This window comes from Mobula birostris, chromosome 31 (genome assembly GCF_030028105.1).
Source record: "Mobula birostris isolate sMobBir1 chromosome 31, sMobBir1.hap1, whole genome shotgun sequence".
Lineage (NCBI taxonomy): Eukaryota > Metazoa > Chordata > Chondrichthyes > Myliobatiformes > Myliobatidae > Mobula > Mobula birostris.
Window position 1 is genome coordinate 34,157,749 of NC_092400.1, and position 288,358 is coordinate 34,446,106.

The 288,358-nt window shown below is 41.7% G+C and overlaps 4 protein-coding genes across 16 annotated transcripts in view; 2 read left to right on the forward strand and 2 right to left on the reverse strand.

Annotated features, from left to right (window-relative positions):
• Nucleotides 1-27,307: 27,307 nt before the first annotated feature.
• Nucleotides 27,308-68,253, reverse strand: ankrd13a (ankyrin repeat domain 13A). The gene is made up of 15 exons (XM_072247460.1): nt 67,209-68,253; nt 61,441-61,576; nt 56,936-57,060; nt 51,656-51,701; nt 49,505-49,648; nt 46,880-47,069; nt 43,630-43,696; nt 42,044-42,125; nt 39,662-39,726; nt 38,543-38,673; nt 35,532-35,689; nt 32,647-32,781; nt 29,830-29,996; nt 29,295-29,362; nt 27,308-28,609 (listed from the first exon to the last, which is right to left on the reverse strand). Exons 1-15 carry the CDS (start codon nt 67,299-67,301, stop codon nt 28,432-28,434), a joined length of 1,785 nt encoding a protein of 594 aa, XP_072103561.1. The 5' UTR covers nt 67,302-68,253; the 3' UTR covers nt 27,308-28,431.
• git2a (G protein-coupled receptor kinase interacting ArfGAP 2a) lies at nt 67,927-182,158 on the forward strand. 11 transcript variants are annotated; one of them, XM_072247459.1, is made up of 21 exons: nt 67,927-68,250; nt 104,215-104,348; nt 105,837-105,949; nt 106,945-107,050; nt 110,720-110,806; nt 112,909-113,039; nt 114,157-114,251; nt 115,836-115,881; nt 122,536-122,587; nt 123,870-123,942; nt 125,376-125,473; nt 125,879-125,990; nt 130,156-130,292; nt 131,237-131,386; nt 143,283-143,531; nt 148,321-148,410; nt 151,120-151,202; nt 156,235-156,423; nt 162,513-162,644; nt 168,693-168,756; nt 178,532-182,158. In XM_072247459.1, the coding sequence occupies exons 1-21, from the start codon at nt 68,199-68,201 to the stop codon at nt 178,739-178,741; spliced, it is 2,403 nt and encodes an 800-aa protein (XP_072103560.1). In that variant the 5' UTR covers nt 67,927-68,198; the 3' UTR covers nt 178,742-182,158. The 11 variants fall into 11 exon arrangements, with proteins under 11 accessions (XP_072103560.1, XP_072103551.1, XP_072103549.1 ...); XM_072247450.1 differs by having other exon boundaries at nt 67,928-68,250; nt 162,513-162,673; nt 178,532-178,618; XM_072247448.1 differs by lacking the exon at nt 162,513-162,644 and having other exon boundaries at nt 67,928-68,250.
• A 25,171-nt stretch (nt 182,159-207,329) lies between these two features.
• Nucleotides 207,330-247,591, reverse strand: tchp (trichoplein, keratin filament binding). 3 transcript variants are annotated; one of them, XM_072247434.1, is made up of 13 exons: nt 247,439-247,591; nt 239,649-239,848; nt 236,511-236,721; nt 232,695-232,751; nt 231,149-231,217; nt 229,180-229,353; nt 222,368-222,480; nt 218,863-218,929; nt 216,622-216,794; nt 215,307-215,388; nt 213,665-213,850; nt 210,499-210,642; nt 207,330-210,117 (listed from the first exon to the last, which is right to left on the reverse strand). In XM_072247434.1, the coding sequence occupies exons 2-13, from the start codon at nt 239,837-239,839 to the stop codon at nt 210,085-210,087; spliced, it is 1,500 nt and encodes a 499-aa protein (XP_072103535.1). In that variant the 5' UTR covers nt 239,840-239,848; nt 247,439-247,591; the 3' UTR covers nt 207,330-210,084. The 3 variants fall into 3 exon arrangements, with proteins under 3 accessions (XP_072103535.1, XP_072103533.1, XP_072103534.1); XM_072247432.1 differs by lacking the exon at nt 247,439-247,591 and adding an exon at nt 241,225-241,301; XM_072247433.1 differs by lacking the exon at nt 247,439-247,591 and adding an exon at nt 241,162-241,279.
• gltpa (glycolipid transfer protein a) overlaps nt 246,850-288,358 on the forward strand; it is a 59,628-nt gene continuing 18,119 nt past the window's right edge. The window contains exons 1-3 of the mRNA XM_072247435.1: nt 246,850-247,065; nt 279,353-279,411; nt 286,719-286,852. Of these exons, the coding sequence (XP_072103536.1) occupies nt 246,963-247,065; nt 279,353-279,411; nt 286,719-286,852 (296 nt within the window). The 5' untranslated portion in view covers nt 246,850-246,962. The remainder of the gene's footprint in view (nt 247,066-279,352; nt 279,412-286,718; nt 286,853-288,358) is intronic.

Consider the following 288,358-nt stretch of genomic DNA (forward strand, 5'->3'; position numbering starts at 1 on the left):
GGAGCAAAATTTGGCTATTCAGTCCATCGAGTCTGCACCAGCATTATATCATGGCTAATTTATTTTCTCTCTCAACCCCATTCTCTTGCCTTCTTCCCTGATAAATCAAGAACCTATCAGTCCCCGCTTTAAATATAAATTCCTGTTTCACCATCCTGTACTATTCTATTTTCTATGTCCTCTGCCTAAAGACACTCCTCTGTTCTAAAGGGGGATTCTTCTATTTTGAGGCTGTGCCCTCTGGTCCTAGACCCTCCCACTGTTGGAAACATCCTTTCCACATCCTTTTGTCCTTTTATATTTTCCCTCTGCCTTTTTCACTCCTTCCTAATCCCAACAACACACACACACAGAACTTGAATGAGAAGTCTGAAATGCAAGTTGAAGTCAGACCCCAAAACCCGTCACCCCCTGAGGTTCAAACCCACAGCTGAGCCAAGTGCATTCAAAATGTGGGTTTAAAGTACAGTACTGTCACCTGGTGGTTGGACAGTGATATTACATCAGACAACCTCGGGATTTGTTTCCCACATTTTGCTCCCTAATAAATTAGTTATCAGATTGTTCCTGTCTTGATTCAGATGTGAAACACAGCTACTTGGGTAAGATACTGCATCAATGAGCCCAATAAAAGTTCTGAAAGAAGGAATAATAAAAGTTAAAACATTTAATTGACAAATGACCTATTAGGCTTTATTTACTGAGATACAGCGTGGTACAGACCTTTCTGACCCTTTGAACCATGCTGGCCAGCAACCTCGATTTAACCCTAAAGTAATCACGGGACAAGTTACAATGACCAATTAACCTATCAAATGGTAGGTCTTTGGACTGCGTGAGGAAACTGGAGCACCCGGAGGAAACCCACGTGGTCACAGGGAGAACATACAAGCTCCTTACAGACCACGGCTGGAATTAGACCCATGTCACTGGTACGGTAAAGTGTTGTGCTCACCTCTGCACGACCATGAAGTCCCATTTTAACAGCCGTTGCAAATACATCCAGATAATAAGGGGAATAAGGATATGCTGAATAGAGTTTGTTGACTTGAATCAGTTAAAAGTACCTTATTTAATGACTTTAAAGTCTCTAAACAGTTACAAAGTTCAAAACGTCGTATTTGTGCATGTTTGTATAGACTAACACAAGTAAAATGCTGTTTTTTTTTTGCAAATAAGTTCTTACAGAAACATTGAAGTTTATGATTATTTTTAACTACAATTTTGTAAGATAACAGATATAATGTTTGTAACTTTGAAGATTGCATCTGGCTAAATCTAATCATTCCCCTTGTTGTCAACATTCCGAAGTACTGAATAAAATGTAGTGACAATTGGTTATATCGCACTGTTGTAAGATAATAGGTGAATGTCCAACAGCCTTGTGTTTCATATGTAAAGTGTAATTTGAATACACCTGCCTTGAGTGTGGTTTTTGATAAGTATGTTTTAGAAAGGTCTCCAACAGACAACATTTGAAGTGGGGTCAGATTATTTTGTGACCAAGCTGTGAGCTTCTCAATAGGGTACATGGGATTTGGCCATTACTTGTTGCCATCACTAATATTCCCTGAGAAGGTGCTGTCAATCTGACTTTTAAATTCTGCAGACTTTCCTATTAAGGTACCTCTATATTTCTAAGTTGGAATTATACTTTATTTGAAAGGAATCCTGCTGCTGTTTCTGTTCCCCATTCCCGCTTCCTTGTCCCTCTCATTGGTACAGGTTGGGGGACTGTGACGTGCTATGGTAGTAACCGTGATGAATAATTGTGGTCTATTCTACAGCCAGGGTGTGGAAAGGAGGGTGGTTGATGGGGTATGGTAAACCAATCAAGCAAGTTGCTTTGTCTTGAATGGTGTTTAGATTCTTGGGTGTCATTGGATTTGAGTTCATCCAGATGAGTGGACAATATTTCACCACACCCTCAAACACATGGCCTGCCGTTGTAGACGTGGTGATGTTTCTGGTCACCAAAGACCTTCATGGTAGGGAACCCAGAGATGGTGTTGAAAATCAAGGGTGGGGTTGATTTTGGTGATGGTCATCGGCTGGTGAAATAGAAACATAGAAAACATACAGCACAATACAGACCCTTCAGCCCGCAAAGCTGTGCCGAACATGTCCACACCTTACAACTACCTAGGCTTTACCCATAGCCCTCACAACACGCTGGAGAAACTCAGCAGGTCAGGCAGCATCCGTGGAAATGATCAGTCGACATTTCAGGCCGGAGCCCTTCGTCAGGACTGTAGGGGGAAGGGGCAGAGGCCCTATAAAGAAGATGGGGGGAGGGTGGGAAGGAGAAGGCTGGTAGGTTCCAGGTGAAAAACCAGTAAGGGGAAAGATAAAGGGGTGGGGGAAGGGAGGCAGGGAGGTGACAGGCAGGAAAGGTGAAGAAGGAATAGGGGAAAACACAATGGGTAGTAGAAGGAGGCGGAACCAAGAGGGAGGTGGTAGGCAGCTGGGGGAGGGGGCAGAGTGACATAGGGATAGGGGAAGGAGGGGGAGGGAATTACCGGAAGTTGGAGAATTCCATAGCCCTCTATTTTTCTAAGCTCCATGTAGCTATCCGGGAGTCGCTTAAAAGACCCTATCGTTTCCACCTCCACCACCGTCGTTGGCAGCTCATTCCACGCACTCACCACTCTCTGCGTAAAAATCTTACCCCTGACATCTCTTCTGTATGTACTTTCAAGCACCTTAAAACTGTGCCCTCTCGTGAAAACCCTTGCAATGAATTACATTCAAGATTTACCCACTGTGGATTTAAAGATACATCCAAATCTTGTAACCAAAATTTTAAATATCGAATATTAATTGCCCAATAATAGAATCTAAAATTCAGGAGGGCGAGCCCCCCCCCTCCTTTTTAGATTTCTGTAAATACCTTTTACCTCACCTAGGATTTTTGTTCTGCCATATATATGAGGAAATTTTTGAGTCTACATTATCAAAAAAAGATTTTGGGATAAAAGTTGGAACTAATTGAAATACATATAGATATTTGGGCAAAATGATCATCTTAATAGCATTAATCCGACCAATCAAAGACAAAGAGATTGGTGACCATTTAGTAAACAAAAGTTTAATCTGATCAATTAAAGGTAAAAAATTAGCTTTAAATAAGTCTTTATACTTTTTCGTGATTGTTATCCCTAAATATATAAATGAATCAGTAACCAATTTAAATGGTAAACGTCCCTATGTCTGACATTGTAACACAAGGCAGAACAGACATCCGTGTCTGACACTGTGACACAGGGCATAGCAGACATCCTCATGTCTGACACTGTGACACAAGGCAGGGCAGACACAGACACCCCCATGCCTGACACTGTGACACAGAGCAGACACAGACACAGACACCCCCGTGTCTGAAACTGAGACACAGGGCAGAGGAGACGCAGACACCCCTGTGTCTGACACTGAGACACAGGGCAGAGCAGATGCAGACACCCCCGTGTCTGACACTGTGACACAGGGCAGAGGAGACGCAGTCACCCCTGTGTCTGACACTGAGACACAAGGCAGAGCAGATGCAGACATCCTCGTGTCTGACACTGTGACACAAGGCAGGGCAGACGCAGACACCTCCATGTCTGACACTGTGACACAGGGCACAACAAACACAGACACCCTCGTGTCTGACACTGTGACACAGAGCAGACACAGACACAGACACCCCCGTGTCTGACACTGAGACACAGGGCAAAGCAGATGCAGACACCCCCGTGTCTGACACTGTGACACAGGGCAGAGCAGATGCAGACACCCCCATGTCTGACACTGTGACACAGAGTAGAGCAGACGCAGACATCCCCGTGTCTGACACTGCGACACAGAGCAGACACAGACGTAGACACCCCCGTGTCTGACACTGTGACACAGAGCAGACGCAGACATAGACACCCCCACCCCATGTCTGACACTGTGACACAGGGCAGAGCAGACACAGACACCCCTGTGTCTGACACTGTGACACAGGACAGATCATTGAAAAGTCAGCTGAAAATGGTATTGGTCTTGGACAGCGGTCCCCAACCACCGGGCCACGGACCGGTACCGGGCTGCAAAGGATGTACCACTGGGCCGCGAGGAAACGATATGAGTCAGCTGCACCTTTCCTCATTCCCTGTCACGCACTGTTGAACTTGATCATAGGGTTGCCAACTGTCCCGTATTTGCCGGGACATCCCGTATATTGGGGTAAAATGATTTGTCCCATATTTCCCCTGCTAAGATAGAGCGTTCCTATGAAACCTTTCGTGCCAAAATGGTGTGAAGCAAAGAAGCAACTACATTAATTCATATGGGAAAAATTTTTGAGTGTTCCCAGACCCAAAAATAAATCTAACAAATCATACCAAATAACACATAAAACTGAAAATAAATAACACTAACATATAGTAAAAGCAGGAATGATATGATAAATACACAGCCTATATAAAGTAGAAATAATGTATGTACAGTGTAGTCAGGAAGATGAAGACAAAACGGATTTGTGGGGGAGAAAAATCGGCACATACGCGCATGTGCACGCAGGTGCCTGCGCAAGGCTTCATGGTTATGGTATTCTTTCCTTTATTTCAAAAGGCTGTAATGAATTATCAGAAATGTTCTGATACAGATTTTGAATCATTATAGAATATAGCTTCAGCTCAGGGGTTCCCAATCCTTCTTATGCCAAGGACCACTATCATTAATGGAGGGTCTGTAGATCCCACATTGGGAACCCCTGCTCCACCTTCATCTGTGAGTCCACGCAACCATTTCCAAGCAGAAATTATTGAACCATGATAAGTAATTTGAATACCAGCTGATTGTGGCTACAGAACTGAAGTTAGCAGTGTTGTAACAACACCACCCTGCTGTTTCATATTGAGAAGCTGAGAGCCTTCCAAATTTCATGGTTTAGTATTTCCCAGGAAGCCATTTGAAAAAAGCTTCTTGGGTTAACAAAAAGAAACACTGCAGCCAAATAATGAAATTTCTCTATTCCGAAAAAATGTACCTGCATTCCTGAATTGTTCCGCAAAAAAAGTCACAAAATCATAACCACAAGAGAATCTACAGGTGCTGAAAATCTTGAGCAACACACACACAAAATACTGGAGGAACTCAGCAAGTCAGCCGGCATCTATGGAGGAGAATAAACAGTTGAAATCTTTGGTTTGGAGACTCTTTATAAAGACTGGACTCTGACAAGACCAAGTCATAAAATTGTAAAGTTACAGTACTGTGCAAAACTCTGTGTGTGTGTATATATATACACATATAACTAGGGTGCCAAAGACTTTTGCACAGTAATGTATATGTCAACGTGGAGTGGAGAGCGAGATTGTAAATCTGGTGGGAGCAAACGAAGTTTGGAATGACAAGGGTGGAGTGCTGAGGGAGGAGTGTAGGACAGGTGGCAGAGAAAGAGTGGCAGGGACGGAGGGTGGCACGTGTGCAGGACACCCACCCTGAGACACCAGCCAAGGTTATTTGTCTCCAAACAATTGCTTTATTGATCATTACAGAATGTCTCTCTGGTTCTTCCTGCTCCCTCCCCTCACCCTTCCCCTTTCCCCACACTCAGTCCATGATAGAGACCCATATCAGGTTTATCATCACTCACATACGTCTCCAAACAGTCCCTCTAATGTTTTTTAAGACTGCGCAGACCAACCACTACTCTGAGCAGGAAATTTGGACATGGCCTGAAAAATGTGCAGCGCTTTAGATGTATTTTTTCATTATATGAATATTTAGAATGAAAATTGAAAAATCACACACTTAGACGGCTCCAGTGTTCGGCAGGCTGGTGGTTCATTAATAATGAGCTACTGACTTCCATTCTGTGTTTATTGTTTCAATTTTTAACAGTGTTGTAGCTTGAAACACTGACAATGTAAATACATTGAAGCTCTAAAATGTTTCAAAGTAAAGATTGTGATATGTTTATTATTTAGAAAATTTATGGATTATATTCATTAATACACAATTAATTACAAAGCATTTCACAATATTAAGTTAGATTTCAAAATTATATGAGCATAATTTAAAAGAAAATTCCAGTTGTGCGGCATGGGAGCATTTCAGTTACTGCACAGCTGTACATCCATGCAACTTAGAGGAAACAGTGGTTATTATTTATGATTTGTTTTGGGGTTATGAACAATGCATTTAATTAGAATATCTAATTGCTTTGAGAGGCTGCAATCTTCTCCTGATGGTGTTCTTGAGAAAGTGTTAACTGGGAATTGTAGAGTATTAGGAGATGTCTGGAGTTGTGAAAGAAAGCTGTATTGTGATCAAGGGTGAAGAGTGTGTGAAAATAAGGACATTTTCTGGGTAGACTGCAACTGAGGTGGTGAGAACAATTCTAGGCACCACTTCTTAGTATATATATTATAGGCATCTGTTAGTCTCATGAGACCATGGACTTGCACCTTGGAAGGTTTCCAGGGCGCAGGCCGGGCAAGGTTGTATGGAAGTCCAGCAGTTGCCCACGCTGCAAGTCTCCCCTCTCCGTGCCACTGATGTTGTCCAAGGGAAGGGCATTAGGACCCACACAGCTTGGCACCGGTGTCGTCGCAGAGCAATGTGTGATTAAGTGCCTTGCTCAAGGACACACACGCTGCCCCAGCCAAGGCTCAAACTAGCGACCTTCAAATCACTAGACGAACGCCTTAACCACTTGACCACGCGCCAGATATATATAAGCCCTAGAGAGAATACAGATTAGATTTACCAAGAGGATAATACTTACATATTTTTGTTAAGATACAGTGCAGAATAGGCCCTCTGGCTCTTCAAGTCAGCCAACAAGCAACCCCCGATTTAACCCTAATCAAAGGAAAATTTACAATAATCAATTAACCTACCAACCGATACGTCTTTGGAATGTGGGAGGAGACTGTAGCAACTGGAGAAAACCCACACATTCCAAGGGGAGGACGTACAGACTCTTTGCAGATGACGTCGGAATCGAATTCCGAACTCTGATGCCCGAAGCTGTAATAGAGCTGTACTACGCTACTGTGGCACCAAAGGAATTAAGGAAGACTCAGTTTTGTGGGTTTGGGGGTTCCTATTGAGTCCAATGCGGGAAATGCTCGCCCTTCCACAGATGGGGCAGGTGGTAATTCATGGGACGGGTCAGTGAATGAAGTGGAGTGCTCTTCCCTCTGCTCCGGGCCTTTATGTACTCCTGTTCTCTGGCCTCGAGGTTCCTGATACCTTCCTGAATCTCCCTTCTTAGCTCCAAAGAATAAATTAAAGAAGACTACATTCCTGTACCTTGATGCAAGGTCAGAATTTACTGTTCATTCCTTTAACTGTGTGAATTGCCAGGGAATTCCACAGTGAGTTAAAAGCTAACCACAGTGGTTGCAGAATTACACAGAGGCCTGACCAGGAACAGATGGAAAATTTGTTTTCCAAATATCCTGCTGTGAACCAGATGGGCTTTTATGAGAATCCTGCAGTCTTGCAGAGACAACTTTATTCCAGTTTATTTAATTAACTTAATTTACATCCCACGGATGTGGAAATGGGATTTAAACGTATGTCTCTAAATCACTAGCTCATTCCTTAAAATTATTAGTTTAGTAACTTGGCCAATCTGCTATTCTCATTCGTTCATTATGTACCGTGTTGTATGCCATAGGTGATCATAGTCTTTGCATGGCCACAGTTATTCTTGGCAAATGTTTCTACAGAAGTGGTTTGCCATTGCCTTCTCCTGGCAGTCACTTTACAAGACAGGTGACCCCAGCCATTATCAATACTCTTCAGAGGTTGTCTGCCTGGCGTCAATGGTCACATAACCAGGACTTGTGACATGAACCAGCTACTCAAACGACCATCCATCACCTGCTCCCATGGCTTCATGTGACCCTGATCAGGGGCTGAGCAGGTGCTATGCCTTGCATCTCTGTTCTAAATGGACCTGCGGGCTAGCAGAGGGAAGGAGCGCCTCACACCTCCTTTGGTAGGAACGTATCTCCACCCCGCCACTCAACTGCTTTTCTATATAACTAAATTTAGATTAAAATAAATTAGATTAGCAATTTCGATATTACAGGGTACTGACAGAGGAGATGTACACGATAAGTGCTGATTAAGGAATCTATAATAGTAGGAAAAGCCAAAAAATTAGAAGTAGTCTTTAATGAATCAAACTTAAAAACACAGGTTTGAGGAGAATAGGAAGTTTAGAATTCACTTCTCAATGGTGAAGGCATGTGGGTAAAAGAATTAGATACAGATCAGCTGTGACTGGCAGAATATGCTTGCAAAGCAAAATGACTTACTCCCACTCCCGTGTTCCAAAAGACAAAAGGAAAAAATAGTTATATCTTGAATATTAAACTCTACCAATTTGTGTAAATCAAGTGTTAAAGTGAACCTAGGTGATAAGGCTCAGGAAATGGTGACTACAACAAAGCTGGCAGTGGGTAAAAAGGCCAGCAGGGAGGCAATGCACAAGACCTGCAGGATCTGAGCCCAAACTGAGACCTGGATATCCACAGCAGGCCTTTAGGTATGAGAAAAGTAAGACCGTAAGATATAGGAGCAGAAGTAGGCCATTCAGCCCATCGAGTCTGCTCTGCCATTCAATCTTGGGCTGATCCAATTCTTCCAGTCCTCCCCACTCCCCTGCCTTCTCTCCATACCCTTTGATGCCCTGGCTAATCAAGAACCTATCTATCTCTGCCTTAAATACACCCAGTGACTTGGCCTCCACAGCTGCTCGTGGCAACAAATTCCACAGATTTACCATCCTCTGACTAAAGTAATTTCTCTGCATCTCTGTTCTAAATGGACTTCCTTCAATCCTGAATTCGTGCCCCCTTGTCCTAGACTCCCCTACCATGGGAAGTAACTTTGCCATATCTAATCTGTTCAGGCCTTTTAACATTCCGAATGTTTCTAGGAGATCCCCCCTCATTCTCCTGAACTCCAGGGAATACAGCCCAAGAGCTGCCAAACATTCCTCATACGGTAACCCTTTCATTCCTGGAATCATTCTCATGAATCTTTTCTGAACCCTCTCCAATGTCAATATATCCTTTCTAAAATAAGGAGCCCAAAACTGCACACAATACTCCAAGTGTGGTCTCATGAGTATCTTATAGAGCCTCAACATCGCATCCTTACTCTTATACTTTATACTCTAGAAATGAATGCCAACATTGCATTCACCGCCTTCACCACCGACTCAACCTGGAGGCTAATCTTTAGGGTATCTTGCACAAGGGCTCCCAAGTCCCTTTGCATCTCTTCATTTTGAATTCTTTCCCCCACCTAAATAATAGTCTGCCTGTTTATTTCTTCCAACAATGTGCATGACCATACACTTTCCAACGTTGTATTTCATTTGTCACTTCTTTGCCCATTCCCCTAAACCATCCAAGTCTCTCTGCAAGTTCTCTGTTTCCTCAACACTAGCTGCTCCTCCACTTATCTTTGTGGCGTAATCCCATTGTCCAAATCATTGACATACATCATAAAAAGCAGTGGTCCCAACATCGACCCCTGTGGAACTCCACTGGTAACCAGCAGCCAGCCAGAATAGGGTCCCTTTATTCCCACTCTGTTTTCTGCCGATCCACCCATGTTAGTAACTCCCCTGTAATTCCTGGGTTCTTATCTTGCTAAGCAGCCACACGAGCGGCACCTTGTCAAAGGCCTTCTGAAAATACAAGTACACCACATCTCCTGCATCTCCTTGGTCTACCCTGCTTGTAATTTCCTCAAAAAAAATTGCAGTAGGTTAGTCAGGTAGGATTTTCCTTTCAGGAAACCATGCTGGCTTTGGCCTATAATGTCATGTATCTCCAGGTATTCTGTAATCTCATCCCTAACAATTGATTCCAACAACCTCCCAACCACTGATGTCAGGCTAACAGGTCTATAGTTTCTTTTCTGCTGCCACCCACCCTTCTTAAATAGCAGGGTAACATTTGCAATTTTACAATCATCTGGTACAAAGCCAGAATCTATCAATTCTTGAAAGATCATTGTTAATGCCTCTGCAATCTCTCCAGCTATTTCCTTCAGAACCTATGGGTGCATTCCATCAGGTCCAGGAGATTTATCCACTCTCAGACCATTAAGCTTCCTGAGCACCTTCTCAGTCGTAATTTTCACTGCATATACTTCACTTCCCTGACATTCTTGAATGTTCGGTATGCTGCAGATGTCTTCCACTGTGAAGACTGATGCAAAATATGCTTTCAGTTCCTCTGCCATCTCTGCGTCTCTTATTACAATATCTCCAGTGTCATTCTCCAATAGTCCTATATCTATCCTCAACTCTCTTGTACCCTTTATCTATTTGAAAAAGCTTTTAGTATCTTCTTTGATATTAGTTGCCAGCTTCCTTTCATAATTCATCTTTTCCTTCCTAATGACCTTCTTAGTTTCCTTCTACAAGTTTTTAAAAGCTCCCCAATCCTCTATCTTCCCACTAGCTTTGGCTTCCTTGTATGCCCTCTCTTTTGCTTTTACTTTGGCTCTGACTTCACTTGTCAGCCATGGTAGTGTCCTTCCATTTGAAAATTTATTCTTATTGGGAACATACCTGTCTTACACTTCCCTCATTTTTCGCAGAAGCTCCAACCATTGCTGCTCTGCTGTCCTTCCTGCTCTTGTCCTTTTCCAGTCAACCTTGGCCTTTTCCCCTCTCATGCCATTGTAATTTCCTTTATTCCACTGAAATACCAACACATTGGAATTTAATTTCCCCTTCTCATATTTCAAAGTGAACTCATTTATATAGTGATCACTGTTTCCTAAGGGTACCTTAACCTTAAGCTCTCTTATCACCCCTTGATCATTGCACAACACCCAATCCGGCACAGCCGATCCCCTAGTGGGCTCAGCAACAAGCTATTCTAAAAAGACATCCCTTAGACATTCTACAAATTTTCTCTCTTGAGGTCCAGTACTGGCCTGGTTTTCCCAATTCACTTTCATGTTAAAATCCCCAACGATTATCATGACATTGTCCTTCTGACATGCCTTTTCTATCTCCTGCTGTAACTTGTAGTACACATCCCGGCTGCTGTTTGGAGGCCTGTATACAACTGCCATTAGGGTCCTTTTACTGTTGCCATTTCCTAACTCAACCCATAGAGACTCTACACCTTCCAATCCTATGTCATCCCTTTCTAATGATTTAATATTATTTCTTATACACAGGGCCACACCACCCCCTCTGCCTACTAACTTATCTTTCTGATACACCATATAGCCTTGTAAGTTCAGCTCCCAATGGCAGCCATCCTTTAGCCAGGTTTCAGAGATGGCCACAACGTCATACTTGCCAATCTGTAGCTGAATTTCAAGATACTCCAAATTCACTGGAAGAACTGGCAAATTAATCAGCCCCTTTCCTACACTAAATTTTTGGTATGAAGGTCTTAATTACAATCAGCTATGCAGGGTAGGACAGATAGCTTATACACCTCATACTAAAGACAAACAGATGAACAGAAGATTCAAGGGATGTGACTAAAGCCTCTGTATGAAAATGCAACATCCCCTCTAGGGAATCTCTGGCACATGACCACTTGTAGCAATAAGGGACATTAGGGAAGGTATGAAGAACCTCAAGGCTAGAGAAGTACACAAAGGCCCGGTCTGGGCAGAGGTAAGGGCTCTCCAACTCACTAACCCATCAGTCCCACAAATTACCACTTGCCCCATCTGTGGAAGGGTGACATTGGCATAATAGAAACCCCCAAACCCACAAAACTAAGGGCAAGTAAGTCTTCCTCAACTCAGAGGGACTACTCAGTAAGCCATTTCAATGTCATCATAAGCAACAAAATTATGGTGTTATTTATAACATAATTTCTCTCAGAAGGTATTATGAAAAGTTTCACTTTCCATCATGGACTTTAAAGATTAACGTTCTTGATGACTTTGATTAACCAGAATGATTCACCCAATGAAACTCAGCTTAAACCAGACCTCAAATCACACATCAAAGTTGCTGGTGAACGCAGCAGGCCAGGCAGCATTTCTAGGAAGAGGTACAGTTGACATTTCGGGCTGAGACCCTTCGTCAGAACTGAAGGAACAGCTAGTAAGAGATTTGAAAGTGGGAGGGGGAGGGGAGATCCAAAATGATGGGAGAAGACAGGAGGGGGAGGGATGGAGCCAAGAGCTAAACAGGTGATTGGCAAAAGGGATATGAGAGGTTCATGGGACAGGAGGCCCAAGGAGAAGGAAAAGGGGGAGGGGGGAAAATCCAGAGGATGGGCAAGGAGTATAGTCAGAGGGACAGAGGGAGAAAAAGGAGAGAGAGAGAAAGAATGTGTCTATATAAATAAATAAATAACGGATGGGGTACCAGGGGGAAGTGGGGCATTAGCAGAAGTTAGAGAAGTAAATGTTCATGCCATCAGGTTGGAGGCTACAGGTTGGACCCATTCTGATATGTCTATCCACGGCCTCCTCTACTGTAAAGATGAAGCCACACTCAGGTTGGAGGAACAACACCTTATATTCTGTCTGGGTAGCCTCCAACCTGATGGCATGAACATCGACTTCTCTAACTTCCGCTAATGCCCCACCTCCCCCTCGTACCCCATCCGTTATTTATTTATATAGACACATTCTTTCTTTCTCTCTCTCTCCTTTTTTTCCCTCTGTCTCTCTGACTATACCCCTCGCCCATCCTCTGGGTTCCCCCCACCCCACTGTCTTTCTCCCCGGACCTCTTGTTCCATGATCCTCTCTTATCCCTTTTGCCTATCACCTGTCCAGCTCTTGGCTCCATCCCTCCCCCTCCTGTCTTCTCCTATCATTTCGGATCTCCCTCTCCCCCTCCCACTTTCAAATCTCTTATTATCTCTTCCTTCAGTCAGTCCTGACGAAGGGTCTCGGCCTGAAACGTCGACTGCACCTCTTCCTACAGATGCTGCCTGGCCTGCTGCGTTCACCAGCAACTTTTATGTGTGTTGCTTGAATTTCCAGCATCTGCAGAATTCCTCGTGTCTAAGAAATCAGAGTGTGAATGACGTCATCGCTGTTTGTGTGGTGACGCAATTACGTAGGTTTTGCGTGCGCAATGACGGGCGCTACGAGCCGGCTAGGTGGTGCAATGCGCTCCCTGTCCCTCTGCCTTCTTGCTGGTTTACCCTCGCTCGTCCTGAGCCAGGACCGAGCTCCGGGTTCCCCAGAGCGGCCTTTCAGTGTGCTGAAGTACCAGAACGTCGGTAAGAACAATCCGGGTCCCGACTCGAGCCGGGCGGCCTGCGGGTTGCCCGACTGAGGGGAGCAGCGATCGGCCGTTGCTCCTGGTACGCAAAAAAGTCGGCGGGAACTTGACCTTTAAGAGAAGAATTACAGGGGAAGGAAAGCCTCCTTAGGCAGGTTCGGTAGGTGTTTGAATCTTGAACCAAGGGAGACTTTGGGTTTCAGGTCCTTGAGCCATCACATCTTTAGTAGACAATGAAGAAAGGCCTGAAACGATGTATACTTTATTCTAGTAAATATACTGTACACCCCATTACCGAACTACTGGGTTAAAACCACAGAAATCACACAGGATAACGTTATATACGCCATTCTAGTAAATATATACCCTATACAGAACTACTGGCTTGCAGCTACAGAAACTACATAGGGTAATGTTACGTACCATATTCTGCTAAAGACTAGAGACAAGAAATAGGATCATGATATATATCCCATTCTGGTAAATATATACAGAACTACAGCTCGAAGCTACATAGGATAACCTATATCTCATTTTTGCAAATATAGACTAAATTACTGATATATTTAATGTGTCCCTTTTGCTTTCTTACAGTTCTGACTGTCAGTATCCTGAGCATTCTGCTGCTTATCATGATTATAATGGTGATCTGCGTGTACAAACCCATCCGTCGGCGGTGAAAGACTTGGGATTTCTTTGTGGGATTTCAATCAAAAAAGGGATTTTTATTTTTCCATTAATTAGGTCCACTTTCCCTCTGGCAAACTAACTTGGTGTGAAGCCCATCACTTTAGCACATCTCTTCATTTTGACATCTTTGCCAAAGGATTGGAATACTTTTCATGAACTGATTGTGTGGAGTCAACACAAGAATTTGGTGGCATCTGAACATGGCTGCAGGCTGGGAGTCCTGTGCAATTAAAGTGACTAAGAACTACATTTGCAGTGTTGGGGAGAAGATATCTACTACCAGATTTTCATCTACAATCAGCAGAGTATTTATATACATTGGGAAGTGAGACATTGTACTGTGCCATAAGCTATCAGGTATCCTTTTGTGACAGACTGCCATAATCTTTTTCCTTCCCCTTGTTGACCATCTCTGCACGATGCAGGTTTTACCAGATAGACGCTAAGCAGTATGTTGCACTTGGACAGACATTGATCTTACTTACATGTGAGATGGAGTCATAGAGCACTATGGCATAGAAACAGGCACCTTGGTCCATCTAGTCTGTACTAACCTATTTTCCTCCTTAGTCCTGTCTACCCAGACCATAGCCCTCTATACCTCTCTCAACCATGTACCTATCCAAACCTTTCTTAAGTGTTGCAATTGAACCCCCTCCACCACTTCCACTGGCAGCTCATTCCACACTTGCACCGCGCTCTGAATGAGGAAGTTCCCCTTAAATATTTCACCTTTCACCCTAAGCCTATGACCTCCAGTTCTAGTCTCTCCTAACAGTGGGGTGATGGAGAAGTCTGCTTACCCTGTCTATATCCTTCATAATTTTATATACCACTATAATGAGTTCCCAACCCTTTTTATGCCATGGAGCCTTACCATTAACCAAGGGGTTTGGGAACCCCTGCTTTGTAAGCTCTCACCTCATTTTCTTACACTCCAGGGAATAAACTACCCTATTCGTCCTTTCCCTATAACACAAGTCCCAGCAACATATTTGTTGTGAAAATTGTAAATTTAAAGTATTACAACGTAATTGGTCTCTGCTATGCACCTTTGGTTAAATCTTAGCCGAAGTCCAAGAGTCATTTCATGATGTATTGAAAGTGAGAAGCCCAAAACCTGCCTGTAATTTAACTGACTAAATGTGCCACGTTTAAGTAGTTACACTCAGTGGCCACTCTGTTAGATACACTTGTACATTCACTCATTAATGCAAATATCTAATCAGCCAATTGTGTGGGAGCAACTCAATACATAAAAGCATGCAGATGTGGCCAAGAAGTTCAATTATTATTCAGACCAAACATCAGAATAGAGAAGAAATGTGATCTAAGTGACTTTATGGAATGATTGTTGATCCTAGGCACGGTGGTTTGAGTATCTCAGAAAATGCTGATCTCCAAGGATTTTCACTTACAACAGTCTCCAGAGCGGGGGTTCTTAACCTTTTTTGATGTCATAGACCCCAGGTTGGGAGCCCCTGCTCTAGAGTTTATAAAAATGGTGCAAAAAAAAAAAAAAAATCCAGTGAGTAGCAGTACTGTGGATGAAAAACGCCTTGTTAATGAGAGAGGTCAGTTGAAAATGGCCATGCTGTTTAATGCTGACAGGAAGGCAACAGTAACTCAAATAACCACTTGTTACAACAGTGGTGTGCAGAAGAGCATCTCTGAATGCACAACGTGTCAAACCTTAAAGTGGATGGGTGACAGCAGCAGAAGATCTCACTGGATTCCCCTTCTGTATCCAATAAAGTGGTCACTGAGTGTATTTTGGACTGTATATTAGAACAGGAAGCTTGAAAATCAAAATCAGTATTTTGCATTCTGGATGGATTAATGGAAACTGCAGGAAAATGGAAAATGTTGGAAATTATTCATAATTCAAGCAGCATTTGTGAAGTAAGAAGCAGAGTTAGTTTTAGACTGATGATTTTTTTTCCAGATGGCATTACTTCTGTAACATGAAGCTTTTATTCTTTCTGTCTCCACAGGTTCTTCCTCACCACTGGTGATTTATGGTTTTCACCAGTTTGGCTGATACATGAAGTTGACCTCGTGTATACTACTACACAGTAAAAGTTACAACTAACACTAATACTCCTTTAACTTCCAGTCTCCCAAAAAGACAACTGATGTTTTTGTTCCAATGAAAACACTATATTTTTCAAGGATTTTGCTGTAAAGTGGTGCCATGAATAATTATCCTATTTTTTATTTTGAATTTATTACTAGTAAATCAGGATAAACCAGGAATTTTAAATTTTAATTTCCTAAACAATGACAGATCTTGAAATTTCATTATAATTGACTTAAGTAAGTCTTTATCTAAAGAATTGGATAAAGTTTTCAAAAAAAAAAAGCTCAAAACTACAGAAGAGAACCAGCAGCAGGTGCTGTAATCTGCAGGTCAAGCAACATCTCTGAAGGCAAAGTAACGTTTGACATTTTGGGTCCAGACCCTGCATAAGGTTCTGATGCAGAACCTTGCTCTGAAACACCAATCAATGCAAAACTACATATTTCTGAATCTGTGAGACACATGAGGAAAAAGCTGGAGCTACCTAACCATTCAGCTATTTCCTTTAAGGAACAATATTTAGTCATTTATTGCTACAGGGCTGTAGACCAGTTCTACAGAATTATCTGTTGATTTGAGAAGCTGCTCTCTATGACCTGGATATTTAAAAAAAATTAAACCAGGTTAATCTTTTAATATGTTCAAGATAATAGGAGACAATTAAGTGAAGAAGCATCTATATAAATTTTTTATTAATTATTGATGCTGCTGACTTAATGCTATCCTTTCAGATAACGTTGGACAGCGCCCAGGCTACGCAGCAGTATGCACCTTGTTAAGCATACCCTGGACTCTTTCAACATCTTCTGGTTTATTGATACTTATGTCTAAAATCAATTCTAATTATAAGTAGATCATGCTTTAGCAACACCCATTACTAAAAGGTTACATTCCTTCTGGTTGATTATGGTAATACAAGGGTAAAGATGTCAGTTTGGTGAGGTAATAACTGGAATACTGTGTGTAGGTTGGTTTTCTATCTCCAAGGATTTACTTGCCATGGAGAATGAGCAGCCTAGATTGATTCCTGGGATGAAGAGTTTGAGGAGAAATTAAGTTTGCTCCCTGAACATTAGAAGAGTGAGAGGGATCTCTTTGAAACTTGAAATTCTTAATAATTTGACAATATAGAAGTAGGGATAATATCTCTCCTGATTGGAGTGTTGAGGATCAGAGATCACACTCTGATCTAACAAATTGAACATTCAGAATGCAGAGGAAGAGATGTTTTTTTAACTGATGGCGTGGTGAAATAAATATTTGGCATACGCTACATGAGGGCTGTGGGGACTTGGCTGCTGTGAATATTTGGGATGGGATTAGATATGAAAGGTTATGGGGTTAGTAAGTGGAAGTGGAGCTGAGGAGAACTTTTTGTGTAAGTAACAGGATATTTGTTCCTAAATACTGAAACACTAATCAGTTTTTAGTAATAGTATACACTTTAAAATATGGCTTCTGTGTTTAATTTGTACCTTTTAAAGAAACCAGCTAAAAATATTACAGACCGGGCACTCTTAAAGCTGTGTTACTAAACTTGAACCAGCTTTATCCCATCTGTTAAAGCTAATCTTTTGTCACACCTAGACTTAAACAAACCTACCATATTTGTGGTACTAACACTGAGCAGTTTTAATTTGCACTAATTATTAATGTTTTAAATATGAACTGGAATTTTTGTTTGAATGTTTTTGAACACTGGACAAAAGTTATTTATTTTAATAGTTTTTAAGTTTCTGTCAATGATGTAATTGCAATTAGCAGTGTATGGAATTTACATGTAAAATGCTGCTATTTGATGAGACCAGTTTTCCTCTTAGTATTAAAGAAAGTTTTTAGAATTCTTGTTCTCCAGTTTTAGCGGAAAGCTGTACCACTGTGCATTGTTGCACTTGGCTGTTTCATTTTTATTCCTATTCAGTCAAAGTTTACAAAATTCATAGCGATTAGAAGCATAAAGAACTGCCTTAACTTTAGTAAAAACATAAGTGTAAACTTTGTCAAGGCAGTAAGCTGCGTTCTAAGTTGGTAAAAATAACCATTTTATTCCTAACAAACTGACTTCATATAGTACCCTTTCGATAGGTAACCCTCTTATCTGGAAAGGATATCTCATTCAACCAGCCTTTGTGATGTAAGTTACTACAGGACACATTGGTTTAGTACAAGTGTAAGGGACTTAGACAGTTTGAGTTTTGAAGGCAAGATTTACTCTAACAAGAAAAATATTTAAATAGGGTCAAAGGTGGTATAGGTTTTGAGGACAAAAGAGAAAGAGGACTAGAGACTTTTAGATGTTGACAAGTAGAAAACAATTTAAAGAATGGTAAAGATTAAGTTAATTAAGAGACAGAAATTTTTTTTGTTTTGGACAATGGTAACTTGTAAAATAATGATGATAAATTGGCTCAGTATGTACTTATGCAGCCTATTACTTCCAAAATGTTCTGTCTGGTGACAGCATGATTAAACAGAACCTGTGTGTACATTCTTTGTAAAACCATCATTCCATTTCGAAGCTCACTTGACTTGTTAAGGAATGAAGTAAATCTGCATGTTCTTTACTGTTAGTGAAAGAACAAAGTACAGATACAGTGTCTTGTGTCTGGCATTTGTTGCTATTCTCATTGCGTTCAGAAAATTGTTAATATCTTTCTAATAAATGGTAGCAATCGTTTAAATATATCTTAATATTCATTTTGTCATAAGATTCAAATTTTGTTTCTTTTTGGAACTTTTTTTTGGGGGGGAAGGGAAATCAAAGTCATACCCATTGAAAAGAATCTTTGCTACTGTTTACACATTATTTTCTGGTGTTAATTGTCTTTTGAAAAAAGACAAACATCATTGCATTACTGAAATAGTTTGCTTGAATATTTTGCCCAACAAAAAATATTGTGGAACCTCCACTATATTTTAAATGGGGAGGAGACTGGGAATGAATTCCTTCCTTTACTTTTCCATGCATGACTTATTTTGGCATTGACTGCAGTTTAGACCATGAGATATAGGAGCAGAATTAGGCTGTTCAGTTCATCGAGCTGCCCTGCCATTCCATTATGTTTAATTTTCTATCCTTCTCAACCCTATGCTCCTGCCTTCGCCCTGAACCTATCAGCCTCCACCTTAAATATACCTGATAACTTGGCCTATGCGGCTGTCTGTGACACGAAATTCCAGATTCACTACTGCTCACAATATTCCAAGTGCAGTTTGACTAATACTTTATAAAGCCTCAGCATTACATCTTTGTTTTTGTATTCTAATCCTCTTGAAATTAAAGCATTTGTCTTCATTCAATTTGCAAATTAACCCTTAGGGCAGACGTTCCCAACCTGGAATCCACAGACCCATGCTTAATGGATTGGTCCATGGCACTAAAAAAGGTTGGGAACCTCTGCTTTAGGAATTCCTGCACAAGGACTCCCAAGTCCCTCTGCACCTCTGATCTTTGAATCTCCTCCCCATTTAGAAAATACTCCACATCTTCATTCCTTCTGCCAAAATGTTTGAACGTGCACATCACTGCAGTATATTCCATCTGCCACTTCTTTGTCCATTCCCCCAAGCTAAGTCCTTCTGCAAATACCCTGCTTCTTCAAAACTTCCTGCCCCTCCATCTATCTTTGTATCATCCATAAAATTGGCCACAAAGCCAACAATTCCTTCATCCAGATAATTGACATATAATGTGAAAAGAAGTGGTCCCATCACTGAACCATGTGGCACACCAGCATTTACTGGCAACCAACCAGAATAGGCCTTTATTCCCACTCTGCCTCCTGCCAATCAGCCAGTCTTCTATCTATGCTCGTACCTTCCCTGTAATACCATGGGCTCTTATCTTGTTAAGTAGCCTCATGTGCAGCACTTTGTCAAAGGCCGTCTGAAAATCTAAATAAACAACATCCACTGACTCTTTGTCTACTGAGCCTGGTTCTGTGGTGCAGAAGGGAGAGAAGAAGATGAGGAATGTGGTAGTCATAGGGGATTTCATAGTGAGAGGGATAGACAGGAGGTTCTGTCAGCCTGATAGAGATAACTGTGTGATGTGATGCCTCCCAGGTGCCAGGGTACAGGATGTCTTTGATTGGGTGCAGAGTATTCTGAAGGGAGAGGGTGAATAGCCAGAAGTCTTGGTACATGTAGGTAGAAAAAGGGAGGAGGTCCTGAAGAGAGAGTTCAGGGAGTTGGGAAGGAAGCTGAAAAGCAGGACATCCAGGTGAGTAATCGCAGGATTGCTGCCCGTGCTATGTGCAAGAATAGCAAGATCAGGCATATTAATGCATGGCTGAGAGACTGGTGTAGGGGTCAGGGCTTTTGGGTTCTTGGATCATTGGGGCATCTTCTGGAGAAGCTACAACCTGTACAAAAAGGATGGGTTACACCTGAACCCAAAGTGGTCCAATAAGCAGGTGGGTTTAATAGAGCTGTTAGGAAGAGTTTAAACTAATTTGGCAGGGGGATGGGATCTGGAGTGATAGTGAGGAAAGGGAAAACAGAAATAAATCAAAGCAGGCAACAGAGATGATAGAACGGGCAGGAGATGAGGCATATTCACTGCTAATGGGATGAGTTACATGACAATAGAGACATGGTGCAGTTAAAAAAAGAAAGCAACAAATACTGGACTGAAATAAAATGGACGATCTTGAAATTCAACTACAGATTGGCAAGTATGACGTTGTGGCCATCTCTGAAACTTGGCTAAAGGATGGCTGCCATTGGGAGTTGAATGTCCAAGGATATACAATGTATCAGAAAGATAGAAGGAAAAACTAAATTCCAGTGTGTCAGTATTTTAGTGGAATAAAGGAAATTACAATGGCATGAGAGGGGAACTGACCAAGATTGACTGGAAAGGGACACGAGCAGGAAGGACAGCAGAGCAGCAATGGCTGGAGTTTCTGCAAAAAATGAGGGAAATGAAGACAGGTATATTCCAAATAAGAAGAAATTTTCGAATAGAAGAAGGACACTACCATGGCTGACAAGTGAAGTCAGAGCCAAAGGTAAAAGCAAATGAGAAGGCATACAAAGAAGCCAAAGTTAGTGAGAAGATAGAGGATTGGGAAGCTTTTAAAAACTTGCAGAAGGAAACTAAGAAGGTCATTAGGAAGGAAAAGATGAATTATGAAAGGAAACTGGCGACTAATATCAAGGAAGATACTAAAAGCTTTTTCAAGTATATAAAGGGTAAAAGAGAGTTGAGGGTAGATATGGGACCAATAGAATATAAAGCTGGAGATATTGTAATGTGACACAGAGAAACTGAAAGCATATTTTGCATCGGTCTTCACAGAGGAAGACATCTGCAGCATACCGAACATTCAAGAATACCAAAGAAGTCAAGTATGTGCAGTGAAAATTACGACTGAGAAGGTGCTCAGGAAGCTTAATGGTCTAAGGGTGGATAAATCTTCTGGACCTGGTGGAATGCACCCTCGGGTTCTGAAGGAAGTAACTGGAGAGATTGTGGATGCATTAACAATGACCTTTCAAGAATCAATAGATTCTGGCATTGTACCGGATGACTGTAAAATTGTAAATGTTACTCCACTATTTAAGAAGGGTGGGAGGCAGCAGAAAGGAAACTATAGACCTGTTAGCCTGACATTAGTGGTTAGGAAATTGTTGGAATCGATTGTTAGGGATGAGATTACAGAATACCTGGATGTGCATGACAAGATAGGCCAAAGTCAGCATCGTTTTCTGAAAGGAAATTCCTGCCTGACAAACCTATTGCAATTTTTTGTGGAAGTTACAAGCAGGGTAGACTAAGAAGATGCAGTATATGTGGTGTACTTGTATTTTCAGAAGGCCTTTGACAAGGTGCCACACATGAGGCTGCTTAGCAAGATAACAGCCCGTGGAATTACAGGGGAGTTACTAGCATGGGTGGAGCATTGGCTGATCAGCAGAAGACAGAGTGGGAATAAAGGGATCCTATTCTGGCTGGCTGCCGGTTACCAGTGGAGTTCCACAGGGGTTGGTATTGGGACCGCTGCTTTTTATGATGTATGTCAATGATTTGGACTATGGGATTAATGGATTTGTAGCTAAATTTGCCAATGATACAAAGATAGGCAGAGGAGCGGATAGTATTGATGAAACAGAGAGCCTGGAGGGAGACTTGGATAGTTTAGGGGAATGGGCAAAGAAGTGGCAAATGAAATACAACGTTGGAAAGTGTATGGTCATGCACTTTGTTGGAAGAAATAAACGGGCAGACTATTATTTAGATGGGGAGAGAATTTAAAATGCAGAGATGCAAAGGGTCTTGGGAATTCTCGTGAAAAATACCCTAAAGGTTAACCTCCAGGTTGAGTCGGTGATGAAGGCGGTGAATGCAATGTTGGCATTCATTTCTAGAGTACAGAATATAAGAGCAGGGATGTGATGTTGAGGTTCTATAAGGCACTCATGAGGCCACACTTGGAATATTGTGTGCATTTTTGGACTCCTTATTTTAGAAAGGATATGCGGACACTGGAGAAGGTTCCGAGAAGATTCACGAGAATGATTCCAGGAATGAAAGAGTTACCTTATGAGGAACATCTGGCAGCTCTTGGGCTGTATTCCCTGGAGTTCAGGAGAATGAGGGGGGATCTCATAGAAAGATTCCAAATGTTAAAAGGCCTGAACAGATTAGATATGGCAAAGTTATTTCCCATGGTAGGGGAGTCTAGGACAAGAGGGCACAACTTCAGGATTGAAGGATGTCCATTTAGAACAGAGGTGCGGAGAAATTACTTTAGTCAGAGGGTGGTAAATCTGTTGAATTTGTTGCCATGAGCTGTGGAGGCCAAGTCATTGGGTGCATTTAAGGCAGAGATAGATAGTTTCTTGATTAGCCAGGGCATCAAAGGGTATGGGGTGAAAGCAGGGGAGTGGGGATGACTGGAAGAATTGGAACAGCCCATGATTGAATGGCAGAGCAAACTTGATGGGCCGAATGGCCTGCTTCTGCTCCTATATCTTATTGTCTTATGGACTATTCTGCCTGTTATCTCATCAAAGAATTCCAACAGATTTGTCAGCCAAGATTTCCGCTTTAGAAATAGTCTTTGGTCTATTTTATCCTGTGCCTCCAAGTATCCTGGAACCTCATCCTCAATAATAGACTCCAACATCTTTCCAACCACTGAAGTCAGGCTAACTGGCCGATAATTTCTTTGCTTCTGTTTCCCTCCTTTCTTAAAGAGTGGAGTGAAATTTACAATTTTTCAGTCCTCTGAAACCATTCCAGAATCTGGTGAATCTTGAAAGATAATTACTAATTTTTCCACAATCTCTTCAGCTACTTCCTTCAGAACTCTGAGGTGTAGTCCACCTTGTCCAGTTGACTTATCTACCTTCAGAATTTTCTATGTTCCCAAGCATCTTCTGAGTAATAACTTTGACACCCACTTCTGCCCCCGGGAGTCTCATTTCTGGCATTCTACTAGCGTCTTCCACATCGAAGACTTATACAAGATACTTTTTAAGTTTGTCTGCCATTTCTTTGTCCCCCATTACTACCTCTCCAGTGTTGTTCTCCTGCTGTTCGATATCCATTCTTCTCTCTCTTTATATATTTGAAAAAACCTTTTGTATTATCTTTCATATTATTGGCTAGATTACCTTCATATTTCATCCTTTATTGCTTTATAGTTGCTTTCTGTTGGTTTATAAAAGCTTCCCAATCTACCTTCTCACTAATTTTTGCAATATTATATGCCCTCTCTTTTGCTTTTATGCTGTCTTTGAACTCTTTTGTCAGCCACTGTTGCCTCACTGCCCCTTTAGAATATTACTTCATCTTTGTATCTTTCCTGCGCCTTCCTAATTTCCCCCCGAAACACCAGCCATTGCAATATTGCCATCATCCCTGCTAGTGTCCCCTTCCAATCAGCTTTGGCCATCTCCTCCCTCATGCCTTGGTAATTTCCTTTATTGTAGTACTGATACCCAAGTTGGTGAGGGCTTTCATTGATTCTATTATGGTTATTATAATATTATGAATTTATTGAGTACGACCACAAGAATCTCAGGGTTGTATATGATGACAAATGTTTACTTTGAACTTTAAACTGATATAACTGATTTTAGCTTCTCAAATTGCAAGGTGAATTCTACCATATTATGATCACTGCCTCCTAACAGTTCCCTTACCTTATGCTCCTTAATCAAATCTGGGCCATCACGTAACACCCAGTCCAGAATTGCCGTTTCCCTAGCCTAGTAGACTCAACTACAAGCTGCTCTAAAAAGCTATCTCATAGGCATTGTACAAATTACCTCTCTTGGGATCCAGTACCAACTTGATTTTTCAAGATAAACTGTGTATTAAAATCCTCTATCATTATCATAGTGTTTCCATTTTTACATGCTTTTTCTATCTCCCATTGTAATTTGTAGGCTACATCCTACCATTCCAAGGCCTGTATATAACTTATCAAGGTCTTTTTACCCTTGCAGTTTCTTACCTCTATCCACAAGGATTCTACATCTTCTGATCCTATGTCACCTTTTTCTAAGGGTTTGATTTAATTTTTTATCAACAGAGCCACCCCACACCCTCTGCCTACCTACCTGTCCTTTCGGTACAAGATGTATCCATAGATGTTAAGCTCCCTTTCAGCCATGACTCAAAGATGCCCATAACACCATACCTGCCAATCTCTAAAGCACAGCAAGATCATTTACCTTATTCCATATACTTAACGGCATTCTATAACAATTTCAGCCCTGTATTCATCACCTTTTTATACTTTAGCTCCCTGTTACACTTTAAGTCATCCCACTGACTGCAATTTTGCCTTTTCATCTGCCTGTCCTTCCTCATAGTCTCACTACACACTGTATCTAGTTCTATATCAACTGCCCATCCTTAGCCCCATCACTCTGGCTCCCATCTCCCTACCACTTTAGTTTAAGCTCTCCCCCACAGCCCTAGCAAACTTGCCCACAATGATATTGGTCCCCCTTGGGTTCAGGTATAACCCGTAACTTTTTGTATAGGTCATACCATCCCCAGAAGAGATCCTAATGATCCAAAATCTCTTACCCTCACTGGCATGTGGCATTCAAAGATTACTACCCTGGAGGTCCTGCTTTATAGCTTTTTGCCTATATTCTCTCTTCAGGACCTCCTCCCTTTTCCTATGTGATTGGTAGCAATATATACAAGTTCCGGCTGTTCGCCCTCTCTCTTAAGAATGCTGCGGACCTAATCTAAGACATCTTTGATCTTGACAACTGGGAGGCAACAGATTATCTGGATGTCTCTTTCATGTCTACAGAATCTGCTTTCTGCTCTAATTATGGAAATCACCCCCCCCCACCTCACCGAGCCACAGATCCAAACTCAGTGCCAGAAACCTAGTCACTGTGGCTTTCCTTTGGAAGGTCATGAACCACCCCCAAACAATATCCAAAGCGGTATACTTATTATTAAGGGGACTGGCCACGGGTGTACTCTGCACTGGCTGCCTATTCCCTTTCACTCTCCTGGCAGTCTCCCAGGTACATGCCTCCTGCAATTTATGGGTGACTACCTCCCTGTAGCTCCTGTCTATCACCTCCTCATTCTCCCGTATGAGTCAAAGGTCATCCAGCTGCAGCTCCAGTTCCTTCATGAGCTGCAACTTGGTGCATTTCATGCAGATGTAGTTATCAGGGACTCTTGAGATCTCCTGGAGTTCCCACATCTTGCAAAAACAATGTAACATTACCTCCGAACCCATTCTCAGCGCACTAACTGTGTGCCAACAGAGAAAAAGAAATTCACTAACTTGGAACCTCTGCCTGTGCTTGCCCAAGCCCGCTGAGCGAAAGCCGGACCACCCTAACACCGCCACTCCAACAATGTCCGCTCCGGTTACACCTTTGTGATTGGCCCGCCGCTGATTTCAGCCCACCGAAGAGTAAATGCACCAGAGCCCATCTTAAACCTTGCACTGCATCACCAACAAGCAACCTCTCGTGCCGATCGCAGACTGCCGATTTAATCCAGGAGTGTTCAATAACACAGCTGGCTGTCACACCGTCATCTTGTCAGCATATTATTTACACTGACTAAACACTTCTGATACCAATGATCCCTTTTCATAATTCAACGTAGGATTTTATTTTGGAAATAAGGCAACGTATCCCTGGGGTGTATTTATAAAGCACTTGCAAGAATATTAACACTAATGAAAGGTTCCCAGGCTAGCCACTGATAGAATGTTGTTTCGTCAGGTTTTAGGTGAGACAATTGAACGTGTTTATTCAAATAGAGATTTCATAATATCAGACAGAGTTAATAGTCTGGTCAATATTTATGCTTAATAAACAGTTCAATTGTGCAGATTGGTTGCTTTGGTTACCTACAAGTCATCAGGCTTAAAAAGCAGTTCCTTGGTCAGTAATTAATTTGAAAGGTCTTGAATCACTGAAGGTACTGTATAAACCTTTAACTACATCCTTTCTTTGAACACCTTTTCTATGTATGATTTCCTATCCTTGTTTATATTACAGGCACACAGGAATGCAGAACTTTTAAACAAATTTGTATTCATAGCCAGTTCCCAAATCCCCTGTTTCAGATTTGTAATTTCCTTAAATAATATTCCAGAAATTAATTATATAAATTACATCCAATATGGCACTTCAATAAACAGAAGTTGTTTGCCCAAGTGAGTGTAGAAAAATTCCTTGTAGTTGCACCTAAAAACTTACAAAATCAACTTTCCTTGTCTTCTAGCACTGTGCGCACATGTTCCTACATAAAACTTCTGCAAGAAAGCATAGTTGCAGGATGCTTTCTGGGTGAAGAACTTCAACTAAATCGTTATTACTGATTAAGCTACCATGCTGGGTTTCAAATGGCGAGCTGACCAACGTAACAACTTTATGGTGCTGACAAAGAAAGTCACATTTCTGCTGTGACAGCTTCCTTTGTGTTGCAAGGTAGCATGATGACTATGATAAATAGGACATACCTAACACCATAAAAGCTATACTTGGAAACCCCTCCAACTGTTAACTTGGTCATCAGCAGAAGCCAAAATCACCTGCATGATTATTATCTCCTCAATGTGACTGAACAGGAAAAGCTCACGTCAACTACAGGTGAACAAATGCTATCGTACATACTCTTTTTGATTGCCTTGAGAATCAGTGATAATTTATGCAGAATTTTCTCCTCAGGAGGTTAAAATTATATCAGAGCTGATCATAATGAGACAGTCCATGGGAAGACTATCTTGCTTCACATAGCAACCAAATGAAAGGCATTTTCTTGTTTTCAACAATCATTAAAATAAACTCACAAATAAACTAGATTTAATTTTTTTTACTTACATAATTCAGAGAAAAGAGTAAAAGCACACTTCTGCAAAACTACAGTGTACAGTTTCATTTCAAAGTATAAGTTAAACTTTTTTTTTACAAAGATTAAGATATTTGAAATGATTAGCATAGCTCTTATATATTTCCCTCCTTTTATAAATAGGGAAAAAATGTATAGTTTCACATTTCACCAGAATCAGTAGGAGTGTGGGGCATTCACTTCTGCAGAGCAAGTTTAAATGCTCAAAGAGCGAATAAGAATCTTGTTTCCATTTTAGATTAAACAACATATTCATTGCTAGGGTCTGCAAACGGTGTCCTTGGAACAACCCTCTGGAGATTCAGCCTCTTGCTCGGACATGAAAAGTTCGTAATGACGACCTTCAGTAGGTGGCGTTATTAGCTAACTTGGCTGCAGCTTGGAGTGGTGATGTGGGGGGAAATTAGGAATCAGATAGTATCTACTGGTCACTATCCAGCAAACCCTGTAGGAAAATGCCCAGCTATACAGATTAAGTGAGCAATCCCCATGAAATAATTTAGCAATTCACACCTCCCCGCCAATAACAGCATTCCAATTTAACCCAGACAGGCAACAATTCTGGTGCAAAATTCAAATGTGGTCTTTAAAAAACTTAGTATGGCTATAAGTGCAACTTCTGTGAATGTATGACCGTGGAAATGGCAACACATTTCTGTATCTTATAAAAGCTGTATGTGATCTGCCTGTTGTTTAAGTCTGTTTCAATGCAAAGGCAATTTGGTTCTTTCTATCAGAAAAACAATGCAATAAAAATAAGCTCAGGAAATGATAATTGCATCAGAAGGTTGACTACATTCCTGATCCTGATCCGTAAACTAGGCATTGGATGATATTGTGGTTTCCAAGACTAATCAGGACTGTGCAAGGAAGGCTAATAGCCAATGCTGGTGAATGCTACATATCACTGCATCAAGGTAAGAAAGAAACATTAACACCATCTGCTCGCCATGCAGATTTTCCACTGAAATGTCAAAAATATGGAGAAAAATATACTTTCTTTAAAAACAGTCTGAATAATTTCACTGTCTAGCAGGTTAATAAAGTGCTGTGCACCCGTTTCAACTGGCCCACAAGGAGCCTTCATTGCTCCTGAAGAGAGAGCTCCAATATACGGTTCAGCATTGCTTCTTCTTCTCGCTGTCTTTTCTCTTGCTCCTCGAGCTCTTTGGCAGAAATCTCCATGGCATATTGCAACTGAGTGTTGTAGTTGGCAAACTGGTTTATGGATTGAGAGCCTGGAAAGCTCTCGCTGATGGCCCTAAAAGCATTGGATTAACAGAACAGCAATGGTAACATTGAAGAGGCACTCATTGTTCAATCTAAAGCTATTCCCCCTGAACCTTGTAGTAAAAACAGGAAAACCCCAAATGTTTGTCAGATTAGTTAAGACCAACATAGTAGTGTTACCAAAGCTTTGTAGAGTTGTAACAAGTATTTATTTTTCTTGCACTTCCTTCTAACAAGTATACCATTTGTCTTCCAAACTGCTTGCCACACCCACCCAAAAAATGTTTATAACCTCACAACATTTCTAAGCTCGTGGAAAATCTCTGAAGGTTATTTATCCAGTGCTAACAACTAACGGACGTCTTCAAGCTGCTAGTGAAGATATTCTTCACAAGACTCAAGCACTACGAAACCCTGTTAACTAGATTTACAGGATTGAGAGGGGAAAGCTAGATGACCCAATGAATATTAAGATAGATGGTTTAATTTCACAGTGGGTTTATACAACTTTTTTTTCCCCCAACGCAAGTATTTTGTTCCCAGATCTGAAGGCAATGTTCTCCCATTAACCGCAAGAATTCTTGACTTTACCACAGTTAGTACTTCATTGGAGAAAAAAAAAGAGCCCAGCTTAATTCCAGCTCTTTGCTTACTTCAGTACAAAACATGAAGGTAGAAGAAATGAAACATTTTTTTGTGGAATAATAATCCTTTACCTCTCACTATCTTGGTTCAAGCTCTGTTCTGACAGCAAAGTCCTACTCGGTATCTCTTCCCACACACCCTAAAATTTAAAAAAAAACAGAAGCATCACATTTAATTTTTATCTTGCAACATTTATCTTGCAAATTGTGGTAGGATATCAAAGCTTCAGAATGGAAGAGTTTACTGTATCTAAAAGAACTATTATATTGCTGGTTTTGCATTAAGACATATGTATGCTTCAGCAGATAGCAAGTTCTAGATATAAAATTGCAAATTAATGCCAAACCGTCCACATTTATTACAACTTAGATATTTTGGTTCATTTTCTTAGATTGCGAGACCATACAGCTGGTTAAACTGATGCAAGATACCTCTTGGCAGCCTGAGTAATGTTGTTTCGCTCACGATCACAGTCACTCATGTTCATACTTACTATTCACAAAGGAACCACATGCCATAACAGTCACCTTAAATAGTGTGCAAAAGCAAGTACCTCATTAAATATCAAGTCATAATTTTAAATTTAAGCCCTAATGTTAAACTCACGCCACTGCCATCAGGTTGGGAATCCAACAGACTCTGCTGGATTGCAAGTTGGATCAGCTGGTCATTCTCGTCCTCGTCAATTCCAGGCACCACATTCCGCCTGCCGCCACGGACGTGATAATCTTCTGGAACGGCGAAAACCGATGGGTCCACTTCAAAGCCAGATTCTAAAAACAGTGGAAAATACGACAGATTAACTCCCAAATACAAACATTTGGTACAATTGTAAGGATTGCATAGATAGCATAGCTAGGCATGTTAGTAGTTACATGAGTAATTGCAAATTTTCTTTTATACAATTTGTGATACGTGAGCATCACTGGGACAGATATCATTAGTCACCCATTTCTAACTAGCCCGATTGGAGATGATGGTGGATTGCTGCCACCTTTTCCTAACACACATTTGGAGATGATCATTTTCCCATGTATCTGCTGCCCTTCTTGGTGCTGGACAGTACAAGTGTAGGACATTCAACTACTATGGAGGCATGGACTCTGCATATTGTTCAGGACTACTGAAGTTGCTTTTCCAAACATGTAGATGTTGTTTGTCTACATTGCTGGAATCTGAAACTTTGAGACAGAATATGCCTTATTGAATGCCAGTTCTGATAAAAGGATCCTGGACCTGCACTGTCTCTACCTGACTTGCTGTGTGTTTCCAGCATTTTTTGCTGTTGTTGCAGAGTGCTTTATTTTTGCAGAGCACAATGCCTAAATTGATTGCGCTGGCATGAAACTACTTTCCTCCTGACCTCAGTTTACACCCCGTCACCACTTTATTGGGTACAGGAGTGAAAACCGGTGTGGTCTTCTGCTGCTGTAGCCCATCCACTTCAAGGTTCGATGTGTTGTGCATTCAGAGATGCTCTTCTGCACACCACTGTTGTAACACGTGGTTATTGGAGTTACCATCAGCTTCCTATCAGCTTGAACCAGTCTGGCCATTCTCCTCTGACCTCCCTCACTAACAAGGTGCTTTCGCCCACAGAACTGCCGCTCACTGGATGTTTCTTGTTTCTCGCACCATTCTCGTAAACTCCAGAGACCATTGTGTGTGTGAAAATCCCAATGGATCAGCAGTTCCTGAGATACAGAAACCAACTCGTCTGGCACCAACAATCATTCCACAGTCAAAGTCACTTAGATCGCATTTCTTCCCGCGTCTGAGATTTGGGCTGAACAATTTGACAGTGTCTGCATGCCTTTACGTACTGAATTGCTGCCAGATGATTACCTGATTAGATATTTGTTTCATTGAACAGGTGTACCTAATAAAATGTCCACTGCGTGTACTTCTAGAAGGATACAGCACAAAAGCTTTTTTTTGTACCTAGTGTTAGACTACCGGGCAGTTTCAAATGGACAGATAATCACAATGAATATCATACTGGTGTGATACCTCACTATTCCTGATCTCAAATTTCAAGGCAAACAGTGTCCAAAATGGAACATGTTCCATTCTCCAGAACGAACATCCCTCGGATTCAGCACAAGAATCACCAAAATGCCAAATCGGCAGACGTACATAGAGCCCAAGAAACAGTAAAATAGTGGAGAAAAGAGGAAAGGGAAAGAGAGGGAACAGTAAAGTGGCTAAAAGGAGTGGGAAGAGATTGAAAAGCATGAAAAAAAAGGAATATATAGATCTTATATCTATATACAAGTCTGCAGATGCTGGAAATCCAGAGCAACACACACGCACACACAAAATGCTGGAGGAACTCTATGGAAATGAATAAGTTTCAGCCAGAGACCCTTCTTCAGGGCTGAGAAGGAAGGGGGAAGACGCCAGAATAAAAAGGTGGAAGGAGGCTAGCTGTAAGGTGATAGGTGAAGCCAGGTGGGTGGGAAAGGTAAAGGGCTGGAGGGGAAGGAATCTGATGGGACAGAAGAATGGGCCGCAGGAGAAAGGGAAGGAGGGTTACCGGGGGTAATAGGCAGCTGAGAAAAGGTAAGAGGCCAGAGTGGGGAACAGAAGAGAGGAGGGGAAGGAATTCTTTTCTAAAACCAGAAGGAGAAATCAATATTCACGCCATCAGGTTGGAGGCTACCCAGGCATAACACAAGGTGTTGCTCCTCCAACCCTGAGAGTGGCCTCATCACGGCACAAGAGGCAGCCACGGACCGACGTGTCAGGACGGGAATGTGAATGGGAATTAAAATGCTTGGCCACCAAGAAGTTCTGCTTTTGGTGAATGGAGCAGAAATGCTTTATATCTTATGAGCAAAGTAAAAGGAAGCTTGAGTGTAAAAGAGAACAATTGAGAAAATGAGTGATTGGGTAAAAAAAAATCTAACGTGTAGAGGAGAGTAAAAAGAAGAGGTAATTACATGTTCAGCAGGGACAAGAATGCAGGGGGTAAAAGAAACAAACAAAGAACTGGACAATGATTAAACTAACAGGAAACAAGGTAGCAGCTCTCATGCTGGTTGGCATATTTCATTGTGTGAAATCTCAACGTGATGTGCCTTTCTCATGCTACAATTTGTAACTGCAGTTACATGTTAGGAATCTTAGAGAGTTTCATGTTCAGAACTTGGTAGTGCTACCACCTAGAGTGAAGTGCTACACTCTCCACTTAACCATTCCGGTAAACAAACGGCTTCTAACCACTTTTTCCCCCTCATACAAAGGGAAAGATGGAACTCCACACAGATTCAAAGGTGTCAGTGAAAAGTTATTTCGGTTAAGTCTACAATCACTACAGAAAACGAGCAAATTTTAGCCAACCCCACACAAATCGCTGAAACACGTTAACCCAAAGTCAGATTGGGATCTTTCAACAAAGTTGCCAAGCAGCGGGGTACGAACCTCTGATAAACACTGGTGCCGTTAGGTTGCTCTGTGACCCCTGGTGTGACTGAGATGCTGCTGCCTTGAGGGTGCTGCATGCATTGACGTTTCCAAACGTAATTCGTGCATTCAGTACGTAGAAGAGAGGAATTTCTGGGATAAATAAAACAGGAGGATTTTGAATAAACAATTTAAATGAACTGAAACATTATCTTTCTGACTAGCTGGGACTTAAACCAAGATGCTTATTGCTCAGAGGTGTACACAAGCAAAATTAACTCACACAGAAAAAAAACAAACTTACATTTATATTTTATAACCATAGGGCATCACAAAGTGTCTACAATTAGCTGCAAAGGATTTGTTAAAAATATTGTTTTTATTTAAAGATACATCATGGTAACAGGCCCATCCAACCCAGTGAACCCACGCTGCCCAATCTTACCCATCTGACTAAATAACACACTAACCCGTATGTCTGTGGATTGTGGAACCAAACCAAACCCTCACAGTCACAGGGAAAGCGTACAAATTCTTTACGGATAGTGGTAGGAATTAACTCAGGTTGTTGGCGCCATGATAGCGTTATGCTAACTGCTACGCTGCCCTGCTGTCTACCAGGTTTACTAAAGATAATGATACCGCTGGTCTCTTAAGGTTGTTATAGCCGGGGGGGGGGGGGGGGTTGACAATGGGGATAAGCTCCCCCTACCTATTAAATGCTCTCAAGGACCTGCATCTCAAATAGCCTCTGACAACCAAGTCCAGCTTCTGGCCTTCACATGGGGCTTAGGCTACTAACTGTTTCCACTGACAGAAGGAGGGGCAAAGGTGGGTTACTGGCATCTTAAAACCAGCCGCTGTTGGCAGATGGGTCTCATTAGCTGTAGTTGGCAGCTCATCTAGGAGAAAGAAAACTCTGATCTCAAACCTCTGCTGCCTTGCAGCTATATCCCCTCATGGGGAAGGCTGCAGGAGTAAACCCCGAGGAAAAAATCCAGAGCTGGGAGTTCCTAAGACAGTCCTACTTCGAGTTCAATGCTGGCAACTCCTGCAATGCCGCTGGTGCCAAACTATATAGTTCCTTTGGGTTCATCAGATGCATGGAAAGGGGGAGCCTGTTACACAGGCAACAGCTTCCCCTCCACATTGTTCTGCCCAGGCGCGCGTATTTAGACAAGTAGGATGCAACACTCATGGTCGACTCAGACCGACAGAGGTCTCACTCGTGATACAGATGGTCCTCCAAAGACATCAGTACAGTTTTCCATCTGTACTGCACTATTAGCGAGGGTCATCAACTCCAGCTTCTGGAGTCAGAGGTTAATTGTACGGCTTTATATGGAAAGACTTCCCCCCCCACCAATCTTCTCTTCCACTGCTTCCAAACCCCACTTCCGATATTTTCTCCTACTTCCTTGACAGTGCTCAAACTTAGTAAGATATCACTTCGCAGTTGTCAATGTTCTACACTTCGAGCAGATGAGAACCGGTTTATTGCTGAGCTGAAACAGAGTGAGCTAGAAGCATTGGAGGGCAAATCTGCTTCTATCCTCACCGTACGTCAGGCTACTGATTATCAATTACAGCCTGGTGCTTAACATCATTATCCCAACAGTACTAGTTAACAAGCTCCCGTACCTCCCCCTGCAATTGGATTCTTACCTTTGTCACTGGGGGACTACAGTCAGTACAGATTGGTAATAGCACCTTCTCCTTACTAACAGTCAACACAGGCTCATGCTTAGCCCACTGCCCTATTCTCCCTACACTCATTACACTCTCTACGCTGGCTAGGCACAGTTTAAAGGCCATCTGTAGATTTACTAATGACACAACTGTTGGCAGAAGCTAAGGCGGTGATGAAGAGGCTGACAGGAGTGAGATAGACGAGCAGGCTGAGTGGTGTCACAACCATCTCACACTCAATGTCACCAATATCAAGGAACTGGTTGTGGACTTCAGGAAGCTGGGGGGAAAAACACACACCAGTCCTCATCGAGCGATCAGCAGTGGAAAGGGTGAGCAGCTTCGAGTTCCTGGTTGTCAGCATCTCTGAGGATCTATCCTGAGCCCAACATACTGACGCAATGACAAAGAATGCATACCGGCTGCTATACTTCATGAGGAGTTCGAAGAGATTTTATATGTCAACAAAGACTCGAGCAAATTTCTACAAATGTACCATAGAGAGCATTCTAACTGGTTGCAGCACAGACTGGTAAGGAGGTTCAAATGCACAGCATCAAAAGAGGCTGCAGAAGGTTGTGTACTCAGCTATACCCGGCCATTAGGGGAACAACCCTGGCAGCATCTATGGAAATGAATAAACAGTCAACGTCTCAGGCTGAGTCCCTTCATTAAGACTGCAGTCCTGGTGAAGGATCTCGGCCTGAAACATCAGCTGTTTATTCATTTCCATAAATGTTGCTTGACCAGTTCGGATCCAGCAGCATTTTGTATGTGTTGCTTTGGATTTCCAAAATGTCTTGTGTTCATAGGCACACGCCTCCTGACCACTGAGGACATCTTCACGAAGGTGGCATCCATCAATAAGGAGCCTCACCACCTGGAGCATGCCCTCTTCTCATGACTACCATCAGGGAGGTTCAGGAGCCTGAAGACCCACCCATGTTCAATGTTTTAGGAGCAACTCATCAGATTTCTGAATGGTTCATGAACATGACCCTGCTATTTCTCTATCACAATATTTATTTATTGTAATCTATAGAGATTGTTGGTGACATGTACTCCATTTCTACCAAAAAATAACAAATTTCAAGATGTACGTCAGCGATAATAAACCTGATTCTGACGAGATGTTGGCAGATCAGAGCTTTCTGAGCAGTGAAAACAACAACAGCAACAAAAATCAGGTAATTAGAATGTAGTGGAACTTTTACCTATTTTGACAGGAAATCCTGGTGGCAGTTGCAAAGTGATAAAGTCCCTGAGTTTTGCAAAGTGCGTGTTGCTCCTTGCCATAAGGTCGATGATTGGAATCACCTGCTCCACAAAGGACAGTGGGTATTCCTCACACAGCCACAGCGTTGCTTTAAATCTGGTTAGACCAGAGAGAAATAAAGTAAACTGAAGAGTTTGAAAAGTCCTAGATTTTGCACAAACAAATAACTGAAATTGTACATTAATGTAAAAAAAATTGTGTGTGCTTTATAGAACTCAGAGCCGAAAAGAAACACAACATGTCAGGAAGGATCTATGGAGGGAAATGAACATTTGGCTTTTCTAGTTGAGTCTCTTCATCTCCCACATCTAGAAGAAGAATGTCACCTAATACATTGTCCATTTCTTTCCACAGATGATGCCTGACCAGCTCAGTTCCTCCAGCATCGCTTGTTGCTCCAGACTCCAGCGCCTGCTGTTTCCTGTCTCCAACTTATCTGATGAGTTAGATAAAATTCCTGATCAGAGATATGTTGTCATAAGGAAGTTATTCAAAAAGGAGAGTGTTGAAAGTCAGGGATGTAGGGAATTCCTGAGCTCAGAAGGAAACACGATCTCCAGAGAAGGAAAAAGCAGATGAGATGAGATTTGGAGGAATACTCAACCTGTGGAGCTGCAGAGAGAATCAAGGTCAGGACATAAATTAATATATTTTATTTAGAGATACAGAATGGCAACAGGCCCTTCTAGTCCAATGAGTTGTGCCGTCCAATTACACCCATGTGGCTAACTAACCTACTTGCCCATACGTAGGGTGGTGGGGTGAAGGTAAGTCTCTAACAAAGGAGGTGTAAGGGGCTCCTTCCCTCTGCTGACCTGCAGGTCACCCTTAGGCAAGGTGTAGCACCTGCTCAGCCCCCAATCAGGGTCACATGAAGCCATGGGAGCAGGTGGTGGATGGTCGTTTGAGCAGCTGGTGCATATCACAAGTCCTGGTTATGCGACCACTGACACCAGGCAGACAATCTCTGAAGAGTATTGATAATGTCTGGGGTCATCCGTCTTGTAAAGACACTGCCCAGAAGGCAGCAATGGTGAACTGCTTCTGTCGAAAAAAATCATGGCCATGGAAAGACCATGATTGCCTACGTCGTATGACACAGCACATAATGAATGAATGAGCCAATGTCTTTGAGAATGAAGATATTAAATCTGAAGCTTTGGTGGCACGGGAGTCATTACCTGGGCAAGGCTGAGCAAGTCTTGGTGCAGCTTAGAAAATGGGCAGCAGAGATTTTCTCAAGTTTGAGGTGGTGGAAGGTAGGAAACTAGAGCATTGAAATTGCTGAATCTAAATGGAGCAAAAATATACATTTTCAATAGATGAACTAAACCAAGTGGTATCTGAAAGCAGATGGCCTTTGTTGGGGAGATATAGAGTGAGAAACATCTGCAAAATGCTGGAGGAACTCAGCAGGTCAGGCAGCATCTATGGAAATGAATAAACAGTCGATATTTCAGGCCGAGACCCTTCTTCAGAGTGAGTATTTCAGGTTAGGATCAACTAGGGTCACAGACTATCAGGCTGAAATATTATCCAGGGTGGGGTAAGGAATTAGTGATAAGTGGTTGAACAAATTCTCTATTGGTTCCTGGTGTGGGGACTTAGAGAAGAGAATGGATTATTTTAAACGCTGACCGGTAATGAGTCTGAAGATTAGAAAGAGAAGTGACCTCACTGAAAATTGCAAAATTCTGAAAGGCTGTTTTGTCTAGCTGGAGAGTTTAAAATAAGGGGGCATGTATCAGTTCAAGAAATCACCCATTAGTTCTACACCCTGTTTTCCATCCATCAACTCATTCAAAGTATATTACCCACCTGCTCACAGCCCTTCCCTGCAACGCCTGCAAGATGGTGCAACTTTTAAGTAAGCTCTGGCATAGTTTGACCTACCTGGATACATCACAGTACTCACCCTACAACAGAGTACTGAGATCAGGAAGTAAACTTAACACTTGCTTAATTGCAGGGACAAAGAAGAGAACAGTATCAAAAGAGCGGGAATTCTAATCACAAGAATTTAACTTGAAAGTTAAGGAAACATAAGAACATCATGCGATGATAGCGCAAATCATCAGCTGTGTTCAAATTACATCTGAAAATTTACTCTGTCTAATCTTAGAAACGTGTACACAACGTGCAGGTTCTATCAGAAGTTGAGATCCCAATTAATTCTCTTTAAATAGTAGGGCCGGGGAGGAGCATGATGTAAACTCTTCTTATTGCTGGCTTCAGGTGAAGTGATAAGCTGATCTCTTTCACCATCATTTGCATAATTATACTTGGCATTTGTGTGCAACTCAAACCATGTACATTCTTTCCCACTGACAAATTGATATTTCTTCCCACTTTTGGCACTCTGACCTGTGCCAGACTGATGTCAGCGTGACTTCAACTATCTATCTAGAGATACAATGCCCGCCCTTCTGGCCCTTCGAGCCACGACACTCAGCAACCCACCTATTTAACCCCAGCCTAATCACAGGGCAATTTACAATGACCAATTAACCTACTAACCGGTACATCTTTAGACTGTGGGAGGAAACCGGAGCACCCGGAATAAACCCAGGCAGTCAAGGGGGGGACAACGTACAAACTCCTTACAAATGGCTCCAGAATTGAACTCTGAACTCTGATGCCCCGAGCTATAATAGCTTGGCTCCAGCCACACTGTTACCGTGGTGCTCTGCAGTACTAAGTACAGTTCTGTTCACCGCACGATAGGAAAGTTACAACTCTGCTAGAGAGAGTGCGGAGGAGATTCACCAGGATGTTGTCTGGACTGGAGGTTAGGGAGAGATTGGATGAGAGAGGAAGGGTATTTTGTATAATTTTCACCTATCCCACAGCATTCAGTCCTTCTACCAACAGCCAGGATGGGAAATTACAGGCATGAATGGGGAGTTCCACACTTCCTTCGAAATTTTACGGCTATTGTCAATATCTTACTTGCGTAGTTTGACACAGAGCTCCATGGGGCGCCCAATGTCCCGGTCTCCAAGGTCAAAATCTGGGTCGAAATATTCTTCTGGAGTGATTGACGTGGGGTTGTTAATCGTTGCAGTTTCTGTGACAAGGTGCTACAAAGTAAAAAGGTTAACAATACAAGGCAACGTTTCACAAGCAAATGTTTAAATACATCAACTGGAATAGTAAGGCGGCTATGTACACACAAGAAAATACGACCTTTTCTGGGTGGTTTACCTTGAACTTTGATTGGTATTATAAAACTAGCTGTATCATCTATCTAGGACTGAACTGTGGAATCATTTTCTCCCCCCCCAGAGGTAATGAATTTTCGGAAGGGTTGTCAATCACCACATGCTCCTTTTTTAAATACAATATACAAGGCCAAAAGACATGGGAGCAGAATTAGGCCATTTAAACCCAACATGTCTGCTTCACTATTTAATCATGGCTGATTTGTTTTCCCTCTCAACCCCATTCTCCTGCCTTCTCTCCGTAACCTTTCACGCCCTGACTAATCAAGAGCCAACCAGCCTCTGCATTAAATATAATGAATAACTTAGCCTCCACAGCCGTCTGTAGCAATGTATTCCACAGATTCACCAGCCTCTAGCTCATGAAGTTTTGCCACATTTGTTCTGAGGGACAACCTTGCATTCTGAGGCTGTGACCTCTGCTCCTAGACTCTCCCGCTACTGGAAACATCCTCTCCACATCCATTCTATCCAGGCCTTTCAGCACAATCTTTCTTAGATATGGGGCCCAAAGTACTCACAATATTCCAAATGTGATGTGACCAGTGCCTTAAGGTCTCAGCATTACACCCCTGTGTTTATATTCAAGCCCTCTTAGAAGATACAGCAGCAGACAAATGAAGACATTTCCTTCTCACGCGGAATCCCAATATCCATCTAGTAAGGACTTGAAGATTATGCTTGCCGAATGTTTAAAGACTACTCTCATTAAGCTAGGGGGTGGTAAGATGGGAGTCATAAGAAATGAGAAGGAGAAGGTAAATAATATCTCGCTGGTGACCTCCAGGTTCCTTGAATTGTAGAAATGGATAGAAAGGCTGTAGAGAAACGTTTGTCAGCAACTTACTTCATTCTGTGGGCTGATGTGCTCCTCCACCTTTCCCAGTAGAGATTCAAGAGGGTTTTTCTCATCTGTGAAACAAACAAAGGCACAGCAAAGTCAGATCATTTGACCAGAGCCTCTCAGAATTAAAACTGAAAATTAGAAGCTACATTTCTGCAGTTACAATTAAGACACACCACTGACATTAAGGGTTAAATTGGGGTTCACCTTAGGTTTAATGATTGAATGGTGTTCGATCCTTGACCCAGCTAATAGTTATTCTTCAACCAGTACCACTAAAACATTATCTGCTCCCTGATCACATCGCTATTGTTAATCCTGTGAGCTTTTTCTGCACAATGCTCCTAGAGTCATGCTTCCCAGATTATAGAAATAACTACACATCATAATTAATCCTAAAGTGCTTTGAGACATCCTGAAAGAATTAGGAGAGCCACTAAAGAAATGGCAGGGTGGAGATGTGTCTACCAAAGGAGGTGTAAGACGCTCCTTCCCTCCGCATGTCAGTGTTTCTTCAACGTAAATGACTTCAAGTTTTATATCGCAAGTGATTTCTAAAAAACATGGTGTTGTTTTGGTGCAATATACATATATATAAATATAATGTAAGGTGCTCCTTCCCTCTGTAGCCTGCAGGTCACCTCTGGGCCAGGTGAAGCACCTGCTCAGCCCCCAATCGGGGTCACATGAAGCTATGGGAGCAGGTGGTGGATGGTCGTACGAGCAGCTGGTGCAGATCACAAGTCCTGGTTATGTGACCACTGACACCAGGCAGACAATCTCTAAAGAGTATTGATCATGGCTGGGGTCACCCGCCTTGTAAATACACCGCCCAGGAGAAGGCAAAGGCAAACAACTTCTGTAGAAATATTGGCCAAGGACAATCATGGTCTTGGAAAGACCTTGATCGCCCACATCATACAACATGGCACATAATGGTGATGACTGAAGAAATACAAGTAGTCGTTTTACTATGCATGTAGCTCGAGTTTGTAAGTCTTCAAATACGGTATGATCTCATCAAGCTGTTTGCCTCATTCAAGATTCAACATAGCTTATTGTCATCCTTCAGTACACAAGTGTAAAGGACAATGAGATGATTGTTACTCCGGATCAATCATTTTGTTTTCCTTTGTACTTCAGTGTAATGCCAGATTTCGGGCACTTGACAACTAAACTTGCTCAGTCGGCTTCTCTACAAGTTTGTAGATTCCTAACTGGCATTACTCAGGTGCTTCCCCTTGTGAATGTCCTCTTCTCTGTAATATACACCAAGACCCTGGTCCTCATGAACCATGAGAATACCAGGCATAGTGATCAGATTTAAAATGTATTGTCATCACTATATCCTGGGACTTCTACGCCTATTGGGAAGAAATTGGGAAAATATTTTACTCCTTAAATTTTATTCAAATTCATCAGCCTTTACCCGATCAAACATGTTGCAAAGTGCATGGGAAGTGGGTATAAATAAACTACATGAATACAAATTATATAGAATCATCAAGAAATACAGCACAGAAACAGACCCTTCATCCCATCTAGACTGTGCTGAACCATTTAAAAAGCCTAATTCCCATCATCCTCTGGTCAAGATATCCCAGAGGGCAATGCTTCCACAGTCAACATAAACCATGAAACTGTATATTTCAGTTCTTTTATGTTTGTTTTTCACCTTGAATGTGATTCTGGAACTATTGGAGCCTGTGATTTACAGTTTGGAAAATCAGTTGGGTGTTTCATCGCTCTGCAGTCTCCGAGAGGATTCTGGAAGATGGAGGCAACGTGCACAAACCTTGTGGCGAGAAGGCTGCGGGATGAGGCGAGAGCTGATGTTCAACTCCATTTCGCCTATTAAAGCAAAGAGGGAGATTGAAATTTTGAGGTGAATGTGGAAGGTGAGCACCAACTTCCTGTTTTTTGATCACTCTGCAGCCGGAGAGGAGAGACTGCCTATTGACTGCTGGTGTGATCACTGCTGCTGGACAGGGTAGAGCCTGCCACTGTGCCTGGTTTGCTGCATTTTGGATATGCACTTGGACTATGGACCTTTTTTTTTTGAAGTTTTATACTATTTTATATTATGTCACGCTACCCTCCTCATTTTTTTGTGTGCGGGGGAGGGGGATTTGGGGGTTGATGTGCCTGTTCCATTTCTGTGTGCGGAGAGGGGGGATTTAGGGGTTGATGATGGTGCTATGTTCTTTTCTTTCTTGGTTTCGTGGCTATCTGGAGAAGAAGAATTTCAGCGTTGTATACTTTGATAATAAATGAGCCTTTGAACCTGCACCTGGAGTATAGCCCTCCCATCCAAAGCTCTTAGACTCCATGTGTTAAATGGTCTCTTTGTATTTCACACCTCAGGATTTGAAGGGTTTGCTTTACCTTTATATTTCGCCTTTTCGTCTTCGGTGAGATGCTCAGTTCGGCTCCTGGTCACCACGTTAACATTGTTCACAGTGAAAACCTAGAAACAAAAAGGCAGCAAAGCTTCAAATCTTCTGTTACCTCCTGAGGACAGAGATTCCCAAAGTGCAAACCCTTTACTCTTTCATTCAGATGGGGGATACACCCTTAAACCACGACTGCCAAGTCTTTTTAACTATGTAACACATCACTCTCAGAGAGTAGTTTCCACCCTGGGGTCCACTGACCCCTCGGTTAATTGTCGAGGTCCATGGCATAAAATGGGTTGGGAACCCCTGATCTAGGTAAACTACCAATACAATTATCCCTATCTCACATTTCTCTGAATCTCATTCCCATCAGAAAAAAGTTAATTATGCAGAGGAAATTGTCCTCAGAGGGAACAGAGGTAGAGAGAGTGAGCAATTTCAAGTTCCTGGGTGTCAATATCTCTGAGGATCTAACCTGGACCCAACATATCAATGCAGCTATAAAGAAAGCAAGACAGTGGCTATATTTCATTAGGAGCTTGAGGAGATTCAGTTTGTCACCGAAGACACTACAGCATTTCTAGAGATATCCCGTGGAGAGCATTTTGACTGGCAGCATCACTGTCTGGCATGGGAGGGGCTATCCAGGACATCTTCAAATAACGATGCCTCAGAAGGACCCCCATCACCCAGGACGGGTCCTCTTCTCATCACTACCATCAGGAAGGAGGTACAGGAGCCTGAAGGCACACACTCAATGATTCAGGAACAACTTCTTCCCCTCTGCCATCTGACTTCTAAGTGGACATTGGACCCATGAACACCACCAACCTACCTTTTTTATTTCTGTTTTTGCACTACTTATTTAAAGTATTTAATACAGATATATACACTTATTGTAATTCATTTTCTTCCTCTATTACCATGTATTGCATTCTACTGCTGCCGCAAAGTTAACAAATTTCACGATACATGCTGATGATATTAAACCTAATTCTGATTCAGAATTATATTCAATGACATGCAACTTTTCTTCCTGATTTGAAACATTAAGTTTCAACCTGTCTTTGAGTTAGGAACTATACTACAATCATGAAATGATCTCCCCAAATTAAAATTTTCAGAGAACTGTGAGGAGATGACAGCTGTTGTGAAAAGTCCCCTCAGAAGTTTTCAACAGCATGTTTCTGACAGGAATATTAAAAAGAATGTGTTGTGGGCATGTGGCCAAGTGGTTAAGGCATTCGACTAGCGACCTGAAGGCCACTAGTTCAAGCCCCAGCTGAGGCAGCGTGTTGTGTCCTTGAACAAGGCACTTAACCACACAGTGCTGTGCAACGACACCGGTGCCAAGCTGTATCAACCCTTGCCCTTCCCTTGGACAACATCGGTGTCGTGGAGAGGGGAGACTTGCAGCATGGGCAACTGCCAGTCTTCCATACAACCTTGCCCAGGCCTGCGCCCTGGAGAGTGAAGACTTTCCAGGCGCAGATCCATGGTCTTGCAAGACTAACGGATGCCTTAATTAAAAAGAAAGAAAATAATGAATCGAGTTATTTGCAGAACTTACTGTACCTTGGCCTCATACTCTTGTATAACATCAGTCTTGTCTGTCCGCCAACCCCAGAATCCAGATTTATTCCTGGTGGGTAAGCAGAGAATTAATTACATCACACTCCCCACACAAATAAACACATCAAATAGAATCATACAGCATTAAAGCACAGAAATAGGCCCTTCAGCCCATCTATTCTCTGCCAAGCTACTAATTCAACCTAGTCCCATCAACCTGCATCTGGGTTATAACCCTCATACCCTTCCCATCCACGTACATATCCAAACCTCTCTTAAATGTGGAAAATGAATGTTAAATAAATTAGATTTAGTAAGAACGAACATTTAGAGTTCCACTGCTGAATGACATTCATTAAAATATCCAGTTTCAAATCAGCAACCTGGATATAAAATAGGAACATTCCAACATGTTCACATTTCAGGGAAACTAAAACAGGCCGTATGGCATTACGTTACCCCATGCTTCAGTATTATTTGTCAAATAAAATTGGAGGGGTTACAAGTTAAGAGTTCCAAAATCAAAGTACATAGATGCTAGCTAAAATTTCCTGAAATTCAGGTTTATTCCTGTTTCTCTTCCTTCCAAGCTCCTCAATCAAAATCACAAGCATTGGTTGACAAGGAATTTCTTTAAACAGCGATGAAATTGTCTCAATCAAAAGTTCAAAGTAAGTCCATCATCAAAGTACATATATGTCAATCCTGAAATTCATTTCTTGTGGGCATTCACAGTAGATACAAGAACACAATAAAATTAATGAAAGACCACACCCAGCAGGGCAGACAACCAGCGTGCAATGACAACACACTGTGCCAATACGCAAGAAAATGAATAATAATAAATACGCAATAAATATTGAGAACATGAAATGAAGGGTCCTCGAATTGAGTCCATATGTTGTGGGACCAGTTCAGTGATGAGGCAAGTGAAATTGAGTGACGTTATCCCCACCTGGTTCAGGAGCCTGATGGCTGGGGGGTAATAACTATTCCTGAACCTGGTGATGTGAGACCTGAGGCTCCTGTACCATCTTCCTGATGGCAGCAATAAGAAGAGAGCATGTCCTGGGTGGTGGGGCTCCCTGATGATGGATGATACAACTGTGCACTGTATAGATGTGCACGCTGGTGGTGAGGGCTTTACCTGTGATGAAAACCCCCAGCACTTTTGGGCAAGGGGCTTCTTTAAGCTATCACATTACTCATCTTAAAGCTATCACATGACCAAATGCACATGATTTCTAAAAATAAACATCTTACCATGTACTCTATGTTTCAGGACCATTCCCAATTGATTCACCACTTCAACATCTCACACGCATCACAAATGTTTGTCAGACTGACCTGGAGTTCTAACGTCTTTGAGAGGAGTGTAAGAGTAAAAATGAGATTAAAAAGAGAGTAAATGAGAAGAAATGAGGAGAGAGGTTGAATCTGTGAAGGAACACAGCAGGTCAGGTAGCATCTTTGAGGGGAATAAACAGTTGCCGTTTTGGGCCAAGACTGTTCCTCAGGACTGGAAAAAAAAAAGCCAGAATAAGAAGGTGGGGGGAATGAAAGGATTAAGGAGGGAATGGGGAAGACATTACCTTAAATTGGAGAAACCAATGTTCATGCCATCAGGTTGGAAGCTACCCAGACGGAATATGAGGTCTTGTTCCTCTAACCCGAGTTTGGCCTCGTCATAGCAGTAGAAGAAACCATAGACAGAGATGCCAGTTTGGAATGGGTGGGAAGTCAAACTGAAATAGGTAGCCACCAGGAGGTCCTGCCTCTGTGTGCAAACAGGGCTAAGATCCTCGACAAAGTGGTCCCTCAATCTGCTTTGGGTATCACTGATAAAGAGACCACCCCTGGAGCACTGGATATAACAGATGACCCTAACAGGGTAAAGTGTTGCCTTTCCTGGAAGGGCTGTTTGGACCCCCTGAATGGTGATGAGGGTGAAAGGACAAGCGTGGCATTTGTCACTCTTGTGGGGAAAAGTACCAGGAGGGGCAAATGGACAAGTGAGTCACATGGAGAGCGATCCCTATAGAAAGCAGAGAGGGGAAGTTTGTATCGACAGGCCACCTAAAATGGAAGGAAGGTTTAACTGGATGATCTCTTTCATGCTCCAATACTACTTATGCGAGAACCCCATTTATGACTAGCCGAATGTACTTACGACCGATACATTTCGGCCATAATGTTTGCTCTGCTCAGACAAGTGCACAGCCATTTCTACCCCATTATTGTTCATCCCTTTTTAACCTCCAAAAGAACGTCACTTGCTTCTTATTCTTCCCTTTTTCGTGCATATGTAACTTTACCGTGCAAGGCCAAATTTATAAATTCATCTTATTTTGTCATTTTATTTACTATTATATTATTTTAGTCTTTTTTGAAGCCTGCACTGAGTCCACATGATAGGGACATCTACACAACTTGCATAATGAAAAGGTTACTTTGTAATCAAATTAATTACACAACATGGTCTTTAATAACTTAAGACCATAAATCATAGGAGCAGAATTAGGCCATTTGCCCATCAAATCTGTTTGACCATTCCATCATGGCTGATTTATCAACCACACTCTCCTATCTTCCCCCTATAACACTTGATGACCGTACTAAGCAAAAACCTATCAAACTCCCCTTTAAGTATACCCAATGACTTGGCCTCCACAGCCATCACCACCCTCTAGCCAAAGAAATTTCTCTTTTATATATTGGTTAATTAATATAAAGTATTTGACTACTTTATTCATAAATTCCTGTTGTAGTTACTATTCTATAGACTTGCTGAGTATGCCCACTTGAAAATGAATCTCAGGCTTGTATACTGTGACATATATGTACTTTGATAGTAAAATTTACTTGGAACTTTGAAGAAATTTCCTTGTAATTGGCTTGCATTTGATCGCACAAACTATTAGCCAAATCAGATCTTTGATTCAACACTCACAAAATGCTGGAGAAATTCAGCAGGTCAGGCAATGTCTATGGAAAAGAGTAAACAGTCAATGTTTCAGGCTGAGACCCTTCTTCCGGTCTTGGCCTGAAATGTTGACTGTTCACTCATTTCCATAGATGCTGCCTGACCTGCTGAGTTCCTCCAGTATTTTGTGTGTGTTGCTTGGATTTCTAGCATCTGCAGATTTTCTCATTTTCAGATTTTTGATTGTTTATACTTAACATTCCCCTGACACACCAGTACTGAACTTCAGTGATGACTAGAATTTCAAGTATGGTGCAAGTCTAATGTTACCTTTCAAAGGATATGTTTTTTGTATCAAGGTACGTGGAAACAATGGGGGAAGTAAGACGGCTTGCAACTTGATCTGCTGTTGGCCTTACGGACGACAGTGTGAGACCTTGTTGTTCTTGTGAGAGCTCGAAGTGTTCCAGGTCTACGACTTGGTTATCATGGTCCACTTCTATAAACTCGGCCCTGTCAGCTTTACCAGAAAGAAAATCACAACAACGTTAAAGAAAGTTACTGGCAGATCATTGCAAATCAAAAATCATCTACATATTTAGACAAAATAGTTCATGAAGACTTGCAATTTCAATTCCTTTTTTTTTATTTTGCAAGATAAAAGTTTTCTCTGCATTGATCTTCTCACCTTGACATTTGATGACTGATTTAATTCAGATTCAAAAAGGCAAGCTGTCAAACTGTAATAAATTACCATTCTAATCTGGGGTTATAGACAATACATACAGGTGCTTTGCCAATGAGAGTTAGCATGGCCAAACTAGCACAGACTCAGTGGCCACTTTATTAGGTAAAGCTGCTTGTTAATGCAAAAACCTAAATCAGCCAATCATGTGGTGGCAACTCAGTGCATAAACACATGCAGTTGTTGTTCAAATCAAACATCGGAATGGGGAAGAAATATGATCTACGTGACTTTGATCATGGTTTGGTGCCAGATGGGGTGGTTTGAGTATCTCAGAAACTGCTGATCTCCTGGCATTTTCATGCACAACAGTCTCTAAAGTTTACAGAGAATTCTGCAAAGAACAAAAAAATCCAGTGAATGGCCAGACTGGTTTAAACTGACAGGAAGGAGACAGTAACTCAAATAACTATGCGTTACAAAAGTGGTGTGCAGAAGATTATCTCTGACTGCACAACACATCAAACCTTTAAGTGGATAGGAGTAAACCACATGGAGTCCAGTCCTGTGGCCACTTTTTTTTTTGGATACAGGGGGTACCTAATAAAGTGGCCACTGAATGTATATCTTTGCATAGTTTCCATTAAAAGTCAAATATAGGCTACAGAGTTCAAATCCTGTCTTAGTACTTCCCTCCTCAACATGCTGTTAGCCAAAGAGCAAAGAGGAAAGAAACCAAATGTAACACCCTTAATGAGGATCAGAACAAGGTGGAACTTTTGAGTCTTTCTGATTTATATGACTCAGAATTTCACCAGGCTTTATATTCACCCACTATACTAAGACTATTCCTTTGTGGTAGTCTTGTTATATCCAGATTATTTTTCATGTTCCCATATTCGCTGCTACTGTGTGGTCCAGAATCTCCGGAGGGGAAGGCCCCAAGTCCTCGGCTTTGCTTGTTGCTCGGCGGCCAAGGCGGGGTCAAAGCGCTCAGCAGAGATGGTGCTCGGTGCCGGAGGGCTGGTCGGAGGTTCAAAGTTTTCAGACGGACTCAGAGCTGGCTGCGGTCGGGTCCTTCCAATGCATCGGCAAGTTTGCGGCACTTTGGAGGTTCATGGCAGGGAGAGTTTCTCCCTTCTCCCGTCTGCGTGAGATGATGGGGCTATCGGGACTTGAGATTTTTACCGTGCCCATGGTCTGCTCTTTACCAAATTATGGTATTGCTTTGCACTGTTGTAACTGTATGGTATAATTATGTGGTTTTGTCAGTTTTAGTCTTGGTTTGTCCTGTGTTTCTGTGATACCTTTCTGGAGGAACATTGCATGATTTTTTAATGCATGCATTTCTAAATGACAATAAATGAGGACTGAGTGTCCTCATAATCTAATCTAAACATTGGATCCCGGTTAATTGCTATACATTGGGGCCAGTTTATTTTTGCTGCCTCAATTAGCCAAAATTTCCTGGAAATGGTTAAAAAGGTATAACAAAAAAAACTGAGCAAATGAAATACAGAACAAATTAGAACACTACCAAAAGTACTACAGTACAATAAAACTGTGTATTAGTTCCTAATAGTTAGCGATGGAGGAATTCATCCAGTGGACGCATTGAACAAAATCAGCATGGGCACCTAGTGCAGGTAATGGACTGCTTTCATACAATGCTGTCGATGATTGAATCCTCCAAATCTTCATTTTCATTGTAACATTCAAGATGATGGCCAATACCTTCAAATTCTTGGTAGTTCCTAATTTGCTGAAGTAGTAAAATCATTTCATTTTCACTCCTGGCCATTTGTGGCATTTCCAAGCCTGCATGCTTGAAACCACAGTGAGCAAAACAGTTCTGAATTGTCTTACTGCTTATTTCTCACCAACGATCAGGGACAAAAAAATCACCTGCTTTTTTGAACATAAGCACATGGAACTGAAGCTATTTAAAAACCGTTCACTCTGAGCATGGTGTAGTGTCGAATGGCCACAAAAGTGCAAGCAACTAACACTGATCAGCAACAGTCTCCTGCCCCAAGTAAGTGGCATGGTGTCCTAAATAAACGAAGGGAATCCCGGCTATTTTCTCAGTTTTTTTTGTTCTTTACGAACCAAATCAGTGGCTGATTCAATTAATTGGAATCCACTGTATTCTTAGGTAAACTGTGTTTAATGAATTGCAATATGACTGCCTCAAGATTGATATAAACTGAGGGAAATGAAAATAAAACCAACAGAGCTTAGTTACCCAAATTTGAAGTTACCACATTTACCTTTGCCCTTAAAAATGTAGCTGCGATGGCCCCTTTCCCATTTCATATTCTCGAAGTTCAGTAAGGTAGTATCTACTCGTAGGTTGGCACCACTCTTCCATATACGGTATACATCACTTGGGCACATCTTGGAAACGAGGGGAACTGGGAAAGAGAGAAGAATCAGCGAAATGTGCAGGGGGGAAAAAATATATTTTAAGCCTTAATTTGTTGCTGGAAGTGAAAAGAAAAAAACTTTTACTTCTGGACCTTTGAATACTGAAATTCGGTCTTTCATGTACAAATATTGTTTGAAATTTAATGTCTGTTCCTTTACATAAAGATTCATCATACAAGTTTAAAATACAATTACATTTCACCAAAAGCATAAATCAAGTCTTCACTGGGGACAACACTAGCAGCATGCCAGACATTCAGGAGTATCAGGGGGCAGAAGTGTGTGAAGTTGCCATTATTAGGGAGAAGGTGCTTGGGAAACTGAAAGGTCTGAAGGTAGATAAATCACCTTGACCCAGATGGCCTACACCGCAGGGTTCTGAACAAGGAGGCTGAAGAGATTGTGGAGGCATTAGTACTGATCTTTCAAGAATCAATAGATTCTGGAATGGTTCTGGAGGACAGAAAAATTGCAAATGTCACTCCACTCATCAATAAGGGAGAGAGGCAGAAGAAAGGAAATTATAGGCCAGTTAGTCTGACCTCAGTGGTTGGGAAGATGTTGGAGTTGATTATTAAGGATATAGTTTCAGGGTAGTTGGAGGCACATGATAAAATAGGCCAAAGTCAGCATGGTTTCCTCAAGGGAAAATCTTGCCTGACAAATCTGTTGGAATTCTTTGAAGAAATACCAGGCAGGATAGACTAAAGGGAATCAGTAGATGTTGTGCACTTGGTTTTTCACAAGGTCTTTGACAAGGTGCCACCAAGGAGGTTCCTTAACAAGAGCCAATGATGTTACAGGAAACATACTAGCCTGAATAGAGCAGTGGCTGATTGGCAGGAGGCAAAGAGTTGGAATAAAGGGAGCCTCTTCTGGTTGGCTGCGGTAATGAATGGTGTTCCACAAAGTTCTGTGCTGGGACCACTTCTTTTATGTTACATAATCGATGATTTGGATGATGGAATTGAAGGCTTTGTGGCCGAGTTTGCCGATGATATGAAGATAGGTGGAGGGGCAGGTAGTGTTGAGGAAACAGAGAGGCTACAGAAGGACTTGGACAGATTAAGAGAATGGGCAAATCAGTGGCAGATGGAATACAGAGTTGAGAAGTGTATGATCAATGACTTTGGCAGAAGAAATAAAAGTGCGGACCATTTTCTAAATGGAGACAAAATTCAAATGTCTGAGCTGCAAAGGGACTTGGAAGTCCATATGCAGGATCCCCTAAAGGTTAGTTTGCAGGTTGAGTCTGTGGTGAGGAAGGCAAATACAATGCTAGCACTCATTTTAAGAGGACTAAAATATAAAAGCAAGGATGTGATGTTGAGGCTTTATAAGGCGTTGGTGAGGCCTCACTTGGAGTACTGAGAGCAGTTTTGGGTCCCTTATCTAAGATAGGATGTGCTGATATTGGAGAGGGTTCAACGGAGTGGCATGTATTTGACCTAGTCTGCAGACCTCCCAGTTCAGCACCAGTATTTACTCCTGGAGTACCCAACGACTCCAAAACAAACATCGTGTGGGATTATGAGGGGAGCTCATGACAGGAAATGGTTGAATTGTTGAGTGATACAAAAGACATGCGTTTGTATTTCACTCCAGAAAACAACTGACTTTAATTGGATGAAGCTGGAAAAAGAATCATCATGCAATTGAATTTCTAGACAATAGAAACATTGTTGGGTAAAAATCCACGTGATTGCAGGAAACAGCTAATGCATGTCAGTTTGAAAGTTACACAATAGGGAGGTGAAATGCCCTGGACATCTGTAATATTTCACAATCTGAGCTAGGTAAGAATCCAAATTTATAGCCCATGGTAGGAACTGTGAATTGTGATTAGCTCTTATCTGCCTCTTGGTGTCTCATTATCAGGGCAGCTCTATTCAGGAGTAAATCACCCCCAAGATAAAACAAAACCCATCCAGATAGGATCACTGCCACCATAGACATTCAGAAAATCCGTTAATTTGTAAACGAGGGTCACTTACTCCAGCTGGTAAACTCCCACTTCATCTCCACATAGAAATCAGAGGTCTGGTAAAAAAAAAATAGGTTCAGTACATCAAATAGAATGTAGCGTTTAAACCCAAAATAGAACAATTAACTTCTCAGTACCAAGTCAGACCTGTAAAAGGCCTAAATTAGCTGATACATTGCCTATAAAAAGTACTCACACCCTCCCCTGGAAGTTTTCATGTTTTATTGTTTTATAGCATTGAATTACAGTGGATTTAATTTGGCTCTTTTGACACTGATCAACAGAAAAGATACTTTTGTGTCAAAGTGAAAACAACTTTTTACAAATTGGTTTAAATTTATTACAATTATTAAACACAAAATAATTCATTGCAGAATTATTCACCCCCCTCAAGTCAGTATTTAATAGATGCACTTTTGGCAGCAATTACAGCCTTGAGTCTGTGTGGATAGGTCTCTATCAGCTTTGTACACCTGAACACTGCAATTTCCCCCCATCTCCTTTATAAAACTGCTCAAGCTCTGTCAAATTGCATGGGGATGGTGAGTGAACATCCCTTTTCAAGTCCAACCACAAACTCTCAATTGGATTGAGGTCTGAACTCCAGGACAACTTTGTTTTTAATCCATTCCTGAGTAGCTTTGGCTTTATGCTTGGGGTCACTGTCTTGCTAGAAAACAAATCTTCTCCCAAGTCGCAGTTCCCTTGCAGACTGCATCAGGTTTTCCTCCAGGATTTTTCTGTATTTTACCCCCTACCTTCACAAGCCTTTCAGGACCTGCTGCAGTGAAGCATCCCCACAGCATGATGCAGCCACCACCATGCTTCATGGTAGGAATGGTGTGTGGCTTATCCCAAACATAGCATTTAGTCTGATGGCCAAAAAGCTCAATTTTGGTTTTATCAGACCATAGAACCTTCCTTCCAGCTGAATTCAGTCTCCCACATGCCTTCTGGCAAACTCTAGTGAAGATCTCATGTTTTTTTTTTAATAACAGTGGCTTTCTCTTTGCCACTCTCCCATAAAGCTGCGACTGGTGAAGCACCTGGCCTACAGTTGCTGTATGTGCAGTCTCTCCCATCTCAGCCACTGAAGCTTGGAACTCCTCCAGAGTTGTCATAGGTCTCTTGGTGGTCTCCCTCACTAGTCCCCTACTTGCACGGTCACTCAGTTTTTAAGGATAGCTTGCTCTAGGCAGTTTTACAGCTGTACCATATTCTTTCTACTTTCTTGATGATTGAATTTAACTGTTCTCCAAGGGATATTCAGTGACTTGGAAATTTTCTTGTGTCCAGCTCCTGACTTGTGCTTTTCAATAACCTTTTTATGAAGTTGTTTGGAGGGCTCTTTTGTCTTCATAGTGTAGTTTTTGCCAGGATAGTGACTCATCAGCAGTTGGACCTTCCAGATACAGGTGTATTTTTACCACAATCAATTGAAACACCTCGACTACACACAGTTGATCTCCATTTAACTAATTACGTGACTTCTAAAACCATTGGCTGCACCAGTGACGATTTGGTGTGTCATCTTCGAGAGGGTGAATAATTAAGCAATAAATTATTTTGTTTTATATTTGTAATTAATTTATATCACTTTGTAGATATCTGTTTTCACTTTGACACGAAAGAATCCTTTTCAATTGATCAGTATAAAAAAAAGCCAAATTAAATCCACTGTGTCCTGACGAAGGGTCTCAGCCTGAAACGTCCACTGTACCTCTTCCTAGAGATGCTGCCTGGCCTGCTGCGTTCACCAGCAACTTTGATGTGTGTTGCTTAAATCCACTGTGATTCAATGTTGTAAAACAATAAAACATGAAAACTTCCAGGGGGGTGAATATTTTTAAAATCGGCACTATATATTTACAACTTAATGTAATATTCTTTAATTGAAAATTAAGGTACATTTTAATTAAGGTAGTACAGTAATCAGTAATATATTATTAAGGGACCTAACAGAAAATGTCCTGAAGAATGGTCTCGGCCCAAAATATTGACTGTTCACTGTTTTCCATAGTCGCTGCCTGACCTACTGAGTTCCTCCAGCATCTTGTGCGTGTAACAAAAAGGTAGATTTGTTTTGGGGTACAAAGCGTATTTACCAACATAGAATATTCTATTATTTCTTTTGAACCAGGAAAGTAAAAAAAAAAAAATTGGCTTTTTTCAAAAGAGGAGAGAACTGGGAAAAATTATCTGGTCAATAAAATCTTCCTCACACAAGTTTGAACCAAAAATATAAAAAAGCTGGATGCACTCGGTAGCTAGAAATCGACTGTGGAGAAAAAGATTTTTTTTGAATGTTAGTTGATGTCTGTCCTGGTCTTTCAAAGTTGAAAGTAAAGTTTATTGTCAAAGTACAGATATATATTACTATAAACAATCCTGAGATTAATTTTTCTGCAGCCACTGATTTCTATTGCCTTTCTTGTATTTACTGTGATTGCTCGCAAGAAAATGAATCTCAGGGTTGTATATGGTGACATATGTTTTTGATAATAAATTTACATTGAACTTTAATGTTTCAAGTCAAAAGATATTTTAATAGCATAAAACTCTTGGAGTAGGTTAAAAGGTCGGCACAATATAGTGAGCCAAAGGACCTGTAATGTGCTGTAGTGTTCGCTGTTCTATTAAAATTATGTATGTCTAGAAATTCATTTCTAGTTGGTAGTGTTCAAGTGTTATTATGTTATGTCTATGAAGGTCCTCAGTCATCCAGGTCATTGTGTATCAAGCAGTAGTAAATCAAGGCAACTGGACTTGCTGTGTTGTCTAGAAGACCTTTCACCATTCATTCAAGAGGCTTCTTCAATTCTGATCAAGGTGAGTAGTTTTCCAGTTTATAATCTCTGTGAGTCGTTTGAAGATATTGCAATCACATGAGGGTCGTTAAGAGTCGTGGAGGCAATGAGAGGGTCATTAGTCTTATCTTTGCATGAATGGAGATGGGAACTGTCTTGGAGTTAAGATTGGTCACCGGGTTTCAGATGGCTTTTCTGATTTGCAACAGAATTATTAGCAATCCTCTGGGCCTTATGGTGGATAGAAAGCTCTCGACCACGGAGGGTTATCATCTGTTCGGATTCTGCTGCTGCCTTAGACTCTATAAAAGGGAGTAAATCAAAAGCTCGTCCTGACAGTTATTGAGATTCTCTTAGTGTTGTTTAGAGTAGGGAAGATGGGTTGTGCAGTTACATTTTCATGGATACATGGGCATGTTGGGGTAGAGGGAAATGAAATTGTGGATGGCATTGCAAAGTCTTCCTTACAGAGCAGGCAAGCAGAAATTAGAGTTCCCCTAGGCAGAGCAGAATTGAGAAGTAGGATTAAAAAAAGGTCTAGAGAAGAAGTGGCAGGAAGATTGGAAAAATGAATTAAGGGGCAGGCATTATTTTTCTAGTCACCCACTAGTTAAAAAGGTCTCAGACTGTTACCTTTTAAGTCGTAGAGATATGGTGAAATTTACAAGACTTAGTTTGGGGCATTGTGGGCTAAACTATTATTTAAAGGTAATAGGAAAACATCTTACTGGATTATGTGACTGTGGTAGTCCAGAGACAGTCCAGCATGTTTTGCTGAGCTGTAATTGATACAAAATTGAAAGAAGCATGTTGTTCAAGAGGCTATCTGGCTTAAATTTATTTTGGTTTTCTATTCAATCTTTGGCCATCAAGAGAATCAACATCTGATTGAAGAGTCTATTATTCAGTTTATACGTGAGACTAGGTTGTATTCGAGAATTTGAGTTCCTTGAAGATCTATAATTAATTATACATCCTGTATTACGCCTACATGCGTCTAAACAGCTGGGAAGAAGAAGAGGAGGAGGAGGAGGATGTAAATTGGGTCGTGCGGTCCACTACTCCTTCTGAAGTCAACAACCAAGTCCTTCGTCTTGCTGACGTTGAGGGATAGGTTATTGTCTTTGCACCATGCCACCAGGTTCTTAATTTCCTCTCTGTACTCAAACTCATCATTACCCGAGATACAGCCTACAATTATTTTACAGCAAATTTTGCTTTCCAAAGATGATATTTTTATAAAAATCTGTTTCTGAGTTCAACATGTTGATGCCACTGTTTTGTTAAGTGTCTCCAGTCAGGGATGAATTTCTAGGCAAGAATGATTCCACTACACCAGCCCTATAATGTAGTTTAAGCCTAAGATTTTGCATTGACTCTGATGCTAGAGAATTAAATTTCCATTTTCCAACAAGAATCAGCTGTATGAATTACTTAATTACGGCAAGTGCTCTTCATTCAAACCCACTATGTAATACTAACCTAGCATTCTCTTGCAATGTAATATTAAAAAGGAAAGTTGCTTTATTGGTGAAATCCATCTTTTAGCAGCAATCCCTCTTTTAAAAAAGTCTGAAGATTGCAGAGTGAATTATAGAAAGATAGTTGGGATGATCTTTGAACTGCAGAGAGGAGTTTAGCTTCCCCAAATTGAAAATAAGAAACAAGAAAAAAAACACAAAGGATAGTAAATAAATAATGTTGTTTCTAAAGTTAAATCATGAAGCAATTTCTCCAAAGATTCAAACTACAGCACAGTCTTACAAATCAGAAAAATCCCCAGAGCTAAATCAATTACATCATCCTGCACTTGCTCATTGTTCCTGATTACAATCTATAAACTCTTGTTGGGAAGATGATCAAGTGAAGATTTCACATGAAATATCCACAAGAAAATGAATCTTCATATATGGTGATATACATGTACTTTGATAATAAATTTTCTTTGAACTTTGAATTAAACAGATGTTTGATACACACCAAGTTATTTTAACTTACTGTAGATGTACAGCAAATCCCAAAGCAGTCAATAAGGAAAATGATGGGGACAAAGACATCAATAAACATAGTTGATGAAAATGAGAGATCGGCCTTAATGCCTTTTTTATGCAAATAGAAAATCCGAATGCAAGAATCAATAGTGTTAAGAATGGTTTGGCCAGCATTCTGGTTTGGCAGAAAGTCGAGCAATATGGGTCTGAATTAAGTTGAAAATTATCCAGTGCTAGCTTAGAACTGCACAGTATATACACAGGAAAAATGTTACACACGATTTATACTTTGAATTTGATTCTGAGGAAAGGGTGATGATGTAAATTAAATTCTTGAACTGTATGGCCCATATATACTACTGATAATATAGTCTGGTATCAGAGCAGATGTTACCTTTTGCAAATAAAATTTCATTACGTAAATGAAATTTTTGAACTGAATAGCCCATATACATTACTGTGAATATGGTCTGGTGTTAGAGCAGTTGTTACCTTTTGTATTTTGTTAAGCAGTTCTGGAACTCCATTGAGATGAGAGTTTATTCTATTATAGTCCCGATACTGAAGAATTTTCTGCAGCAACTCGGGATCTCCTGTGCTGACCGCCTCTTGCAGAACTGAAGAGAATGGAACATTAAAGCTGGAATTAACAATTAGTAGTGTACTTACTAGTTGAGTTGCCTGTTAACTTTTAATGTACCAACAACAGCAAAGTGGATTTATTTGACATCGTTAATGAAGCATAGGGCGCTTTGCAGGAAAGTTATCAAATATACGACATTCAGTTGTGCATGAATTGTGCAGCTGTGCACAATTAAACAATGCACTGGTGAAGATGTCTCCACAAAAATCCCCATTCACAGCAAGTCTTGCCCATCAATGCAAAAGACAAAACCAAAATATTTGTAAGAATCTTCCCAGAAGTGTACAGTCAATCCTCAGCATGATAGATGACAATCTTCAGCCAATTCAATTCACTCCACATGGTATCGGGAAACAGCAAAAAACATTGGATACAGCAAAGACCAAGGGCTCTGACAACAATTTGGCAATAGGACTGAAAACTTGTGCTCCACAACTTGGCGTGCTCTTGGCCAAGCTGCTTCAGTCAGCTACAACAATGATAGTTTCTCGATAATGTGGAAATTGACCAATTGTCCCACAAATGCAACCCAGCCAATCATCTCCCCATCAGCCTCGCCATTATCATCAGCAAAGTAAGAGAATGGCTAGTCAATAATGTGAAGTCATTCGGATCCTGGCTCAGACAGCCTTGGTCCAAATATGACCAGAAGAGGTGAAGAGAGAGCAATTGCCCTTGACATTGAGGCAGCTTTTGATGAAGTATGACATCAAGGAGCCCTGGCCAATGGGAAGCAGAAGGAAAAACCTCTGCAAGACGGAATCATATTCAGCTCAAAGGAAGATGGATGGAGGTCAATCATCTCACCACAAGACATCTCTGCAGGGTAGTGACCCAGGCACAACTTTCTTCAGATGCTTCACCAGGGCGGCACGGTAGCGTAGTGGTTAGCACTAGCGACCTGGCTTCAATTCCCGCCATTCTCTGTAAGCAGCTTGTACATTCTCCCAGTGATTACCTGGGTTTCCTTTGCCAAGAGCGTGGCGTTGCAGAATACAAGCCTTCAGTTCCATCGCCAAATTGTTGTCAGAGCCTTTAGTCTTTGCTGTATCAAACAAAATCTTTGTTTTTTTCCCCACAGTTTCTCGATACCACATGGAGAACTGTGGGGGGTAACTGAGTGCTCTAGCTTCCACCCACAGTCCAAAGACATACCGGCTTGTAGGTTGATTGGTGTTGTAAACTGTCCCACGATTCGGGCAGGGTTGCTGGGCGGCATGCCCCGAAGGGACGATTCCACATTGCATCTCAATTCATAAATAAATAGATGACCTTCATTCAGTTGTAAGGTCAGAAGTAGAATTGTTCACTGTTGATTACACAATGTTTAGCAACAAGCACAATCTCTCACATCACGAAGCAGTCGCTGATACAGTAAAATGTTATGCTAACCACCATGCTACTGTGTCGCTTATATATGTACCTAGGTGACTACAAGGGTAGGTCAGAGGCTAGGAGTTCCGCAGTGAGTGACTCACCTCCTAACTCCCCAAAGCCTGTCCACCATCTACAAGCCTCAAAACAGGAGAGTAATGGAATACTCTCCACCTGCCTGGATGAATACAGCTTTAACACCACTCAGGAAACACGACACTGTACAGTACATAACAGCCCATTTGACAGGCACTCCACCCACTACCATTCATTTTCTCAACCATTGCATTATCTACAGGATGCCTGGCAGCAGCTCACCAAGATAAACCCCATGACGTCCACCAGCACGATGGACAAGGGCAGCACCAATATCTGGAAGATGCTCTCCGAGCCACACACCATGCTGATTTGGAACTATTTTGCCATTCCTTCACCACCGCTGGGTCAAAATTCTGAAACTCTTTCAACACCAGTATTGTGGTTGTACCCACACCTCGACAACTGTATCGGTTCAAGAAGGCAACTCACCATCTTCTCAAGGGCAATTAAGTATGGGTAATTAAATGCTTAAGGTTAGGTTAGAGAATTCCAATCATTCATCACCCTCAGTGAAGAAACTTCTCATCTCAGTCCTAATTGCCTGAAGCTTTCTCTGACACTATGACCTCAGGCTCCAGATTCCTCAGCCAGGAGAAACATCCTGTCTGCATCTGGCCTGTTGAGGCCTGCGAGAATTTAAGAAGTTTCAATGTCGAAGACACATCTACTGATACCCTATTTCCCATTGTGTTTCACTTAATCAACATCCATCCCCACTTATATATACTCAATCCTTCCCAATGGAAAGAATTTAAAAATCCTTGTGTTCACCCTCCTCCAAGGCCTTTTCAAACATAGACCATAAGACATAGCAGCAGAATTAGGCACCTGGCCCATTGAGTCTGCGCCAACATTCAATCATGGCTGATCTCATTTTTCTCTCTCCTCCTCAACCCCAGTTCCCAGCCTTCTCCCCGTAACCTTTGATGCCATGTCCTATCAATCTGTGCCTTAACTACACCCAACGACCTGGCCTCCAAAGTTGCATGTGGCAACAAATTCCATAAATCCATCACCCTTTGGCTAAAGAAATTTCTCTGCATCTTTGTTTTGAAAGGGTGCCCCTCTATCTGAGGCTGTGCCCCCTTGTCCTAGACTCTCCCACCATAGGAAACATCCTTTCCACATCTACTCTGTCTAGGCCTTTCAACATTCAACAGGTTTCAATGAGATACCCCCTCGTCTTTCTGAATTCCAGTGAGTACAGACCCAGAGCCAAACGTTCCTCGTATGATAACCCTTTCATTCCTGGAATTATCCTTGTGAAAAAGCTGCAACTTTCTACAGCTTGACAATTTTCTCTTGTGCTCTGTCACTGCACAATTTTGAACACACCCCTATGTTTCATTCATATTTAGGAGCAGAAGCTTGCACTTCCTCATAACTTTTCAACCTCAAGACTTTTTAGCCACTTGTTAACTCTTTAACCAGGGTTCCCCATGTAGACCCATTTTGTCTGAGTCTCTCTCTGCCTCAGTATGTATCATGTCCAGTGTCTACACTGAATGTACTGTATATAAACACATGCTTGTACTTTACATACAACCCTTGGTAAGTGAGCTGCTGTAGCCTTTCTGTGAAAGGGCTGTGAAACTTTTTTGCTTGTCGGTCACAACGCTCCACAACAAAGGGATAGGTCTTGGCGAAGCATGAGGGAAGACCTAATGCTTCAGCTATTAAAGAACCTCTTATAAAATTCCTCCTGTAATTTCCTCTTAACAAATCTGGAGAGGGAAACTAGTCGGGTATTCATTATGGGGACAATGAGCCCGTCCATGAGACCACATCCACTGTATTTTGTTGGTGGCTGAGATACTGCCTGGTTTGCTTAAAAAAAAGTTTCTCTTCTTAAGTGTCTGTATTGCCTTACTGGTTGCCATTTGACCACAGACTCTAAGGGTGTGGTTTGAAAAGTGCTGTTCCCCACATTACAAATTGCAGTTCTACCACTGTTGTCAGAGGCCTGCACTTCCTCACCAAATGAGGAAAAAAAAGAGCACAAAAATAGAAAGGAGAAAGGCAGATCCAGATTGACTGTTACAGGTCTACCCTCGGAGGAAACTCCCCTGACTTACAACATGCCCTTTTCAATTTTACTTGCTTTCCCTCTGAGCTGCGCGGGTGCGTGGCCGCGCAGTAACTGCAATGATCCTGCGCGCACAGCCTCTGTTTCCACACAGTGGGAATTTGCTTTTATACAATGTTAATGTAATTTTGAAATCCATGTTAAAATAATGTAAAAACACCAGTCACCCCAATCATAAACTGTTTCAGCTGCTTCCGTCGAGCAAAAGGTACTGCAGGATTAAAGCCAGGACCAACAGGCTCTGGGACAGCTTCTTTCTACAAGCCACTAGATTTATAAATTCACATGCCTGTACATTGCGACGGAGTCATAACACAAAGATGTTTGCTCCACCGCGTTGTGGGATGGATGTTAGATTTAAATAAATTCAAATTGTGAAATGCTCTGTAATTAATTATATGTTAATGAATATAATCCATAAATGTTCTAACTAATAAATGTACTACAGCCAATACTTTGAAACATTTTAGAAATTCAACCTATTTACATTGTCAGTGTTTCAAGTTACAACACTGCTACAAACTGTAACAATAAACACAGAATGGAAGTCAGTAGCTCATTGTTAATGAACCATTGGCTTGCTGAACACTGACACCGTTTTCATTCTAAATATTCATAGTATGCATATTACAAATTGAAACATTTAAAGTGCTGCATGGTTTTCAGGCCGTGTAAAAATTTCCTATTGGTTCGTGCAGCTATAAAAAAAAATTTAGAGGGAAATTTCGTATCTCAGGTTGTCCCATGATCTCAAATATTGCAATTGATTTGGGCTGATTGTTAAGCATTTCTGACCTGTCCATCCCTTGGCATTCTCCTTAATAACAGAGGCATTGTTTTGAAGTAGCACTTCAACACATTCCAGGTGTCCTAGCGAGACGGCGAGGTGTAATGGTGTCCGACCCCTTGGATCAACTGCTTCAACGTCGTGCTGTGGGAGCAAAAAGATGAAGTAAAGAAATTCATTTTGAAAGTGGCTGAATATGCCTCGCGACAGAGCATCAATCCACATATCAGGGATGTTTCAGTTTCAGTGCCTTTTTTGTGTTCTTTTAGGGGATGTCAGTTAAGGCAGTAACACCTTCCCAAAGGGAGACAACCCTCCAAGAGAACTACAACCTTGTCATAGGGCTCGGAGTCTCATGTGCCTCAATGACCGGAGAGCTATGCTGGCTGGAGTCAGGGCCTTGTGCTTTGACTCTTGGTAGGGCCAGCCATGCCAAACAGGTCAAAGGGCAGAGGCCAGACTAAGAATGGTGCACCGGTCCTCCAGGTTCAGAGGTTTAAGCTCAGGGCCAACAACCCTGACTGGTCAAAAAATAATTGTTACCGAAAGAGCAAAGAAGAATCCTTCTAATCCGTCACATCCTTCTACATGTGTGACGGTATGGGCAGACAAGAGTTAGAGGACCTTCTTTGCTGCCCTAAACAACAGTAGTGTAATGGGCAGTAAGAATAGGAGACAAAACAAACCGAAGCAAGGAATTTTAAACATATATCCATATAACAATTACAGCATGGAAACAAGCCATCTCAGCCCTCCCAGTCTGTGCCGAACACTTACTCTCACCTAGTCCCACCGACCTGCACTCAGCCCATAACCCTCCATCCCTTTCCTGTCCATATAGCTATCCAATTTTACTTTAAATGGCAATATCGAACCTGCCTCCACCACTTCTGCTAGAAGCTCATTCCACACAGCTATCACTCTCTGAGTAAAGAAGTTCCCCCTCATGTTACGCCTAAACTTTTGCCCCCTAACTCTCAACTCATGTCCTCTTGTTTGAATCTCCCCTACTCTCAATGGAAAAGGCCTATCTACGTCAACTCTATCTATACCCCTCATAATTTTAAATACCTCTATTAAGTCTCCCCTCAACCTTCTACGCTCCAAAGAATAAAGACCCAACTTGCTCAACTCTTCTCTGTAACTTAGGTGCTGAAACCCAGGTAACATTCTAGTAAATCTTCTCTGTACTCTCTCTATTTTGTTGACATATTTCCTATAATTCGGTGACTAAAACTGTATACAATATTCCAAATTTGGCCTCACCAATGCCTTGTACAATTTCAACATTACATCCCAACTCCTATACTCAATGCTCTGATTTACAAAGGCCAGCATACCAAAAGCTTTCTTCACCACCCTATCCACATGAGATTCCACCTTCAGGGAACTATGCACCATTATTCTTAGATCCCTCTGTTCTACTGCATTCTTCAATGCCCTACCATTTACCAGGTATGTCCTATTTTGATTAGTCCTACCAAAATGTAGCACCTCACATTTATCAGCATTAAACTCCATCTGCCATCTTTCAGCCCACTCTTCTAACTGGCCTAAATATCTCTGCAAGCTTTGAAAACTTACTTCATTATCCACAACTCCACCTATCTTAGTATTATCTGCATACTTACTATTCCAATTTACCATCCCCTCATCCAGATCATTAGAGTATATTACAAACAACATTGGACCCAGTACAGATCCCTGAGGCACACCAATAGACACCATCCTCCAATCTGACAAACAGTTATCCACCACTACTCTCTGGCGTCTCCCATCCAGCCACTGCTGAATCCATTTTACCAGATCGATATTAATACCTAATGATTTTTTTAAAAGAAATTTCATAATTTGTGTTTTTGATCCCTGTATCCTATATCTTGTTCAGAAAAGTTGCTGTGATGTCGAAGCATGTTTGTTATAACTGATGCCAGAGCTGTAGAGAACATTGGTGAGACAGACCTGGAGTACTCTGCAATTCTCCTGCGGTACGATTGTTGCTTGAGTTATAAGGAGACTGAATAGGCTAGGAGCGATGGAGGTTGAGGGGGGCCCTAATGGAGGTTTATAAAATGCTGAGTGGAATAGGGAAGGTGGACGGTCACAATCTTTTTCCAGGATAGGGGATTCGAAAACAGGTTTAAGGTGAGAGTAAAATTATTTAAAGGGGACCTGATGGCAAACTCTCCCACACAGAGGGCGGTGGGTTTATGAAAGAGCAAGTGACAGAGGTGGGTACAATTTATAGTTTAAAACACATTTGAACGGTTTCATTGCTTGGAAAGGTTTAGAGCAGTGTTTCCTAACCTGGTCTCCAAGGACCTCTGGGTTAACGGTAAGGCTCCATGGTTGGGAACCGCTAGTTTAGAGGGATATGGGCACAATGCAGGCAAGTAGTACTAGCTCAGGAAGGCATCTGGCTTGGCATGGTCGAGTTGGGCTGAAACGCTGATTTTTATGCTGTAAATCTCTTTGAATCTAGTCACAGGGGTTCCCAGCCTTTATTTATGCCACAGACCCCTACCATTAACAGAGGGGTCTGTGGGCCCCAGGTTGGGAACCCCTGTCTAGTGCTACATAATAAACTTAAGCAAGTTGAATTAGATGGGCATTAGACATGGACATGAAATTAGCTAAGTGACACAAAACAGTTGATATCCAGATTGTAAGGAAGTAGTCTTTATCAGGGTCAATGTTGGAATCACTGATTGTCCTTTTTGAATATACAACTAAAGGTGAATTTGGGTTTCCAGGACATAATTTCAAAGTTTATGCAACAAAGGGCAGCAGTCTTTACAAGGATGGCAATGCATCCAGGAATACCAACTAATAACAGGAGAAGGGTGATGCAGCCGTTAGCTTTGCTACCCCTTCAGCTCCGGGTACACCCAGGCCATGCTCTCTTCTCATTTCGACAGTCAGCACTAGATATATCCAGGCCATGCTCTCTCCTCGCTGCTGCCATCAGGAAAAAGGTACAGGAACCTCAGAACCCACGCCCCAGCTTCAGAAACAATTATTACCTTTCTGCCATCAGGCTCTTGAACCAAATGGGATAACTTCACTTCACTCAGCTGTTCCCACAACCTACAGACTCACTTTCAATTACCCTTCATCTCATGTTCTCGATATTTATTTCTTACTTATTATTCTTTCTTTCTTTTTTTTTCCTTTTGGATTTGCAAAGTTTGTTGTCCTGAAATGATTAAGATTTTCATCACATGAACACATGTTGGGAAGAATTAACAGTGAGGGAAAAGTGCAAGGCGCGTGGGATCAATTTTGGTTGTATGTTAATTTAAACTTAAATTAGAACTTCTTTCTGTTTGTAAATTTTACTTGTTTTCCTGTCATGGGATGGCTGTGCAAATATGCTGTACTCTATCTGCTCTATGATATGCTGTGCTGCTTTGTAAAATAAGAATAAATAATAATAAGAATTTGAATCACAAAAAAATAGTTTGTTGTCCTTTGCACACTGGTGACAGCTTTGTTGGGTGCGGTCTTTCATTGATTCTATTATGGCTATTGGATTTACAGAATATGGCTGCAAGAAAATGAATCACAGGATTGTTTGTGATAATAAATTTACTTTGCACTTGTTAACTTTGATATGTTTAACCCCCAAGTACTGGACTTTGTATCTTCTCCCTATGGTTTTCTACTGGGTGCTCCAGAAGATGTACCGGTAGGTTCATTGGCTCTGGTAAATTATTCCTTAATGTAGGCAAAAGTAACCAATGGGAAGCTGATGGACATGTGAGAGAGAGCACATTGCTGTAGTTAAAGGTAAGAAGGAGAAGAGCAGTAGGATTGATGGAATTTGATCTGCTTGAACTCAAATGAATGAGCTGAATATATATGTTTGTCCTATAACAGGTAGGTACATCATGTGGCTCCTCAAACCTGCTCTGCCATTCAAGGACAGTTATTATTCTTCAACCGCCAGGTTCCTGGCTCAGCACGGATAACTTCACTCACCCCAACACTGAACACAACCTACTGACTCACTTTCCAGGACTCTACAACTCACGTTCTCAGTATTATCTATTTACTTTGTGTTATTACTTTTGGTATTTACACAGTTTGCCTCCTTTTACACAGCAGTTGTTTGCCAGTCTTTGTTTGTGCATAGTTTTTCATTGATTCTATTGTATTTCTTTGTTCTGCTGTGCATAGCTGCAAGAAAACGAATCTCTGGGTGACGCATACATACTTTGATAATGCATCTACTTTGACTTTGACATTGAAGTTGATTTGCTTGTAATCTTAATTCCACAATCCTATCTGTTAATAGCCCTCGTCTTTCAAGAATAAGTCTACCTTTATCTTGAAAATATTCTAAGAATCTTCTTCAGAATTAGAAACAGAATAAGGTTTAATATCACCGATGTATTTTGTGAAAGTTATTGTTTTGGAGTGACAGAAAAGTGCAATATAAAAAATACACTATAAATTACAAATTTTATATACTGTATATAGAGAGAAAATTATGTAGTGCACAGAGAGAGCAAAAATAGTGAGGTAGTGATAATGATTATGTTCTATTACATTTTGAGAAAAGGGGTTTCAAAGACTTATGCCCCTCTCTGAGAAAAACATTCATCTCATCCATCTGAAATGGTTCCAGAATCCCTCACAAAACAGAAAAAAGAGCTGGATAACAATTGAGATTTATTGTAGAGAAATGTGTAATGAAGCATCTTGCAAAGCAAAACCAACAGTTCCATTTAAAGTGTAAGAAATGAAAAGGAGTTTAAGACACAAAATCTTTGAAGATGACCATGAAGAATTCTTGGGTTTATCAATTATGAAAAGCAAGGAGGTACAGAATGCTTACTTGGGTTTAGCTGAAATAGTGCCTTTAATTCTGAGAAGTACATTTCAGGAAGAATGTTATTGGCTTTCAAAGGAAGAGTTATTAGAATAGTATCGGAAATGATGGATTTTGGGGACTGGAGTTCTTTTCTTTCGAGCAAACGATTGCAGTGGGGAGAACACAGGAAGAAATTGTTTCCAGTGGAAATGTTTGCTGGACCAGAAGATGCAAGAGAAGTAGAAGATTCATTTGCAAAAATGGACACAGCAGGTTGCGACATTCTGCTGTGTACTACTTGAGATTCATAGCAAACCGATTCATAGCAACTTTCAACGTGGAAGTGGACAGAAAGTTCGATGGGAAAACTTAGTGGACAATTGGGAAAATGGAGTGAAGGTTTGGTATAAATATGAATGACAGAATGATCACCTTCTGTGGCAAATGATCTTACTTTAACTGCTAATGTCTCCTTTTCACTTAATTCCAAAAGATCTTATAAAAAAATCAACGAGATCGTTAATAACAAATCATGAACTCAGAAGAGGGAAATGTGTTGATCAGACATCTCCATTAATCATCCCCAGCATCGTAACCACACATTAACAATAACTAATTTAGATTCAACTGCTTGTAACACAGAACCTGCCCCTACCTACGGAATAACTGAAAAATTAGGCCCCGGCCGGGACCACTTTACAATTAATCACGAAAATCCCGTTCACGACCATTTCGATAACAATTGAATGGGACAGGGAACCGATTCGATCAGGAAACTGAGTAACCAAGTGTACTTGGAGACATGAAACCCGGCGCTCAAAATAGACGCCACCTGAAAATCTGTTAAGACAATCCAGGAAGTTGATAGGATTTTCGAAACAGCCACTACAAAGATGACTTCCATCATAACGTTGTACAATAAAGAATAGATTAACATTCTCTGTTGTATAATTGATCTACCTGTTTTAGTTCCTTCTCAACCTCTCTGTACTGGTTGTGCCACACGTACAGATGGAGCCTGTATTTGTTCTTGATGTCTTCCAATGTACACATCCTTGTAGCTGAGCCTCAGCATCCACGCAGACCCCCTGCCCTCCGTTCTTTTCCTCCAAATCAAGGCACGGTGCGGGCAGAGGGGGAAGGGGTTGGGGAAAATTAAAACTTTCAAACTTTCCAAACTTTACAGGAAAAGGATCCGCAACAAGGAAATGCTTTCGCACAGATCAGAGGGGGCACGCAAACACCCCGGCGCCTCTCCCAGACACTGCTAAATTCTATACTTTCACAAAGAAACGTATCATAAAATATTGCACTTTCTTGCTGCTCGGCGGATCCAGAAGCTTTGATTTAATGTTTTAAAACATTAATTAGTTGGGGAGCAGAGCCACCCCGTTCCTCCCTTTCACTGTGGTTAGTTCCAAATCGGACCCCTGTGTTGGTAGTAGGTAAAGCCGATGGCATTACAAACTCTATTTCCCTCGAAGAACTTAACATAACATGGCTAATGTTATCGTGTGCATGGTATTTTACTATAATTGATCAAAATTAATGTCTTCTTGTGTATGAAAGGTTCACTGTCCATGCTAATCCTTAATATTTACAGATACCTCCCCCCCCCGGGGATGAGGTTGTGGTTGGGCCGGCATTGGGCGCATGCGCACGGGCGGACTGCGCCTAGCGGTCCTCCGACATCCCGTCATGCCAATCTGCGTCTCCAGGCAGCTAGGGCCGGGGATGAGAGCGGAGGCGGCGGCGGCAGCGGCGGCTGGAAGCCCGGCTCCACTCTTGGTGCTGATGGCGGGTCGGCGTTAACGTCAAGCAGGCGCAGTTCGTACCGGGCAACGCTCCGCACGTTTTACTGCCCACTTCCCCCCCCCTCTCCTTTTCCTCCTCCCTCTGTGAAAGAGAGAGAGAAAAAAAATCTGGAGTGGCGCGATTTATCGGCTGTCCATGTCGAAAAGGTTGAGGAGCAACGACATCTGCGCCGACTGCGGTGTCCCCGGTGAGTGGATCGGTGTGGGTAGGCGGCTGGCGGCTCAGACATTCGTGCTGCGCTGGGTCTGGCAGCTGAGAGAGGAAATGCAAGCAAGGTTTAGTCCTTCGTTACAGAGAGGAAGTGAGGGAAGTTCGACACGCGTGAAAGCTGCAGTCTAGTCTCAGTCTGGAACTGTTCACCATTTATACATCCTCCAGCCACTCTTTTGTTCACTCATTTCTTCACCACCATATTTCGGGTGCTATCAACTAATTTTTCCCCCACTCTGTCTTCCTTCATCATCAGCCCCTTCGCTAAGTCTGGTTTATAGTCATTTAACTATATACATGTATACTCCCAAACGAGACAACGATTCTCCGGGCCAGGGTGCAAACCACAGTAGTACACCTAACACACCATCACCACGAAAAGAAAGAATTAGACATACAAATGAATCGTGCATGCATAAACAATGTTAAGTGCGCGAGTTAAATATTACAGGGGTACAGTACAAATTATCTGGTAATGTTTTTTTCCAAAAAGTACAAAAATGACTTGTATTGTCAAATGCCATTGAGCATGTAAATTCAGCATTTCCTGTTATTTGTGGGTTGACAATGTTCTGTGGGCCTTGGGGTCTGTGAATGAATGACAGGAAAATTATTGCACTCTACTTGTGTAGGTGTTTTAAACAAAGACAAGAAATGCTAGAAATATTTACAGGCCAAACACTATTAGTAGAAGGAGTGACAGTGTTAATGTTTCATCCAAAGTGAGAAAGTTTTTTAAAAAAACACTGAAACAGACAAATCTGAGTAGAAAATGGAAGAACTGGTGATATCTAAAGTAAATAAGTAAAAGTTTCTGCCTGACCTGTTGGCTTTTTCCAGCATGTTCTTTTATTTCCCTTAGGTTTCCAGCATCTGCAGATCTTTGATTTTCACATTGAGTGGATGTTGTTAAAGTTTGTTGTGAACAAACATGTTCTGTTCTTGATGTTCCTTCTAGTATAAATTTACATGACTAATTTGCCATTTGTTGCTATTTATTTGAAGAAAACACACTTTGTAAGCATTTCAGGAGATTTCTACAAAACATTGTTTTGCTTTGGGTTAATGTATATCAGATTTTGTATTTATAAATGCTGCATGATGTAAATTAAATTACTTACGAATGATACCTGAGTGGCAGGGTAGAGATATGTCTCTACCAAAGGAGGTGTAAGGGGCTCCTTCCCTCTGTTTGCCTGCAGGTCACCCTTGGGCAAGGTGTAGCACCTGCTCAGCCCCCAATCGGGGTCACGGGAGCAGGTGGTGGATGGCCGGATGAGCAACTGGTGCACATCACAAATCCTGGTTATGTCTCCACTGACGCCAGGCAGGCGATCTCTGAAGGGTATTGATAATGGCTGGGGTCACCCGTCTTGTAAAGACACTGCCCAGAGGAAGGCAATGGCAAACCACTTCTGTAGGAAAATTTACCAGGAACAATCATGGTCATGAGAGCATGATCGCCCATGTTATATGACATAGCACGTGTGATAATGAGGAATGATACTTTAACTTTTCTTCCTTGCCCAAACCAGTGAAAGTTTGTCAAGAGCAACACACACTATGCTGGAGGAACTCAGCAGGCCAGGCAGCGTCTATGGAAAAGAGTAGGTTGATATTTTGGCCTGAGCCCCTTCTTCAGGCTGAGAAGGAAGAGGGGAGATGCCTGAATAAAAAATCAGGGGGCAGGGGAAAGAGGCCAGCTGGAAGGTAATAGGCTAAGCCAGGTGGATTGGAATGATAACAGGCTGGAGAAGGAAGAATCTGATAGGAGTTGAGAGTGGAAAATAGGAGAAGGGGAAGGAGGTGGAGATCCAGGGAGAAGTAATAGGCAGGAGAGAAGTGAAAGGTCAGAGTGGTGAATAGGGGGAAGATGAAATTTGTTCACTGGAAGGAGAAATCAATATTCATGCCATCAGGTTGGAGGCTATCCAAGTGGAATATAAGGTGTTGCTCCTCCACCCTGCGGGTGACCTCTTGGCACAAGGGGCGGCCATGGATCATCACGTCAAAATGAGAATTGAAATTGAGATGTTTGGCCAACGGGAAGCCCTGCTTGTGGCGGATGGTGTGGAGCTGCTTGACGAAGTGGGTGCCCAATTCTCAGCAATGTAGAGGAGGACCCATCAGGAGCACCGGTCGCAATAGACGACCCCTGCAGATTTGCAGGTGAAGTGTTGCCTCGCCCATGAGGACTGTTTGGGTCCTTCAATGCAGGTGAGGGAGGGGCGTACAGGCAGCTGTGGCACTTAGGCCCCTTGCAGGGATAAGTGTCTGGAAAGAGATTTGTGGCAATGGGTGAATAGACAAGGCAATTGCGGAGGGAGCAATCACTGTGGAAAGTGAAGATGGGAGAGAGAGATAAGGATATGCTTTGTGGTAGAATTCCTTTGGAGATGGCAGAAGTTTGTCTTGTTGCCAGGCTTTTAAAATAATCCTAGTGTGGTTTACAAAGTGTGTGCTTGGTTTATAGCACCATGCCTTGTCAATTGCTTGTGCCAGTAGTAATGGATTCCATTGTATGATATTGTTAGGAAAGGAACTTACTTAGGCATTTTGGCCCATGCTTATAGTATTTGTTAAGTCTGAAAGTACAACATATACTGAATTACAAAATAAAGATGGCTGCAAGATGGCATCTGAGCTTTCGACACTTTTCAAGATTGCTTTTAAGGTTTGAGGGCAAAGTCATCATTGTGTGTATTCTTTTATAAATTTTCTTGCATTTACACAAAAGAAATTACTTTTCCTGCTTGTTCATTATGTAACTTTGTAAACTAAATTATTGAAGGCACCATAATAGATTGTGTGTTTTGAAGACAGCCATATTCAATTACTACAGAAATCAATGTGTGGTATTGCCATTATATAATAATGGTTATCTTCAGGCTGCTTAGAGAGAACTGTATCAAAACTGCTATTTGGGAGTCTAAAACAGATTACAGCTTTCAATTTGCTGTATTCTCACTGGGGAAGAACAAGAGCTGAAGTACAAGCTTTTTTCTGGATAGTAGTTACACAAATTACCTTTGCAAACATGATTTAAATATATCTTTATTTTGCATGATGTGAAGGCATCAAAAAGACCACGCTGTGTTCAACTGATTTCTATTGAAAATGCGCACAGTGATATTCCAGGCAAGATTATTAGTTTAACTCTTTCCGTATTCCTTTTCAGTTTTTCTCCCCTACTTACTAATTATTTCTTTCGTGCTACTTGAAGTACTTTGTTTACCTTCAGTTTTCTAATTTTGTTTAGGAATCTTTGAGCAAACTCAAACTATTTAAATTCTCAGGAAGCTGGGGTTACCTTCCTTGGAGGAGAGAAAAGAGTATTTGATTATTTCTCGAGCTAAAGTTAACATGATAGAAGGAATGTCAATGTCTACACCAATGTTTCACTCTTCCTATCCTTATTTGAATATGTGAACTTTGGACACCACATCCTTGGACTACAAAAGAACCTAAGCAGTGATTTCAAGATGTTTGCTAGATAATGAGAGAGTATTTTGAATTCTACATATGGGTATTAGTAACAAGTCTGTCTTTATGATTGGAGCAAATAGTTTGTGTGAAATGTTTTCCATAAGTAGCTGAACATTGGGCATTGCTTTACTATATTTCTTTGCCTTGGGTCATTGTATCCATTCAGAAAACGCTTAGCTTATTTGCATTATGCAAACCAGACCACTTTAGAAAATTTAAATATGGGCGGTGACAAAAGTCAGCACCAAATACCGTCTGGTGGTCTGGCAAACTTATAAAATACTGCACTGATTGACGGGAGATTGTGTGGACAAGAACAAGACTCCCTAATGGTAAATGTTGCCTCTCGGGTGCCAGGGTCAGATTTCTCAGATAGAGTTCACAGCATGCTTAAAGTGGAGGGCAAGCAATGGTACACATTGATACCAATGACATGGGTAGGTAAAGGATGGGTTCTGAAGAGTTAAAAGGATAGCAATCTCTGGATTGTCTGTGCCACACACCACTAAAAGTAAAAATAGGAAGATATGGCAGATGAATGTGTGATTGAAGAGTTGGGGCAGGGTTTCAGATTTGTGGATCATCAGGATAACTTCTGGGAAGGTACAACTTGTGCAAAAGGGACAGGTTACACCTGAACTCGAGAGGAACCAATGTCCTGCGAGCAGGTTTGCTAGAGCAAGGTTTGCAAGGGTTTCAATTAGGTCGGCAGGGGTATGGTATGGGAGCCAGAGTGGTAGGCCAGATAATGTAGCAGTTGGCATTGCAGAGACTGAGCGGTAGGATAGACATAAGTATAAATGCAGTCAGATGGATGGGTTGAAATGTGTTCACTTCAATGCTTGAAGTGTTAAGAATAAGGATGAAGAACCTAGAACATGGAATTATGATTTTGTGACCATTCAGAGATTTGGCTGTCACAAGGGCAAGATTGACTGCCGGATGTTCTGGAGGTTGGATGTTTCAAAAGGTGGGGGGTCTAGAGAGTTGGGGGGAATGGCATTGCTAATCAGAGAGAGTATGACAGCTTCAGAAAAGGAGGAAGATAGTGGCAGGATTGTCTACAGAGTCAGTGTAGGTGGAAGTCAGAAACAGAAAGGGAGCAATCATTCTTTCTGGAGTCTTCCTTGTGTCCTTCAGTAGCCACTGAGACACTGAGGAGCAGAGAAGCAGGCAGATTTTGGTAGTGCAAAAATAATGATTGGAAACTCCATGCAGAAGGTTTAGAAAAGGCAAATTTGATGGAATGATTCCTGGTATATGTGGGCAGGTCAACTACAAGAGAGGCCATACTGGATTTGTACTAGGCAATGAACATGGCCAGGTGACAGATCTCTCAGTAGGAGAGCATTCTGGACAGTGAGCAGAACTCTTGAGTTTTAGTATAGTCATGTACAAGGTTAGAAACAGGCCATATGGAGAGGTATTTAATTGGAGGTTTGGGGGAGGAGTATATTAGGCAGGAACAGAGCATAAATTGGGAACAGATGTTCTCAGAAACATTCACAACAGATGTGGAGGTTGCTTAGGGAGTACTTGCATGGGGACATTGCGACAGGGAAATTATGGTAGGGTGCAGGAACCATGGTTAACAAAAGTGGAACATTCAGTCAAGAGGAAGAAGGAAGCATAGTTAAGGTTTAAGAAATCAGAGGGCTCTTGAAAGTTATAATGTAATTAGAAAAGAGATTGAGGAATTTAGGAGAGGTAGAAGGGGACATGACAAAGCTTTGGTGAGTAGAATTAAGGAAAGTCTCAAGGTGTTCTACACTTGTGTGAAGAACAGGAGGATGTGAGGGTAGGATAGCTCAGGAATAAAGGAGGAAACATGCTTGGAGGTGGAGGTGGGAGTAGGTCCTTAATGCTGTGGTCCCCAACCACCAGGCCGCGAGGAAACGATATGATTTGGTGTTATGAGTCAGCTGCACCTTTCCTCGTTCCCCGTCACATCCACTGCTGAATTGAACGCACGTGAGGTCATTACGTCCACGTCATTCATGTCAGCGCGGGGAGAAGATCAACTTCTCGAGCATGCAGATGACAGCGAGCTGAAAAGTATGTTTGACATAACATCTCTGCCGGCATTCTGGATCAAAGTCAAGGCTAAATAGCCTGAGATAGCCACAGAAGCACTGAAAACATTGCTTCTATTTCCAACATACCTCTGCGAAGCGGGGTTTTCTGCAATGAATGCAACGAAAACTAAATTGCGGAATAGACTGGACATAAGGAACCCCCTTCGAGTATCACTGTCTCCCATCACCCCTCGGTGGGACTGTCTTGTTGCAGGGAAACAAGCCCAGGGCTCCCACTGATTCAGCGATATTGGTGTGTTGCAATGATTTTATATGTTCATATGGGGAAAATATGTGCTGTGTGTTTAATATTCAAACATTACTTAAAATGTTATGATGCTATTGACCTATAAGTGACTTATCACTATATTCATGCGAGGAAAATGTGCGCTGTGTTCAATATTAAATTCGTTAGATAAACCCTTTTAGAAGCGAAATCGAGTGTATTAGCCACTTATAAGTGACTTATAGTTGACTTATCACCTATATTCCGGTCGTGATTAACACCCCCCGCCCCCCACCCCCCAGGGTTGCCAACTGTCCTGTATTAACAAAATTGGTTTGTCCCATACAGGACCACCCTTGTCCTGTATTTCCCCCACGAAGGTAGAGCATTCCTATGAAACCTTTCATGCCGAAATGGCGTAAAGCGAAGAAGCAATTACCATTAATTTATCTCGGAAAAATTTTTGAGCATTCCCAGACCCAAAAAATAACCTACCAAATCATACCAAATAACACATAAAACCTAAAATAACACTAACATATAGTAAAAGCAGGAATGATATGATAAATACACAGCCTATATAAAGTAGAAATAATGTATGTACAGTGTCGTTTCACTGAACAGAATCACTAAAAACGATTTGTAGAAAAAAATCGGCACATACAGGCATGCGCACACAAGTGCCCGCGCAGGGCTCTAATCTAATCTAAAAGGTTGGGGACCGCTGCTTTAATGAATACCTTTGCTTCAGTGTTCACTTCGCTTCATATTATCACGAGGAACCTTGATAACATGAAGTCAGTGTAAGTTGTTGAATTTAAGAAAGGGGCAGTGTTGAGGCTTCTGAAAAATATTAGGATTGTAAGTCTCCAGGGCCAGACAGGATGTTTACTCTTTTCCATAGATGCAGCCTAGCCTGTAGAGTTCCTCCAGCGTTTTGCATGTGTTGCTATGGGAAATAAGTGAAGAGATTGCTGGGGCATTGACAATGATCTTTGTGGCCTCACTGGCCACAGCAGTGGCACTAGAGTATTAGAAATTTGCAACTGTTCTGTTGCGAATTATAGACTAATGAGTCTTGCATCAGTGGTTGGCAAACTATTGGAGAGGATTCTTTGGCACCTTTTGGAGAAAGGTTATAGGCTCATAGCAAATATTAGTTTGTTGTTGAGCAAACTGACGAGAAAATCATTAAAAATGCAGTAAGCCACATGTTGATTTCTGTCATTTGATAGATTATCAAAATTAATGTGCTCTTTCTAGATAAGTTTAGAAAGGTGACCAAACTTTTTATCAGCATATCCTATTCACATTGCGTGCTGTTTCCAAGGCTCTGCGTGTTCTTGTAATCAAGATGTTATATTTAGAGTCGTAGAGCCATACAACATAGAAACAGGCTTTTTGACCCAACCTATCCTTGCTAACCAGTGTGCCCATCTATATTAGTCCCATTTGCCTTCATTTCATTCATATTCTTTTAGAATCATAAAAGATATAGCACAGAAACGGGCTTTTTGTCCTATGTAATCCATGCCAAGCCATTCAGACTGCCTACTCCATTGACCTGTACTGGGACCATAGCTCTTCATACCCCTGCCATCCATGTACCTATCCAAACTTCTCTTAAACATTGAAATCGAGTTTGCATGCACCACTTCCTATCCATGCACCCGTCTAAATGTCTCAGTTGTTTTATTGTAATGTATTTAAACATAGTTAAAAATTAATGTAGAGAATTTTATTGATTAGGTACCAGTTGTTATGCTTAGTTACTGCAAATTTGAACTCTAAGCATAAAAAAAGGTAATTTTTTTTTTTGTGTAAAAGCATCAAAACTTGTAACGAGTACTCTTTGCTTCCTGCAGTCTACATAAATGCAGTTAGTGGACTGGTCATTGGGGGAAAATGATAAGTGTGATGCAGTTTATTTAGTGAGAGCAAACGAGGTATAGAAATATTCAAATATGAAATGCCAAAATATTTGGAGGAATAAAGGACCTTGTAGTTCATATTCAGTGATTTTGAATGTATGGGACAGAAAAATAAGTTGAGAGCATATAGCTTTGTTCTGTTGGCTGAGGCTTGGAAGATAAGAGCATGGTTTAAACACAAAATTCTGCAGATGCTGGAAATCCTGAACAACACAAGTACTGTTTTAAGAGCTCCGCAAATCAGGCAGCCTCTGTGGATTGGAATAAATAGTCGACGTTTTGGGCCGAGACCTTTCATCAGGACTTGAAAGGAAAGGGGAGGAAGCCAGAATACGATTGTTGGTGGTGGGGGGGCTGGCAGGTGATGAGTGAAGCCAAGTGAAGGGGGAAGGTAGGTGGGGGGGGGAGTGAAGTAAAAAGCTGGAAGGTGATGGGCGGAGGAGGTAAAGTGACTAAAGAAAGAGAAATCTGCTGGAAAGGGCAGTGGACCGTGGAAGAAAGAAAAGGAGAGAGGAGAGGGAGCTAATGGGCAGATAAGGGGAAGCTGGAATGGGGGATTGAAAAAGAGGGTGGGGGGGGGGGGGAAATTACCAGGTTAGAAAAAATGATGTTCATGCCATTAGGTTGGATGGAGAATATGAGATGTTGCTCCTCCAGACTGTGTCCTGATCATAGCAATAGAGGAGGCGGCCATGGTCCCACGTGTCGTAGTGGGAAGTCAAATTGAAATGGGTGGCCACTGGGAAATCCTGTCTTTTGGCTGGAAGGAACAAAGGCTCGTGATAAAGCAGTCCCCCAGTCTGTGTTGGAGCTCACTAGGGCATGGTGTAAAATGTTAGTGCATCACTGAAATACTGCACACAGATTTAGTCATCATATATGGGAGGGATGTGACAGTATAGAGGAAGTGCAGATGAGATTTAAGAGGGTTTAGTCATAGCTGGAGAAGTTTAGTTGAGTAAACATTGGCTAATCTGGATCTGTTTTTTGTAAAACAAGGTCTGAGGGAAGAAATACTTGAAACAACTACAGCGTTGAGATCCTTCAGATGGAGTTATTGCACTTTAGAGAGGATGGTAGTTACTGGCCTTTTGATTGAAGGTATTTGGGAGATTAGAATGGAGTAAAAGAAGAAAGGTTTCACACAACATAGGTGGGATTTGGGACTTCTATGTTGTAAGTTTCCGAATTTCATAATTGAGTCCTTTATCTATTCCTCTGGTTCATTGTAAATCCAGGAGGTACCAGTAAATTGGGAAGACATCTTGTTTGTTTTCAATTAATTTGGTAATTTGTTAGTGAATTTTGTTTGGGATTATTTTAACTGGAGATGGTCATTATCTGAAAAGAAAACATGAACTGTTAGACACACTCTGGCTAGGCAGTATTTGCAGAAAGAGAAACAGTTTGTTTCACATGAAAGAGCCTGCATCACAGATACTGCCTTGGTCTCTCACATTCATTAATTAATGAGGCAGGCGTCTTTAAAAATGTATTTGTCTACAATTCCACCTAGTTACAGGATAACTTGAGACACATGTTAAGCCTCAGAGACAATAGGTGATGCAAGTACTGAGTTATGCTCATAAGAAGTGTTTGGTTACTTTCTAGAGTGCACTAAGTGTGACCACATGAGTAAGCTATGTTGTGAGATAGTTACGTCATTATTTCTAATTTCTCCGTCAGCTGGTTCTATTAACTGACAAAATTCAGCAGTGGCTTTCTGTATTCTTGAATGATTTTTATCTGTAGTATAATTCACATTGTTTGTTTTTATTTTAGTAAATTGTTGGATTGTCTGAAGAAAACTAGTTTGCATTACACTCTGCAACTCCAGTCTCTGTTCTGGGCTAATTTAGACTGATCAGAAGGTCCTGACCTATTGCTCTGGATTATAACATCATTATATTCAGTGAGATAGGGTTTACCAACTACTGTCTCTGTGCCAAATTGCTGGAGGTATAGATGAATACTGATTTATGTGAAAGGCTAGACAAGATTTTAAGGAGATTGTATTTAATGCTACACAAAATTTGAAGGATGGCTCTTTTAGATGTGGCATGTTGTGGGAGATGTATTACTTCTGCTGAAACCATAGACATGATGTAACTATATCCCTCTTTTGGTTACTTTGATGTTTTGCATCCAATTATTGATCCATCAGAATTGCCTACAAGTTGAAAGCATTGCCCTTTATATACTTTCACACTGTGTGCAGTGCTTTAATGGTTAATCTACTTGATGGGGAAATGCAGAGTTGTGGTCTGAGATCCAGTTACACAAGTATAAATCATACTGCAGCAGCTGGAGTTTTAAATTCAGTCAATTAAATAAACTTAAAATGCTGTATGACTTGTGTATTCCTCCAAGCACACTGATTGTTAACTGCTGTCTGAAATTAATTTCAAGTCTGTCATTCCGTAGTATACATGTAACAAATACCAAATAATAAAATATCTTCTGAAAGATTGACATTTAGCATAAGGTGTATTTACAACAAGTTTAGAAGTAAACAGTATAACTCTACTGGTGTTTTTTAAGTGATGAAACCTGGGTGGTGGCAGGGAGCACAGTAGTCTCACAGCCTGGAAGAAGAAACTATTTTCTATCCTAACAGTCCTCGACCTAATGCTATGATACCCCCTGCCTGATGGTGTGGGGTGTTTGTCACAGAGATTGTAGGATGCATGGGAGGGATCCTTGCCAATGCCAAGGACCCAGTGTACGCAGTGTTCCTGATAAATATGTCAGATAGGTGAAAAGAGACCCCAATGATCTTCTCAGCAGTCCTCGCAATCCTTTGAAGGGACTTTGAGCCAGACGCCTTGCAATTCCCATACCAGGTGATAATGCAGCTGGTCAGGACACTGTCAGTGGTGCTCCTGTAAAAATTGGTTGTTTGGGGGTGGGGTGGGGGAGGATTTGGGGCCTTAGTAAATGGTACAATTGGAGATGGGGAGCACATTTTTGTCTGATGAGCAATATCCTCATGCATGAATAAATATGTATTTAAAGAAAATCTGCAGGCTTTCCCCATTTGTAAAATTATCAACCATTTTCACTCTTGTACTCTTTGCTGCCTGGATATCCAGGTAAAGTTTCAGTTTAATATCTGGTCTGAAAGACAGTACCAACCATAATGCTGCATTTTTTTTTAGATAACTGAACAGCTAATGAAAGTGTTGATTTAAGTTCCGTTTTATAAAGTAGCTTATCTGAGGTTAATATTCCTATACTGTGCAGTTGGTCTAGGAAGAAAATGACAGTATTGACTGAGTGGAAGTGTGTCTCACATTGTAGCTAAGGCTGTCTTGGTAATGTAGTAGAGAAATTTCATCCCCGTTCTCATTAGACACAGTGAATCCAATAGAAAGACATTGTTCTGGAAACTCATCCCCACCCTTGTCCTGCAAAACATGGCTGGTTAGTCCAACAGTCTATTATCTTAGAAACTGGGTACTAACCAGCCATGGATTGTGATGTTACGTGCTGTGGGATAACCTGAGAAATGCTTTGTGGCTTATTGAGTTTAATACATCTTCAGCTGTTTATATGAGCAATTTTTGAACTGTCTTTACATATCTACTGATGACACCCAAATTTCAAAGCCTGCTGATTTCTTTGTTGTTTAACATTAAATTGTTAATGAACCAGTTATTTTTACAGTTTACATTAGCAAGATCAAAGCCATCTGTTCAGTTTATGCTGGAAGCTTAGTCTCTTAGGCAACATAGTTCTTCCCATCATTTATTTTGCTATTCAGTTTGGCAGTGCACACATTCTATCCTCTAAACATGAAAGTGATTTAATTTTAGGCGTAGAAGCATAGAAAACCTACAGCATAATACAGGCCCTTTGGCCCACAATACTGTGCCGAATGTGTACTTTCTTTAGAAATTACCTAGGGTTACCCATAGCCCTCTATTTTTCTAAGCTCCATGTATCTATCCATGAGCCTCTTAAAAGACCCTATTGTATCCGCCTCCACTACCGTCGCCGGCAGCCCATTCCATGCACTCAACACTATGTGTTTTAAAAAAAACAAAAACAACAACAACAACTTGCACCTGATATCTCCTCTGTACCTACTTCCAAGCACCTTAAAACTGTGCCCTCCTGTGGCAGCCATTTCAGCCCTGGAAAAAAGCCTCTGACTATCCACACAATCAATGCCTCTCATCACCTTGTACACCTTTAACAGGTCACCTCTCATCCTCCATCGCTCCAAGGAGAAAAGGCCAAGTTCACTCAATCTATTCTTGTAAGGCATGCTCCCCGTCCAGGCAACATTCTTGTAAATCTCCTCTGCATGCTTTCTGTAGTTTCCATGTCCTTCCTGTAGTGAGGTGACCAGAACTGAGCACAGTACTCCAAGTGGGATCTGGCCAGGGTCCTATATAGCTGCAACATTACTTCTCGACTCTTGAACTCAATCCCACGGTTGATGAAGGCCATGGCACCGTATGCTGCCTTAACCACACAGTCAGCCTGCACAGCAGTTTTGAGTGTCCTATGGGCTTAGATCCCAAGTTCCCTCTGATCCTCCACACTGCCAAGAGCCTTACCATTAATACTGTATTCTGCCATCATACTTGATCTGCCAAAATGAACCACCTCACACTTATCTGGGTTGAACTTTTTTGGCATCCTGTCAATGTCCCACCTCTGACAACCCTTCACACTATCCACAACATCCCCAACCTTTGTGTAATCAGCAAATTTACCAACCCATCTCTCCACTTCTGCATCCAGGTCATTTATGAAAATCACGAAGAGAAGGGGTCCCAGAACAGATCCCTGAGGCACACCACTGGTCACCGACCTCCATGCAGAATATGACCTGTCTACAACCACTCTTTGCCTTCTGTGGGCAAGCCAATTCTAGATCCACAAAGCAAGGTTCCCTTGGATCCCATGTCTCCTTACATGGGGTACCTTATCAAATGCCTTGCTGAAATCCATATATACTACATCTACTGCTCTACCTTCATCAATGTGTTTAGTCACATCCTCAAAAATTCAATCAGGTTTGTAAGGCACGACCTGCCTTTGACAAAGCCCTGCAGACTATTCCTGATCATATTATGCCTCTCCAAGTGTTCATAAATCCTGCCTTTCAGGATCTTCTCCATCAACTTGCCAACCACTGAAGTAAGACTCACTGGTCTATAATTTCCTGGGCTATCTCTGCTCCCTTTCTTGAATAAGGGAACAGCACCTGCAACCCTCCAGTCCCTTGGCACTTCTCCCATCCCCACTGATGATGCAAAGATCATTGCCAGAGGCTCAGCAATCTCCTCCCTCACCTCCAACAGTAGCCTGGAATATATCTTATCCAGTCCCGGTGACTTATCAAACTTGATGCTTTCCAAAAGCTCTAGCACATCCTCTTTCTTAATGTCTATATGCTCAAGCTTTTCAGTCTGCTGTAAGTCATCCCTACAATCGCCAAGGTCCTTTTCTGTAGTGAATATTGAAGCAAAGTACTCATTAAGTACCTTTGCTAGAACCAGGGGAGATGTACATACTTTTCCACTGTCATGCCTGGTTGGTCCTATTCTCTTATGTCTTGTCCTCTTGCTCTTCACGTACTTGTAGAATGCCTTGAAGTTTTCCTTAATCCTGTTTGCCAAGGCCTTCTCATGGCTATTTCTGGCTCTCCGAATTTCATTCCTAAGCTCCCTCCTGCTGGCCTTATAATCTTCTAGATCTCTATCATTTCCTAGTTTTTTTAACCTTTTCTTCTTGTCTAGATTTTCAACAGCATTTGTACACCATGATTCCTGTACCCTACCATCCTTTCTCTGTCTCATTGGAATGTACCTGTGTAGAGCACCACACAAATATTCCCTGAACATTTGCCACATTTCTGCTGTACATTTCCCTGAGACCATCTGTTTCCAATTTATGCTTCCAAGTTCCTGCCTGATAGCTTCATATTTCCCTTTACTCCAATTAAATGCTTTCCAAACTGTTCCTATCTACTTTTCGTCCCTCTTCCCTTCGGGGGAAGGCTCAGGAGCTTGAAGACTTGCACGGCCAGATTTGGGAACAGCTTCTTTCCAACTGTGATAAGACTGCTGAATGGATCCTGACCCGGATCTGGGCCATACCCTCCAAGTATCTGGACCTGCCTCTCGGTTTTTTTGCACTACCTTACTTTCCCTTTTCTATTTTCTATTTATGATTTATAATTTAAATTTTTAATATTTACTATCGATTTGTACTCCAGGAAGCACGAAGAGCAGAATCAAATATTGCTGTGATGATTGTACACTCGAGTATCAATTGTTTGGAAAGTATAAAGTATCTCTCTCCAATGCTATGGTAAAAGAGATAGAATTGGTGATCACTATCTCCAAAATCCTCTCCCACTTAGAGACCTGAAACCTGACCAGGTTCATTTCCCAATACCAGATCAAGTACTGCCTCTCCTCTTGTAGGCTTATCTACATATTGTCAGGAAACCTTTCTGAACACACCTAACAAACTCCTCCCCATCTAAACCCCTCATTGTAGGGAGATGCCAATCAATATTAGGGAAATTAAAATCTCCCACCACGGCAACCCTATTATTATTGCATCTTTCCAGAATCTTTCTCCCTATCTGCTCCTTGATATCCCTGTCACTATTGGGTGGTCTATAAAAAAACACCCAGTAGAGTTATTGACCCCTTCCTGTTCCTAACTTCCACCCACAGACTCAGTAGACAATCCCTCCATGACTTCCTCCTTTTCTGCAGCTGTGACACTATCTCTGATCAGCAGTGCCACGCCCCCACCTCTTTTACCCCCCTCTCTGTCCTTTCTGAAATATCTAAAGTGTGACATTCGAAGTAACTATTCCTGCCCCTGAGCCATCCAAGTTTCTGTAATGGCCACAACATCATAGCTCCAAGTACTGATCCACGCTCTAAGCTCATCTGCTTTGTTCATAATACTCCTTGCATTAAAATAGACACATCACAAACCATCGGTCTGAGCGCATCCCTTCTCTATCACCTGCCTGTCCTCCCTCTCACACTGTCTACAAGCTTTCTCAATTTGTGAGCCAACTGCCCCTTCCTCCATCTCTTCAGTTCGATTCCCACCCCCCAGCGATTCTAGTTTAAATTCTTCCCAATAGCCTTAGCAAACCTTCCTGCTAGGATATTGGTCCCCTTTGAATTTAAGTGCAACCTGTCCTTTTTGTACAGGTCACACCTTCCCCAAAAGAGGTTCCAATGATCCATAAATATGAATCCCTGCCCCCTGCACCGATCCCTCAGCCACGCATTTATCCTCCACCTCACTCTATTTCTATACTTGCTGTCGCATGACACAGGCAGTAATCCCAAGATTTTGAGTTCCTGCTTCTCAGTTTTTTCCCTAACTCCCTGTAGTCTGCTTTCAGGACCTCCTCCCTTTTCCTACCTATGTCATTGGTACCAATATGTACCATGACCTCTGGCTGTTCACCTTCCCACTTCAGTATATTGTGGATGCGATCAGAAACATCCTGGACCCTAGCACCTGGGAGGCAAACTACCATCCATTGCCTGTCTAAGCCCCTAACTATAGAGTCCCCTATCACTGCTGCCATCCTCTTCCTTTCCCTACCCTCCTGAGCCATAGGGCCAGATTCTGTGCCAGAGGCGCGACCATTGATACTTCCTCAGGTAGGTCCTCCCCGCGTCTGCCCCCCCCCGGAGTACTTATTGTTAAGGTGGACAGCCACGGGTACTCTCTAGTACAGCAGTCCCCAACCACCGGGCCGCAGAGCACGCACTACTGTGCTGCGAGGAAACGATATGAGTCAGCTGCACCTTTCCTCATTCCCTGTCACGCCCACTGTTGAGCCATTACACACGTGAGGTCAATACGTGCGTGTCGTCCATGTCAGTGTGGGAAGGAGATCAACTCCTTGAACTTGCAAATGACGGCAGGCTGAAAAGTATGTTTGACGTAACATCTCAGCCGGCATTCTGGATCAAAATCAAGGCTAAATATCCTGAGATAGCCACAGAAGCACCGAAAGCGTTGCTTCCAACATATCTCTGAAATGAAGGTAACAAAAACTAAATTGCGGAATAGACTGGACATAAGGAACCCCCTTTGAGTATCGCTGTCTCCCATCACCTCTCGATAGGACAGTCTCGTTGCAGGAAAACAAGCCCAGGGCTCCCACTGATTTAGCGATATTGGTGCGTTGCAATGATTTTATATGTTCATGTGGGGAAAATATGCACTGTGTGTTTAATATCCAAACGTTACTTAAAATGTTATGGTGCTATTGACTGATTTATATAACCATATGACAATTACAGCACGGAAACAGGCGATCTCGGCCCTTCTAGTCCATGCCGAATGCTACTCTCACCTAGTCCCACCGACCTGCACTCAGCCCATAACCCTCCATTCCTTTCCTGTCCATATACCTATCCAATTTTTCTTTAAATGATAATATCGAACCTGCCTCTACAATTTCTACTGGAGGTTTGTTCAACACTTACTTCAAGCTCCCCTGTCCTCCCCTGATAATAGACTTATCGCTATATTCATATGAGGAAAATATGCGCTGTGTGTTTAATATTAAATTCGTTAGATAAACCCTTTAGAAACGAAATTGAGTGTATTAGCCACTTATTACCGATATTCTGGTCGTGATTAACACCCCCCCCCCCCGAACAGAATCACCAAAAACAATTTGGAGAAAAATAATCGGCATGTGCACGCATGCGTAAGTCACGCATGTGCACTGGTGCCCGCACAAGGCTTCATGGTCATTGTAGTCTTATCTGGGTAAATACAACCTATTTGACTGCTACTCTTGTCCGTTGGCAACCCTACCCCCCACCCCCGGCCGCCGGTCGTCAGCCGGTCCGCAAGAATATTGTCAATATGAAACCGGTCCGCTGTGCAAAAAAAGTTGGGGATCCCTGCTCTAGTATCTGACTCTTGCCCTTCCCTCTCCTGACTGTTACCCACTTATCTGTCTCCCCAGGCCCCGGAGTGACCACCTGCCTATAGCTCCTCTCTATCACCACCTCACTTTCCCTGACCAGACAAAGATCATCGAGCTGCATCTCCAGTTCCTCACCTAGTCCCTCAGGAGCTGCAGCTTGACGCGCCTGTAGTAGATGTGGCTGTTCGAGAGGCTCTGAGTCTCCCAGATATCCCACATCTGACACCCAGTACAGAACACCGGCCTCACATACTTCCTCTTCCTATTCTTCACAAGAAACCTGCCTCTCCTTGACCCGTTATCACCGAAGCCCCATTGAGCCAAAGCGCTCCTACTTCATCGCCCGCTCCTCCAACGCTGTTCTATAAAACTGTCTTCTTTTTAAATTCTTCCTGCTGGTATCCACGCATCTGCGCGGTCGTTCCTCAATCCACTTCTTGCCAAGTACATGTTTGGCACAGCAACTACACCGTCTCCTCCCCTCCCCCCCCCCCCCCACTATTGACCAAAAATGCCCTAAAATTGTTATAATATGTGAGGAAAAATAAAAATATGCGTGTTAAATAACTAGCACACAAAATGACACTGATAAATTGAGATCACAGGGAAAGGATGCTTTTGTCTCTGCACCGCCCTGTACTGTTTATCCCAGTTGTACTCCCAATCTGTATTGAGGGCTTATTAGGAATGCTTTTTCAATACCCTGCACTTGGGGAAAATACCCTATACTTAAGCATTTTAGTTGACATTTATTGGTTTATTAATATCATAGGTACCAAGTTGTAGTGGAAAGCTGTTGTTTTCCTTCAAATCCAGACAGATCACATGATACATAAGATTCGAGATTGTTTAATATCATTTCCTGTATACAAGTGTAAAAGAGAATGAAACAATTGTGACTTCAGATCCTATGTAGTACAAAAATACAATTTAAGTTGAGGGGCCCAATAAATATTGATGTATGTCCAGAAAGTGACACTAGGTACAGCAGTGTCTGTAATGAGGTGACTGACAAGAAATTATAAAATGGTGGTGGGGGGTGTGGAGGGTGGGTCAGTGGGTGTAGATGTTGATCAGCCTTACTGCTTGGTGAAAATAACTTTTTGTCTCTGGTGGTCCTGGCATGGAAGCTAAGTAGCCTCCTCCCTGATGGGAGTGGAACAAACAGTCTATGAGCAGGGAAGGTGGAATGGTGCATGATGATACTGGCTCTTTTCCAGCACCTTTCTGTATAATGTCCTTGATGTCGGGTAGGCTGGTGATGCATTGGGCAGCTTTGACTACCCATTGTAGACCCTTCCTGTTCGACGCAGTGTAGTTTCTGCACCAAGCAGTAATCCAGATTGTTAGGATGTTTTCTTCTCCACATTTGTAGAATGATGATGAGAGGCATTGATTGTGTGGCTTTTTCCCAGGGCTGAAATAACTATCACGAGTGGGCACAGTTTCAAGGTGCTTGGAAGTAGGTACAGAGGAAGTGTCAGGGGTAAGTCTTTTTTATGCAGAGATTGGTGAGTGCGTGGAATGGGCTGCCGGCAATGGTGGTGGAGACAGATACGATAAGGCCTTTTAAGAGACTCCTGGATAGGTACATGGAGCTTGGAAAAATAGAGGGCTATGGGTAACCCTAGGTAACTTCTAAAGTAAGGCACAGCATTGTGGGCCAAAGGGCCTGTATTGTGCTGTAGGTCTTCAGTGTTTCTAAGACAGGAGTATAGATGTACATAATCCAGCTCTCTTCAGCCTCCTCAGAATGTAGAGGCTTTGAGCTTTCCTAATAGTGTAGAATGTGTTTTTGGTCCAACAGGCAGATTGGCTAGAGTTGTTTGGGTGGATTTAAACTAATTTGGCAGGGGGATTGGAACTGGAGTGACAGTGTTCAGGATGAGGTATTTGGTTTACAAACAGAGGCAACGTGTCGTGAGACTCCTAGCAAACAGAGGCTGATGATAGGGCAAAATTGCAGTCAACAGGATGAGTAACAATGTCAAAGGTGGACAAAATTGTAAAGGGTGAATACAGGACTGAAGATCCTATATTTATATTTGAAAGAGCACAGTATACAGAATAAGGTAGATGGACTTGTAGCACGGTTACAGATTAGCATCTATGATATTGTAGGCATCACTGAATCATGGCTAAAAGAAGATTATGGCTAGAAGCTTAACATCCAAGCAATCACATTGTATTGAAGGGAGAGGCAGGTAGGCAGAAGGGATGGTGTGGTTCTATTGGTAAAAAAATCAAATCAAATCATCAGAAGGAGGTGACATAGGGTTGGATGGTGTTGAATCATTGTGGGTAGACTAAGAAACTCCAAGGGGTAAAAAGACCCTGATGGACCCACAAACAGTAGTAAGGATATGGTTTATAAATTACAATGGGAGATAGAAATGTGTGCCAAAAGGGCAATGTGTCAATAGTCATGGGGGATTTCAGTATGTAGTAGATTGGGAAAATCAGGTTGGTGTTGTATTATAGGAGGAGGAATTTCTAGAGTGCCTACGAGATGGCTCTTTAGAGCAGCCTGTGGTTGAGCCCACTAGGGGATCAGCAATTCTGGATTGTGTTGTGCAATGAACTGAGAGCTTAAGATAAAGAACCCTGAGGGGAAAATGATCATAGTATGATCGAATTCACCCTGAATTTTGAGAAGACAAAGTCAGGTGCATCGGTATTACAGTGAAGTAAAGGAAATTGGATGCATAAGAGAGGAGTTGGCCAAAATTGATTGGAAAAGAGCATTAGAAGGGATGACAGCAGAGCAACAATGGCTGGAAATCCTGTAAGCAATTCAGAAGGTACACGATATATACATCACAAAGAGGAAGAAGCCATCTAAAGGAAAGATGGTGCAACCATGGCTAACAAGAGGAGCCAAGGCCAACATAAAAGCCAAAGAGAGGGCATATAATCGAGCAAAAATTAGTGGGAATTTAGAAGATTAGGAAGCTTTTTAAAAACCAACAGAAGTCAACTTAAAAAAAAAAAAAAGTCATTAAGGTAAAGATAGAAAATGAAAGTAAGCTAGACAGTAATATTAAAGAGTATACGTAGTGTAAAAGAGAGGTGAAAGTGGATATCGGACTGCTGGTAGAATCTCATGTGGTGACGAGAGGGTGTACAGGAATGAGATATGCCAGCTAGTGGAGTGCAACAACCTGGCACTGAATGTCAGTGAGTCAAAAGAGCTGATTGTGAACTTCAGGAAGGGTAAGACGAAGGGACACATACCAACCTCATAGAGGGATCAGAAGTGGAGAGAGTGAGCAGTTTCAAGTTCCTGGGTGTCAAGATCTCTGAGGATCTAACCTGGTCCCAACATATCAATGCAGTTATAAAGAAAGCAAGACTGGCTTTACTTCATTAGGAGTTTTAAGAGAGTTGGTATGTCAACAAATACACTCGAAAACTTATATAGTTGTACCGTGGAGAGCATTCTGACAGGCTGCATCACCGTCTGGTATGGGGGGGGGGGTGCTACTGCACAGGACCAAAAGAAGCTGCGGAAGGTTGTAAATCTAGTCAGCTCCATCTTGGGCACTAGCCTACAAAGTACCCAGGACTTCTTTAGGGAGTGGTGTCTCAGAAAGACAGCATCCATTATTAAGGACCTCCAGCACCCAGGACATGCCCTTTTCTCACTGTTACCATCAGGTAGGAGGTACAGAAGCCTGAAGGCACACACTCAGCGATTCAGAAACAGCTTCTTCCCCTCCATCTTCCGATTCCTAAATGGGCATTGAATCTTTGGCGACTACCTCACTTTTTTAATATACAGTATTTCTGTTCTTGCATTTTTTAAGATCTATTCAATATATGTAATTGATTTACTTTGTTTATTATTACTTATTTTTTGTTCTGCTAGATTATGTTCAATGCAATACAACTGCTGCTAAGTTAACACATTTCACCTCACATGCCGGTGATAATAAACCAGATTCTGCTTCTGGAAACTATGCTGGAGAGGTAGTAATGAGTGACAAGGAAACGACAGACAATCTGAATAAGTATTTTGCAACAGTTTTCACTGTGGAAGACACTAGCAGTATGCCAGAAGTTCGAGGTGTGATGTCAGAAGTGTGTGAAATTGCCCTTGCTATGGAGAAGGTTCTTGGGAAACTGAAAGGTTTGAAAGTAGATGCTGGACCAAATGGTCTACACCCCAAGGTTCTGAAAGAGGTGGCTCAAGAGATTTTTTTTTTATTAAGTGCAATTGTGAACAATAGCCAGATCAGAAATGCTGATCAAGTCAACTAGTTCCCAAAGAGAGCTCTGATAGGCTAATCAGATGGTTCACTGCTGCTTAGCAATAGAACACAAAATCAGGCACAAGGGTCGCTAGCCCCTGTACCCCAGAAACACACCTGAGTGGTGTGGCGGGGGAATGTGCTATGCATGACCTGATCTGAAAGCATCATGTTGACTCATAACAGATCGTGTTCACGGCGGAACAGCTTAGTCAAGGATGGGATGATCTGCACAGATGGACAAATTATACCTCCACTACCCCTTGATTGTGGAGGCATTACTAATGATCTTTCAAGAATCAATAAATTCTGGAATGGTTGTGGAAGACTGGAAGATCACAAATGTCACTTCACTCTTCAAGAAGGGAGAGGGGCAGAAGAAAGGAAGTTGTAGGCCAGTTAGTCTGACCGCAGTGGTTGGAAAGATGTCGGAGTTGATTTTTAGGATGAGGACTCGGGGTATTTGGAGGCACATGATAAAATAGGCTGTAGACAGTATGGTTTCCTCAAAGGAGAATCTTGCCTGACAAATCTGTTGGAATTCTTTGAAAAAATAATTAGCAGGATAGACAAAGAATCGGTTTATGTTGTGTACTTGGATTTTCAGACAAGGTGCCACACTGGAAGCTGCTTAGCAAGTTAAGAGCTCTGGTATTACAGGAAAGATGCTGGTATGGATAAAGTAGTTGCTGATTGGCAGGAAGCAAAGAGTTAGAATAGAGGAAGCTTTTTCTTGTTGGCTGCTGGTGACTTGTGGTATTCCACATGGGTTTGTTCTGCGACCGCTTGTTTTTACATTATATGTCAGTGACTTGAATGACAGGATTGATGGCTTTGTTGTAAAGTTTATGGACAATGTGAAGGTAGGTGGAGGGGCAGGTAATATTGAGGAAGTGGAGAGGCTACAGAAGGGCTTAGGTTAGGAGAATGGGCAAAGTGCCTGATGAAATTCATGTATGGTCATGCTCTTTGGTAGAAGAAATAAAAGGGTAGACTATTTTCTAAATGGAGAGAAAATAGAAACATCTGAGGTGCAAAGGGACTTGGGAGTTCTTGTGCAGGATTCCCTGAAGGTTAAATTGCAGATTGAGACTGGCGAGGAAGACAAATGTGATGTTGACATTAATTTCGGGAGGACTAGAATATACAAACAAGAATGTAATGTTGAAGCTTTATAAGGCACTGGTGGGGCCTCAGTTGGTGTATTGTGAACAGGTTAGGGCCTCTTAGAAAGGATGTGCTGAAACTGGAGAGGGTTCAAAGGAGGTTCACAAAAATGAATGGCTTGTATGAAGAGCTTTTGATGGCTCTGGCCCTGTATTCACTAGAATTCAGAAGAAAGAGGGTTGACTTAGTTGAAACCTATTGAATGGTGAAAGGCCTTGATTGATTGGGTGTGGAGAGGGTTCTGGTGCGAAAGTCTATGTTCAGAGGACACAGCCTCAGAATATGGAGCATCCCTTTAAACTGGAGATGAGGAATTTCTTTTGCCATAGAGTGAATCTATGCAATTTGTTGCCACAGGCAGCTGTGAATGTGAAGTCTTTATGTATATTTAAGGCAGAAGTTGATAAATTCTTGATTAGTAAGGGCATGAAGGGGTACAGGGAGAAGGTGGGAGACTGGGGCTGAGAGGAAAAATGGATCAGCCATGATGAAATGGTGGAGCAGATGCAATGGACCAAATGGCCTAATTCAGCTCATATCTTATGGTCTTCTGCGAGGTTGTGTGAGATGTGCACTCCCAGGAGTTTGAAGCTGGTCAGTTTCCACTGCTGTGCCACCAATGTAAAGAAGAGTTTGAGTGCTGCGATCACTTGTGTATAACCATCTCCTTTGTCTCGCTAACATTGATGAAGAGATTTGGCCTCAAGCTCTTCCACCTTGGCTCTGTAGGCCGTCTCATCATTGTTGATGATGAGTCCCACCACCACTGTCGTGTGATTGTTGAACTTGTGCGTTTGGCGGTGCAGTTATGTATGTATGAGAAGAGTGCATCATTGGGCTCAGCACACAGCCCTGGGAGACACCTGTATTGAGGATGATGAGAAAACAGCAGATGTGCATCCTGAATATCTGAGGTCTGTTGGTTATGAAACCCAACACCCGGTTGCACAGTGGTCTATTTAAACTGAGGAGTAGGAGTTTGTTGACCAAGGTTTGTGGGACAATAGTTTTGAATGCGGAACCGAAAAAGAGAAATCAATATGTTGTTGCAATTACAAGGAAAGTGGAGTGAAACTAGACAAAAGTGCAAAGGCAACAACGTGGCAAACAGGGAGATGAAATCTTTTTTTAGCATATGAAAAATCCTTTCAAGGGTCTGATATCAATGGGATATCTCCCAGTCTACTGCCCTCACATTGTGTACGAAGCTAGACAGGGAATTAAACGCCTTCTCAAAAATCACACAAGCCAGAAGCTTTCTTTAAGGTTTTTAATGAGAAAACTGTGTGAAACTGCAGAAAGTTAAGTCAAATGCATACTTGATTCAATACAGAATCATCGCATACCTGATATACTAATATTATCAAATATTCTCACGATCAGTGTTAAATAAGGCAGTACACACATGCAACATTCTAATACTATACTGTGGACCAGAGGGAACTTGTGGTGTGATGAACGATAAACGTAATGCTTCCTTCAAAGTACATCTGCTGAATGTTTGCCAACATTAAGAAAGCTATTCCAAGTTGAAATCCAAATTAACTTGCACCGGATCATGTGAAAGAACAGCTTACGAACAGGAAGTGATGTTTGTACAAAAGGATCAGCGCCTCTGGAGGCAGAACAGCCAGTGATCGAGCTTCTTCCAGAGTCACTTCCAATTCAGCTATACCAACCTTAATATTTGAGGTTGATATTGTCTCCGTGGCTACGAGTGTGTTCAGTGTGTAAAATGCAGTTTATCAATTTCAAGATTCATGTTTATCGCGTGTACATCAAAGCATACAGTGAAATGTGTCGTGTGTTAACAGCCAACACACCCAACTGCACTGGGGGCAGCCTGCAAGTGTCTCCCTCACATTCCGGCAACAACATCGCATGCCCACAATGCTTGGCGGAATAACACAGAGCACAACAAACGACAAAACAAGTCCAGTTCTTCCCTCCCACCTACACACTTAATTTTCATCTCCTAAACCCATGATCTTTGACACAATGCAGGAGAGTACCACTAGATGTAGATTCGTGTGCAAGGCATTTACTATGTTGGCTTGGAAATATCATACTATCCCTGCATTTCTGCCGTCTACTTGCCAACTGTCTATGGGAGTGGCTTCTCTGGCAGGGCAGCAGTGATTGGAGGTGTGGCCTCACTCCTACCACCTAGAGGGCATTCGGAACCAGGCATTAAGTATGACTTGTCTCGTTATTAATAAAATTATAAAAACACTTTTTAGACCTCTGAAGTACTATTTGTTTGATAGTACAGGAGGTGAGTTAAATTAGATTGGGCACCCACCTATAAAGGCCAGCAAGTAATATGGTTGGTCAAAGGTGCAGTATCAACAGGGGAGGAATAGAAAGTGAGGTGCGGGAGAAATGAAGAGAAATATGTGAGCAGTGTTTTTGCTGAGACTATGGCAAGGAACAGGGTGTGCAGAAATGTCTGTTCTATGGGGAGGGAGGGGAGGGGAACGTTGACTCGGACCATGAGAGGCCTGCATCGGGCATTTTCATGCCTTACAAGGTGCAGACTGGAAGTCTGTGTGGGGCACCACTCCTCGCACAGACTCTAGAGCAACGTGTGGTTAAGTGCCTTGCTCAAGGACACAAACACAGGGAATCGTATAGCAATATATTGCATTGTGGTTCCTTGCATATAATTTATTGTTTTTCATGAGATCATGCATTCAAAAAGCAAAGAAAAGCACTGTCACCTGCAAATAATTCATGTCTTATAATAATAGCTTCAATATGTTTTAGTGCTGTCAGTACTTGTCTGGTTTGTGATGCCAGTTCTTTAAAAAGGTGTGGTATTCTATCACACCTGAGATTTTGATGCTGGACTAGTGGATTTTCCAGATTAAGATGTTATTCCTTTTACCTCAACAGACTTTAAATTTACTTTTTCTAAGATGTCACGCTATATTATAAATTTACTAATGAAACTGATACATTTAAGTGGTGCACAGAAACTCGACCCCTCAGTTTAAAGGAAATGTGAGAAACATCACCAGTGAGCCAGATGCCAAAGCATTAAGCTTTCGAGTTTGCTGATAGTGAATTGTGGGAGTTTTTCTGTAAATGATCAAGTGCGTTGGGATACCCTGAGAAACGTTTTGTGCTTTGAGGCTTATTGAGTTGGTATTACAACTGAAGGTATGTTCAGAAAATGAAGTTTTGAAAAACATTGTATGATCTTATTTACTGCTGTTCAAAGTTCAAATTGCCATCTCCTGTTTTAGTTCTTGCTGAATCTTGACTTCCGTATTTGCATGATATTTATAAAATCATGAAAATGTTGGCCCCTAGTGCCTGCATTGCCATCTGTTAAGCTCTCGGTCAATCTTTTAAGTCAGTGCCAGTTCCCTGCACTAAATCTATATTCTTTGATATCTAAAAATCTGATCTTTGTCTTTAACATACAACCTCTACAATCATGTGTAGAGAATACCGGAGATTCACTTTCCTCTGGGTGAAAACATTTTGTATCTCAATCCTGAGTGGCCAACCCTGTTACTCAACTTACCCCTGTTTCTAAGCTCTCCAGTCAGGAGAAACGCCATTGCCATTTCCATCTCCACCCTGTTAAAAGCTCAGATTTTGTTATGTTATTGTCTTATTCCTCAATTCTATAAAAAATTAGGCCTTTCTGCTTAATCACTTCTCAAAAGAGAAATCTACTCCATTCCAGGAATCAGTCTGGTGATCTTCCATTGCATTCTTTCTATCGCGTATATACCCTTTATTGGGTGAGTGGCTGAACCTGTTCACAATATTTTGGGTAGTTTTACTAAGACCTGATATAATTGCAATTAGCATTGTGTTTTTGCATGCTTTCCTTCATCTCTTCTCTGTCTGCTTCCAATGTGTTAAAAATGCATTTCATTTGAATTATCAAGTGGTAAGTGGCTTTTATAAGCACCTATCCAAAACATACCATCAAATAAAGCTGGCATGTAGGTGTGGCATGAATTGGTACTCATTAGAACCAAGTGCTGAAAGTGGGATTAGTGCAGATAAGTACTTATGATCGACATGGATGTGGTGAGCTGTAAAACCTGTTTCTGTGCTCTGAAAGGGATGGAGTTTAGCATGTGAAAAGATGGCGATCACCTGGTTGGTTGATCAGCCAACATCAGATTTTGTTTGTATTGATTTCCTTTTTAGTGATCAGTAATGTAAATGGCTAGGCAAATCCTGCACCACTTTTAAAACATACTATTGATTTGATGCTTGCTTTCCAAATATCTTCAAGCATTATATTTCTGACTTTTCTCCCTAGAACAAAAGGTAGTGAAATGGTTGCCAGTTTCCAATAATGCGAAAATAGTGCTATTACTACAGAAGAAAATAGTGCCATATTATTTGTTTCTTCTGCCACTGAAAGGTACGGGAAGATTTAATACCATAGGAAGAATATCGTCAGTACACTTCAAAATGCTATCTTCACACTGGGCTGGGTTTTACATGTCCAGAAAATAGAAGTCTCTTCCATCGTTCTGAAGCTTTTACTTTTGCTGAAGTACATTAAGGATGCACAATTTGTAGTGCGTGTAATCATGCAAAACAAGCTTAATGCAGAAATTCTGAAACTTGTGATCTTCTCCAGTCCAGATTAAATCAGTTCAAACAAAGACATATATATTAGTTTTATGTATGTTAGTCCTGAAGTAAAACATCTTGAAAACCTGCACTTTGTTGCATGTTCAAATCTTTTTCATGGCATATAAAGCAGCAGATGGAAGAATGGAACTTGAGAGCAACATTTTCCTTTTGTAAAACATTGGTACTGTTTCAAACATCCAGTGTATGCAACAGGAAGGTTATCAAACAAATTTGCAATTGAACTGCAGGGGTACCAGAGTAGATGACCACAGACTTTAAGGAGGAACTTAAAAGATACAGAGCTTTTGGCTAGGAACAGAACGCTGAGATTTATAAAGTTTGTATGGAACAAAGCAATTATGGAAGTGATTGTGGTGGATAGGCGGTGAGGTGGGACAACACGGTAGTATAGTGGATAGCTGACACTTACAGCTTGAGATGTCAAAGTTCAGAATTCATTTTGGCGTTCTTTTTAAGAATATGTGTGTATTCTACCCATGAGTGTGTAGGTTTTCTCGAGGTGCTCAGGTTTCCTCCCACATTCCAAAGACTTGCCAGTTAGGCTAATTTGTCATTGTAAATTGTTCCATGATTAGGCAAGAAGGTAGGTTGCTGAGTAGTGGGTTGGGCTGGAAGGGCTTGTTCCACACTGCATCTCTAGATAAATAAAATGTATAGGATATTCTACTCCAATATCTTATGGTCTTATGGCATGCCATGTCTTATTGCAAACTACTTTCTTGTGGTGGGATTGGTTGTTGAATCAGTGAAGCTTGGCATGCATGGGCATACAGGATTAAGCTGGATAAGCGTGGTAGAATTTAGGATTATCTCTCGTTTGCATAGGAAAAATGTTGGAAGACTAGACAGTGGAATGTTGGAGTTAGTCAGTGTACAGCCAATAAAAGCACTGGAAGTTTCAGCAGCAGTTGATCTGAAGTAGAATCAAGCAATGATAGTGAGGTAGATACAAGTCCTCGGTGATGGGGACATGTTGTTTGAATCTGTTTTTTTTCAGTGACTTGCTATATCTCATTGCATCTAGCAACAATTCCTACTTGTATTCAAGAAAGATCTGGCTCGAGTCTTTAAGCGGTGTATCCTATTCCCAGGCACTCAAGCTGTCAGTAATAGATCTCTTCATGTATCATGATCAAGTTGCATATTACTATACTAATTTCTAGTGGACTGGGAAACTAGTAATTTATCCCGTGAAGTTTGGGTTTATCATCTGGATTAAAGCACTGCATTCCTCGGTGGGAATTTTTCAATTCATTATGATGCCTGCAACTGAACATTGTAAACCAAGTGTTGTCAGGTGCAGCTGTACGAATGTGTGCATCCTCTTCTGATCTAGTCCTCAAACATAAAGCCATGTACTCTATTGGCCTGTTTGATAGTTTCCTGTCCCTGTATTGGCATTATAATTGTCTACCTACAGGAACTAAAGTATTTTTCTTGCTAATCTATCTTTTCCAGTCCAAAGTGGATGCCCATACATTTGCTTACTTTGGGATCCTTTTTGTCACTGATTCTCAAAATTAATCAGAATTGGGTTTATTATCACTGGCACATGTTGTGAAATTTGTTAACTTGGCAGCAGAAGTATAATACAATACATGATATAGAAAGAAAAAGAAATAAATTACAGTAAATATATATTTTTGTATATTAAATAGATTAAAAATGGTGCAAAACAGAAATACATTTAAAAAAAAGTGAGGTAGTGTTCATGGGTTCAGTGTTCATTTAGGGATCGGATGTAGAAGGGAAGAAGCTGTTTCTGAATCACTGAGTGTGTCCCTTCAGGCTTCTGTACCTCCTACCTGACATTAACAATGAGAGCATCGCTCTTTGAAGATGTCCTGGATACTATTGAGGCTAGTGCCTTTGTATTTATTAACTTGAGAGTGAGCTATTACTGACAGTTTGAGTACCTGGGAATAGGACACACTGCTTGAAGACTAGAGCCAGATCTTTTATAAGCAGAAGTAGAAAGTGTTGCTGGATGCAACATAAGATTTATTAACATCTTACATAGTGGTTAATCTGTGGAATTCATTGCCGGGGTGGCTGTTGAGGCCAAGTCATTGGGTATATTTCAGGCAGAGATTGATAGATTCTTGATTGGTTAGGGCATGAAGGAGTATGGGGAGAAGGCAGGAGATTGAGGCTGAGAAGAAAATGGATCAGCCATGACGAAATAGTGAAGCAGGCTTAATGGGCCAAATGGCCTATTTCTGCTCCTATATCTTATGGTCTTAAGTAATTTAATGTTTCCTCCCTTGCAGCCTGAAGTTGCTTTTGTGCTATTAGTAAATTTGTACATGCTGCTTTCCTAACGTCATTTAGGTCACTGATACTCCCAACTCAGTTGTCATGTGTAAGATCCTGCCAGTTTTACTGCATGACCAACATTTATACCTTATCCTGCCACTCAGACAATGTGTTAAACTGGAAAATAATTTGCATGAGAGAATACAATAAAAGAGCGTGGCGAGTTGGAACAGAAATCCACACCACATCTGCCACACACCTTCCTACAGAAATTTAAGAGACCACCACCCTTCCCCTCTCCATCCATTCTCTTGAAAGTATTAAAATTGGCTAAATAAGGACATTCAAATGACTAATATGAAAATTACAGACACGAGAAAGTCTGCAGATGCTGGAAATCCAAAGCAAATTGCACACAAAATGCTGGAGGATCTCAGCAGGTCAGGCAACATCTATGGAGATGAATAATTAGTCGACATTTCAGGCTGAGACCCTTTGTCAGGTCTAAGAAAGAAGGGAGGAAAATGGCAGAATAAAAAGGTGGGGCGAGTGGAAAGAGGGTAGCTGGAAGGTGATAGATGAAGCCAAATGGGTGGGAAATGTCGAGGGCTGCAGAAGAAAGAAGCTGATAGGAGAGGAGAGTGGACAACAGGAAGGAAGGAGTTGGCCGCCCGGGGGAAGTAATAGGCAGGTGACAAGAAAGGTCAGAGTGGGGAATAGAGGAAGTGGGGGGAGGGGTGAGATTTGTTTACTGAAAAGAGAAATACATATTCATACCATCAGGTTGGAGGCTACCCAGATAAAGTGTTGCTCTGCCACCCTGAGGGTGGCCTTATTTTAGCACAAGAAGGGGTCATAGATTAATATGGCAGAATGAGAATCAGAATTAAAATGTTTGGTCACCAGGAAGTCCCACTTGTGGTGGATGGTGCAGAGGTACTCAACAAAGCAGTCCCCCAACTTATGACAGGTCTCACCAATGTAGAAGAGGTTGCATTCGGAGCACCAGACATAATAGACAACCCCAGTAGGTTCACAGGTGAAGTGTTGCCTCACCTGGGGAACAATTGTTTGGGGCCTTGAGTGGAGGTGAGGAGGTGTACGGGCAAGTGTACTTGGGCTGCTTGCAGGGTAAGTGCCTGGGGGGAGATTAGTGGGGAGGGGTGAATGGACAAGAGAATCGCAGAGGGAGCGATTCCTGCAGAAAGTGGGGAAGAGGGGTGGTGAAGGTAAAGATAAACTTGTGGAATCCATTTGGAGATGGTGGAAGAGTGGAAGTTGTGAAGGATGATGTGTTGGTTGTGGAGGCTACAGGATGGTAGGTAAGGACAAGAGGATCTCTTATCATTAAGGCAATGTGAAGATGGGGTGAGCGTAGATATACGGGAAATAAAGGAGAGGGCAGCATAGTAGAGGGGGGGAAAGCCGTGTCCTCTAAAGGAGGATGACATCTCTGATCTCTTGGAAAAGAAAGCTGTGTCTTGGGATTTTTTAAGTAAGATTAGTAACAAAATCTGTTATTTTTATTAGTTTGCATTTTCCAACCTTATCTCTGCCTTGTTATTAGCCTTTTTACTTTTGTAAACAGAGTTACTTGTTTCCACTCATCCGGCTAGTGAAAATAGTATGCATTGGGATAACTAAAGATTTGTAGCAGGAATTGAAATGTACATTTTTATTAGAAGTTGTGCGTGGGACGGTTCCGGTTATGTCATCGTTCAGAATGGTAGCTTAAATCAACAGCTCCTCCAGAAAAACGGATATTTTGCCCCGTTAATGCATCAAATCTAAGATCTTTCGAACATATCTGAATTGATAAGGGGGGCAAGAATAGGGAGAAAGAATGGGGATTAAAAAAAAGCATCACTGCGGAGCCTATGGGAGAGAGAGGTACAGCACGTGGCTCTCCTACAAATGTGCATGGCGGCGAGGCTGACACTGGGCCTCGTGTGGGTGAAGCGGCAAATATGATGAAGATTCTGGAAGAGATAAGGGAAGTCCAAAAAGAGATAAAACAACAACTCAATGATATAAAATCAGAGCTTGCCAACGTCAATCTGGAAATAGTGATGGCAGAGACTTGAATTGAGTAGGTGGAAGATCACGTGCAAAGTGTGGAACAGATACTAAGTAAGACGATAAAAATATTAAATCAACAGGAAAGTAAATTGCTTGACCAGGAGGGAAGGTCACGACAGAAAAGTATCAGGATTTATAATGTTCCCAAAGGAGCGGAGGGAGTGTTGATGATAGACTTTGTAGGCAAGCGGCTGCAGGAAGCGCTGGAAATTCCCCCGAATATGAAGATGGAAATAGAAAGAGCACACCGTTCTCTCACCCAGCGGCCTGCCAGAGACAGAGAAAATAAACTGCAATCCATTGTACTTAAATTTCTCCAATTCAAGAGCAAGGCGGAGATTCTACGAAGGGCCTGGAGTAAGAAGTGTGTTTTTTTGGAACGGGAAGTTAATATACTTCGCTCATGATTACCCCCCGGCGTTCCTGCAGAAACAGAAGGAGTATTCTGAAGTGAAACGAATATTAAAGGAAGAAAAGATTAAATTTCAAACCCCGTACCCTACTAAACTGAGAGTATTTTACCACGAAGGGATACGACCGTACCAGACGGTGGAAGAGGCGACTACAGACATGAACAACCAAGGACTGTCCATTAGCGTGGTCAAACCAAGGGAAAGTCTGGCTGAGCAGTTATCCTGATCTGCTTGGGAAATAGTAAGAGAACCTAGGAAGCGGGGACAGGAACAGGAGAGAAGGATATTAGGAAGAGACTGAGTTCTCCGAAGACAGCCCTCACCTCCTCCAGAAGAGCCATAACGTTTGGCTAACTTTAAAAGTGCTGATAAACTAAACGGAAGCAAAAATAGACAGTGATATGCCTACCCCGAGAAATACGTGTTATAATGTGGGTTTTATATTACTCAATTTTTTTAAAAATTCATTTATTCATTCCTTTTTCCCCACCTAAATGAGAATATATACATGGGAGGAATACACAGGAAAATAATTTCTGTGTAATGGACATAGTTTTTTTTTTACTTTTATAGGTACTGCAACGGGGGCCCTCAACCCACAGGTAGGAGAGACTATCCCCCACGGCTAGACTTTTCTTCTAGCCCAACCCACTGTCATCTAGAGACCCCAGCCTTGGAACCACACCTTCCTTACCTTTCTTTTTATTATTCACTTTTCGTGGTTCTTATTTGTTCAGGGAGTAGATCGATTAAGTTATATTCTGCAAATTTCAATGATATACTAACTTAGAGAGTAAGACCATATATTTTGGGTATATACCTCAAGAATAGTTGAAAAGAGATAAATATAAATAATTAATGAGTGTACTGCTGGTGACTGGTAAAAAGACCTTTACCAGGAAATGGTTATCTCAGGAGAGCCCAACTTTAAATGTATGGATGGAAATTACAATGGACATTTACAAAATGGAGAACATCTGTTAATCATAAGTTGGAACAATTTTATTCATATTGGAAAAAATGGTTTAACTACATAACATCTTATAGGCCTGATTTTATTCTCTCAATCAATGAATATGTTGTTTAAAAAAAATCACTCCTTACTCTGTACATAGTTTTCTTCTTTTGATTGTTCTTTCTTTCCTCTTCTTTCTATAAGAGTATACTTCAGATAAATATTATGTGGAGATTTGTGACAAATATGATTTTATGATATATATGTACAGTATCTGAAATACATCTTATGGAAATGTTTGATGATGAAATTCAATAAAAAAATTACAAAAAAAAGTTGTACGTGAATTTCCTGTTCAGCTTCCTGCTTTCACGTTTTTTTGCTTGAGCTTTAAACTCTTGCAGTATCCTGTACTGTATGTCCATTCTTGTGGACCGTATTGGCCAGAAGTTCTGATATTGCAAAGTACGCTTTAAATCCAGATGCTGATAGTTTGAGTGAAAGTTGAAAACAAATTCTAACCTTGAATTCAGTTTGTGACCAGCAATGTAATTGTTTAATTGCATCACAAAGTAAGAATATCTAGTTTTAGTTAAAATTCCATTTCTTGCAACTTTAACTGTTTTGGGACGTAATGACAAGAGAGTATGAATATAACAACCTTCCTAGCCCTGGATTTCTATTAGAAAATACAAACTCAAGTTTGTTGTTGTGCCATCGTGTTGTAGTGGTTAACGCAAAGCTATTTCAGTGCCAGCAACCCAGGTTTAATAGCCATCGCGGTCTGTATGTTTTCCCAGCGATCCCATTGGCTTCCTCCAGGTGCTCTGGTTTCCTCCCACATTTCGAAGACTGCAAGTTAGTAGGTAATTGGTCACATGAGTCTATTTGGTCAGCGCAAACTCATTGGGCCGTAAGTAAGATTGTTCAGAGGCTACTGTACAATTTTTCCCTGCAATCATGACTTACCAAAATGGTTCCTTTTAATGGGAAAGCAGAGTGATCTTCAAGTGACATCTGGCCTGATTCATGTACGATCTGGAGATAGGTAATTGGAATCGATGCTGGGCCCTAAAATATTCTATTTTACGCATAAATTTGCATAACAGTTTAAGTTGTAGGTGCTCCGTAACATAAGTGCTAATAACCAAAAATAAATTTTATCTGCTTTTGAATTTGGAAAAAAATCAATGTGATTGATAAAGGATGGGGGGGGGGGAACTTTGCTTTTTGTGTTAAATTTTGGCTAATATTTGCCCCAGTCAAAATTTTGATAATGGTTGCCAGCAATAATCATTTCACTAGTGGGTATGGAAAGTTAAAAATCAAAGTTGTGCCTATTTTGCTATTGATACTGCTGGCTTCACTGTGATCTGTAAACACAAGTTAGTACAAAAATGTTTCAAATCTCTTGTAATACAGCACCTTGGAGACTATACACGAGATCTCACTGAGAACAAATGAGGTAGATCAAAGTGATGCTACAAAAAGAAATTACATATTTCTGCTTAACATTGCCAAGCCAAGTTTTGTGGTTTAAAAGCAATATAAATTTAAACCCAAAATTCCAAAGGAGCAAAACCAAAGGATTTATTCAATTTCAAAATGTTGCATTATAAACTCCAAAAATCTAAATTTTGATACTTAGCACCAGGAGAAGCATTTCATAAATAAAAATAAATTGTGACCCTTTTAAAATGTATTCTTACCAAGAGTGAAAAGTGCTTTGGATTTTTACTAAAGGCAGTGATTTAAAAACCACACAAGATGCATGTTGGATTTTGGACTGGATGCTTAAATTATGACTGAAGTGGAAACTTTACAACTGGAGGATGCTTGTGAAGGTTTTGATTTGCCCCCTTTTCCCTGCAAATGTCCTCAGCAGTCCTGTCTTTCTGTCATTTACAAATCTGAACATTGCAGCAAAGGCTTCCAGTTTAACTTGTGATCGATGCTTGTGTTTTTGGGGAAGCATAACACAAAAGTGAAACAGCTTTGGTAGGTTGCATTTTCAGAGAAATTGTATCACGTCATCATAAGAATATAATGCTGTAGTGAACTTTGAGACTTTTGCCATTTTTATAGTTGAAATTGAGGCCTGGGAAGGTGGCTGTTTTACTGTGTTTGTGTTATCCCATTATAAGAATAAGCTGAAGAATTTAAGAAATTGAAATTTAAACATGTACTAGCGTTCTGAAGCATTGTTTGTTCATTATGTGCCTGTCATATGACATGAGTGATCATGATCTTTCTATGACTATGATTATTCTTGGCAAATTTTTCTACAGAAGTGGTTTGATATTGCTGCCTTCTGGGCAGTGTCTTTACAAGATGGTGACTTCAGCCATTATCGATGCTCTTCAGAAGTTGGTTGCTTGGTATCAGTGGTTGCATAACCAGGACTTGTGATGTGCACCGTCTGCTCCAGTAGCTCTCATGACCCTAATCCGTTGGGGAGGGGGGGCGGGGGCTGGCTAAGCAGGTGTTACACCTTTCTTGAGGGTGACTTGCAGGCTAGCAGAGGGAAGGAGTGCATTCACCATCCTGCCACCCACAGATAAAGTACATTAAACATTTTTTAAAATGTTTAACCTGTCCTGGTCCAACCGCATTAATACTGCAGCCAAGAAAGCACACTGGTGTTCCTGCTTCCTTAGGAGGCTAAAGAAATTTCTCCTTTTTGACCCTCAAATTTTATTGATGCATCATAGAAAGCATCCTATTCAGATGCATCATGGGTTGGTATGGCAATAGGCAACTCTCTGTGACCATGAGACACTGCAAGTCTTCCCCCTCCTATCAGGCAGAGGATACAAAGCCAGAAGCAAGTACCATCAGGTCAAGGGTAACCTGCTGTTATAAAATGATTCAATGGTTTCCCATTACAGTAAGCTACCTAGCTATGACCTTGCACTTTATTACCACTTACAGTGCACTTTTTCTGTAACTGACATTTTATTCTGCACTGTTATTTGTCTATCTTGTACTACCTCAAACATTATTAACTTATCCTAAGTTACAGAGAAAGGTTGAACAAGTTACATCTTTATTCTTTGGAGTGTAGAAGGTTGAGGGGGGACTTGATAGAGGTGTTTTAGAGTTGACATGGATAGGCTTTTTCCATTGAGATTGGGGAAGATTCAAACAAGAGGACATGAGTTGAGAGTTAAAGGACAAAAGTTTAGGGGTAACATGAAGGGGAACTACTTAACTCAGAGTGGTAGCTGTGTGGAACGAGCTTCCAGCATAAGTGGTTGAGGCAGGTATGATGTTGTCGTTTAAAGTTAAATTGGATAGATATATGGACAGGAAAGGAATGGAGGTTTATGGGCTGAGTGCAGGTCGGTGGGACTAGGTGAGAGTAAGAGCTCGGCACGGACTAGAAGGGCCGAGATGGCCTGTTTCTGTGCTGTAATTGTTATATGGTTATTATTGTAGTGAATTGATCTGTATAAACAGAATGCAAGATTTCTTTTCTGTAAACATGACAATAACAAACCTATTTACCAATTTTATATCTTTTCTAGATCCTCGCTGGGCATCAATTAACAGGGGTGTTCTGATCTGTGATGACTGCTGCAGTGTACACCGCAGTTTGGGTCGACATATCTCTCAGGTACGACACCTGACACATACACCATGGCCTCCAACTCTGCTGCAGGTAAGAAATACTTCGTAATTGTAGCCCCTTAAGAGCTGATTTGTCTCAAGGGTTCAAATCAAAAGTGAATGAGTTCCTGTGCAAATGCTGATATTGAAATGTACAAAATAGAATATCGGGTCATGTGAATTCCTGGAACTCACCCTAGACACCTTGGTCAATGAGGAATTACCCTTAACTGCAGAAGTTCTTTCAAATTAGCTGCTTAAAGGATTGAGAGCACTGAAAATTATAATTTGATTATATGTGATTTGGTTTATGGACCATCTGTTTTCTCCAGACCCAAGGGTTTTGTATGTTCATGTTATAGGAAATGTGTGCATTCCTTAATCTCCAATAATACAGGGTGGTATAGCTTTGTCTTTGTGGTATACAAAATTGAACCTTGGAGCTACCCAGTTGATTTATTGATTTTTTTTCAGATTAAATAGAAAAACAAGCTGGTGAACATTTTTCTGGTGTGCAGTCTCTTGTTTGTAGTGCTTTGAAGGTCTTGTACCTAATTAATGGTCAATGCGTATCTTTAATTATAATTGTGTATTTGCAAATCAACCCAGTTTTGCTGTCTTCTGAGGAAAAGGCAGCCACTTCTTGGCAAAGGTGAAAGGTTGGTCAGCATTTTTTTGAGATTATTATCTCCTTTGTATCGGTTAAAAATGCAACTATAGCAGGAGATAATATTATGTCATAAGGCTGACGTCTGATATTATTGTGGGGTCACATGAATTCAAGGGCTTTGGAATCACAGATGTCCATTCTAGTAGTTTTTAGTGTTTTCATTTTTGCCATTTAAAGAAAAACAAAAATTTCAGGTTGTTACACTCTTAATAATTAATAGAAGCATGAAGTAAAGTTTGCATGTCTCTTGGATATCACTGTTTGTAACTTTAAAGGGTAAAATGAGACTTAGAAATGGATAGGCAATGATCATAAAAGAAGGAATCCAGGAAAAATAAGTAAATTTAATTTAAACTGCAGTAGGTTTCCTTTTACTTTTCTACCGTTTAGGGTAGTAAGGTTATTAGATAGAAATGAAAGTGCTTGTCATGCCTGGCCTTCATTTCATTTGAGGATGACAGTATTTTAACTTGTGTGCACACATTGATAATTATTTGAAGATTCCAATATTATTAGTATTCTAGATATTTTCATCTTGCTTTGTAGACATGCACAGGGCTTTAAACTGCAGATTGTCTAATTACTGTGGTTCTTAATTACATTTGCAAAAGGAATTTTTAATAAAAAGTGCTTATTTCTATGTTTACTTGTAAATCTTCCCATTTGTTGTGCATATTGCACTTGTGTCTTGACAGATCATTTCTTCTTGAGTTAGTTTAGGTTCTGTTTGGGACGTTTTCCTAAACAATCTGGTTAAATTTTTAAGTCTCCAGAAAGAAATGAATGGCCAAGGCAGAGCCACATCAGTTGTCTGAGTACTAAAACCAAAGCATAACTCAGACTTTTAAAATGATATTTTTAAAATTTCAGATGGTACAAACCCTTGTTGGCAATGGGGCAAATTCAATCTGGGAGCACTCCTTGCTGGATCCTACATCGACAGTAAGCGGAAAGCGCAAGGCCAGCCCACAGGATAAAGTACAGTGAGTATACTTCCACTTGGAACATGTATTTTATAGACAATCACATCAACAAGACAGATAGATTTAGCAATGATTGTCCAGTGAATCAGAAAATGTGAGCACTTTTGTGCACACTTTTACAATTTACATAGAACTGGAAACATTATTCTTATTTGCCTGTAGTTCTTTCTTGGCTTTGAATCCTTTATCCTCAGCTAAAGAATATAAAATATTTTAATCTAGCAATTTGCATGATCCTGATGCCAGTTAGGTACGACCATCCCAACATGTTTTATTTCTTATTATTTGTCTACGGTTTTTAATTCTTTCACTGCTCCTCCACTACTTCCCTCCCTATCTCAATCTTGTCCAATATTTTAATTAATCATACCCAGTGCATCCCAGCACATGTATGTTCTTCATTCTCTTCATCTGCTCTCTCTTTACTTTCCCTAATCTCTTTTCTTCACGTTCACACCAATGCAGAACTCCCCTACCCAGGTGGCCAGCCAGCCCTCCTGCTTGCATCACCATCCCTCAGAAACCCACTGGCTACTATTCCATTGTAGCTGCTGTTTGTGGAGCAATTAGAAAGTCAAACCAATATAGATTTCCAGCATCTGCGGTCTCTTATGTCACCAATGTACTGTACATAATTGTCTTCTGTATTCAGAAATTCAGTGTTTTCTAAAGGCGCAGCCTACAGCTCCAGGATTAGTGTAAGATTATGTAAAATAATTGGTTGGCATGGATTCAGTGGACCATAGGGTTGTTGTATTTGACTCTCAGCTCTTGCCATTGCTCTTACATCGCTATTTGAGTGCCTGAAAGAGGAATGTGCTCTGCTTCTTCCTCCCTCCCCATTCACTTACCACACACACTTACGTCGCAATTAAACATTACCTGCCAGATAGCTAATTGTGTTATTTGCTGTTCCCAAAGCTTTCAAATGCGGTAGAGTTTAAAAGCATGCTTGCTTCCTTAAACAAATTGTTAACTTTTTTTTTATTATTCAGTCCCAATAAAGCAGACTTTATCAGAGCCAAATACTCAATGCTAGCATACGTCCATCGTTTGCCATGTCGCGAGGATGACAGTGCTGCAGCCAAAGACCTGAGCAAAGTAAGCAAAGATACTACCTAAAAGGAGACTGTAGAGCATTTTCTAAGGAGAACTTTGCAGATTTGGTCTGGGAGTATATGGCTAAATTTAAGTGTCTTGTAGTGATGATGCAGTAATAATTATAATGCAGCCATTGCAACCTCTTTGTCTTGCATTAAAATTGTTCAGTTTAATTTCACTGCATGAGCACTTTCCTTCTGTTTGCAATGCTGCTATTCCTATGATCGAAAGCAATTTCTATTTTCCATTGACTTCGTCAAATGTGAAAATTGTAATTGCAGAACTAATTCTGATTTTCAGTGTCATTGTCTCCTCTGCTGGTCTAACAAATATCCCACCACATCTTTCATAAAGCTTAATTTATTGTCCTGTACAAGCACGTATATGCACAATTTTTACAAGACAGAGCACAATTTGAACAAAAAGAAACCCATCTTAATTCAAACTGGTCACAAGGTTGCTAAATTCTGATAGCGATTAGGGTTCTGTAGGATGGTTCAAGAGCTGGATGGTTGAAAGGTCGTAGCCGTTCTTGAATCTGGAGGTGTGATGCTTCAGGTTCTCTACCTCCTGACAAATGGTAGCTGCAAGAAACTGGCATAGCTTGATTGTTGTGGATCTCTGATAGTTGTTGCCTCACTATGTAACATTTCGTGTAGATTCTGCTAATGATGGGGTGGTACGTGAATGTGGTGTATTGGGCTGAGTCCATTACTTTCTACAGCTTGTTGTGTTCTGGTGCTTTTGAACCTCCATACCAGATCATGATGTAACCACTCATGATACATTCAAGAGCACATTTGTGGAACTTCAAACTTCATTAGAGTGTTCGGCGACAAGCTGAACTTCCTTTACCTTTTAAGAAAGTAAAGACATTTGTGTCCCTTCCTTGTGATTACTTCTGTGTGTGCTGGGCTCAGGATGGGTAACTTAATATGCAAAGCCCAGGAATTTAAAGTTGCTGACCCTCTCCACCACTAATCCACCAATGTTGACTGGCGCATGTTCCCCTTTCTGAAGTCAGAAGTTCTATTGACATTGAGCAAGGGGCTGTTATTTGCTGGTCTGCTTAAAAGCAAGGTGAAAAGTTTAGTGCTAGACAGATTAGCTGCATTAGAATTTTCACTGTTTTAGTCGTCTTAGTTTAAGCCAGGGGTTCCCAACAATTTTTTATGCTATGGACTCCTATCATTAACCGAAAGTTAGGAACCCATGGTTTAAACCAAAGATTAACAATAGCTGTTGTTGCCCATGTGGAGACAGAAGTTTGGCTAGCTTAGAAGCTGCATTCTCTTATGAATCCTGGACCTAAATGATTGTGCAACAACCCTACTTGATTTTATGCTTTTCATTACCCTGCAAGTAGATAGTTCCATTTCAACTCCAAGGCTGATCCAAATGTTTTCTTGAGAGAATTAGAAATGGTATTAAACTTGTCAGCAATTCTCAACTCCAATAATTGAATTTTAAATAACAGAAAACCTATTTCCTTTCTTAAGATAATTCAGAGTGGTAGTAAATTTGATATTATGTTTCAAGGCAAAGCATTAAATTAAGACTGAAATTTGAAGAGAAATTAAATGGGGATGTCTCTGGGACCTTTAGGTCTCATGGAAGTTACTATACACAGTTGTAAACTGGATGAGGGATCAATGGTGAATGTGAAATTGGACTATTGTTTAATTGTATTAGACCTGTGAGGAGGAGACAACATCTTAGAAGAATTAGTTTTATTAGTAATTATAATGCTTCTACGCTTTTTGTGTTGCTTTGATGTTTAGTGAGTTGATGATGAAGGAAATTTATATCAGCAAATGTATCATTATATATACCTGTCCTGACAGGCCAGTAGACAGATGTTACATGAAAACAGTTCATCTTGTGAATTGAATCTTTGAAATAAAGCCATGTGTAAGTGCATAAAATGGAAATTATTAGTTTCTTTCCTACTAGAAGTACATAGACATTTTCTCTAATTTGTAATGTGTATGCTATTGGAGTTTAATTACAAAATGAATATTTTTGCGCCAGAATATCCCAACTCCCAGCAGTTGGAATTTAGGTACATGTGAATAATAGGCTGCAAAAAGAGAGGCAAATGTAATATGATTGTTACTGTCAATATTGAATTGTTTGCTAACTGTGATCATGGAACAGTGGCTTGGGGTAAGGAGTGGGGTAATGTGGCAGGCCAAGGAAAAAGTGAAATGACTGTGTCTCAGAGTGCACACCTCTGTTGCATCAACCTTGGCCTCTGGCAATAGTGGTTAATAGCAGAAAAGAGAACAGTGAGGTCATTGGGTTTCTGTATCACATCTGTCCAATTTTTTCCTGCATGATGATCTGTAACTTCACAGTCCAGTCAAAATTCTTCCACCATATCTGATGAGATAATTTTGAGCTTTCAAAAAAGTTTATCCTTTGTAAACATTTTGCTTTGCTCCTGAAAACATTTGTGCAAGGAAAGCTAATAAAAAATGTTGTTTTCATGTCTAGACTTAAATATTGCTCAAGAAATTATAGCTATGACTGATTCTTTCTTAACTTGATACTTAAGCACATGCGTAGGCTTGCACATACTTTCAGGAGAAATTTATCAAGCGAAGAAACACTGGCACTTGTTTTACCCTTTCACTTCTATTTGAGGTATTAAGGTTGTTTGCAGCATCTATAGTTAGGTGTAAATGTGGAATCACAGTTGAAATGCATGGATAAATCATGCATTTCTGTTGTTTTAGAGAAATGGACATCCTTTACATTTTTTGTTGTGCCATTTGGTATAAGATTGCCTTCATGATAAATTAACTCAAAGGATGTTCTTTACAAATGGGAAAAAATCTAATTTATATGTTGCCCACGATAAGAATGAAAGAGATTTTCAAAGCACACAACGACTTTCACAACCTCATCACTTTGCAAATAATATGCTGCCAATGAAATATTTTGGGAGTGTAGTGAGATATAATGTAGAAAATTATTAAAGCATATTTTTTAAAGAGGATGGACAGTGAAAGGGAAATAAATACAGTACTTGATTTCAAATCTACAAAATGAAAATGTAGTAGTTGTCATAATTATATTGACGTGATATGTTTCATGTACATTGTCAGGGAAGTGCAGCCTAATAGTGTGTTCATAATTTCTGTTAAATAGAGAGGAGATGACTGATTCCATTCTCCTGTTGTTCCTTTAAAAGTTGTTAAACAATAAACAGACAAAGAATGAATAACAAGGCAAAGAAACTTGCAGGTGTTAATTTGATAATAGAAAACTCTGATCTTTTAGTTCTTCTTCCATTATCTGTACAAGCTTGTGCAAATGATTATATTAAAGTGTATTTTAAAAATAATCTGTACTTGAGTTATCCTATAAATGAGACATTTCCATACTTGGCAATAGTGGATTAACGTTATTTCCACAATTTGATATATGGAGTTGAATCTGAGATAGTCTTCTGCGAAGTATTTTTGAATTGCATTGTAAAAGGAGCTTGTTATAAATCAGGCAGGTGTTTCCCATTTGATTGGCAGGATTAAATTACATAAGTAACCAAAAAACGGTCAGTGGTATATACTTTTCTTTAGGTTTACTGTTTGTTTTTCTTTTACGATTAAGCTTGCTTCCAGTTGCAATGCCTGTTACTGCAGTGTTTTTTTTGTTATATTTCAGCAATTGCACTCAAGCGTACGGACGGGGAATTTGGAGACCTGCCTACGACTGCTCTCCTTAGGAGCACAAGCAAATTTCTTTCATCCTGTAAGTGTTCAGTGACACCATTTTTAGTTACTGGGTCTTTGATCTGACACGTTAATTTTGTTTCTCTTCCCACTGACCTACTGAACATTTCCATCAGTGTCTTGTTTTATTATGCCACTATTGCTTCTAGTATTATTTAGCATTTGATGTTTGAGCCATCGAATCATGCAGCACGAAAGCAGGTTATTTGGCCCAGCCCATCAACACAGTCAGTAGGTGCCCCCATTGTCCCACACCTGGTCCTTGGCCACCTATGTTGAAATGGTCATCTCTCGACCAAAGGTTCTCAACTTGAGCTCCATGCCACCCCCCCTCCCACCCGTAAGGCTCCATGACACAAAAAAAAAGTTTGTGAAACCCTGCTCTTAATGCTATCAGCGATCGAGCTTCAACCACTCCCTGATAGTGTATTTCAGGTAGTTACCACTCTCTGGAAAGAAGATTTCCCTCTTTTCCTTTTCTCCTCTCTCCCCCCCCCCCCACCCCACCCTCTATCACTTACACATTCCCACTGAATTTTTCCCCTTAACTTAAAACAATGTGCTTTAATTTTATCTATTTCTGATGTGGAGAAAGCAACCTGCATTCTACTCTATGCTCCTGTTAATTGATAGATCTTGATTACCTTTTCCACTATAACCACCCCTGCCCCCAACCACCAACGAGCTCTAGGAAGAACAGACCTAATTTCTCCAGTCTCTTCATATCTGACTGCTTTGTCCAAGGTCGTATCCTTGTGAATCTCTTCCACACTTCTCCAGCATTATCACATCCTCCCTATATCTTTGGGACATCTCCAGCTGAGGTCTGGCCAAAGTTTTATAAAGCTGGAGCATGATTTCCCTACTTCTGTATTGAATGCATCAAATAATGAACAACAGTATCCCAAATGTCTCTGTGCGGTAACTTTCAAGTTTCCATGGACTAGAGCTCATAATTTTTCCTGAGACCCCATTCATATTGTATGTCCTGACCTAGACTCATTGGTACTCCCAAAATTGTACTTTTTCATAATGCATCCTATTTGCCATTTTTCAACATGTTTTACCAAAATACCATTATTTCTTCATTTTAACAGTCCCTTCCACATGAACAACAGTTCCATAAATCTTCACATAATCTGCAAACTGTCAATCTGCAAATTTGTCAAATGTTTGACAAATTGCATCCATCATACTAAGAAAAATAAAACAAAAAGCCAAATATTGAAAGGCACATTTTTCTCATACTGTTGTAACCTCAAATGGATATTCTTTATTTTAAAACATGGTTTGTAAAGGCTGCGGTCTAAATTGTTTTCAATTTGAAATTATCAAAGGTGGGAGAACGAGATGTTGGTTTAGGACATGAAAGGGGAAAAAAATACTTCCTTGTAAAAGTTAAGAAAATTTATCATGTTATTAATTTTAGAGATATGACAATTAACTGTACAGAGCTTGTGCATTCAAATCTCATCATTAAAAAGTATCACTTGTAGTCATGCGCAAATGCGCTACTAAAGAAACACATGGAGGCAGAGAGAGCTGAACTCAGAATGCCTTTACCGATTCAAAGTCACGTGACTAAATCTCCCCTCCCATGGGCCCCTGTGACCCGCGGGGTGGACGTGACGTCAGACTGTCCCTGGAAGGTCCGCCCTGAGCGGCTAGTTCCAAACACGGTACTGCGTGTCTGCCAGCAGCTCCCGATGGCAATTCGAGTTCCGCGTGTGCGGGCCGCCACACACTATCAATTAACGTCCTAATTTAGTACCAAGAAAGGAATTGCAAACCACCCAACTATATACTTAAAGGACCAGTTCTTCTATTGAAGGGAGTAAAATTCTATCCCTGCTCCTGTTTAGTATCTCTGACTCCTGTTTTGAACTGATTGGTTGATTGTTCATATCCAGTGAACAGATTAACAAGCTTCCCATTGCACATTTAATCTTTTTATTCTTACTCAGAATGTGCCATAAACATAGCCTTGCCAACATCACCCTCAGTGTTGTATGGAAGTTCTTTTCGTAGGGCACTGACATCTTGTTGAACATAAATGCTCACTTAATATGAAAGTGAAGTTGCTTCGATTCTTTAAAAAAAAAAAATCCTTTTGAATTTTAGGAGAAAGGCAACACTCCTCTTCATGTGGCAAGCAAAGGAGGCCAGATTCTACAGGCTGAACTACTGGCAGTGTATGGTGCTGATCCTGGTGCCCCTGATGCCAATGGCAAAACTCCAAGTGACAATGCAAGGTTAGCTACCATAAAAGGCCTTTTAGGTGCCTTTCTCTTAATAGTAGAGAATATTGTAGATCTTGTGCTAATTCAAAGTCAACGGAATCATTTTCTGTTATGAAGGACATTTTGGATAGTATTGGCTGCTTTACCTTTCATGAAATGGATTAATAATTGGGTCCATTCATTTTGAAATGCTCTCTAATACAACTAGGATAGGTTACATTATATAGAACATATGCAGGTAGATGGGATTAGTTTAAATTAGCATTATGGTTGGCACAGATATCATGAGCTGAAGGTCCTATTCCTGTACTGTATTGTTCTGTGTTATATTGTTATAATTATAAAGTTTGCACGTTCCCTGTATGATCCTTTAGATTTCTACTGGCTGGTCTGGATTCCTTCCAAATCTCAAAGCTGGGCTGGGAAGATAATTTCTGTAAAATACTCCTTGGTGTAAGTGGCAAAAAGAATTAAATGGGAATGAATGGGTATGTGAAAGTGCATACATTGTAGGACCACACAAAAAAAGTGAAATGAAACTGGTGAGATTTTGTCTGTTGAGAACTGACACAGACCCAGTGGGCTAAAAACAGCCTCTTGTGTCATTATAAATAAATAATCTTTTGGTAACATTACTTATTCTATGGAGTACAAGAAGAAAAGGCCGGGATGTGGAACTGTTGACTAATTCATTCTGCATTTGTCTCCTTAACATGGCAAAGGAGAAGCCCATGTGTTCCAATGTGTGAGCTATTGGAAAGAATTTTCCAATTCACAAAAACATGCTCAGCTATTCACTTAATAATAAAATATCCCAATCTTTAATTTTTTAACTTCTGGCAAAATGATTTCTCCCTGATTACTGTCTTAAAACCTCTCTATCTTGAACACTGACTTCATTGGTGAAAAAATAGTGTGTGTGATGGTCTCAATTTATGCAAGAATGAGAATTGAATTATTTGTTTTGGCACCTGCTATTCAGTATATAATATCACTGTTTTTGTGGTCTTCAATCCTGTGAAATTTGAAGCACTTAGAATACTTTATCCACTTTTTGCCTTGAGTTTAAATAGTGGAAATTTGGAAATGAATTTCTAGTAACTGACAAAATGCTGTTCTTGTGTTGTAGGCAAGCAGGACACCATGAGCTAGCAGATCGTTTGGTAGAAATTCAGTATGAACTCACTGACAGACTTGCCTTCTTTCTCTGTGGAAGGAAACCAGGTAGGTATGCAAGAGGTGTACTGCAGAATTGCTCACTCCTGTTTCATAGACAATTACAATTCAACCAATATTTTGCCAAAGGGCTGCTCTGAGGAATGCAACTTGACTACACTTGTGATTCCAATAAGCCAAACAACTGTTTTTAATTATAACACTGTAATGTTTACAAATGTTCACCAAGGGTATCCTCTGCAAACAGAAATGTACAAATTAAAGAATCTATTAAATAATTCCACCCCTTTTCTATGGCACAAGAACAAAGGGTGTTTAGGAGCTACTAGGCAGGAAGTCAATACCATACAGTAAGTGAGGAAATGACTAGGTTTAGGTGGGGAAGAAAATAGTTGTATTGATTGTTTGAAGCAAGAAGGGAAGGGACAAGGTGCAGTTTTCAGTTGTGTTAAGACTCTGGTTTGCCTGCCAGGGGAAAGAATGGGGGAACACTTCTTAATTCTAGATTTATCCAATAACTCACAGTTGAGCAGAAAATAAATATTGATTGAAAAGTACTTTGCAATGAGTTGGCTGCAAGTTAAGAAGAGCCAAACTTTTTCACTGCACTGGAGACTACTGGATGAGGAGAAAACAATTACTCTGCTTCAATGTTTGAACCTTAAAATGAGAGGGGAAAATGAGTGAGCTAAAATATGTTGACCACAATTCATTGTAAGTTATAATTTCCCTTTTCAAATCATTGGAAAGATTTTGGTGAAGGGAATAAATGTTATTCTAAATTTTAAAATGTCCGGTAAAACTCCACCTGCACAGCAGAGGCAAAAACTGTATTAAGTTTATGCAATTTCATCTACGTGCTGTGTGGACTGCAGCCATTTAGAAAATTGTTTCCTTCCCATTCATTGTAATAATTTGTCCTTATTTTTTTCTTGTTTTCTTTTTGAGGGATATTATCCATTTATATGCTTATGGGCTGCATATAACAGGTTGTTTAAAAGTTTGGAATTTCTATTGCTGTAGTGGTTTAGGGAGTAGGTTATTTAGTACTTTGAGTCCTCCGTACTGGTTATATACTGTATGCAAAGATACTTGCTCGATAGGATTATCTGTTTAACTTACTGAGTCCGGTTCCCTTTAATGCTTGTATTAATACATGGCCAATACAACATTACAGATCCATTTGTGAACTTTGCATTTTAAAATGCTTTCAAATTGTATTCTAAATCCATTGTTCTGTTCTCACTTTTTGTTATTTGATATTCATCTGCAAACCATTGTGTAATGCTGTGTCATGCAGCAGTATTTCAGCAAACTTGTTATGTACTTCACATAGTTCACTTCTGCAATATCCTTGAACTGCACATTATGCTCTGAGGAACAACTTCCCTTCCTCAGTAAGAAAGGAGTACTTGCATCTGACCAGGGACTGCAATGAGGGATGCGTTCTTCAGGTCCTGTGAGGCATTTCTTCAACCTAGACTTGCTATAGAATGTGTGATAGTGTGATTGACAGCTTCTGATTCAGTTATTTGTCGTTTGTCATCACCTTGCACTTGCGGACAGTTCTATCATGCCTGTTATGCTTTTGTTCAAACCATACCACAATTCAAATATCTTCTTGTATTCCAGATCACAAGAGTGGACAGCACTTCATAATTCCACAGATGGCTGATAGGTGAGCCAGAGATTTTTATTGTGACACAGAATGAATTGGTGCTTGACTGACACTGTGAATGTAAGTCCACCAATCACTATTCTGATCTGATGGTTTTGGGAGTTCCTACAAGATGATGATGTGCCATCCAGTGCTCATTATGTTGAAACATGCAGCTCCATTTTAAGCTATGGTAATTGTAGTAGCGACCACTTGGAAAAACAAATGACAAACTGCCGAGAGACTGAGTGAGGGAATTAACATGCTTCCAGATAACTGAGTTCAAAGTCAAAAATAAAAGTACATTCGATCCTTTATTAGGAAATCGGCAAAGAACAATCAAAAATAGCGATTTAAAAAAAAACTCATGAAACTAGTTTTAGCGATAGCAAATTTAGCCATCTACTACACCCAAACCCACGTGACAAATTACAATACAGACAGAAAATAGAGACATGGCTCCTGCACGTAGTTTACGGGCTGCAACTAATTGCCTTTCTTGCTATAAATTCCCTTATCCACATTTCATTCTGTGAGGTGATAATTATAATTCATTGACTTCACTTGCATATCCTGTTGTCAATCTCAATCTTCATTTATTGTGAATTTCTCTCCAGATTTGCTCAAGTAACCTGTTTAACATTTTGACCCCATAACTCTATTTTTGTTGTGATGTGTAGTATCACTTTTGAAAATTACGTATTGTTTCAATTTTCAATTTGTTATTCTCTAACTTGGAATAAAACTTTGGCAAACATTGGCAAACACTTTGACACAAGAGACTAATCCAAAACATTAACACTCCTTCCCCACCCACTACACCACACCTTGACCTGCTATGTTCCTCCAACAGATTGTTTTTTGTTGTAAAGTGCAAACATTCCTTTCCCTACAAAGATGCTGTTTTACCTGCTGAGATTCCCCAGCAGATCGTTATTTTTCTCATTTATAATGAATTGATTGCTGTCCATACCAGTTGTTTGATTCACACTTGTTACAAATGTAATTTCACTATTAACATATCTATCGGCTTTATAAAGGAATTTTAACAAAGCACTGAGAACACAAGACATTATTATTTACACTTTTAGTTTTTGTACTTTGGACCAACTTAATGGAATTGTTGAATTATTTTATAATCTTTGTAGTATAATTTTGGATTTGGTGCCTATTACTACAGAGTAGTGCATGTTTTTACACCATGTTCTACATTAATAGGAAGTGGGATAGTGTGAAATGGAGCTTGCTCTCAAGTGTAGTTTTTGTTCTCTATTTTCTGGTCTGAGGGTATTTTGCTGACCTGTGAAACTGAAGTGCCTTTTATTGGTCAAATATATCATTGTCAATTTGCACAGCGCACAGAATAACACAGGAAAAGTTCTTTCCACCCATGATGTCTGTAACAGCTATGATGGCAATTCCAATTTAGCCCATCTCCCTCCATTCTCTCCTGTTCTTGTGCCTGTCTAAATGGCTCCTAAAATGTTGCTGTTGTATCTGCTTTCACCACTTTCTTTGACAGCACATTCATAGCAGTTTCCACCGTGTGTGAGAAAGCATGGAGGCAATGAGGGGATGGACTTAGTAAAAATCTCCTTTAAACCTCACCCCTCTCAGCTTTATGCTATGCCTTCAAGAATTAGACTTATTCACCCTAAAATTCTAAATCCTACCTCTGTATAGCAACACAATGAACCTTTTTCTGTTCTACTTTTGTTCTTGTACAAAATTGCATAATTTATATTCTTCAATGCAATGTTTTGTCTGTGGTGCTGCTGTTTTTCAAACTGGACTTTGACTTTGCAATACCTGTAGAGCAGGGATTCCCAAGCTGGGGTCCACCAACCCCCTAGTTAATGGTAGGGGTCCATGGCATCAAAAAAAGGTTGCTGTAGAGAACTTGTACTACTTTTTAGAAACTGAACCTTGGACTGTTTTTTTGTTTGTTACTGATTATCATTCCTTTTTTTGACTTTGTGTCTGTTTATTGGTTCGTGCCCTAGAAAGTGGCCATCTGTTGTTAATTCCTTTCTCAGTCTCTTGTGTTTGTAATCTGTAAAAATGGCTTTCAGTTCTTGTTGATCTTTGTTGAGAATTCCTAGCATTTTCTGTTTTCACTACAGGTTTCTTCCGTCCCTTCCATTTTTCTTTTAGTGCAGTTGCTGAATGTTGACTGCAATCCTTTATCAAAGTGCTATTTTCCCTGTCAAATCAGTTGAAAGATTTTGGTGAAGCAGGAAGCAAATAAATACTGCTTTAAGTTATCAAAAATGTACAATAAGATGTTTCCATAGAAGAGGCAAATAGCATATTAAAGTTTTAAAATGATTTTCCTTTAACTTGCCATTTAAGCAATTTCATCAATAGTCTACAAGGGCACCAATTGTTGAGAAAGTAATCTCCTTCCATTTATTTTCACAGTTTGTTTTCATGTGCTCTTGTTATTTTATCTTGTTTTCTCTTAGAATATATACATCTATATTACCTGGTCCCCCTCTCACCTCCCTGAATTAGAAGGCACAGCAGCACCTCCACTTCCTCAGGAAATTGAGGCAAGCGAGGTCCCCTCCCACCCCACCCCATCCCATCTTAATTGAATTTTACAGAAGCACCATTAAGACATGAAGAGCATTCTGACAAGCTGCATCTTCTGGCATGGGAGCAGCAGAGCATCAGACCAGAAGTCTGTCCAAAGGACTGAGAGGATCATAGGGATCTTTCTACCATCCATCAAGGGGAGCTATCAGGAACACTGCATAGGCAGGGCCCTTAGTATTATCAAGTGTCATTCCGCCCATCCAACCAGCATCCTCTGACATTGTACTGTAAGGTAGGAAACTCTGATGCATAAAGACAAGAAAGATCAGGATGGGAAACGGCTTCTTCCCTCAGGTTATTAGGTTTCTGAACTCCCTGCCACATCACATTTGACATGTCACTGGATAATTTATACTGCACCCTACACTATTTAATTTGTGGACTTTACTCTGTTTATCTATGTAGGTGTAATTTTTATTTTCCTTAGTTATTCTGTGTTTTGTGTGCTACTGTGTTTTACATCCTGGTCTGGAGAAACATTGTCTCATCTAGTGGTATAAATGACGATAATCTTGACTTGTATGTTATTACAGACAGGATCTAACTAGCTTTAACCGATGTGATGCTGCAGTAATCAATTTTGAACTCATTGCTATTGTGGTTTTTGGAGTAGCTTATTTAATACTTAAAGATATAGCAAGTTTAAATAGTTAAGTTTTCTCTTTGTCTTTGAAGATGAGTGCCAAACAGCAAAAAAAGTGAGCAAACTGAACAGAGGATTTAAGGTTAATAAATGTGGAGATTAGAAATATATAATGAAGGTCAAAATGTTTGCTTTCAAAATGGAGGCTGTTTCACATTTACACATCCAATGTTAATTTGGTCTCATTAAAAACAAAATATGGAAGCTGGAAATCTACAAAAAAAAAAGTACTGCACTCAGCAGGTGAGATGAAAACAAATTACTGTTTTGTGTTGACGTCTTTTCCATCTGGCCAGGAAGCTGTAATAGATTTAATGACTTTTAGCAATAGTGGGGACAGATGAAAAGCAAGGGATAAAGTCTGCAGTAAGATGGAGGGAGGCCTGCAGTGACTGATGTAAGACGTAATTACTGGTAATGGGACATGGGAGACAACAGGTGCAGAATAACAGCAGGAGGGAAATATGAACCATTTGTCACAGTTGGAATAGCTGGTAAGGCCTAGGAACCTGATCCTGAGGTGTCACTACTGGGTAAATACTTGGAGATGTGTTTAATCTTTAATTGAATACCTAAGATGTGTTGGACTAAAGTTCATGCAATGAATGGTGATATGTTTCCTTTTACTAAAAAAACCATTATTGATGGCTATGCTGCACTTAAACAATATTAATGGAGTAGAAATTTAATACTTTGAATGGTGAGCAGTATATTCTTAAGCATAAAGGTGTTGCCTACAGTATATTATAATTGTACTTATTCCCTCAATGGTTTTGATTCAGTTAAGTCACGAAATGAAATGGACAAGTTGCTGCCATCTGCTGGATCAATGAGTTCCTGCAGCATAGGCACAAAACTGAGAATCTTCTCAATATTTTACTAGGATATATGATATTGTGGGGAGTTTTGCTACCAATTAATTGTAGACTGAAACTTGAATACAGTTAATGTACCATACAGAGATCACAGACATCTCGGATTTGAGTACAGAAGCAAGAATGTCTTCCCCATCTGGAAGTCTGAATACAGTTTTGGTCTCTGAAAATGGATGTTCTTACTATAGAGAGAGTGTAATGAAAATTTACTGGACTGATTCATTGGATGGAAGGGCTGATGTACAAAGGGCATTATGTTGTTTGGCCTATATTCAATTCCAGAAAAAAAAAAATCAGTTACAGGAAGGATGCTGCTGACTGATAGAGATTTCAGAACTAATGGTCCACAACCTGGGGAAAGAGGCATGCCCTTTAGAACAATAGTCAAAAGAAACTTCTTCATCCAGAAGGTGGTGAGCCTGTGGAATTCTCTACCACACAGCGGTGCATATTAAATCATTAAGTATATTAGTGAGGGAGGTAGATATATTGCTTAATGCCAAAGTGATATTGCGGAAACAGTTGTAAGTACTGGAGTGGATGACCACTTATGGTTGTGTTCAATAGAGAAACCAGTCTGAGCAGGGGTAATGGTGTTCTTATTTTCCAAGTTTATTTCCTGAAAAGAGGTTTTTAAGGCATAAATGACAGTTCACTTTAAGCTATCTTCATTAAATTTATTCAAAATTTTTTGTTGTCCCTGGAGAAGTTATTTATGTGGTACTATACTATTGAAATATATAAAATTTTGAGGGGATTACACAAGGTAAATGTTGAGTGAATTTTTCCTTTCATGAGGGGAATTTTCAAATATTGGGATAAAGATTGACAAAGAAGTGAGGTGAGAAGAAATTTCTTCTCACAGAAGAGCATGAATATTATTCTCGTCCTAGAAAGCAGTGGAGGATGAGCACTTGGATACATTTAAGAATGACAAGGAATTTTTTTGTTGCGTAAGGAAGACAATGGTTGTGGGGAAAATGCAGAAAAGTAGAGCTGAGGGCAAGATCGGATAAGTCATTACTTTAATGATCTGCAAAGTAGGCTCAAGCACAATCTGGCTAACTCAAGCTGCCATTCCTTATATTCTGGCTGGGAGACTGTAGTGATGTCTAGTGCCTTCCTGAATAGAATTAAACGCTAGGTTTATTGGGGGGGGGAAATGTACTGAAACAAAAGGACCAAGCAAAAAGGACTGAGCAACTCTTACTATCACTGTCCTTCCAGTAAACTAATGGTTCATTATTTTTCATTCATTTTACCAATTTTATTCTCTGTATGGCAATAATACTTGATTTTTTTTTCACTGGCACCTGGCATCTGAACTAAATGGCTATTTTTCAAGCATAGATTTGAGTATACCTCGTGCTCTTCCAGTGCTTGTATTTTTACATTGCTGAGAAAGAGGCAAGGGAGAACCAAATAGGAAGTCTGCAGTGGACGAGCACTTCCAGTTTCTCTACAATGTAAGACTTGTACAATTTCTAACTGATCAGATCTTATGAAGGTTCATCAGTCTGAAGTGTTAATTGTTTTTCTCTGAGTGTTTCCAGTATTTTCTGTTTTTACTATAGATATCCAAGTTATGCAATATTTTGCTTTTAGGTTCTTCTTCAATAAATCTAGATCCTGACAGATTATTTGCTGCTGGAGTGCACCAGTGTCAGTCTTGGGCTAGCTTTCTATATGCAACTCGCTAGACTGTCACTGGATAATTACTGGCAGTGGAGATCTTGGGAGTTTTTTTTTTACTTGCTCTCCTAACATGTTGACAACAATTTGATCGGTGTTTCAGTTTCATTCTACATCTATATATTAGCTATGTTATGGGCCAGTTGATATTTTTATAATGAAAAGAGTACATTATAATCAAAATGCTAATCAGTGTTCGTTTCTGCCACATTATAGTTTGTCAAGTTGTTGTATAAATCCAATTAAATATATTTCCACTTATTTCTTAAATGCAACCCTTCGGAATGAAGGCACCTGTAAGTAATACATAACAAAATAAATGCAAGTCCATTAGCTGAATATCAGTTTAATATCCGTAAAGATACTTGACTTAATGCTGAATGTGTGTTGTGGTCCTGATATTTAATTGCGAAAAATGAGCCTATAACACCAACCTCAAATTGTCACTGTGGTGATTTAACTGTCTGACGATGGATTTGGATCAGGGATGTAATATGTTTAGGTACCTTGTGTGGCACTGACAACATTTGTCAGCTTTTTGAAGTTGGACTCCTGAACGCTTGTAAAACTAAGAATCATTTATGCTCGCGTTGTTAAAATTATGAACTTTTTACTGTTGATGACTACAACACTGCCCTCATTATCACTGGGATAAGATATTACCTTAGGCACAATGCATTCATACAGGTTTATTTTTTCAAAATTCATTAATATTCATAGTAAAAGATCAATGTCCATTCTCAGCAAAGCTTGTAGCCCAGAACAGTGGCTATACTGTTTGGAAATCGGAGTAACAAAACTGAAAACAATCAAAGTAGTCTTTTCATTACTTCATTAACAATGGTATTTTCTGTCATCTTTCTTTAGCAGTTTAGATTTGTCAGAATTGGCAAAGGCAGCAAAGAAAAAACTTCAGTCGGTAAGTTTTCTTTGTTTCTAACACCCTAACTAATGTAGTTTGTCATGGAAAATCATTGTCTTACCACAACTGGCTTGAAAAAATCCTTTTCATGCAAGTTTAGGACATTTGGTTTCTTCCATTACTCATCAAAACCCTTGACCTGACCACTAGGGAAAGCAGATAAATCAAAGAAGATGTGTAATTATTTGATACCTTGCACAGCAAGGGTGACAAGCAACTAGTGTTTAATAATTATTGCAGTTTGACTGCTACATTTACTGTTTGGCTTGACCCTTCAACCTAAAGATGCACTTACCCCATTCACTTTGCAAGAATTATTTAATTGTTCTTTGACCTTGTGAAAGCATTTGAAGAAATCAGCGAAATTCAGGATAGTAGGTGTGTAGCCTCTCATACTAATACTAAACAAAATGTAATGGATGTATATGCCATATAGAATTAAGAACTTACATAACATCCCATATCAAAGTAAATTTTGCATGTATTTGCATTCACCACTCACCAATTTATCTCTCTGTTCCTGCCACAACTCTGGAGTCATCTGGCATACTTCTGGTGAGCTCATGCCTCTGCTTCCACAACAACCACACACTTCACATTATAGTGCAAAGCCATCTCCTCATGCCTGGCTGTTTTCTGCCCACCATCACCACCTTCCATAGTAGGGTATTGGGTTGCTTGTGGGTGAGCCTCCAGGTATTACTAATACATTTGGAAGGCATGCAAACTCCTTACTTGTCCTGTATAGAAAAAAATGTGCAAGGAAGGAAAGAACTGGAAGTTTTGCTGAGAGCTAAAGAGGGAAATTTATTTTTGATTTCTAATTCTTCAGAAAGAGAAATTTGGAGTCAAAGGTAGTTGTTTTTTTTTTAAAGCAACACATACAAGGTGCTGGAGGAACTCAGCAGGCCAGGCAGGATCTATGGAAAACAGTAAACAGTTGATGTTTCAGACCGAGACTGTTCATCAGAACTCTGGTCTGGCCCAAATGTCGTATGTTTACTCTTTCCCATAGATGCTGCCTGGCCTGTTGAGTTCCTTCAGCAGTTTGCGTGTGTTGCTTTGGATTTCCAGCATCTGCAGACTTTCCCTTTTAGTGTTTTATTTAAATCTTCTGCACGTAGGTTATTTTCACAATTTCCTCTGTACAGCGATCATTTTTCCAAACTTCAATGTTTTCCAATGTTTTAGTTATATATTTAAGAGGCATCTTAAACATTCTCAAATAGTTTGCATCTTGTGTTTTATCTCAACAGTAAAATGTTCTTTCTCTTTCTAGTTAAGTAATCACTTATTCGAGGAGCTAGCTATGGATGTATATGATGAAGTAGATCGAAGAGAAACTGATGCAGGTGAGGCTTGCAGTGTTTTTTTTTTGTTCTAATGTTGTGAAATTCTAACAACCTTGCCTGCTTTTATGAAGTAACTTGCTTTGCTTTGATAATCTGTTTGGGATATCTGATGCACTACTTTTCATTTTAAAGTACTCAAATCATTTTCTGCTTTTCTCAGAACACAATTTCCCCTAAAACTGATGACAATTATCCAAAAGCAGTAATACCAATGCATTGACCTTACAGGATCAGAACTTTTTTTTTAAATAACCCTCTCTCCAGTCCTCAATGCTTGTTCCTGGAAGTTGCTCTTTCAGTTGGGTCCATATTTTTGTTTCAGGTATTAAATATACTATGTGATCTTGTAGAACAAACTAGAAATTATTGTGCATGGTCTATTCCCACACAAATATGTCATAGTCTGTTTTATGTAGTAAGCTAGTTGGAAGTAAGTCCATGTGGATTTCTCTGAAAATTTAGCAACAATTTTGTGGAGCAAATTAAATGAATGTTTTTCTATGTTTTCATTGCTTGAAAAATGAATATTGTTCTATGATAGTTCTGACTTAGTTAGTAGGGTAAATATTTTGTTTTGCAATATACTTATAATATGTAAGCTCAGATTGTGTCCCTTTGTCTGACAATATCCGTATATAATAGTGCTGTATGTAGGGCCCATTTTTATGGAGTGAACTGAAAATATGAGCTCTGGTGATTGTGTACCTACTGATGTCTCTACACTCACACACTGTATACTGTGTGTAAGCGTAAACTATGCTTCACTCACTAAGTGTGCAGGTGACTTCCATATTATTGGGAGGGGGGGGAGTGCTTAAGTTCCTAGGCAAGTCAGTATCACAATTTTCTGTAACATGAAGATCTATCACCTGCCCACATGTGGAGAAATGCAAGTTGAAAAAAATGTTTATTTTTTTCCCCAAGTTATTCTGTATGCATTTTATCCTGTATCTCATATTGTTGGGTAGTGGTTTGTGAAATTCCATTACCTGAAGAGCCATAACGCAGGGATCATCTGCACTTTGATTGCTGCTAGAGTTTCAAATAAAATACTTGTCAACATTAAACTGAGATTGAGTAGTTTAATTTAATTTCAAATCGTGAGGTTCTAATTTCGGAGGTGGAATTGCAAAAGTAGAAGGTGCCAGAAGGATTAGTGACAGATAGCATGTGCAGCGGCTGTCAAGAAGAGCATGATGGTCAAACGAATGGATGGAGAGGCCAGTGATGTGGTCATGCTCCTGTTACCTTTTAGGAGGATGAGTGTGAATGTCCAGATTAACTTTTTCACAATTGCAGTATCTTCATGGTCCTGTCTCTGAATTTAGTTCTGGTAATTTCAGTGATTCACTGTTAAATATAGGCCTGAATAGATGAGCTTCTCTGTTTTGTGTAGTGCTGGAACAAAGTTGAATTATTTTTTCTGTATGCAGTTTGGCTAACAACTCAAAATCACAGCACGCTGGTCACTGAAACAACAGTCATTCCCTTCCTTCCTGTTAATCCAGAGTATTCAGCAACGAGAAATCAGGTACACTTTGTGTAAATATGTTTAACTTGTCAAACTATTGTGAATTTTACTGGTTTGACAATGGGCAGTGTTAATAAACTAAGTAAATCTATATTAGAATTTTAGAACTTTTATCTTTGTTTTTGGCTTAGTGTTTTTTTTTGTTGCTGCTAGATTTCATAGTTGTTGCTTAAAAATACTTGCCATAAAAAATCATGGTCATGGGTAGGCCACGACCGCGAACATCGTACGACATGGCACGTAACGAACGAACTTATAACTTGGAAGCCAATACTTTATTTGGAATTTTAAAGTCAGGAAGTTCACTTGTAGTAGTTAATTATTCTCCTCTATAAGGTTTTTGTTGCAGTGTTTGTGTACACAATCAGTCTCTTATCTACATGTTATTTTAATTATAAATTGCAGGGGAGGCAGAAGCTGGCACGGTTTAATGCTCATGAATTTGCCACTCTCGTCATTGATATCTTAAGTGATGCCAAACGGAGACAACTTGGGAATCCTGTCACTAGTCCCAAAGGTGTGTATGCTTTTGTTCAATTGTACTATATAAACATTTACTCTGTCTGCTCCGGGCTTTGTGCCTGTGGGCTCTGACGTTAACTCAGCCCTGCACTGAACTGAGGCTGAGGCCTGCTCAGGCTTGGTGTCTGTGGACTCGCTTTTGTTCTAAGTGCCTCACCTTGAATATTGTGTACAGTTTTGGGCTCCTCATCTTTGTGCTGGTGTTGGAGAGGGTCCAGAGGAGGTTCACAAGTATGATTCCATGAATGAAAGACAATAGGTGCAGGAGTAGGCCATTCAGCCCTTCGAGCCAGCACCACCATTCACTGTGATCATGGCTGATCATCCACAATCAGTATCCTTTTCCTGCCTTCTCCCCATATCCTTTCACTCCACTATCTTTAAGAGCTCTATCTAACTCTTTTTTTGAAAGAATCCAGAGAACTGGCCTCCACTGCCTTCTGAGGCAGAGCATTCCACAGAACCACAACCCTCTGTGTGAAAGTTTTTCCTCAACTCCGTTCTGAATTGTCCACCCCTTACTCTTAAACTGTGGCCTCTGGTTCTGGACTTCCCCAACATCGGGAACATGTTTCCTGCCTCTAGCATGTCCAATCCCTTAATAATCTTATAGGTTTCAATCAGATCCTCTCTCATCCTTCTAAATTCCAGTGTATACAACCCCAGTTGCTCCAGTCTTTCAACATATGACAGTCCCGCTATCCTGGGAATTAACCTCATGAACCTACACTGCACTCCCTCAATAGCTAGAATGTCCTTCCTCAAATTTGGAGACCAAAACTGTACACAATACTCCAGGCACGAGAAATTCTGCAGATGCTGGAAATTCAAGCAACACACATCAAAGTTGCTGATGAACGCAGCAGGTCAGGCAGCATCTCTAGGAAGAGGTACAGTCGAACGTTTCAGGCCGAGGTCCTTCGTAAGGGTGTAATGTGTGTTGCCACAATACTCCAGGTGTGGTCTCACCAGGACCCTGTACAACTGCAGAAGGACCTCTTTGCTCCTATACTCAATTTCCCTTGTTATGAAGGCCAGCATGCCATTAGCTTTCTTCACTGCCTGCTGTACCTGCATGCTTACTTTCATGAAATGTACACTTACATGAAATGTGTATATCTGTGAAAGAGAATCTGGACCTTTGGAAAGCTGTAATCTACTCCCAAGTTCAGAATTCTGTTGGAATATCTCTATCGATGGTATTTCCATCTTGCAGTTATTGTGTTACCTGTTCCTTTTAGTTTAGTTTTCATAAAGAAGAACAAAGAAAGTTAAAGGTTGAGATATTTCACAGCATTTTGATGATCTCCACCTTATTTACTTGTCTTTTTTTTGTACCAAGATGTATTTTGGTGTGATAAATTATCAATCTGGGTGGTGGGATGGAGATACAGGTACGTCTCTACCAAAGGAGATATAAGGTGCCCCTTCCCTTTAGCCTGTAGGTCATCCTCGGGCAAGGTGCAGCACCTATTTAGCCCCCTGATCTGGGTCACTTGAAGCCGGTGGTGGATGGTTGTATGAGCAGCTGGAGCATAACACAAGTCCTGGTTATGCGACCACTGACACCAGGCTGTCAATCCCTGAAGAGTACTGATAATGGCTGGGGTCATCCATCTTATAAAAACACTGCCCAGAAGAAGGCAATGGCAAACCACTTCTGTAGAAAAATTTGCCAAGAACAATCATGGTCATGGAAAGACCACAATCGCCTATGTCATATGACACTGCACATGATGATGACATTAATAACTAGACAGTGTAATACTGTATATTTGGAGAGATATTTAGTGTAATTATTTTATCGCATACTATAAAGGAGAGCATTATAATCCTGTTGGCTACAACTTAGCGCTTGTTTCTATCGTGAATGGAGATTTGCATGGACATTGAATAGAGGCTTTTATTCTCCCTTCCGTAATTTAATTTATATAATTTGTCATTGAGAAATGGTTAACCCTAACCTTGAATTGTTGGTACAATGTTAGAATGGTGCATACTGGTTAAATATTTGTAAGTGTGTATTTTCCTCACTCCAAAGAAGTTCTACCAAATGGGAATTAAATTTGTCCTGAAATTAAGTAGATTCTGACAGGATATAGTTGAAATTGGTGTTATTTTGGGAAATGTGCACGCTTGGGATGTGGGCAATTTTTAAACAGATTTTAAGTAATGCTTCTATATGGTGTAACATATTTACTGGAAAATGTGCAACTAGGTCATGATGGACATGAATATTTCAATATTTTTGAAACACCACATAAGAGTTATAAATTAATATTTTAACAAATTTTGCTTATACTTTTAAATAAAAGTGACTTGCATTAATGTAAGTTTGCTACCCATCTTCTTCACCTCATAATGTTGAATTCATATTTATAGCATCAGGCCTGCTTTCTGAACTGTAAATTATAATTGGGCATACAGTATGCATTGGGGAAAATAATAGTTGTTTAGATAAAAATGTGCTCAGTTGAAAAACAAAAATGTATCCTGCTTTAGCCAAGCATTTTGTAGTAAAATGATTTGTACCATTTATCTGCGCAGATGTTTTAATGAAAATTTTTAAATGGGGGAGAAAAGCGACCGATAATTGTGTATGGACATTATTTACACAGCATTCGCTAAAATCGACATTCCTTTAATCAAAATTCCCAGTGTTCCTATTTAGTTGAGCCCCAAATCGTACTGATCCTAGACTTGTATTGTTTAGAAAGGTGGCCTGCTCACCGCTGAGTCACAGGGCTGTTAAACAGAGTTAGCTGACAAGCCAAGTTGGCATACAAGCTCTGGTGAGAGGATTGCACATGTTTCTTATATTAATGTTTAATTTTCTTGAAATCTTAGTCTAAAATTAGACCATTTTTCACTATTAGAGTGTGCTGTAAGATAGTCAATTTGTGTTCTTAAGGGCAGATCCCATGATCTTGTTATATTAAGAATCAACTTGGTAGTGGGGTTAAGCTCCCACTATCTATTAAATGCTCCCAATGACGTGCGGCTCAAATAGCCTCTGCCAACCAAGTCCAGCTCCTGGCCTTCATGTGTGGCTTAGCTGCTAAGCCTGACGGAACCATTTCTACTAACGGGGTAAAAGTGGGTTACTGGCACCTTAAAACCAGTTGCTTCAGGCAGATAAGGCTCGTCAGCCGTGGTTGGCAGCTCACCTAGGAGAAGGAAAACTCTGATCTCAAACCTCCGCTGCCTTGTGGCTATACCCACTCATGGGGAAAGCTCCAGGAGTAAATCCAGAGTGAAAAATCCGGAGCTGGAGTCCTTAAGGCAGTCCTACATTGAGTTCAATGCAGTCTTGCAACTCCTGCGGTGACACTGCTGGTCCCAAACTATCGGTCTCTGCCATTGCTTGGGTTTATCAGATGCGTGGGGAGGGGGAGCTTGCTCTCCATTTTGTTCTGCCCTGGCTTGTGTATCTAGACAGCCAGGATGCAGCATCGATGGTCAACCTGACGGACAGAGTCCTCGTCATTGAGAGTCAATTGGGTGTATAACCACAAGGTTCTGTTGTAGTCCAACTAGAATGACAAACAATGGCCGAAAAAATGAGAATCAGGGTGCGTCAGATCAGAGTTTATTTTTGACAGATCTGAAGATTGGTTCAGAGTTGGCCAGTAGAGGTGAACAATTTAAATCAATGTTTTCTCATAATTTGTGGATAATGATTTATAATGGTTCACCAGAAAGAATCCAAGGTCACAGATATTGAGACAATTATAGAGCTCAATATAACAGATTGATATAAATGGGGTGCTAGAATGATGTAATTTCTTTGTTTAATGCTCCTTGATCATTCACACCTAGTTTAAGAATGATTGCATATCTTTTCATACCCCATTCCATGCAAGGAATTGTTATGCCGAACATTTCTAAAAAAGAATGGAGCTAAAGAAGATAATTGTTAATACATTAAGAGTAGTTGGTAGCTACTTGACAATACTTGGATAAAATGACAGGTTATTCCATACCATATTCGTTTTTTCTAATTTTTAAAATCTGATCTCTCATGCCAAAGGTTAACATTGTAGATATGTAATGAGTAGGCATCTACAATTTAATTCATTTCAATTTGGTTTTTTAAATGTTTCTGAGTTTGTATAACCTGTTTGGAAGATGCTCAGTATTTTTTCTGCTTGTTAACATAGAAAATGTGGAGCTTGTACTGAAGAGCATTAGTGATCATGGCAGTGTGAGCCATGACAATGATCAGCCCGACTATGACAGTGTTGCTTCAGATGAAGATACAGATCATGAACCTGCCACTAAAGCAAACAGAGCAAAGGTACCTCTGCTGTGTATTTTTCTACTTTAGTTGGTGCCTGATACTAATAGTTGAGTGCTATTAATGTTGGAAACTGTTTTGTTCTAGTTTATTTTCAGTCTGTTACAAAAGGAATACATTTTATTATGTATATTCATGGAAAAATTGCTATTTCACAAAGAAAGATGCGAGTGCTTTAAGCTCAGTTTGCTTCCCATATATAACCCAAAGTTTTCCATAATATTTTTCAAAAGTAATATTTGTTATCAAGGGAAATCCCTTGAAAGTTCCCTTAATGTAATTATAGGCATCCATTAGTCTCATGAGACCATGGATTTGCACCTTGGAAGGTTTCCAGGGCGCAGGCCTGGGCAAGGTTGTATGGAAGACCAGCAGTTGCCCATGCTGCAAGTCTCCCCTCTCCACGCCACCGATGTTGTCCAAGGGAAGGGCATTAGGACCCATACAGCATTTAGGGCAAACCTGATTATTTGGTTAAGTGCAGTGCTGTAGAGGAATAACATATTGCTTCAAGAACGATAATGGGAGTTATAAGACAGTAATCTTAAAAAGATTCACCTCACTGTGGTAAAACAGGGGTTCCCAATCTGGGGTCTGTGGTATTGGTCCATGGCATAAAAAGGTTGGTAACCCCTGGTGGTAAAATCTTGCATTTCCTTGTCACACTTCTTTTTAAAGAGTCAATCCAATGACAGTTATTTGGGCATCATTTAAAAACTGAAAAATTCTGGATGCTAACTTGCATGTTAATATATTTGTTATTCTATAGCATGTATACAATGGCCTTGATAGCTTTTGACACTTGTTTGGCTTAGCTGTAAGAATCAGTGAAAGCACTGTGATTATACAGAGAACTTTGGGTAGAAAGAGACTGCAGCTTTGAATTTTGTACCAACTACATCAGCAATGGAAGAGAATTTGCTTATATGTCCTTCTTGTTGTAGAGCATGGACTCTGATCTGTCAGATGGCCCGATTACATTGCAGGAATACATGGAGGTGAAAAACGCACTCAGTGCTTCAGAGGCAAAGGTGCAGCAGCTGATGAAAGTGAACAGCAACCTGAGTGATGAGCTGCGTCTGATGCAGAAAAAAGTAAGAGGCCTTTTTTTGTAGAGCTCAGTTCCCACTAGTTAGAATAATTTTCACAAGTTTATGTTACTATATGAATTATTTATCTGTCAAATTTTTATCCACAATCTTGATTTCACATTTCTCACTTTGTTTCTGATGTCTTTTTGTTGTCTTGGCCACTCGAGTCCAAAATGCAGCACTTTTTCTTAACTCCATTTTTTGTTTTGCCTAATGAGGGTAGAACAGATCAAAGCTTTTGACACTTGTGAGATTAAATGAGAGATGAGGTGTGTTTCATTAATTTTGGGACACAGACACCCGTACTGGGTAATAGCTGTTGGGATCATCATCATGTGCTGTCGCGTGAGGTGGGCGATCATGGTCTTTGATCACGATTGCTCTTGGCAATATTTTTCTACAGAAGTAGTTTGCCATTGCCTTTGAGTCATAGAAAAGTGCAGCATAGAGATAGCCCCTTCAGCCCATCTAGTCCATGCCAAACCATTTAAATTTACCTACTCCATGAACTGAGACCACAACCCTCCATGCCCCTACCATCCACGTACCTATCCAACCTTCTCTTAAACTTTGAAATCAAGCTCACATGCACCATTTGCACTGGCAGCTAGTTCCCTAGTCTCGTGTCCCTCTGAGTGAAGCTATTTTCCCTAGTCTCGTGTCCTTCTAAGTGAAGCTGTTTTCCCTAGTCTCGTGTCCCACTGAGTGAAGCTGTTTTCCCTAGTCTCGTGTCCCTCTGAGTGAAGCTGTTTTCCCTAGTCTCGTGTCCCTCTGAGTGAAGCTGTTTTCCCTAGTCTCGTGTCCCTCTGAGTGAAGCTGTTTTCCCTAGTCTCGTGTCCCTCTGAGTGAAGATGTTTCGCCTAGTCTCGTGTCCCTCTGAGTGAAGATATTTTCCCTAGTCTTGTGTCCCTCTGAGTGAAGATGTTTTCCTTAGTCTCGTGTCCCTCTGAGTGAAGATGTTTTCCCTAGTCTCGTGTCCCTCTGAGTGAAGCTGTTTTCCCTAGTCTCGTGTCCCTCTGAGTGAAGCTGTTTTCCCTAGTCTCGTGCCCCTCTGAGTGAAGATGTTTTCCCTAGTCTCGTGTCCCTCTGAGTGAAGCTGTTTTCCCTAGTCTCGTGTCCCTCTGAGTGAAGCTGTTTTCCCTAGTCTCGTGTCCCTCTGAGTGAAGCTGTTTTCCCTAGTCTCGTGTCCCTCTGAGTGAAGATGTTTCGCCTAGTCTCGTGTCCCTCTGAGTGAAGATATTTTCCCTAGTCTTGTGTCCCTCTGAGTGAAGATGTTTTCCTTAGTCTCTTGTCCCTCTGAGTGAAGATGTTTTCCCTAGTCTCATGTCCCTCTGAGTGAAGCTGTTTTCCCTAGTCTCGTGTCCCTCTGAGTGAAGATATTTTCCCTAGTCTTGTGTCCCTCTGAGTGAAGATGTTTTCCCTAGTCTCATGTCCCTCTGAGTGAAGCTGCTTTCCCTAGTCTCGTGTCCCTCTGAGTGAAGATATTTTCCCTAGTCTTGTGTCCCTCTGAGTGAAGATGTTTTCCTTAGTCTCTTGTCCCTCTGAGTGAAGATGTTTTCCCTAGTCTCGTGTCCCTCTGAGTGAAGATGTTTTCCCTAGTCTCGTGTCCCTCTGAGTGAAGATGTTTTCCCTAGTCTTGTGTCCCTCTGAGTGAAGCTGTTTTCCCTAGTCTCGTGTCCCTCTGAGTGAAGCTGTTTTCCCTAGTCTCGTGTCCCTCTGAGTGAAGATGTTTCGCCTAGTCTCGTGTCCCTCTGAGTGAAGATATTTTCCCTAGTCTTGTGTCCCTCTGAGTGAAGATGTTTTCCTTAGTCTCTTGTCCCTCTGAGTGAAGCTGTTTTCCCTAGTCTCGTGTCCCTCTGAGTGAAGCTGTTTTCCCTAGTCTCGTGTCCCTCTGAGTGAAGCTGTTTTCCCTAGTCTCGTGTCCCTCTGAGTGAAGATGTTTTCCCTAGTCTCGTGTCCCTCTGAGTGAAGCTGTTTTCCCTAGTCTCGTGTCCCTCTGAGTGAAGCTGTTTTCCCTAGTCTCGTGTCCCTCTGAGTGAAGCTGTTTTCCCTAGTCTTGTGTCCCTCTGAGTGAAGATGTTTCGCCTAGTCTCGTGTCCCTCTGAGTGAAGATATTTTCCCTAGTCTTGTGTCCCTCTGAGTGAAGATGTTTTCCTTAGTCTCTTGTCCCTCTGAGTGAAGATGTTTTCCCTAGTCTCGTGTCCCTCTGAGTGAAGCTGTTTTCCCTAGTCTCGTGTCCCTCTGAGTGAAGATATTTTCCCTAGTCTTGTGTCCCTCTGAGTGAAGATGTTTTCCCTAGTCTCATGTCCCTCTGAGTGAAGATGTTTTCCCTAGTCTCGTGTCCCTCTGAGTGAAGATGTTTTCCCTAGTCTCGTGTCCCTCTGAGTGAAGATGTTTTCCCTAGTCTTGTGTCCCTCTGAGTGAAGATGTTTTCCCTAGTGTTCCCCTTAAACTTTTCACCTTTCACCCTTGGCCCATGATTTCTAGCTGTAGTCCCACCCAGCCTCAGTGGACAAAGCCTGCTTGCATTTACCCCATCGATACCCCTAAATTTTCTGTACCTCTATACAAAACTCTGATCTCAAACCTCCGCTGACTTGCGGCTGTACCCGCTCAAGGGGAATGCTTTGGGAGCAAGCCCAAGGAAAAAGTTCAGAGCTGCAGTCCTACGTTGAGCTCAAAGCTAACTGACGATTCCTGTAATGCTGCTGGTACCAAACTGTATTGGTCTCTGTTGTTCTTTTGGGTACATCAGATGTGTGGAGGTGGGGAGCTCGCTACATGGGCAACAGCTCGCTCTCCATATTCCTCCATATTTAGTTTCCTGAGAAAACTAAGGAAATTTGGCCTGTCCTCTAAAACCGTCACTAATTTTTATAGCTGCACCGTAGAAAGCATTCTTCTAGGGTGCATCACAACCTGGTATGGAAGTTGTCCTGTCCAAGACCGAAAGAAGCTGCAGAAGATCGTGAACACGGTGCAGCACATCACACAAACCAATCTTCCGTCCGTGGACTCACTTTACACTGTATGCTGTCGGAGCAGTGCTGCCAGGATAATCAAGGACACGGCCCACCCAGCTAACACTTTTCGTCCCTCTTCCCTCCGGGAGAAGGCTCAGGAGCTTGAAGACTACTGCCAGATTTGGGAACAGCTTCTTTCCAACTGTGATATGACTGCTGAACAGATCCTGACCCGGATCTGGGCCATACCCTCCAAATATCTGGACCTGCCTCTTGGTTTTTTTGCATTACCTTACTTTCCATTTTTCTATTTTCTATTTATGATTTATAATTTAAATTTTTAATATTTACTATCGATTTGTAATCCAGGGAGCGGGAAGCGCAGAATCTAATATCACTGTGATGATTGTACATTCTGGTATCAATTGTTTGGCGACAATAAAGTACAAAGTATTATACTGCCTTGGCTTGTGTATCATGGAGACAGCTAGGATGCAACATCAATGGTCAACTCTGACTGATGGAGGCCTCTACCAGCTATTATCAACACTCTTCAGAGATTGTCTGCCTGGCGTCAATGGCATATCCAGGACTTGTGATATGCACTAGCTGCTCATACAGCCATCCACCACCTGCTCCTGTCGCTTCACGTGACCCCGATCAGGGGGAACTAACCAGGTGCTGCAACTTTCCCAGGGGTGACCTGCAGGCTAGCGGAAGGAAGGAGCGCCTTACACCTACTTTGGTAGAGACATATCACCACCTGGCCTACTTTAAGTGGAAACTGCTGGGATAGTTTCCATTTGGGAAGCCAAACTAACTAAAACTAAACTAATAAAGGTAGCGCTGGCTCAAGCAAAGGTAACATAAATTTAAAGAAAAACACCAAAGAACAAAATACAAAGTACATTTATTGTCAAAGTATGTATACATTATAAAACCTTGTGATACGTCTCTTTACAGGCAGCCACTAAAACAAGAAAACCCAAAAGAATCTATTTATTAAAAAAAAACCAACCCCCTACGTGAAGGGGGTGGGGTGGAAGCAAATCATGCAAACAATAAAAGCAAGCAAACAGCATTCAGAACAAAAGTGAATCCATAGACACGAAGCCCAGTGCAGGCCCACAGCCTCAGCCTCAGTTCATCACACAGCGGAGCAAAACGTTGTAGAGCCTGCAGACACGAAGTCCAGATCATTCTACTTAATACAATTTGGGTAGTTAGTAGATTGTGGTGGACAGGGAAGTGAGTTTCACAGCCACAAGCAAGGTCATGTCAAGGAAAAAAGACATTTCGCTAAATTGGAGTGGTTAATCATAATGCACAAAACATTCATAACTGGATGATTTAATGGCACTGATAGAGATAAATGGATTTGATTGAATACCCATTAATGAGACATGGTAGAATGGTGACTAAGGTTAGGAATCAAATATTCCAGAATGCCTGACATTTTGAAAGGACAACAAAATGGAGTACTAAAAAGGGATGGGATAGACCTGGATGTAAAGGATGACACAATAATAGGAGTGATGATAAATGATCTTGGTACAGTAAAAGGTGAGCCGCAAATACAATACTTATAAGAGGGGGTTTGTATTGATTAAGAAATTACTTCAGCCAAAGATAATAGGTTTATGGTGGGTGACTTCCATTGTCTTCTGGATTGGAATAGTTCCATTGCTGAAGTGGTTAGATGTTCATAGAATAAATTCAGAACAGTTATTCTGGAGCAGTATGTCATGGGACCAATGAGAAACAGCTGTTTTAAATTTTGTCTGTTGTAAAAAGATTTAGTTAATTTTTAAACTCATGGTGAAGGATCCTTTAGAAAAAAAGTGGTAATATTCAAAGTTCAAGGTACATTTATTATCAAAGAATGTGTACTATATACATTCCTTACAAGCAGCCACAAAAAAGAAACCCTGTAGATTCCATTTTTTTTAAAAAAATGTCCATCAAACACCCAATGTATGAACAAAAAATTGTACAAAGAATGAAAGTAAGCAAATAACATTCAGAAAGAAAGTTCACAAAAATGATTTCACAGCCACGAAGCTAGTCATCACTGCAGCTGGTCCAGGAATCCGTTAGTTGGAGACCACAGCTTCACTTCAGCACAAAGATGAGTAAACCTCGCCAAGCAGGAAGCCAAACCCAGCCTGCTCCCCTCCTTGCCTCTGGCCTCGACACACTGTCCTTTTCAATCATATAACCATATAACAATTACAGCACGGAAACAGGCCATCTCGGCCCTTCTAGTCCATGCCGAACTCTTACTCTCACCTAGTCCCACCTGCACTCAGCCCATAACCCTCCATTCCTTTCCTGTCCATATAGCTATCCAATTTAACTTTAAATGACAACATCAAACCTGCCTCAACCACTTCTGCTGGAAGCTCGTTCCACACAGCTACCACTCTCTGAGTAAAGAAGTTCCCCCTCCTGTTACCCCTAAACCTTTGCCCTTTAACTCTCAACTCATGTTCTCTTGTTTGAATCAACCCCACTCTCAATGGAAAAAGCCTATCTACGTCAAATCTATCTATCCCCCTCATAATTTCAAATACCTCTCTCAAGTCCCCCCTCAAACTTCTACGCTCCAAAGAATAAAGACCCAACTTGTTCAACCTTTCTCTGTAACTTAGTTGATGAAACCCAGGTAACATTCTAGTAAACCTTCTCTGTATACTCTCAATTTTGTTGACATCTTTCTTATAATTCGGTGATCAGAACTGTACACAATACTCCAAATTTGGCCTTACCAATGCCTTGTACAATTTCAACATTACATCTCAACTCCTATACTCAATGCTCTGATTTATAAAGGCCAGCATACCAAAAGCTTTTATCACCACCCTACCCACATGATATTCTGCCTTCAGGGAACTATGCACCATTATTCCTAGACCCCTCTGTTCTACTGCATTCTTCAATGCCTTGCCATTTACCACATATGTCCTATTTTGATTAGTCCTACCAAAATGTAGCACCTCACATTTATCAGCATCTGGCCTGGCGCTTAAATTGGCCAAACATCTACTGATTCCTTGCTCTTAGACCTAAGCCTCGATTCAACCCCTACCCAACCTTTCCAATCTGGCTTGGTGCTTAAATCAGTCAAACATTGGCTCGTTCCTCACTCTCGGCCCTAGTTCCACTACCTTGCCTCAGATCTGCCGCTTCAAATCAACTCCAGGACTACTCCAGGAATGGCCAAACATTGGCTCGTTCCTCACTCTTAGGTCTTGCACCCCCCCCCCCCCACACACCTCAATTCAACCCATACACGCCACACCGCAATAGCCTGGCATTGTCGAAACTTCAGTTCTCGCCACAAAGGTGCCGGGTCATACAGGCAGTTCAAAAGGGAAGTTAGAGGCTATTGATCAGTGTCTAGAAAAGGTATGATTAATAGAGTAGTGTATTTGTCTGGTGCCAGTAAGGCATCACGTTGTTTCACCAGTGCCATCTTAAACCAGAAGTTCTAATGTAATATGATGGAATTTTACATTGGATCTGACACTTGACAGAATTTTAACTCCTGAACTTGGCTCAAATGCATTGCACAGGTTCAAGGGGCAAAGTGACTGAGTTAGATTGGAGAAATTGGGTTACAGAACTTCCCAGTAATCTAAAACCTTTTATTATGAAAAGTGATATCTTATCCATCCCAATGGCTAAACAAAAGTAGAAAGTTTGAAAAGTGGGAAAGATTTAGACATGAGGAATGAATAAGAAACTGAGAAGTTACAGAGAAATGCCACAGGAAGTATAACCAATAAGTTTGTCACAGAGTTGCAAAAGTAAAATGTTTTCCTTACTGGCAGAGATGGGAGAAATGATGTGGGGCTGAGATGTGAATAAATTTTAATGGCCATTGTCACAAAGGATGCACTGACCATGGTGGGTAGCCATTGACCTGACAAGGAACAAAGTACTCCATGCAGGTATATGGAAAAATAATGGAGACATTAAGGAGTAAAATTAAAATAAATCAAACTAATCCCTTGGATCAGATGACTGAAATCATGGGTTCTCAAAAAGCTGGCTACGAAGTTTGCAATTGTACTTTTGCTGATACTGGATTGCTGTTTGAAACCTTTATCATCCATACCTGAAATCCTACAGACATTTCTTTAAGCAACACACAAAAACAGTGGAGGAGCTCAGCAGGTCTGAGTGGATTATGCTGCCTGACCTGGGAGTAATACATTTGTTTATTGCTCCAGGATTGGCAGCTTCTTGTGCCTCAAGACAATTCATTTAGATGTGAAATGTCTTTTTCACCTTTAACCATCTGCCTGTTTAGTTTTACCTATCAATGCTTAGTTAAAAGATGTGCCTATTGTCCTATTTTTACCTTAAAGTGAATTATAGCAAGGGGTTTTGTATTTCTGCCGAAGGATTCCTCTAGAAATGCAGAGAGCAAAGACAACCACTCTTCATCACTCCCATTGACCTCATGAAGGCCTTCAACCTTGTGAGCAGAGATTACCTGTTCAAAATCTTCACCAGAATTGGTTGCCCCCGAGGCTCCTCAGGATAGTTCAGTCATTCCACACAGGCATGAAGGGCGTCGTTCAGTTTGACGGCTCTTCTTCGGAGGCCTTCAGCATCCACAGCAGTGTGAAGCAGGGCTGTTTGCTTGCCCCCACCCTGTTCGGCATCTTCTTCGCAGTCATGCTGAAGCACGCCTTTGGAACATCAACTGATGGTGTCTACCTCCACACCAGATCGGACGGGAGGCTGTTCAGTCTGTCCCGGCTGAGGGCGAAAACCAAGGTTCGTGAAGTACTCATCGGGGACATGTTGTTTGCAGACAATGCGGCACTGGCAAGACACTCTGAAGAGCAACTGCAAAGCCTCATGGACAGCTTCTCAAGAGCCTGCCAGGACTTCAGCTTGACCACCAGCCTGAAGAAAACCAACGTATTGGGCCAAGGCGTTGAACACCCCCTGCCATTACCATCAACAACTACGAGCCAGAGGTAGTTCACGAGTTTACATACCTTGGCTCCACCGTCATGAACAGCCTCTCCCTAGACCCCGAGATCAATAGACGGATTGGACGAGCAGCCTCAGCATTTGCCAGGCTGACAAAGAGTCTGGAAGAACAGAAAGCTGATGATGCACACCAAGGTTGCAGTCTACAGGGCCTGTGTCCTCAGCACACTGCTTTACAGCAGCGAGACCTGGAGCCTCTACTCCAGACAAGAGCGGCGTCTCAACTCCTTCCACCTTCGCAGCCTGAGACTCACCTGGACTTCAAATGGATTGACCGAGTCACCAACAATGAGGTCCTGGACCGCACCCAGATACCCAGCCTCTTCACCCTGCTCCAACAATGCCGTCTCCGCTGGCTGGGCCATGTACACTGCTGTCAGACGGGAGGATCCAGAAAGACCTGCTGTATGGGGAACTGGCCTCTGGCAAGAGAGCACAAGGGCAGCCCCATCCTCGTTTCAAAGATGTCTGCAAGAGAGACATGAAGTCACTGAACATAAACGTCGAGAGGTGGGAGGACATTGCAAGTGATCGCTCTCGCTGGAGGCTGGAACTACGCAGAGGTTTAAAAAGAGGAGAAGAAAAGCTCAGGCTTTCTGCTGAAGGAAAATGCATTCGCTGAAAAAACAACACCAAGACAACCCTGGAGGACAGCGCCTTCAAGTGCAGTGGCTACAGCCGAGACTGTCCTCCCATGTGGGCCTCTACAGCCACAACGGTCGCTGCTCCACCCACACAAACTGAAGCAAGACTTTCCAGGCGCAGATCCATGGTCTCGAGAGACTAATGGATGCCACCAGGGGAAAATATGGAAGTTTAGAAATCAAAAATAACATTGACCCTTTGTCTTTTGTATTGAAAGCTGTTGAAAAAGATACAATTTAATTGTTTTATGGTGCAATGAAAACAAAGGCAGTTTATTAACTTGGTGTCGATTGCTCACCTATTACGTTGGCTCCTTCCAGATCTACCATAGTCTTTCTTGGTTCAAAGGATTCAAAGTACATTTATTATCAAAGTATGTTTCAATTATACAACCTTGAAGTTCGTCTGCTTACAGGCAGCCACAAAGCAAGAAACCCGAAAGAACCCAAATTTAAAAAAAAATCAACACCCAATGCGCAGAGAAAGAGGAAAAAGACCGTAAACAATAAAAGCAAGCAACAGTATTCGGAACCAAATTGAGTCCATAGACCGGAATCCCAAAGTAGGCCCATAGCCTCGGTTTCAGTTCATCATATAGCAGGGTGAATCACCGCAAAGCTCACACACAAAGCGTGTAACAGCCAGAGCGGTCTCTGAGCGGAGTAAACATCGCGGAGCAGAACCGGCTCAACACTTGCCTCCGGGCCTGACACCCTGCCTTTTCAGTTCATCTGGCCAGCTCGAGTTGTGTACAGAAGATAAAAACAAAGATAAACCATGCAATGACACAGTCGATTTGAGAGTGAGATGCGGGTGGGATAGGGTAACATATCATTTTATAATCTTTTAAAATTAGACATGGGAGGAAGTTGAAAGTTTTATTTGAGTTGTGTAAGATGGTGATTCAGAGTGGAAAGATGGAGCATGTTAATATTATAGAAATTCAGATGTTGATCCAAATTAATTTGATTGCTGCGTTTGTCATGTATGTTCAACTGTTATAAATGGAACAGCTTAAGGTCTCTGTCCACTTTCAAAAAGAAGGAAGAGGAACCTCTTGGAGGATATGCAAAAGATAGAAATGTTTAGTTCACAAGAATGTATTGTTAAACTATCCTAAAGTATAGGAATATATCTGAATGCAAAACATTCACTGTTCATATGAATATCTAACAGGGCAAATTAGTATCCAACTTTGTGAAGTCATCATCAAAAAATGAATAATATCAGAGATTATGGTTATTACAAAAACTCTAATAACTGCAGGGAAGCTGATCAGAAAGTGAAATGTCAGAACTGATAATTCAGTGCGTGATTAATTATTAATTATGGCCTGACGCAGATATAATCTGTTCAGTGGTCTGAAGCTCAGCAGAGGACGAAATTCAATAACCATTTTACAATAGCTGTCAGAGAGTAGCAAGATCTGAAATTACACCATGTGCAGCTGATGCTAGTAACGGAAGCTGCTTGTAGTCTCTCTGAAGCGGAGAGAAGAAACCTGAGTGGTTTAGCTCAGTGATTCATAAAAATGTCGGGGCATTTAACAGGGAATAGAATGACATTTCCAATGTGAACTACATTTGTCTTATAAGAACTAGATCAGCATATAACAGTTGGCCTTTTTTCTTTCCTTTCCCTTGTTACAAACGAGTTGTTGTAATTTCATATTCTGTTGTATTGGTGGTCAAAAAAAAATTAACAGCGCCAGAATTCTTAAATTGAAACTCCACCTGTCGTATTTTGCCCTGTTAACAAGCTATAATGTTGGGACTGACAGATCCTTTGACTACTTTTAAAAGAGATTTTGAACAAGAATTTTGAAATAAAGCAGATGTTAAGGTATAAAATAATGCCCTTAATTATGTTTAGTACATTGAATGTTATATAAAATCAATACCTATATAGTGCCAGATGTGCTTTTTTTTTTTTAAAAATTGCACCAAGAATCCACATCCTAATGTATTCTTCATTTAGTACAAAATCTACTTTATTCAGTGTTTTAACCTGTTAACAGTTACCATGTGCCACACAGTCATAAAATTGAAATGTACCGAAATTTTCACCAGAGAAAGATATTATTAAGATTTTATTATCCCTGCCAGGTTATTTGAGTAGCAGTGCAAAGAGCTTGCCTTTAAACAGTACCTTTTATTTTTCCTGGCTCTCCAAAGATCTAAATGTGTCCAGTGTTAATGATATAAAAGCAACTAGTTTGTATAGCAAGTCCCAAATGGTCATTTGGAACCTTTTGCTGTGCTAATTGAAATGATTTTTTATTTTTGCCCAAGTGCTCTTTCTGTATTTCAAAATACAAAGATTTTATATTATACTAGTCCTTTTGTTTTATTCCATGTTATCAAAATACCGTGGATGTTTCTGTGTGTCTTGGAAATTCTTTTACATATTTAAGTAACAAGGCAGAAAACCACGAAAGGCTGCAGTGAAACCTATACCTTATACAGTATCTAACTGACCAAAATCAACTGATTTTACTTCACACATGCCTTTACTTTTCATATCCTTAAATATCAGAATGCACGTTTCTTTCCCGGTAGTATTAAAAATGCCATTATTTAATCCAGTGTCTGTACCATTACATATGCAGGTTAAAGAGCAAACCATTCCACAAATGACTGTTTTCACCAATTGATCTGCCTCGTGTAACCTGTGCTTTAAAGAATAGAAGGGTACAATGAATGATACTGTTTTTCAACATTTACAAATGTTCATGATTTTTAGAATACCTTCTTGTATTAGGGCTTTTAATAAGGACCCTTTGGTTTTTTTTTGAGAGTATTCATTCATCTCAGTATCTGTATATATAGTATGTTTAGTCTGATAGATGGAATAATGAAAAATACTGTGGAGTGATGCATGCAAACGGCTTTTTACACACATTGAGCCTCGTGAACATCATGCTCTTTCACACATTAATTTTAACATTAGTCACAACAGAAATTATGTAGTTACTGATCTTAATACGACAGCCTCAATTTATTAATTTGATTATAAATTACCAACTTTAAATGATACTCTTCAATGTCATGGTGCTCTGTTTAAAACTCTGTGCCTTCAGATGAAGTTTATGGTGTGTGTAAGCAGATCAGTCCATGCTTCTGCTCTGCCTGCTTAATTGTGCATTTCCTCTGTCTCTGTTTGACTTGGTATAGCTCCATTTCATTTATAACATGCACAGTCCACATTACAGAAACACCAGCATTTTTCCAGATTTACTTGATGTGGAAAAAGATTATCGGTTAAAAAAAAATTTCTTTCAGCTCCAAACGCTGCAGAGTGAAAACACCACCCTCAAGCGGCAGGTCACTACGAATATCTGTCAAGTTCCCACCTGTTCAGAATACCCAGGTCCCTCCAATCCTTCATCCTTAAAACGGCGCCCGTCTGCACGTGGCAGCCGGCCTATGTCCATGTACGAAACTGGCTCTGGTCAAAAAGCCTATCTCCCAATGGGGGACGTCACGTACCCAGAGGACAGTATTTCAGGACTTCAGCCCTTTCCTCAACATGTAAGTAGTTCGCCATCGGCTCTGGTAAGCAACTTGTGCTTTTTTTTTTCCCTCCTTCGCTTTTTGTCCTAAATTATTTTTCTTTGCAGCTTGCACAATGCTGTCTTATTGTCTTTGTCTCATTTCTTCTAATACTACTTTTAGGTACCTAGCTAAGAATTTTTAATTATAAAATGTCTGGAAGAATAAAAATGACACCTAGGTCATGTTAACCTTTGCCCTAAACCTTTCTCCATTTTATTATTTCAGGACTTGTGCTAACATACTCATTGTAATTTCAAGAATTTAAAGACTGATAGACCTTCAACTAACTTGATTCGACCAGATGCTAACAGAGGGGAAAAAGAAAATGTCTGCTTGAAGCACTAGATGGCATACAAGTATCATAAAACCATGTTTTTAAAACAAGCAGATTATTCCATCAGAGAGAAGTTAAATTTTGTCATGTTTCATTTTGTGTTGACACCACGAATGGCAACATTGACCTTGTAAGACCAGGTGTATCTTTGCCTGGTCCCTGCTGATACATCAGTTGGATTGTTGGAATTCAACTGTCCCTTGACTGGGGGAGGGGGAGGGGTGGTGGGGGTTGCTGTTTTATGCTTTTGAGCAACAATGCTAGAGACTGTTACATTGCTTTTTAAAGGAGATTTGGATTAGGCTTGGCTGTGCTGCTATCTGTAATTTGAATAATTGATACAAGGGGCTGAATTATGCTTGATCAGGTCCACAACTTGTGTACACTCCTGCACTATTTCCAAAACCCGACTTGTGTGACCATATGGCTTCCAAGAACACACAGGCCTCGCTTATGTGAGCACTTTTTGAAGTATGGTGATCTGCAAGTGGTCACTGGACCTCATTGCATTATTTTGAGTCCCTATCCCCACACTATCCTGATGGCCTTTAGACAGTCTTTTTAAGTTTGTCCCAGATGACTTGAGACATTCAAATCAGTTAAAGTATATCTTAATTTAAAATGTTAAATTATTTTAAGTTAAAGTATTTCATTTAAAAGCACGTTTATCTGGTGTAAATTTTGAAACATTAGTAAAGAAATAGACCAAACCATTTCAGTTTATCCTTTCCACACAGACTTATGATCCCATTCGAAGCAATGGGGCTGAGTTAGATCCATTAGCCATATCCGGCATAGAGTTCAAAGTGCATCTGCTCATCAGCTTGGTGTGACCTGGAACTGCCCCTGACTTGGCTCCCTAATGTGCAGGTGCTGAAGTACAGAATCCAATGATCCACAAAGAGCATGTTGCTGATAGTTCTCTTCCAATTCATGGGAAATATGCAAGTGCGTTTCAAATCCTGGCAAAGTACCATCTTGGGCAAGGTTCTAGAATCAGTGCCTAGGAAGGCAGGCACAGAAATGGGGAAAGCTGAAACTGTTAAATATCATTTACACATCTTTATTTTTAACGATTCAAAAATCATTAAAAGTAATGTTCATTTTAAAACAAACTCTATGCATTGTATTTTAATTCTTTAGTTTCCCCAAATAATTAAAACACACCACCTTTGTTCTTTCAATCTTAAATTTTTGATAGCATTTACAGTTTTCAGTTATGAATAATTATGAAAATGAATATCTGAAGGTTTAAGATCTTCTAGGTGTCAGTTTTATTGGTATCATTGTTCATTCCCATTGCTACAGGTTGGATCCAGTCATAATTTTTTGCTAGTTATACTCATTACATCAATTTTATGCAAGGAAGGCAATATAAATATTGCTGATGTTACTCTTTGCATGGTCACTTTTTTCTGTTTCTAACCTGGGTACTAGAATTTCAAAACAGGGGGTTGGTGTTGTGGTTAAAGAAGTGTTTGTCTTTTAAAAGCAGTGATAATTCAGCCTTGACTTTTAACTACTCAGTCTGCTGAAAGATCTGCGAGATTCCATTTTTCCCTCTGCTACATCATTATTTAACAGTTATGAAGAGAAAAATTGTTGCCCCAAATGGATTTAGCCTGAGCATAACTAACTGTTTCATTCATTGTTCAGGTTTGATTTTAAATTGCAAACTATCTTCAGAATATCTTTTTCACAAAAGTATTGGTGTTTCATCAAACGTCAGCTGGCTTTGCAGAGTCATTTGAATTTTAAAAATTAGTAACTCACACTTAGCAGTGCTTGAAATTTTATATTGCAGAATTCTGTACCAATTTCAAACAAATCCATCCTCGGGATAAGAATATTTGGCCCATTGATATCTATGTTGGATGATTGAATACTGCCAACATCTCTTGTATTTTGCCACACATTTTTCACTTCCATGTAAATTGGGAAAACAAAAACACAAATTGAACCAGGATGAAATCCTTTGACCCCTCATGTCTGCTCTGCCATTCAATGGAACACATGAGTTTTCTTTTATCTCTGCAGTACTTTACTGCACCAGTTCCATAGGCATTATACCCTCAGTATTAAAAGATCAATTCATGCCCCCCTCTCTCTCTCTGTCCTAAATATAGTTAGCCACTGAGACTTTAAGCACTGTTGGGGAAAGAATTGAGGAGATTGTGTAACTTTTGTGTGGAAACTCTTCTTCTGAACGTAGAAGTGAATGATTAATTTTGAGATTGTAGCCCTTAGTTCTAGATACCCCAACCAGACAAAATAATTTACCCTTTGTCAATTCTGTCAAATTCAAAATAATTTTCATTTTCCAATGTGATGATCTGTTATTCCTCCAAATTCTGGATTTGTAGGTCCACTCCACTACATCTGTAATGGGACAATCCCTCCATTCTAATCTCAATCAGGTAAACACTGGTGGTGTTCGCATCACAAAAAATTTACTCCTAGGATGGGGAGACTAAAAAGAAATGGAGATTTTGATTTGTATGTTTAAATAATTCTACATTATAAAATAAAAAGTTATATTAGTATTGTTGGTTACCATGGGCAAGTTGTTCCAAACCAATAAAAATGTAATGATTGAGTTGAATCTGTCTGAACAAAAGGTAAATATTTTTGGATGACTCTGTCCTCCTGATTTTTACTTTGGAAAAACTTTGCTGGTTTATTAAATAACAATTAATGTAAATGACAAAATGTGTGTGTCTTAGTCATAAGTTTAATTTTACCAGTTGTACATAGATTATTTTTCATTCATTCTTATTACTTTTAAATATTGACTTGATTTATTTTCTGTGTAGGTATGCCAAGTAACAACTTTAAAACAAGCATTGAACTGAATGTAATATTTGAATATGGACATTGAAATAATTGTTGTACCTTGTAAATAGAGTTAGTTTTGCTGCCCATCATTTCTTTAAATCTGTTTATTTACCAAAATGAAAATTTACCAAAACACAAGTTACTTTCTTTAACCTATCCTATCTCCCTTTTCTTGCCTCCAATGATGGGCCAGATCTTAAGCTCCAGAACAGTAATTTCCATCAATACCAGTCCTCTGAAGCTTTATTTTAAAAGTCAGAAGACAAGCACACAGACAAAATCAGTCTTCCAATGAACTTTCTGTCGATCCATCAGGGACCTTCACTGTGACACTAGTTTCTCCATAGAGCTCTGTCCCCCAGGGAAATTGCTGGCCCTTCCATTGATGAGAACCCAAACTGCTGAACCCCAGGGTCAGACAAGAACAGTTGACCTGATTCTGACTGCTTACCAAGAATTCTTTGGAATTCATTCATTGGAGTTTATCTTCCAAAGAAGTGACACACCAAACCAGAGAAATGTATCTGTGGGATTGGGTGAAAATGAACCAAATGAAATGTTGCATTGTACCTAACAGAATGCACTGAAGTTCTTCATATTTTTCGCATTTAGTCACAGCAGTTAGTTCCCGCATTGACTCCTGCAGGAAAGCCGCCTCCTGAGTAAAGTGTTTGGATTTGTAGATGTCTGTGTTACTCAGTCACAGAGATACAACTTGGAAGTTGGCCATTCCATCGATTTCTGCTAACCATCTATTTGCATGAATCCTGCATTAATCTCAATTCTTATTCTCCCCACATTCTCATCAGTTTTCCTTAAATTTATCACTGGAGTAATTGCATTAATCTACATTAAATGGTTGGTTCATTATGCACAAGTATGTAGCTAGATTTTAAAATACTCAAGATGAGACTTAGGAAATTGGTCAATAATAGGATTGATGTATTGTAGGCTTTCTGTAGGATCATCTATTTCTTCATTCAAAAAAAATACAAATAAACTGCAATCTATATCAGAATTCCTAGTTTCCAATTTGTTTCATTAGTTGGCATTTTTATTTTTTGAAATCACAGATCATTAACGAATACTTTACACAGAATCCTGTCTTGGATGTCACCTTAAGGGAAACCACCTTAAGTGATGTTATTGGTCCAGCTATGGTCAGCTAAACAAAAAGTTGCTTAAGAAATAGTAGTCCGATCTTGCTTCTGTTATATCAGGATAACGAGGAGCGATGACTAAAGGTCAGTAAGTAAATGTGATGAGTTATTTAATAGGAATATGCTTCATTTTAGTGAACATAAATTTGGATAGTTGAGATGGATTTCTATTTTTTTGTTAGTACAATGTTCATAACTTTACAAATATTACCAATTTTACTCAATCATACTGATAAGGCATTCTACATATTTTGTGGATTGCTTGACAATTTATTGCATTTTAACTATAAATACTCATTTTTTAAAAAAATATTAAGCAGTGTCCACGTGCAAAAACTTGGCATACCTATATGTTTATAGTCTGTAGATTCATTCTTTTTCATTGTTTTTCTTGTGTTTAATTTTTTGCCCGAGTGTTTCTTCTTTCCCCTTTCAGATTGGGAGGAGTGCCTTTGTGACCTCCTCTTCGTCTTTACCCTCCTTCCCTTCCACGCTTTCATGGTCTCGGGATGAGAGCACCCGAAGGGTTAAGTACCTTCTCAGTTGGTCTGTACTGTGGTGGAGGCAGTGACACCTGCAGTGCCTCATTTGCTCCTTTTCTCCTTTCTGCCTTAATTTCTGCATGAATAGTGTCTTTTCACTGGAGTATTAATTGCATATTGACCTATATATTCCTAATTATTGTTTCCGCCTTTCACCATTTTCAGTTTATTAATCCTGCTTGCTTCCAACGACAGGTCACATTGCACACCTAACTTAATGAGCTTTACTGCGATCAAAGCTTAACCGTTTGCTACAGCATATGTAGGTACCACTAAATAGATCACCATTCAAAGCATACACAAGCAACCATGATTATTAGCAGCTGAATCATTACCCAGTGCTGTACTGAGTTATGTGGGGCTGGTATCTCCCAGATTCAATCTCTGATCCCTTGCTGATTTCAGCTAGAGTGTCATTTCCCTTCACTGCTGGGTGACATGGGTTTCTTTATGTCATTTGTTTACATGTGCTTTAGGTTAATTAACAGTATTTCAAGATTATAACTCGTGTAAGCAATGAGAGTGTGCACTGACAAACTTCAAAGTAAATTTATTTTCAAAGTACATATAGGCCACCATATACTACCTTGAGATTTATCTTCTTGCAAGCATTCACAAAAAAACATGAACTTTGCAATCAAACTAGTCTGTCTTTGCTGAAGGTCCACACTTCCAATGTGCATTTTTGGATATTGGTCAGAAGAGCTTTCGTGGCATCTGATCCAAGCAGCAAGAACATTAGCACACTGACTGAGATCATAGATAAGAGATAGAGCTGGCATGACCTTGGTCTACATGTCTTAGCTATGCATTAGATTAACACACATAGAGCCACCATGGGATCTTTGCTGTAGTTATTTACTCTCGCACAGGATGATGAAAAAAGTGAAATAACACCTTGCCATTTACACAAAAAAACATTCAGCAGCTAATGGCTGTGTTCAAAGGAACACGTGTTTTAAAATATAAAGAATAATATTCCTGGTGGCAATTGAAACCCTGAGTAACTGGAGCATATTATTTGAAATGCAAGTTATATAATGTTTAACATTCATTTTTGAATCCCACAACCTGAAATGGAAATCTGGCATGAATTCCGCTGGATTATAATTGGGGGAAATGCTCAGTTTTCTATTCCATTCCTTTGCAATATATGCAAATATGAATTGGGTCATCGTTCAGTTTGGTTGCTGTACCATAAGGTGAAAGCTTTCAGAAGGTTGCTGTTGACTTAAAGTTTGCTTCACTTTCTAAAAACGCTTCCATTGCTAAGAATTTTTTGATCTTAATACTACTTTAAATGAACTGTGTGATTGGGTGCTGGCTAAATAGATCTCTTGCAACAGCTCCCAGATGGCCTGGATCTGAAATACGATCAACTGGTTATTGATTTCATGGCTTCATTGCCGGGCAGTGAAGATTGGACATCTTAAATTAGATTTTCATTTTCAGTGCTGGACCTAATGGACTTAATTATACTTGATTTGGCATTGGGTGCAAGGGGCCCTTTTTATAACCATGTAACTATACTACATGAATTGGCATCTTGTCTTTTGTAAATATCCACACAGAAAAATCATTCTTTAACACAGCATTATGAGAACAATGGTACCAGCCATCATGCAGCACAGCTTCATTAGCATCCCGCCTTGAGCATGGTTTGACTTATTTCATTGAAGCATGTACTCACTTTTAAAATGACTGTTTTTTAAACAAAAATAAGTATTTTCCTCAAAGTGAGATATGTCTGAATAAAAAACCTGATTTGTATTGAATGTTTTTCTTTGTCATGGTGCCAAAGAAAATTTTGTGGAATTGTTTGACTTCCAAATAACACTACAGTATTTACAAACTTTGTGATGCATGAATGAATGCAAGTTGCTAACAATCCAAATTCTAATGCCTAGCATTTTAACCCTGTGTTTTCCTTCAAAGTTCACCTGAAGATTGTTTTAATTCAGCTAAAATTAGAAAGCAATTTTAATTTGTTGAATGCACAGTTTACCTGTAAATGAAATGTTTCTTTAACCATAGATAATGGTAGGCTCTCCAAATCTCAATAAAAATCATATCCATATAAATTGAAGGTTACTTTTTCAGAAACAGTGTATCATTGATCTTTTGTTTTTTAAAAAAGAAGTATTTTATCCTCAAGAGAATCTCCAAACCAAGAATTTTTAAAACTGGGTGCAAAGCTGTGTATTTGCCCTTCATTGTCTTAGAGGTTCACAAGAACCTGCTTGCTCTGGGATGATTTGTGCTTTGTAAAATATAATCTTAACTAAACTTTTGAGTTAAATATTCCCTTGGTGTTGTGCTGCGCAACCTAGATCTTAAGACAATAAAATCGATCAAATGCAATGACAAAACAGACTCCCCTACATAATGTCCTGTTATTCTTTCTCTCCAACACCCCTTACCTTTTTGATTGGGCACTTGAAACCTTCTCAAAAGATGCATATTTTTCCTCAAATTTTAAATTGAAAGATTAATAAGTCTCTGCATTTTAAGCATGTGCATTAGTTTAAATGTTTCATGATTTGATTCCTACCAGAATTTCTTTTTGTTACTAACTAGTGTGCATGCAGTTGCTTTATTTTCCATTTGAGTCAGGATTACTATTTCATCTAATAATTATCAACCATGTGAGCATACTGTATTTGCATCTTGGTATTTGTTTTAATTTCTTTTAGGCATCAAAACTTGAGAAACAAAGCAGCATGCCTGATAGTGACTACGATAATGCAGCAAATGACTTGGAACTGGATGATACAGGGTATGGATTAAGTTACCACGCTAAGGCAGTGGGAAAATTTACATTTATTAAAAAATAATCGAATTACAAATGGTTTAAAACTCATTTTCAAGCTTATCTTTATTGCTTTCAAATTCTTCCCCAATAACATTTGTAATAATTTAGTTACAATAATATGTATGAAATCCAGTTTCTTGCAGGATGAGTGGGAACCATACAACTTGGGAAGTTATCAAATGAATCATAGTAGTTTGCAAACTGCCTGTGGTTAGCGCAAAATATACTTTGGTTAGACTAGTGGAGATTTACATTGCAATATTATTCATTTCCTTCCTTTTTATTTAGAAACAGTTATTGTGGGTTAAGTTTTTTTTTAAAAAAATGTGCTCAGAAAGCGTAGTGGTTAGCACGCTTTACATTATCAGCAACCCGGGTTCATTTCCGGCCACTGGCTGTAAGGAATTTGTACATTCTCCCAGTGACCGCATGTATTTCCTCCCATAGTGCAAACCTACCTGGTTAGTACGTTAATTGGTCATTGTAAATTGTCTCTTGATTGGGCTAGGGCAGAGCTTCACAACCTGGGGTCCATGGACCCCTGGGTTAATCAGAGGTTGCTGGGCAGCACAGCTTGAAGGGCTGGAAGAGCTTATTCTACACTGTATCTCAATAAATTCAGTACCTATCAAAAGTATTCACTCCCCCCCCCCCCCCCCGGGAAGTTTTCATGTATTATTGTTTTACAACATTGAATCACAGTGATTTAATTTGGCTTTTTTAACGCTGATCAACAGAAGACTCTTCTGTCAAAGTGAAAACAAATGTCTACAAATTGGTCTAAATTTATTACTTTTATTAAAAAAAACAATAATTGATAACATAATTACTCATCCCCTTCAAGTCAGTATTTAGTAGATGGACCTTTGGCAGCAATTACAGCCTGGAGTCTGTGTAGATGGGTCTCTGCCAGCTTTGCACATCTGGACACTGCAATTTTTCCCCATTCTTATTTACAAAACTGCTCAAGCTCTGTCAGATTGCATGGGGATTGTGACTGAACAGGCCTTTTCTAGTCCAGCCACAAATTCTCAATTAGATTGAGGTCTGGACTCTGACTTGGCCACTCCAGGACCTTAACTTTTGTTATTAAGCCATTCCTATGTAGCTTTGGCTTTATGCTCGGGGTCACTGCCTTGCTGGAAGATAAATTTTCTTCCAAGTTGCAGTTCTCTTGCATCAGGTTTTCCTTCAGGATTTCCCTATAATTTGCTCCATTCATTTTACCCTCTTCCCTCACAGGGCCTGCTGTAGTGAGGCATCCCACAGCATGATGCAGCCACCACCATGCTTCATGGTAGGGATAGTGTGTTTTTGATGATGTGCGGTGTTTGGCTTTTGCCAAGCGTAGTGTTTAATCTGGCCGATAAACTCAATTTTGGTTTCATCAGACCACAGAACCTTCTTCCAGCTGACGTGAGTCTCCCACATGCCTTCTGGCAAACTCTAGCTGAAAATTCATGAGTTTTTTCAACAATGACTCTCTCTTTGCCTCTCTCCCATAAAGCTGCAACTGGTGAAGCACCTGGGCAACAGTTGTTATATGCACAGTCTCTTCCAGCTCAGCCACTGAAGCTTGTAACTCCTCACAGGTCTCTTGGTGGCCTCTCTCACTCATCTCCTTGTACAGTCACCCAGTTTTTGCGAATGGCAAGCTCTGAGCAGATTTACAGCTGTGCTATTTTCTTTCCATTTCTTGATGATTGACTTCACTGTACTCCAAGAGATATTCAGTGACTTGGAAATTTTTTTGTATCTGTCTACTGACTTGTGCTTTTCAATAACCTTTTCACGGAGCTACTTGGCGTGCTCTTGTCTTCATGGTGTAGATTTTGCCAGGATACTGACTCACCAGCTGTTGGACCTTCCAGATACAGGGGTATTTTTACTACAATCAAATGAAACACCTTGACTGCACACAGGTGATCTCCATTTCACTAATTATGAGACTTCTAAAACCAACTGGCTGCACCAGTGATGATTTGGTGTGTCATATTAAACGGGGTGAATATTTGTGCAATTAATCATTTTGTGTTTTGTAATTGCCAATCACTTTGAGATCTGTTCTTACTTTGAAACGAAAGAGTCTTTTTCTGTTGAGCAGTGTCAGAAAAGCCAAATTAAGTCTGCTGATTCAATGTTGTAAAACAATAAAACACAAAAACTTCCAAAGGGGGTAAATACTTTTTATAACCATTGTAAGTAATTAATAAAATACATATCTACAGGTTAGGTAACTTCTAAGTCCAGACAACAGTGAATACACCAGCTACTATTGGTCAGTAATGGGAAATAATATGGGTCCCTTGTTTTAATTAACATACAAATTAGGAGCTGTATTATATGCTACTTGGCTCCTCAAATGTGCCTGCCTGCTCAATAAAAATGTGGGACAACATGAGGAATATATTTGTGGCATTCCAATATTCAAGGTCACTGCTTCCACTAATAATTTCCAAAAATTTACAAGCATGTAAGAGAGAGCTCTTCTCAAAAGGACGACTCTTAATTTTTAAGCAATAATCCCTAATTCTGGATTATTTCAAAAGTGGTAACATCCTGTCCATTCTGTCAAGACTATTCAGGATCTTGCATGTTTCAGTTAAGCCATGTGGATGCAAGCCTAGTCTGTCCAAATTTCTGTCGTAAGAGAGTCTATATCAATTCCAGATATCAATCCATCTTGAAAAATTGTTTATAGCACATTAAACAATTTCTTCAATTCCATTTTTTTTCCTGTACCGAGCATACAGCTAATAGAACTTGAATAGACCCAAGCTATACCTGTCTTTATGGGTTATTTTGAAAGAGTTTTTTTTTTAGTCTGACTTGGGACACAACCCATAACCTCCAGTACACCAATGACTATTTTGGTATTGCTTCCCCGACTCAGAAATTGAAAGTTTCATTCCTTTCACTGCCAATTTCAATCCAGCTCTCATCTGCATGTGATCCCATCTGTTTTTGAATCTCTTCCTTTCTCCACTCAAATTCAAGGCTAATAACACCCATCCATTTACGAGCTATCTACAAAAAATCTTCCTCTCTCCTTGCCACTCGGTTCTTTCTTTACTAGAGCATTTGTGCTAATGGTAAGATTTTCTGTCCTGGTGCATCTGAGATGTCTTCCCGAACTGTGACATTACCTCTACATAGTCAATAAAGCCTTTGAATGCATCTTTATCTGGATCAAGGGAAGATATCATTCCTGTGGTCCTCCCATTCCTTTTTATTTCAACTGGTCATCATACAATTCCTGCCAGTTTTAACAAGGTTCCATCACCAGATACACCTCTCCTTTCCCCTTTCAGCTTTTGAGTGGGGCTGTTACTTTATTACTGTGACACTGCGGTATGCTCTTTAGTCCCCATCAACCATTCCCCTCCTTACAGTACTTTTCCATGCAACTTGTCTTTTTACCTCTGCACTTATCCAGGGACACAGGCAGTCCTTCCGATGCACTGTATTCAGTGCTCAATGTGGTTTCCTTTACTCTAGAGCAGAGATTCCCAGCCTGGGTTCCATGGAACCCCATGTTAATGATGGGGGTCCATGGCATAAAGAACATTGGGAACCGCTGTGCAAGAGAAACCAAATGCAGTTCGGTGACTACATTGCATGGCACCTGCCCTCAATATGCAGAGGTGAATCAAACTGCCCTCCTGTCTGTCGCTTTTTTTCTAACGCTCACAACACGCTGGAGGAACTCAACAGGTCGGGCAGCATCAGTGGAAACGATCAGTCAACGTTTCTGGCTGGAACCCTTCGTCAGGACTTTTTTTCTATCCCACTGACTTATCTCTGTGGCCTCTTGCTCTATTATAACCAAGCCTGACAGAAGTTTGAGGAAAGCACCTTATCTTCTATCTGAGCAAGTTGCAGCCTTTTAGGCTTAAGTCCTACAGTTTCAGTTAATCTGCTTTCTCTGTATTGATAAGATCTGGCCATTTCTTCAATAGGCCCATATTGGCTCATTTTTTATTTTGTATTAGCCCAGCTGGACCTTCTGGGTAAGTCTGGCATCTTTGTATTTTGTTACTTTTATGTTCCTTGGTATTTCTGTTCTACTTGCCCTCATTTCAGTTTTTACTTTTTTTTCCTCTCCAACCATCTCCATTAACCCATTAACTCCAGGACTTCCATACTTCATTCTTTTGGAAAGATTTCCTTTGTTCTATCCATCCCTCCCCCACACTCCTTGCAGCTTAACATTAACCTGTTTGCTCTCCTGGTTCCAATGACAGATTTTTGATCTGAAATGTTAACACCTTTTCTTTCCACAGATGCTGCCCGACCTGAGTGATTCCAGTATCTTCTGTTTCCAATCAAGCACTTGCATACTTTGCTTTCGTTAAGGAGATCAATACATCGACAGTACTGCAGATGTCTCAGCAACCCCCTCCAGAGCTGAATCATAAAGGCTGATTGATACTTGTGCGCCAAATGTACGCCGTAGATACCGCGTACCCTACGTGCACCTCCCTGAAAATGTAACTCGAGTGTCGCGACGACGCAGACCACAGCAACTGTGATTGGTCCGCTTGGTAGCAATGCATTTCCGGTTGCTTTTCTCCGCCATGTCAAATAAATGGTTGGAGACGATGAACCAAATCATCAAATCTACCTGCCGACATCCGAAAATATTTGAACTGCATTTCCTGGTCCATATCTCTTATGAAGAAACTGAACACAGTGGCATAGAAACCCCACCGCCAACTATCGTTTTGGCAGTGAATTGCAGAGCGACGCAGTCACAACTACACATGCTCGCTACGGCGTAGGGCTACGCAAAAGTATAAATCAGGCCTACGACGTAGCCTGCACGCACAAGTATAAATCAGCCTTAACCTCCTCCTGTCTTCGATTTCTCTAACTATAAGTAATAATAATGCTAGGTTTCCTTATTATTTCCTTCATTCCAGCTTTTGGCAAATCAGGATCTAAGTTGTAATTTTCAAAATACTAACCTGTTTTATTTCTTTCTGCCTGACATAAGCTCTTGCCGAAAGGTTAAGCCAAAGGGCAAAGGGCGTCATGGGGAGAGCCCTATTCTGGGAGTGGACGATCCGGGTGCAGATTCAGAATCCTCACTCCCTAGCACAGAGGACGTCATTCGCAAAACAGAACAAATCACAAAAAATATTCAGGAGCTGTTACGAGCGGCACAGGAAAACAAGCACGACAGGTGAGAAACTTTCATGTATTTTTCTACCGGTGCAGCATTGTAGTTACTGTATTCACCTTGGGAGTTAAAAAATTATAGTCACATGAAGCTGGGTACTTGGAGGCACATAATAAAATAGGACAAAGTCAACATGGTTTTCTAAAGGGGCAATCTTCCTTGACAAATCTGTTGAAATTCTTTGGGTTGATCACATGCAGAAGAGACAAAGGGGAATCAGTGGATGTTTATTTGGATTTTCAGAAGTCCTTTGACAAGGTGCCACACATGAGGCTGCTTAACAGAATAAAACCACATAGTGTTATGGGAATGATAATAGAATGGATAGATGATTGACTGGCAGGAAACAAAGTGGGATTAAAAGGGGCCTTTTCTGGTTGGCCACTGGTAACTAGTAGTTTGTGACAGGGGTTAGTGTTGGGACTGCTTTGTTCCATGTGTATATGAACATGTACCCCAGGCTACAGTGGGAAGCGAGGGAGGAGATTGTTGAGCCTCTTGCGATGATCTTTACATCATGAATAAGGATGGGAGAAGGATTGGAGGGTTGCAAATGTTGTTCCCTTGTCCAAGAAAGGGAGTAGAGATAACCTAGGAAATTATAGACCAGTGAGTCTGACTTCAGTGGTGGTCAAGATGTTGGAGAAGATCCTGCGAGGCAGGATTTGTGCGCATTTGGAGAAACGTAATCTGATTAAGGATAGTCAACATGGCTTTGTCAAGGGCAGGTTGTGCCTTACCAGCCTCATTGAATTCTTTGAGAATGTAACAAAACACGTTGAAAGTAGAGCAGTGGATGTAGTGTATATGGATTTCAGCAAAGCATTTGATAAGGTTCCCTATGCCAGGCTCCTTTAGAAAGTAAGGAGACATGGGATCCAAGGAGACTTTGCTTTGTGGATCCAGAATTGGCTTACCTACAGAAGGCAAAGAGTGGTTGCAGATGGTTCATATTCTGCATGGAGGTCAGTGACCAGTGATGTTCCACAGGGATCTGTCTTGGGACCTCTCCTCTTTTTGATTTTCATAAATGACCTGGAAGAAACATAGAAAATAGGTGCAGGAGTAGGCCATTCGGCCCTTCGAGCCTGCACCGCCATTCAGTATGATCATGGCTGATCATCCAACTCAGAACCCTGTACCAGCCTTCCCTCCATACACCCTGATCCCTTTAGCCACAAGGGCCATATCTAACTCCCTCTTAAATATAGCCAATGAACTGGCCTCAACTGTTTCCTGTGGCAGAGAATTCCACAGATTCACCACCCTCTGAGTGAAGAAGTTTTTCCTAATCTCGGTCCTAAAACCCCTTTATCCTCAAACTGTGACCCCTCGTTCTGGACTTCCCCAACATCGGGAACAATCTTCCTGCATCTAGCCTGTCCAATCCCTTTAGGATTTTATATGTTTCAATAAGATCCCCCCTCAACCTTCTAAATTCTAGAGAGTATAAGCCTAGTCGATCCAGTCTTTCATCATATGAAAGTTCTGCCATCCCAGGAATCAACTTGGTGAACCTTCTTTATATTCCCTCTATGGCAAGAATGGCTTTCCTCAGATTAGGGGACCAAAACTGCACACAATACTCTAGGTGTGGTCTCACCAAGGCCTTATACAACTGCAGTAGAACCTCCCTGCTCCTGTACTCAAATCTTCTTGCTATGAAAGCCAACATACCATTTGCCTTTTTCACCGCCTGCTGTACCTGCATGCCCTCTTTCAATGACTGGTGTACAATGACACCCAGGTCTCATTGCACCTCCCCTTTTCCTAATCGGCCACCATTCAGATAATAATCTGTTTTCCTGTTCTTACCACCAAAGTGGATAACCTCACACTTATCCACATTAAATTGCATCTGCCATGAATTTGCCCACTCACCTAACCTATCCAAGTCACCCTGCATCCTCTTAGCAACCTCCTCACAGCTAACACTGCCGCCTAGCTTCTAGTCATCCGCAAACTTGGAGATACTGCATTTAATTGCCTCGTCTAAATCATTAATATATAATGTAAACAACTGGGGTCCCAGCACTGAGCCTTGTGGTACCCCACTAGTCACTGCCTGCCATTCTGAAAAGATCCTGTTTATTCCCACTCTTTGCTTCCTGTATGCCAACCAATTCTCTATCCACATCAATACCATACTCCCAGTACCGTGTGCTTTAAGTTTGCACACTAATCTCCTGTGTGGAACCTTGTCAAAAGCCTTTTGAAAATCCAAATATACCACATCCACTGGTTCTCTCCTATCTATTCTACTAGTTACATCCTCAAAAAATTCTGTAAGATTCTTCAGACATGATTTTCCTTTCACAAATCCATGCTGACTTTGTCCGATGATTTCACCACTTTCCAAATGTGCTGTTATCACATCTTTGATAACTGACTCCAGCAGTTTCCCCACCACCAACGTCAGGCTAACCGGTCTATAATTCCCCGGTTTCTCTCTCCCTCCTTTTTTTTAAAAGCGGGGTTACATTAGCCACCCTCTAATCCTCAGGAACTAATCCAGAATCCAAAGAGTTTTGAAAAATTATCACTAATGCATCCACTATTTCTTGGGTTACTTCCTCAAGCATTCTGGGATGCAGATCACCTGGCCCTGGGGATTTATCTGCCTTTAATCTCTTCAATTTACCTAACACCACTTACCTACTAACATGTATTTCCCTCAGTTCCTCCATCTCACTAGACCTTCAGTCCCCCACTGTTTCCAGAAGATTATTTATGTCCTCCTTAGATAGATAGGGTCATAAAGAGAGCTCTTGGTACATTGGCCTTTATAAATCAAAGTATTAGGTATAAGAGTTGGAATGTTATGGTGAGGTTGTATAAGGCATTGGTGAGGCCGAATTTGGAGTACTGTGTGCAGTTTTGGTCACCAGATTACAGGACAGATATTAATAAGGTTGAAAGAGTGCAGAGAAGGTTTACAAGGATGTTGCCGGGACTTGAGTTACAGAGAAAGGTTGAATAGGTTAGGACTTTATGCCCTGGAGCGTAGAAGAATGAGGGGAGATTTAATAGTATATAAAATTATGATGGGTATAGATAGAGTGAATGCAAGCAACTTTTTCCACTGTGGCTACTACTACTACGTCGACTCAGGCCTAGGGGGCCAGCGTTGGGCACGATGATGGACTCTCCACTGAGGCTAGGGGAGAAAAAAACCAGAGGACATGGGTTAAGGGTGAAGGGGGAAGAGTTTAAAGAGAACATGGGGGGGGGGGCTTCTTCACACAGAGAGTAGTGGGAGTGTGGAATGAGCTGCCAGATGAAGTGATAAATGCATTTAACATTAACATTTAAGAAAAGCTTCGGCAGGTACATGGATGAGAGGTGCATGGAGGGATATGGTCCAGGTCCAGGTCAGTGGGACTAGGCAGAAAAATGGTTTGGCACAGCCAAGAAGGGCCAAAAGGCCTGTTTCTGTGCTGTAATGTTCTATGAAATGCTATGAAATAAGGTACTGGTCAGATTATAATCAAATTGTGAGTAGGTTTGGGCCCTTTATCTAAGAAAGGATGTGCTGCTTTTGGAGAGGTTTATGAAAATAAGCTTAGTGATGAAAGGGTTAACATATGAGGAACATTTAATGGCTCTGGGCCTTGTGCTTGCTGGAGTTTAGACGAATTGGGGGGGGGGGAATCTCATACTGAAAGGTCCTGATAGAGTGGATGTGGAGGGGATATTTCCTATAGTGGGGAAGTCTAGGACTACAGGGCACAACCTCAGCATTGAGAGACATCCGTTTAGAACAGAGATGCGGAAAAATTTCTTTAGTCAGATGGTGGTGAATCTATGGAATTGTTTGCCACAGACAGCTTAAGGTGAAGGTTGGTAGGTTCCTGGTTAATCATAGTACTACAGGTTGTGTGGAGAAGGTAGGAGAATGGGATTGAGAGGGAAATGGATCAGTCATGATGGAATAGTGGAGCAGATTCAATGGACCATCCGGATGGTCTGATTCTCCTAGTTCTTGGGGTCTTATGGTTGTGGGTAAACTTGTGGAACCTGTCATTTTGACATCAAAGCAGAGGAGGGACAGGTTGTCTTGGATGTGTAGGATGGATGTCTGTGGGTGCATTGTGTAATGTAAGAAAATGGAGGAAGTTAGCAGGTCGGGCAGCATCTATGGAGGGAAATGAGCAGTTGACATTTTAGATTGAGTCTATTGTGTCTGGCATTTATTGTACATTTCTAATTGTCTCTGAACTGAGGTAACAATTCCTATGGAGAGTTGGGAGTTAGGAGTCACATATAGGTCAGATCCAGTAAAGATGTCAGATGTTCTATCTTGAATGATATCACAGAATATGAATGAAGTTTATTATTGCTGACTTGTATGGTGCAAAATTTGATTCTGATTCAGATATCAGTGAATCTGACAGGTTTTTTCACCTATTCACATTGTTTTGTTCTTATTTTAACTAAGTCTAGCTATAAATATCACAACTAGAATCAAACCACTACGTTTACATAATGGTACATGTTACCATTCCTTAATCCCTTAGTGTGGGTGGTGGGGTGGAGATAGATCTTTACCAAAGTAGATGTAACCCCCACCTCCTGATCAGGGTCACATGAAACCATGGGAGCAGCTGGTGCACATCACAAGTCCTGGTTATGTGACTACTGACACCAGACAGACAATCTCTGAAGAGTATTGATAATGGCTGGGGTCACCCATTTTGTAAAGCCACTGCCGGGAAGTAGGCAATGGCAAACCACTTCTTCAGAAAAATTTGACAAAAACAATCATGGTTGTGGGATCGTGATCTTCTATGTCATACGATATGGCACATAATGATTATGATTACCTTTGGGTTATCCTGGTAGCCTTAGCTGTTTCTATATTTTGTGTGTTTCATCATTAGATGGTGTCTTTGATTGTATGCATACAGAAAGTTTCTGCTCAGTGATTCCAAAGCAGGTGATCTGATTTTGCCTTCTATGGAGAAGGAAGCATTTTTTTTTTTATCATACCTCCTGTTCTCCATCCAATTCAGGCAATGGTGGCAAGATTTTGATTTCTTCCACTTTAATTGAAGCTTTTAACTACAAATACAATCAGCCAATATTTTATTGTAAATAATCAGCCAAACTGGATTATTTGTCTTTTCAATCTTTATGGGTGCCTTTGACCGTTCACCATTCAATCTTTAAAAAAAAATTGTTTACTTTTGTGCCTCAATTCCATTCTGAATATGGAGGAGCATCTGTGCTCAGTCTTAGACTGATGGCCATGTGTATAATGCAGCAGAATGCTTGGATACCTGCTTACTTTTGTTTTGTCACTTTCCAAAAGGGAATACTGTGTACACCCATCGAAGATCTCCATGGTGTTTCATATGTCAATCTTGAAAGTGGGAATGGGTAAGAAATTTGGCCAATAGTCTGCCAAGTCTGATCACAGGTTACTTAACAAGAAGAGAAGTATCCTATCTTTTAGGTCTTCAACCTGGAACTTCCTTGGATCCTGTTTACTTTGGACATTCAAATTTTACTGATCCAGTAGACAAAGCCTATAGTTTGCCTTCTGTTTTATGTTACAGAAAATCAAAGAATATTGATAATATCAAAGATACTGGCTTGGTGGTGTTGCTTCGCTCCATAGCTTGAGGGAACTTAATACTGACACAGGCATGAATAATCAGTTCTAGTCATGCATGGTATTGCATATTTAAAACATAGAGAGTACCTTCATAGACTGGCATTCTAATGCTTCAAATATAACAGCTCTGTTCTTTCTTGCTATAACTTGCTCTGTTAAGTTTGGTTACATGCTCTCAGTTTGTCTTGAGTCATCACAATGTCTACATAACTTCTGTAAAAAGTCTGCTCCTCTATAGTCAATGGATATTAAAGTTGCTCAATTCTTCAAATGGACAAATCAATTTTGCAATGCATGAATTGACATTTTGGAACTGTTTCTCAAGTCAGCTATTTGCTGTAACCCACATTGCTTTTATCTGAAGTCTTTCATTTTGGTTTTATTTCTCTTTGCAATCTGAATTCATTTTGTGCAATTTCTTCTTTCTTTTTCTCTTCCCCTTCTGCTTCCGATCCCTGTCTTCCCTACATTCCAGCAGGCAGATTGAACGCGAGAGCCTGCGCAAGTTCAGGCATAGCCTCGGCTGCTTCAGTACGTTGGTTCTGCGGCCCGACAAATCTTCCCTTCAGCCTCTGACCCTGCAGCAGCAGCCTGACCCTGCCACCTGGTACTCTGACCTCTGTCTCTGCCTCCCAGGCACTCCATCTTTTCTCTTTTTCCCTGCATGATTGTCACTGTGGTGTGTTAAGTATCACCTTTTGTGAAAAGGAAATTCGTTTAGCACAAAAATGTTGCACACATGGAGTCTAATGGCTAAATTGCAAAGTAATATATCAAACTTCTGCTTAAGTTCATCTGAATTGCTATACATTAAAAATTGTGACAAATGTATACATTGTCATACCTGCAAGTACATCCCTTCTGCCTTCAGTATTCCACTCGTTCAACTTTATAAGTGCAGATGCTAAGCCAGGGGTTTCCATGCACCAATACTATTAAGCAAGGAGTCTGTGGACTCCAGGTTGGGAACCCCTGATCTAATGAAAGCAATATTTGATCTCTGGTTTGTGCTGACTTAACTGATTTTAGCTAAAATGGATGCCTGTGTTTTAGGCTAGGATATAGAAAAAATTGTCATGGGCTGCCCTTAATTATATCTAGTGACCTTGTATAGAAGGTGCCCATGTATAGATGTTGGGCGAGGACAGGATTGGGGCCTGTTCTGATATCTGTAAACCCACTCATTAAACATTAAAAACGCCTACTAATGTAAACTACAGTGTCTTTGCAAAATAGCCCTCTACTGAGGAGCAGGAAAAGTTATTTTTGTTTTAAATCCTCTTTGTTGATTAATTTGTAAATGCACCATTTCAAGCCCATATATTAATTTTGTCAATTCTTATAAACCAGAACTAATTTTACCTGTTTTAAAAGTGCATATTTTTTCCGATAGCTTAGTAAGCAAAAAGCACTGCATGCTGTAATAATGAACCATATGGAAAAGAAAACTCCCGGATTAGAACCCCTGTCTGCATTACATTATCCATTTCAGCCATGGCAACAATAGAACTGGTTCAAGATCTAAGTTAGAGGAGCATAGTTGGGTGGATGTGAAGGAAATATCAGATTTCAAAGACTTGTAGGAAGCTTTGCGTGTGGATATCAGTTAATTCCCATAGTTGAGATACTGGAAGATACTCATCGAAAAGACTCTGCATTAAAGCAGAAAAAGGAATAACATTTTGTAAGGTTGTATACATTTCAGCATACTTAAATAAGCTGTATTTAAAAATTACTATTTTTGCCAATCATAAATGTTTCCCCTTACATTTTCCCATGCTGGCTTCTCACAGCAATCTTTAGATTCTTTTGGATTGACCCTGCAATGCAGAGTTTGCATGCTTTGGAATCCAACCAAAGGTATACTGTAACCTGCTCCCTCTGCCTGTAATCAGTTTTCACTCGAGATTCCATCTAGAACCTAGTACCTGAGTGGAACAAGGAGAAACTGATCAACCCCTGTGGTTCATCATGAGTCAAGTTTACTTGTGGAATAGCACGTGGGCTCAGATCATGTTACTGTGAGTTAAGGTTGGAGACAATTTGAGTGATCTGGGAAGTGATCTCAAATGAAGCAGAGCCGGAAGTGTTATCACTGACGTCGGTCCTGAAATGTGTCGTTCTGCAGCAGCAGTGTAGGGCAAAATGTAAAAATACAAAGTTACAATAAGAAATATAAAAAATAAGTAAGTAGTGGGGTACTGTTCACGGGATCATGGTCCGTTCAGAAATCTTGTGTCAGAGGGGAAGAAGTTGTTCGTAAAACATTGAGGAACGTTGTCTTCATGCTCCTCTACTGCCTCCCTGATGGTAATAATGAGAAGGGAGCATGTCCTGGATGAATGGTTGTGATCAAAAAATAGTTCACCAAATCAACGCATTCTTGACATGAAAAATCTCCCTATTTTAAAGTAAACTTAAACTCTTACATCCATCTTCTCCTATGTCATCTCTGACCAAACCACTTGCATCTTTGAAGTTTGGGCTTCTCATCTATTTTCGTCTTTATTGCTGATTTAATATTATCCTGACTCTGCTCTTATAAATGCAGATAATTGTCACTTGCCCTCATTTTTGAAGAAGCTACGATGCGATGAAAGGGATGATATTGTCAGTTTGATTATAGAACAAATTAACATTGCTTAAACCAATCAATAAAATGCTTACCATAAACACAAGAAAGTCTGCAGATGCTGGAAATCCAGAGCAACATGCACAAAATGCTGGAGGAACTCAGCAGGTCAGGCAGCATCTAAGGAAATGATTAGAGTCAATGTTTTGGGCCAAGACCCTTCTTCAGGACTGAGAAGGAAAGGGAATGATACAAGAGTAAAAGCTTCCCTTCCCACTTTTTTAAAATTCTGGCAACTTACCCTTTCCTTCTCAAACCCTGAAAAAATAGACTCAGCCCGAAACGTTGACTCGCTATTCATTTCCGTAGATACTGCCTGACCTGCAGTGTTTCTCCAGCATTTTGTGTGTGTTGCAGTAAAACGCTTACTATTGTTTCATGAAAAGGATATCTATTTCAAACTGCAAATTCTTGCTTGAAGATAGTTTTCAATAATCCTTTCAGGAAGAAGTGAGAGAAGGCTTCCTGATTCCTCCGAAGTTTAATCCTATTGCTTTCAAATAAGATTGGCCAAGAGTTGCTCCCCAAGGAGGAAGGGAAGAGTCCATTGGAAATCACCCTTGTGTTGTTCTTTGGTCTAGCAGACAGTTTATAAAGGTTCCCTGTCTATCATTTTGCCCTTGTATACATGAAGTTATGAACTGTTATAAACTTCAGCTAATATTAAGCATTGCTGAACTATTCAATCATATTAGTCTAAAATTTTTGTTTTACTTTGTTCCTAATCCAAATCTAATTTGACACCAAACTGCAAACTTAAATTATTCTGAATTTAAGTAGTTAATTGGCTGAGGTAGTATTGATAATGTGCCAAATGTATCTCAGCATTTGTGAGAGGGAAATGAGAAAAGCTGACAGAAAATGATATGCAGAGAACATTGTGATATATATTGAAATTTATTTTTTTTAAGCTACCAGATTTTCAGATCTTGCCACCAGTTTTTTTTTAATGTTTAGATTCTAAGAATGAGTAGAAGTTCCTAGTTAGTATCTGTTGACCATTAAGGGTATCATATAACATAGAGTACAGCACTGTATAGGCCTTTTAGCCCACAATGTTGTGCCAACCTTTTAACCTATTCCCAGATCAATCTAATTGTTCCCTCTTGCATAGCCTCCATTTTTTTTCATCCGTGTGCCTATCTAAGAGTCTGTAATGTATCTGCCTCTACTTCCACCTCTGGCACACCCAGTACTTTGTAAGAATTACCTCCAACGTCCCACACTATTCTCCCTTCCAATTGCCTAAAAATTATACCCTCCTGTTAACCATTTCCACTCTAGAGAAAAGGCATTAACTATGCACTGTTGATGTCGTTTATCATCTTGTACACCTCTAAAAAGACATTCTCATCCTCCTCCGTTCCAAAGAGAACCCCTAACTCATTCAACCTATCCTCACAGACATGCTCTCTGATCCAGGCAGCATCCTGGTAAATCTCTGCACTCTTTATAAAGCTTCCATATCCTTTCTATAATGAGGCGACCAAAACTGAACACAATATTCCCAAGTGTTTTATAGAGCTGCTGTGTTACCTTGTAACTTTTGAACTCAGTCTCCCAACTATTGAAAACCAACGCACCATATGCCTTCTTAACAACCTATCAACCTGCATGGAAACTTTGAAAGATCTCTGGACATGATCCCCACACTGCAAAGAATCCTGCCATTGACCCTGTACTCTGCCTTCAAGTTTGTCCTTCCAAAATGTATCACTTCACATTTTTGCAGATCGAACTCAATCTGACATATCTCAGTTCAGCTCTGCATCCTGTTGTAACCTACAACAACTTTCAACACTATCCACAATACCACCACCCTTCCTGTCATCTGCAAACTGATTAGCCAACCCTTCCACTTCCTCATCCAAGTCATTTTTTTAAAAAAGAACAAAAAGCAGGGGTCCTAGAACAGATTCCTTTGTGTGCAAGCCAATTCTGAATCCACGGATCCAATTTTCCCTGGATCCTGTGCCTTCAGGCTTCCTGAATGAGTCTACGTTGGTGAACCTTCTCAAACGCCTTACTAAGATCCATATACACATTAAAAGATCTCTAGTAGAAGAGAATAAATGAGCTGAAGTATTTTAAGATGGTTCTGAGGCACTTGTGGCTTGAACAGCTTCCTGATATCAAAACGATTCCAGGACATGGGTTCCCAGCCATTTTCTAATGCCGTGGACCAATATCATTAACCAAGGCTTCCATGGACCCCAGGTTGGGAACTGCTGATCTAGAACATAGTAATTAGCATTCATGGTGATACTAGCCTAACTGAGTATTCATAGATAAAATATTTAACAAGTCAAAGGACAGTGACCTAGGACTGCCACTAAGAAGAATTCTGGCCTTTTTCTTGATGAAATAGGTTAACTCTGGGTGTAGTATTTCCTAATGCAAGGGCCACAGACTCTTAGTATGAAGCAACACATGCTCAGTTATTCAAACCATTTAGATCTAAATTGAGTGCTGATTTGGAAACAAAGTTCAAAATCATGTAAGTATTTATCGTATTGATGACAGTAATAGGAAAATGGAAGTATAAATTAAGTAGCAAGAAAGGAACTAAGAAACTAATAGCGGGCAGATTTTCTGAAAGAAAAGTCATATGACGTTTTGCAGACCACAGCAGATCAAGGGGAACCAGTGAATGTGGTGTGTTTGAGCTTTGAGGTGCTGAGTTATTAAACAAATTTGAAGCGTATGGCAGTGGGAATAATTTACTAATGTGGGTTGAAGAATGGTTATTGGTCATAAAGTGAGTGGGAGTGAACAAGTAAATTTATGCTTGAGGCATTGTGAAGTGGGTTCAGTGTTGGGGTCCTTGCTGTCCAAAACCTATCAGTGATTTGGATGAAGCTACTGGGTATAATCTACCGAAGAGGGCTGTGAATGCTTGGTTGCTGAGGATATTGAAGAGAGATTGATTTTCTTCTATTAGTAGGGAAATCAAAGGATGTGAGATTATTGCTGAGAATATTGTGAAAGGAAAATATTTTATTGGCTTATTTTACTTAAGTTATTGTTTTCTATATAGAAAGCAGATTTCCACTGCAGTCATTTCCACAATTACAACTGATCAAAAACACTGCCAGCAGTCCTTTGGTAAAGATGTAGCACAGTGATCTTACTGGCCTGAAGACCATGGGCCCTGCAGGCAGCAGAATAAAGGCCTCATTGAGGTTTCAGCTCTTGAAATGTCCTGAAAACTCTGACATTAATGACCCTCTCCCATCTTTGCCAGCTATTAAAGTTGTAAGGAATATATAGACTCGTTTTAAAAGATACCTAAATATGCTTATAATTAAAACTTTGAAATCAAATTTATTTTTATTTGTGCAACTTATTTGCTTTCTGCTCCCAGCCCTTCAGTTATTGAAACCTGCTGACAAACCTCAGTAAACCTAGGCTTTGAGTGATTGAATGGAATGCAGCTGTCTGTAATGAACTGACAGATTTTGGTGCAATAAATCTAGAAATTTTTCAGCAGAGCAGGCACAAAAAAATCACGGGCTTCCTGTTTTTACATTGCAAGACAATAGCAATTCTATTCAGAGCTGATGGTGTTAGGCAGTACAGTAAGAATTAATGTAGAGCACTGAGCGGAAGGAGGATAAGTTCAGATAATTCAGGTAGATAAAACATGGAGCAGAGTTCCAATATAAATCATTGTTCCCTTAATTTAAGCCACAATTTGTTTTAGGATTTATCCACTAAAGAAGCAACAAATTACGGCCTTCCTCGTGTAATTCACTCAATCTAAGTCAGTTCGTAAAAATATAAACTCAAGTTGAGCCCAGATACTTGGGCTTTGCAAACTTTACCGTCACATCCCAAAGATGAAGTCGAATACCCTTGCCATTGTATTGTTGATACTGCATGCCCATCTCAGTTCCTGACAACTGAATGTTAATTTTAACTCAAATATTGTAGTGTTTGAACTGAATGATTAATGACTACTTCTTCCCTACCAACCCCCCCATCCTTCCCCCATTCCCTCTGTTGTCCTGTTGCACCCATTAGCTTTATGCCCTGCTCAGAGAGGATACATGTTGCTGTAGCTGAGATGGCAGCTCTTTTTCCAAAGGTGAGTTTTTTTAATCCTTCAAAAACTGTTTTTCAAATAACTTCAAGCTTATTTAAAATTCTGAACTTCTAAATACAATTACTTTTATCAGCTGTGTAATGCCAAATTAGTGATGTTGCCTCTCGCAGAAATATCAGCCTCACAATACCACATCTATTAATGGATACGTTGAATCAAGTCCACATTATCATGTCAGCACATGATATGATACCAAACCAACCAGACTGGGGAATATGCATAGTACAATGATGTGTCATCCTATCAACTAATCATCTCTGACGGTTTAAATGTTCCCATTTGGTTCTGTAATTCATTGACTCTGTTCATACAATAAACTGTACAAAGTCTTCCATTCTATGTGCATTTACCCTGTCTACAGTACTGCACAAAACTATTCGGTACATATATACAGCTAGGGTGCCGAAGACTTTTACACCAAACTGTATATTGGTTAAAATAGGCAGCTGGAAAAGTGTTGTATTAGCTCAGTAGCATGAAGTGTTATTTGGTAACTGGAAAGACCTAAAGACCTACAGTACTGTGCAAAAGTCTTAGGCACCCTAGCTGTATACAGTATACTGTGCCTATGAAAAGTATTCACCTCCTTGGAATTTCAGTAGGTTCAATAGGTACATTTAGTGTCAGAAATGTATACAATATACATCCTGAAATTCTTTTTCTTTGCAAACATCCACAAAAACATGAGTACCCTAAAAAATGACAGTTAAACGTTAGAATCCCAAAGTCCTACCCATGCACAAGCAGCAGAAGGGCAACAACCCACCCTCTCCCTCCACCAGCATAAAAGCATTGGCGCTCTCCACCCAGCACTCAAGTGCAGCGAAGCATCAGTAAAGATACAGATTAGACTTGCAGTAGCCCAAAGACTACTCGTTCACCCAGTAATTCAACATATCAAAGGGTCTCTCTCTCTCCCTAATAAGGGAAAAAGAGGTGTCCCCCATTCCACAGCAAGGGGAGAGAGATAATAATAAACACTGATTTATGTTAAAAGTCTGTTTCTTCGCTTTTTCTGAGCTCTGCGCCCAGAGGGTCGGCTCCGGAAAGTCTCAGGTCTCTGGACATACAGCCCAAGGCAGCTAACCCATTGCTGCTGATGTTCCGAGTTCTCCCACAACACCTCAGTCAGGGGCACCAGTCTTGAATCAGTCAGTCTCCAGAGCCACGGAAATCCAGCAACCTGAAGGCACGCTAGTCTTCCAGGCCACAGCCTTGGCATATCGAAAAATGACCGGTCATGAGGCCTTGAGAGTGGGTCCCATTCTGGCAAAGAACCAAAGTCAGAGTGTAACTCTGGGTCTTCAGAAGAACCTTGAAAAGGGGAAAAAAAAGAGCTATCAAAGATAGAAATAGAGCTTTTTCTGAAGAGGCAAGCAAAGGAGTTGCCGTTTAGTGTCATCTTGACTTTGCTGTCACGTTTTGATTGTTTTACAACATCGAGTCGCAGTGGATTTAATTTGACTTTTTTTTGACACTGATCAACAAAAAAAGACTTGTGTCAAAGTGAAAACAGATCTCTACAAAGTGATCGAAATTACAGATATAAAACACTAATTGATTGCATTAGTATTCACCCCCTTTAACATGACACACCAAATCATCACTGTTGCAGCCAGTTGGTTTCAGAAGTCACATAATTAGTTAAATGGAAATCACCATGTGCAGTCAAGGTGTTTCAAGTGATTGTAATAAAAATACACCTGTATCTGGAAGGTCCAACAGCTGGTGAGTCTGTATCCTGGCAAAATCCACACCATGAAGGCAAAAGAGCACTCCAAGTAGCTCCGTGAAAAGGTTATTGAAAAGCACAAGTCAGGACATAGATGCAAGAAAATTTCCAAGTCACTGAATATCCCTTGGAGTACAGTTAAGTCAATCATCAAGAAGTGGAAAGAACATGAGACAGCTGTAAATCTGCCCAGAGCAGACTGTTCTCAAAAACTGAGTGACCGTGCAAGAAGGGGACTAGTGAGGGAGGCCACCAAGAGACCTATGACAACTCTGGAGCAGTTACAAGCTTCAGTGGCTGAGGTTGGAGAGATCTCCTATAACAATTGTTTGGCTAGGTGCTTCACTAGTCACAGCTTTAGGGGAGAGTGGCCAAGAGAAAGCCACTGTTGGGGGAAAAAAAAACTCATGAAATCTTGGCTAAAGTTTGCCAGAATGTATGTGGGAGACTTTGAAGTCAGCTGGAAGGAGTTTCTATGGTCTGATGAAACCAAAATTGAGCTTTCAGCCATCAGAATAAATGCTAAATGTTTTAGCATGTTGTCTGATAGCCAGAAAACATACCATCCCTACATGAAGCATGGTGGTGGCTGCATCATGCTGCGGGGATGCTTCACTGCAGCAGGCCTTGGAGAGCTTGTGAAGGTAAAGGGTAATATGAATGCAGCAAAATATAGGAAAGCCCTGTACGAGGATGCAGTCTGCTAGAGAACTGCAGTTTGGGAGAAGATTTGTTTTCCAGCAAGACAATGACACCAAGCATAAAGCCAAAGCTACACAGGAATGGCTTAAGAACAACAAAGTTAATGTCTGGGAGTGGCCAAGTCAGAGTCCTGGAGTTCAGACCTCAATCCCATTGAGAATTTGTGGCTGGACTTGAGAAGGGCTGTTCACTCACGATCCCCATGCAGTCTGCCAGAGCTTGTGCAGTTCTGTAAAGAAGAATGGGGAAAAATTGCAGTGCTCAGATGTGCAAAGCTGATAGAGACCTATCCACACAGACTCAAGGCTGTAATTGCTGCCAAAAGTGCATCTACTAAATACTGACTTGAAGAGGCTGAGTAATAATGCCACCAATTATTTTGTGTTTAATAATTGTAGTAAATTTAGACAAATTTGTAGAATTTTTTTTCTGCTTTGACATGGAAGAGTTATTTTCTGTTGATCAGTGTCAAAAAAGCCAAATTAAATCTACTGTGATTCAATGTTGTAAAACAAAAAGACATGAAATCTTCCTGGGTAGGAGGTGTTTGTAATGTGAGCATTATAAAAATAAGTTAATACTAATTAGGATAATGGTAATATAGCAATATGCCCGCTCGGGGAAGCTGTTTGTAAAGAGAGGCTGGTTCCAGGGTTGTGGGGGGAGGGGGGGGTTACTTCCGTTTTCCTGTCCGGTGTGCGTGTGTATAGCTTCTCTGCCGTCCCGTTTCATTTTTGTTGTTAGCTTTATCTAGACTACAGTGTGCTAGCTAGTTAGGCGGCTACGTATGAACAGCGGTGCCAAGGAAGAGCAGCGCGGGGACGAGAGGTAAAGGGTGCCGGTGTCTGAACAGGAGCTGTGCGGGGTCGAGAGGTAAAGGGTGCCGGTGTGTGAACAGGAGCTGTGTGGGGACGAGGGGCAAAGGGCACCGGTGTGTGAACAGGAGCTGTGTGGGGACGAGAGGTAAAGGGTGCCGGTGTGTGAACAGGAGCTGTGTGGGGACGAGGGGCAAAGGGCACCGGTGTGTGAACAGGAGCTGTGTGGGGACGAGAGGCAAAGAGCGCCGGTGTCTGAACAGGAGCTGTGTGGGGACGAGAGGCAAAGAGCGCCGGTGTCTGAACAGGAGCTGTGTGGGGACGAGAGGCAAAGGGTGCCAGTGTCTGAACAGGAGCTGTGCGGGGACGAGAGGCAAAGGGTGCCAATGTGTGAACAGGAGCTGTGTGGGTGCCGGTGTGTGAACAGGAGCTGTGTGGGGACGAGAGGCAAAGAGCGCCGGTGTCTGAACAGGAGCTGTGTGGGGACGAGAGGTAAAGGGTGCCGGTGTCTGAACAGGAGCTGTGTGGGGACGAGAGGTAAAGGGTGCCGGTGTGTGAACAGGAGCTGTGCGGGGACGAGAGGTAAAGGGCACCGGTGTCTGAACAGGAGCTGTGCGGGGACGAGAGGCAAAGGGTGCCGGTGTGTGAACAGGAGCTGTGTGGGTGCCGGTGTGTGAACAGGAGCTGTGTGGGGACGAGAGGTAAAGGGCACCGGTGTGTGAACAGGAGCTGTGCAGGAACGAGAGGTAAAGGGTGCCGGTGTGTGAACAGGAGCTGTGCGGGGGCGAGAGGCAAAGGGCACCAGTGTGTGAACAGGAGCTGTGCGGGGACGAGAGGCAAAGGGCACCGGTGTGTGAACAGGAGCTGTGTGGGGACGAGAGGTAAAGGGCAGCGGTGTGTGAACAGGAGCTGTGCGGGGACGAGAGGTAAAGGGCAGCGGTGTGTGAACAGGAGCTGTGCGGGGACGAGAGGTAAAGGGTGCCGGTGTGTGAACAGGAGCTGTGTGGGGGACGAGAGGCAAAGGGCACCGGTGTCTGAACAGGAGCTGTGTGGGGACGAGAGGCAAAGGGCACCGGTGTCTGAACAGGAGCTGTGCGGGGATGAGAGGCAAAGGGTGCCGGTGTGGGGACGAGGGGCAAAGGGCACCGGTGTGTGAACAGGAGCTGTGCGAGGATGAGAGGTACAGGGTGCCGGTGTCTGAACAGGAGCTGTGCGGGGATGAGAGGCAAAGGGCACAGGTGTGTGAACAGGAGCTGCTCAGGGGCGAGAGGCAAAGGATGCTGGTTTCTGAACAGGAGCTCTATGGGGACGAGGAACCTTGTGTTCAGATGGCTACGTTTGGGACTATCGGTGAATTTGTGGAGGGGAACAAGGCCCGGCTGGAGTATGAAGAAAGGTTGGAACACTTTTTCCTGTGTTAATGGAATTACTGAGGAGGCTAAGAAGCACTCTATTCTCCTGAGTGTGTGTGGGGCAAAGACTTACAAGCTGATAAGGAACTTAGCTACATGCGGAAACGGGGAAATTCCATATGACGAACTGATCAAGCTCGTGGGGAACCACCATAATCCAAAACCTTCTGTGATAGTCCAACGGTTTAAGCTTCACAGCCGTTTCAGGAGGCCAGGTCAGTCTGTGGCCGAGCTTCGGCAGCTGTCAGAGCATTGTGATTTCGGAGCGGTGTTGGATGACATGCTCCGTGATAGATTGGTATGCGGCATTAATAATGACGGCATACAACGCCGCCTGTTAGGGGAAACCCCACAGTTGACTTTCAAGAAAGCCTTAGAGATTGCCCAGGGCATGGAGATGGCTGCTAATAATGTCAATGATATCCAGAAAGGACATGGGGTGGGGGGGTTCGCAGTCGGTGGCAATGCACCAAGTCAGGAGGGAGACTGGTAAACAGACAAAGCGGGTGGAATGTTTCCGGTGTGGAGAGACGCACTATGCAAATGATTGCAAATTCAAAGACACTGTCTGCCATGCTTGTAACAAAAAGGGACATTTATCTAAAAAGTGCAGGAGTTCAAAGGGAAAGATTAAGCCTGGGCAGGGGGAAGCTCAACAGGCTCAGGCAGCCACACACCATCTAGAAGATGCAGATGAAGAGGCAGCGTGTGCCTACAACATGTTTGGAGTGGAAACAGATGGGGAAGGACATTAAGTTTGAGGTTGATTCAGGGGCTACTGCATTGGTCATTAGTGAGGAGACCTACAGGAGGACATGGGGGTCCAACCTGCCTCCCATTAGACCGTCAAAGCTCAAACTTAGGACCAATACAGGGCAGCCCATACCTCATTTAGGGGTGTTATATATGGACATTTCAGCCAGGGTTTAGAAGGCTGAAACCAGGCTGGTGATAGCTAAGGGCAGTGGGCCTAATCTTTTGGGCCACGATTGGCCTCGCAAAATCTGGCTAAACTGGCATGAAATTAAGTCTGCACACACAGTGGAGGACATTCTGCAGCGGTACAAGGACGTTTTCAGGGACGAGCTGGGCACACTGAAGGGCGTGACAGTGAAACTCCAGATCGGTGCCCTATGCCATAAAAGGCAAAGTCAAGGAGGAGCTGGAACATTTACAGAGGCTGGGCATTATTGAGTCCGTCCAATTTTCAAGGTGGACGGCTCCCATTGTTCCAGTTTTGAAGGCAGACAAAACGGCAAGGATATGTGGGGACTAAGCTTACGGTGAATCAGGTCTCTAAGCTGGAGGAGTACCCATTGCCACGGGTGGATGACCTGTTTGTGACCCTGTCAGGGGGTAAGCTGTTCACAAAGCTGGACATGAGCCGCGCCTACCAAGAGCTGCTGCTGGACGAGGATTCAAAGGCATACATCACAATCAACACGCACAAGGGATTATTCAAATACAATCACCTGGTGTTTGGAGTGGCGTCCAGCCCTGCCATTTTCCAAAGGACAATGGACACTTTGCTGCAGGGGATTCCGCACGTAGCAGTGTACCTTGATGATATTTTGATCACGGGCCACGGAGGTGGAGCATCTGGCTAACTTAGAACAGGTGCTGAAGAGGCTCTCAGACGCAGGGCTGCGATTGAAATGCGGCAAGTGTGTGTTCCTGGCACCGAGTGTGACCTACCTGGGACACCAGATCACAGCTGAGGGGCTTCACCTAGTGGAGGACAAAGTGAGAGCTATCAAGGAGGCCCCAAGCCCCAAAGGCGTCACTGAACTCAGATCATTTTTGGGCATGGTGAATTATTATGGCAGGTTTCTTCCTGACCTCTCAAAGGTTTTGACCCCACTGTATAAGCTGCTTCACAGTGACACTAAGTGGCAGTGGGGTGAAGAGCAGGAGGAAGCTTTCAAGAAAGTGAAAGAACTCCTCCACTCAGCGAAGCTGCTTGTTCACTATGACCCAGACAAGGAGATCACCCTTGCATGTGATGCCTTGCCTTATGGAGTCGGGGCAGTTCTCTCACATGTAATGGAGGACCGTCCAGAGAAGCCTATTGGTTTTGCGTCACGTACCCTGACAGCTGGTGAGAAGGAATATTCACAGCTAGACAAAGAAGGTCTGGCCATTGTTTTTGTGGTCTAATGCTTTCATCAGTACCTCTATGGATATGCATTCACAATTTATATGGACCATAAACCACTGATGAGCCTGTTCAGTGAGACTAGGTGCATTCCACCGCTAGCCTCAGCCAGGATACAGTGTTAGGCTCTCACATTGTCAGCCTACCAGTACACTATAGTGTAGAGAGCGGGTGGGGATAATGCAAACGCCGATGCACTGAGTCGGCTACTTTTACCAGAGACGCCTGTAAAGGCGACCCAGATCAAACAGTGGACAGAGAGGGACCCAGTCCTGTCCCAAGTCAAGACTTCTTTTTTACAAGGTTGGCCCAGAGTCGTGGAAGGAGAGGAACTGAGGCCTTATGCCAGGCGCAAGACAAAACTGAGTCTGCAGGATGGCTGCATCTTCTGGGGGGGCAAGGGTCATCGTGCCTCCCCCTGGCCGTTCACAGGTTGTGGAGGAAATTCATGAGATTCATCCAGGAGTGTCTCGAATGAAAAAACCTTGCAAGATTCTACATCTGGTGGCCAAGAATGGATCAGGATCTGGAGAACAAGGTAAAATCATGCACGCAATGTCAGACCCATCAGAACCACCTCCTGTGCACCCATGGGAGTGGCCAGACAACCCCTGGTCTAGGCTACATTTGGACTTTGCTGCCCCCCCTTATGGGGCAGATGTTTCTTGTAATGGTGGATGTGCACTCCAAATGGATCGAAGCTCACATCATGAGCAACATCACAGCCCCCTCAACTATAGACAAACTCAGGCAAGTGTTTGCAGTCCACAGGTTGCCTGACACTCTGGTCACTGATAATGGCCTGACGTTCACCAGTGAGCTGTTCAGTGAGTTCATGCAGCAGAATGGTATTCATCACAGTCAGCCGGCCCCTTTCCACCCAGCCTGAAATGGCTTGGCTGAGTGAGCTGTTCAGACAGTGAAGGAAGGCCTGAAGCGGATGACAGGGGACTCTCTTAACACTTGGCTTTCACATTTCCTATTTAAGTACCGCCTCGCCACAGACTATGACTGCCCGCATTCCAGCAGAGATGCTGATGGGGCGCAGGCCCAAGTCAGGATTGGACCTGCTGCGCCCGGACATGAAGCCGAAAGTGGAGAGAAAGCAGGAAAAAAGGAGGGTCATGATCAACATGCGTGAGAGAGGCAGTTAAAACCGGATGACAATGTCTATGTGAGAAACAATCAGCAATGGCTGCCTGGGGTTATTCTTAAGCAGAGTGGTCCAGTCTCCTATGTTGTTAAGCTGACTGATGGGCGTGTTTTCCGCAGACATAGGACCATGTGAGCCTGCGTCATGATACCGGCTCAGAGGCAGACAGACCCACGGAGTTTCCAATGGTGAGACAGACTACTGTGGGAGCATGTCCACCAGTGACTTTGCCAGAGAGAGAGAGAGACTCTGGCAGAAGGGGCAGGGTCCCCTGAAGAGGATGAACATTCTCACACGGACACACAGGCCCCTCTCATGCCCCCAACACCAGATCCACCCAAAACACCCTCACTAGTGGTGCCTGCTGGGTCACCAAGGGTAGTGTGCAGGTCACAGCGTACTCGCAAACCTCCTGACTGACTGAATGTTTGACTGGACAGTTTTTTTTGTGTTAGACTGAATGTTGAATCTGCCACATTTTTCAGGTGTTTTGTATTGGTAAGCTGTTGCTGAGACACTAGTACAAGTTTCAGAGGTATGCAAGCTAGTGGCACCACTTTTGTTTCCCAGTTCTTTTACATTTGGGGAATGTTGGAATTTAAAGGGGGAGAAGTGTTGTAATGTGAGCATTGCAAAAATAAGTTAATACTAATTAGGAATAATACTAATTGGTAATACAGCAATACTCCCACTAGGGGAAGCTGTTTGTAAAGAGAGGCTGGTTCCGGAGTTTGGGGGGGGGTTTACTTCTGTTTTTCTTGTCCAGTGTGCATGTGTATAGCTTCTCAGCCATGCAGTATGGGTCAGTGAAAGCCTCTGTATGTAAATATCGGTTTTGCCAGCCCAGATAAAGTGGTTTCCTTTGGGCATGAAGTTATCAAGTGGGCCTTTTTCAAAGTCAAAGTTACCACAGGGGGAATACTTTTTATAGTATTTTGCATAGTATTGTATATCCTTCAGGATTTTATAAGGCAGAGGGGTGACCTCTTTAATGTCACTATTCAGCCTTCTATGCTCCAAGGAATGAAGTCCAAGCCTGCCGAACTTCTCAAATAACTCAGGCCCTTGAATCATGGATCTTCTTTTCATTATTTCCAGTTTTATGGTAGCCTTCCAATAACAGAGTAACCAAAACTGTACACAGTACTGCGTGTGCCCTCCCCAACATCCCATGCAACTGCAACATTACATCCCAGCTCTCATACTCAGTGCAATAACTAAAAGGCCACTGTGCCAGATGCCCTGTTCACCCCTCTGCCCTCTGACTTTTTTTTGATCACTTTATTACAATCTGTTATAATTTGAAGTTCATAGGTTTGATTCATTGCTACAGTTAGTATTTTTAATAAAACAGTCACAGGCAATAATTCCGTTTTGTTCTTGTTTTCACTTGGACTCTCTTTGTCTTTTATTTCAATGCCCCATTCCATGCAAACTTTGGAATTATCCCTCCTGCCTTCCACTGTATCTTCATACCTACTGTATTTTTCATCCGCATTGCGTCCTCTTTACCTGCTTCTTAACTTTAAACCCTTATCATTAAGTTTGAGTTTGAAAGGTAACACAGTCCCATGCAAGATCCAATTGTTTTGTGTCGAGATACTTACACATGTAATTGCCAGAAAGTGGATGGATCAAATAAAAACAAAATTCCTAAGTTAGGTTCGGTTATACAATTGTTTTATTCCATTATTTGGACGTGTAAAACGCTTCACATTTTTTTTTAAATGAGCTGTTCAGTTGTTTGGAGGATAACTAATGAAGAATGTTTCTCCTTTTAACATTTAGAAACCTCGCTCAGACCTGGTTCGGGCCTCTCTGAGTCTATTAACTTCAAGTGCATACAGACTTCAGTCAGAATGCAAGAAAGCACTACCTACAGAACCCAGTCCCACAACTGACATTCAGCTTGTGACACAGCAAGTGATCCAGTGTGCATACGACATTGCCAAAGCCGCCAAGCAACTCGTTACCATAATGACAAAAGAAAGCAACTAATTATAATTTTCCCCTTTTTTATTTGCAAATTTTTATATAAAAATGACTATTTTGAATATGCACCAGATTTGGTCTGGGCTCTGTCAGTATTATGTTTGCATGCTTTTTAATATAATTTACATTTTTTGGATATTAATGTTTTTTTCTGCTTATGTTTGTGGCCAATAGGCTAACCTTTTGGTGCATATTTCTGTTGTCACTTTCCACTGGTTAGACTTTGCCTTCAGGGAGCTAAATCAGGCAGATAATGGTTGCTAATTGGAATTGTGCATCTTATTGTTTGAAGTGTATTAACAACAGAAATATATGACCATTTAAAATCTTCCTTTCATGGTTATAAAGCTCTACAGTATTTCCATATTATGCCTTGCTAGGGGAAATATTGTTTGAAGTTGCTCCATTGGGGTGATTAAAACTACATTATATTCACTATTACTATAAATAAGATTTAAATTATTGGTCAATGGCAGTCAGGATATGAAATACAGAGGGCAATAGAATGGGAATGGGTGTGGTATAGGAGCAAAGCACAAGAGAAGAAATGTGATATTGAAGGTGGATTAAGGAAAGTATCTAGATTGTACAAAGGTTTAAGAGTAGTTTGCCACGATGAAGTGCTGCGTTGGTAAAACTGAGGTAATGGTGTTAATCAGGTATTTTAGCTGAAACTAAATGATAATGAGGTGTTGCTAATCCTGTGGCTAAATTTCAGCTGGAAGTATTGTCTCAAATAGGGAAAGCAGAGGTATAGGGCTAATTGGGTAGCTTAGCACAGGTACAAAAGGCCAAATGGTCTCTTTCTGTGCTCTATCATTATATATTTATGAAATAGTTACAGAAGTTGCTATTTTTAGCAAGGATTGGGACTGCATTCAATGCAAGCAAATTTGGTTGTCTGTGTTCATTTGACCATAGGTATTGGGTAAGTTGCAAAAACAACTGGAGTTTTTTTTTAGGCATTTCAGTGTTTTAAACAATGTACCATGTCTTCAACGTAGCTTGTCAGTTCTATTGAATATGAGTGGTGTTAATCATGCTTCCTTATCCAATGTCATGCACAAATTTTAAACCAGGATTATATTATTTGTCAAAAGTTAGATTGGTCAAGGCATTGTTGAGCAAAAAGCCATACTGATTATTGCTTTGTGCACATTGTACCTCATGGGATCACAGCTTGTGACCTACATGCTTGACAGCACGGAATCAATGCAATACGCTGCCTGTACAAGCAACCCTTAAGATTGATTAGGTTTTTTTTGTGGAAGATAATTTGCAACTGTGTTAATACTGTTCTGTATGTGCAGAAGTTATTTATTGTTCAGAATTGCATATTTTTTTGATCAGTTAATTGTTAAAACCATCTCATTTTAGTTGGTCAGCTTTTAAAATTGACTAAATTTGTGTGGATCAGTGCATGGTAGTTAGACATGCAATTTTATGTGCTTTGTACAGGCAACCCCTATTATGGCCATTCAATAAATAGAAATTTACTCTTGGAGAATTCCCAAATCACTATCCAGTAATTTGAGATGTAGAATAAAATATGCTGGGATGGAATTTGTGAGGGAAAGACAAATATAAAATGCCAAAGCAGTTAAGTAAAGCCAGATGCATTGCTGATAGAATGAGTTAATATGAGAGAAATAATACTGTAGGAACACACCTCCACTTATAATGTGGGATTCAATGGGGAAAGGGGGGCTTTGTGTTACAGAAAAATGGCAGTAAGGAACACAACCCCACTGAAATGGCAAGGGGGGGGCGTTACAGGAACACAACCCCACTGTGTCAGGGTGGGGGTCGTCTGTGTTGAACTCCTAAAAGATAAGATTTTTGTCAATCTCTGTATCATCAGTCAGACACAGTCCTCGCACAGGGACTTTTAACTTTTAGATTAGAGCCCACCAAAACAAAAATAGCACAATTTTCTTTGGAGTGGTGACATCTGTGACTTCAAATTCTCCTTGTTGGCTAGTGAGTTAACAGTTGGAGTACTGCAGAAGTCAGCAGATTTATATGCAAGCTATTATAAAAAATAGAACTGGTTGGCCCCAGTCAACTTTGTATTGATGAATGAATCTGCACATTGGCTAATCAGTGTGAAGTACAGTATGGATTTGAACTGGCAGGACCAGTCCATAAGTGCACTTCCTGCCAGCAGCTCATCAGGTCACTGGCAGCAGCATTCAGGGAAACAGGTAACCCTGATCGGTCTCCTGTGTAAAGGAGGAACTGTTAATAGAGGAGCGAGTAATCAAGATCATCTCCTTTGTCTCCTTAGCAAGGTGATGCCACAGTCTGTGGACTTCAATTTTGTCCAAAGTGAGAGATGGAGCCTCGCTTATACACAAGGTTCTGTGGCTACTTTAGCACAAGAGACATTGGGAAGAGGAGAACAGCAAATTTATGCAGGTTGTACTCAGGATCTTTTATTTTGAGCATGGAAACTGATTATTTTCAGGCAAGAGTGGGCTTTATGGTATAGGATTGTGGTATGAATTAGAAACTAAACATTGATATTGATTACAAGAGGCACTACTAGCCTACAATATAAATCTAGTCACTAGCCAACTGCCCGTAGATGTTGGGTGGAATTTGACAAGTCACTTGTACATGACGGGATATGTATTTGTTCTTAAAAGCTGTAATATAATATATTCCAATTGGCTAAGGTTTGAAAGTCTCCTAATCCAACTATAGGATGAAGGGTTTCTTGTTGTAATAACAAACCCCAATTCCTTGATGTCCCATACTGCTCTGTGATTCAAGTTTCATATCCTGCCATTATGTTTTTGTGACCTGAACCTCAGGCAACATTTTTACAGAAGCTAATGATTATCAGGCAAGCAAGCTCTATCTAATTATATTCTAATTGATTCCCACAAACTAGAAATTGAGATCCACCAATTTATCTGCTTTCTTAAAATTAGTAGATCATAGAAAATGGGATCCGAATTTCCAGTTTGGGGATCATGAAGCTATCCTTCGTAATTCTAGTTTTTTTAAAAAAGTCCATTACTAGCACTTTTAGGTAAATGTGGATGTTCTTTTATGAACCTCCTTGTCCAATTTAGTTAAATTATTTTGAGGCCTTGTTTGAAACCAAGGAGTAGTAAAATTGCGGGACAAAACAAGTTTTAATATCTTTTCCTTTTGGCTTCTGGATATTTTGATCCCATCTCTCGAGTGAACCCACTCCACTTCTGTTTCTATTCAAGGAAATGTCATAACGTCCACCAAAGGCTTGTTTCACTTTTTCCTCCCAGAATGAATGAATCCTGACGTAACCTTTGCAGTTGTCACGTGGCTCTTCCTATCTACTATCTGTATGTCTCTTTCAACTGTTATTGAAATCAACCAAGCATGTACAGTTTGTAATGATGTGTTTAGTGTGATTTATTAAATACATTACATGTACAGATTTGTCTTCTGGATTATTTATTCCTTGGTACATATGCTTGTAATGTTAATTCAGATAATGTTAATGCACATGACTCTATTGCCAGACATGTCTTACACACAGGTCAGATCGAAGTGAACTGTTTACTGTTCCCTCAGTCTATCCTTAATCATCACCAAGGTATGAACGTTACCACTGGCTATCAGGTGGCACCACTGTCTAGTTTGTACTTCAGTGGGACAAAACATGACTACATTAGGTTTGTCTATTGTCATTTCAACTAATATATATATATATATATATATATATCTGCCAAAGAAAACATTCCTTTGAACCAAGGTGCTCAACAGAGTACATATGTCTCTCATAAAATAATACGACCACAAATAAGGTGCATTTATGAAAAGTCAAAAAGTAAACAGTATAATTCTACTGCCGCATCATATGTGATGAGACCTGGATGGAGGCGGGAGTTCAATAGTCCTGCATCCTAGGGAAGAAGTTGTTTCCCATCTCAATAGTTCTTATCCTAATGCTATGGTACCTCCTGCCTGATGGTAGGGAGTCAAAGATTCTTGGACTGATGGCAGGGGTCACTGACAATCCTGACCCCAACGATACACTAGAGTTGAATTCTAGAGTAAAGCTAAGGTAACCATTACCATCAAAACAGCATTTGATTGAGTAGGGTTTCAATGAACGGTAACATCAGTGACGTGAATGGAAAACACTTGACTGGTAGGAGATGTACCCCGTACAAAGGCAGATGGTTAGAACTGTTTATTTCATCTTCAAGATGTTACTGCAGGAGTTTCACAGGATTGTGACATTCAACTTTCAGCTGTGACTGACTTTCCCTTCAGTGTCAGAATTGGGTTCAATTAATAAGCAATGTTCAGTTGCATTTGCAGCAACTAAGAAATATTACATACCAGACAGCATTTAAGCATGAACTAATAAGTAGCAAGTAATATTCTTTGCGATAAAAGGTTAATTGTCTTTTTCAAGACAGGATAACCACCTCTCCTTGACATACAACAGCATCACCATCACCAAGTCATCCATTAGTAAACATTCAAATGTTTATCAAAGGTTCACTGTTGATAGAAAATTTAACTAAACCAGCCACAAAAATGGAGTGGGTACAAGGACAGGTGAAAAGCTGGCCATTTTGCTGAGAATGACTTGCATCTGTAGTCCATATCTTGTTTTAAGAGTGGGGAATCACTGAGGATGAAGAACTAAACTACAGTTAAAAATTGGTGGTTGATGGAAAAATGTCTGTCACAATTTACTTGACTATCATGGCAGGGCAGATGTATAATTAAGACCTATTCTCCCAGCCTGTCCTGATTCTGCAGACTTCTTGCTTGCTCAATATTACCTGCCCCTCCTCCTAATAAAATACCCATGAACTCGAGCACAAAGCTTTCAATTCAGATCATTAAACATACTCCCAGTGGCCACTTCATTATGTACACCTTACACCTTGTTAATGCAAATATCTAATCAGCCAATCATGTGGCAGCAACTCGGTACATAAAAGCATGCAGGCGTGGTTAAGAGGTTCAGTCATTCAGACCAGAATGGGGAAGAAACGTGATCTGAATGACCATAGAGTGATTGTTGGCATCAGATGGGGTGGTTGGAGTACATCAGAAATTGGGATTTTCACTCAGTAGTTTTTAGAGTTTACAGAGAATAGTGTGGAAAAACAAAAAAAAAACAGTAGTTTTGTGGGCTAAATGACCATTTCCAACAAGAGAAGCTCCAACCAACGTACCTTGACATTCAGTGGCATCGCCTTTACTGAATCCCCTATCAACATCCTGGGGGGGTTACCATTTACAGGAAACTGAACTAGCCAAGCCATATAAACACTGTGGCTACCAGAGCAAGTCAAAGGCTAGGAATTCCTGCAGTATGTAACTTCTGACTCCCCAAAGCCTGTCCACCATCTACAAGGCTCAGATCAGGAGTGTAATGGAATACTCGCCACTCGCCTGGATGAGTGCAGTTCCATCAACACTCAAGAAGCTTCCAGTACAAGGCAGCCCACTTGAATGGTACCCCTTCCGCAAACATCCAGTCCCTCCACCATCGACAAACAACCACAGCAGTGTGCACTATCTACAAGATACACTGCAACAACACACGAAAATTCCTAAGGCAGCAACTTCCAGACCCATGACCACTGCCATCTAGAAGGATGAGAGCAGCAGATACCTGGGAACACCACCACTTGGAAAACTCCCTCCAAGTCACTCACCATCCTGACGTGGAAACATATCGCCATTCCTTCATTGTCGTTGGATCAAAATCGTGAATTCCCTCCCTAACAGCACTGTGAGTGTACTTGCACCGCAGGGACTGCAGCTGTTCAAGAAGGCAGTTCATCACCACTTCCTCAAGGGCAACTAGGGATGGGTGATAAACGCTGGCTCAGCTGGTGACGCCCACATCCCGTAAATGATTAAATTCAGATAAACATGTTATAACAGTGGTGTGCAGAAGAGCATCTCTGAATGCACAGCACGTCAAACCTTGAAGTGGATGGGCTGCAGCAGCAGAAGATCACGATCATACACTCAGTGGCCACTTTAGGTAAAGGAGGTACATAATAAAGTGGTCACTGACTGTATAACATGGAAAGTAACAGATTCAACACTACCCCTGTGGGACACCACTAGTCACTGATGGCCAAGCATATGTACTGTATGGATCTATTTCTTTAGAGCAATGACTCCCTTAGCACTACAGATGGGCTGATATGTGCTCTGGTGCTCTGATCTGTTGTCTATGCATGCGCATTGCATTCTTTCTCTCTCTCATCTGCAATGTGAATACACCAGTTAAAGCCATCTCCCACATGTGTGTTTTTATTTATTGATATGTAGGTGCACAGACACAACAAATTGGCAATGAGTACAAGCCTAAATGTCAGACGTCGGTGAGAGACAGCGAGAGGAAAGAGTTAAATAGTATGGAGAAGGCCATCACGGATATGGTCAAAGGGACACATGAGTAACAGTGCACAGTACACAGTGAAAGATGCACAACTAGCAAAGTTAAAGTGAAAATAAAGCGACGATGACCTTAGTCAGGCAAGTCGATGAATTTGATAGTGTTAACAAGGACTGGGAGTCACATATCGAGGGGGTTGAACTGTATTGTAATGTGAACAATGTGGATGAGAAAAAGAAAGTATCCATGCTTAGCTTAATGGGTGCTAAAATGTACAGGCTTTTACATTTTCAATAACTCCTGAAAAGCCAGCAAACAAGACGTTCGACAAAATTCTTACAAATTTACAAAATCACTTGAGCCCAAAACTGCTAGTAATAGCTGAAAGGTTTAGAATTAACAAAAGGATCCAGTCAAAGAATGAAAGCATTTCTGAATACATTGCAGAACTGCGCAAACTTTCCCAGTAGAGTGACTCTAGAGATGGACTTTCTGATGTATTAAGGGATAGGCTTGTATGTGGCATGCATAGTCAAAGCACTCAAAAGAGGCTACTGTCAGAAAGAGATCTAACCTTAGAACAGGCATTGACCATTGGAATATTGTTAGAGACTGCAGCAAAGGATGCAGCAGAACTACAGAAAAAGAGCTTAGAATGTGAAATGCACAAAATGTCCTTGAATGGTGCAAAAAGCCAAAAATATTATCAATGTGGCAAATCCTCCCAAGATGCAAATGACTGTTGGTTCAAAGAAAAAGTTTGCAGAAAGTGTCACAGGGAAGGTCACATAGAGAGAATGTGCAAGTCAGATTAAAAAAAAGTGCAACCAAAGAGAAAAGACCAGAGTGAAAAGTCTGGTGTAAAACTGAAAATGGAGCTGGATACAGGGCCAGCTTTGTCTATAATTTCAGAGGCTGACTACAACAGACCGTTTTCTAAATCACCATTAGAAAAGACCTCAGTGATGCTAAAGACCTGTACTGGTGAAAAGCTGTCTCCCAAAGGCAAACTGAAAGTGAATGTGACGTACAGAAGCCAGAGACAGCAGTTAGAGCTTTATGTCTTGAAAAGCGAAGGGCCTGCACTTCTCGGATGTGAATGGTTGAGAAAAATCCAGCTAGACTGGTACACAATGTAACATCAACAGGCAACGACAGCCCAAATGGTAGCACTAACCAGAGACTGGCACAGCTGCTTAATACTAATGAGAAGGTGTTTGAGAAGGGGATTGGTAAACTCAAAGGCATGAAAGCCAGAACTGAACTGGATGAAACAGCAACACTAAGATTCCATAAAGTGCACCCAGTGCGTTAGGCACTACATCCAAAGTGGATGCTAAACTGCAGAGCTTGGAGGTCTCTGACATTCTCTCCGATGTTGAATGGAGTGATTGGACCATGCCCATTGTCCCAGTGATCAAGATAGGGAAGCTGGAGCAGTTCACATGTGCGGGGACATCAAAGTGTGCATCATCCCTGTGCTGTGTAATGTGCCATATCCTCCGCCACAGATAGAACACATTTTTGCACCTTTTGCAGGCCGGGAGAGGTTTTCAAAGATTAATTCGCACAGATGGAGATTGAGGAGTCAAACAGGAAGTTCCTTACAGTCAACACTCACAAGGGTCTGTTGCAGTATAATCATGTTGACTTTGGCATCGCATCAGCTCCAGCAATTTGGCAAACAGCAATGGACCAAGTGCTCCAAGATATCCCAGGAACACAATGTCACCTTGATGACGTCATCGTGACTGGCAAGAATGATGGCGAGCACCTCCAGAACCTTGGTAAAACGCTTAGCAGGCTGAGTGAGTGTGGTCTGTGCACAGAGAGAATAAGATTTTCAAGAATAAAATCTCATATTGTGGACAGGTCATTGACAAGCATGGCTTACATAAGTCACAAAAGAAGAATGAAGCAGTGCTACAGGCACCCAAACCGGAAAATGTGTCATGTCTCAGGTCATACTTCGGCCTTGTAAACTACTACCACCGATTTCTCCCAAACATTGCTGCAGTGCTGCACCCATTGAATGCACTGTTATACAGACAGGAGCAAAGTGGGAATAGTCAGAAAGATGTGAAAGAGCATTCAAGGAAACAAAGAGTTTAATAATGTCCAATGAACGGCTCACCCATTATGATCCATCGCTGCCCATCAGACTGTTGTGCGATGTGTCCTCTTATGGCATTGGTGCCATTTTGTCACACACGATGGAAGATGGATCTGAATGTCCGACTGCATTTGTTTCAAGATCTCTGACGAATGAAGAGCACAACGACTCACAGATTGACCGAGAGGCCCTTAGTCTAGAATAGGGGATAAAGAAGTTCCACCACTACCTCTACAGGCAAAAGATTACACGAGTGACAGATCACCAGCCCCTTCTGTCCATTTTCAATCCCACGAAGAAAATCCCGGTGATGACAGCTACCCGGTTACAACGTTGGGCACTTTTCCTGGGAGCCCACCCTGATGGTGCAGAGTTCAAGGGTACCAAACTACACAGTAACACTAACAAATTGTCTCGTCTTCCACTGTTGAAGAAAAGTCTTCATACTGTGACCCGGCAGAAGTGTTTCACACAGCATTGGTGGACCAGATGCTGGTAACAAATTTCAAAATACAAAGCGAAACGTGGAATGACCCATCTATGACATCTCCGAGGATGGCCAGCTCATGGTAATCCTACGTTTTCAGAGTTCTCAGTGAGACAAGACCAGCTGTCTGTATGTCAAAGAACGCTGATGTGTGGATCTCATGCTGTGGTTCCCTCCAAACTGAGCACCAGGGTGTTAGAGAATCTGCATGAAGGACACCTGGGTATAGTCAAGGTGAAGAGTCTCACCCAGAGCTATGTGTGGTGGCTGGGAATAGATAAACAGATTGAAGATTTGGCCAAAAGCTGTTCAGGGTGCCACAAAGTCCAAAATGCACCCCCTCAGGCACCATTACATCCGTTGGAGTGGAGTCATCACCACGGCAAAGAGTAGATATTGACTTTGCTGGACCATTCATGGACTCCATGTTTCTGATTGCTGTTTGGACTTTCAGAAGGCTTTTGACAGGGTGCCACACATGAGGCTGCCAACCAAGTTAAGCGCCCATGGTATTTCAGAAAAGTTACTGGCATGGCCAGAGCATTGGTTGATTGGTAGAAGAAAGTGAGGGAGAATAAAAGGATCCCTTTCTGGTTGGCTGCCAGTGACTAGTGGTGTTCCACAGGGGTCGGTGTTGGGACCACTTCTTTTTATGCTGTATATCAATAACTTAGATGATGAAATAGATGGCTTTGTTGCCAAGTTTGCAGATGATATGAAGATTAGTGGAGGGTCAGGTAGTGTTGAGGAAACAGGTAGGCTGCAGAGGGACTTAGACAAATTAAGAGAATGGGCAAGAAAGTGGCAAATGAAATACAAAGTTGGAAAATGTATGGTCATGCACGTTGGTAGAAGAAATAAATGTGCAGACTATTTTCTATTTTTCTATATGCGGTGAGAAAAGATGTGCTGGCATTGGAGAGGGTTCAGAGGAGGTTCACAAGGCTGATTCCGGGAATGAAAGGGTTATCATATGAGGAACGTTTGATAGCTCTGGGTCCATACCTGCTGGAATTTAGAAGGTTTGTGAGGGGGAGGGGGATCACACTGAAACCTTTTGAATGTTGAAAGGCCTAGACTGAGTGGATGTGGAAGGTATGTTTCCCGTGGTGGGGGAGTCTAGGACAAGGGGGCACAGTCTCAGGATAGAGGGGTGTCCATTTAAAACAGATGCGAAGAAATTTCTTTAGCCAGAGGGGAATTTGTAGAATTTATTACCAGAGACAGCTGTGAAGTCCAGGTCTTTGGGTGTAATTAAGGCAGAGGTTGCTAAGTTCTTGATTGGACATGGCATCAAAGGTTGGGAAGTGAGGCTGAGGACGAAAAAAAAGATCAGCCATGATGAAATGGCAGATCAGACTCAATGGGCCAAATGGCCTAATTCTTCTCCTACTGTATGTCTTATGGTATTTAGAGGCATCTGGCTGTCCTTGAGCTTAAATCTCTGCAAGTTAACATGGAGATACAGCAAAGTTCAAAGTATACTTTATAATCAAAGATTGTATAAGTTATGCAACCTTGAGGTCTGTTTGCTTACAGGCAGCCACAAAACGAGAAACCTAAAAGAAAGGCCTACAACCAATGCGCACAGAGAGAGAGAGAGAGAGAGAGAGAAACAAATGAAATCAGATCATACAAACAATAAAGCAAGCATTGAGTCCATAAACCCAAAGCTGGGAACAGCCGGAGTGGGCCGACAGTCTCAATCTCAGCCCATCTCACAGAGCCAAATCACCGCAAAGCTGGCACACACGACGCCACCTCAGAGTGGAGCAAAACATCATGGAGCAGGACCAGCCCGACCCCCGCCTCCGGCCCCGACATCTTGTCTTTTAAATCCATCTGGTGCAGTAATAAATGTCCCGGTGGTATAAAGGTATAAAAACTAGCTCTGAGGAGAACATGAAAAGCCTGCCAAAAGATCTTGGGAGATTAAGGGAGTGGGCAAAACTTAATGTGGGGAAATGAGTGGTCGTCAGGTAAAATCTAAAACTAGAATATTGTTGAAATGGACACAGACCACAGAAGGCTAAAGTACTGTGAGACGGCGTGCCTTGTTTACGAAACAGTCAGCAGACCAGAGGATGGCATCTAAAAATGAGGAGAACCTGCTTCAGTACAACAGAGAAAATCCTCCAAGTTTCATAAACTTTTTCTAGCTGCGTCCAATTCCAGCTGCATGGCAACAAAGGCTATGTGCATGGGAGCATTTCGGTTACGGCGCGGCTATGCACCCACGCAGCTTAGAGAGAACAGGGATCTTGATGCTTTCAGTCAGTCTATAACACAGAAACAGGCCCATTGGTGTTTCTAGTCCATGCCGAACTGTTATTCTGTTTAGACCCAACTAACTGTACTCAGGCCATATCCCTTCCATCCATAAACCTGCTGAAGCTCTCTTAAATGTTAAATCAAACCCGCATCCACCACTTCTGCTGGCAGCTTGTTCTATCCTCACCCTGCCTTCTGTATGAAGGTGCTTCCCTCTCAGCCTCCCCTCAAATGTTTTACTTTCCACCCTTAACCTCAAACCTCTAATACTAGTCAATCACCTTGCTTGATACAGACATCGGATGCAAAGGAATCCTGTTATCTATAAAATCTCTGCCAAGCAGCCCAAATGGAAGATGTAGCCTTTCCAGCTTTATTATTGGGTCTGAATATTGGAACAACATACACAACAATTGTATGTTCATCTCACATACAGTGCAACAGTTCAATCAGAAATTATATGATAGGTAGCAAATGCTGGCCTAAAAAAAAATAATATATTAACATACATCTACAAAGCTAGATATTATTAAATTGTCTATAGTATATCAGTATGGAGTAAATAGACCCTTGCAGTCAAGTGGTGTGCTGCAGGGGTCAGTGTGGGGACCGCTTCTTTTTATGCTGTATATCAACGATTTAGACGGATGGAGTAAAGGCTTTGTTGCCAATTTGCAGATGATACAAAGATTGGTGGAGGGACAGGTGGTGTTGCGAAAACAGGTAGGCTGCAGAAGGACTTAGATTACGAGTATGGGCAAGAAAATGGCAAATGAAATACAAAGTAGGAAAATGCATGGTCGTGCACTTTAGGAGCAGAAATAAATGTGCAGACTATTGTCTGAACAGGTAGAAAATCCAAAAATCTGAGATGCAAAGGGACTTGGGAGTCCTTGTGCAGAACAAGCTAAAGGTTGACTTGCAGGTTGAGTCGGTGGGGAGGAAGGCAAATGTAATGTTAGCATTCATCTCAAGTAGTCGAGAATACAAGAGCAGGGATGCGAAGCTGAGGCTTTATAAGGCACTGGTGAGGTCTGAACGTAGTCTCTATGCTACTCTATTCTACGTTTCTATTTATGTAACCCATATACTGTTTAAATATCTCCCAACCACATTTCCATGATTTTTGTGTAAGGTTACTAAGGTTTCCAAACTTCTCATTATTGTTTCCTCTATTTGATGTCATTTCTATTATCCCAGCACATACCAATCCATAGTTCTTATAAAACTGTCCTTGCTTCTCCTTCATCCTGAACTCTGTGACTATCCCCATCACTCCCTGCCTTGTTTTCACATTTTGTATAAACTGAAAATAGGATTGCCTGCTATTCCGGGAGATTTCATTACACAATGGATTATGTCCAGTGCAATTACATGTGATGAAACCAATTTACTGACCGATCTCCCCCCAACAGCTGAGTAGCCTGGCCCAAACCAACCTGCTCTTTAATTTCATTAATTTATTATACAGGTGCAATTTGAGACATGTCGTTGCTCCTCCCCATCTCTCCCACATTCTGCCACGTGCTCAGTTATCAATTCTGCTTCAGCACTCTCCCTGCCTCCACCTAACTTCCCCGTTCAGGGAGAATATATAACGTATTTTGTTAACTTGCCTGTTTGATCCCCCGGCATTTCTCCTCTGAAGTACTTCAGTTTGCAGATGTGTACCGTCCCCTCTGCACGCTGACAGGTGTGTCTATTACCCTGGTGACTCTTAGTACTCTGTGCGAGTTTTTGTTCTAATTCTGGAGGAGTGCTCCAAGAAAGTTGCCAACATTAACCACCGCTTAGAAAAGTCGCTCCCTACACATCAGCCTAATTACAAACTCGTCTGTTACAAATCATGCCAGCTGTCATAGAGTTTCCAAATATTGGAGAAACCAGGCCTTTGGCCATCTACACTGGTCACTCTGGCCTGCATTAGGTCAGTATATTTCAAAGCCTTGCTTGTTTAAGTGTCTGTCTAAGTGTCCCTTAAATGCACTCATCCCCTTTCCACGTTAAAAAAAACACTTTCTTTCTGCTCAAATCCCCTTTAAAACTCCTTCCTCTCACCTTAAGCTCGTGCCTTCCTGTTTTGATTCCCCAAGCATAGGAAAAAGATTCTGCCTTCTCTATTTTTGCCTCTTCTAATTTAATATATACTCCGATCAAGTCACCTCTCACTCCAAGGAAAAGAAACATAATTTATCTAATCTCTCCCGCTAATCTAAAGTCCTCTGATCCTGATTAATCTCCTCTGCAGTCTCTCTGGAACACCTACATCCTTACTGTCTATGGTGACCAATTGCACTTTGTCCTTGATTACACTTTCAAATAAGTATTTCCCTTATCCCTGCATGGCTCATTCTCCTTATCTATCCAAGTCCTTCCGCAGACTGCTCACTTCCTCAATACTACCTGCCCCTCCACCTATCTTTGTATTACTAACAAACTTAGCCACAAAGTCTTCAATTCCGTCATCCAAATCACTGGCGTATAATGTGTAAAGTAGCGGACTAATACTGACCCTTGTGGAACACCACTAGTCACCGGCAGCTAACCAGAAAGGGCTCCCTTTATTCTTACCCTTTACGTCCTACCAGTCAGCCAATCTTCTATCCACGCTAGTATCTTTCCTATAATACCATGGGCTCTTATCTTGATAACAGCCTCTTGTGCAGCAACTTGTCAAGGGCCTTCCGAAAATCTAAGTAAACAACATCTATTGATTCCGTTATCTATCCTGCCTGTTATTAAGGCAAGTGTAATGTTAGCATTTGTTTCAAGTGGACTAGAATATAAAAGCAGGGATATAATGTTGAAACTTTATAAAGCACTGATGAGACCTCATTTGGAGTATTGTGAGCAGGTTTGGGCTCCTTATCTTATAAAGGATGTGCTGAAACTGGAGTGGGTTCAAAGGAGGTTCACAAAAATGATTCCAGGATTGAATGGTTTGTCATATGAAGAGCGTTTGATGGCTCTGGGCCCGTACTCACTGGAAATCAGAAGAATGAGGGGTGACCTCATTGAAAGCTATTGAATAGTGAAAAGCCTTGATAGAACGGATGTGGAGAGGACATTTCCTATGGTAGGAGAATCTAAGACCAAAGGACAGAAACTCAGAATAGAGAGGTGTTCTTTTAGAATTGGGATGAGGAGGAATTTCTTTAGCCAGAGAGTGATGAATCTGTGGAATCCTTTGTCACAGGCAACTGTGGAGGCCAAGTCTTTATGTATATTTAAGGCCAAGGTTGATAGTCTCTTGGTTGGTCAGGGCATGAAGGGATACAGGGGATTGGAGTCAAGAGGAAAATTGGTTTAGCCATGCTGAAATAGGGGAGCAGACTCGATGGGCCAAATGGCCTAATTCTCCTCCTATGTCTTATGGTCTCCTGATACTTGAATTTCTGACATGTTGCTGGTTAGCTTACCTTCATATTTAATCTTTTCTCTCCTCATTGCTTTTATTAGTTATCTTCTTTTGGTTTTTAAAATCTTTCCAATCTTCCAGCTTCCCACTAATTTTGCTATATTGTATATTTTCTTTTTTGCTTTTAGATGAATTTGAATTACCTTGTCAACCACGGTCACCTCACCCTTCCATTAGAGTAGTTCTTCTTCTTTGAGATGAACTATAAGTCCAAATTACTCCCAGAAACACAGCCATTGCTGCTGTACTGTCATCCCTGCGACTGTCAATTTTGGCCAGCTCCTCTCTCATGCCTCTGTAGTATCTTTATCAGAATCAGAATTAATATCTCTGGCATATAGCATGAAATTTGTTGTTTGCAGCTGCCATATACAATAATAAAAAACTATAAATTGCAATCAGTACATATAAAAAATTAAATTAGGGAAGTAGTGCAAAAAGAGAGAGAAAACAATACTGCGATAGTGAATGTAGGTTCATTGCCCATTCAGAATTCTGGTGGTGGAGGGAAAGAATCTGTTCCTGAAACTTTGAGTGGTGTGTCTTCATATATCTCCTCCTTTATGGTAGCAATAAGAAGAGGGCATGTCCTGGCTGATGGGATCCTGAATGATGGATGCCGCCTTTTTGAGGCATGACCTTTTGAAGATGTCCTCGATGCTGGGGAGGCTGGTGTCCATGATGGAGCTGGCTGAGTTTACAACTCTCTGCAGCTATTTCTGATCCTGTGCAGTTCCACCCCCCTCCCCTTCCAAACCGGACAATGATGCAGCCAGACAGAATGCTCTCCACAGTATACCTGTAGAAATCTGTGAACATCTTTGGTGACTTACCAATTCTCCTCAAACTCCGAATGAAATATAGCTACCAACACTTCACCTGTGAATCGGCTGGGGTGATATACTGCATCCAGTGCTCCCGGTGTGGCCTTCTATATATTGGCGAGACCCGACATGGACTGGGAGACCGTTTCGCTGAACACCTACGCCCTTGTCTGCTAGAGAAAGCAGAATCTCCTAGTGGCCACACATTTTAATTCCACGTCCCATTCCCACTCTGATATGACAATCCACGGCCTCCTCTACTGTAAAGATGAAGCCACACTCAGGTTGGAGGAACAACACCTTATATTCCGTTTGGGTAGCCTCCAACCTGATGGCATGAACATTGACTTCTCAAACGTCCGTTAATGCCCCACCTCCCGTTCTTACCCCAATCCTTATTTATTTATCTATCTATTTATTTATTCCTTTTTTTCTCTCTCTCTTTTCTCTCTCTATCCCTCTCACAATAACTCCTTGCCTACTGTCCATCTTCCTCTGATGCTCCCCTCCTGCTTTCTTTCTCCCTAGGCCTCCCGTCCCATGATCCTCTCCCTTCTCCAGCCTTGTATCCCTTTTGCCAATCAACTTTCCAGCTCTTAGCTCCATTCCTCCTGTCTTCTCCTATCATTTCGGATCTCCCCCTCCCCCTTCCACTTTCAAATCTCTTACTAGCTCTTCTTTCAGTTAGTCCTGACGAAGGGTCTCGACCTGAAACGTCGACTGTGCTTCTTCCTATGGGTGCTGCCTGGCCTGCCGCGTCCACCAGCATTTTGTGTGTGTAGCCGCTGTCATGCCTTCTTTGTTGGGCCCAGGATTAATCCTCAGAGATCTTGACACCCAAGATCCTGAAACTGCTTTTCCAGTCAATTGTAATACTGATCTGTCTGAGTTTAGCTTCTCCCTCCTAAACCGCAGGGTGAATCCCATCATTCTATTTAAAGCCTATTTCTGTTTCATTGTTACATTGGTGCCAGATGTAGAATATTTACGTCTGAGGATTGTTCTTGAAATCGCAGCCCACTTGGGTGGCAAAACACAACGGTGAAAACAGTGTTCCAAGACTGTCACTAAATCGCGCAGCGACTGTGATCAGTGCTGCATTCTGACATGTTTACACTTGAAAGAGTAAGCTTCCATTGTGCCTTTGGAGGTCAAATTAACACCTGACCTCACTACTTACATCGTAATTCTTTCATGAAGTGTCTGATTTCAGGAAACCGGTATCCTCTTTGCAATGTATACCGAACTATTATGAAACAACATTACAAACGTGAGACATTGTGGGTGCTGAAAATCTGAAACCAAACCTGAGATGCTGGAAATGCCTGGTGGGTCAGGCAGCACCTGTTAATGGTGAAGCAAGTGTTAATGTTTCAGGTTCATCAGAATCTAGTACTTACTTTCACCAGGGCACAAAACTGACGGAGAGTTGAAGATTCAGTCAGCTGTATGGGACGCGCAGTACAGGAAGAGCTTGATAGGACCCGTATGTGGATAGTATGAAAGGTGGTAATGATGTGTCCTTTTTAATGCTTCTGACAAAGTGAGTCAATATTTTCAAAGCCTTCAAAGGTCTTGCTTCTCCATTTTGATTTAGGCTGGGGATTCCCATGAGTCAAAATAAGAAACGTAAGAAAGAGGAGCAGGAGTCGGCCATCTTGCCCATCGAGCCTGCTCCACCATTCAATAAGATCATGATGATCGGCTGTGGACTCAGCTCCACTTACTGTACCTGCTACCTCTTAATTCCCTTGCTACGCAAGAATCGAACTGTGTCTTAAATATATTTAATGAGGTGGCTTCTACTTCCCTGGGCAGAGAATTTAACAGATTTACTAGCAGTTTCCTAGAGCATCTCCATCCTAAAGCAATTCCCCCATTGCTTAAGACCATGTTCACAAATTCTAGTCTTACTTACCAGTGGAAACAACTTTCCTGTGTCTCTCTTATCTGTTTATTAATGTTTCTCTAAGATACGCTGTCATTCTGAATTCCAGCAAGTATAGTAACCAGATAACTCAATCTCTGCTCATGTGTTAACGCCCTCACCTACAGAATCAGCCTGGTTAACCTCCTCTGCACCACCTCCAAGGCTACAATATCCTTCCTCAAGTAAGATTTGCATGCAGTATTCCAGTTGTGGCCTCACCATTACCCTGTACATTTGCAGCATAACCTTCCTGCTTTTAATTCAATCCCTCTAGCAAGGAAGGCCGACGTTTGCAATATTTTCAAGGAAGCCTTGACATTCCTGAAACATTCTCTTCCCAGGTCAAGAACTCAGAATGTGTGTTTGTAAAGTCTGTTGTAGGTAGTTTATTTATATGACTCCAGATGTACAGTAGGGTGTACAGAGATCATCGCTGACTATGTCAGCTATCAACTCTCTATCATCAAGCTTTGCTTTCTTCCGATGGCCAAAGAGATCTTTGTGTTTCATATGAGGCCCAGTCTGCCACGTGCAGTAGAGAAAAAAAGATTTGCTTTATTTGTCACATGTACTTCAAAACATAGAGTGAAATATGAGGTTTGTGTCAAATCAAATCAGTGATTTTGTGCTGGGCAGCCTGCAAGTATAGTCATGCTACTGGCTTCAACATAAGACATAGAAGCAGAATTAAGCCATTTGGCCCAGTAAGTCTGCTCCACTTACTGGCTGATTTATTATCCCTCTCAACCCCATTCTCCTGCCTTCTTCCTGTAACCCTGATTAATGAAGAACCCATCAACCTCCACCTTAAATACACCAAATGACTTGGCCTGCACAGCTGCCTGTGGCAATGTATTGCACAGATTCACCAACCTCTGGCTAAAGAAAACTTTCCTCATCTCTGTTCTAAATAGACATCCCTCGTTTCTGAGGCTGTGCGTATTGTAGACTCACGCATAATAGAAAGTACCCTCTCTGTATCCACTCTATCTAGGCCTTTCAATATTTAATAGGTGTCGATGAGTACACCCCATTCTTCTAAATTCCAGTGAGTACAGGCCCAGAACCATCAAACCCTCCTTCCTTCATTCCTAGGGTTATTCTCATGAATGTCGTCGGGACCCTTTCAAATGTCAGCCCATCTTTTCTTAGATAAGGGATCTAAAACTGCTCACAATACTACAAATACGGTCTGAACAATGCCTTATAAAGCCTCAACATTGCTTTTGTATTCTAATCCTCTCAAAATGAATGCTAACATTGCATCCTTACCTCTGACTCAACCTACAAGTTAACCTTTAAGGAATCCTGCACAAGGAATCCCAAACTCCTTTACACCTCTGATTTTATAATTTTCTCCCCACAGCACAGTGTCAAGGGCCTTCTGAAAATCCAAACGAACAACATCCACCAATTCTCCTTTGTCTATCCTGCCTGATGTTTCCTTAAAAAATTCCAACAGGTTTGTCAAGCAAGATTTCACCTTCAGGAAACCATACTGACTTTGGCCTATTTTATCATGTGCCACTAACTACCCTGAGATCTCATCCCTAATAATCGGCTCCAAAATCTTTCCAACCACTGAAGTCAGGCGAGCTGGCCTATAATTTCCTTTCTCCTGCCTTCCTCATTTCTTAAAGAGTGGAGTGACATTTGCAATTTTCCAGTCCTCAGGAACCATTCCAGAATCTAGTGAATCTTGAAAGATCATTAGTAATGCTTCCACAATCTCTTCAGCTACCTCTGTCAGAACTCTGGGGTGTAGTCTATCTGGTCCAGGTGACTTATCTACTTTCAGCTTCTCAAGCGCCTTCTCCTTAGTAACAGCAGCAACAACACTCACATCTGCCCCTGACACACTCTTATTTCTGGCATTCTGTTGGCATCTGACTGATGCAAAATACTTATTAAGTTCGTCTGCCATTTCTTTGTCCCAGATTACTACCTCTCCTGCATCATTTTCCAGCAGTCTGATATCCACTCTTGTCTCCCTTTTACTCTTTATACATATGAAGAGAATTTTGGTATCCTCTTTTATATTATTGTAGCTTACCTTCAAATTTCATCTTTTCTTTTATGGCTTTTTTAGTTGCCTTCTGTTGGTTTTTAAAAACTTCCCAATCCTCTACCTTCCCACTAATTCTTTCTATATTATATGCCCTCTTTTCTTACCTATGTCATTGGTACCAATATGTACCATGGCTCCCGGCTGTCCACCCTCCCCCATAGAATACCATGGACCCGATCAGAGACATCCCTGACACTGGCACCTGGGAGGCAATATAACATCCAGGTATCTCTTCCACTTCCACAGAGTCTGCTTTCTACTCCTCTAATTACAGAGCCAGATTCAGTTCCCGAGACCTGGTTGCTGCGGCTTCTCCCCGGTAGGCCGTCTCCCTAACGGTATCCAAAGCAGTATACTTATTATTGAGGGGACTGGCCACAGGTGTACTCTGCACTGGCTGCCTATTCCCTTTCCCTGCCCTGACAGTCCCTCAGGTATCTGCCTCCTGCAACTTGAGGGTGACTATCTTCCTGTAGCTCCTGTCTAGTACCGTCTCAATCTCCAGTGTGAGCTGCAACTCCAGTTCCTTAACAATTCCTAAGGAGCTGGCACTTGGTGCACTTTGTGCAGCTGTACTTGTAAGACCATAAGGTACAGGAGCTGAATTAGGTTATTTGGCCCATTGAACCTGCTCCACCATTTCATCACGGCTGATCCATTTTTCCACTCAACCCTAACATCCTGCCACCACCCTCCCCCTGCCACTATATCCCTTCATGCCCTGACTAAGCAAGAATCTATTAACCTCTGCCTTAAAGGTACAGAAAGACTTGGCCTCCACAGCTGCTTGTGGCAATGAATTCCACAGATTCACTACTTCTGGCTAAAGAAATTCTTTCTCATTTCCATTCTAAAAGGACACCCCTGTATCTTGAGGCTGAGTTCCTCTGGTTTTAGACACCCTCACCATAGGAAACACCCTCTCCACATCCAGTCTATCCAGGCTTTTCACCATTTGATGGGTTTTAATTAGGTCACCCCTCATTCTTCTGAATTCCAGTGAATACAGGCCCAGAGCCATCAAACACTCTTCATATGACAAGCCATTCAATCTTGGAATCATTTTTGTGAACCTCCTTTGAACTTGCTCCAGTTTCAGAACATCCTTTCTAAGATATGGGGCCCAAAACCATGCTGACTACAGTCTACTTCATCATGTGCCTCCAAGTGCCCCGAAACCACATACTTGACAATTGACTCCAACACCTTCCCAACCACTGAGGTCAGACTAACTGGCCTATAATTGCTTTTCTTCTGCTTCTCTCCCTTCTTGAAGAGTGGAGTGGCATTTGCAATTTTCCAGTCTTCCTGAACCATTCCAGAATCTAGTGATCATTATTTACTGGGAAGTCTGGAGGTCTACAGATGTTCGGTCCAAAACATCAGCCGTTCATTCCCATCCACAGATGCTGCCTGACCTGTCGAGCTCCTCCAGCACTTTGTGTGTTTGCTCTAGATTTGCAGCATCTGCAATACCTCTTCTGTCTATGGAGGTTTGCAGAATGCCCACAATTCACTAACCGTAACCGTATGTCTTTGGAATGTGGGAGGTACAGGAGCACCCCACAGGGCTTCACGCGGTCACAAATGCCTTGCAGGCAGTGGCAGGAACTGAACCATGATCAGTTATCACTAACACTATTAAGCAATGCGCTAACCGCGAAGCTATGGTGCCTCCCCGTGGTAGGAGCCAAACCTTCAAGAGTACATGTGTTGAACGTATAATGCAGCAGAGTGACAGAGGCTGAAGATGACTTTGGTTCCTGAATTAAAGCAATAACGTTTGACCAGCTTCCCATTAATTCTGCATATGCTCCTGTTAAAGGAGACTTGGAATATTGAAGTAAGAAAAATTGAGAACAGGGTGAGAGTGATGGCATAGTCATAACAAGGATTGGGACTGTGGTGTATCTATAGGTTACAATCACAGCCTGCATGCCACCTTGTGGTAAAATCCTGACTATTGATACAACTAATATCACTATAGGCACCCGTTATTCTTGTGAGACCATGGATCTGCGCCTGGAAAGTCTTCACTCTCCAGGGTGCAGGCCTGGGCAAGGTTGTATGGAAGACCAGCAGTTGCCCGTGCACGGTGGGTCACAGTTAGGAGGGGGAAGGGGAAGAGTCAGGTAATAGAGAGTACCCCGGTGGCTGTGCCCCTTAACAATAGGTACTTCTGTTTGAGTATTGTTGGGGGGGACAGCTTACCTGGGGGAAGCGACAGTGGCCGTGCCTCCGGCACAGAGTCCGGCCCTGTAGCTCAGAAGGGTAGGGAAAGGAAGAGGAGGGCAGTTGTAATAGGGGACTCGATAGTAAGGGGGTCAGATAGGCGATTCTGTGGACGCAGTCCAGAGACCAGGATGGTAGTTTGCCTCCCTGGTGCCAGGGTCCAGGATATTTCTGATCATGTCCAAGATATCCTGAAGTGGGAGGGTGAGGAGCCAGAGGTCGTGGTACATATAGGTACCAATGACATAGGTAGGAAAAGGGAAGAGGTCCTGAAAGGAGAATATAGGGAGCTAGGAAGGGAGTTGAGAAAAAGGACCGCAAAGGTAGTAATCTCGGGATTACTGCCTGTGCCACGCGACAGTGAGAGTAGGAATGTGATGAGGTGGAGGATAAATGCGTGGCTGAGGGATTGGAGCAGGAGGCAGGGATTCAAGTTTTTGGATCATTGGGACCTCTTTTGGCGCAGGTGTGACCTGTACAAAAAGGACGGGTTACACTTGAATCCTAGGGGGACCAATATCCTGGCAGGGAGATTAGCGAGGGCTACTGAGGTGACTTTAAACTAGAATGGTTGCGGGGTGGGAATCAAATTAAAGAGGCTAGGTGAGAGGAGGTTAGTTCACAACAGGGGGATGGGAACCAGTGCAGAGAGACAGAGGGGTGTAAAGTGAGGGTAGAAGCAAAAAGTAGTAAGGAGAAAAGTAAAAGTGGCAGGCCGACAAATCCAGGGCAAACATCAAAAAGGGCCACTTTTCAACATAATTGTATAAGGGCTAAGAGAGTTGTAAAAGAGCGCCTGAAGGCTTTGTGTGTCAATGCAAGGAGCATTCGTAACAAGGTGGATGAATTGAAAGTGCAGATTGTTATTAATGATTACGATATAGTTGGGATCACAGAGACATGGCTCCAGGGTGACCAAGGATGGGAGCTCAACATTCAGGGATATTCAATATTCAGGAGGGATAGACATGAAAGAAAAGGAGGTGGGGTGGCGTTGCTGGTTAAAGAGGAGATTAACGCAATAGAAAGGAAGGACATTTGCCGGGAAGATGTGGAATCGATATGGGTAGAGCTGCATAACACTAAGGGGCAGAAAACGCTGGTGGGAGTTGTGTACAGGCCACCTAACAGTAGTAGTGAGGTCGGAGATGGTATTAAACAGGAAATTAGAAATGTATGCAATAAAGGAACAGCAGTTATAATGGGTGACTTCAATCTACATGTAGATTGGGTGAACCAAATTGGTAAAGGTGCTGAGGAAGAGGATTTCTTGGAATGTATGCGGGATGGTTTTCTGAACCAACATGTCGAGGAACCAACTAGAGAGCAGGCTATTCTGGACTGGGTTTTGAGCAATGAGGAAGGGTTAATTAGCAATCTTGTTGTGAGAGGCCCCTTGGGTAAGAGTGACCATAATATGGTGGAATTCTTCATTAAGATGGAGAGTGACATAGTTAATTCAGAAACAAAGGTTCTGAACTTAAAGAGGGGTAACTTTGAAGGTATGAGTCGTGAATTAGCTAAGATAGACTGGCAAATGACACTTAAGGGATTGACGGTGGATATGCAATGGCAAGCATTTAAAGATTGCATGGATGAACTACAACAATTGTTCATCCCAGTTTGGCAAAAGAATAAATCAAGGAAGGTAGTGCACCCGTGGCTGACAAGAGAAATTAGGGATATTATCAATTCCAAAGAAGAAGCATACAAATTAGCCAGAAAAAGTGGCTCACCTGAGGACTGGGAGAAATTCAGAGTTCAGTAGAGGAGGACAAAGGGCTTAATTAGGAAGGGAAAAAAAGATTATGAGAGAAAACTGGCAGGGAACATAAAAACTGACTGTAAAAGCTTTTATAGATATATGAAAAGGAAAAGACTGGTAAAGACAAATGTAGGTCCCCTACAGACAGAAACAGGTGAATTGATTATGGGGAGCAAGGACATGGCAGATCAATTGAATAATTACTTTGGTTCTGTCTTCACTAAGGAGGACATAAATAATCTTCCAGAAATAGTAGGGGACAGAGGGTCCAGTGAGATGGAGGAACTGAGCGAAATACATGTTAGTAGGGAAGTGGTGTTAGGTAAATTGAAGGGATTAAAGGCAAATAAATCCCCAGGGCCAGATGGTCTGCATCCCAGAGTGCTTAAGGAAGTAGCCCAAGAAATAGTGGATGCATTAGTGATAATTTTTCAAAACTCGTTAGATTCTGAACTAGTTCCTGAGGACTGGAGGGTGGCTAATGTAACCCCACTTTTTAAAAAAGGAGGGAGAGAGAAACCAGGGAATTATAGACCGGTTAGCTTAACGTCGGTGGTGGGGAAACTGCTGGAGTCAGTTATTAAAGATATGATAACAGCACATTTGGAAAGCGGTGAAATCATCGGACAAAGTCAGCATGGATTTGTTAAAGGAAAATCGTGTCTGACGAATCTCAGAATTTTTTGAGGATGTAACTAGTAGAGTGGATAGGGGAGAACCAGTGGATGTGGTATATTTGGATTTTCAAAAGGCTTCTGACAAGGTCCCACACAGGAGATTAGTGTGCAAACTTAAAGTACACGGTATTGGGGGTAAAGTATTGATGTGGATAGAGAATTGGTAGCAGACAGGAAGCAAAGAGTGGGAATAAACAGGACCTTTTCAGAATGGCAGGCAGTGACTAGTGGGGTACCGCAAGGCTCAGTGCTGGGACCCCAGCTGTTTACAATATATATTAATGACTTTGATGAGGGAATTAAATGCAGCATCTCCAAGTTTGCGGATGACACGAAGCTGGGTGGCAGTGTTAGCTGTGAGGAGGATGCTAAGAGGATGCAGGGTGACTTGGGTAGGTTGGGTGAGTGGGCAAATTCATGGCAGATGCAAATTAATGTGGATAAATGTGAAGTTATCCACTTTGGTGGCAAAAATAGGAAAACAGATTATTATCTGAATGGTGGCCGATTAGGAAAAGGGGAGGTGCAACGAGACCTGGGTGTCATTATACACCAGTCATTGAAAGTGGGCATGCAGGTACAGCAGGCAGTGAAAAAGGCGAATGGTATGCTGGTATTTATAGCGAGAGGATTCGAGTACAGGAGCAGGGAGGTACTACTGCAGTTGTACAAGGCCTTGATGAGACCACACCTGGAGTATTGTGTGCAGTTTTGGTCCCCTAATCTGAGGAAAGACATCCTTGCCATAGAGGGAGTACAAAGAAGGTTCACCAGATTGATTCCTGGGATGGCAGGACTTTCATATGAAGAAAGACTGGATGAACTAGGCTTGTACTCGTTGGAATTTGGAAGATTGAGGGGGGATCTGCTTGAAACGTATAAAATCCTAAAGGGATTGGACAGGCTAGATGCAGGAAGATTGTTCCCGATGTTGGGGAAGTCCAGAACGAGGGGTCACAGTTTGAGGATAAAGGGGAAGCCTTTTAGGACTGAGATTAGGAAAAACTTCTTCACACAGAGAGTGGTGAATCTGTGGAATTCTCTGCCACAGGAAACAGTTGAGGCCAGTTCATTGGATATATTTAAGAGGGAGTTAGATATGGCCCTTGTGGCTACGGGGATCAGGGGGTATGGAGGGAAGGCTGGTGCAGGGTTCTGAGTTGGATGATCAGCCATGATCATAATAAATGGCGGTGCAGGCTCGAAGGGCCGAATGGCCTACTCCACGTATTTTCTATGTTTCTATGCTACAAGTCTCCCCTCTCCACAACACCAATGTTGTCGAAGGGAAGGGCATTAGAACCCATACAGCTTGGCACCAGTGTCGTCGCAGAACAATGTGTGATTAAGTGCCTTGCTCAAGGACACAACACGTTGCCTCGGCCGGGGCTCAAACTCACAACCTTCAGGTCGCTAGTCCAATGCCTGAACCACATGGCCACGTGCCCACAATCACTATATCACTATACTGGACAAGAAACTGAAGTGCAATAAGATGTCAGTAATCAAGTATCTGATATGGTATCTGGCTCATTTGTCAGTTCATAAGGAGAGCTGGGGGTCCACAATGCAGGCAGGGTGTATGGTTAGACTTGTGGCCTGAAACAGGTGCAGGGGTTCTGAGTATTGGTATAATTCCTGCTTCTTTTAAATATGCTAGATTCACCAGGACACTTATTATTACACCACTGTGTAACAAATGAACATGAAATAACAGTGTACCTGAGCAATGATAAACATTCAACAGTGTGGAAAATCTGCTCATGTGACACTATAGAACTTGTCGAGGTGTCAGATTATATGAGCTTTACTGTACCATGCATTCTGCTGAACTATCTTTGGGATGCATACATTACTAATTCTTAATCGCTGTGCAGTCGTCTCTTATTACCCTCTGGATTTTCTGAACTTAGGTTTAACATTTGAAATGATCAGGGGTCACATCACATTGTTTGGTATAAATATATAATGAGGTAAAAGCTATTTAAACTCTTCTGCTTCTAATATATAATGTTGGAAACTGTCTCTTGGTAATTGAGCTCAACTGCTCTCTTGGGCAGAATTTCACAAGATTCGTGGAAGGAATTACCTGGAAGACAGAAAATGGAAATGTGACAATTGATGGTGGGTTGTGAATCTGAGTAGAAATCTAGATTTAGGGGAGGAGAATTATCAGGTTTTCTTGCTGTTGGAACATAGGAACATTAAATTACAATCGAGTCCTGAAGAAGGGTCTCCACCCGAAATGTCAACTGCTTATTCCTTTCCACAGATGCTGCCTGACCTGCTGTGTTCCTCCAGCATTTGGTGTGTTGTGTGTTGATTTGGATTTCCAGAGTTTCTCATGTTTATGACTTATTTATGCACTTTATCTACCAACTGATCTCCCCTTTTTGGAAGGTAAAGTTTCACAGTCACAACCAGGCTAAACCAAGTTTCACACTGCTGAGTAGGCAACACCTGGTGACCACCTGAAAGAGAGAACGGGTGCTCAATGGAATCGAGAACTGATACACAAATCAAGATCCAAAAATAGAGTTAGGATTATTCTTCTGTTATTTAGTTCTTTGTTTTCTGGAATTGAAAGAAATTTATCACAGTTTGGCTTGGAGGGAAGGGCATGGCGTGGGGAAGGGGACTGAAGAGAGGGTATAGAGAGTAGGTATAGAGAGTAGGAGTAGAGAAGTAATATACTAAATTGCCATTTTTGTAGGTCAAGAACAAGTCCTTAAGCCAAATAAGTATGGCAGTCATCAAGCAGGCATTACACCATTGTACACTAATCCCAAGTCCTGCCAAAGGGTCTTGGCCTGAAACGTCGACTGTACATTTTTCCATAGATGCTGCCTGGCCTGCTGAGTTAACATAGAACAGTACAGCACAGTACAGGCCCCTTGGCCCACAATGTTGTGCCAACCCTTAAACCCTGCCTTCCATATAATCCCCCACCTTAAATTCCTCCATATACCTGTCTAGCAGTCTCTTAAATTTCACTAGTGTATCCTGCCTCCACCACTGACTCAGGCAGTGCATTCCATGCACCAACCACTCTCTGAGTAAAAAACCTTCCTCTAATATCCCCCTTGAACTTCCCACTCCTTACCTTAAAGACAGGTCTTCTTGTGTTGGGCAGTGGTGCCCTGGGAAAGAGGCACTGGCTATCTATTCCTCCTTCTCTCCAAAGAGTAAAGCCCTGGCTCCCTTAATCTCTGATCATAATGCATACTCTCTAAACCAGGCAGCATCCTGGTAAATCTCCTCTGTACCCTTTCCAATGCATCTGAATCCTTCCTATAGTGAGGCGACCGGAACTGGACACGTATTAACTTGCTAAGTACCTCCAGCATTTTGTGTGTGTTGCTTATTCTCATCAAAGACCCAATTTACAGTGGCTAATTAACCACCAACCCACACATGTGGGAAGACGGCAAGAAACAGGAGCACGTAGAGCAAAGGAAAAACTCCACACAGGCAGCACCGGATGTCAGTAATGAACCTAGGTCATTGGAGTTGTGATGTTTCAACCTGACCAGCGTGGTCAGTGTAGACTGAACCTTAATGCTTCAGATACAAATAATCTCCTCTAATAAGGTAACTTGGAACAAGGCAGTATGGTCACATAGTTAGAATTGGGATACTTGTGATCAAATGCATTTATATTCTAAAGAATTGTGGGAGCCTGGAACTGTCTTTTAAGAGAAAGTAAAAATAAGGTTAATTCATTTTAAAATTGAGACAGGAGACTTCTTCATTATTCATTAGGGGAAATATTTTAAAATTGGTAAACAGAAAATATTTAGCTCTGCTGTGATCTAAATGAATGGCAAAGTAAACTTGCAACATCTTTCTGAAATACAGCCAAATATTCTACTGCCACAGTGTTTATGTATTGCATTATCAGAGATCCTAACCAGCCAAAATTCATCAACATCATCATGTGCTGTGTTGTATGACGTGGTCTCCATGACCATGATTGTTCTTAGTAATTTTTTCTACAATAATGGTTTGCCATTGTCTTCTTCTAGGCAGTGTCTTTACAAGACAGGTGACCCCAGTCATTATCAATACTCTTCAGAGATTGTCTGCCTGGCATCAGTGTTTGCATAACCAGGACTTGTGACATGCACCATCTGCTCATACGACCATCCACCACCTGCTCCCATGGCTTCACGTGACCCTGATCCAGGGTGGGGGGACGGTGCTACGCAGATGCTACACCAATCAGGTTCAACATCAGCTGGTGACAAACATCGTGCCAAGCTGTCCAGGTACACAATCAACAATTAACTTCTTCATAGTCAGCATGAAGTGGGGAAGGACAGAGAGGGGATGTGAAATACTTAGCAAGTAAGTACGTAGACAAAAAGAATCATTTCATTATATGATGCACGAGGCACTTTATTTATATAATAAACAATTGAATAAAAACATTATGCCCCAGATGATAGTTGTTTCATGATTACTGCTTCCAAAATAGTGTCATAAACTGTACACAGGACTAGTAAAAAGCCTAGATTTTGTTTATTAACATAGCAAATATTATGTTGCAGACATCAATAATTCAGCCTGAAATAAGAACAGACACTTACTGAATACCTGGGCTAAGTATCAGAGTCACTAGGAAATCAAGGGAACTGGCAATTAACCAGTTGGACAGTTATGCTAGAAGTGTCATTAGAAGCTTTAATGGCCTGAAAGTTAAATAAACACAGTTTGGTGTAAGTAAGCATCTGTGAATAGAAGTTCGTAACTCAAAATACTCTGCAGACACTGGGGTCAAAGCAACACGCACAACATGCTGGAGGAACTCAGCAGTGTGTTGCTGTGAATAGAAGTTGCTGCTAATTAGATAGTGACAGCTTTCACACTTTAACATTAGCTCAGTCAGTTCCACATGGACAGCTAGAAATTTAGGACAGCCCAGATAATGCAAGACTCCATCATTATGTACAAAGAACTAAGATTTCAAAGCCTAAATCACTCAGTATTTTATAAAGATTTTTATTTTTTCTCACCTTAATCCCTTCCCAGTCTGCATTTGGACTCTATCTATAGTTTAGCATTGATTTTAATCACATGGTCCAAGCAGACATGCCTTATTGACACGATCTACAAAAATAACTAAGACAAGTTGAGTAATTTGAGCTAATATTGCTGCTGTACAAAATTAAAATTTAAAAACTGAATGGCAAGCATCGCCTCTGTTTCTGATCCTCTCCTGGCCTCTGTAGCTCACTGCCAGAGTGCAAGTGGGTCACTTACCTGCTTGTATATTTCACTTTCCTGTACTTGGCCAGCAAACATTGCAAGGGGAAGCGGGAATATGGTGTGAAGGGCTGATTTCCCAGCTTGTTACCATCAGCCAGCACATCTTTAACATACTGAAGAACTTGGATCAGAATGCACTCCGCATGAATATTACCCCTACCAGTCTCCACGTGCATCGAACCCCAGTGAAAATAAATCTGAATCTGAATGTGCTGGGGCTGAATCTTCCACTGCTGCAGAGAAATTAACTGGTCTTACAAATACAGGAAATATTTACAGTGATACCAGTCTGAGCCCATTATAAATCGAATAGTTGGTACTCAGAGAATATCACGTTTGTCTGTACTAAGCTGGCCACATACCAATTATTAGATTCTCTTGCACAGTAATTTTCTATTATCTCACTTCCACTCACACATGGTTCCACATATAGATTTGGTACTTTTCAGTCCATTCCTGAAGTATGCCTTAAAGCTTACAGGTGAGAACTTTAAACACAACAAATTCAGTCGATGCTGGAAATCCAAAGCAACACACACAAAATGCTGGAAGAACTCAGTATGTCAGGCAGCATCCATGGAGATGAATAAGCAGTCGACATTTTGGGCTGAGACCCTTTTCCAGGATTGGACAGAGGCAAAAATAAAAAAGTCTGGGAAGGGGAAGGATAGCTATAAGGTGAAACCAGCCGGGTGGGAAAGGTAAAGGGCTGGAGAGGAAGGAATCTGATAGGAGAGGAGAGTGGACCATGGGAGAAAGGGAAGGAGGAGGGGCACCAGTGGGGAATAGAAGAGGGGAGGGGAAGGGAAATTTTTTTTATTGGAAGGAGAAATTGATATTCATGCCATCTGGATGGAATAAGGTTTTGCTCCTCCACCCTCGCAGTGGGGGGTGGGGGAGCGAGAATTTTGTGTTCTTATTTCCCAACTCTTGAGTGAGGCCCGACATATTAAAACTTTCTCCTTCTCCTATTTCATCAAAGCACTAAAGTCAGGAACCGGTACATCTCCTTGCTTTAGAATACATTAAACGATATTTATTGCTCATCTATCATTAAAGGGCTTGTAGATGAATAGATGTTTCTCTTACATTTGTATTATACACCATAGTGTTGAACAGGTCACTCAGATGCCTGACACAGGATTCCTGAAACAAACACTGCTCCAAACTCTGTCACAGAAAGAGATCACAAGGCAGGAGCAGGATGTGCTCAAAGCCTCCTTGAGAAACAACCCCGACAGTTCCTGGGAATCACTGACCCAGTCTGTTTAAAGTGGAGAAGCAATACTTGGGAGGAGTACAAAGCCCCTGCAGAAATGGTGAAGGAGATCCAACACTCACAGACCACCCAACCCATCAGACACCTTCTGCTCTTTCTCTGGTAGATTCTGTTGTTTCACCATTGGCCACATTAGTTAACCCAATTACCACAGAACGTGAGTAAATGCAAGTAGACCCTAATCCTAAAAAGGATGATTATGGGAACAGAATCCATGGATGTGAAGCTCCACTAAATGTAGATGTGGCTTCAGGATTACTTTTTGATCCACACATGTACGATATGGATTTAGTGCACCAGCCACTCACAAACACTCATCTGAGTGACGATATAATTTTCCAAGCAATGAAAACTGGTTGGGACCTGTGGAGGACTGTATACTAACCACAGGCGACCAATTTATAGAGAAGGTGTCTTCCTTACAGATTTATATCAGTTCATTGGCTTCATATGAAATTCGGACTAAACTTCTTGTTCCACAGGTTGATTGATGTTTCTTCTTCAGTAAGTGCAGGACTAAAGGGGAGTTGAAGACTTGGCCCCCTGTTCTGGCAAGGGGCCAGTGAGAGCATTTGCTCCACTCAGTGAATCCATTCCAAGGGAAGAGTCACACCTTACAGCCACTTTTGGACCTCCCAGTTTTTATATTACGTCCAGGCTATTCGTGGCCGGTGCCAAGTCTAGTAAATAAAAATCAGAAACAAAAAAAAACATATCAGAACGTTTATACTGAAGACCAAATATTTGAGAGATTCAGAACCAAGCTGTATAGTATAGTTCCTAGTACAGCAAATATACTACACAGTACTTTCTGTACTTTAGAGGAAATACTATATTGTATACCAGACATTCCAGACACCCATTTTCAATTCAGACGCAAGAAATTGTTGCTTCAGATAACAGCACCTGCAATCTGCTGAAGGAACTCAGTGAGCCAGGCAGCATACCTGGAGGCAAGGGGTGTAAGTAGTCAAGGTCCCAGGTTTAGGATGCAAGGTTTCGACCTGAAATGTCTACAATTCTGTTCCTCCTCCATGCTGCTTACGCCACACATTATTTACCTTGGGCTCATACCCCTGCCGTCTCATCAGCTCAGCTTCACGTTGAAGCAACTCTTCATTCTCCCTCTCTGCGAGCCTTTCCTCATTCTCCTCTTCCTGTTGTCGTTGCAACTCTTCCAACGCCTTCCTCCTTCGCTCTTCAACCTGCATTCAGGAGAAAAGTCAGGAATATCCGCATTCATCAGAGTATTATCTAGTATACTGCTTTTATTTATTAATAAATTGATATTTGTTTTATATTTGCCACCACACTACATGATATAATTCCAACTGAATACTCGGTGGCCACTTTATTAGGTATACCTGTTCACTAATACAAATATCTAATCAGCCAATCATGAATGGTTTGTTTTTGCTTTTCACAACATTCTCTGTAAACTCTAGAGACTGTTGTGCGTGAAAATCCCAGGAGATCAGCAGTTTCTGAGAAACTCAAACCCAGCCTATCTGGCACCAACAATCATTTCACTGTCATTTAGATCACACTTCTTCTCCATCATGATGTTTGGTCTGAACCACTCAACCTCTTGACCATGTCTGCATACTTTTGAGTTGCTGCCTCATGTTTGACTGATCAGATATTTGCTTTAACGAGCAGGTGTACAGCTGTACCTAATAAAGTGGCCACTGAGTGCATGTGTAGAATGATTTGGAATTCTCCTTAATCCTACTTGCCAAGGATTTTTCATGGCCTCTCTTGGCTTTCCTAGTTCCCTTCTTGAGTTCCTTTCTGTTTTTTTTTCTAATCATCAAGTGGCCAGTTTAATTTTAGCATACACTTCCTTTTTCCTCTTCACTAATTTCACCACCTCTCTCAACAACCAAGGTTCCCTTCCCTTGCCATCCTTACTGGAACATACCTGTCCTATACTCTGTGCAGTCGGTCTTTAAACTCCCTCCGCATGTCAGCTATGAACTGGTCTAAAAACAGCTTCTTCTGATAACTCTTCCTTAGTTCCTGCCTTATACCCTCATAATTTGCCCTGCTCGATTTAATGCTCCCTTGCAAGGTCTGTTCTTATCCTAATTATTAACTGTCTTAATACTAAGGAGTTGTGATCACTATTCCCCCACTGGCCAGGCCCATTATCCAACACAGGGTCCAGTATGGCCTCTCTAACTACACATTGATTCAATCCCCTCCTTGATGCTCCAAACAAATTCTGCTCCATCTAAACCTCTTGCACTCAGGAGGACCAAGTCTGTATTAGGGAAGTTGAAGTCAGCCATCAAAACAACCCAGTTGTTTTCATGCCTTTTCTAATCTACCTTCATAGTTATTCCTCAATGTCCCTGTGGTTATTGGCCAGGGAGATGTTCAGTGTCATTTCAGAGTGATTACACCTTTCCTATTTTTTGAGTTCTTCCCATATAGACTCAGTCAATGAGCAACACCTCTGGGTGCAGCAATGACACTGTTCCTGAATAATAGTGCAAATAATGTCCCCTCACCTACCCTTTATCCACTCCTCTGTCTTTTCTCAAACATGAAAGCATCCATATCTGTCCCTCTCTGTTATGGCCACAACATCATAATTCCATGTTCTAAGTTCTTCACCCTTACCCATTTTACTCCTAGCATTAAAATACACACATATCAACCTGCCCATCCATTGTGTCTGTTATCTCGCCTGTTCTTACTGGTCACGAGATCTACCTTCTCAATCTCACCACTTTCTGACCTGGTGCTCTGGTTCCCATTCCACTGCCAAACTAGGTTAAACCCTCCCAAGTAGCACTAACAAACCTCCAACCCAGGATATTGGATCTCCTCCTGAAGGTGCAACCCGTCCTCCCTGTCAGGCACCACATGTACAGGTACTTCTGCACCTAGCGTCTCATTGTGTACATACAACCCGTCCAAGTAAATAAGTAAAACTTATGTATATACAGCCACACTCAAGTAGTTACTTGGACGAAATGTTTTATAGGATTGTTTTTATATTTATTGTGGATTTTTTTTGTTTTTAATTGTATTTTTTATGTTGCATCGGATCCAGAATAACAATCATTTTGTTCTCCTTCACACTTGTGTACTGAAGAATGACAATAACAATCTTGAATCTTGAACAAGCCACGCCACCGTCAGAATAGGTTCTAATAATCCAAGAACATGAAACCTCGCCCCTTGCACCATTTCCTCAGCCACACGCCTATCTTCCCATTGTCCTGATTAGCATGGATATCGGGAGTTAGACAGAGATTACTGCCTTTGAGCTCCTGCTTTTCAGCCTCTTTCCTCACTCGCATACTCATTGTGCAGACCTCTTCTCCCCTTTCTACCCATGTCATTGGTGCCAATATGCACCATGACCTCTGGCTGCTCACCCTCCCCCTTTAACAATGCCCTCCACCCACTCTGAGGCATTCTCAACCCAGGTACCCAGGAGGCAACGTACCATCTCCCGTCTGTTTCAACTATCAAGTCTCCAATCACTGTTGTTCTACCTTTCCCTGCTGAGCCTCAGAACTGGCCACAGTGCCACTGGCTTGGTTGCTGCTGCTGTGCCTTGATAGGTCATCTCCCCAGCAGTATCCAAAGATGCATTCTTGTTGCTGGGAGGAACAGCCACTGGGAGAAATCTATACTGTCTGCCTCTTCCTCTTACCTTTCCTGATGGTCACCAAACTACCTGCAGCTCGTACCACTGGTGTGAGCACCTCTCTAAAACTCTTGTCTACAAAGATCTCAGCATCCCAGGTGAGTCCAAGTAGACTCAACTGCAGCTCCAGTCCCTTCACACATACAGAGTCTGTCAAAAGCAGCAGCACCCTACAATCCCTACATGAAATGTAAATTTTCCCATGCTTACTGTATTGCAATACTTTCCATTCCATCTTTTCTTCTTTCTCCTGCCAAGGAGAATGGCTGTTTCACAAGCCAGTATTGGGAAAGAGTCAGAGTGAACCTAAATCTTGCCACAACTGGAGCAGTGCTTTTCTCCATTTAACTCACAGAAGCCAACTTTGCATTGTTGATCCTGAGAGGAAATCAGTTAACATCATTGACCACATGAACAAGCTGACTGGAGGAATCTTGGTTACCTGGCTCTTCAAGATGTTTGGGAATGGCGCATTAATGAATGTACATTGTTACAGTGTAAAGAAGGACAAGTAATGAGGTGATTCAGGCCTCTATGTCAATCACTTGCTCTTTGGAACAAACCTGAGCTTCCAGCTCCTGTTTACGGGCTGTTTTTACTTCCTCCTCTTCCTCTTTCTTACGCTTTGCCATTTCCTTTACTTCCTCTAATTCCTGAATAAGTCTCTCCCGAAGCTGCAGTGATTCTTCCTGAGCGTGTCGATTCAGCTCAATTCTCTCCAGGACTTGCTGCTGACGACCTACAAGTACCTGACAAATGAGGAGGCCACATTAAATACCGCTTCTACCACGGCCAAGAGCAATTTAATGTAAACTGTGCTGAACAGTTAGAGGATTCTTTTTCTGTTTTGTTCATTCATTACGTGCCATGTCATATGACAATCATGATCTTTCCACGACCGCGATTATTCTTGGTAAGTTTTACTACAGAAGTGGCTTGCCACTGCCTCCTTTTGGGCAGTGTCTTTACAAGACGGGTGAACCCGGCCTTTATCAATACCCTTCAGAGATTATCTGTCTGGCGTCAGTCGTCGCATAACCACCAGCTGCTCGTACGATCATTCACCACCTGCTCTCATGGCTCACGTGACCCTGATTCGGGGGGGGGGAGGCACCAAGCAGGTACTACAGACTGCCCAGCGGTGACCTGCAGGCCAGTGGAGGCAAGGAGCGCCTCCACTGGTAGAGACATGCAGAATCCCCACCCTGCCATTTATTTAACCATAAATTCACATGAGCAGCAGAATGGCTAAACAGTAATATTTTTCTATTTCAGAACGCAGCTCTGAATTAGTTTCAAGTCTTTTGTTCCCTACGAAGTCTAAAGCAATTTTTAATGTCCTCCTTTTGTATGACAGTCACAAGAGCTGGAAAATGTTGTATTAGGGTTGTGATTGATAGAGAATTCAGTTTACTTATTGTGGTGAAACCTTTATTTTTGTATCCTGTGTAGCTTTAAGTAGGCCGAGTAAAAACTCGGTCTTTTATTCTTTAAAGAAAATTTATCTCATTAGAAGAGCTTTGAAATAAACCCTACAGATTGTCGATGGAGTGGCTTTAGACCATTTCCAGCCACTCACACCATTTCATGAACGGTTATCAATCAGCTTTTGAGGGACAAAATAACCCAACAGAATTAGTGATTAATAGTGTGAGACCCACATTTTTTTTTTTTTTTTTAAAAAGAGCAATATGCTATCACAAAACTGTACTTTGATAAGAAACTCAGTGAAGAATCCTTGCCCCAACCATAATCTTAGGTGATGATCACCATTTCTTGAAATCAAAATATTACCAGTTCTCTGTATTGCTAACGCGTCATGTATGAATCTAGTTCATAACCATGAGAGACGTCCTTCCAGCCCATTTCAAGCATAGTTCCGGGAGGGATGTCTTTTGGACAATACCTGCCTTCTCACTTCACCTGTTAGAGATGGTATTACTAAGAATAGTAATGGTAAATTAGGGGTGCACATTGACGCACATTGCTCTGTCTCAAAGTAGCAACAAAAAGCCACTCAGCATAAAATATTAATTTTGAAGAGGTCAATGTTTATGAAAAAGCGGGCAAGTCTTAGAACATTCTTTATAGATGGAACATTGGGAAGCTGACTAAATACATTTTAAGATACAATTTATCTATATACTTAACAATTTTAAAATAATTAACCTCTAGAAAAATAACGGTAGAAAATTACTTTCTTACCTCTTGCATTAAACGCATTCTTGCTTGCCTTTCCCTCTCCCACTCCTCCTCTCGTTTTCCCCACATACGTTGGGCCTCCTCCCTGTAATGAAAGGATTTGTTTTTTCCCTCAGATTAAAAAGCTCACGGTGCATCCTATATTTCAATTTGCTGTTACATTCATAGACTAGAACACATGGATGGCTGTGAAGAGTAGCATTCAAAAGAATAAATTTGAACATTTAACCCTCATTCTAATTCATCAACACAAATGTAGTTGTTGTACATTCCATTTGACTTGTTTAGCCTCTCAAATCAAGACAGAATTAAATTAAATTAAAGTCCATGAAAGCTGGTAAAAGTTCTTTTCTCAATAATATTGGGTCAGATCACACTGAATTAAAGCCATTGCCCAAACTCACTATCCAGAAAGCACGCCACATTAATCATGCCCTGACATCCATAAGCCCTCCTGCAAAACAGAGCAACGACTACACCTTGTGTAGTGTATCCCAAGATTTTGACCCTAAATACCCTAATGGCTTCTTCTTGAAAGCTCACTGCTGTCAAAGGCCTTTTGACCATTTAAGTCTGATTAGTGAGACTAGAAAGAAACAGCTCAATGGGCTGATTAAATAAAAAATTACAAAATAAGTGATACATTTTGTTAAAATACTTAATCTGGAAATTAATTAATAAGAAATAAAGACAAGTAAGTAAACCATTACTTACATTTTTAACAAACAAATAGTAACAGAATAAAACGGGACCATATATAGCTTCCACCTAGTCCCTCAGCTCACATGGACTTTGCAAGTCTTTGACCTCCCTTCTTCAATATATAGATGCAGAAGTCAAAGACCTGATGGACAACAAGCAGAAATACGATTGGCTCATTCAGTCATCAAAACAAGGCCTTTATTTCTTCCACAGGAAAATTACTCATTTCACAAAATTGAAGAGCATGCAGACCTTGATCTGGAGGAATACTATGCAGTAAGACTATGCAATGCCAAGAAGGACTCAACATTTTCTCATTGCTTTCTATAAAATCCCGCAGAAACTACAGCAATTGGTACATCAACCATGAAATGATTAACTAAATAAAAATGCCAATTTGTACTTGAGCACCAGTGATCAATTTGCAAGTAAAAACTTGAAGAACATTAATCTTGAGCAGACTTGCAGAAGGCCTGCCATGCCTGCTCAAGCTGTTCCAAGGATATGGTCACAAATAACATTCATGCTCCTGGATGTAGGAAAGCACAATGTAATGGATGCTTCTGTCTTCTTGCTGACCAAATAATGGGAGCATAATAAGTAATCAGGGACTGACCTAAAGATGGTGTCCAATTCTGCCTCCCGCTCCCGTTCCAACTGGAGCTGCTCCTCGATGACTTTTTTCATCCAGGCTGCATCAGCTATAGCTCGTTCTCTCCTCGCCGACTGCAGTTTTTGGTCTACCTCTTCTTTTTCAATGAGTGATGCAAGAAGTTGGCGATCCATCTCCTATGAATTAAAAGTGGTACAAAATAAGAAGTCAAATCAACAACAAGAAATGCAAGCAAAGGATCCACATAATGTTACAAAAATCCATAAAGGGTGCTGAGTTTGATTGCATCAAGAATGCTTCTTGTAATATTCTTTCAATGACAACAGAAACACCCAGCAATACAATGATACATTATCACCTATTGTCCAACAGTCAAATTAACAACAGAGAGCATTTTGAAAGTATTTTGATAGGTAGTATTTCCTTGCTATACTGTCTGCTGTTTGAACTATTTTTTCTGTCTGTAAAACAGGCATGGATGACAACTGATTCCTGAATGATCATTGTTCCAGTTGATCTAAAGCTAACCTACAAGCATGAAAATCAGCTCTGCTGAACAAAAAAACGGGACAATAATTGATAGAATGCATGTGAACTCCATTAGTTTATGGAGTGAAGCTTTGCACCTATAAATTCTTACATAAGGTCTCCATATTAGCCATATCACTGAGTTGCCTTGGATAAAGGCAATGTACTGTCACTGATAAGAACAGTCACTCTAACTGTCTCAGTATGACTAGTTACAGAGAGATGATGGATTTGCCTCCTGGCCCCTCTCGTTCAAGATAGATTGAATGACACTGGAAAAAGAAATGATAACTAGAATTTCAAGAAGTAAACTAAAACAGTTACTAACAGTGTTTAACCAAAGTATTTTGCAGTTATCCAGCTGTATTTTGCAGCCCCTTAACTGAATGAACAATTGTTCCTCCTTAATTGGATCAGCAAATTTGCTGATGATACAAAGATTGGAGGTGTAGTGGACAGTGAGGAAGGTTTTCAAAGCCTGCAGAGGGATTTGGACCAGCTGGAAAAATGGGCTGAAAAATGGCAGATGGAGTTTAATACAGACAAGAGTGAGGTATTGCACTTTGGAAGAACAAACCAAGGTAGAACAAACAAGGTAAATGATAAGGCATTGAGGAGTGCAGTAGAACAGAGGGATCTGGGAATACAGATACAAAATTCCCTAAAAGTGGTGTCACAGGTAGATAGGGTCCGTAAAGAGAGCTTTTGGTACTTTGGCCTTTATAAATCAAAGTATTAAGTATAAGAGTTGGAATGTTATGGTGAGGTTGTATAGGGCTTTGATGAGGCTGAATTTGGAGTATTGTGTTCAGTTTTGGTCACCAAATTACAGGAAGGATATTAATAAGGTTGAAGGAGTGCAGAGGTGGTTTACAAGGATGTTGCTGGGACTTGAGAAACTGAGTTACAGAGAAAGGTTGAATAGGTTAGGACTTTATTCCCTGGTGCGTAGAAGAATGAGGGGAGATTTGATAGAGGTATATAAAATTATGATGGGTATAGATAGAGTGAATGCAAGCAGGCTTCTTCCACTGAGGCAAGGGGAGAAAAAAACCAGAGGACATGGGTTAAGGGTGAAGGGGGAAAAGTTTAAAGGGAACATTAGTGGGGGCTCCTTCACACAGAGTGTGGTGGGAGTGTGGAATGAGCTGCCAGATGAAGTGGTAAATGTGGGCTCACTTTTAACATTTAAGAAAAACTTGGACAGGTACATGGATGAGAGGTGTATGGAAGGATATGGTCCAGGTGCAGGTCAGTGGGACTAGGCAGAAAAATGGTTCGGCACACCCAAGAAGGGCCAAAAGGCCTGTTTCTGTGCTGTAATGTTCTATGGTTCTAATACAATCTTTTTTTAAGCTAGACAGTTCCATATAACTCAAAGCTCTTCCTGAATTTGCAGTTACATTTCCTGAAACTGCAAAAGTACACTAAGGTTTAGTCCTGACGAAGGGTCTCGGACTGAAACGTCAACTGCACCTCTTCCTGGAGATGCTGCCTGGCCTGCTGCGTTCACCAGCAACTTTTATGTGTGTTGCTAAGGTTTAGTTTGGTCTTTGCTTTGCAACTTTCAACTATTAATAACACATTCTCTCAAACTTTTGAACAAGTGACATGCTTGCTAATTAGCAATAGAAGACAAGATTCAAGACTATTCCCACTATTGATACAAGATTCTTAAATCAAACTCTTTAAACAACGCAACTCAAGAGGCATTACCAATTCTTCCTGAATTTGCTGAGCTCGCCTCCTCATCTGGGTCTTGTATTGTCGGTTCAGTATCCGGCTGCAAAGATGAACACAGCCAGTTAGCATGTGGAAAGTTTATTCACTAAATCTAAAAAAAAGGGGAAAACTGCTTCAACTCAATCTCTGGATATGTCCTCTCCCACTGGCAAGATAGACCGTCAGAGATGTGTCACAGTGGGTTTGACTACAGGAATAAGGAAGTCTCATCAGGATTGTGCAGGCCCTGGTGAGACCACACCTGGAATGGTGTACAGTTTGGTCTCTATACCCAGGGACATACTGTACATGTCATATAGGGAGCAGAGTGAACATTCATTCGAATGAATCCAGGGATGGAGGAGAGATTCAATGAGATATTGTATTCTCAAGAGCTTTGAAGATCAATGGCAGATATCATCAAATCAGACACAATTCTTAAAATGCTTGACAGTTTATTTGAGGAGAGAATATTTTCTGTAATGTACAAGTCAGAAACTGGGTGTACAGTTTGGAATAAGAGTAAGCAGTTTAGGACAAAGACGAGGAGAAATATTTTTACTCAGAAGGTTTTCACATCAAAGTAAGTGTGGTTGGACCACAGTAGGCATCAGATTCATGTCAAGTCAAATATGAAAGAAATTACAAGTCCTTGGGGTCAGGTCAGATTGATCCAGCTCTTTACAAATATATATAACATGTTGTTTTAATTTGTAAAATCATCATGGCCATGTTTTAAATGCCGGATGGCATTCTGTATGTCATGTGCAGGCAGGGACTTTGTGCACTGGAAGACAACATAAAAAGGGACTGAGGCTGGGAGAAAGCCCTGAAATGGGCAGACAGCAAACTAGGAAGCCAAGGGCAGAACTCTCGGAGAAACCCACACTAAGCTACAGAACAGATGGAGTCCTGAGACAGAGAAACAGTCCTTCTCTCCATTGTCTGGCTAGCTGACCCAAGCCCAGTAGGGGCTGATCATGTGTCACATCAGGTCAGGTAGGATTTTAATTTTGTATGCAAGCAGGACTCTTCATGTGCAATATAATACAAGTGAAGTCGATGCAATTTCACACTCAGATACTGAAACTGACCTCCACTGACAAATGTCATACCTTACATTCTATTACATGATGCCACAACATCAAAGTTAACGAAGCAGCCCACACACACATTCGGTGAGATCAGAAAACATTCAGGCAATTCAATAATCTGCAGGTGATCAAGTGTCGCACAAGTAACAGGCAATGACAATACCCAACTAGTGAGGGTTGAAACATCTCTGTACACTGTTATTATTTCAGGTCATTAACACCCCAAGGACACCACTGAGAAAACACAACCTGTTCAGCCAGGTAAATTCTGAAGTACAAGAGGAGATCAGAAGTTAGGTGTCAATTCCCAACTTCTTAAAGCCTTACTGCGATTTACAAAGCTCATCACAAATGTGATGCAAAATTCTCCACTTGGTTAGATGAGTGCAACTCCATCAAAACCATCCAAAACAAAGCATTCAGTTGACCGTCACCTCATTAATAATCTAAACATTCACTCCCTCCAACACTTGGGCAGTGTTTATCAAAAGTAGCCTGCTACAATAACGATCCCCAACACAAAGGAGGCCAGGGATAACAAGCATATAGTAGCACCACAACTTGAAGGACCCCAAGTTACACATCAACCCAACTTGGAAAATATACTGAAAATTCAGCAGAAAGTTACACTTGGGAAAAGATGTGTGCATGGGGGGGAGGGGTAAAGAGGGACACAAGTGCAGGAATATGACAAGAAAAGAAAAGAAAAGGCAAAAGCCTTGAATTAAAATATATTAAGTGGGACTGGATGCTTTTAGTTTCAAAAGTATAGTAACATTACAGCAACTTCCTTATTTAAACAGTTACTGTTACGAGAATAGCTATCTGTTACCATTCAAGCATGGTTATTTTTATTTTACAATGGCTATTTTGTCATTTCATGAAACATCTGATAAAATTTGAATGATCGTGCTGGAACAGCATAATATAGAAAAATACACAATATCACAACAGCGCATCGGAACACTGAAGAAACTGTATAAAATTAGAACATTAATTGCTGATTTGAGATTGCTAATAGACAATGGGAGAAGGCTGAATTTCTCAGTAGCCAAACACTTTACTTCCGCTTGCCATTCCCATTCCGACAAGCCGGTCCACAGCCTCCTCTTGTGCCAAGAAGAGGTGACCCTCAAGGTGGAGAATCAACACCTTATATTCCGTCTGGGTAGCCTCCAACCTGATGGCATGAACATCAATTTCTTCTTCTGATAAAACATTTTCCCTCTCCTCCCCCTCTTCTTCTATTCCCCTCTCTGGCCTCTTAACTCTTCTCACCTGCCCACCACCTCCTCCTTCCCTTTCTCCCCTGATCCACTCTACTCTCCTGTCAGATTCCTTCCTCTCCAGCCCTTTATCTTTCCCACTCACCTGGTTTCACCTATCATCTTCCAGCTATCCTCCTTCCCCTCCCCCCACCTTTTTATTCTGGCATCTTCCTTCTTCCTTTCCAGTTCCAATGAAGGATCTCAGCCTGAAACATCAACTGTTTATTCATTTCTATAGATGCTGCCAGGCCTGCTGAGTTCCTCCAGCATTCTGTGTGTGTTGCTTTGGATTTCCAGCATCTGCAGACTTTCCTGTGTTTATGATTAAGTAAATATTATTGGATAGGGGGTGAGGAGAGCAGGGAAGTCACTATGTGTAATCACGAGGAAATCTGCAGGTGCTGGAAATTCAGGTACAGTCGATGTTTCGGGTCCTGACGAAGGGTCTCGGCCCGAAATGTCAACTGTACCTTTTCCTATAGATGCTGCCTGGCCTGCTGCGTTCCACTAGCATTTTTTGTGTGTGTTGTATGCGTAAAGTAATAGCTGCAGCATTGGAATTCCCTCAGTTCAATTTAACTGCTAACTAGACAATATTTTCCAAATAAATTCTCCCTACCATCCTCATACACTATTTCTTGGTCATTTAGGCTCCATTATATTCTTTTGTGTGAACCTACATAACATAAAATTGGAAAAGGCTCTTCAATCTAAAGGTCAGTGCTGAGCATGATGCCAAATTTAGCTAATCCTTTGCACATGATGCATATCCCTCCAATCCGTGTACATGCCTATCTAAAAGCCTCTTGAAAGCCACTATCATATCTGCTTCCATTATCACCTGCAGCACTAGCACCTCAACTCTATATAAAAAACTTGCCTCGCACATCCCCTTTAAACTTTCCTTCTCTTACCTTTCAGCTCTGCACTCAAATATTCAACATTTCTCCCCTGGGGAAAGGGTTCTGGTTGTCTATTCTATCTATGGCCTCTTAGTTTTATAAACTTCTAGTATCCATATTGAAACTTATGAGATAGTGCAACTCGAAGCATCTCATGAGGAAAGGTTGAGCGAGCTAGGGCTTTTCTCTTTGCAGCAAATTAAATTAAAGTGGACAAGCTTTGTTCACTACTTACCCCAACTCAGATTTCTTTCGCCGTTGTTCTAATTGTTTCCTTTGCTCCTCCAGCTCCTCCAACTCCCATTGCTGTTTCAATAATTTCTCCTGTTCCAGCCTGAGTTTCTTTGCCTATGGATAGTGAAAGGACCCTATATTAAAGCAGAACTGTGCAAATACCCATTGAGGACACCAGGAAAGGTAAACACTGCATATTGAAATAATGACCTTTTCAAACAAAGGTTTCAACTCACTGGAAGCTCTACTACACTTGAGATGCCGAAGTTAACTCCAGAAGTTAGAGTTACTTCCTTAAACATGACCCAGACAATCCTACTAGGGATGAACATCAATTCAGTTACCCTGTACATTTCAATTAGATCACTTCTCTTCTTGTTTACTTGATTTCTCCTCAAATGACAAAATGGTCGTCCTCAGAATTAATCTGATAAACCTTTACTGCAGTCCCTCTATGCAATTATATTGGTGGTGGGTTGGAGATACATCTCTATCAAAGGAGGAGTAAGGTGCTCCTTCCCTCCTTTGCAAGTCACCCTTGGGCAAGGTGTAGCACCTGCTTAGCCCCCGATCAGGGTCACGAGAAGCCATGGGAGCAGGTGGTGGATGGCCGTATGAGAAGCGGGTGCATATCACAAGTCCTGGTTAGGCAACCACTGATGTCAGGCGGACAATCTCTGAAGGGTATTGATAATGGCTGGGTTGGTTTGGGGGGGGGGGGGTCACCTGTATATAAGGACACTGCCCAGAAGAAGGCAATGGCAAACAACTTCTGTAGAAAAATTTGCCAAGAACAATACTACTATGTCGACTTAGGCCTTGGGGCCAGCGTCCGGCACGTTGATGGACTCTCCACTTCTCCCTCCCCCTCATCAGTGTGTTCAATTCATCTACATTGCCCCCTCATCAGTGTGTTCAACTCATCTACATTAGCCGCCCTGCTGTCTTCTAGGAGCGTGTTGACCATAGAACAATCACGGTCATGAAAGGACCATGATCGCCCACATCACATGACGCGGCACATAATGACCGAACTTAGAATAGAGTTGAACACAGCATGCCTGTTGCAGACTCATCAAGGCCCCATAAAAGAGTAAGAAGTCTCTTCTTCTGTACATAAATCTTCTGGGAATACAGGTCGACATTCTATTTGCCTTAATTGCTTGCTAAACCTGCATACTATCTTCCAGGAATTATGCTCAAGGACCTTCAGATACCCCCGAGCACCAATACCTCTCAATATCTCACTATTTTAACAAACAGTTCTTGCCACATCACCAACCAAGGTGGAAACCCCTACATTCCTCTACATCGGAGCTATCATAGTCCCCGTTAACCCGCTCAGTGGTGCCCAATGTACCAGTAGCACTTATCTCCGAATCTCATCAAAACTCAGGTGCAAATATGGACTGAACAGCAACACACACAAAATGCTGGAGGAACTCACCAGGCCAGGCAGCATCTATGGAAAAGAGTACAGTCCAGGCTTTGGGTCCAGACCCTTCATCAGAACTGGGCCTGTTGAAGGGTTCTGGCCCAAAATATCATCTGTACTCTTTTCCATGGATGCTGCCTGGCCTGCTGAGTTCCTCCAGCATTTTGTGCATGTTGCTTGGATTTCCAGCATCTGCAGATTTTCTCTTGTTTGTGTATGGACTGAACAGTTGAGTTCAAATGGTGAGATCACAGTGACTGCCTTAGACATTAAGGTAGCATTAGTCTGTGCCATCGAGTAGCCTCACTGGTACTGAAGTTAACAGACAAAGGGAAAAATGCTCCCAACTATTGAAATCAGAATCAGGTTTAATATCACCGGCATATGTCGTGAAATTTTTTTGTCCTTGTGGCAGCTGTACAACGCAATACATAATAATAGAAAAAAACTGAATTATAATTAAGCACACATATATTAAATAGTTAAATTAAATAAGTAATGCAAAAATAGAAATAAAAATTAGCTAAGAAAACCAAGATTTATCTATCTATCTAACTCTGTGGTAATAAATGGAAAGGAAGTGGAAGCAGTGACGGATTTTGTCCTTCTCGGTTCAAAGACTTCTAAAGGTGGTAACTGCAGCCACAAAATTAAACAATGGTTACTTCTGGGGAGGCAGCAATGGCAAATCTAGATAAAATGCTGAAAAGCAGAGACATAACATTCTGTCTACGAAGATCCGTATAGTCAAGTCTATGGCATTTCCAGTTGTGACGTATGACTGTGAGAGCTGGACTATCAGTAAGGCTGAATACTAAAGAATTTGGATGCTGGAGGAAAGCGTTAAGAGTTCATTGGACAGCATGAAGATCCAACAAATGAATACTTGAAGAAATACAGCCAGACTACGCACCAGAAGGCTTGATCGTGAGACAAAAGCTCAAATATTTTACCACATCATGAGAAGACAGGATTCCTTGGAGAAGACTCTCATGTTAGGTGAAACAGAAGATAAAAGGAGGAGAGGAAGGCAGAGGCTATGATAGATAGATAATACTACTCGGACAATGCGTATGACCTTGGGGGATCTCAGAGAGGCAGCTTCCAACAAGAAGGTTTGGTGTGCAGGAGTCCGTGAGGTCACAAAGAGTCGACTGAACAACGAGGTAGTGTTCATGGGTTCAATGTCCATTGAGAAATCAGATTGCAAAGGGGAAGAAGGTGTTCCTGACTCACTGGGCCTGTCCTTTCAGGATTTTGTACTTCCTTCCTGATGGTAGCAATGAGAACAAGGCATGCCCTGGGTGATGGGGATACTTACTGATGGACACTGCCTTTTTGAGGCGGCGCTCCTTGAAGATGTCCTGGATACTATGGAGGCTAGTCCCCATGTTCCAGCTGACTAAGTTTACAACTCTCTACAGCTTTCTTTGATCCTGTGCAGTAGCACACCACCGTCCCCATCCCCGTAACAAATGGTGATGCAACCAGTTAGAATGTTCTCCACAGTACATCTGTAGAAATTTGTGAATGCTTTTGATGACACACCAAATCTCTTCAAACTCTGAATGAAATATAGCTGCTGCCATGCCTTCTTAGTAGATGCATCGATTTGCTGGGCCCAGAACAGATCCTCAGAGATATTGACACCCAGGAACTTGAAATTGCTCACTCTCTTCACTTCTGATCCCTCTAGGAGGACTGGTGTGTGTTCCCTTGTCTTACTCTTCCTGAAATGCACAAGTTCTTTGGTCTTACTGACATTGAGTGCAAGGTTGTAACTGCAACAACACAGGACAATATATCTCACTCCTGTACATCCTGTCATCACCATCTGAAGATCTGCCAACAATAGCTGCATCGTCAGCAAATTTATAGATGGCAGTTGAGCTGTTCCTAGCCACACAGCCATGGGTGTAGAGAGAGTAGAGCAGTGGGCTAAGCACACATCCCTCAGGTGTGCCAGTGTTGATTGTCAGCAAGATGGCGATGTTATTTCCAATCTGCACAGATTGTGGTCTTCTGGAAGTTGAGGATCCAGTTGCAGAAGGTGGTACAGAGATCCAGGTTCTGGAGCTTTTTGATCAGAATGTAGGAATAATTGTGTTAAATGCTGAGCTGTAGTCAATAAACAGCATCCTAACATAGGTACTTGTATTACCTAGGTGATCCAAAGTGTGTGAAAAGCCAATGAGATTGCATCCGCCATAGACCTATTGTGGTGATGGGCAAATAGATAGCTAGATAGATAGACAGACAGACAGACATACTTTATTGATCCTGAGGGAAATTGGGTTTCGTTACAGTTGCACCAACCAAGAATAGAATAGGTTTAGGCCCTTGCTGAGATAGGAGTTAATTCTAGCCATAACCAACCTTTCAAAGCACTTTATCACTGTAGCTGTGAGTGTTACTGGATGATAGTTGTTAAGGCAGCTCACCCTGATTTTCTTGGGCACTGGTATAATTGTTGCCTTTTTGTAGCAGGTGGGAAGCTCTGACTGTAGCAGTGAGAGACTGAAAATGTCTTTGAACACTCCTGCCAGTTTTCCAGAGCCCTACCAGGTCCTCTATTACATCTCATAATCATAAATAAATCATACCTCATGCTATGGAAGATGGTTGTGGGAGATCAGTTACCTCAACATCACTTCAGCCAAAGCCCAACCATCTTCAGCTGCCTCAAAATACATGTTCCTGACATTATAAAATTAGAAATCATTCATTCTATTGATCTAACTCCATTCCAAATTCTTCAGAGAATGAAGACCTGGATAACGTCCAGCCATGGGCTGAAAAGGGGCAGGTAACAAATGTGTCACAAAAGTTATAGTGTAGACATCCACTTGTGATACTCAGTGATATTACCATCACCTGCACCATCAACAATGACAAGAAACTCAACTGAACTGGCTATAAGACCAGCTCAGAGCCTCCCGAGACCCAAAGCCTTTCTGCCATCTGCAAGAGTGTAATGTAATCCACTCCATTCACAACTCCAACGATACTTAAGAAACTCAATGCCGTTCAGATGAAAGTAATCAGCTTGCTTGCCAACATACCATAACTATCACAATGTGCCCACGATGCACAAAATACTGCTCTTAACACAACCACTAAGAACAAGGACAGTAGGTGCAAAGGGGCGACCACCATCTGCAAGTTGCTCTCCAAAGCACATGCCACATTGACTTAGAAATATATTGCTGCTTCTTCACAATCCTGGAACTCCCTCGGCAAAAGTATTGTAGAGTTTGTTCATTTGTAACATGCCGTGTCATATGACGTGGGCAATCATGGTCTTTCCATGATCATGATTGTTCTTGGCAAGTTTTTCTACCGAAGTGGTTTGCTATTGCCTTTTCCTGGGCAGAATCTTTACACAGGGTTTGCAAGCCATTACTTCCTACAAAACGAAACCCAACGGCATGAATGGCAGCGATGCTTCACGACCAAATGAACTCAACACCTTCCACGCCCGCTTTGAAAGGGAGAATACAACTATGGCTGTGAAGATCCCTGCTGCACCTGATGATCTCTGTCTCAGAGGCCGATGTTAGACTGTCTTTAAAGAGAGTGAACCCTCGCAAGGCGGAAGGTCCTGATGGAGTAGCTGGTAAGGCTCTGAAAAGCTGTGCCAACCAACTACAGGGAGTATTAAAGGACATTTTCAACCTCACGGCTACGGGTGGAAGCTCCCACTGGCTTCAAAAAGGCAACAATTATACCAGTGCCTAAGAAGAATAACGTGAGCTGCCTTAATGACTATCGCTCGGTAGCACTCACCTCGACAGTGACAAAATACTTTGAAAGGTTGGTCATGACTAGACTGAACTTCTGCCTCAGCAAGGACCTGGACCCATTATAATTTGTCTATTGCCACAATAGGTCAATGACAGATGAAATCTCAATGGCTCTCCACACGGCTTTAGACCACCTGGACAACACAAACACCTATGTCAGGATGCTGTTCATCGACTATAGCTCAGCATTTAACACCATCAATCCCACAATCCTGATTGAGAAGTTGCAGAACCTGGGCCTCTGTACCTCCCTCTGCAATTGGATCCTCATCTTCCTAACCAGAAGACCACAATCTGTGCGGATTGGTGATAACATCTCCTCCTCATTGACTATCAACACTGGCACACCTCAGGGGTGTGTGCTTAGCCCATTGCTCTACTCTCTATATACACATGACTGTGTGGCTAAGCATAGCTCAAATACCATCTATAAATTTGCTGACGATACAACCATCGTCGGTAGAATCTCAGGTGATGATGAGAGGGCGTACAGGAGTGAGATATGCCAAACTAGTGGAGTGGTGTCGCAGCAACAACCTGGCACTCAACGTCAGTAAGATGAAAGAGCTGATTGGGGGCTTCAGAAAGGATAAGACGAAGGAACACATACCAATCCTCATAGAGGGATCAGAAGTGGAGAGAGTGAGCAGTTTCAAGTTCCTGGGTGTCAAGACCTCTGATGACCTAACCTGGTCCCAACATATCGATGTACAAGTAGTTATAAAGAAGGCAAGACAGCGACTATACTTCATTAGAAGTTTGAAGAGATTTGGCATGTAAACAAATACACCCAAAAACTTCTATAGTTGTACTGTGTAGAGCATTCTGACAGGCTGCATCACTGTCTGGTATGGAGAGGCTACTGCACAGGACCGAAAGAAGCTGCAGAGGGTTGTAAATCTAGTCAGCTCCATCTTGGGTACTAGCCTACAAAGTACCCAGGACATCTTCAAGGAGCAGTGTCTCAGAAAGGCAGTGTCCATTATTAGGGACCTCCAGCACCCAGGGCATGCCCTTTTCTCACTGTTACAATCAGGTAGGAGGTACAGAAGCCTGAAGACTCACACAGCGATTCAGGAACAGTTTCTTCCCCTCTGCCACCTGATACCTAAATGGACATTGAACGCTTGGACACCTTACTTTTTTAAATATACAGTATTTCGTATTACAATTACATATACTGTAATTGATTTACTTATTTTTTATTATCATTATTATTTTATTTATTTTTCTCTCTTTGCTAGATTATGTATCGCATTGAACTGCTGCTGCTAAGTTAACAAATTTCACGTCACATGCTGGTGATAACAAACCTGATTCTGATTCTGACAAGACGGGTGACCCCAGCCATTATCAATCCTCTTCAGAGACTGTCTGTCTGGTGTCAGTGGTCACAAAACCAGGACACCTCTCAGAGTACCCTCACCAAAAGCACGTGGCAGTTCAAGCAGGTGTCTCATCAACACATTCTCAAAGCCATTTAGCAATGAATTATAATGCTGGCCTTGTCAAACACAAGAAATCCTGAAAAATGAATAAAAAAAATAAAATGGACCAAAACAAATCAACTCGTACCTCAACCTCCCGTAAACGCAGCTCTTCCATCTGCTGTTGCAGAATCTCTGCTTGCTTCAGGTCTTCCTGTTTTCTTCTCTCCTCTTCCTGCTTTATTCGCTCTAGGGCCTGCTTTCGTGCAATTTCATATTCGTTCTCCAGTCTTTTCTTCTCCCCTAACTCTGCCTCTTCTTGCTAAAGAAGAATGCAAAGCCAAGACACACTATTACACCCAGCGCTTATGTTTTGGCACCAGTCACAAAAAAATCTTGCTTATCCCTACAAGATCCAGCACCTCTGCAAAATTCAGATAAACAAATATGTCAACACATAAACCTCGTTCACAGTCCAAATTAAAATCCACCGTTATGAGCAATTTTCTACACATCACTGGCTCTCTCAAAAGCTTGAAGCACATTTGTCCCTAATTATTGTTAGGGTGTTTTCCTGCCTGAAAAGGTACATCAGTTTTAATTAACTATTAGTTTCAAGTCATATTACCAAGTTAATACCATAAAATAATAAGCCAGTTTACACTGGATGTCCTTGCATAGTTGTGCGGGTTCAACCCAATTTCAGATGGGATATCTACAGGCATTGGATTTTGGGATTGATATCATATCAATAGTAGCTCGCTTAAAATGCAGCTCCCTTGGTATCAGCCTTCTACCTTAACAACAAAATCATTCACTCACTGACTGAACATCACTGCTTAAAGCAGGATTCTTAACCTTTTTTAATGCTATGGACCCCTTTGGTAGCCTGGTGAAGCTTATTTGACCAACTACATTGCATGAGCGCCTAAAGAAAGGAAGAGTGTAGTCACATTTGTTACACCGGCACATCTACTACTGTAAGTTTGAAGTACTGATGAGCATGCCATAAACGATATTTTGAGATGCTTGGAACAACTGTAATGTGATATGAAAATATCTGTGATTTCTAATGGTGTCAAAGTCACAGGTACAGTTAATACTACTGTGGTTTGTTGCCTACATTCATAATTGAGAGAAATACTAAATTTCATTTGGAGGTTAGTAATAATAAAGATGTAAATGTTTTCTCATCCAAGTTCACTGACCCTCTGGAATCTATCCACAGACTCTGCCCCTGCCCCTGCCCCTGCCCCTCAGTCCCCGAGAGGTCAATGGGCCTCTGGTTAAAATCCCTTGGCCTAAAAGATCTTTAGCCTCTTGCGTGCCTGTTCCCAGGGACTTCCAGAGATGAGTAGGACAGGGAAAAAAAATTTAAACAGATGTAAGCAATTGCAAACGGGGGAGGGTGGGGTTAAGTGTGAAAAAGGCAATTACATCAAAAATCCCACTCAAATCCAGTAATTATCAGATTTTATTAAGGCTGAACAAGCTTTTGCCTTTCTGTTAAGTTTTTTAAAAAAAAAAGAGAAGTAGGAATGATTAGTACCTCTTCTAGTTAACACTGGAATAAGCCACATCTCCCAAGGAGACAGGAGGGAAACAAATACCAGCACCATTTATTTTAAAGCATTTCAAAGATACACATGTCAAATCAAATAGAACTGGATATGACTTGGCATGCAGCAAGTTATTTTAAATTATTATCTGTCAAACAAGGTAATGTATAGAAGCAACTTTATTAATTTGTATTATATAAAATGTTTATGCTAATTCAAAGAACATCATGGTAAATGTAATTATAACCATTGCAATATGTGCTTGCAGGTTAAAAAAACCAATATAATCACTAACATCTGGCCTGCTCTCAGTGAATATTGGCATGACTTTCCTTGTGTGTTTAAAGAAGTGTGCGAAGAAGATATAACTATCTACATATTACGAGTAATATTATTGCTAACAAAAGGTTCAATCTTGGGCAGCATAGGCACTTGCCCCTAAAACATGCATATTTAGATTGCTAATGGGAATGATTTATCACCACAAACCAAACCCAAACCCTAAATGTTGTGTTTCATTCAGAATTGGATAATATCAAACATGAAAATATTGTTTACCTGTCGTTTTTCTGTGACCTGCGAATGCCAGCTGTTTGTCACATGTGTCTTGTGCAAATCTGACTGGAGCTGTATTCAAAATTAATGTAAAATTAATTAATTGTTAATATTTCTATTATCCTATCCTATGACCAAGAGGGTACAAACCAAGGGAAATCTTATTATCAGAGTCATGTTACAAATTAAAAGCAATTTAAGATCAGCAATTGTGGACCTCATTCTAACAGTTGGCATTCCACATCGATCATGAATGATGGCTCTCATTCCACCTCATTACTCAGACTACACGCTGGAACAACTCAGCAGGTCAGGCAGCATCAATGAAGAGGAATAAAGAACCAATGTTTCAGGCCGAGACCTGTCATCAGGATGAATGGTCTCAGCACTAAATGTCAACTTATTCACACCCGCAGAGTTCCTCTATCATTTTGTGTGTGTTACTTTTGGATCTGCAGAATCTCCTTTATTTAGCTTTACACATACTTAACTGATCAAATACAATCTCTCTCAACTATGAAGATTCAGTTATTGCAAACTGCTCGAACCAGCATACATTCATTGCAAAATAGAACTGACACACCTATTCTAAACTGTGTGGAGGCAGAAATGGTCAGTGACCCTGTCAGTGGGGTTCTTGACTTGCATTTCATAAAATGTGGTACCAAAGTAAATGTCTGATCCTTCAGTATAAGCAACAGGAGTAGACTAGATGATAATGGAAGTACCCAATTTTAATTGTAGAAACAGATCTGAAAGTATCATAGATTAGATGGAGTGCTATGACAACAGTGAGGGAGGCCCTCCATTGACCAGCATCGACCATCCTAGCTGTCATAAGCAAGCCAGGGCAGTACGATATGGACGGCACACTGTTGCCCATGCAGCAGGCTCCCCCACTCCATGCAGATGATGAATCCAAAGGAATGGCAGAGATCGATTTAGTTTGGCACCAGCACTGTCGCACGAGTTGCCAGTCAGCAGGACTGCCTCAGGGACTTGAGTTTTGGACTTTTCCTCAGGTTTGACTCCTGAAGCCTTTCCTATGAGTGGGTCTAGCCTCAAGACAGCAGGGGTTGGAGATCAGAGTTTTCCTTCTCCTAGATGAGCTGCCAACCACAGCTGACAAGCCCCATCTGCCTGAAGCGACTGGTTTTAAGGCTCCAGTAGCCTGCCTTTGCCCCTTCTCCTGTCAGTACGAAAGAGGGCCATCTGGGTATGTCATATGTATCGCAAGTTTATGCTACAGAAGGAAGTTCCATTTAGATTAAAAAACTATTCTATCTTTCCCAGCACAGACACAATGAACTTTGTTTACATTGAAACTGCTGTCCGACAAGGCTACCAGGGACTGACATGAAGTGACGTCGGGGTCAAATGCCTCACAAATTGTTTCTGTTTACTTTACTTTCTTATGAATGCTGCTTAAACAGTGCAATGTGCCCACAATGTTTTTAGTTGCACCTGTGCACACATACTTATGCATCTGACGAAAAATTGACCTTTTAGACCCAGTTTCCCCGTTATTTGAGATTGTTTCTTTACTCACTTGTCGGAGTTCAGTATTGTTCTTCTTCCAGTGCTCGTATAACAACTCTTCAGCAACCTGAGAACAGAGGTGCAGAAAATCTGAAGTGTTAATATCTGAACGATTAGCAACAAGAATGCTGTTTCTCAAAAAAACTCAAATGAGATGTTCCATTCTCACTGTCAGAAGCAGCACAATCACATAATTAAATAATGGTTCAACTAGTTAGTAGGTGCAAAACAAACACAAAAGACTTACCTTAAGAAAGTGTAAGAAGGTTTAAAAAGTGAACCCACCATCCAATGCTATCATACCAAGAAGACATTACGTTCTAAATCCAAGCTGCACCGTTTAAGTAATCTCAATCAGGTTACCAAGTAGGGCAGCTCCAGTTTGTCACTCTGGCCTGGCCTGGGTCTTATGAGATACAGCACGGAATAGGCCCTTCTAGCCTTTTGAGCCATGCTGCCCAGCAATCCCCTAATTTATTCCTAGCCTAATCACAGGACACTTTACAATGACCAATTAACCAACTAAATGGTACGTCTTTGAGCTGTGGGAGGAAACAGGAGCACCCGGAGGAAACCCACGTGGTCATGGGGAGAATGTATAAACTCCTTACAGGAATTGAACCTGGGTCGCCTGTACTGTAAAGCATTGTGCTAACTACTCGCTACCGTGTGTAGTAAGAGGAAAGTTCACCAGCTCAGTTGCTACCATATGACATCTGTGGATTTGTGCACATCAGCTGTGTACAACTCTGGCTACACTTTAACATCAACCCTTTAAGAATGAATATCATGCTGGCATACTGATCCTTTTAAAAACTGACTGTCAATTTTCTCCATTTTTAAGCATTCATGACAGAAAATACAGGCTTTAAAAATGTACATTTACTCAATTTAGGAGTTTATGATTTTGCAAATATGGTCAAAAACAGAAACAATTTTTTGTTAAAAGGGAAATGTTGTTTCTTACTCTTTTGGTACTCACAGAACGGTACCCCAGCATATCACTGCGTTCATTTGGGAAGAAATTCATTGAAAAGAGACCTGTTAATTATTCCACCAACTTTGTTTCACGTGTGTGGGCTTTCCCCTTATTGAATTTATCACATGCCACATTGCATAACAACAAATTTTATTTACTACTACTCTCATAGAACTACTTGGAGTAGTTCTACTTTTTTCAACTTGTTATGTGAAGTACTGGTGTTCTGCTGGGGTTCTCAGATTGTCATAGGTCTAAGCTTTTGTACTGTATCAGGTTCCAGCCTGTAACTCATCCATAACATCCACCATTCTATACAACAGAGTGGACTTAAATCAACTGATTACATAACAAACCGTAACCCACTCCCAGGTATCCACTTCAAAGTTGCTGGTGAACGCAGCAGGCCAGGCAGCATCTCTAGGAAGAGGTACAGTCGACGTTTCGGGCCGAGACCCTTCGTCAGGACTAACTGAAAGAAGAGCTAGTAAGAGATTTGAAAGTGGGACGGGGAGGGGGAGATCCAAAATGATAGGAGAAGACGGGAGGGGGAGGGATGGAGCCAAGAGCTGGAAAGTTGATTGACAAAAGGGAAATGAGAGGATCATGGGGTCGGAGGCCCAGGGAGAAGGAAAAGGGGGAGGGGAAAAAAACCCAGAGGATTGGCAAGGGATCTAGCGGGATTAGTCCTTAATCTTAATAATTTCTCCTTTGGCTCCTCCCACTTCCTCCAAACTAAAGGTGTAGCTATGGGCACCCGTATGGGTCCTAGCTATGCCTGCCTTTTTGTTGGCTTTGTGGAACAATCTATGTTCCAAATCTATTCTGGTATCTGTCCCCCACTTTTCCTTCGCTACATCAACGACTGCATTGGTGCTGCTTCCTGCAGGCATGCTGAGCTCGTTGACTTTATTAACTTTGCCTCCAACTTTCACCCTGCCCTCAAGTTTACCTGGTCCATTTCCGACACCTCCCTCCCCTTTCTAGATCTTTCTGTCTCTATCTCTGGAGAAAGCTTATCTACTGATGTCTACTATAAGCCTACTGACTCTCACAGCTATCTGGACTATTCCTCTTCTCACCCTGTCTCTTGCAAATATGCCATCCCCTTCTTGCAATTCCTTCGTCTCCGCCGCATCTGCTCTCAGGATGAGGCTTTTCATTCCAGGACGAGGGAGATGTCTTCCTTTTTTAAAGAAAGGGGCTTCCCTTCCTCCACCATCAACTCTGCTGTCAAACGCATCTCCCCCATTTCACGCACTTCTGCTCTCACTCCATCCTCCCGCCACACTACTAGGAATAGGGTTCCCCTAGTCCTCACCTACCACCCCACCAGCCTCCGGGTCCAACATATTATTCTCCGTAACTTCCGCCACCTCCAGCAGGATCCCACCACTAAGCACATCTTTCCCTCCCCGCCCCCCTGCTTTCCGCAGGGATCGCTCCCTACACGACTCCCTTGTCCATTCGTCCCCCCCATCCCTCCCCACTGATCTCCCTCCTGGCACTTATCCTTGTAAGCGGAACAAGTGCTACACATGCCTTTACACTTCCTCCCTCACCACCATTCAGGGCCCCAGACAGTCCTTCCAGGTGAGGCGACACTTCACCTGTGAGTCGGCTGGGGTGATATACTGCGTCCGGTGCTCCTGATGTGCCTTCTATATATTGGCAAAACCCGACGCAGACTGGGAGGTCATTTTGCTGAACACCTACGCTCTGTCCGCCAGAGAAAGCAGGATCTCCCAGTGGCCACACATTTTAATTCCACATCCCATTCCCATTCTGATATGTCTATCCACGGCCTCCTCTACTGTAAAGATGAAGCCACACTCAGGTTGGAGGAACAACACCTTATATTCTGTCTGGGTAGCCTCCAACCTGATGGCATGAACATTGACTTCTCTAACTTCCGCTAATGCCCCACCTCCCCTCGTACCCCATTCGTTATTTATTTATATACACACATTCTTTTTCGCTCTCTCCTTTTTCTCCCTCTGTCCCTCTGACTATACCTCTTGCTCATCCTCTGGGTTCCCCCACCCGTTTCCTTCTCCCTGGGCCTCCTGTCCCATAATCCTCTCATATCCCTTATCTCTCATATCCTGTGCAGCTCTTGGCTCCATCCCTCCCCCTCCTGTCTTCTCCTATCTTCTCCTATCATTTTGGATCTCCCCCTCCCCTTCACACTTTCAAATCTCTTACTAGCTCTTCTTTCTGTTAGTCCTGACAAAGGGTCTCGGCCCGAAACGTCGACTGTACCTCTTCCTAGAGATGCTGCCTGGCCTGCTGCCAAAGCAACTTTGATGTGTGTTGCTTGAATTTCCAGCATCTGCAGAATTCCTTGTGTGTGCCCAGGTATCCATTATTCTGCTTTAATGCATTGATCAGATTCCAGCCTGTAACTCATCTCAATCATGGTGCAGTGGGGGACTGCCACACTTGTAATCCCTGATATGTAGACCTTGACAGAAAATGTCAGCAAGCCCCAAAGTATGTGTGTGATACATATACACACGCACACAAAGACTTTCCAGCACAGCACACCTCTGGAGCAAACCCCAAAATGGTGATTCAGCCCTTGCTTACTTGCAGATGCCAGTACTATGGTTCCTAATGGATTAAAACAGGCCCAAAGCCTCCAAGTAAAAAAATCAGAAGCCAGAAGTCTGAAACAAAAGTAGAAAATATTGAAACAACAGGCCAGGCAGGATGTGTGGAAGTAAAAACAGTAATAAAAGGGTCCTTAACGTGAAACATTAACCACTTCTCTCCTGCAGACTCAAGTCCACGCAAGGCTACTTGGGACCTAACACCCCAGTTTTTATTGCAAAATCCTGCTTCTACCTTTCTTCGATGTTCTTCACGAGCCGATTTCAATTCCTCAGTCTTCTTTTTTGCCTCCTGTATGAGAGGAGCTGAATCCATCTTTAGCTGCCGGAGCTCTGCTTCAAACAGATGCTGCTCCTCTTGCAGCAAGCTCTGCAGCTTTCGCCGCCGTTGCTCTAGGTTACGTAGCTTTTCCTCCTGCTGACGATTTCTGTGGTATGCTGTCATACTGCCAAGGAAAGAAATGGCGTGCCTAGATGTATCTTTGTTACAGCCAGACATGTTATTTGTTTGAAGTAAATATAATTCCAATATGTTATTATTTCACAGATTTTCTAAACTCATTTTGGACATGCACGGTGAAGATGTGTTATCACAACGGTCTTGTTTTGAGCTAATCAAGGCAAGCTGGTGAATTACGTTGTTTTCACATCTATGCATTGGACGTGAATCCTATTTGCAGGCTACATAAAAAAACTGTTTAGCCCATGACAACTTAATGTCAGTTTAAACAACAAAAATGCACCAAACCCATGACTATCATATTCTCCAGCACAATCTCATCACTAAGACTGAGTAAATACACCATCTAGTCCAGCGGTTCCCAGCCTGGGGTCCATGGACTCCTTGCTTAAGGGTATTGGTCCAATAGCATAAAAAGGGGATGTGAAGGGTAAGTTTTTTTATTCAGAGAGTGGTGGATACCTGGAATGTGCTGCCTGGTATGGTGGTAGAGACAAATACCTTAAAGGCTTTTAACAGATGTTTAGATAGGCACATGAATGTGGAAGGATATGGACATTGTGTAGGTAGGAGGGTTTTTTTTGGGGGGGGGGGGTTTGATTTACTTTTTAAGACTCATTCCACCGAGATGCAGCACTGAGCGTCATAGGAAGTCATTCCTGCCTATGGCCATCAAACTTTACAACTCCTCCCTTGGAGGGTCAGACACCCTGAGCCAATAGGCTGGTCCTGGACTTATTTCATAATTTACTGGCATAATTTACATATTACTATTTAACTATTTATGGTTCTATTACTATTTATTACTTATGGTGCAACTGTAACGAAAACCAATTTCCCCTGGGATCAATAAAGTATGACTATGACTATAGTATGGCACAACATTGTGGGCGGAAGGGGCTGTTCCCATGCTGTACTGCTCAACGTTCTGTGTTTGATGTTCTAACCCCTGACCTAGTTTGACACAAGATCAGAAATATGATGGATTTCACCTCTGCACCAATGCTATTTCAGAAAGATCAAATTAAAGTTGTGGAAGAATCCTTGATCGAGGAAGGAGAATATTAAATATGGAACAGAACAGCACAGCACAATACAGGCCCTTCAGCCCATGATGTTGTGCTAACCCCTACAGTATAACCCTACTCCACGATCAATCTAACCCTTGCATCCTAAACAGCCTATAACACTCCACTTTTCTAACATTTATGTGCCAATTTTTAAAATGTCTCTGTTGTATCAGCCTCTATCACCACCCCCGGCAGTGCATTCCAGTCACCCACCACTTTCCGTGTGAAAAACAACACCTCACTCTCCGACCATCTCCCCCAGACTATCCTGCAATCACCTTAAGTCTTGTATTAGCCATTGCTGCCCTCCCTGGGGAAAGGACACTGGCTGTCCACTCTTATCATCTTATACACTTCCCATCCTCCTCCGCTGCAAAGAGAAAAGCCCTAGCCCACTTAACCTTTCCTCATATGAAATACTCCCTGATGCAGAGCTTAATAGAGCAGAAACATTACCTCGTGCCTCTCAAACTCAGTCCCTAATTAATGAAGGTCTACACTCCGTACAGCATCTTAACCACCCGATCAACTTTGAAGCACTTAGAGCACGAGATCCCCCTGTTCCTCCACACTGCTAAGAATCCTGCCATTAACCTTGTATTCCACCTGCCCCTTCATTTTTGATCTTCCAAAGTGCATCACTTCACACTTTTCTGGATCGAACTTCATCCGCCATTTCTCAGCCCAGCTCTGTATCCTGTCAACCTACACAACATTCTACACTATCCACAACACCACCAACCTTTCTGTCATCTGTAAACTTTCTAACCCACCCTTCTACTTCTTCATCCAAGTCCTTTATAAAAATCACAAAGAGCAGGGGTCCCAGAACACCGCTAGTCACACCGACTTTTGGGCAGGGAGTTGTGTTACTATCTCAAAGAAGGATGCAGTCGTCTTCAATTTCTTTCCAGGATACCTAATCAATTAATTCTTTGTTCATAATTGCTTCAAGAAGCCAGATTTATCATAGAAACATAGAAAATAGGTGCAGGAGTAGGCCATTTGGCCCTTCAAGCCTGCATCGCCATTCAGTATGATCATGGCTGATCATCCAACTCAGAACCCTGCACCAGCCTTCCCTCCATACCCCCTGATCCCTTTAGCCACAAGGGCCATATCTAACTCCCTCTTAAGTATAGCCAATGAACTGGCCTCAACTGTTTCCTGTGGCAGAGAATTCCACAGATTCACCCCTCTCTGTGTGAAGAAGTTTTTCCTAATCTCGGTCCTAAAAGGCTTCCCCTTTACCCTCAAACTGTGACCCCTCGTTCTGGACTTCCCCAACATCGGGAACAATCTTCCTGCATCTAGCCTGTCCAATCCCTTTAGGATTTTATACGTTTCAATAAGATCCCCCCTCAACCTTCTAAATTCCAACGACTATAAGCCTAGTTCATCCAGTCTTTCATCATATGAAAGTCCTGCCATCCCAGGAATCAATCTGTTGAACCTTCTTTGTACTCCCTCTATGGCAAGGATGTCTTTCCTCAGATTAGGGGACCAAAACTGCACACAATGCTCCAGGTGTGGTCTCACCAAGGCCTTGTACAACTGCAGTACTACCTCCCTGTGCGAAAAAGATTGAGTTTGATTGTGATACCTCCAGGTTGGTATTGCCCTCTCATGTCTGGGTATGCATATAAACAACAGTCATCTACATCCACGAGAATCATACCCCACTGAAAATCAGTGCTTTCAAAGGGGAGACTCAGAACAATACAAACCCACTAGCTAATCAAAATAAGCACCTTTGGTACGCCCAACTCAAAGAGATGCACAGCTCTAGGGTCTCGATCATTGGTAGCTCCTTAATGTAAATCACTTGACTTGTAGTTTCTACCTTTGCTGGTAAGATTGCCTTGAGCTCCACTGCGCCTGTTTACTGCTCCGGACATCGTGCATTTTGAAGTATCGATGATGCAGCTCCCACTGCATGCGAAGGCGTTCCTCCTGCTCCCGCTGGCGAACAATTTGCTGTTCCAGCCCTCGACTCCTGATGCTCCATCTGGATGGGATTGTGGGTAAAGCCATCCACGTAACCTATATGATCACACCAAAGTTTATGTGACATATACATGCTGCATATCTTAACTGCCAAGTTATCCATAAAGCTATTTTCTCCAGTTGGTTCCTTTAATCTGTCCTGCAAACATTGACACTTGATTTCACATGCAGCAAAACCCATGCCCAAATCATTTGATGTGTTAACAGTGAGAAACAGTCCCAGGGAATTTTTGATTATGAAACCATACTTATGGTTGCAAAAGCTCATTTCAAGCAGTATTGACAGAACAGTAAACACGCAGGATAGCCCTGGCTTTTTTTCTGATGAAGGGACTGGGCCTGAAACGTTGACTGTTACTCCTCTCCCTAGATGTTGCCTGATTGGCTGAGTTCCTCCAGCATTTCATATGTGTTGCTTTGGATTTCCAGCATCTGTAAAAAATCGCTTGTGTTTCTGGTTTTTCTATAAGAATTACTTGAAACGCTAAATGAAATGTGAGCCTGAGAACTCGTTATTAGCATTAGCAGCAGTGTACAAATACAGACCTCCAAAATCTTCAATACAATCTGACAGCTGAAAAGCTTTGTCCTAATTTCACACAACCTAACTACACTGGGTAAAGATTCTGACCAAAATATCTATCAATCCACTAACCTTGACAGACTCACAGTATGTTTGAAACACGAGAAGATCTGCAGACGCTGGAGATCAAAAGCAACACACACAAAACGCTGAAGGAACTCAGCAGGCCAGGCAGCGTCTATGGAAATTAGTAAACAGTCGATGATTCGGGCCGAGGCCCTTCTTCAAGACCTGATGAGGGGTCTCGGCCAGAAATGTCGACTGTTTATTCAGTTCCATAGATGCAGCCTGGCCTTCTGAGTTCCTCCAGCGTTTTGTGTGTGTTGCTGGCGTTATTTTAGTATTGGCTGCATCTAAAGGTAACTGTTGAAACGGTGAGCAGCTGCTGTATTTCTCCCCACCATTCCCGGGTAATTGTTGTGTGAATTTGCAATAGCATTATTTTCCCTAACCCCGTTGAAATATAGATACAGGCTTCACCCCACAGGAGAGCAAATTGGATTGTTAGTTTGGACGATCACAATCAGCACGTCCCGGCAGTTAGACCACTGGAACCGTGACAGCAGGACAGAAAAGCTGGGAAGATCCCTTCTCCGAATTGCCGCGATGGTCACACCTACACCGTACACTTCATCTGCACGGCTTTTGATTTAATTCCCTGGTGTAACCAACAAATACCCCAGCCAGGCGGGCAGGAATTTCAGGCCCCGTTCATGCCTGCGGACCCTACAGGATCCCGATTCAATGGAGAAGTAAAATGCTATACCCAGGGTCCTGAACCCGGCCTCCAAAACACAAACGACCTTTAGTTTAACTTGTTGCCTTCTACCTCCGTTAAATGCAACCGTTTGCTCCGCGCCGGCCGCGTAGCTCATAGCAACCAAGAGCCACTTCCGCAAGGTGTACGGAGCCTGCCCGCGGCCATAGGCTGTCCTCCCCGTTCGGGAAACGCGCTTTCGAAACACAAGAACACAGTGGGAGTTGGCCACTCAGCTCCTCTGTAGCTCTATGACTAATCTGCCCTAGGCCTCGGTTCTTCTCCTATCCCAGCTCCACGTAGCCCACAGTCCTCGATATTTCAAAAATTAATCTACTCCCTCGTTCGATACCACCAGTGATTCTGCCTCTAACAACCTGCTGAGAATTCCAGAGATTCACTACCCTCTGCAAGGAAAGTATGCCTGTGTTGGTTTTAAGTGACCACTCCCTGATTCTGTAACCATGTCCTACCTGGCTGACATGATTGAGTTTTACAAAGAGCTGACTAAGTATGCTGGCAAGTAGCTGAGGTGCTCCACGTGAACTGCAGATAGGCATTTGTCATGTTCCCACATGGGAAACTGGCCCAAAAGGTAAAAAAAGAACCCATCGATACAGGATAATTTGGCAAACATACTCTGAAACTGGCTTTCTGATAGCAGACTGAAGACAATAATCGATGGTTGCTTTTGTGACCAGAAGCCTGTGACCTGTCTTGATTAGGTACAGGTGTTGGGGGAGTCCAGAACCAGTGGCCACTGTTTAAGAATAAGGGGTAGACAATTTAGAACAGAGTTGAGGAAAAACTTTTTCACACAGAGGGTTGTGGTTCTGTGGAATACTCTGCCTCAGAAGACAGTGGAGGCCAATTCTCTGGATTCTTTCAAAAAAGAGTTAGATAGAGCTCTTAAAGATAGCGGAGTGGATGGATATGGGGAGAAGGCAGGAAAAGAGTACTGATTGTGGATGATCAGCCATGATCACAGTGTATGGTGGTGCTGGCTCAAAGGGCTGAATGGCCTACTCCTGCACCTATTGTCTGTTAGGTGTTGAGATCCCTGTTTGTTAGGCACATTATATATCTAGAAATGGATATAGAAGTGTAGAGCTTGTACAGCACAAGAATGGGTCCTTTCACCCACATCATCCATGCTGACCACAATGCCTCTCTCAACAAATCCCATATGCCACATTAGGCCTGTCTCCCTCTGTGCCTCTCCTACCCAACTACCTGTCCAAATGCCTTTTTTTACATTGTAATGGTATCTGCACCCACCAGCTACTCTAGCAGCTCATCCCTGGTATTCACCAACTTCTGTGTGAAAAGCATTCACCTTCGGCCTTCTTTCTCCACCCACCACCTTAAACCTGTGCTCTCTAGTTTAAGGGTCCTCTGACCTGGAAAAAAAAAATTCTGCCTGTCCAGTCTAAACCCTTCAAAATCTTACAGGGTTCTCCCCCCCCCCCCCCGCCCCAATTTAGCCTCCTATGTTTCAGTGAGAATATACCTAGTATGTCCTACCTTTCCCTACAAATGAAGCCCTCCTTCCCAGGCAACATCCTGATGATCTCTTCTGCTTTTCCTAATCCAGTATTCTTCCTGGAGCATTGAGACCAAAGTTCAAATCCTACTCTAGTAGTTGATGCAATTAAATTTAATTAATTTAATATATTTACAACACGAAGGCTATTATCAATAACTCTGATTGTGAGAATGGTTTGAGAATTGTCGAGGAAGGAAATTTGCAGTCTGTGGTTGGTTTGGCCTCTATGTGACTCCAGGTCCATGATGTATGAGTTAACACTTAAATGCTATTCGACGTCCTATGAAAAAAAACAAAAATTGACTCTGATTTTACATAATGTTTATTGAATGTTTCAAAAGCTGTTGGATCTCTGTAATTTTCCATCCCTTTGTTTCTTTAGGAGTTCAGGCAGGAGCAAAAGACTTTGATTCTTCATGAACGTTTATTTTAAAGTTAAAAAAAGGTACAGAGAGTTTGAAACTAAGTGAGGAGCTGAGAAGCAAAGCCAAGATTAAAGAGATTCAGTACAGCGCTTTTGAAAAATCTGTCACTTTTATACTAGAGTTAACAGAAATTCCTTAGAGATAAACCAATTAGGGGGCTACACAATTAAAACAATTATAATCCATGTATGATATGCTAATACTTAGCCAATTAAAAAGTGAAAAGTTTTCTGACTCTGTAAAGTTAAAAATAAAAACTGCAAATTAGTTTCCTCTACAAACGAATAAATAAACAAGAAGGGAATGAGACAGATAAATAAATGCAGTGATTTTATGGGCCACCTGGAGTGATTATCATGATGTTTGTTCTGAAAATGAGAATGATTTTGATAACTGTCACTTTGATAAAATGATTACAACCCAGAAGGGGTCTTGTCAAAGCTATATATTATTCTTAACATTATTGGAATATAAGTAAATCTTTTATTTAGTCTTTTACAAAATCTTATGTTGCATTTGCTTCATTTTTTTCCTCCGTATTAAACCACTCTAAAACGTCATTCTTCTTCCAATTGTTACTAAATATATTCTTTCATAATGTTCATCAGAACTTTGTAAACTTGATCAGATTTTTCCAGATCAGTATTACGCAGAGATAAAGTGTACCTTTCTGTCCGTATTCATTGTCAGTGTTTGCCCCATTTAAATTATTGAACGCATGTAAATATTTAATGCAAGTAAATAATATGTGCTAATTACAGCATATGTAAAGAAGATCTTTGCTAAGTCATACTTATATTCACTCTACTGAGCAAATGATGGTCTCCCTGGGTAAGTAAACATAATTGCTTGTCCTGATTTCAATTATATAGTATTTGTGTCCTTTAATATTTGATGATTCTGTTAAACTAGGATCCAACATCATCGCGCATTAAGGGGATGCTTCCTTTGTGATAATTTAGGACTTTTTCTTCATCTACTTGGTGATAAGGGCCAAACAATGAAAAAAAATAATAAGCATACTGAAGAATACTAAAAATCATATCAGATAATACATTTTTGTTACTCTTTTTGTTTCCTGCTTCACTTGAAATTGTTTGTGCTGACATTAAATAAAATATTCAGGATGAGGACATTGATATAACAGGGTTTTCATTTAATAAAAATAAAAGAGAACTGTGGACATTGGCAGATCTGTGATGGAAATTAGAGTGAATAAACTAGACACCTTGCAAAATTAGCTTTTAAATTATAAATTAATCTCTCCATTAAGAAATTTGGAATAGTTAACTATTGTATTTGAGTTTGCTGGAACAAAAATGTTTATTATACTATTTGTGATGTTATGTGTGAGTCATATGTTTATAATTATTGAATGCTGTTGTTTTCTTGCTGTAGGTTGTGCCAAAATAAGAATCAGAATCAGGTTTAATATTACCAGCAAATATCGTGAAATTTGATGTCTTTGCAGCAGCACTACAATGCAATATATAATAATAGAAAAAATCTGTGAAGTACAGTAAGTGTATATTTTAGTTAAATTAAATAGGTAGTGTAAAAATAGAAATAAAAAAAGTGGTGTTCATGGTTCAATGTTCATTCAGAAATCAGATGGCAGAAGGGAAGAAGCTGTTCCTGAGTCATTGAGTTTATGCCTTCAGGCTTCTGTACCTCCTTCCAGATGGTGGCAATGAGAACAAGTTACGCCCTGGGTGATAGGGACACTTCCTTTTTGAGGCATCGCTGCTTGAAGAGGTCCTGGAGGCTGGCTAAGTTTGCAACTCTGCAGAGCAAAGCAAATTCCTAATGCATGTAGATGTACGTGGCAAATAAAGTTGATACTTGATGTGTAGAGAGAATCTCACCCTCTTGAAAGCCTGTGCACACAATGTCAGCTGAACTACCTTCATCATCATCTCAAATGAACGTCTCATTCGGATTCCAAAGACCTAATTTGCATTAACAAAAACTAAGCCAAAACGGACACAAGTCTTCCTACATTGAGAGTATCTTCAAGAGTCAGTGCAAGCTGGGACGAGCCCTCTTTTCATTGCTACCATTGAGGATGAGCTACAGGAGCCTGGAGATCTGTATCAATGCTTTAGGAATCGCTGCTTCCCTCTGCTATCAGATCTCTGAATGTTCCATAAACGCATGAACACTAGTTTGTTATTCTTTTGTTTTGACACCATTTTTTTTTACATAGTTTATGGACGGCAGCATGGTAGCATCGTGGTTAGCACAATGGTTTATAGTACCAGCAACTGGGTTAAATTCCCGCCACTGGCTGTAAGGGGTTTGTACGATCTCCCCATGACTATGTGGATTTCCTCTGGGGGCACAGGGTTCCTCCGATTGTCCGAAGACCTACCATTTTGTAAGTTAACTGCTCATTGTAAATTGTCCTGTCATTAGGATAGAGTTACAGAGCCTAAAAAAAGTATTCAGCCCCTTCTAAGTTTTCATGTTTTATTGTTTTAAAACATTAAATCACAGTGGATTTAATTTGGCTTTTTTTAAACACTGATCAACAGAAAAACTCTTTTGTGTCAAAGTAAAAATAGATTTCCACAAAGTGATCTAAATTAATTACAAATATAAAACACAATACAATTAATTGCATTAAGTATTCACCCCTTTCATATGACACACCAGATCATCATTTGTGCAGCAAATTAGTTTTAGTAGTCACATAATTAGTTAAATGGAGATCTGGTTTTAGAGATCTGCGTGCAGTCAAGGTGCTTCAAGTGATTGTAGTAGAAATACACCTGTGTCCAACTACTAGTGAGTCAGTATCCTGGCAAAAACGACACCATGAAGACAAAAGAACACTCCAAGCAACTCCGCGAAAAGGTTCTTGAAAAATACAAGTCAGGAGATGGATACAAGAAAATTTCCAAGTCATTGAATATCCCCTGGAGTACAGTTAAATCAATCATCAAGAAATGGAAAGAATATAGTACAGCTGTGAATCCGCCTCGAGCAGGCCATCCTCAAACACTGAGTGACGGCGCAAGAAGGGGATTAGTGAGGGAGGTAACCAAGAGACCCATAACAACCCTGGAGGAGTTAAAAGCTTCAGTGGTTGGGATAGGAGGACTGTGCACACAACAATAGTTGTCCATCATTATCATGTGCCATACCCTGCCAGAGCCTCGGAGACCGCTTTCTTCCACTGCGGTCTGTCGGTAGTCAAGCTTCCTGCATCTCTGGTGGTGAGGCTGGTCGACTTCTTGATGTTGTCGATCCAGGTTGTCCTCAGTCTGCCTCGGGAGCGGCTTCCTTCTGCTCCGCCTTCAAGCACACAGGGCGTTCCAGTGTGTCATCAGTTCTTGAGATGTGTCCAAAATAGCGCTGTTTCCTTTGGATAATGGTTTCCAGAAGTATCCTACAGTCTTAGAATTCTTTCACTGAGCGGACTAAGCATGTTTTTTAACCTAATACAAAAATTCATTTTATTTCCTTCTGTAGATAAAACATTGTTTAAACTCTCAGACTAAGTATTATTTTAAAATTGAAATCTGGACCTATAATTGGCTAATTGCTAATCTACTTTCTATTGGTAGTACCTGGGAGAAGGGCGGTGTTTACCCCGTTGGTGATTGGTTAATCCTGCCGTAGGGTAATCTCTGATTGGTTATAATTTACCGTCCGCGAGTGATCATTGCAGGTGGATTGGTTGGTTTGTCATGAGTCTGCGTTGCGATTGGACAGCCGTGTGACGGACGGCTGTTCCCTGCGCGCTCGCGGGTGAGTTGTGGCGGCCGAGTCCCGAGCTCCGGAAGCCGCTGCCGCTGCCGCCGTCGTGTGTGCTGTCTCGGTCCAGCTCCGCCGTCATGGCGCTGTTAGCGGAGCACCAGTTCAAACAGCTGCCGGCGGACAAGCAGATCGACACCCGCGCTTTCCTGGAGAGCGTCTCCTACCTGCCCACCTTCTTCGGTGAGTTGTGGAGCGGTGGGCTGGGCCGGTCCGGGCCGCCGAGTCTCCTCACGCCCGGCGGGGGGACTGGGAGGGAGCCGGGGGACAGCGGGCTAATGGATGTTTGATTGCAGTGTGGTGGCTCCGAAGGTCCGGCCTCGCCCATGATTGTACTTAAACGGCGACTCTCAACCAGGCGAACGTTAAAATCCTGATGCCGGTCTCGGCCCGAAGCGTCGGCTGTATATTCACTCACCAGCCTGACCTGCCGAGTTCCTCCAACATTTTGTGTGTTTGCATTGGATTTCCAGCGTCTGTGAACTTTCTCCTGTTCATATTACAGTGTCTTTTTTAATTTATTCTCTATTGCGTCACTCTACAGTCATTCACCTACCTTGCAGTTAAAACGCAGGGTAGCTGTTTAAGGTCGTGGATTTTTTAATCAACGCATCCTCCGTGGTGACTACTTTCAGGGACCTTTCATGGTAAAATGCCCCCGTTTCAGTTTCACATTGAGGAGCAAAGTCAATAGTTCAAAACGGAGTGAAAGTCGGCTGCATGTTTCCTGTATTCCGTTGCTAGGCAGTGATCGCCGTTGGAAAGCTGCTAACAGGTGATATTGGCGGCAGTGTGGCCAATGATTAAATTGCTTGTGAATACATTGTGATCAGATGCTAACTGCATTTCATTAGTTTTGTATCTGTACTCGGCACAATGACAATAAATGGAATCTAATCTAATCTGTTAGGATCACTTTGTTGAGATCCTAAATAACATAAATTGTAATCCAACGCCTCTTCAGTGCAGAATGGTACACGAGAGAGAGAGAGAGAGACCCCCCCCCCCCCCCCCGGAGGAACTCGGCAGGTCAGGCATCATCTCTGGAGAGGAATAAAGAGTTGACATTTTGGGCCGAGACTTTTCATCAGGACTAGATGGAAAGTTAATACTTTAGCTTTTGAACCAAGTTGATGAAAGCATTTCACCTATTGCAACTCACTGACTTTTTTTTTTAAAAAAATAGTGGGTAATGACGCACGGTAGCGTAGTGGTTAGCACAACACTTTATAGTACAGGCAACCCGGTTTCAATTTCCCACCACTGTCTGTATGGAGTTTGCACGTTCTCCCTGTGACCGTGTGTATTTGCACAGCGTGCTCTGGTTTCCTCCCAAAGACCTAATGGTATGTTAATTGGCCATTGTAAACTGTGTCGTGATTAGGCTGGGATTGTTGGGCAGTGCAGCTCAGAGCCAACCGGGCCTATTCTGCCTGTATCTGAATAAATAAATTAATGTATGGGAAAAAATACTGGTGAGTGGCCAAATCAAAATGGAGTTATGGGAATGTGGGGCAATTAGGTCATAGGGAAAATTGGTGGGGCTTGGGAATGGGCATACTCGAGTTATGATAAATAATGAGCATTTAACATGTGAAAATACATGGATTTGCAAGACGGGCATGGAATGAGGAAATGCTTGAGTGATATCTTAATTTCTGTGGTCACATAATGTACACTCAGTAGCCATTTTACTTCTCGCAATTCCTCCGTCTCCACCGTATCTACTCTCAGGCTGAGGCTTTTCATTCCGGGATGAGGGAGATGTCCTCCTTTTTTTTTAAAGAAAGGGGCTTCCCTTCTTCCACCTTCGACTCTGCTCTCAAATGCATCTCCCCCATTTCACGCACATCTGCTCTCACTCCATCCTCCCGCCACCCCACTAGGAATAGGGTTCCCCTGGTCCTCACCTACCACCCCACCAGCCTCCGGGTCCAACATATTATTCTCTGTAACTTCCGCCACCTCCAACAGGATCCCACCACTAAGCACATCTTTCCCTCCCTCCCCCCGCCTTCCACAGGGATCGCTCCCTACGCGACTCCCTTGTCCATTCGTCCCCCCCATCCCTCCCCACTAATCTCCCTCTTGGTACATCTGTGTAAGTGGAACAAGTGCTACACATGCCCTTATACTTTCTCCCTTATCACCATTCAGGGCCCCAGACAGTCCTTCCAGGTGAGGTGACACTTCACCTGTGAGTTGGCTGGGGTGATATACTGCATCCGGTGCTCCCGACGTGGCCTTCTGTATATTGGTGAGACCCAATGCAGACTGGGAGACGTTTCGCTGAACACCTACGCTCTGTCCGCCAGAGAAAGCAGGATCTCCTAGTGGCCACACATTTTAATTCCATGTCCCATTCCCATTCTGATATGTCTATCCACGGCCTCCTCTACTGAAAAGATGAAGCCACACTCAGGTTGGAGGAACAACACCTTATATTCTGTCTGGGTAGCATCCAACCTGATGGCATGAACATTGACTTATCTAACTTCCGCTAATGCCCCACCTCCCCCTCGTACCCCATCCATTATTTATATACACACATTCTTTCTTTCTCTTTCTCTCCTTTTTCTCCCTCTGTCCCTCTGACTATACCCCTTGCCCATCCTCTGGGTTTCCCCGCCTCCCCCTTTTCCTTCTCCCTGGGCCTCCTGTCCCTTTTGCCTATCACCTGTCCAGCTCTTGGCTCTATCCCTCCCCCTCCTGTCTTCTATCATTTTGGATCTCTCCCTCCCCCTCCCACTTTCAAATCTCTTACTAGCTCTTCCTTCAGTCAGTCCTGACGAAGGGTCTGGGCCTGAAACGTCAACTGTACCTCTTCCTAGAGATGCTGCCTGGCCTGCTGCGTTCACCAGCAACTTTGATGTGTGTTGCTGTACCTAATGTCGTGGGAATTGAGTGTATGTTCATGGTCTTCTGCTGTAGCCCAACCACTTCAAGGTTCGACATGTTGTACATTCAGAGATGCTTGTCTGCACACCACTGTTGTACCATGTGGTTACTCCAGTTACTGTCTCCTTCCTGTCAGCTGGAACCAGTCTGGCCGTTCTCCTCTGACCTCTGCCGTCATCATCAAGGTGTTTTCGTCCACAGAACTGTAGCTCAGCAGGTTCTTCTTTTTGTTTTTTTGCACCATTCTCTGTAAACCCTAGAGACTGTAGTCTCCGAGATATTTTCTTTAACGAGCTGGTATACAAGTGCACGTAACAAAGTGGCTGTTGAGTGTGTGTTTATTATCAGGACAGTAATGTCGCACGGTAGTGATTGGTTGTTACCAGAGACTGGTTATCATCAGTACTTGTATGGGGAAAAACCATCAATGTACACTTCTAGTATTTTCTGTTTTTAATTCTAATTTCCAGTGTTTTCTTTGGCATTAAACACTTCTGAACAAATATCATTCTACTTGAAATCTCACCTTGCTTTTAGTGTCTTTTCCTTCAGTCTGTCAGCATTTAGTGTTTACACATTGAATGAAGTTATCCCCTTTGGTTGAAGAGTTAAAGTTTCTAGTTAACATTTGTTTTTGGACAACAGCTGGTATCCTTAACAATTCAGGCTTCAATGGAACAATGGGTTCTGTTAAATAAGAAAATTCTACCTTAATCTATCATTTCTATCTTAATATGTTCCACGACTGCACTTCATCTCTAAAAGAGTAGCAATCTCTCAAGTTGGGTAAGATGTTCTCCTAAGGTGGGTCCTCGGGTGACTATAGAAGCCAATCCTGGATCCACATATTCTGGTGCGGTGTGGGCAAGTGGAAGTGGTGGCTGTGGTCACTGTTGGGTCATTTGGTTGTTCCTTCACTCCTTTTGAGGCTACTGCTTCTCTGCGGCCCAGTGGAGGTCGATCTCGGTAGCGCATCTCCCCCGTGAACAAATTTCCTCCAGTTGCATCTATCGAGTACAGTGGCTTCCCAGTTTTTAGATGTAATGTTGAAATTTTTTATTAGGCTGGTTTTCGATGTTATCTTTGAAGTGTTTCCTTTGCCCACCAGGGGCTCGCTGTCCTTCAACTGGGAGTAAAGGGTGTGTTTGGGGAGAAGTGAGTTAAGTATCCAGTTGATGTGACCTATCTATCAGAGTTGGTGTTGCTTTATCGTGGTGGAGATGCTGTCCATGTTGGCTGCCTTCAGTTAAAGGAATATGAGTAGTGTAATAGCTTTTCAACCTTGCGCACCAGTTTCTTGTCATCGTTGGACACAATGGGCAGCCACAGTAAACAAAAGCAACTGCGTAGAGCATTACAAGGTGCAGAAGAATAGTCCATGTACAATCGCTGTCTGTACTGCCAACGAGAATTGATTTTGTGAGAAATAATCAGTTCGAATTCCAGTTCCACCAAAAATTGGTGCATGTATTGCTTGAGTCAGTGAGTTGTTTTGTTATGTCTCCCCTCTCACTGTGAAACGGGGACGCCTCTTTTTTTTTCCCCTTATTAGGGAGGGAGAGAGCCTGTGGTGTGTCGAATACCAGGTGAATGAGTAGTCTTTGGGGTAATGCGAGTCTTTGTCTTTATTGATGCTTTGCTGCACGCTCGAGTGCTCGGTGGGAGGTGCCATTGCTTTTTTGCTGGTGGAGGAGGACGGGATCGTTGCTTTTGCTGCTCCTTGTGTGTGGGAGGGGGGAGTTTGTGGGGGACTTTTGCATTCTAACATTTAACTCATTCATTCCTTGGTGCACTCCTTTGTTTTTGTGGATGTTTGCGAAGAAGGAGTTTCGGGATGTATAGTGTATACATTTCTCTGACATTAAATGAACCTATTGAAACCAATTGATGAAAATCAGTCCGAAAGAAGGGTCTCAGCTTGAAAAGTCGACTGTTTACTCTTTTCCATAGATGCTGCCTGGCCTGCGGAGTTCCTCCAGCATTTTGTGTGTATTGCTTTTGGCTTTTCAGCGTCAGCAGAATTTCTCGTGCTTGTGGTGTCTTTCCATGTCCTTCAATCTGCAGCTGTTCACTGTTAGTGAATTCTGTCCACTGGTTTGGCGATCTAGCTAACACTGATTCTTTTTATATAAAAAAAAACCTCGTGATTTTAAGATGGAACTTGGAGAGGAGAGGTTCTCTTGCGGTTTTACATCTAATATAAAATGGGTGTCTGGAAAGTAAGTTGATCAGTAACCCTGCTGTCTTGTAAACTGCTGGAGCTTACCGTTCTTGGTTTTCCTCCCCATTGGGAGTTATTTGATTTGAATTGCTACCAGACATCACTCAAACCCAACAATTATTGTCTATCAATTATTCAGTGTGCGTTGCAAGCCAGTGACTGCGGAGTTGACAAGTCTGCGGAGTTGCACTGTCAACTCCCTTTCTGTGTTGGTTATATTTTAGTTAACGGCAAGAAGTGTGAGAAATGGTCAAAATGCTGTCTGTTTTCAGAATCCTTCAGTTTTCACAAGCCTGTTAAAGTCCAGTTGTTCTCGTTTGTGAATTTGTTAGCGGGAACCATACGGACCAGGGGTCTCGCAAACAGTGTTGGTGCCTGTGGCGCTATTTTGGGGTTGCTGATGGTGGCTAATTTTGAGTGATTCCCCACTGGGAAGTTGTGTACGTTGAGTAAGGATTGCATGTCAGCTGGCTCACGAAGTACTATTCCCAACGGGTGGTGAGAGAAGGAGTCGGACAACTGCCTAATGAGACCTGTTGGAGAAAGCTGTTAATTTAGGAGTTTTTTTTTCTCTCTCGGATTTTCAGGGATTGTTAATCGCAGCTGTTGCTACGAGGTGTAAACAAAAGGTGAATCAGAACAGGAGAGATGGGGTGAAGTGCTAGAGATGTCAAGTGTAGGGCAGTGTAACTATTGGGAAAAGTGAAATAAAATGCTGTCTGTCCTTCTCACTGTCTTAGTTAAGCAGCCAGCATAATCAAGGAACATTCTGGACATTCTCTCTTCTCCCCTCTTCTATCGGGCAGAAGATACAAAAACCTGAAAGCACATACCTCCAGGCTGGAGGACAGTTTTTACCCTGCTTTAATAAAACCAGTAAATGGCTTGCTGGTATGACAAGATTATTGTTTGGTAACACACACAAAATGCTGTAGGAACTCAGCAGGTCAGGCAGCATCTACGGAAAGGAATAAATAGTTGACATTTTGGGCCAAGACCAAAAAAGACTGGAAAGAAGGGAGGAAGAAACCAGAATAAGAAGGTGAGAAATAACCCAGCTTCTCACTTCATTCTCCCCTCTACCTATCTTCCCCCTTTTTCTGGTTTCACCTGTCACCTGCTAGCTTGTACTCCTTTCCCTCCCTCCCCTTCCCCCCCCCTTTCTTTCCAGTCCTGATGAAGGATCTCTGTCTGAAATGTTGACTCTATTCCTTTCCATAGATGCTGCCTGATCTGCTGAGTTGCTCCAGCATTTAGTGTGTGTTACTCTGGATTTCCAGCATTTGCAGAATATCTTGTTTTTATGATTTGCACCTTATTGTTCACCTGCACTGCACTTTCTAGGTAGCCGTTACTTTTTATTCTGCATTATTATGTTTTGTGTTGTACTGCATAATGATTTGATCTTTATGAAGCTTCTCACTGTCTCAGTTTATGTGACAATAATTAACTGATTCCTCTTCCAATCCTGACGCTAAGCAGGCTCAGAGCGTTGTCCTTCATTTCAGCAGCCACTTGCACTGCCCTTTTCACTTTCACACATGGTCTTTATATTTCCCGTTCCAATGGTGGTGGTCCTGGATGATAGAGGTCAGTTCTTCTGTACAAGTTGGAGACTTGGAGGGCAACAAAAACTGTCATCAGGAAGATCCAGACCATTATTAATATCTGTCTGAGAAAAATCCTCAGGATCCAATGGCCAAAAATCTATGGCAGAGAACACACCAGCTACCAGTGGAAGAAGAATCAGGAAAAGATGGGAATGAACAGTCTGCTAAGTACTAGCATCACCAGGCAAGCGCTAAAGTGGAACCCCCAGGGAAAGTGGTAGAGGGGTCGGTCAAAGCACACCTGGCCTCTGGTGTGCCCCAGTCAGGCTGATGGGCTTAAGTTGATAAGTTCCATTGCAGCAGGTCCAGTAGTGTCTTGGGAGAGAGAACAATGGAGTTAACTGAACAGGCAGCTAACTGTCTCCTGACATGTTGCCTGATTCACTGAGAATTCCCGTTATTTTCTGTTTTTTCAGCATCTGGACTGCTTTTAAGCTTTGAGCTTTCTTGGGATTTGGTTTGGCCTGAGAACTGATCTTTCTTCTTGAATGAAGATGATGTCAATTTTGTTAGAGATATTGAAGACAATAAGGCAGTTGATGCCTGGAGGATAAGAGATGACGAGCCATAAACTATCACTGTATAGGTTTATGCTTGAACAAATAACCATTGCCAGTTCCTTTTGTACTGTCAGTAAATGCTCCCATTGCCCTCATCTTGTATATATAAAAAAAAAATTAAAAATGATTACATATGTGTTTGTAGCTTTCACTCTGGCGTAGCCACAGAAGGGTCATCAGGCACAGAAACCCCATCTTTCCTAGTAATCCGGAAAGCATTTTCACCCCTTGCTACCCATGTATTACTCTCTTCCCTTGCCCACCAACACTAAATTCCCCAGCCCTCATTTTCAGAATGGGTGCATATTTCATGACAGCAAACAAGCCCACGGACCACAATCACGTTATCCTTTGTGCCAGTCAGAATATTATCCATTGCCCTTGTGCTGGACACAGAGGCTTTACAGCAGGTAGTCAAGACAGTCCAACGCATTGCTGGCGTCAGACTGCCCGCCATCATGGATGTACAGTATATGCAGAAAAGGGCCAGGAACATCATGAAGGATCCCACCCACCCACCCACCCTGCTCATGGACCTTGCCCCACTCCCATCAGGGATGAGGCTACATAGCATCCATGCCAGGTCACCAGACTCAAAAACAGTTACTTTCCCCAAGCAGTAAACTGTTCAACACTTCCACCCACTAATCCACCCTCCATACCCCCAGTCATGCTACTTTATCCTTTCCTGTCAGTCACCTTGTGTATAGACACTCCTGGGCTTATTATCGCATTATACAAACCCCATGTCCAGAAAAGTTGGGATATTTTCCAAAATGCAATAAAAACAAAAATCTGTGATATGTTAATTCACGTGAACCTTTATTTAACTGACAAAAGTACAAAGAAAAGATTTTCAATGGTTTTACTGACCAATTTAATTGTATTTTGTAAATATACACAAATTTAGAATTTGATGGCTGCAACACACTCAACAAAAGTTGGGACAGTTAAAATAAGATTGAAAAGTGCACAGAAAAGTCATGCTACTGTGATAATTATAGCCACCTGGGCTCGGGAGTACTTCGGAAAACCACTGTCACTCAACACAGTCCGTCGCTGCATCCAGAAATGCAACTTGAAACTGTATTATGCAAGGAGGAAGCCATACATCAACTCTATGCAGAAATGCTGGCGAGTTCTCTGGGCCCAAGCTCATCTCGGATGGACCGAAAGACTGTGGAACCATGTGCTGTGGTCAGATGAGTCCACATTTCAGCTAGTTTTTGGAAAAAATGGGTATCGAGTTCTCTGTGCCAAAGATGAAAACGACCATCCAGATTGTTATCAGCGAAAGGTGCAAAAGCCAGCATCTGTGATGGCATAGGGGTGCATCAGTGCCCATGGCATGGGTGAGTTGCATGTATGTGAAGGTACCATTGACTCTTGAGGCGTATATTAGGATTTTAGAGAGACATATGTTGCCATCAAGGCGACGTCTCTTCCCGGGACGTCCATGCTTACTTCATCAGGACAATGCCAGACCACATTCTGCACGGGCTACAATAGTATGGCTTTGTAGATACAGAGTGCATGTGCTTGACTGGCCTGCTGCCAGTCCAGATCTATCTCCTATTGAAAATGTATGGCACATCATGAAGAGGAGAATCAGACAATGGAGACCACGGACTGTTGAGCAGCTGAAGTCTTATATCAAGCAAGAATGGACAAAATTTCCAATTGCAAATCTACTACAATTAGTATCCTCAGTTCCAAAACGATTAACAAGTGTTATTAAAAGATGTAACACAATGGTAAACATGCCTCTGTCCCAACTTTTGTTGAGTGTGTTGCAGCCGTCAAATTCTAAATTTGTGTATGTTTACAAAATACAATTAAGTTGGTCAGTAAAACTATTGAAAATCTTTTCTTTGTCCTTTTGTCAGTTAAATAAAGGTTCACGTGAATTAACATATCACAGATTTTGTTTTTATTGCATTTTGGAAAATATCCCAACTTTTCTGGAAATGGGGTTTGTAGATATACAATCAATCTATGTAGATAAGCTATCTTGTGTATTTATATTTATTGAGTTTTTTTATTTTTGTGTTTATCTTACAGCTTTTCAAAAATATACTGCATCGGATCGGGAGTAAGAATTATTTTGTTCTCCTTTACACTTGTGAACTAGTAATGACATTAAACAATCTTAAATCTTGAAATTTGTCCAGCATCTCTGTGCAGATATTTCCAACTAGTATGAAAAGGCAGATGCTGAACTAAATGGTAACTTTTGTTTATTTCAGGCCTTCCATTCACATGCCGCATTTTAGTTGTTCTGCGATACAGATTACAAAAGGAAACAGTTCCTGATAAGTCTTGATAAGCAGAAGTGTAAGTCAGAACTGAACAGAAACCGCTGTGAAGAGCAGGTGTGGGGAGGGTGGCAGTCAGCTGACCTCACTGACTTAGTCTGCTTCATGTCCCCGACCATGCCCAGCTCAGCCCCCCCCCCACCCCCTATTGTTGTGTTGGGGAGGGATGGGTCTGGAGAAGATGCATGAAATTATCCTCTTCCCACTTCGCAGAAGATGCCTGCCCCACAGCAGTGACGAATCATCCTGTCTGTTTCTCAAACACACATCCACAGGCTGTCTGCAAGTTGGGTGCTTGTAGCCTGCGGATTTATCTTGTTTTTTTCTTGGATTAGCTAAATGTATACCTGAGAGAATTTCAGTATCCAGCAGGGAAAGTTAGACTGGAGCCCGAGTCCTGTCTGTCTACATTGACAGATCGGTATTAATGTTAGTGTTGAACCTGGGTCAACAGTGGAATTTACTGGAGAAGCCTTTTTTTTTTTGCTGAGTGGAATTCCAACATTGGTAATAGCCAAGATATACTGTAGATTTTGGCAATACTGTAACTAATATCTGAGATGAAGACAAAATAGCTACAAATGTCATGTGGAATGTTGCCACCACTGAGATAACAAAGGCCTTGCATTCTCTTTTGGTCTTGTTTGGGTAGACTTTGCAAATTGGTGCAGTATTTTGCAGGGTTATTGTTGTGTCCCACAAGCCATTTGGGAAAAGCGAGGTAAGTCTTGGACCAAGCTGTATGTGGGCGGTCTTGATGAATTGGGCTGCTAGTGTTTGTTTGGGTCTACTAACGGCCACTTCTGCCAGGGCACTGAGAAGGCAATTCATTTCACCAATGTCAGCTCTTCTGCATCGTGTGCATTAGTTGTGAAGCCGTTTGTTGCTGTTGTAATGTATGTTTTAAAAAAAAAAAGCCTTTTCCAATTGATATTCACGTGCATTTTACAAGAGTTACTTGCTCAGGGGTTTCTTTTGAAAATGTTTTCACTGCCCTGGCAGAGACTGAATTTTGCACCTTTGATACCTGTAGTGGAACAGTACAGCACAGGAACAGGCCTTTGGCTCAGAAATTCCCCGTCTCTCTCCTTAATCCAGGGGGTCCCAACCTGGGCTCTGTGCTTCCCTTGCTTAATGGTATTATTGGACCATGGCATAAAAAAGGCCACAAAGCACTACTTTAAAGAAAGATAGTAATTCTTGGATTGTTTATCATATAATAATTAGTATCTCCTTGAAAGATTTCGATTCTGATTTTATGATTGTATACACAGCGGGAAAACTTAGTTTTGCATGCCGTCTGTACAGATAATTTCAAAATGTGTTTATCAGGGTAGTACAAGGGAAAATTAGTAGATGGCAGGATTGCAGAGAAATGAAAAGATCTTAGCATGCAATATCAAACTGTTTGCATAATCAGTAACAATGATTTCAATGCAATCTTGTTCTTTCAGTTTTTGTATGCTCACTTGGTATCCATAATTGTGCTCACAATCTAAATATATGCCTCTGTCAATTGAATATTTTGCATTGTCATGTTTCTTCCCCCCACTCCGTGGGGTTTCGAAGATTGAACTTTGTATGACTTTATTGTTTCCTGATTTATCTCTTCATCTTTCTGTGGTTCAGTTGGTAACAGGCTCACTTCTGATTTAGGTAGTGGTGAGCTCAAATCCTGCTTCAAAGAGGACAGTCAGTGTTGGGAAGATTGTATGCAACCACCACTGAGATGTACTTTGCACTTCATATTGATTTTGAAAAAAAAAATCTTCTGACATTCATGTACTTCTAGACTGATACATGTAAAGGTGTGCTTGGATCTAGCTTGCAAAAACAAACTGAGAACTTGAGCTCAGGTCCAGCTTTACTTCTGTGTGTTTGCTTACTAACAGTAATTATAAGCAGTAGTGTACTTACTGCATGTTACACTGCTGGCGTTTAGGGCAGCAATGAAGGTCCTCCATCTCTGGTGTTCAGGGCTTCCTTCATGTCAGTAGCTTCTTCTGTCAGTCGTGCAAGTCCCGGATGGAGACTCAGGAATACTGTCGCACTTAGATGTAGAGGGATTCCTTATTGCTGTTTTCATAACAGTTTTGTTTGACCAGTCAGGGTTGTTAGCCCTAAGCTGAACCGCTGAACTTGGAGGACTGGAGGACGACTGTTAGTCTGACCTCTACTCTTTGACCTGTTTAACATGGGTGACCTAACCAAGAGCCAAAACTAGCCAGCGTAGCTCTCCAGGTCATTGAGACAGGGCAAATCTCCAAACCACGACAAGGTTGTGGTCCTCCTGGAGGCTTGCGCTCCTGGCTTCTGGTATTCCCTTATGTTATTAAATCAGCCATTAACAGCTCAATTCCAAACGGGAACTCAGTTTAGTTATTGTAGAGATACCACCAAGCTACAGACATCAGCATTTTGGTCAGCAAATGATAAATGAAAAAGTCAAAAATAATGAAGCTGCAGTTCAATGTTGTCAGTTTTTAAACGTGCTTTTCACACCAGCCCATTCACAATCCCCAATGAGGCATGCAAGTCTCCAAACCACATCAAGCTTGTGGTTCTCCTGGAGGAGTAATGTGCTTGGGCATTATATAATGGGTAGCTTCTGGCATCCCCTGAATGTTGGCTGAAACAACATCAAAGACCCTCTGCTCACTGCTACCATCAGACATGAGGTACAGAAGCTTGGGTCCCACACCACCAGGTTCAGGAACAGTTTTTATCCAACAACTATTAGGCTCCTAAATCCGTGTGGATAACTTCACTCCTCACAACTCTGAACCGATTCATTGACTTTCAGACTCACTTTCGAGGGCTCTTCACAGCTCGTATTCTCAGTATTGTTTTATTTACAGTTTGTCTTTGGTTGTTTGTCAGTCTTTATGTACAGTTTCTTTGTAAAATTCTGTAAGTGTCTATAGGAAAAGGAATATCTAGGTAATATAGTAACATTTACATTTGTACTTCGGTAATAAATTTACTTTGAGTAGTCAGGTGTGGGAGACGCTTAATAATGACTGGATCAGAAACTAATTGCAGTTTGTTTTTAAATTTAGAGCTGGACTCTCTTTAGTACACCTTTTGACATGTCCTTATTAATACAGTACATTAGCAGACCATGCACTAGCTGAAATTAAACTGGGTAAATTAGACTGGAAGAATGATCTGATTGAAGAGAATTTTACAGTAATATTGGTTTAATAATTTGTAACGTGTTACTACCCACTGAATGCCACCATAGTGTAGTGGCTAGCGCGGCGTTATTACAGTTCAGGGTGTTCTGCAGGTTCGGAGTCCAATTCTGGCGCCGTTCTGTAAGGACTCACTGTACATCCTCCCCGTGGAATGTGTGGGTTTCCCCCGGGTGCTTCAGTTTCCTCCCACAGTCCGAAGACGTACAGGGTAGGTTAGTTGGCCATTAACACGAGTGTCTACAGATTCTGAAAATCCAAAGCAGCACACAAGATGCTGGAGGAACTCAGCTGGTCAGGCAGCATCTGTGGAGATAAATAAACAGTCCATGTACTGAGCTCACAAACACAAGGAAATCTGCAGATGCTGGAAATTCAAGCAACACACATCAAAGTTGCTGGTGAACGCAGCAGGCCAGGCAGCATCTCTAGGAAGAGGTACAGGCTGAGACCCTTCGTCAGGACTAGGAAGAGGTTTCGGGCTGAGACCCTTCGTCAGGACTAACTGAAAGAAGAGCTAGTAAGTTAGTCCTGACGAAAGGTCTCGGCCCGAAACGTCGACTGTACCTCTTCCTAGAGATGCTGCCTGGCCTGCTGCGTTCACCAGCAACTTTTATGTGTGTTGCTTGATGTACTGAGCTGCGAACCTCCTTCAGGACTGAATTGGTCATTGTAAATTACCCTGTGATTAGGTTAGGGTTATCCAGGTTTGTCGGGTGGGGGGGGGGGGGAGGTGCGTGTGTTGAAGACTGGAAGGGCCCACTCTGTGTTTAAATCAATAAATAAAATTGCTACTTTGAGGCCTGTTTTTGTACATCAGGAGAAGGTGACCTGCTGGTGAATAACATCTTTCCCTCAGCAAGAGATGAGGCAGGAGGTATCTCTGATTGGTGTTATCGTAATGTGTGTGGGTTCTATCTCCAGCCACAGTGAGTTTATTCAGTGAATGTTTTGAGCCATGTGGGGCAGTTTTCATTGTTTTTTGCCTGAGGTACCTGATCCTGCCTGGGTTCCTGGTCTCAATACTATTTGACTCTGAAGAAAGATGCCACTCCCAATTTGTAGGGAACCCTTTTGTAAGGACCGTGTGTAATATGAACAACAGTGGGATTAGGATTGGGTTTATCCCTTGTGTAGAAGTTAGTATGTGGTAAAAGACTCCAAGTAAATCGAGTCTCAAATAGATATTGGGTCAGGCACAAGAACAAGTGGACAAATTGGGAGGGTGCGGTGAAGTGGAAACCCAGCAATTGGAGAAGAGAAACTTCAAAATCTGCTAATCACAATCTGTTTTAAATGTAGTGTATTCTTCATTCTGGTATATGGTAATGATGTTAGATGCTATAAACGAGTGCTTTTTATCCTGTACTAAACTAGTCTCCAACTTTAACTAGCTAGTTCTTCCAGATTTGTTGGGAGGACGGGTTCTCCAGGGAAGTCCATCACATAGATTGCAAACAGGAGACACGAGATATTGCAGATGCTGCAATGTGGGGCAAGAAATAACAAACTACTCAAACTCAGGCCAAGCAGCATCAGAATCCGAATCACACTTAATGTCACCTGCATATGTTGTGAAATTTGTTATGTGTGCTAACAGTACATTGCAATACAGAATAATAAAAACTGTAAATTGCTGTAAATATATGTGTGAGTGTGTATATTTAACTTAAATTAAGATTCAGAGCAAGAAGGCTGCGAGTGAACGGCTGTTTTCCGGAGCAAAGGCAGTTTTTACTACTCAGGGTAAAGAGAGGCAAGACTGCGCATGACGTAAGCCAGTAGAGTGCGAAAGGTTTAAAAAGAAGACAGTCATATCCAGCAGGCAGCAGAGTGATAGGGCTTTGGCTCAACGGGATTAGGCAGTAATGGGATGAGGTGAGGTAGGTTTACTTGTGTTATTTGCAGACAGGAGGAAGTCTGTGTGTGAGGCCAGTTTTCTGTGCTCTGTGTCAGATGTGGGGGTTCCTGGAGTCTCCCAGCCTCCCGGATGGCCATATCTGCACCAGGTGTGTCGAGCTGCAGCTCCTAAAGGACTGAGTTAGAGAACTGGAGATGCAGCTTGATAACCTTCATCTGGTCAGGGAGAGCAAGGAGGTGATAGAAAGGAGTTAGGTCACACTGGGGCCACTGGAGACAGACAAGTGGGTCACAGTCAGGAGGGGGAAGGGGAAGAGTCAGGTACTAGAGAGTACCCCTGTGGCTGTACCCCTTGACAATAAGTACTCCTGTTTGAGTACTGTTTGGGGGGGGTGGGGGGGACAGCCTACCTGGGGTAAGCAACAGTGGCCATGCCTCTGGCACTGAATCTGGCCCTGTGGCTCAGAAGGGTAGGGAAAGGAAGAGGGGAAGGCAGTGACGGGGACTTGATAGTTAGGGGGTCAGACAGGCGATTCTGTGGATGCAGGAAAGAAATTCCGATGGTAGTTTGCCTCCCAGGTGCCAGGGTCCAAGGTGTTTCAGATTGCGTCCAAGATATCCTGCAGTGGGAGGGAGAACAGCCAGAGGTCATGGTACATGTTGGTACCAATGACATAGGTAGGAAAAGGGAAGAGGTCCTGAGAAAAGACTACAGGGAGTTGGGAAAGGAAGTTGAGAAGCAGGAACGCAAAGGTAGTAATCTTGGGATTTCTGCCTGTGCCATGTGACAGTGAGTATAGGAATAGAATAAGGTGGAGGATAAATGCGTGGCTGAAGGATTGGAGCAGGGGGCAGAGATTCAGATTTCTGGATCATTGGGACCTCTTTTGGGGCAGGTGCGACCTGTACAAAAAGGACGGGTTGCACTTGAATCCCAGGGGACTAATATCCTGGCAGGGAGGTTTGCTAAGGCTACTGGGGAGAGTTTAAACTAGAATTGTTGGGGGGTGGGAACCGAACTGAAGAGACTGGGGAAGAGGAGGTTGACTCACAAATGGAGAAAGCTTGTAGACAGTGCGAGGGAGAGGATAGCCAGGTGATAGAGATGGAACGCGCTCAGATCGAAGGTTTGAGATGTGCCTATTTTAACGCAAGGAGTGTTGTGAACAAAGCGGATGAACTTAAGAGCGTGCATCAGTACTTGGAGATATGATGTGGCCATTACAGAGACTTGGATGGCTCAGGGACAGGAATGGTTACTTCAAGTGCCGGGTTTTAGAGTTTTCAGAAAGGACAGGGAGGGAGGCAAAAGAGGTGGGGGCGTGGCACTGTTGATCAGAGATAGTGTCACAGCTGAAGAAAAGATGGACGTCATGGAATTGTCTACGGAGTCTCTGTGGGTGGAGGTTAGGAACAGGAAGGGGTCAGTAACTTTACTGGGTATTTTTTATAGGCCACCCAATAGTAACAAGGATATCGAAGAGCAGATAAGGAAGCAGATCCTGGGGAGGTGTAATAATAAGAGTTGTCGTGATGGGAGATTTTAATTTCTCAAATATCGATTGGCATCTCCCCAGAGCAAGGGGTTTAGATGGGGTGGAGTTTGTTAGGTGTGTTCAGGAAGGTTTCTTGACACAATATGTAGATAAGTCTACAAGAGGAGAGGCTGTACTTGATCTGGTATTGGGAAATGAACCTGGTCAGGTGTCAGATCTCTCAGTGGGAGAGCATTTTGGAGATAGTGATCATAATTCTATCTCCTTTACAATAGCATTGGAGAGAGCTAGGAACAGACAAGTTAGAAAAGTGTTTAATCGGAGCAAGGGGAATTATGAGGCTATCAGACAGGAAATTGGAAGCTTCAATTGGAAACAGATGTTCTCAGGGAAATGTACGGAAGAAATGTGGCAAATGTTCAGGGGATATTTGTGTGGAGTTCTGCATAGGTACGTTCCAATGTGACAGGGAAGTTATGGTAGGGTACAGGCACCGTGGTGTACAAAGGCTGTAATAAATTTAGTCAAGAAAAGCTTACAAAAGGTTCAGAGAGCTAGGTAATGTTAGAGATCTATAAGAATTTAAGGCCAACAGGAAGGAGCTTAAGAAGGAAATTAGGAGAGCCAGAAGGGGCCATGAGAAGGCCTTGGCGGGCAGGATTAAAGAAAACCGCAAGACATTCTACAAGTATGTGAAGAGCAAGAGGGTAAGACGTGAAAGAATAGGAACTATCAAGTGTGACAGTGGGAAAGTGTGTATGGAACCGGAGGAAATAGCAGAGGTTTATAGTGAATACTGAAGTATTCATTTATGGAAAAGGATGTTGGTGATTGTAGTGATGACTTGCAGCAGACTGAAAAGCTTGAGCATGGAGATATTAAGAAAGGATGTGCTGGAGCTTTTTGAAAGCATCAAGTTGGATCAGTCACCAGGACTGGATGAGATGTACCCCAGGCTACTGTGGGAGGTGAGGGAGGAGATTGCTGAGCCTCTGGCAATGATCTTTGCATCATCAAAGGGGACGGGAGAGGTTCTGGAGGATTGAAGGGTTGTGTATGTTGTTCCTTTATTCAAGAAAGGGTGTAGAGATAGCTCAGGAAATTATAGACCAGTGAGTCTGACTTCAGTGGTTGGTAATTTAATAGAGAAGATCCTGAGAGGCAGGATTTATGAACACTTGGAGAGGTATAATATGATTAGGAATAGTCAGCATAGCTTCGTCAAGGGCAGGTCGTGCTTATAAACCTGACTGAATTTTTTTGAGGATGTGACTAAGCACGTTGATGAAGGAAGAGCAGTAAGTGTAGTGTATATGGATTTCAGCAAGGCATATGATAAGGTACCCCATGTGAAGCTTATTGAGAAAGTAAGGAGGCATGGGATCCAAGGGGACATTGCTTTGTGGATCCAGAACTGGCTTGCCCACAGAAGGCAAAGAGTGGTTGTAGACGGGTCATATTCTGCATGAAGGTCGGTGACCAGTGGTGTGCCTCAGGGATCTGTTCTGGGACCCTTACTCTTCGTGATTTTTATAAATGACCTGGATGAGGAAGTGGAGGGATGGGTTAGTAAGTTTGCTGGTGACAAAGGTCGGAGGTGTTGTGGATAGTGTGGAGGGCTGTCAGAGGTTACAGTGGGACATGGATAGGATGCAAAATTGGGCTGAGAAGTGGCAGATGGAGTTCAACCCAGATAAGTGTGAAGTGGTTCATTTTGGTAGGTCAAATATGATGGCAGAATATAGTATTAATGGTAAGACTCTTGGCAGTGTGGAGTATCAGAGGGATTTTGGGGTCTTGAGTCCATAGGACGCTCAAAGCAGCTGCGTAGGTTGACTCTGTAGTTAAGAAGGCATACGGTGTATTGGCCTTCTTCAATTGTAGAATTGAATTTAGGAGCCAAGAGGTAATGTTGCAGCTATATAGGACCCTGGTCGGACCCCACTTGGAGTACTGTGCTTGGTTCTGGTCACCTCACTACAGAAAGGATATGGAAGCCATAGAAAGGATGCAGAGGAGATTTACAAGGATGTTTCCTGGATTGGGGAGCATGCCTTATGAAAACAGGAAGAATGAACTTGGCCTTTTCTCCTTGGAGCAACGGAGGATGAGAGGTGATCTGATAGAGGTGTATAAGATGATGAGAGGCATTGATCGTGTGGATAGTCAGACTTTTTCCCAGGGCTGAAATGGTTGCCACAGGAGGACACAGGTTTAAGGTGCTTGGAAGTAGGTACAGAGGAGATGTCGGGAGTAAATTTTTTACTCAGAGTGGTGAGTGTGTGGAATGGGCTGCCAGCAACAGTGGTGGAGGCGGATACGATAGGGTATTTTAGGAGACTTTTGGATAAGTACATGGAGCTTAGAAAAATAGAGGGCTATAGGTAAGCCTAGTAATTTCTAAGGTAGGGACATGCTCGGCACAACTTTGTGGGCTGAAGGGCCTGTATTGTATTGTAGGTTTTCTATGTTTCTAAGTAGTGCAGGAAAAAAAAGAAAAATGGAAATGAAAAAGTAGTTCATGGGCTGATTGTCCATTCAGAAATTGGATGGTAGAGGGGAAGAAGCTGTTCCTGAATCGCAGAGTGTGTGTGTCTTCAGGCTCCTGTACTTCCTCCCTGATGGTAGCAATGAGAAGTGGGCATGACCTGTTTAGGTATTGGAAGAATTGATTATACTTTGGTGAGAGACCCTGCCTCAGCTTGAAGAGGGAAGATGGCTAGAACATGAAATACAAATTTTATATCAGTATCATACAAGATTTTACTGCCTTGCCGGAAATAGGAGTCGTGTTCTGTTTGGGTATTGGGAGCTGTCTAAATTGATTTTCCCCTTATCCACACCGATTGCAGTAGGGTTTGAATTCACCCAAGTGAAGTGTTGAGTCAGCCAACAGAAGCTGCTGGCTAACTGATCATGGGATGAAGTATAAAACTTTCCACATCAATCAATTATACCATCCCGTGTATCAGTAAGAGATGCCAGAGAATATTCAGGTGGACCTTTTCATCCCGCTTAGCAGCTGGGGTTACATGCTATTGACTTTCTAGAAATGTGAGACCTCACTTCACACAATGCACTATTGTTGTATATCTGTCAGCAGCAGCACTATACTTTAAAAAGGAGAATAACCCTTTTGTTGATCTAAATAAGGGCTACATTATTAACTACACTGGTTAGTGTGCATTTTGTTTTAAACTCCATTCTTCAGGAATTTATCTTTGTCAGGATGTAGAGGAAGGACTGTAATTTTCCATAATTATGCTGGCAGAACATTTAAAATTGCACTGACCAACTTTTTTTTTAATTTGAGGAAGTAGTTGGAAGGGTGAAACAGGAGCTGGTTGAAGGCCTTTATGTGTGTCCTTCATGTTGAGCCATACCAACAAATAAAAATTGATATTTTATTAATCAATCTCATTGAGTTGGTGCAAGTTTTAAATGGGCCTATCAAATGATGATAAATATTCTTGAGGCTTGGAAATACATATATTTAAAAAAAACAAAATTGGGGTGGGGGGAATGGGGAACAGTTACTTGGTGTGCATTGAGTCTTGAATCTTTAAGGTGCCAACAAGGTAACTTTGGAAGTTGAACCATTACTGTTGGTGCTGCAGACTGCAGTTTGTCACACTAGCGCATTAAGTTAATATTCTTCTTGGTTTGGCTGTAGATTAGGCACCAAATTAAAGTCTGATCAGCACAGCGATCATTTCTTCAGAAACTTTGGTATCGCAAGTTAGACAATTGAGTCAATTGTTCACATTTGGCAGGCTTGTTATTCTTGGATGGTGAGACAGCTGATTGTTTTCCTGTTGCTAAATTACGTACATACCAAATATGACCATAGTAGGCCATTTGGCCTGTCAAGCTTAGTAAAGAACACAGATCAGCCATTGCGTCATTGAATGATGGACTATCGTTCAATAATGCAATGGCTGATTGGTCTGTAGACTCAGCTCCACCTTTCCTCATAACCTTTAATTTGTTTACTATGCAAAAATCTTTGTCTTAAATATATTCAATGAGCTATTTCCATGGGCAGAGAATTCCATAGATTTGCTGTGTTCTGGGAAAAGCAGTTTCTCCTCATCTCTGTTCTAAATCTACTCCCAAATCTTGAGGCTATGTCCCCCTAGTTCTAGTCTCACTTATCACCTCCTACCTCTATCTTTCTTATCCCTTACATGATTTTGTTTCTATAAGATCTATGCTTATCCTTCCGAATTCCAGTGAGTATAGTCCACGATTTCTCCTCATAGGCTAACTCTCATCTCTGGAATAAACCTGGTGAATGAACCTCCTCTGCTCTGCCTCCAAAGCCAGTATCTCCTCTCACATAAGGACAGAACTGCATCCCCATCAATATCTTGTACAGTTGCAGCATAACCTCCCTGCTCTTAAATTCAATCCAACATCCCATTTGTCACCTTGATGATCTGTTGCACCTGGAACCCTTTTGCAATTTCTACACAAGCCCCAAGTCCCTCTGCCCAACCATTTCAATAACCTGATTTCTTGGGTTTTTCCTTCCAAAGTGGATGAACGTGCAATGGCCAGCATTGTTTTCCATCTGCCAGAGCCTCACCGGCTTGGTTGTCAGGTCTGCGGAGAGATATAGATAGGCTGTGTATTGCGTTCTACGCTGAGTGTAGTCCACATTGGAGAAGCCAAACAGAGATTATGCAATCGCTTTGTTCAGTGCATCAGGGTGACCTGCCATTCATCATTCCAATCCCATTCTTTTCTGCCTGTTGTTTCTTGTATTGTCTGAACAAAGTGAATGTAAGTTTCCAGAACAATATTTCGTAGTTTTTTAATGCCCTCAGGGGTTTTAACTTTGATTTCACCAGTTTCTGATTGCTAGCCTTTCCAGACTGTTGCCCTGCAACGTGAGCTTATTTTTGTCCTCTTTCCATTGATGCTGCCAGTTACCCGGTTATTTCCAGCATTTGTGGTGGTGGTGTGGTTAGTTGTGCAATTGCTTTACGGTGCCAGCAATCTCTGTCAATAATGAATTTGTATGTCAGCTTGGGCAGGATTTTCAGGCTGTTACTTCAAGGTGAAACCCACATCATGAACAGCTATAATGCTTCACTCCCAGATGAGCTCAATGCCTTTTACACACGCTTTGAAAGGGAGAATAAAACTACACCGTTGTGAATCCCTGCAGCATCTGGTGATCCAGCGATCTGTGTCTTGGAGGCTGATATCAGAACATCTTTCAAGGGGGTGAACCCTCGCATGGCATCCAGCTCTGATAGTGTACCTGGAAGGGCACTGAAAACTGGTGCCAACTAACTGACGGGAGTGTTGAAGGACATCTCTGATCTCTCACAGCTGCAGTCGGTAGTCCCCACCTGCTTTAAAAGGACGGCAGTCAGCTTCCATGCCCGAGAAGAGCAGTGTGGGCTGCCTGAGCGATTATCTCCCACATCTACTGTGATGAAGTGCTTTAAGAGGTTGGTCATGGCCAGAATCAACTCCTGCCTGTGCAAGGACCTATATCTGCTGCAATTTGCCTTTTGCCATAATAGAGCTACGTTGGATGCGAACTCACTGGGTCTCCACTTGGTCTGAGATCACCTGGATAATATCAATACTTACTGTCAGTCTGCTTGGTTACTGCTCAGCATTCGACACCACCATACACGCAGTAAAATCAACAAGCTCCAAAACCTGGTCCTCTGTACCTCCCTCTGCAACTGGATCCTTGACTTCCTCATCCGGAGACCACACAGTGTGGATAGGAAAAAATCTAGAGCACACCTCAAGGATGCGTGCTTAGCCCACTGCTCTACTCTCTCTACACTTCGTGACTGCGTGGCCAGGCACAGCTCAAATGCCATCTATAAATGTGCCAATGATGTGAATATTGTTGGCAGAATTTCAGCTGGTGATGACAAGGCGTACAGGAGTGAGATAGATCAGCTGGTTGGATGGTATCGCAGCAACAACATTGCACTCAACACCAATGAGCCCAAGGAATTGATTGTAGACTTTGGGGAGGGGAAGTTGAGTAAACACACGCCAGTACTCATCGAGGGATCAGCAGTGGGCAGGGTGAGCAGTTTCAAGTTCCTGGGTGCTAACATATCTGTCTGGGTCTAATGTATTAATGCGATTACAAAGCAGACACGACAGCGGCCATATTTCACCAGGAGTTTGAGGAGAATTGGTATGTCACCAAAGACTAGCAAGTTTCTATAGATTACTATGGAGAGCATCCTAACTGGTTGCATCACTGTCTATATGGAATGGCTCAGGAATGGATAAAGCTGCAAAAACTCAGCCAGCTCCAACATGGGCACAAGCCTCCCCAGCATTGAGGACACCTTCACAAGGCGATGCCTCAAAAAGGCGGCCCCACAACGCTGCACAAACTAGTCCAGGCGCGGCCCCACGACGCTGCACAAACAATTAGTCCAGGCGCGGCCCCACGACGCTGCACAAACTAGTCCAGGTTCTTTCTCCATTTGCATAGCTTGACCTGCAAGTTATGCCCTGTGGCCCTGCATTTTGCAGTTTTATTCTCCTTTGCATTTTTAAAAATTCCATTTCGACTGTAAGACATCTACACTTCATCCTCGTATCAGCCCTGGCTTGCTTTGGCATGTTTCCCATGTCTTACCCATTCCTCTCATCTTCTCTGCAATGTAAGGCTGGCTTTTCTATTCTCTTTTTTTTCTGGTTTCCTGTCTGTGATGGTGCTAATAATTTCCAATTTTGTGTTCTCCCCAGCAAAATGGAGTAAGAAATCTCTATTGATAACTGCAAAAACTCATTATATAATCCACAATTACAGTTTTAATTACTATGTTCTGTTATGTCGCTGTGCTGCAGTCAGTAATGTGTTCACTGTCCCCTTCAACTGTTTGTTTTTGCCTGCCTAAGCTTTTATTATTTTTGCTTCCCAACAAGAAAAAAAATTTACAAATCTCCTGCCTGGCTCTTTAAAAATTGCTTTAAAGAAGGAGTTCTGACCCCTTGGTTAATGGTAGGAGTCCATGGCACAAAAGGGTTGGGAATCCCTGCTTTAAAGCCATTTGACATACTTTAGCTGTGACCTGTATTGGGATTATTTGATCTGAGGACGAGTGCTGTTGCCAGATTTTGAAATTGATGCCATTGTATCTCTTAAATTTAAAACAACAAACAAGTTATAGTACTAATAATACCTGGCAAAGGATCATTCTCCTACTGTGATTATTAAATGATAAATTAATTTAATATCTGTAAATTGCCAACTTATAGCTTGGTTATACCACTCCTCAACTTCTGCCCTTTAAGCTGCCTGGACTGTTATTTATTTATTTAAATTGCAGGTGCAGAACAGGCTCATGGGGCAAAACAATAACCACCGTCCGGTAACCACCTATTGAACCCCAGCCTAGTCACAGGACAATTTACAATGACTAATTAACTTAATAACCGGCATGTGTTTGGACTGTGGGAGGAAACCAGAGCCCCAGGAGAAAACTCACACGTTCACAGGCTGGATGTACAAATTCCTTATAGAGTGTGTCAGAATTGAACTCCCTACACCCTACACTGCAATAGTAAAATACTACCATGGTGCCCTTTAAAGCAGAAGTACAAAAGTGTGCACTTGAGCTATTGCTTTGATGTGAATGTTGCATGGTAGTGAATTTCTGCAGTCTTTGCAGAAAGATTCAAGGTGGCGCTGGTAAAACAGTGACGTATTGCGGGCAGCTTACTAAATATACTTCTGATCTACTCTCACTGCGATCTGCAGCCTGTGATTTCCTTTTAAGTAATGTACTTTTAACTGTCTTAATGAACTAGTGATTTCACGATCTTCTGAAGGACTGGATGGGCTTAACTCTCAGGCATGTAGTGGGCAAAGGTACATCACCATGTCAAAAGAGGGAGGAGGGGACTATTCCAAGCCAGGCTAAAACACTGCAGCATGAAAGTTCCTTTACCCAGCACCTTGTTAGCAAATGTACAGATGCTGGAGAACAAGATTGAGGACCTTCAGGCAAGGTTGCTGTATTGGAGGGAAATGAGGAATTGCTGCGCTCTATGTTTATAGAGACATGGCTCATTCTGTACATGCCAGATACATTGGTAAGATCCAAGGCTTCTTGATACACTGAATGGACCGGACTAATGAACACCTAATGATTAAGTGCTGACCATTCCACTTGCCAAGCAAGTTCTCCTCCGTGATCCTGACGGCAGTTTACATATCGCTAAAGGCTGACGTTAAGCAGGACTGGAGGTACTGTGTGCCTCCATCAGCAAACCAGAAGCAGAGCTACACTGACATCTTTCAAATCATTGTTGGGGATTTCAATCAGGCTTGTTATCAACATATCACCTGCAGCACCAGGAGGCCAACACACTCAGCTATTGGGAATTAGGAATGCCATTTTGGGAAATCTGATCATTTGCTGCTCCTCCTACCTGCATATAGGCAGAAGCTAAAGAGCAAGGCTCCAGAGATGAGGGCAACGAAAAGGTGTTCACAGGAAGCAGAGGATCTGGTATGGAATTGCTTGGAGTCGATGGGCTGGGCCGTGTTCAAGGACTCGGAGGATCTGAACTAATTTACCACAGTTGTCAGGGACTTTATAAAAACAGTCGTAGATAAGTGTGTCTGCACAAAATCATTCAGTTTTCCTCAACCAGAAGCCCTAGATGAACCATGAGATCCACAATCTGTTGAGGGCCAGATCAGAGACGTTCTGGCGACCATGTAAAATACAGAAGGTCCAGGTACGATCTCCAGAAAGACATCTCATGTGTGAGGTGGCAATTCCAGACTAAAGTTGAATTGCTAAAGGGTGGTTGACAGCTGTGGCAGGGCTTGAGTGCTTTCACCTCCTGCAAAGTGAAACCAAGCGACGTGTGAGACAGCGAGGCTTTGTTCCCAGATGAGCTCAATGCCTTTTATGCTCGCTTTGACCACCAAAATATAAAGGCACTTTCACGAACTCCCAATGACCCTGAGGCTGACACGAGAGCATCCCTCAGGAGGGTGAACCCACAGAAAGCATCCGGCCCAGGCGGGGTATCTAGCCTGTGCCGAACAACCAGCTGGAGTATTCACTGATATCTTTAACCTCTCACTTCAGCAGAACAAGGTACCTAACTGCTTCAAGCAGGCTTCAATGATACAGGTGCCTAAGAAGGAGGTGGTGACCTGCCTCAATGCCTGCCATCCAGTAGCAGCTTGGTGATAAAACTCTTCGGCTGCTTCCTGTGTGAAGGTAGGAGGAGGGCAGCCTAGTGATCAGACTTCCCGAAATGCGGTCTCAGTGTGGAACGGGAGGGATGGTGGTGGTCAAGTGGTTGGTGCTCAGGGCTACAGCTGATAATTGGGCAAACAGACCTGATTTTCCGACACCCTGAGCCAATAGGCTGGTCCTGGACATTTCATAATTTACTGGCATAATTTACATATTACTATTTAATTATTTATGGTTCTATTACTATTTATTATTTATGGTGCAACTGTAACGAAAGCCAATTTCCCCTGGGATCAATAAAGTATGACTATGATTGAAGTCCCTGACAATGATCTGAAAGGTGTTGGGCTCGGCTGTTCTTTGTTTGCTGCTTATTATAACAAAGGTAGATTTATAGATTGCAGCCAGATCAGTGGATGATGCAAAAATATGAGGAAGGCAGAGTTAAAATATTGACAGGTTGAGTAAATGAATGAAAAGATGGCAAATAGGCTATAATATGGGTAAAGGATATTGTGCACAGGGTGGGGGGGAGGCTAAGAAATTTTTAAGAAAACAGAATTCAGAAAACTGTAAACAACAGGAATTCTGCAGATGCTGGAAATTCAAGCGACACATCAAAGTTGCTGGTGAACGCAGCAGGCCAGGCAGCATATTCACAAAACTGTAGTGCAATGGACGTGGCAGGTGTTGTTGGAGCGGCACAATAGCACAGTGGTTGGCACAACGCTACGGCACCAGCTATAAAATTGGGATTTGATTCCCGCAGCTGTCCGTAAGGAAATCGTATGTTCTCCACGATGGCACGGATTTCCTCTGGTTTCCGTCCAAGTTCCAGAGACGTGCGGTTAGGGTTAGTGAGTTGTCGGCATGCTACATGGCGATACCTGCAGGCTGCCAGCACAATCCTTGCTGATTTGAAACACATGGTGCATGGAAAAAGGAAAGGTACGTCGCATCCGGACTTTCTTCGGTTAGTGGATGATTTCCCTCCACGCCTCTCTGACATAGTGGGGAACTGCGTACGAGGCAAGTTATAGTAGTGGTGCATGGACAGGTGACAAATAAAGCTAATCTTTAGCTATCTGTATTTCATGCAGAACTGCATCAGATAGTTGGAAGGCTAATGGAATGTTTTTTTTATTTAAATGGTTGGCATGTAAAATGTCTGTTTACATTTGAGCAAGGCACCAGTGAGATCATGTATAGTTTTAGTCCCTTAAGGAAAGGTATACTATTGCGAACAAATCGGGTTGGGGGGGGCGCGGTTCACAAGGTTGATCTCTGGTGTGGACGGATTGTCTTTAGGGAAAATTTAATATGTGGGGCTTTAGGAAAATGAAATTGAGGTTCGTAGGGGGTTGGGCAAAATAAATACTTGTGAAGGGGTAGTCTAGGGCTAGAGGTTATGTTCTTAAAATTTCTGAAGGGTATTGATAATGGCCGGGGTCACCCGTCTTGTAAAGACACTGCTCAGAAGAAAGCAATGGCAGACTACTTCTGTAGAAAAATTTGCCAAGAACAATCATGGTCATGGAAGGACCATGATCACCTACGTCATACGACACGGCACGTAATGATGATGATGATTGTCAAGGCTGCTGCATGTTTGCGGATTGTGATAAATGGAGTCTGTGAATATCTTGCGCACTAGAGCTCACCAGTTGTGGCAGGGAGATGTTTCATTGAAAATTCTTGAAATGATTAAATGGATAGGGGAAAAAATAAACATTTCCTTGTTTAACTTTATATGCTGATGTGGAAGTCAGTTTGAAGTATCATCATTCTTCATAATAGCACCTAGTCTGTCTGAGAACATTAAAGTATATCAGACTATGTCAAACTTTCCAACTTTATGTAACATTGGATTTCCAACATCTGCACTTTTTATTTTTGGTTGAACTGTTTATATATCTACATCGGAATTGACCGTTTGTGCTGCAGATCATTCATTTAAGATATCAACTCAGATCTTCCCTCTGTTAGCGTTGTCTGATCAGATTGTCCAACACCTCACCATCTTGCAACACATGCTTTGTCTGTTGGGCACTGGGAAAGGAATTGTTGGGGTGTTAGGTCGAGAACCTACATCTGTATCTGATGTGCCAGTCCGATGCAGGGTCTAGACACAAAATGTTGACAATTCCTCTCCCCCGCAGAAGCTGCTCGACCGCTGAGTTCCTTCAGCAGATGCTTCAGATTCCAGCATCTGTGGTCTGTTATCCAGGCCTGATTGCCCCATTTCTCTGTTTGACCTGGTGACCACTATAATTTATCCCCGTGACAACCATGGCTTAGTGTGTTTATGGATACTCTCTTTCCCCTCTTCTACCCCATCTTCTCTGTAGCTTAAAAACTAACCTGTTTTTCTTTTTTTTTAAACCAATTTCAGTGCTGTACAATTTGCCAATTTTATTTTTTCAATCCATAGATTCTGCTTGACCTGCTGTTTCCTGCACTTCTTGCTTTTGTTTGAGCTTCCTAATTTTGGTCTGGGAAAACTATATGGACATAAATATCCAAGTCCAAGTAGAGCTCTGTACACTTTGTTAATGTTGCCTCATGTACAGTTCATTAAAACTTTGTACAATCTCCAGAAAATGAATTATTTAGTTCCAGTAATTCAACCATAGCAACTTGAGTTAAGATATAATTAGTTTCTATTACTGATGATTTCTATGTGTGCTGAAATTTCTATTCCATTTTTGGTGTTTAATTTTTATTGATGCAATTAGTAACTAACTACTTGATCTCTCAATATATTTTGATCTAAGAACTAGGTCAATTTCTGCAAAAATTGATCTGCATTAAATTGTTTCAATAACCATAAGACATAGGCCATCTGGCCCATTGAGTCTGCTCCGCCAATCAATCATGGCTGATCCTTTTTTTTCCTCCTCCTCAACCCCCATTTCTGGCCTGCTCCCTGTAACCTTTGATGCCACGTCCAATCAAGAAAATATCAATCTCTACCTTTAAATGCACCCAACGACCTGGCCTCCACAGCTGCATGTGGCTACAAATTCACCATCCTTTGGCTAAAGAAATTTCTCCGCATCTCGGTTTTGAATGGACACCCATCTATCCTGAGGCTGTGCCCTCTTGTCCTAGACTCTCCCACCATGGGAGACAACCATTCCATATCTACTCTGTCTACGCCTTTCAACATTCGAAAGGTTTCAATGAGATCCCTCCTCATCCTTCTGAATTCCAGTGAGTACAGACCCAAAGCCATCAAATGTTCCTCGTATGATAATCCTTTCATTCCTGGAATCATCTTTATGAACCTCTTCTGGACCCTCTCCAATGCCAGCACATCTTTTCTAAGATGAGGGGCCTGAAACTGTTCACAATACTCAAGATGAGGCCTCACCAGTGCCTTATAAAGCCTCAACATCACATCCTTGCTCTTATATTCTAGACCTCTTGCTAACATGGCATTTACCTTCCTCACCACCGTCTCAGCCTGCAAGTTAACTTCAGGGTGTTCTGCACAAGGACTGCCAAGTCAAGATTTTTGGATCCCCGTTGAGAAGATAGTCCGCACAATTATTTCTACTACCAAAGTGCATGACCATGCATTTTCCAACTTGCATCCTTAACTTCACTCTCATATAAACATGTGCTTTTGTAAGCTGTGCTCCCAAGTTTTCTGATCTGTGATAATGCTAAATCTGCTGTTGCTCACTGAAGTAGAGTGTCCTAAATGATATTTGTAGTACAAAGCTACAGTGACGATTCATAACATATTTCACTTTTTTGCAGCAAACCTCAAATCCTTTTCAAAAGCAAAATGAGTTCACCATAATTTCTATTGAAAAGGCCTTGATTGCCTTACTGTACTGCATTATATCTTGACATAACTGACAACTTGGTTAAGGGTGGGTGAGATGTGTTATGGCATGTAAGATCTCACAAGGACCACTGGATTGCATGACTTGTTTTGTAGGTCATTCTCTCTTCTCACTGCTGCCATCAGGAAGAAGGTACAGGATTGCTACCTGTGCCACGTGCCAGTGAGGGTAAGAATAGGATGCTCTGGTGGATGAACACACGGCTGAGGAACTGGTATAGGGGGCAGAGTTTCAGATTTCAGGATCATTGGGACCTCTTCTGGGGCAGGTGGGACCTGTACAAGAGAGACGGGTTACACCTGAACTACAGGGGGACCAATATCCTTGCAAGGAGGTTTGTTAGTGCTATTGGGGAGGGTTTAAACTAGATTTGCAGGGGGATGGGAACCAGAGTGCCAGAGCAGACAGTGGAGCATGGGTGAAAATAAATGATGTTAAAAGTTCATGCAAAGTTAAAAATAAAAAGGGTGTGTGTGGTGGTAATAATCTTCTGAGGTGTGTCTATTTCAATGCATGGAATATTGTGGGGAAGGCTGATGAGCTGAGGGCGTGGATTGACACATGGAATTACGACATTATAGTCATTAGTGAAATTTGGCTGCAGGAGAGGCAGGACTGGCAGCTTAATGTTCCAGGGTTCTGATGTTTCAGATGTGATAGAGGCAGAAGAATGAAGGGAGGGGGGGGGTGAGGTGGCATTGCTAGTCAGGGAAAATGTTAACAGCAGTGCTCAGGCAGGACAGGTTAAAGGACTTGTCTACTGAAGCCATATGGGTGGAACTGAGAAACAGGAAAGGTGTGACCACATTAATGGGGTTGTATTATAGACCATCCAATAGTCAGCAAGAATTGGAGGAGCAAATCTGCAGACAACTGCAGGAAACAAAGTTGTGATAGTAGGGGATTTTAATTTTCCACATTGATTGGGACTCCCATACTGTTAAAGGTCTAGACGGGTTAGAGTTTGTGAAATGTGTTCAGGAAAGTTTTCTAAATCAATATGTAGAGGTACCAAATAGAGAGGATGCAATATTAGATCTCCTATGAGGAAACAAGTTAGGACAGGTGATGGAAGTGTTTGTAGGGGAACAGTTTGGTTCCAGTGATCATAACATTAGTTTGAACTTGTCATGGATAAAGATAGATCTGGTCCTTGGGTTGAGGTTCTAAACTGGAAAAAGGCCAAATTTGAAGAAATGAGAAAGGATCTAAAAAGCGTGGATTTCTCTGGCAAGGATGTGATTGGTAAGTGGGTGGCTTTCAATGCAGAAATTTTGGGAGTGCAGAGTTTGCATGTTCCTGGCAGGATTAAAGGCAAAGTGAATAAGGAACCTTGGTTCTTAAGGGATATTGGAATTCTGATAAAGAAGAAGAGAGCGATGCATGACATGTATAGGAAATGGAGCAAATAAGGTGCTTGAGGAGTATAAAAAGTGCAAAAAAATACTTAAGAAAGAAATCAGGAGGGCTAAAAGAAGACATGAGGTTGCTTTGGCAGTCAAGGTGAAGGATAATCTAAAGAACTTCTACAAGTATATTAAGAGCAAAAGGATAGTAAGGGATAAAATTGGTCCTCTTGAAGATCAGAGTGGTTGGCTATGTATGGAACCAAAAGAAATGGGGGAGATATTAAATGGTTTTTTTGCGTCTGTATTTACTAAGGAAACTAGCATGGAGTCAATGGAAATAAGGCAAACGAGTAGTGAGGTCATGGAACCTATATAGATTGAAGAGGAGGAGGTGCTTGCTTTCTTGAAGCAAATCAGAGTAGATAAATCCCCAGGACTTGATGGTATTCCCTCGGACCTTGAAGGAGACTAGTGTTGAAATTGCAGGGGCCCTGGCAGATATATTTAAAATGTTGGTATCTACGGATGAGGTGTCGGAGGATTGGAGGATAGCTCATGTTGTTAGTCACAAGGACTAGGCAGAAAAATGGTTTGGCACAGCTAAAGAAGGGCCAAAAGGCCTGTTTCTGTGCTGTAGTGTTCTATGGTTCTAAGCCTCAGCACTTGCTCCCCAGGTTCAGGAATGGTTATTATCCCTCAACCATCAGGCTCTTGAACCAGCATGGATAACTTCATTCAACTTGTTCCATCACTAATCTGTTCCCACAACCTGTAGTCACACTTTCAAGGACTCTTCATCTCATGTTCTTTATTGCTTAGCTATTTATTTTTTCTCTTTTTGTATTTGCCCAGTTTGTTGTGTTTTGCACATTGGTTATTCATTAGTCTGTCCTGTTAGGTGTGGTCTTTGATTCTATTTTGGTTGTTGGATTTACTGAGTGTGCTCACAAGAAAACGAATCTCAGGGTTGTATATGGTGACATTTATGTACTTTGATAATATATTTACTTAGATATTTAGTAGCTCCGCCTTTAAAATGAATTGTTTAAGAAACTGAGGAGGCAATTAGACTGCCTTAGTTAAATATGTAAGCATCCAGCACCAGATTTAATTAATGGTATTACGGATGAAGTACATGGTAAAATATTAAAGTCCATTGGAAAATGTTTGAAACTGCAGTACACTCAGTGGCCACTTTTTCGGTACAGGAGGGGAACCCAGTGTGGTCTTTTGCTGCTGTAGTGGATCCACTTCAAGGTCCAACATGCTTTGCATTCAGAGAGGCTCTTCGGCACACATTGTTGTAATGTCGTTATTTGAGTTACTGTCGCCTTTCTGTCAGCTTGAACCAGTCTGGCCATTCTCCTCTCTCATTAACAAGACATTTTCACCCACAGAACTGCCGCTCACTGGATGTTTTTTTTTGTTTTTCACACTATTCTCTGTAAACTCTAGAGACTGTATGCGTGAAAATCCCAGGAGATCAGCAGTTTCTGAGATTCTGAAACCTGTATTCATTCCACAGTCAATGTCACTTAGATCACATTTCTTCCCCATTCTGATGTTTGGTCTGAACAACAACTGAACCTCTTGACCATGCCTGCATGCTTCTATGCACTGAGTTGCTGCCACATGATTGGCTGATTGGATATTTACATTGCCGAGCAGAAGTGCAGGTGTATTTAAAAAGCGGACACAGAGTGTCCAAGGAACCCAGAAATAGTTATTCTCAAATCTTTATTTTCCCTTATGTTCTAAATGTTAGCATTTAGACTGCTAGCATTTGCAGTCAGGAGTTTGCAGTTCATATTCTTTGTCAGATTTGATCGAGAAGCAGAATTGCCTGATTTAGAATTTAGTGTTTGATAATCAGTTTCCTGTTTAAAATTTGTTTTTAGATTGCCTTGGCACCACAGTGTTTTCACCGATCAAAGCAGATATAATGGGCAACATCAATGTAAGTTGTGGCAATCTTCTGATTATGTATTGCTTTTTGTTTTATTCTTCTGGTGGATTGTGACATTTGCTGAGGTTGTTGCACATGTTCAATTTAATGGCTTCCACCCATGGGAATTTACCAATCATTATTCAGTAATCATTGCTGTTGGCTCACGTACCGTTCTGATGTGATCTTCATATTTACCGAACTTCATGTGTAAGAAGTGACCCATCAGTGAAATGATGGCTTTTATCATTGAAGTCTGTCCTATCAAGAGTGGTGCTTTCAAGAAAAAGAGCAATTATTGGGAGTAAGTTAATGATAGAATTAGAACCATATCTTGGCTACATTTAACCCCATGGAGTGAGAGGGATTCTAGTTGTGAAAGAAATTTGCTATGAGGACAAGCTCAGTTTGTGCCTCGAAATGTTGCAATCATCAAATGAGGGAGATCAATCCACTCCGCCATTTCATCATGGCTGATCCCAGATCCCCCTCAACCCCATACACTGCCTTCTCACTGTATCCTTTAATTCCTTGACCAATCAGGAATCGATCAACTTCCCACTTTAAATATCCCCACAGTCTTGGCCTTCACCAGAGCATTCCACAGATACACCACTCTTTGGCTTAAAAAAAAAAGAATCCTCCTTACTTCTGTTCTACAGGTCACCCCTTATTGTTGAGGCTGTGTCCTCTAGTTCTGGATACCCCCACCAGAGGAAACATCCTTTCCATATCCACCTTATCTAGTCCTTTCTAGATTTGGTAGGTTCCAATAAAAGCCTCATGCATTCTTCTAAACTCCAGTGAGTACAGGCCCAAGTCTGCCAGTGCTCTTCATATATTACCCACTTCATTCTCAGAATCATCCTCGTGAATCTTTCTGGACTCTCTCCAATGACAATACATCCTTTCTGAGATAAAGGGCCCAGAACTGTTGACAATACTCCAAGTACAACCTGACTAGTGTCTAAGTCCTGCTGCAATCACATTACTTCCTCAGCACCACCTGCCCCCTACCTATCTTCGTATCATCCACAAACTTTGCCTCAAAGCCATCAATTCTACTATTTAAATCATTGGCAAGCAGTGTAAAAGGTAGTGGTCCTGAGGAACACCACTAGTCACTGGCAGCCAACCAGGAAAGACCCCCTTTATTCCCACTTGCTGCCTCCTGCCTGTTAGCCATTCCTCTAGCTATGCCAGTATCTTTCCTGAAATACGATAGGATTTTATCTTGTCAAGCAGCCTCATGTGAGGCACCTATCAAATGCCTTCTGAAAATCCAAGTAAGTGACATCCACTGCCTCTGCTTTGTCCGGCCTGCTTGTTACTCTGTAGACAGTTTGCTACCTTAAACTGTAGCAATAGTGGGCCTTCTGTTAATTCCTCTCCTCCTCAGTAAATAGCTGACTAATTTGATTATTTGCTCTTTCCTTGTTCCATGTCGTAAACAGATTGTAGCCTGGAGAGCCTAGATGACATGCAAGCACAGCCTCATTATAGTCTGAAAGATGATTTTTTAAAAGGTCAGGAGTGAATCAATATACACGTCAGAAAAGCAAAGGAACCATTCTGAAGATAAGGATCATCTTGTATACACAAACTCAAAATCTGCTTCCACTGCTAGATTTGCAAGGGGATGGGAACCAGAGTGCCAGAGCAGATAGTGGAGCAGGGGTGAAAATAAATGATGTTAAAAGTTCATGCAAAGTCACAAATAGAAGGGTTGTGTGTGGTGGTAATAATCTTCTGAGGTGTGTCTATTTCAATGCAAGGAGTATTGTGGGGAAGGCTGACGAGCTGAGGTCGTGGATTGACACATGGAATTACGACATTATAGCCATTAGTGAAACTTAGCTACAGGAGGGGCAGGACCGGCAGCTTAATATTCCAGGGTTCCGATATTTCAGACGTGATAGAGGCAGAGGAATGAAAGGTGGGCGGGTGGCATTGCTAGTCAGGGAAAATGTTACAGCAGTGCTCAGGCAGGACAGATTAGAGGGCTTGTCTACCGAGGCCATATGGGTGGAGCTGAGAAACAGGACAGGTATGACCACATTAATGGGGTTGTATTATAGACCACCCAATAGTCAGCGAGAATAGGAGGAGCAAATCTGCAGAGAGATAGCAGACAACTGCAGGAAACATAAAGTTGTGATAGGGGATTTTAATTTTCCACATTTTGATTGGGACTCCCATACTGTGAAAGGTCTAGACAGGTTAGAGTTTGTAAAATGTGTTCAGGAAAGTTTTCTAAATCAATATATAGAGGTACCAACTAGAGAGGATGCAATATTAGATCTCCTATTAGGAAACGAGTTAGGACAGGTGACGGAAGTGTGTGTAGGGGAACAGTTCGGTTCCAGTGATCATAACGCCATTAGTTTCAACTTGATCATGGATAAAGATAGATCTGGTCCTTGGGTTGAGGTTCTAAACTGGAAAAAGGCCAAATTTGAAGAAATGAGAAAGGATCTAAGAAGCATGGATTGGGACAGGTTGTTCTCTAGCAAGGATATGATTGGTAAGTGGGAGGCCTTCAAAGGAGAAATTTTGCGACTGCAGAGTTTGTATGTTCCTGGCAGGATTAAAGGCAAAGTGAATAAGAATAAGGAACCTTGGTTCTCAAGGGGTATTGGAACTCTGATGAAGAAGAAAAAGAGAGAGTTGTATGACATGTATAGGAAACAGAGCAAATAAGGTGCTTGTGGAGTATAAAAAGTGCAAAAAAAAATACTTAAGAAAAGAAATCAGGAGGGCTAAAAGAAGACATGAGGTTTCTTTGGCAGTCAAGGTGAAGGATAATCCCAAGAGCTTCTACAGGTATATTAAGAACAAAAGGATAGCAGGGGATAAAATTGGTCAATCTTGAAGATCAGAGTGGTCGGCTATGTATGGAACCAAAAGAAATGGGGGAGATCTTGAATGGGTTTTTTGCATCTGTATTTACTAAGGAAACTGGCATGGAGTCTATGGAAATAAGGCAAACAAGTAGTGAGGTCATGGAACCTATATAGATTGAAGAGGAGGAGGTGCTTGCTATCTTGAGGCAAATCAGAGTAGATAAATCCCCAGGACCTGACAGGGTATTCGCTCGGACCTTGAAGGAGACTAGTGTTGGAATTGCAGGGGCCCTGGCAGATATATTTAAAATGTTGGTATCTATGGGTGAGGTGCCGGAGGATTGGAGAGTGGCTCATGTTGTTCGGTTGTTTAAAAAAGGCTCTAAAAGTAATCCAGGAAATTATAGGCTGGTAAATTTGATGTCGGTAGTAGGTAAATTATTGGAAGGAGTACTAAGAGGATAGGATCTACAAGTATTTGGATAGACGGAGACTTATTAGGGAGAGTCAACAGGGCATTGTGCATGGTAGGTCATGTTTAACCAATCTATTGGAGTTTTTCGAGGAGATTACCAGGAACGTGGATGAAGGGAAGGCAGTGCATGTTGTCTGCATGGACTTCAGTAAGGCCTTTGACAAGGTCCCGCATGGGAGGTTAGTTAGGAAGATTCAGTTGCCTGGTATACACGGAGAGGTGGTAAATTGGATTAGACATTGGCTCAATGGAAGAAGCCAGAGAGTGGTAGTAGAGAATTGCTTCTCCGAGTGGAGGCCTGTGACTAGTGGTGTGCCACAGGGATCAGTGCTGGGTCCATTGTTATTTGTCATCTATATCAATACTCTGGATGATAATGTGGTCAATTGGATCAGCAAATTTGCTGATGATACAAAGATTGGAGATGTAGTGGACAGTGAGGAAGGTTTTCAAAGCTTGCAGAGGGATTTGGACCAGCTGGAAAAATGGGCTGAAAAATGGCAGATGGTGTTTAATACAGACAAGTGTGAGGTATTATACTTTGGAAGGACAAACCAAAGTAGAACATACATGGTAAATGGTAGGGCACTGAGGAGTGCAGTAGAACACAGGGATCTGGGAATACAGATACAAAATTCCCTAAAAGTGGCATCACAGGTAGATAGGGTCATAAAGAGAGCTTTTGGTACATCAGCCTTTATAAATCAAAGTATTGAGTATAAGAGTTGGAATGTTATGGTGAGGTTGTATAAGGCATTGGTGAGACTGAATTTGGAGTATTATGTTCAGTTTTGGTCACCAAGTTACAGGACGGATATTAATAAGGTTGAAAGAGTGCAGAGAAGGTTTACAAGGATGTTGCCGGGACTTGAGAACTGAGTTACAGGGAAAGGTTGAATAGGTTAGGACTTTATTCCCTGGAGTGTAGAAGAATGAGGGGAGATTTGATAGAGGTATATAAAATTATGATGGGTATAGATAGAGTGAATGCAAGCAGGCTTCTTCCACTGAGGCAAGGGGAGAAAAAAACCAGAGGACATGGGTTAAGGGTGAAGGGGGAATAGTTTAAAGGGAACATTAGAAACATAGAAAATAGGTACAGGAGTAGGCCATTCGGCCCTTCGAACTCATGGCTGATCATCCAACTCAGAACCCTGTACCTGACTTCTCTCCATACCCCCGATCCCTTTAGCCATAAGGGCCTTATCTAACTCCCTCTTAAATATAGCCAATGAACTGGCCTCAACTGTGACTTGGATGAGGGAATTAAATGCAGCATCTCCAAGTTTGCGGATGACACGAAGCTGGGTGGCAGTGTTAGCTGTGAGGAGGATGCTAAGAGGATGCAGGGTGACTTGGATAGGTTGGGTGAGTGGGCAAGTTCATGGCAGATGCAATTTAATGTGGATAAATGTGAAGTTATCCACTTTGGTGGCAAAAATAGGAAAACAGATTATTATCTGAATGGTGGCCGATTAGGAAAAGGGGAGGTGCAACGAGACCTGGGTGTCATTATACACCAGTCATTGAAAGTGGGCATGCAGGTACAGCAGGCGGTGAAGAAGGCGAATGGTATGCTGGCATTTATAGCGAGAAGATTCGAGTACAGGAGCAGGGAGGTACTACTGCAGTTGTACAAGGCCTTTGTGAGACCACACCTGGAGTATTGTGTGCAGTTTTGGTCCCCTAATCTGAGGAAAGACATCCTTGCCATAGAGGGAGTACAAAGAAGGTTCACCAGATTGATTCCTGGGATGGCAGGACTTTCATATGAAGAGAGACTGGATGAACTGGGCTTGTACTCGTTGGAATTTAGAAGATTGAGGGGGGATCTGATTGAAACGTGTAAGATCCTAAAGGGATTGGACAGGCTAGATGCAGGAAGATTATTCCCGATGTTGGGGAAGTCCAGAACGAGGGGCCACAGTTTGAGGATAGAGGGGAAGCCTTTTAGGATCAAGATTAGGAAAAACTTCTTCACACAGAGAGTGGTGAATCTGTGGAATTCTCTGCCACAGGAAACAGTTGAGGCCGGTTCATTGGCTATATTTAAGAGGGAGTTTGATATGGCCCTGGTGGCTACGGGGGTCAGGGGGTATGGAGGGAAGACTGGGGTGGGATTCTGAGTTGGATGATCAGCCATGATCATAATGAATGGCGGTGCAGGCTCGAAGGGCCGAATGGCCTACTCCTGCACCTATTTTCCATGTTTCTATGTTTCCTGTGGCAGAGAATTCCACAGATTCATCACTCACTGTGTGAAGAAGTTTTTCCTCATCTCGGTCCTAAATGGCTTCCCCTTTATCCTCAAACTGTGATCCCTCATTCTGGACTTCCTCAACATCGGGAACAATCTTCCTACATCTAGCCTGTCCAATCCCTTTAGGATTTTATACGTTTCAATCAGATCCCCCCTCAATCTTCTAAATTCCAGAGAGTATAAGCCTAGCCGATCCAGTCTTTCATCATATGAAAGTCCAGCCATCCCAGGAATCAATCTGGTGAACCTTCTTTGTACTCCCTCTATGGCAAGAATGTCTTTCGTCAGATTAGGGGACCAAAACTGCACACTATACTCTAGGTGTGGTCTCACAAAGGCCTTGTACAACTGCAGTAGTACCTCCCTGCTCCTGTACTCGAATCCTCTTGCTATGAATGCCAGCATACCATTCGCCTTTTTCACCACCTGCTGTTCCTGCATGCCCACTTTCAATGACTGGTGTACAATGACACCCAGGTCTCGTTGCACCTCCCCTTTTCCTAATTGGCCACCATTCAGATAATAATCTGTTTTCCTGTTCTTGCCACCAAAGTGGATAACTTCACATTTATCCACATTAAATTGCATCTGTCATGAATTTGCCCACTCACCTAACCTATCCAAGTCACCCTGTGTCCTCTTAGCATCCTTCTCACAGCTAACACTGCCACCCATAGCATCCTCCTCACAGCTAGCGGGCGGGGGGGGGGCTTCTTCACAGAGAGAGTGGTGGGAGTGTGGAATGAGCTGCCAGATGAAGTGCTAAATGCAGGCTCACTTTTAACATTTTAAAAAAACTTTGGCAGGTACATGGATGAGAGGTGTATGGAGGGATATGGTCCAGGTGCAGGTCAGTGGGACTAGGCAGAAAAATGGTTCGGCACAGCCAAGAAGGGCCAAAAGGCCTGTTCTGTGCTGTAATGTTCTATGGTTCTAAAAGACACACACACACACACACACACACACACACACACACACACACACACACACACACACACACACACACACACACACACACACACACACACACACACACCCCCCCACCACCAAATTTCACAACATATGCTGGTGATATTAAACCTGAATTTGAAAGGCTGTGTGTGTATGTGTCATTTCAGGGACTGAGTGGGTCATCTAGACTGGTGATTTGGTATAGTGACATGGGTGATACAGTATTAGACCTTTCATGTATGATTTTCCAGGGCCATATTGTATGAATTTTTTTTTTTAATTTGTTCTTTTCTGGCAAACAATTGGTCATCAACTATGATCAAAAACTGATCAACTTCATCTATCTTACTGCTCTCAGTGAACAATGCTGTGTGAAAACTAGCTGATACTTTTGGCTATATATACTGATAACACTTGTACCTATGATTTATATAGGAGATTCCATACACACGGAAAGGAGGTAGATTTTGTATTTGTATGGAATCTCCAATATACCCCCTTGGGTCTGGACTTCCCAATCTATTTTACGCTATGGGGCCTTGCCATTAACCATGGAGTCCGTGGACCCCAGGTTAGGAACCCTTGTCTTAGAAATTCTCATCCAGGCACTCATAAAAATGGGTATGGATTTGAGTATGTGTTTTAGGATTGGCCCTTCGTGTATGTTTGCTACATCAACATGGTGTCACCTGGCCAACAGTGTTCACTTCAGTCATTTGCTTCTTAAAGAATTTGACCTTTGGTCATGCTGAAGATTCATTATGGTTTGCCATTTGTTTGTTTTAAATAGAAAATTAAGACTGTGTTTGAGACAAATCCCATAAAATTCAAGACATTACAAATGATTCTTGAAGGTGAAAAGGAGCTGTATGGTACAAGCTGGCCAAAGGTTGGAGCAACGTTGGCACTAATGTGGCTAAAAAGGTAATCCTGTACAATTTCTGTTCTATATTCTAAACTATAATCTTGTGTTCCTATTATCATCTGTACTATATTCCCCTTTTTTTGCCCTGCATTTAAAAGAAAATTCTCAACCAGGTTTGATTTGGAGTACAAAGACTGGCGGCATCATCTGTGGTGCCATTGATTGGTGTTTGACTATGGAAAGCATCACACTCTGCACTCAACGTATTGCTGCAGATGTCTTCCTTGGAGGTGGAGTGCTATGTAAATCAGCGCTATGTGGAGTCATTATAACATTGCCTAAGTAGAAATGTGTGCCTGATTTTAAAAAAAATCAAACCCGAGATGTCATATTTTACGTATGCACAGTAATTCGAGGAGTAATGAACACACAAATAGGCCTAACGTGTACATCAGTGGAGCAGCAACGTATCACAGCAGCAGCGGTGGAGGGAAGTGAGTGTTGGTTACACCTTAGAGGAAAGACCAGGCTGTGGGTCCTCTAACTTTGGCTTCAAGTAGGCATCGAGATTTGACTGACTGCCTTTTCTTAAGTTTCCTCTGACGAAGCAGTTCTCTGTAGCTGGAAATCGTGTCGAGAACACCGCTCTTGTGTCTTACTGCTTTGCTGCCAGTCAGGGTCATTCAGATCATCAATGGCGCAAACATCATCCTATCATCCTGACGCTCACCAGCTTCCCAACGCTGTGTCACTTGCAGTTTCACATCCATGCTAAGCTTTTCCTAGACATCTGAGATGTACTACCCTCACTGGAAATAGCAGGCTGTTTGGGTGAAAAAATGGAATAAATTGCAGAGGGAGGGAGAACATTTAAACACACAGGGGAAGCAGAGCGTGAACTAATAATGTGATTGGCTGTGAGTGGCTCAGAGCATATGTAAAGCGCTCTCACTGGCTGATTGAATGTTTACTGCAATGGCGGCCGTTCTTGAGAAGTTTTAGGTGTTGATTAGAATGAATTTAGATTATGAAGACACGCAGTCCTCTTTTATTGTCATTTAGCAATGCATGCATTAAGAAATGATACAATATTTCCTCCGGTGTGATATCACAAAACACAGGACAGACCAAGACTGAAAAAACTAACAAAACCACATAATTATAACATACAGTTACAACAGTGCAACAATACCATAACTTGATGAAGAAGTCCATGAGCACTGTAAAAAGTTCAAAGTCTCTCAAGTGTCCCACATCTCATGCAGACGGGAGAAGGAAGGAAAACTCTCTCTGCCATGCCCGACCACAGTCCGACTCTGAGTCATCCGAAAACTTCGAGCCTCCGATCACCTCTCTGACACCGAGTACTGAGCGCCATCTCTGTCCGAACGATTCGATCTCAATTTCGGTCGCCAACAGCAGGCAAAGCCGGGGATTTTGAGGCCTTCCCTCCGGTAGATTCCAGACCGTGCAGTAACAACAGCAGCAAACTGGGGTTTCAGAAATTTCTCCAGATGTTCCTCTGCGCTTTCACGTCTGTCTCCATCAAATCAGAATTGCCCATG

Coding starts and splice junctions, on each gene's coding strand:
- ankrd13a (XM_072247460.1), bottom strand. CDS start 67,301: ATGTGTACATTGGAAGACATCAAGAACAAATACAGGCTCCATCTGTAC. Junction 29,997..32,646: donor GGCACCAGTGTTTATCAGAG/GTTCGTACCCCG, acceptor CACTGTTTTTAG/AATCTGGCTTTGAAGTGGAC. Junction 28,610..29,294: donor TTGAACCAAGATAGTGAGAG/GTAAAGGATTAT, acceptor CAATGCTTTTAG/GGCCATCAGCGAGAGCTTTC.
- git2a (XM_072247459.1), top strand. CDS start 68,199: ATGTCGAAAAGGTTGAGGAGCAACGACATCTGCGCCGACTGCGGTGTC. Junction 68,251..104,214: donor CGCCGACTGCGGTGTCCCCG/GTGAGTGGATCG, acceptor TATCTTTTCTAG/ATCCTCGCTGGGCATCAATT. Junction 113,040..114,156: donor ACTCCAAGTGACAATGCAAG/GTTAGCTACCAT, acceptor CTTGTGTTGTAG/GCAAGCAGGACACCATGAGC.
- tchp (XM_072247434.1), bottom strand. CDS start 239,839: ATGGCTTTACCCACAATCCCATCCAGATGGAGCATCAGGAGTCGAGGG. Junction 216,795..218,862: donor AGCAAATTCAGGAAGAATTG/GTAATGCCTCTT, acceptor TTTAATTCATAG/GAGATGGATCGCCAACTTCT. Junction 210,643..213,664: donor AACAGGAGCTGGAAGCTCAG/GTTTGTTCCAAA, acceptor TCCTGAATGCAG/GTTGAAGAGCGAAGGAGGAA.